This window comes from Topomyia yanbarensis, chromosome 2 (genome assembly GCF_030247195.1).
Source record: "Topomyia yanbarensis strain Yona2022 chromosome 2, ASM3024719v1, whole genome shotgun sequence".
NCBI lineage: Eukaryota > Metazoa > Arthropoda > Insecta > Diptera > Culicidae > Topomyia > Topomyia yanbarensis.
Window position 1 is genome coordinate 50,818,348 of NC_080671.1, and position 288,358 is coordinate 51,106,705.

General features: G+C 38.1%; 1 protein-coding gene across 1 annotated transcript; it reads left to right on the forward strand.

Moving 5' to 3' along the window:
* The first annotated feature begins 37,906 nt into the window (after window positions 1-37,906).
* LOC131684708 (neural-cadherin) lies at window positions 37,907-219,201 on the forward strand. The gene is made up of 12 exons (XM_058967813.1): window positions 37,907-38,742; window positions 77,992-78,135; window positions 98,071-98,186; window positions 108,881-109,045; window positions 138,538-138,675; window positions 146,182-146,419; window positions 146,493-149,883; window positions 149,962-150,132; window positions 188,709-188,950; window positions 201,225-201,434; window positions 201,578-201,748; window positions 216,322-219,201. The coding sequence occupies exons 1-12, from the start codon at window positions 38,691-38,693 to the stop codon at window positions 216,435-216,437; spliced, it is 5,154 nt and encodes a 1,717-aa protein (XP_058823796.1). The 5' UTR covers window positions 37,907-38,690; the 3' UTR covers window positions 216,438-219,201.
* The last annotated feature ends 69,157 nt before the right edge of the window (window positions 219,202-288,358 follow it).

Below are 288,358 nucleotides of genomic sequence, written 5' to 3' on the forward strand. Positions count from 1 at the left end.
TCATAGGATGACAAAGGGGCAGCCCTAGCGCTTGGTCGAATTGTACGGACCAATCATTGCGCAGAGAATTACTGCTTTCACAAAATACATTATTTCCGTTCTACGGAATTAGTTACAAAATGGTAGTGCCCATTTCCAATCAGATAGCGCAAAAATTATTTTTTTGAGCTACGGCGGATATTCACGTTGAAAAAATCGGACAATATTCGGGCCGAAAATTTAAAAGCTAGGCCCCCTATATTGAAACGTTAAAAGTATTCTACTACTAAAGCGGAGCATGCCAGAAACGAAATGGCCGTACTTGCCAAACGTAGACTCAGATTACTACGAAATGATTGTTTAAAAAACTAATAAAATGCCTCAAAAAATTCAGCACATATGGTCGGTGTTGAGTCAAACCGAACTATGTGACATTGTATTGATTTCGAGAAAAATGATTTTAAAGTTTGAATCGCAGCATCCTTTACGAATCTTTTATAATTCGAAATTAAATCTTGCCATAAATCTTGCTAACTATAACATATTTCAAATCTGGTAAGAGTCGAATGTAACTGAAGAAATTCTTTATCCAACGCTATCAATATCTCATTTTTTGAGATTTTGCGACTTAGTCCGGTCTGACTTAACACCGACCATATAGCTCGAAATTGGCTTACCACACCAGACCTCTTAATTCACTTGTACGTAAAAAGAGCACGATGGTATCGACCTTCACCACGACACAAACAACGATACCACCCCTAACCATTGGATGTAAGTTGACAAATCGTTCAACTAGAAGATTTGTGGTTACATCGTTGACTGGCTGGTAACTGCTGCTTGCAGGAAGGAACCGCTCCACAGGATCGTTGCGCGAAAATTGAACGCCTGACTTGTGTCGAATAACCCGTGAAACAAGCGAACACAGCGTGCCAGTCTACAGACGATTTAGGAAGGATCACCTTAAACGTTAGGGTTAGGGTGGGTGAAATCACTTTTTTTTCCTCTATCACTTTCGCTGCCCTTCACGGTTGCCAGTGTCATGTTGTTGATTCAAACGAATCAATCCAGCAAGAACCGATTATTGTTTCCAGTGAGTAGTTTAATCCGTTACAGCTCGGCAGTTTTGTACAAAATAGTCAAGCTAATGTGTTGTGATTTTCTATGCCACTCGCGGTTTCAACTCACTTGTGTATAATTTGACTTTTTCTTTTAATTTCCACTGATTAAACCACAACATCGGACCACAAACAATAATCAGATGCCAACCGTCATCCCGATGCGATCCAACGAAATTTGCGGCGTTTGGAATTCATTTTTGCGGTTGTCCACCACGGCACACCATTCGCTTTTACCACGTGTATGTATGTGTGCGCGTGTATCAACGAAAGTGGGTAGTTTGATTGCAATCAGTATCACATGACGAAATCTAGTACAATTATTCATCACCGCAGCGTCGTACCTGCCCCGCTCGTTCATTCCACCAATAAAGATGCTAATTGAATCCATAAATTTGATTTACGGCCCGCCGCAGGATAATTCTTCCCAAGCCCCACATTCTGACTGATCCAACCAAAACCGTCACACTCACTGCTGTTCCAGTCAAGTTCTCATTCCTACCACCCCCGCTGTTGGGGTGGGGTTCCACGTGCTTGACAAATCGTACTCATCCGGAGTTTGCCACTGTTTGCTGGATTTCATCAGTGGGTTGTGGGCCCGGTGCCAAGTAATTGAGGATTCATTTGATTAATGTCATGACTCTACCAACTGTCGTGACCGCGAAGTGCCGCACTGAACCCGTGCCACACGAACCAACAACGATCATAAACGGCCGGCCGGTCGACCAGCTTGCGCGTGTGGAGTTGTCGAGTGATCCAATGGGTTACTGAGGAGCGTAGTAATTAACGGAACATAGGGGAATAGTAATCGCGAATGTGGTTAGCGTTTATGCGAAAACAAAGGGGGACGTCGATTTTTTCGGTTACGCACTGTACCGAAAATGTCAATTTGGAGCAGCATTGGGGAATAGTTGGCTACAAACAAAAAATATACGAGAACTACGGTAGGCACCGGAAATTTTTTTTTGTGATTAATCCCCCTATAAGTGAGATTTCTCAACAATTTTTCTGGTCAGAGAAATTGGGTAATGTCTTTGGAAAAGTTGTGGAGATTACTTCCAAGAATATCCTTTCTGAACACACGAAGTCTTTTTTAAATATTTAAGAAGTTGTAGCTCGTTACATTTGGATGAACCCCAAAAATATTTGTTAAATATCTTTCCATTTACCATTCCTACGGATTTCATATATTCCACATAGTTATTTCAATCGTCAAAATGCACAAATTTTATTAACACACAATTTTTCTTATCTCAAGTATTTTCGAAGACATTGGACATTTTTTGAAAAACAATAATTTTTTAAAATCATCTATAACTCTACTGGAGACAACGAGATACAAATCAAAACTCTATTGAGTTTTATAGTGTCAAAGTAGAATTTTGTGAATGCAAGTAGAGCTGGCGGGCCGTTTTTGCCCGTCCAAAAGTTATTATTTTTAAAACTATTGCTAATTTTATCAGAATTTACCAAATAACTTCTAAATTGCATGAGATAGACCATCGATCTCTTCTGGAAAGATATGTATCTTGATAAGACGAACAACTTTCTCGAACATACTAAACTTTATCTATGATTTTTTTAAAGTGATATTGTAGAAAATGTTTTATAGGGTCCATCACAAACAACGGTCAATAACTTCGACTGTACTGTAAGTAGAGATCTTTAGTTTTTAGTAAAGATGTTCCCAAAAACAAGTTCTTCGACATTTCTAAAGATATCATCTTGTTTTTTATACTTTGAAAAAAGTTGTATCGAATGTATCACTTTAAGGGAGATTAATCACTATAACTATATCATCAAAATGAAGGCTCCATTGCTGTATACTCTACCGCTTTCGCGTGATACATTTTTCGCACGTTTTTAGCGAAATAAAACACTGTGTTTTGGTTCGAGGGAAGAGAATGTCAAAATCAGCCCTAAAATTTCTGATCTAGCAGGCGATTTGTGGATGTGGTGAAACAATTCAACTCTGGTTCAGCCTACTCTACCATTCTGAAACTTGACACTAAATCAAATTCATGTCATCTCAAATATAGAAATAAAATTATATTCTTGGTTTTGTGCACTTTCGTTCGATGTGTTCGGTGATGGTGTCTGATAAGTGACAAACTTAAGAACCCTTATCAACTATTACTACAATATACGCGAATGGAGATCTTAGTGGAAAGCACGTAGCACTTTACACAGGTTTTCTACCATTTGATTCTACTATGTAGAAAACCTGAGTTAAGTGCAACAATCACTAATTTATTTAATCTTTAAAGTTGTCGTTTCTACCTGCAATTAGTAAAAACGACAATAGAATTTAAGTGGTGCTCGTAAATTTATTAATTTCCATATCACTGAACTGAACATACCAATTAGAAATATCGCTATTTTTCTAGCGTGTGCCCCAACAATATTATTTTTCTACAAAGCAAACGTAACAACTATAATCTTTTAGCTCGAAACAATCTTGCAAAAACGTTGGGACTCAAAAGGATTAGATTAAGAAAATCAATTTGACATTATATTGCAAGGACTTTTGGATAATGCATCTCAAAAGTTTAATCTACTAATGAAAACTGTCATGAATTATTCAAATTACTCGAACATTTTGGATTTTTGATGAATTTATGTTCGTGAAACTAAACCGAAACGTGGAATTTTAAAATTGGGATTAGTTTAACGATGTGTTTTAGAGCATTAGGAATAACTTGACTAATGGAAAACTATAAAAACCAATTTGACACGAATCTATAAATTGAGCATAATAATTTCAGCCACACTCGCTTCCGACAAATAGAACAGCGCACTTTGTCTCATCGTGACACTTGCTTTTCTTTTGCGAAGGAGTTTTGATTTCATAATAAACAGAAGAAACAAAGTTTTGATTTCAGATTTCCCTGTTTTTAAATTGCTGAAGTTTTCCCGTTTTATATATATATATATATATATATATATATATATATATATATATATATATATATATATATATATATATATATATATATATATATATATATATATATATATATATATATATATATATATATATATATATATATATATATATATATATATATATATATATATATATATATATATATATATATATATATATATATAACAACCAGGAGTCCTATCAACCTAGCGCTTATTTTTTTGACATTACCCAACTCTAGTCGTTGCTGTTGTAAGTAACAACGAAATGATCTCATGAACAATGAAATAAAGCGTTTCTGGACAAGAGACTTCTGATTGTAAGGTTTATTTGATTGCTGGATTGGGATTGTTTTACTATATTTTGATAAATACTTTCAATTAGATTTTTTTTTTGATAATTCATCAAAGCCGTACGAATAGTGAACGTGTTTTCAAAAATGTGTTTTTATTTGCAGCGGAATAAGAGGATTGGAGTGGAATTTACAAAACACTTGTATTAAGTGTATGGAAAAGAAGTAGCACTAATCCCACACATTGATTATCTAACATAACGCTTGCACGAGATGTGGTTGCAAGGCGACTGCCAAATACTGAACAGATTAGGTCGTAACGTTAACCCCAACTTACTATCTATATGTCGCCGAAACGTCGGCAAAAAGTATATAGACCATGTTTGACATTTTCTCCAGACTGAGAGCCGAAATGTAACCTCAAACTCTTACTACTTCAAGATGCAATCAGTCGCAACATTTTAGTCGCTCTCCTCAATATATGTTTCATATTCTTAATCTGCTGTTTCATCGCAAGGTGTGTACACAACATTAATAGATACGTTAGATTGATTGGTGTAGCAGCAATCGGTATACTCTTGTAAAGAAAAACACCAAATCATGACAGATTGTTACTCAGTACACCATATTTTTATCAGTGTTGCCCTGTTTGCTTTTACTCGTATTTTTATCCAGTTTTCAGCTCTTTTGCGTATTTTTGTTGATTACACGCTTGTTAAAAATAACATGGTTTTACCAGGGGTTCTGGTACCGCATCCCTCGTGTATTTCTTATCAATAAAAATGGTATTGGTCGTGAAAACATAAACTTATCTCTTTACAATAAAGTATTTAATCGCTAGTTGGACACTTCAACTGAACCGCTTTTTATAGAGACCTCCGCTAATTAGACTATTATCCAACTAAAATATTCTGAATATCAAATTTGCATATCAAACTGTATATGCCAGAATTGAATCCAGAGTACTAGCATTACCTTGTTCCGTGATTTCGAAAGCTTCAGAGATATTGGCCAAGTTTTATTCCAAGTGGCATCACTTTCAGCTCCCTCACCACAGTCTCTTTTTGTAATGCTCTGAAGATAAGGGCATAGTTTAATACTGCTTCCAAGGCAATCGATGTGATGGATTCACTACCCCTGTGATTACTAGCTAAGTCACTTTTTGTACCTTTGATAATTTCCACACTGGGCCACCACACTGTTGAAGCATATGTAATCATTGGTCTGCTAACGGAAGTGTAAAGCGTTAATAGTATGGTTCGAAATCATAAATCCATAATTGCACACCACACTGATGTCATCCGTAATCGTAACCCACTACTTCGAATCCCAGGCCTTCCAGTTCACTAAGGAGTCTGCCTACTAACAGGGACCACAAAAGCGGTGACAGAACTCTTCCTTGAGGACAGCCGCGGGTCGTTATCAGGGTTTTAGTTTCGCCTCTCAGCGACGATGTCACAGAACATTTCAGCAATCCATTCGATAGAGGAACGCTCTGAACCCTTTGATTCAGCAGCACGCTGAATCGATCCGATGGCAGCAATGTCGAAATCTCGTCGATGTAGAGCGATATTGTGCATTCTTTAATTGTAGGATATCGTAGAAACTTAAAATACCCAAAACCCCAATGCTCTAAAAATGTGGAAAGAGATAAATCGAAAATGGAAATTGCCTGCAAAAAATTATCTCTTAGAGACAGACATTTGAATTGATGTGCCAATACCAGTTTCAAATTCGCAGTGGCAGTTTTACAACCATTGCTGTATTATAGAATAGGGTAATGAGTTGGCGCTGGAGTCGCTAAAGGTTCTATTCCAGCCAGCAAAGCTTATTTTTTCCACAGATTTTTATTCCCGCTATTCCACTCTATCATGATATTGATCTGTTTCTCCGTTAGCATTGCGTTGGTATTGCATACCCGAGCAATTTCTCATGGGTTCAGACACCATACACCCTTGAAAAGACCATGAATATGGTCCGTGCCAAGTTTCACAACAATCAAAACACCATAAATGGTCACAATACCCCATAAGACACCAAAATATGGTTTTATATGGAATTTACCGGACCATGGTGATGGTAGTTTCATGGGTTGCTCCCGTTTAACAGACAATTAAAACACCATGCCGTGGGAGTGAAATTGGACCATGACCATGGGGGTTTTACGGACTTTTCGTTTGCTCGGGTATCCGATTTGGACACTTTTTGATGCTTGGGACACAGGAACTCATTCACTAGTGACCATTTCTTCTGACCAGGATGGATTCTTGATGAGTGTGTTAAGAATCATATTCCATTAAGTTTTAAGGGTGTTTATGAAGTATTTGATTTCTTCTTAATTAATCATCTTTCGTGATCAAGACGATGCCATTTGTTGCTTGCTACAGCGACTAGAGATAGTACAGTTACTAATAAGAAGTGGTCAAATTCCACATGTATTTTGCCCGCATGTTTTCTCATGGCAGTGGTAAAAATCTCAAAAAAAAGAAAAATATTCTTTTAACAGTTTTACGAATACTCCAGCAACCCCATGTTAGTGATATCACCTTCAACCTCAACTACCCAAGCGGGCACATAGACATGATTCATCCGGGTAAAAAGCTCGCATCAAGCAGTCTTGTTTTCCTGCTCAATCTTATTTACACTGTACCCTCAGTTATTTTGGATATGCCCGAGTATTATTTTGCTAATTCTCTAAATATCTTCATGATATAAAATGGTGTGTTTTTGTTTCTGAAAAAAAACCGCGAAAGGGTCAGCGGATTTAGACGGATATGCCTTGTTGAAAATGGCACTGGATTTCTAGGAATTGCTGATCACTTGGGGAATTGTTCAAATCGTCGTTCGTCGGAGATGTCCCCCATAAACAACGCTAAACGGTAAAGATCAATCGAAATGAAATAACGGTGCTGTTTAATTTTTGTGTTTCATTTGCTTCATACAGAATTTAGTCCTATTTAATCGGAGGGAACGCTTTTAACGGCGTTTTTACGGGGAACAAAACAAATATATGTCACTCGTGGCTTCAAGTGTCACCAAGTGTCACCGCGATAGGGTATTGTTCATATGTCCTTAATATTTTATCGTGACTACTGCCTTATCGAGTTTCTTAAAGAAATTTTATTAAAACTTACACCTGTTGAAAATTTCAGAGCAACTGGGGAGAAACATTTTGAGCGTTAATAACATTCATTGAACTGATTTTTTTTGTGTGACTTCTATAAAGATCTTTCGGAATCTTTCGGAATTGTCGCATAAACCCGAAACTTCGCAGTCCATTTCGAGCAGAACTGTCAATATGGAGAACCAAACTGACCTAATCGAACATGGGAAAGTTATATAAGGACTGCAATTATTGTTGTGCTTCATTCATCGTTCGTTAGTCGAATGAGAAGCATGTTGATGCGCGGTCAAATGGTGCAAGTAAGACGAACGAACTCTGGATTTTTGTCTCCCAGTTAAAGTAAGGCATGTGTTTTGAGCCTCGTTCGACTTTTGCTAATCGAACGAGTGGGAAGCATGTTGATGCGCGCTCAAAAGGAGCGATAAGAATAAGGAATTCTGAATCAACCTCGGTCTGCGTTATGAACGATCGCTTTTTCGAACAAATGTGATTTGCACTTTTCAGGAATCAGGCAAATGGCACGTTCCCCATGTTTATCGGAGATTTGTGCCTTGCCAACAATCGTCTTTTCATCTTTCTCCTGATTGGAAGGATTGGGGAAGTGGTAAGGTTAGGGGTAAGGAAATCAACGACACAGAAAAATTAAAACAGAGCATTCTGCACCCCCGGAGTGATGCTTAACGATCTGCAGGTGCTACAATAGCAGGAATAAAACTTCCAATCCCCGGAGGGATTTAGAACCCTTACTCAAACAGTGAGCGGATATATCAACACCCCCGAGGGGATATTGTCATTCAAATACGGCTAAAAACTATAGCTCTTTACCACACTGGGCTAGGAACAAAAGCATATCCTTAAATTTCAGCTCTCTGTACATAGGTTCATCTATATATGGAAAACCAAAAATCCGGATACGCAATTGCATTAATACAGGGCAATTGCATATCAAATGATATGATGTTCCGTAATCGTGTTCACAAAGATCGCATGAATAATACTCAGCGCGCTGAATAGTAGCCATGTGATAATTGAGTTTGCAATGTCCAGTCAGTGCCCTGACCAGAATACTGCAGTTGTGTTTGAAAAAATGCAACAAATTTCTTGACATTTTCGGGCTCACATCCGGTAGAAAAGTCTTTGTTTGAAGCACCATTGATATTTTATTTGGATTAACTGATAGTCTAACATGAAGACACCACTGCTCAACAACACATAAGGCTTGTTGCATCAAATCAAAAAGTGTGTTAATGCAAATACCGGTGATCATTTTATGATAATCATCGGCGAAACTATACGTCGGAAACCCAAGCTCATTTAGTTTTCTCAACAAGCTATCGGCGACAAGGTTCCATAGAAGTGGTGACAACACACCACCTTGAGGACATCCGCAGACACTCAGTTTCCTTATATATACTTGTCTTAACGATGAGCACAGATGTCGGTTGCTAAGCATTGCGTGTATCCAGTTCGTGATATATGAAGGTACTCCATGACCTCGTGCTGCTTCAAAAATGCATTCAAAAGACACGTTGTCAAAAGCACCTTCAATATCGAGAAAACACTCCTAAACTTGATTGCTTTTGTGAAAAAGCTTTTCAATGTTGTAGACATCATTGTGTAACAGGGTGGTAGTAGACTTCCCCCGCTGATATACATGTTGCATTGCATGCAGCGGGTGCTCGCCCAAGCTACCATCCCGAATATGTCGATTAAACGTTCCACTGTCTTGAGAAGGAAGGAGGTCAGACTGATCGGTCTAAAACTCTTTGCCTCCTCATAAGTGACGCGGCCACCTTTGGGAATGAATTTGACAGTTATTTCCCTCCACGCTAATGGAATGTATCCTGTTGCAAGACTACAAGTAAGAACCTTTTTCAAAATATGCTTGAAGTGTGCATATCCTTTTTGTAGTAGAACTGGAATAATTCCGTCCTTTCCCGGAGACTTATACGGAGCAAAACTTTCAATCGTTGATCGATTCGGTAGTCACAATTCTACGAGCAAATGCCCGAGAATCAGAACCATCTGAAAAGAACTCAGGGGCAGTCATCAGTGATGGCTCCGTACAACCTGGAAAGTGTGTGTCAAAAAGACTGTTGAGTACTACATCTTCGTCAGACGAGTATTCGCCATTAGTAGTTCTAATGGAACTGACATGAAAGTCTTTCGATTTCGAAAGTAACTTATTCAATCTACTAGCCTCGTTGAGACTTGAGACATTTGTGCAGAGGCTTTTCCAACCACTTCGCTCAGAGGATCGAAGGGCATTTCTGTATGCTTTGCTAGCCAACTTAAATGCCTCCAACCCGTCCCTGCGTCTGCGATTCCAAGCTCTTCTACATAACTTTTTGAGTCAAACAAGTTCGGTATTCCACCAAGGTGTTCCTCTAGAAGCACGCCTTACTCGAACCGGACAAGCCTCTTGGTATGCTGCTACTATGAGTGAGCTTGTTTTATTTTTTAATAACAACTGCAAAATCACACGGATGCCAACCACATTCGTTCGTAAAATATATCCGTCGTAATGCAGATTAAGGCTGTATATTCGTAGGATTAAAAATTTGTGTTTAGCTTCGGTTGGATGTTTTATCAATCGACAATATTATACAAATCTTTCAGCAATTGGAAAAACTACAAGGAACAGCACTATACAATAGTACGAGCTGTTGACATAGTATTACAGTATTAAATACAAATTTTTTGGATCATAACATGAATTAACTTGCTAATATACTCAAAACAAATCCTCTGGAGCACAAAACATCTGTTTTTTCGTTCTTTAACGTGAATAAAAAGCTCCCAATTGATTTGTTAGTGTTCAACCCAACTGATACTCGCACAATCCAATACCGATCCTCATAGTTACACGTCATTGCCTACACAGTTCGGGGATAACTTGAATAACTTACCTCTACCGACCAAGCTATCCCACTCGGTATGCTTGTGATCGATGCTGTTATGATTCAAAGTTTATATATCTCATTCAAAGAGCTACTTGTTTTTGGATGTATATGTGAGTTAGAAAGAATTCTCTAGACAGGATACAACAGCGTATGAGACTCAAGCGTCCTCCGTGTTTGAGCGATTCCTTTGCGACCCAAAAGAGGTACTGAATGCGATAAACATAAATAGCACATACAATATTTTGCAACAGATTATGGGTTGGTTTACGATAAGAATCGAGCTACCTAGGGTTCAACATTTTCGATACGTACAAACTAAAGAGTGGTGATTTAATTGTGCTTCTTGTAAGTGAACCAAGTGAATAAGTAAATAAGTCCAGTCGCCAACGTACGTGTTTAAGTTTCAAGGTGCTCCCCAAAGCTGAAAACACTCGGCTAATATGTAATTTGAGATAAGGCAAACCTTGCGCATCCGACATTTGGTCACGGTATTTTGTTTCTCTTGAATTATGGAATTTTGGTTTGTAACGTGAAAAGTGTCACGATGTGTGAATTCAACCACGGAAAGTGTCATGGATTTTAAATTCTCCAAAAAATCAAACAAATCTAACTGTAATAGGGAATAAATATATCATAAATGTTAGTCTGCTGTATTAGATTCATTGTTAGTAGCAATACAGTTCACGGCGGAATAATTTCCGTGTTGAACATCGGACACAAAATCTCTTGTAAAGTCCATAATTAAAATTCCGAATAGAAATTCGTAATCCTTAGAAACTGGATAGGTCAAGACAGCTTGTCTGTCGTTTCAACCGCACGATAAATTTGCGGAATTCTCTATATTATATAGATTGAATCCAATATGCTTAATGTAGAATGAATAAATGGCAAAGAAAAAATTATTTCATGAGCTTTATAATTTTGTCAAAATTACCAGTAACAAGCGATTAAAATAAGATTTAGCCAAATGAAATCATTAAAATACTGAACAAACCAGCGTTCCTAAAATTTGGTAACCAATAATTTACTGAAAATGATCTTACAATTTTGGATTATATATTTTGTGAGGAGTTCGCTAATAAATTTAATTTATTGGTTATATTATCGAACGATTTTTTGTTCAAAGCTCCAATCACATTTTGCTTTACCTATTGATATAAACTTAGTGTGTACAACATGGTTTGGATACGTACTTCTCAACAAACTGACCGGCACCGAGTGCCGTTTTCAATAGATACATATGGTTGCGGTTGATCAAATATAGCGAGCACTGCAGACTTAGACAAATCTTGCCCCTTCGAAATTTGGTAATCTTTAACATATTGAACAAGTCCGCTGACTTGTTCAATATGTTAAAGATTACCAAATTTGGTAAGCAACAATTTACCGGAAACGATCTTATAATTTTGTTAATATAGTTATTGTGACGAATTCGATAATAAATTTTATTTATTAGTTTTATTATCGAACGGTTTTCTGTTCAAATCCCCAATCACATTTTGCTGTATCTATTGCTATGAATTTAGTGTGCATAAAATTGTTCGGTTGCATAGTATACAAACAGCTCACTCTATGTAATTTATTGTTCAAATTTTACCCCTAACCACCTAATGCATTATTTGCTCTACCGACTATCACATCTCGCAATTTGTCAATCAGGAAAACAAGTGTAAGCGTGGAAAAAAAAACCTCACGAGGAACTTAGTAACTTCAAGGTTTAAATTCAAATAAAACCTGCCAAGTTATCTACAGATCTTTCCGCTACTTCTTCCACACACACACAAACAAGCAGTTAAACAATGATTCAGAAACTTGTTAACACGATCCGCACCGGTAGTTCCTTGTTTGCAATTCGCTAGGTATGTGGCTGACAAGTGGAAGAAATATGTTCCAACTCTTCACAGGTATGCTTTCCGATCGCTGCACCACTGACTGCACCGACAGTCAGCCAGCATTCTCCACCAACGGCGATGTAGGTAGGTAGGTACCTACTGATGACAGTCTCGTGCGGACAGGTTCGAGTGTTTCGAAAAGTTCGCGAAAAGAAAAAAAAAATAGCGAAACTTCGCCGTCCGTTCTCGCTGCCGTAACTCTGGTTTCTACTGAGTAGTCCACGTGCCTCAATAAGCTTCACACTTGTAGTAACCGGCAGAAGTTTTCACTTTCTAACTTTGCTGTGCTGCAGAAAGATGCACCGGGACGGCCCAGATGCATCCTGTGCCGAAGCTTTGGAGATAAAAGGGTGCAGACAAGCTCCGGCTGATAGTTGGAATGCACAGTATGTGTACCTATATATAGGAACCGTTGCATGATGCAAATATGAGCGTTGGGGGAGACACTCGCTACCAGGAGTACCCAGTGTGCAGTAGGGAATTTTCAACAGTTTTCCATAACTACAGTAAAATGGGAAAGTTCTTCATCCCGTAGCGTGAGCGTACAGTTCCGCGAAGCTTTAATAATTTCCAGCGTGCATTTGCAATATGCGGAGATAGACTTTTGTGTTAAGCTTCCTTTAAAAGGTATGTAAGGGGATAACTTTCGCAACACACAAGAATAGAGTGCCAATGACGACACGTATTACATATACCTATAATGGGGCTCTTTCTCGTGTTGAGCATAAACGGGAAAATGATCTTATTTGGAGCATGTTCATCATAATCCATAATTAGAGTAGCTATCGGTCGTTTCTTTCTACGGATAACGAACTCTGATATGAGTCATGTGTCTGAAATATGCACAAATTTATCAAATTTAAACATGCATCAGCCAGGATCCTTTCTTCTGCCCAGCGCATAAAATCCAACCAGAGGATGGTGGTTGTGGACCACATTTTGCTTCCATAATATCATACTTGACAAGGCTCATCCCTACAACATGCCAGCAATTTTGATCGAGTTCAGTAATTCAAAAAGCAATAAAGATGACATTCACTAGCACGAAAATCTCTAGATTTGACGGTGGAAAGGGGATAAGCAGGGGAATAGCATCCCGAGATGAAATTTATCGTATATTCTTCGGCTGTGTCCTTTCGCGCGTACTCACACACGTACTTACTTACGATGCCAGTACGCACAGAATCTGAAACGATGATATACCTTCCGGCTTTTTGGAGCTTGTGGCCACAGCATGTGCGAAGAATTTAACTTGTGGCCTTGTGGGCTGCAAACCAGGCAAGTTTAAACGAGTATGTACAAGATTCGAAGCTGTTGTGTTGTCAAGAATGACAAGCTCTTGATTGAATTTCGATTAGGAACGGAGTTCGAGTTTTCGGATCACCACCAGTAACAACAATCTACGATGTTGAAGTATCACAGATGTGTGCAGGGCGGTTTTGTCGGATTCGAAAGAACGACTTTGGGTGTAAATACTGAGGTTTATGCTTCAAAAACATCACACAATGGAATGGAAAACATTACGTGTCACATTGTGGATATTTGAATGTGTTCACTTCCGCCACTGGCTGAGGCAGTTTAGGCTGTTATTTATGTTATACAGCATCTCTTTGTTAGCACTTCCGAATGACAGAGAAGGAAAAGGCATTGCGAATACTTGACCTACTAAATTTGAGCAGGAGCTCAAGGAATATGATATGCCGTGGTCCAGGAACCAGTTTTTGGTAAAGATTAGATCAACGTTTTGAAATTTATCCAAATTTCCACCTTTAATTCTTCCAATATATCGCTACGAATTGTATTTTAGGCTTTTCTATCACCATTTGGTTTGCGGACTCAATGGACACCAAAGCGTTGCGGAAACTTGTTTTGTCGATGGTATTGTTGCAAGTATTGCATATCCAAAATAAGATTGTTAAGAACACCTGTTAATAACACGATAATAGTTCGCAGCATTACATTTTTCGATATGCGGTAATGTAAGGGTTACTAGTTGGAGCGCTCGGTAACAGAGGGCGCCGCTTGCACCCGACAAGATAATGACAGGTATGTTTTTGGGTACGAAATTCACGTAGGTACAAGCTGTGTAAGAAAAAACTAATCAAAGACATACAACTTCTTACCTTTCTCGTTCCGGCATACGGAGATCAGCAAGGCGACCGACAAATGATGAATGTTTATGGTCGATGGCCCTTTCGGTCGGCAGAAAACAAAACACAGCAGCGACGATAATGTTTATTTCTGCTGGGTGATGTGTGATATGTTGTGAAACAGCTGGTAGGGCATATTGATTTGATTGGTGGTATATGGTCGTGTGTGCAGTTGTGGATTTGTTTTCAGGTTGATGATAATTAGTTTTGTATGCTGCACGTAGAAACGAGGAGGGTGGCAGAGGGGCGAGATAGCAGGGTTGCGAGTTGCGATGTTGCGGTAGTATGGCGGAGGCCGCAAATCAGCAAACTGCTTTAGCTTGTACAAAATATTCTTGGATGTTGCGGTCCAACCTTGCATGTGAATGAAATACTGCCAATCGGCAAGTTGACACTGTGGTTGAGTAACAAGTCTGAACAGCTCTACAGGATTCCGAAGCCAATATTAAATTATAAAAACAAAATTATGAAAGAACAGAAAAACAGAGTTAACAGACTTGCTTGAAGAGCCAGATTATCAAAATGTTGTAACTGGTCTATTGATATTCTCTAATTTTGATGAAAACTTAAGCATTTGTTTATGCCAATGTAGGATGAACTTTTGTCAAATATTAGATTCCTATTTGGACGAGAAGTGGGGTAAAACGGTTATGGAAAATTGGTACGAAGAAATAGATCGAAATTTTAAAATCTCTTTTAACTTTGGTTTAACTTTTTTCCTTTTTTATTTCGACTAATATGTAATCACATTTTCCTTTTTTTACTTTTTAGTTACTTTAAGTTACAGGTTAAACTTTTGTCTTCTGTTGGCAGGAGTTGAGCTTAGACAGCATAACTACGAATCACTCAAGTCTACCGACATGTCTCCTGGTAAAGACAGACTTGTCCCTCTTTAGCGTGAGATCTTCTGCCACTTATAGTTTTCCGATCTTTATACTTCACATCCTTGCTGTCGCTTGAGTAATATTACTGTGAATTTTCACAACTTTCCCTACCTTCGGTTTAACTTAATGAAATCTTATTGTTTAGTTTTTCTAAAAGGGTTTTGGGAGGTGTTGAAAATAGAATATATTTTTTCGATTTGTAATCCATACATGGAGAAATTTCATATTTTAACACGAAAAAATGAAAATTTTAGAAATGGTTTTAACTAAACTCATCGATAAAAAATTTAAAAGGTGTATCTTATTTTCAACTTCTCCCAAAGCTCTTTCGGAAAAAACTAAACGGAATTAGATTTCTATAAGATTTTATGGTCACCGGAACATATTTATTTCATGGACTTGTTGACTTTTCTCGGTGAAAATCAAAACTCCAATTTTTCCCATTACCACACGTGACGTTTCGGCTTACTCCACTTCAGCCATCGTCGGACACCTACAAACATTTATTTAGCATTAACGTTAACATCAATTTGTTCACAAAAAATTACAAAGCTAGCATTCACAAATTAAAGACAATTTACAATTAACTCACTTAAACTTATATCACGCATCTCCATTCTCCATTCTCGACGATGGCTGAAGAGCAGTAAGCCGAAACGTCACGTGTGGTAATGGGAAAAATTGGAGTTTTCATTTTCACCGAGAAGTCAACAAGTCCATGAAAAAAAACGAATTAGATTTCATAACGTAAAATCAAAGTTAGACAGATTTTAAAAGAAATTGGTCCATTCTTCGGACCAATTTTCGATGCTCGTTTTACGCCACTTCCCGTCAAAGAACTATGCTGATTTTTGGCCAAAGTTCATCCCACATATGCAAAAACAATCGCCGTAAGTTTTATTAAAATCGTAACATCAATATGGCCTCTCGACCAATGGAGTGCTCAGTTTCGAGCTAATGGCTGCTTTTACACACCACTCATATTAGGAACACTAATATGGGAGTCAATTTAAAAATAATGTTAAGTAAAGTTTCATTCAATATTATACACAAAAAGTATTATTTTGAATTTATTTTTTGTGATTCCACAATTCGTACGCTAAACAAAGCTTTATCCTATGCCTTGCATATCAAGTTGAAGGATTACTTCTTTTTGTCTTTTAAATAATTTTTTGGAATCAAAATGCATTGTCGTTAAACGGCTATATTTGTTTCTGATAATATTGAATATTTTTGTTGCGAACTCTCTAATATCCCAGTTGTACAGAATCTCGGATCTGTAAATACTAATGAGTACATAAGGAAACCTTTCGGTTTCCTTATGTGCTCATTAGTAGTTCGTTTTCGCAGTTAGAAAATGTGGCAATATGCTGTTTCTCCTTTGGGTTCAAATTGGATTAAAGCAAAATTTGTGCATAAAGGGTCATATACCGTGGTATGGTGGTATGATCAATCATATAATGAACGCAAATATAACCTTCATCAATACTGTCCACAAATATAGGACCGGTCACTATACCGAGTTAGCATTCGCAAGTATTTTGTATTGCTTTAACATAGACAATTAATTTTTATTCGATTAGAGTGCAAAACCCTAAAAATTGACTATTAAATTTGAATAATCGAGATAATGATATATGCAATCAAAATTAATGAAAGCGTAGAAGTAGTTACTTTATGGAAATACGATGAATTCAATTTGCGCTGATCTATTCTAATGATCATCCACAGAAGCAACTAAACATACATGTACTTCAATATCTAATTTAAGTTTTCTTTCTCTTTGCAGGTAAATAAACGTAACACAAGGTAATTGAAACTTTCATATGTTCGACAGTAGAAAGTGACTGGCTTCTTTTTAAGAGTACCTCCTTGGTTGCTCCCTTAGGTGAAACTTTTTTTTTATGCTTGCATCGACAGAACTCCACTTTCTAGATAAAACAATATACCGTGTCGGACAAAACAACGTTGTACAAAATGCAAAGTTAGACATTTTCTATTTTTACTTTCGTTGAATATCGTTGAATATTTTTACGTAAATCAATTAATTTATTATTGATACGTTTTGAAAAATAAAATCGATTTTGATACATCGATTTTTTTTAAATTAACCGTTATGTATTCAACAAAAAAACACCTTTAACAGGACAACGAGGGTACCCACAAATTGAAATGCTCATAACTATAGCTTCCTTCAACCGGCTTGGACACTTTTAGATGTTTTGGATTAAGGGACTCGTCCTCTTTTTGATTTTGTAAAATTGAACCGGATGAATGGATCTGGTTCTTGGTAATCCGGATTTTCCGGAGTAATGTACCAGTACTAGGGTATGATTTGTAAATTTTAATAATGTTCTAGCAATATGCTGCCCATGATCGCATATTTGTCCCGTTTTCTATGGGATTTCCTATCTTCATGGGACTGATATGCGATCATGGGCAGTTATGAGTATCAAAACTCTTCAAACTGTCTCGGAAGTCTGTTATTTGTTGTTACGGGACCCAAGGGCAGTTTGAAAAACGGATTTGAAATGGAATGGCCACTTACAGCCCCACGGAAACCTGCTCCGGAAGGTCCGTTCCTGGGTCAAATCACCAAATGGTTCCAAAACCACAAGTTATAGCCTACTGATACAATTCCAAGAATTTTGATACTCATATTGCTAATATTCTATTGAAATTCACCAATAGTACTCCAGCACTGGAACATGCTTCCGGAAATCCGGATTCCCGGGAATCGGAATGAAGTAACCCGATTTATTTTTATAGCTTCTAAAAGTGGATGAGTTCCCGAATCCAAAACTCCAAAAAGTATCAGTATCGGTTGGAAATTCCCTTCGATATTGGTATTTCAGTTTTGTGGGTACCCCACGTCGGCCTGTTGCGTAGTAGAAAAAAATCAGGAACCCCGCCTCACTTCGCCCAATTTTTTGGAGAGAAAAAATCGATTTGGAAAAATATTGCTTCGACATTGCCCATTCTTAGTGACATGAGAATGGAACACATACACCAACTTTTCTTTAGTATTTGATAGTATAGCGATTATTTATTATTATTACTCGGATTATGCTCGAAATTTACTGACGGACCATGCTTCTGGGATACCTCTTCACTATTCATCTGTATTTCGTGATTTTTCAGGGTCGATTGACTTTTATTTGGATTAAGGACCAGAAATTGAACTAGCCACCTAATTACGTGGATTACGGTGCGTACTCAGAATTAATATGAAAGTATAGAATCTCTTAAGATCTCTACCTAAAAATATTTGTCCATGCTACCTGTTATTCAGCAAATTGCTTTTTCTTTTGCTGTGCTCAAACGGCACATTCCCCATGTTGATCGCAGTATGTACCTTGCCATGGTTTGCTTTTCATTATTTCCCTGATAACGACTGTTCCGGCTGGTTGGGTTCGAGCCAGTTTGCCAACTCATGCGTAATACCATCAGAGCAGAGAGTTTAACACCTCTTCTCTGCCAGATCGTGCAAATGTTGGGTGATTTCCTACATTAACTGTATGAAAATTTATGCTGCTTAACTGCTGCTGGAAGTCGGATTGTCTTAGACAAAGTTATAGGCTCAAATTATTTTTTTTCTTTTCACTTGCAGTGATAAACTGATACATACAGTGCCACCTAGTGAAGACAATGCGAGCTAGTTGCATTTATCCATGTAACTTGTCGAAAAATCCCATACAAACTTCAAACACATTGGTCCGATAGTTACGCTCGACCGATTTGGTTCAAATGTGGAGCAGAAACTCCTAGTAACACTAAAAATCGACCTTGGGATGGGCCTTGGGAAAATTCGTTTTGTGTTTGGGCAGTTTAGTGTACACTGTACAATAAAAATGAAATAATGGAACCGTTTATATATAAATATCCTAAACATATTTTTATTAGAAATATTGACCAAATAAAACATTTTCATGCGGAAATAAACACGATACCTATTTTGAATATTTAAAATAATTTTTCTACACAGAGGAGGGGGCGTAGTGTAGTTGGTAAATGGATTGCCTTGTACATGGCTCACCTGGTTCGATTACCAGCCCCACACATAGGGTTAGAGATTTTTTTAAAAAGATTTTTATAACCCGAAAACAGAGGCGAGTAATCCTTACATTAAAACCACTATAAACGAAATGAAATAAAAATTCTACAAAAATCATCATTTTAGGTAACTGGCTGCCTGGATTCATAAGTAGTGCATGTTCCACATTCCTCTAGCGTAATTTTGTCAAACTACGCATTTATTTATGGCCTCTGTTATAGAACTTTTGTTCCCACTGAGAAACAAAAACTGGTCTACAATCATTGCTCAACAAGTGGCTATGATTTGGAAAATTGGGTATATCCATAATTTCGTCATTTCACATCACTTATTTGCGATATTATCATAACGGCACGGGTTTTGTGGGAACTATTTGTTGCTACAAACCGAAACTGATATCCCCAGATGGCACCCACTTATAGCATCCAAGTGCGCATGTCAGAGTTCTCAGTGTTCCATAAATTTTTATCCTAATACTGTGTTTGAACTAAAAACTGCTATAATTGCTAGAGTGAAAACTATGCAATAGCAAGAATCGTTCTCGAAATGCTTCTATATTGATTTTTATCTTACTTTTGGATAGGAATGCTTCGTTCCATAATTTTACTTTCCGATTTGTCGTTTAGAGCTCTTCGCAGATAGCTTTGAACTATCGGTAGGAATTATTGTTTGATTTATTATCTACTGGAAAAGAAACAAGCATCTTCAGTTTTATGAGTTCTATGAAATGAGAACACCCATTCCATATTGCATAACTTTAGCAAACTGGTAATCAACAAATTATAGCTTACTGTCTCTTTTATTTATGAAGGCGCCGTTATATAAATTCTCTGGTGTAAATCCAGAAATGATGCTTTTGAATCGCCTAGTAAGTGAAAAGTTAAGGATTAAATATGCTAGCAACCGAATTTATACTGAACAAAGAAGTTAGCTAAGATGTGCTGATTCGCTGCTTGACTTCTAGTTTTCTGGAAACTTATCCACAACGAAAGCTCTGCTTATAGTAGAGTAGATGAGATGTTGTGTTATAAATTGAAAATTATAGCATAAAAATGAACCGTACTAGACTGTTTGTTTTAGCTTTTTGATGGTTTTGGTCATGAGAAAAATTTCCCTCTTTTCGTTTGGTATAACAGAGTAAATTATGGTTGGATGTACAGTGGAACCAATCGAATCCCTGCTATTTCGCAATGCACTGTACAATTCTTTCACCATTTTTTTCGAGTAGTACATTATTGGTTTTAGTAAACTTAGTTAAAATAAGAGCTTGTCCAACATATTATTAAAGCGTTATGATCAAACTCTTTCCGTTATACGATAGGGTAACAGGGTGGTACGTACGATAAACGCGTAACGCAAAATCAACATGTTTTAATATTTTAGTAATTGAGAAACTAAATTCTCTTTCTTTATGTTAGACATATTTTCAATACATTTGGTTACAATGATTTTTCATACACACATATTTTTGAATATTTTTCTGCACTTTTAAAAATGTCCAAAAAACGACGATAAAATCTTAAGAACCAAAAGCTATAAGCAATTCGAAAAATTTACGCTTCATATGGTCGGTGTTAAGTCAGACCGGACCAAGTCGCAAAACATCAAAAAATGAGTTGATGATAGCACTGAATAAAGAATTTCTTCATCTACATTCCACTTTTACCAGATTTGAAATATGAAACAATAAACAAGAATTATGGTAAAAATTATTTTCCAACTATAATGTAAAGGATGCTGCGATTCAAACTTTAAACGCGTTTTTCTCGAAATCAATGCACTGTCACTTAGTCCGGTCTGACCTAACACCGACCATATTTAAATTATTCTTATTCTCTCTGCAACAATACATACAACTTCTAAATTCGCAAGCCGTAAACAATGAACTTTTATTTTATTTTGATTATAGAATTTTTAACCTTAGGGTCATTCGTCGCTTTTCGGGTTAAAAAAATCTCTTTTGGAAATACCTATGTGCGGGGTTGGGAATCGTGCCCAGGAGAGCTGCGTACAAGGCAATCGCTTTACCAACTGCGCTAGGCAAGTCCCCAAACAATACATTTCAAAATGAAATTGTTTGGAATTTGAATTTGCCTAGTACGAAAAGTTACAACCAGTTGTAAGTTTTGCAATAATTCATCCTGTACTTCCTTAAACCTTAGGAAAAGTCTCAACTAATTCTTGCAAATTTCATTAGCTCGGAAATTAATTTTCATAATAATGCTACTCCCCATTACTTTACAGCAGATTGTGTTATAAAGCCTGTTGCGGCAGTTTTTGGCTATTGTAGTCAACTTCCGAATCTGGGGCACTTCTGGAATTAATAGGGTTATCAAATTAACTGAGAGCGAATTAAGGGCAGATCGAATCAAATGTTACAGTCTGCTACACTTAACCTTTTTAATTCAATATAAATAGCGACATGTCTAGTAGTCGAATTTGGAAAGTTCTGAGAACTGAAAGTTGATCCTGCACTCACTCACGTCGATAAACTGTTTCTGCATGCTCCCGGACAAAAGTGTTATCTGGCTCCAGCATGAGGTACCCAGCAGGTTCAAGCTTGCTTTCGACAATAAATTAACTCAGAAACTGATAATCTGGCAAGGAATTCGAAGCTGCTAAATCAATAGCAAACTGTTTGTTCATAAAAAAACGATGGACTCGAAGCTGTATCAAGAGGGCCTGAAAGAAGAATCAATGAAGTCTTGAGTGAGTCGCGAAGGTTATGCATTAGACCGGCACAAAAATTGACTTTTTTCGGAACACGGCTAATTCGAAGCAGTGTTCCGAAAAAAAGCTCTGGTTCACCCACAAGAGGTTTCAAGTTTCTTTAGTAATATATATGGAAACTCGGAAATAAAAACTTAAATTCCAATAAAAAGTTTCATAGTAACTCTGCGGACCTCAAAACTTACGGTCGCGTAGTTTATTGTATAACCAATAGCTTTGTTGAACATCGCATATTGATTGGAGGTATTCCCAAAAAGAAAGTAATTTAACTTTGAAGACCAACTTTTTTTTTTGAAATTTCCTATTCTAAGCATGTGCGAGAAAGAGAGGCAACACATAATTTTATATGAGAATATCGTTTTACTGCAAAATCGGATCAATTCGCAGTCTTCGGCAATGTTGATCACTACACCTTAAGCTATATATCTGTAGATTTTGGGATGCACAAGATGATACTGGCATTTTGTACTGAATTTATTGTTTCAATTGCCTATTTTTTCATATATTTTTACATACAAACTTGAAAACCCTTGTGAGTGAATTAGAGTTTGCGAAAAAAGCTCATATTCGACAAGTGGTATGTGAAACCAATTACCGTTTGATTTAACAGTGTTCCGAATAAAAGTTAAAATTGTTGCCGGTCTATTATGCATAAGACCAGCACAAAAATTGACTTTTTTTCGGAACGCCACTCAATCAAATGGTAATTGGATACAAAAGTTCCATTTCAAATATAAACTTCTTCGGATGCTTCTGGTTAACTCACAAGAATTTTTAAGCTTGTATGTAAAAATTTATGAAATGTCGGCGATGGAAACAATAAATTCAATAAAAAAAACCTGTTTTAATCCACCTAGCGGTGCAATTGTGCCTTTCTCATTTCTCTAAACTATGGCACGGAGGCCTTTTATGTTCAACATAATTGTGGAAATGTCCATTACATTCTTAGTACACTTTGCACTTATACACAATGGCATGCCAGCCACGAACTTGATGAGCTACGTGTCGACGGTGAAACACTTGAAACAAAAAAATATCATACTCCATTAGCCTAATCAGCATTAGATCAATGTTATCTGCTTGCTAACTCATTTTGTCATGCGGGGGTGGGTATGCGAGGAGGGCGAAAGTCCCATGAACGAACGACTCCCCAGCTTAAATTGGTATGCTTTGTGATATAGTGGTGGTTTAAAGATGATGGGGTTTAAAGGGAGGGGTATGAGGGCTGGATGGGGTGGTGGTCTGAGGGGTGATTTAAGGAGATTTTTAAAGGAGGGGAGTGAACAGTAGAGGGGGGGGGGGTGCAACCCCTCTCCGTGAACCATCAACTACGCCCCTGTTAAAATCCAGAAACCTTATGCGAGTCGAAAAAAAATTTGGCCGGGATTAGGTTGACGTTTTTCAGAGTGATTGCATAACCTTTCTATATGAGAAAGGCAAAAATTCCATCATGTATGTATCCCAAAATCCTCAGATGTATAGATGAAAGAATCGACATTACAGAAGACTTTAAATTGATCCGGCTTTGTGGTAAAAAGATATTCTAATATAATGTTGTATGCTACTTCTCTTTCTCGCACATGCTTAGATTAGGACATTTTCAAAAATTCTTTCTTTCAACAAAGTTGTTCGTTATTAAAAAAGCTATACTACCTGAAGTTTTGATGAATGCAGAATAACTGTGGGAGTTTTTATTGAATTTTAATATTTTAATTCCGATTTTCCGTATGTTTCACCATAGAAACCTCTAAACTCTTATGAGAGAACTAGAGCTATGTGAAAAAGCTCATATTTGGCATATAGTCTGTTGAGCTAATTACCACTTGATTTAGCAGTGTTCCGAAAATAGTTCCAAAAAGTTGCCGGTCTATTGACGTTTTTCTCTCTCGGAATTGACTTGATTTGAAAAAATTGGAAATATGTCTATGTTTGAGACGAAAATGAGGTAAAATCAATGAGTCAATTTGTTGTTACGTAACAATTGTTGACAAACTAACTCAATAAGTCGTTAACAAAACATGGTTAACAAAAATGGTAAAACTAGAATTTACCGTGATGGGGATCCATCGTCGCAGCTTTGGGTGAAAGCTGCCGATACCCTGCGAATCAGCAACATATGTGACCATTTATCACAGACGCTGAGACAGTCACAATAGTCGATAAAATTTAAAACACTCAGACAAACTATTGGTGAGGGAACAAAAAACAAAAAACTAGCTCATTGAATGAGTTTCAACGTCGCAAATGCTTAGTGTGGAAGTTTACCGTAACTTAACTGACCGGTTCCGACAGCATCAAGTAACAAGTTACTTTACGCCTGTCCGGACATGCCGTAGACTCAGGTGATTCGCATTTCTAATGCCAAAAGATCTTGACTCCTACGGTAGCAGACAAAAGGTTAAGTCGCCAGTAAACTCCAAGCTTGCACATATGATCCTTCCACGCTTTTCTAAACTTTCTCCCTTCAACTCCTTGCTCTCCCTTGAGCACTATGGCTCTTAATATTGAAAAATATACAGTCCCTTGCTAATTAAATGCCGTAACAACTGTTGAGAAATTGACTCAATAGGTCGTTAACAAAAAAAGGTTAACAAAAATAATAAAAATAGAATTTGCGTTTTATTTGCCTGACTACCAACCCTGGTGTCTTTTTGCAGCGGGTACCCTATATTGATAGCTTGAATGTATTCTCATTCAAACTCAATTTAGAATCCTCCTTCTCAAGCATAGATCTACTAAATTTATTCATCATTGAAATTATTATATTTATAAAAAAATTTGAGGCATCTTTATGCTGTATATACTGTTTAAGTTTCAAACGTCCGGAATTCCAATCATCACGGTTGGTAGGTTCGGTGCTTACGAAATGAACATTCCTTTTCCATTAAAATGTTAGATTCAATTTTTATTATCAAGTTAGCTACCACCCATCAGCCAACCCAACCATGATCGATCCGTTTACTCGACAAAGTGCACCTAACAGAGGTCGGTAATATTTTATAATAAAACCGTCTCGTATTTCCCCTCCCAGTCTGGTTTGACGTTCTTCATACCAAAGAAACTGAGTCTACTGAAAGTAGCAATATATACAACATTCAACAAGTGTCAGCAAAGCGTAACAATACGTACCGAATCCGAAAGCGACTGATCTGTTCGGAAGCGAGAGCAAAACAAAATGAAAATTTCAGCTGGACGACCAATTTCTTTGGAGGAAAAGCGGGAGGATAAACTTTCCGGTCCCTGATCAGAAACCGTCGTGCATTAGGAGGAGGGAAAATTGAGGATAGAGTGCTGAAATGTGACACTTTAGGCTTTGCACCACCTGTTCCGTTACCCACACCCCCATCGCCGTTCAACCATAGCAAATGGACTCAGGAACTGTAGGCGGAATGGTGAAATAAAAAGTTTTTCGGTCAACCTCGGATGATAAATAAAATTTTGATTGTTTTGAGCGATTGCTAAAATGTTATCAATCATGTTGTAATATTTTAGCAATATGTTTCAGCTGGCACTTGCTATTTACATCAATCGTCTCGCCATACGCGACCTAGAAATGGATTTCCAATTTGTTCTAGGAAACACAGTGTTATGCCAAACTACATCCAGAAAACCAATAAAAAATGTAGAATAATGGGATATCTGAACCTTACTATATGCACTTTCGATCCACTTCGATTTAATATCGTATGCTGAATCCGAAACTTAAGTCCAAAAATTTATAGTAGACTGGTTTTCGTGTTGCATTAAAAATAAATTTCCCCTACAAAATACGTTTAGTAAAATCCTAATATTTTTGGTATATCGCATTTTGATCTCAATAACATTTTGTTTTCATGCGACTGATGGTTCTGTCGTTATGAACGAGTTTGCAACTGTTTAATGAAAAATAAGCGTTTTGTCAAGATTTTGAGCAAGATACAGCAATCTTAAAAATTATATTTTCAAGAGAATTTAAAGCATCAAAATAAAAATAGAACATGAGCACTTCTGAAAATTTGGAAACTTTTTGTAGAATGGAGATTTTTGAGTTTCTCTGGGTTAACTTATTGAACCGTGTCAATCTCAATTTTTTCTAGGGCTTGTGTCATGAAATATTAGGGATTATCTGTTAAAACTCTATTGAACAAATTAAATGGAGAGTTTTGGATCAGGGTAATATTTGACCTCGTTTATCCAATTATTAAATACAGTAAGATTCCGTTTTTTGACACGTTCCGTTTTTGGCAAAGGGAGCTTTTTGGCACACTCCGATTTTTGGCAACAAATGGGTTGCGTTTTTGAACCACACGCAATAGTTCAGTATGATTGTGACCGGCGAGTGTACTAGTGGCACTAAGGGTCGATTTCTTCACCCTCGCTTAACGTTTAAGCCAGGTTTGAATGTATTGGTGAACCTGGTTTAAAAGTTAAGCGAGGGTTAAGAAATCGCCCCTAGGAAAAGGAAATCAGCCGACAATGACAATGAGATTCAATTAAAACTGTAAATACCATGCGTCTCCATTAAAAACTAATTTAAAAATTTATAAATTTTTAACTTCGGCGTAAAACAGTGCAAGACAAAACTGTGGTTTTCGAAAACTAGAAAAAAATGTTCATTAGATATATCATATGCAATCCTTTTAGAGACGTTCACTCATAAAGAGATGCAACTATGATTGTGAATAAGTTAGTTTAAAAAGCATAGTTTTATTTAGCTTATCAAAAACTTTCATTTGAATTATCTTACCTCTTTCTTAATTTTTGCATTTGTTGTTTTATTTCTACAACTTACGTTAATTTATTGTCCTCTCTCTGTTATTCCATTGTTCGCATTTTTTCGAAGGAAGTCTGCACTCTATATTTTTTTATTTTAATTAAAAGTGCACTTATTAAAAGTGCAGATGGAGCTCAATCCGGCAGAAGCATCCTCGTATATATTGACAATGACTCTACAGAAATTCGCTTACGTGGCTTATCCCCGCGCACCCCTGACACCGTGATAAAAAACATGTAAAGATACGGAGAAGTATATTCCGTCATGGCTGATACTTGGAGGAATTTATTCCCGGGTGTTTCAAATGATATTCGTGTGGTTCTCCCCATCAAACAAATCCCTTCATACGTGGCCATTATATGCAGATCAACCGAAAATGTTATTTTTAATCAGGGAATACTGATCACGCACCCAGGACAGATTCCTTCGTGCCAATTCTGTAATGAAACACTACACCACGGAAAGCCTGTGCAGAAGCAGCTAAGGAAGGTTCGCCTACTTAGTTTAGCTTAGTTGACCGCCCGTGAGTTTCCCGTGATTGATCAAAGCCTGTTGCAATTGCATATTGAACCAACTATATGATACTTGGGAGTAGTTCATCATACTCAACGTGCAACCTAATGAGACTAAGATTATAGTATGATCAATAACGTAGATGGTCACGCCCATGTAGGTGAATTTTGGGATGGGAAGGAATTTTAGTTCAACACTTGTGACTATTATGACCGAGGAATTCTCCGCATCATCCACAATTGTCGCAGGATAGGATTGGTGTTAGTAGATAGGGAGATAAATCAGATCTTGGTAGATATTGTGATTTAGCTAAGTACTCATTTTAGATCAAAGTTTTCAGGTGTGCGACCTACAGTACAAATATGAATGCTAATCGAATAGGCATCTTGATAATTATTCTTCCACTGGGCGTTACATGAAAGGATAAAGTCACGTGGAATATAATAGAGGTCTAACTATTCAGCTATAGACAATATGATCTTGGCGGGTTCGCTCCCGTCATACCTCTGTTCACTGGGCAAGGGACCAGAAATCGACAGTCTTCATTAGCTCTGTCACCCACCGAAGTACGATGGGTAATGAACTAAAAATTAGACATCAGACGATTATAAAAACCCGGGCCTTGGTATCTAGCGGGGAAATTAAATAGATCAAATGTGTTGGGGTGATCAGCTGCCGTTGTGTGTGATTCCTCGCTTTGCAGGCAGGGTACGATCACCGTCGCCAGTGGGATAATCATATGTTCTTTCTGGTATGTCACCATACCCAGGGATAGCATAAGGGTTAGTGCATTGGGCCGGAGTCTCAAAGGTTGCGGGTTCGAGTCTCGCCTCTGGGTGGTGAATTTTTTTCACATGATTGCTTAGCTTCACTCACCATTTCCGATCGTTTTCCCCGTTGGATACCACCAGTCCTAAATATTTACGATGTCGTTCGCGATCAATTTCCGAGAATTCCAAACGAGCAATTTGATCTCCGGGCAGCCGGCCGTTGGGAGTATTGCTTCTTATTAACACTTCAATCCAAAGTTTGTAGTACAAAGAAAGCGTACAAAAATATAAAAGATATCCCAAATGAATGTGAAAAAATTCACTGCAAAATGTTATTGACAAGTTAGCATCTCCATTCTCCCTATCAGACACGTTCCTCTAGTTGGGTTAAATGCCAAGTTGCAAACGACATGTTTATTATGCTTTTAATAAATATAATGAACACGACGACAAGGGCTCTTGATCCAGCGGCGGAAAATATCAATACTGGCAAATACCGACTACCATATGAGCGGTTCAAACTCGAACGAGTAACGCAGAGTACTTTACTGAACGATTGCGAAGAAAGAATCAGGAGTGAGATTTTACGAAGTTTTAGCTTCCGATGGCACATTTTCTGACAAAATGTTGAGATTTTTACCACTGTTTAGGAAAGTACAAAGTAGTGCAAAGCTGGTGCCAAACCTTAATAAGACCTCAAGATGTCACTTTTGGGGGTATTCGTCTATGTAGATTTAGTAAAAAAATGGCTTATTTGGACATATCTACAGATCGCTTGTCACACAAAAAACTTTTTGTGCAATTCAACCAACAGCTTTCTCTTTGGCCAATTCTTTAAAATTCCTACATGAAACTTTGTTTTTTAAATACGTTTTTAAACCGAAGCTTTGAAAGTTATACCTTGGCGTGGAAGAGCCGGTATAGTAATATATGCTGTTACTGTAGAATCAGACTTCATCCTTTACGGCTATTGTACAACCACCAGAAGAAATCTAAAACATTGGTACAAAACCTTAAGGTCCTTCCAGGTTAAATCTTTGATACGGAGCAATACCTTGACCTAGGAACTCCTAGCATGTTGTTAGTCACCTTTTATGACATGGGAGTAGGTTCCCAGTGGTTCTATTCTCGGCTGAAATAGAGCAAAAAAATTTTAACCTGAAGGACACCACACGGCTTCCAGACAGCACACGGCTTATTACGGAAAGTTCGCCTATTATAATCAAAAACAGCACGCAATCATCTATTGCTAACAATATCTACGGATCTGACAAGAAAAATTATTCGTTCAACAAAAAACTATGCCCAATATCTTCAAGCCAACAACCAACACCATCAATGCACGAGTACGGATTCCCGGACAAACTGACGCGATTAGTGAAGGCGACGATGGATCGGGTGATGTGCGTAGTACGTGTCTCAGGGACGCTCTCGAGTCCCTTCGAATAACGCAGAGGGTTACGGCAAGGTGATGTGTCTGTTATTCAACATCAACATCGCGCTGGAAGGTGTAATAAGAAGAGCAGGGATCGACACGAGTGGTACGATTTTCACAAAGTCCGTTCAGCTACTTGGCTTCGCCGATGACATTGATATTATTGCACGAAACTTTGAGAAGATGGAGGAAGCCTACATCAGACTGAAAAGAGAAGCCAAGCGCGTCGGACTTGCCATCAACACGTCGAAGACAAAGTACATGATAGGAAGAGGTTCACGAGAAGAGAATGAGAACCGCCCGCTTCGAGTTTGCATCGGTGGCGACGAAATCGAGGTGGTTGAAGAGTTCGTGTACTTGGGCTCACTGGTGACCGCCGACAATGATACCAGCAGAGAGATTCGTAGACGCATCGTGGCAGGAAATCGTGCTTACTTTGGCCTCCGCAAGACACTTTGGTCGAACAGAGTTCGCCGTCGTACGAAGTTGACCATCTACAAGATGCTGATTAGACCGGTAGTTCTCTACGGGCACGAGACCTGGACCATGCTCGTGGAGGACCAACGCGCACTTGGTGTCTTCGAACGGAAAGTGCTGCGTACCATCTACGGTGGAGTGCAGATGGAAGACGGCACATGGAGACGGCGAATGAACCATGAGTTGCATCAGCTGTTGGGGGAGCCGCCCATCTGTCATACCGCGAAAATCGGACGACTACGGTGGGCCGGGCACGTAGCCAGAATGTCGGACAATAGCCCGGTGAAAAGTGTTCTCAATTGCAATCCGACCGGTACAAGAAGACGTGGCGCGCAGCGAGCACGATGGATCGACCAGGTGGAAAACGATTTGCGGACCCTTCGCAGACTGCGTGGCTGGCGACGCGCGGCCATGGACCGAGTGGAATGGAGGAATCTTTTGTATACGGCACAGGCCACTTCGGCCTTAATCTGTTAATAAATAAAAAAAACAGTACCATCAATAAAGAAGCGAACGCCGAAGAGGAGATATTCACCATATAAATAAAAAAGAACAAGAAACAAATAAGATCAATCCACCGTCAATATCAAAAAAGCAGTACCAATGATGAAATGGATACGAACGATAACGTGAGAGAAGGCAGACTAAGTGATCCGTAGCGCAGTGCACCGAACAACGCAGGTTCACCACCAAGAAAGAAGAACTCAACACGCAGCAGTAAACTGCGTCAGGAAAATGGTTAATAGAAAACATAATTTTCTTTCCTTCGTTTTTTTCCATTTTGTAAAAACATGAGATCCACGGCTCAGTTATGCTAACACATTTACTTTTTTTAAATTCATCCCAATTTGTTGTGTTGTCCTATTATTTATATTTATCGTGTTTTGCTCCATGTTTTCTAGATTTCTGGATTTCCGATTTTCAGTAGGTTTATTTTTTCCCATTGTTAACTTCATATCACTTTATTTCTTTTTAACACATTTTTCTCAAGTTTTCATTTTGATCATTATTGTTATTTCTTAATTTTTTTATTTAACCTATTTTGAAAGTATGTTTTCTATTGACCATTTTCCTGTATGTTTACTTTTTCTTTCATTTCAATTTCTTTTAATTTTCCAGAAAAACATTTAGTTTATCTTTTTTGGCCATTGTACGCTATTTTCCTGTGGTTTACATTTAGTTTCATTTCTTATGGTTTTCCCATTTTAAACTTTTTCAATGTGTTTCTTTTTTCTCCATTTTATGTGTTTCTATAGTATATCGTTTTTTGTTCAATACATACCTTCCAATTTTTTTTATTTTTCGTCTTTTCATCATTCCAATTTGCCCTTTTTAACTCTTTTTTTTTAATTTTACGATTTGTTCATTTTTTTAATTCTTTATGTTAATTTATTTTTTATCTTTTATATCTACTTCTCTAATTTTATGCATTCTTAACGATTTATTCATCTTTTCTATTGATTACAATATTTCTTGGTTTTAATGTTTATTATATTCGATTCATCGATTTTTTCAGTTTTATGCAATTTTCACAACAATGTTTGTGTTCTTTTTAGTAGTGCTCTCATTATTTTGATTGTCGAAATTTTCCTACTTTTACCGATTTACCATTATTGTTCAATTTGTTCAATAATTTTCGTCTTCTTTAATCTTCTCGATTATATAGTCTTTGACAGTTAACTTTGATTTAACTGTTGTTACGGCATTTAATTAGCAAGGGACTGGAAGGTGATGTATATTTTTCAATATTAAGAGCCATAGTACTCAAGGAGTTGAGTAGCAAGGAGTTGAAGGAAGAAAGTTTAGAAAAGCGTGGAAAGGGTCATATTAGCAAGCTTGGAGTTTTCCGGCGACTTAACCCTTTGTCTGCTAGCGCAGGAGTCAGGATCTTTTGGCAACCCAAAAAATTGCAAAATGGCTAGTGCAAGAATTTCAAAATATGCCAAAAAAGTTTTCCAGCCGGTCCATCTCCAATACACAAGAATTCACTCTCAAACTTCAAAACTCAGGTGAAATCAAAGACGATGAGATTATGATCTCCTTTGACGTAACCGCACTATTCCCAAGTGTCCCTGTAAAAGATTCAATTAACCTACTAGAGGATTGGTTATTACAACAAAATAACAACAGTCTATGGAAAAGCAAAGTAAGATCTTATATCCAGCTTACTCGTCTTTGCATGGAAGAAAATTATTTCACATTCCGGGGTGTCTTCTATAAACAAACCACGGGTGCTCCGATGGGTAACCCACTCTCTCCATTTCTTTGTGAACTTTTTATGGCAAACTTAGAAGAATGTTTAAAAGAAAAAGGTGAGCTACCAGAACGCTGGTGGCGATACGTTGACGATATCTTCTGTATTATCAAACGTAAAAATTTATCCCACATGTTGAAAACCATTAACAACATCCATAAAAATATCAATTTTACACATGAAGAAGAGAAAGATAACAATTTGCCCTTCTTGGATGTGCTTGTAAAAAGAGAGGGGGGGTCCTTGACTTTCGAAATATATAGGAATGCGGAAATAGCAAAAGCTTCTAGAGAATCTGCTAAAGATTTACCATTCCACTTCAAATCCAAGGTAGCGGAACACGCTTTTTCAGAAAAACATAACTTAACTATAGAAGATATTAAAATTCAGCGTCAAGTCTCTAATCCTTGGAAATTAGACGTAGCTGAAAGTCTGGAAATTTTCAAACCAAGGTAACGGATATTCATGGCTCTTCGAAATTTTACCTACATGCAAAAAACGGTCAGCTTCATGCACCTAGGTACCCACCGACCACAGCCTACCCGCTTCCCTAGATAAAACGACTTCACAAACCCGTAATTTCCTATAGACTGATACAAACACTGAAGAAGATTACAAGTAGTAATCGAAATACCGGTATCTGTTAAATAATGAAGTGCAAGTGCATCTAACTATAAAAACATAGTGGAATTAAATGGAAGAAAATCTTTGAAACATTACGTACATTCCACTAAGACCTCCGTTCGCGTATATATTAATGTTTTAACAGGTGAACATGGCTCTAATCGTAATAGGAAATTTGTTAACGGGATTTTTATATAGAAAATAATACCAAAACCAAGAAAAAATACTACAAATTTTCCTCAGTTTTGATATACTTCTCTATTTCAAAATCCCGTTAACAAATTTTCTGTTGCGATTAGAGACATGTTCACCTGTTAAAACATGTTGAAATATGTCTAAGGAACGACCTTTGATGATATGTGCGCATGTAGGTCCTATTAAATCAGAGTGTAAGTGATCTTCCTATGGCAACATAGCAAAAACATGATTGGAGACACCTCTAAATCATGTCCAAATTAAGCCATTTTTGGCGAAAGTTCTTAAATTCACACCTGGAACAAAAATTTGAGCTGACCCGTGTATATTTCAAAACTTTTTCAAAATGTGGAGAGGTCTAATATACAAGAATAGAAATTATTATTCGAGTTCTAAAACTTTGTGAAATAATAAACAGCCACATTGATATTAAATTGAAAAAAAAAAGGTGCGAAATCGGCAAGTCCCAAAAAGCCGTTTTTTATAAAAATTTTTTTTTCGTGATTACATAAAATCTCGACGTTTCATGCATTTTAAAGATTTTTGGCATCAAAAATACGAGTTCAATTTCTGAAATTTCATGGGGTCCCCCCATTGAAAAAAATTTTGAGCTTAAATGGGAATTTCATATGTGACCGGACGATTTAGTCTATATTTCCGGACCTATATAAGCGATCCGTACGAAATTTTACAGACATCTATGGGGATATTATAGCTATCATTTGGGACTAAGTTTGTGAAAATCGGCCCAACCATTTCCGGGAAACTGATGTGAGTTTGTAAACTTTGAAAGATGGCCGCTTTTCCCGGGCACTTCCGGAACCGTCTATGGTGGTCAATGTAGTCAACGAAAGTTTGGTTGGCCGTCGGTGTCCTAGAACAGCAAATTTAAGTTGTTAGAGAGACATTTTAGCGAAATTTTTACCTTTTTTGCTTTCATTGGAGTATCGGTTTACATCACAATTTGCTATGTGATCGCACGCCATAACCTGTAACTCCGGAACCGGAAGTCGGATCGGGATGAAATTAAATAGCCATTTACGGGAACGCAATACCTTTCATTTGAGGCCAAGTTTAGTCGAATCGGTCTAGCCATCTCCGAAAAACCGATGTGACTGTTATTCTGAATTTGGATACTTCCGCCGGGGCTTCCGGAACCGATGATGGTGGCCAATGTGGCCAAATAGACTTTGAATGGATGTTAGTGACCTAATACTACAAATCGAAGCAGTTGTGGTCATATTTTGGAAAAATTTTCACCTTTATACATTCATTGCAGAATTTATTAAAATCGACATTTTCTGCGTGTTCGTACTCATCACCCTGTAATTCCGGATCTATTAGAAATTCAATAACAGCCTATGGCAACGTTGCACCTTTCATTTGAGACTAAGTTTGTCAAAATCGGTTCAGCCATCTCTGAGAAAAACTAGGGACATTTTTGGTCACATACACACGCACATACACACACACACACACACACATACACACACAGACATTTGCCGAACTCGGCAAACTGAATCGAATGGTATATGTCACTCGGCCCTCCGTGCCTCCGTTAAAAAGTCGATTTTCAGAGCAATTGCAATACCTTTCTATTGAGAAAGGCAAAAATATACTTCACCTTCCAGTTCCTTTGCTAATTAAATGCCGTATCAACAGTTGACTCAATAGGTCGTTAACAAAAAGTGGAAAAATTACTTTGATTTATTTATTTGGTTGATTTTCTTTTTTTTTCACACTGTTTCTGTATTCAGTTTCCCTGTTTTTTTATTTTTGGTTTCTCCATTGATCTCGGTTTAGGTAATATTTTTAAACCTACTTTTTTAATCTTTACATTTCTTTACTTTTACTAATAATTTGCCGTTTTTTCGGTTCTTTATTTTTTGTTTCATTCATTTTTCATTTTTTACATTACCATTTTCATGTTTATATAGTCCTCCTTTTGTATGTATATTCTCTTTATTTTTTTAAGCCCATTTCATTTCTATTCTTTGCACTTTTACTATTTTTATATAAGCAAAAAAAGGCCAGCTAAAATAAACAACAAATGGAACAGAGAGTAGAATGGGGTCAAATAGGTATGGGGGTACAATATTCATAGGGCAAGTACTAATCTTTGCTATGTTATTTTAGAGGTTGCTCATGTTGTGTGAATTAGATGTACGGTAGAGAACACGTTAACGACTGTCATTTCGGCTGTTACCGTGGATCGTCTGCGGTGCGGTCTGTTACGGTGTCGATAAATTTTAGTACAGTACATTTAATTAATGTAAAAAATGTGAAATGAGTTTTTTCTTACGTAAAATTTAACGCTGAACACGACTATTGTGTTGGTTTTTCGATATTTTTTTCTTTTGAAAGAAATACAGGCATCAACATGAAACATACGCTTGGGGGCACGATAGGTCAGTCGTTTTGGGGACACTATAGGTCAAGTAATTAATTTCAATTGAAGACTCCACTGCGCAAACCATTGAATCGATACCGAAAGAGACGTAAAGCTGGACTTCTCACTGATTCAGTGATGCTGGAGTCTTTACGAACTGAGTAAGCAGCTACAGCGTAAAAAAATGCCGCTAAAAAGAGAAAAGGAGAGCCAGCAAAACGGTGGAAACTGATGAGGAAAGAACGAAAATAGATCGAAAAAGAGAAGTAAAAGAAACCAAAAAATGCTTTGAAGCGCAAACATGGTCGCCACGCAGTTAAGCAACCACGTGAACCGCAATGCACAACTTCTCTTCCACACTCTGGCGAGGACGAGGAAGCCGAAAAAGTCATTAGCAAGTACAAAACCAGACGCAACTGCTGAAAAATACACGTTTCTCAACATTTCTCTACGTGGATTCATGATTTTCTCACATAATTTTCCGATTCCTCAATTTCAACATTTTGTTTAACCTTGAATAATGTGACGATAGCCCCCAGATTTTAAAAGCGTCGAAAAAAGTACCTTTGCCTTAATAAATGTAACCTGAAAAATATTTAGCAAAACATAAAATCATTATTGCCAAACCGTTGCCAGATGTATAGCCTTTCCAACGAGTTCTTGTTTCTCTAAATCAGTGCAAAAATACCATCGCGAGAGCTCGGCAAAAACAACTGACCTACTAGGCCCCACTCTACTCTATTATTTTCACAGCATGACACTATATTAGAGTAATATAGCACTTTGACCGATTAGTCCAAAAGACGAAACTATTGACATTAGATCCCGAATAAACTCATGCAAGACCCCAACCTGGATATTCATGACAAATTGGCAAAAAATAACTCTTTTCCAAGTCATCGAAAATTTCGAAGAGGTATAAAAAATACTCCAATGTTTTAACATCCCTACGTTTATTCTGTCATTGATATTATAAACAACTAGAGCAAAAAACTGGTGCATTACAGTGTATTATACATAATATCAGAGTAATCCAATGGAATTCATACTTTAGCTATTTGCGGCCCGTACATTGGATCCCCCTCCCCCGCCACGGGCCCATATTTTCTCTCTACGGCCCTGCATATAAGTGGTGTTTCATTTGAAGATTTAGTATTTTGCTAACTGGCTGGTCGATTGGTTAGCTACTGACAAGGAGAATTTTTTAACACTAAAACTCGATTTTATCTAAGGAATATAAATTGAAAATTTATTTATTTAACTATGCATCGACTAGTAGCAACTAGCTGTTTCAGAGGCTACGAACGAATGATAATCTGCTAAAACGCCTCCGCCGCCAAAATGTTCTTTATATAATGAGGTGATCTCGTTGCATTCACCTACCAATTCAGAAGAAAAACGAATAAAAAAAATCAAACTGAAAATAATATTATATGAGCACTTTAGCTTTTAAAACGAAATGCAGCTTTTTTGAATATTTTCAACGGCAATTTCACCGGTTTCTTTATTCACAAATCGACCCCACTCGCGTAAATACACAACAATCTATTTAAAGTATCTTCTCCGAACTGTTTGCATGAAGCTTGTACCGATCTGCCACCTCGGAATCAACGCCAACTCCACCCAACTATTCGCAATTTAAACCAACAAACAACTGAACTTTATTCCGCTAGCCGCGCGTCGTGCGTACCCGCTCACGTGCACCGGTTCTCTATTCCCGTTTATCGCATTGTTAGCGGATCGAATTGAAAAACTTTTAATTAAAACAAGCCTATTGTCACCGGCAAGCCAGCGGAAGCCACCACCATCCAGTACAATCGCAAGTGCTTCCCAGGACCAACCAACCACCGCACCGAGCCAAGCCGGTACTTTGATTCAGCATAATTGGGGTGGTACGACTGTGGGAAGGGCATCGAACGACGAAAGGGCGGAAAACTTTACTCTCCATTCACTAAATCGAGCAAACTTTCTGTTTGCTTACTTTATCCCTTTTCGCTGGGCTTCCGGCTTGGAATTCGTTACTCGAAAGACATGGTAAGAAAATTGCGTACCGGCGACGAAAACATACCCCGAAATTACGTCCTGATTTAATTACTTTAATTAAACAGTACAAAATTATCCCAAAAGGACAACGCACTAAGTGAATTGATCTCTCTATCACGTGCTCTCTATCCTATTATATTCTGAATGAATCTGAGCTACCGGGAGGGGAAATCAATTTTGCTCTGCTGCGCATGAGCTTTCCTTTGAGTGCTGTTTGTTTTGGTTCCCACGGTAGGCACTCGTGAAGGACGTTCGCCTGCCAGGCCCAAATGTGTCACCATGTTAGTAGGATGCTCTGTAACTCTGCTCGACTTAACTCAGCTTCATACACAGGCAGGAGAGTGAGTTCTGATGGGAGTTTTGGCGCGATGCAATATTGAAGGATGCTAACTTCCAGCTTCAGTTAGTTGACAGCGGTTCGGGAACGTGGTAGGATCGGTAGTTTGTTCGTTTTCTTCGCCTCAGAAAGGCGTGTAATAGCACAAGGTTTGCGATTTGTTTACGTGCACATAGGACTTGTTTACTCGTTGGGCGTCGGGGCTTCTGTGGAAAGGACGAGTGCGGTTAACCCCACCGACGTGTTTACATCGAGCATTATGAATAAATCGTGTCTTCGTGGTGACCAACCACGTTTGCTCTGGTGTTGGCCGCTTTTGATGTAACTGGCCGAGAAAGGATTATTACCACTTCTGGATACCGCCTGGTGTGTTGTGTTTGTACATGGTTGGCTTAGTTATGCCATTGATGAAAGCCATTTAAATCAAGTGTGTGATTGTGCCTGAGTGATCCCGGAAAGAGGCCCCTGTGAGATTGGGTTCATTAGTGGATGAAATAGTCTCCCGGCCACCGTGCCACGGTCTACAGTGAAAGCACGGGCATCTGCTATCATTGGCATGCTCAAGAGTGCTCCCAAAAACCATCCCCGCTGCGATGAAGTTGATTGAGCTTACATGGGTGGAATTTGTAATGTGCTTGATGTTTCCCACGGTGTTTGCACCTTTGAAGTTGAAGTTTCCCGTGGTGCGTTTGTTGGTGCCATCGCTGTTGGTGTTGTTTCGGCCTCAAGTGTTACACCATCACGAACAAGTGTTTTTGCTCCTGAAAGGATACCGCTGCTGGTGACTAGTGGCGGTTCTGCTGCTCCTGTACATTCAGTGTCATCCCTACCTTCACCTGCCGAAAGTGATGGTAGATCCACTTAAAATCTTCTGGGTACTCACGAATAGCACGTATCTAGGTAAGAAGCAGTGACTTTTTTACGCTGAATCCATTCGCCTTCTATGTGCTCTTAAGTCCATTGGTTATGGAAATGCCAGACACTTCGGTGGTACTACGAATGTTTCTTGATTCTGGCTAATGCGGGAAATAATGTAGCGAGAACGGCGAATCGGTTTACTGTTATTGCTATTTACTGCACAAAATGTGCGAAACTTTCTGGCATTGGCGATAGAGGGTGGGGGGTGCTGTTTTCCTTTAAACCCATTCAGAATTTTTGCAGCTATAGATTCGGGGCAGAGAATCACTTCGGAATGCGATACGGTAGATAAACTCGAGAAGAAAATTTCCGGACAAGTGATTGTTTAACTTGGTGTTAAAGTTTTAGCAAATCGGATAACGTTGTGTACGTTTCATGCAGCTTTCATCGTGCCTAAAAGAATTATCAACATAATTGTAGTTAATTATACTTCTACTAGCAGCTAAGCATTCACTGATTTAAATAATATCGTCAACATGGAGCAATTTCAAATTTTCTCTATTTTCCCTATTGATTCTCATTTTAATTATATTTACAGATCATGCTTGCCAACTTGAAAACATATTGTTAAAAGGTTTCACTTGTAGTCTAAGATACAAAACAACCCGCCGATTAATCCTTTCATTGGTAAAGTATAGAACGAAAATCTGTCCCAACACATTTTTTCGGTTATACCAGCAATGCAACCGACGCATGCCATCGTTATAACGTCGATTTTCCACTATCGACGAAGATAAATCAACTCTAGCATAAGTAACGCGAATCAACCCCTTTCCAGATTCATCTATTACAATTAGTAAACTTCTCTGATTTCTACAATTTTCGCCAACAATCCCTATCTACATTTTATAGGAAGAGCGAACTCTTCGAATTGGCTAATAGATGGACTAAAATTCTTACAGGCGACCGAGATTTAAATGCAACTTGTCGCACATTACTCGAAACAGGACGATAATAGAAAAAAAACCTGATTTAATCTTCCTAGCGGTGCAATTGTGCCTTTCTCAATCATAAACGTTTCATGGATTCTATGGTAGAATATGTTCATTATAAACTTTCTAATGAATGAGTTACATTTGATGTACCAAATCGGGTTTTTATAATTTTTGAGAAAAAACCTCGGGTTAAAAAAACCGTTTTTTCACAGGAAGATTGTTTTTTGAAGTTTTTCTTAATTTTAATAACTGAACATTTTTGTATTGTTTTCCAAACATTTGTTTTATTTATGAGCATTATTGTCATTAAGCTTTGGTCAATTTAATCATTGTCTAATCGCCATCCTACATTTATTTAAATATTTTGTAGTTAAATCAGATATGTTAGCTGTTCAACATTTTCCAAGCTAAGTCGATTGCGTTTCTTACAGTGAAGGTATCTGTTTTAAGTGAATAGTTTCGTTAAAAGTGGAACAGCCTGTAAAATGAGCAACAAGTACGATAAAAGTGGCTTGGGCACTATTATTCTGATTTTCACTTGTCAGAGTAACTATGACTATTGTTCGCTGAATAAAATTTAGGGTAAAGTGGGGCTAATCCAACCGTTGGGTAAACCCGACCCCCCTCTGTTATTGCGATTCGGAAGCACTACACGAACTAATATTAATGTTGTCATGTAGAGCATCGAAAATTATCATAATGGTGGTATGACAGCATTTTGTTAGTCTACATTGAGATGCTCAAACGACAATAAGTGTGTTTTTACTTTTGATTTGATTTTTGTGCATCGTTGACTACAGGATATTTCTGATTGTTAAAGTGATTGCATAAAATATTTAAGTGGATTTAAGTTCCTTGATTAAAGTCCTACAAAGTGCATAGATGAATTTAGTCCAGTAATATTAATATAATATATCTGTATAATCTGTAAAAAATCAACCAACAACATAGGCAGTCGGGTTTACCCCACCATTTTTGAAAACAGTAAAAGTTAATGTTCTTGTAAAACGCTTGCATCTTAAATTTTTTCCAAGATGCGAATGAAATACTATACATAAAAAGTTGCCCAGAAGTCCAACCTTTAATTTGGTATACAATACGACTTGATCCGATGTGTAAAATGAACATTTTACAGCCAAAATCTACTAGGTCGGATTTGCTACACCTTGTCCTATTTTTTTTTTTTTTTCAATTCGTTTATTTGATAAGGCAGGTTTACGTTAGCTTAAAGGTGCCAATTTTGTTTTGTTTTACATTTTAAATTACTTAAAACTAGGGGCTTACATATTGATTTTGAAATTAAACTAAGGCTAATTTATAGCTATACATATACACAAGGGGGTAGTATAATTTTCGTAAGATTAGAGGGGTCATTTAGTTTTTATGGCAATATGGTTTGACATTTTTAGCAATGAGATTATTGGAGCAATAATGTTTAACTAAGGGAGAAAATTTTTACGACTATCTTAAAAGTAGAAATAATTAGAGGGCGTGATTAAATTTTGTAAAGATTCGGAGACATTAATTTGAGTTATTTTATGTGGTAGTAGATTTGGGCATTTTCAACGAGATCATATAATATAATAGTTAAAACTAGAAAAGGCAAGAAGAGCTAAATGCTTCGTGAAGATATTTGGGGGGGGGAAGGGGTGTTACTTCTGTGTATAAGAGTCAGGGGAAGTAGGGTAGACAAACATGGCAGGGGGAGAACATTATTTCAGTTTCAGACTTCGGGAGATCAACGAATGGATTACAGAATCAGGGTGGTCTTCATCAGGAAGAATCATGTACTGGGACGCCGGGTGGTCGTTCTCGAGATGGCAGGGGTTTCTCCAGACGATTTCGTAGTGCGGCTCAGATGTTGATCGGCTACATTTCGAGTTGTGCGTGTGATGTTCGTGCTTTAGGTCCCGTGTTTGTTGGCTCATTCGACAGGGATGTTTTGTGTCGCCTTGGAGAGCACCTTGTCCTATCTATATTATATAAAACAAGCTAGAGTATTTGGCTGCAGACTAAATAAGACACCGAAAATAAAAATCGCAAAAACAGATCATGCTACGAAAAAGCCGTTTTAAATATAATAGAATGTGAAAATAAGATATAAACTTCAATTGTAAAAATTTGACTGTAAGTGCTCTTCAATATAAGAGTCGATTAAAATATACCCGATTCTTACAAAGGACTTTTATTTATTTGGCTTTTATTCTTGAAGGTGACGTTATACGGATTTTCCAGCGAGAGAATTATACTGGAGGTTCATCCTTGCCTACTTTTTCGGATGGGAACTTTCTTAGCGATTGTTAAGCTGATGAACCACTGTCCGATTTTAACACTTAATTTTTTTATATTCGATTTTTACATTCTTAGATATTTTCAATTGGGTTTGAAAAGCATCCATGTGACTTTTATTTTCGGTCGCTGGAAAATAAATACTAGATTTTTAAAAACATTAAATGAGCTTCATAAAATCGATAAAACGGAAAAATCCATGTTTCGGTCGGGTTAGCATGATTTGGGAAAAAAAAACAATTAAAACCCAAAAATAAAAACCTGGGAAGATGGAATTTTTTTCCCGGCAGTACATCACAACCCATCCGTACGAAATTTTATAGACATCTATGGCGATTTTATACCTCTCATTTGGGACTAAGTTTGTGAAAATCGCTCCATCTATTCCCGATAAACTGATGTGAGTTTGTTAATTTTGATAGGTGGCGACTTTTTTGGGGCACTTCCGGAACTGTTTGTGACAGTCAGTGTGGTCGACGAGACTTCGGTTTGCCGTCAGTAACCTGGAACTGCAAATGCGAGTTGTTTGACACATTTTAGAGAAATTTTTACCTTTTTGAGTTCATCGCGGTATCAGTTTGAATCGAAATTTTCTATGAGACCGCATTCCACAACTCGTAAGATCGAAATTGAAGTCGGATCAGAATGAAATTTAATTGCAGTTTATGGGGTTGTAAAGGCTTCCATTTTAGTTTGGTCCAATCGGTCTAGCCATCTCCGAGAAACCGATGTAATTGTTATTGGATACTTCCGCCTTGGGTCCGGATCCGTCGATGTTGGACAATGTGGCCAAAAAGATTTCGAATGACTGTTAGTGACCTGGAACTACAAATCCAAGCAGTTGTGGTCACATTTTTGAAAAAAAAAAATCACCTTTGTACATTCATCGCAGTATTCGTTGAAACCGGGAGTTTCTGTCTGATCGCACTTATCATCCTGTAATTCAGAAACTAGAAGTCTAACTCACACAAAATCCAACAGCAGCCGATGGCATCGTTGTACCTTTCATTTAAGACTGAGTTTAGTCGGCTAAGAAAATTCCGAGAAACCGATGTGGACAAAATATAACAAGATTTTCTATGTAACCGTACTCTTCAACTCGTATCTCAGGAACGAGATGTCAGATCTAAATGAAATTCAATAGCAGCTGATGGGAACGTTGTACGTTTCATTTGCGATAAAGTTTGTGAAAATCAGTCCAGTCATCTCCGAGAAATCGATGTGGAAATTTTGTTCACATGTCAGCACGCACACACGAACACATACATGTGTTTTTTTATGCTATGTTATGTTATGTTATGTTGTGTAATGTTATTTCATTAAAAACCTTGAGGTACGAAAATATGCGAACAATAGCACCATTTAATGACGCTGACAAAATATTAGTACGGTTCACTATTTTCACGAAATTCAACAAGCAGCAAAAAGTCAAACTTTTGCGTAAGTTTAAAATGACTATTTTCGTAAATAAAACTTTCATATGTAAACTTTATTAACCAAGAACCCCTCTTTTAGAATCCTTGATAAAAGAAATACACCCTTCGAAACAATGGAATTAAACACAATACTGTTGTTTTCGCTTTCTAATCTACGAATGATAAGTCGAAAAACTCCCTGTAAAATAAAATTGTTAAATTAATGAAATTATTAAAATAATGCAATTGTCACAATAGATCTAAATACTGGTCACAGTGGTTCGTCACCATCAACAAAAAAAGATTAAAATAAAAATAAAATTTTTCATCTTAATAAAATAATACAATTATTAATATTAATAAAATATAAAAATATTAAACAATATTAAAATTAGAAAAAATCATAAAATTCATAAAAGTAATAAAATTAATCAAATTTATCAAATTATTCAAATTAATCAGATTATTAAAATTAATCAAATTAATAAAATTGATGAAATCCATAAAACAAAATAATTAATGAAATCAATCAAATTAATAAATTAATAAAATGAATGAAACGAATGAAATGCACAAAACTCACGAAATGAAAAAAGGAAACAAAAAATTTATAAAATCAAATGAATTAAGTTAGTGAAATTAATGCACTAATAACGTTAGTGAAATTCATAAAATTAACAATATTATACAACTAAAAATGAATCAAATTAAAGATTAATAAAATAAACGACAAAAAAGTATTAGAAAAGTATTTGGTTTATTCATTTATCTAGCTAACCTTAAATAAACCCTATGAACAAAAATAGACGAGAAAAAATCCATTCGAGTGTCATCGTTCCAAAAGACCTGAAATGTGCGTGTGCAAGCTTTTGTTGGAAAGGAAACTAGAAAGGCCACTTTGTTTTCTAATTAAAATTGTGCTTTCAGCAATTATTTAAGATGAACATGATGTTCAATACAGCAGAAGTTACGACTATGCAAATTCATCATCTACGTCATGCTGTAATTTCAAAACTATTAGCCAGGAAGAATCATATGTTTTGCAGAACAACTTGAAATTCGATGTCGAATCAGAGCTTAAAATAATTGACATCCCTGCGTGAAGGAAATTCAATTCATGTCCACCGCGATGTATGAAATGTTTCTTTCGTTTCCCTCGTAATTCGTTCTCCCGACACAGCGCATTCAAGTTCGGTTTCAGAAGCAAACGGAATTTTATTTCTATACTAGCTCTGAGAGGAATTATGGAACAAAAAACGCACCTGATATAGATTACGCGGTCCACTTATGCTCGAAAATGTAGAAGATGCCAACTTTTGCCTTTAAACTGTTCACATAATAACAAATGAATGCATTGGTTGGTGAAGGAATTTATATTTCCTCTGCACTTTGATTTGATTCTGTATGAAATTTCAACCAGGTAGAAAGTTAATGAACAAGGGAGGCGGTGAATCTGAATGTTGGTTTCGGTAAATACAAGCATAAATAGGCAACTGATTTTGAAATATCGCAGCACTGTGTCGAATATCATGACATTTTATACAGTATCCCAGCAAAACAAGTAAGAACATCCGACCGTGAGCATCATAAATGCGGTACCGGTGTCTGATGCCAAACTTCATATCAATTGACAAATTTTGACTCCCGCTCAAATCGATTAAAATTTTAGCTATTGGTATATCAATAACCTCAATTTTATGACTTAAAAGTAGCCTTAGTATTTTAGAAATATTTGCATTTCTTAAACAACACGGGAATTGGGTTTTTGTTAATATTTCAACTCTATGCCTCAAATCAAATATTTTCACAGTTCTCCAATGTGCAGGAGTCAACCGGAGTCTATGAAATCTCAGTCAGAATACGAAAAGACTCCTTTGTTGTCCATATAAATCTTTATCGTTTTCTCATAAATTAGTTATGAAATTTGCGTTCGGCTTCGTCTCATCAGAATCCGACACTAACTTAGTGATAGGACTAAGCTAGCGGAGACACAATTTGTACTCCTAAGCAAACCCCTAGTCAAGCATCGATGTCCCGCAAGAAAAGCTCCTGCCTGCTGATTTTGTAAACAATTCTTTGTGAGACCAGTCCGCCATTACGTCAAACTACCTCGAGCCTCTACTCAATGCACCAGTGTGTTAAAATGATTTAAACTATTTGTAAATTAATAGACCACTTAAACAGAATCGATTTAGCGATTGAAAATGGATTCTCCCGTTCCAACAGAACTCATATTATACGAATCTTGGTCACTCAAACCATCAGTACACCCCATAACACCCCATACAACACAAACCAACACCCATCCAGGCCTTCTCGCTCTAGCAATCTAACTTGGGCGTATTCCTAGGTACCTATTGAATGTGTGAATTTGACAATGTGTCCTTCCAGCCAAATCTGGAAGTGACGCGCAGACATGGGGTATCTGCATGTATCTCGGGTTGGATAAACGCAATGCTTAGTAACCGCATTCTTTGCTCGTCACTGAGACAGGCAGAGATACGGAAGTTGAGTATTGTGATTGCCCTCAGAGTGACGTTCTATCGCCTTTGTTTTCGAACCGGGTTGCCGACGGCTTGTTGAAGAAACTCAATGAGCTTGAATTTCCAACCTACTGGTTTACTGACGATTACCAAATACTAATTACTGGACTTTGCATCGGAACAATTTTTGACTTAATGCAACGAGCATTAAGAGCTGTCGAACAGTGCACTTAGTTTCAGGATATGGATAAAGAAGTAAAAGATACACATTTTCCATATAATTGCTGCATTAACCGGCTGGATATTTTCAAATATTTCAGACTGTGGTGAAGGCAGCAATTTTATGCATCATCTTTTTTGCTCTGAAGCTAACATTCATACGATAATCTGGACCGAGATGAAATTGTATGTCACCCATTGGAAAATCATTCAATATCAGTGTTAACCTTCCGGTAGACGCACTAGTACACAGAGTGCGCGTCACTCAGGAAATCAAGCGAAAGCGTCTTTGAAAACCAGCGCCTACTCGTTCAGTGAGTCATTCACGCGACTTCAGGAGGGTCAGACATAAAGTTTTCAAAAGTGTATAACTTTTGAACGGGTGCTTATGGACAAACAATTTTACCTTCGTTTTGTAGGTGAAACCTAGTCCTATTAGAATAATTGATAGTATAATTACAATTTTTGCCGATAGTGACGTCACACGTGTTCAAAAGCAGGCCAAAATTAAATCAAAATCAGCAATAAGTCTTTACACAGCATTCACAGCTATCTGGTCTCTTCAGAAAAGTTGTGTGTTTTATGATGATAAAAAATACCTTAGAACATTGTTAATGCGAAAAATTAGAAATAAAAAAGTTATGACTAAAAATGGGAAATGAAGGAGTTCACCATAGAGAACTTCTCATAACTCGATTACTATGAGTGACAGAGACAACATGTCTTCTGCAAAATTTATAAAAGTACTCTCCTCTACAACTTTGTCGAAGACAGACAAGCGCTATCTCTTTCGGTTCAAAACTTAAATTTTCTGTACCCTACTATGATCATTTTTTTTTAAATAATATCACCAAAAGATGGCGCTTTTTACACACACAAACTTTGTAGAATATTTGAAATCGCTAATATGGACAGTTTTGACTCCAGTGATTTAAGTACCTCAAAACGCTGTTTTGAGCCACTGTGCAGTGGTGTCGACTATTTTAATTATCAGTTGACCCAAACAAAACATCAATGGTTCTTTTCAGGAAAAACCGAATAACAATCAGGGTTTGTCCCTTACAGTTCTGACCTACTGTGTGCAGATCAATTCAAATACGTTGGAATTATATTGGATTCCAAACTGATTTGGTCTACTCACATTGAATACATAATTAAGAAAGCGTGCATGGCCTTCGGGCAGTGCAGACGAATTTGTGGAAAGACCTGGGGTCTCAAACCTAAATGCAATTGTGCGTCCAATACTGTCATAAGGATGTCTTGTGTGGTGACAGAGGAGCGAGGTGATGACGGTCCAGTCGAAGCTAAACAATCTGCAAAGAATGGCGCTCATGGCGTTGACTGGTGCTTTCACCACAACTCCGACTGCTGCTCTTGAGGCCATTCTAAATATCAAACCATTACACAACACAAACAAGAAACACTATCATGTGCATACAGACTGCAGGTTACTGCCAGTCATACACGACTTTGGTCACAAATGGTTACATGGGAAGAAGATATTCTTGCTTTCAGTCATATTACACTCACATGTATTTATTTCTTATTGGACATTCCATGTGAAGATGCTCTCGAGAGAGGAGAGGTTGTCTGACTGTATGGAGAGACAAAAACAAACGCTTGTGGCCTTTTACACTGACGAATTGTTGATGGAGGGAAGCGCGGATGCTGGTGTCTACTGTCGTGAAATGAGATTGTTACAATCTCACTCGCTTGGTAGATACTGTACTGTTTTCCAATCTTCGCGCTTATGTGTGGGGTACAATCAACAACAGAGCTTGTCCGGCAAAGTTATAAACTTGTGCTCCGATAGTAAGGCTGCAATCAAGGCCCTTAGCTCAGACAAATCACGGTCCAAACTAGTGGTTGCGTGTCGAACCCAAATCGAAGAACTAAGCATTGACAGCACTATCTACCTTCTCTGGGTGTCCGGATATTCCGGTATTACTAGAAATGAATGGTCTGACGAGTTGGCCAGGGCAGGTGCAGCGTCTGACTTCGTTGGTCCTGAGCCCGCCCTACCAATTTCGACAAGTTAGGTAGGAGAAAGTACGGTCCTGGGCTGGGCTTCATCCGAGCATCGCGAATATTGGAGAAATATATAAACAAATCGCCCAACGAGGCGTTTCTAAAACAACCGTACCCAGCGATTTCGGAAAATCTACTACATTTTTCGAAATTACATGCGGCATACAAATTCAATTATCACATGGCAACCATTCAGCGCGCTGAGTCATTTTCATGTGATCTTTGTGAATTCGACTGCAGAGCCTCATATCATCTGATATGCCCAGCAGTAGCGCTATATTGCGATTTCGAGTTTTTGGCCGTCCTTATATAGACGACATCGTGTTTGGACGACAGAAACTCAGAGATATACTAAAGTTTCTTATCAAATATGGTAAAGAGCTTTAGGCTCACCCGCGCTTACCTTACGGCGATTTGAGCTATTTGTGAGTTTAATTTGTCTGCTGTTTGTTTTTGTGATGTTATTTTTTCCACCCTTCCAATTATACTTCCTTCCAACTCCTTCTCCTTTCCGTCCACTCAAGAAATGATGGAAAAACACGGCAAGGCACAAATTCACGACTACATACAAGGAACGTGCCATTTGAGCCAATATTCTGATTCCTGAATTCTGAAAACATTCATTTTCATCATCAACTCGTCAAACCTGTTTCAAAAATACTCTTACATAATAATTATAAAATTTTGTGAACTTATTTGTCGAAACGAATATTAATAAGAATGTGAAGTGAAATGGAGGTTCCAATGTATTAAATTCCGCGAAAAAACACCCATAAACCGATTTTTTATAGATAGCAAAACAAGACGTGTATTTAACGGTACAACCAACGACAGGACCTGAAACTCAATAAAATAATTAGACAAAAAATGCCCTAGTGATTTTCCGCCAGTTACCGGTACATCGAGTTACCCCTCGGCAATAATGAAAATAGAATTTGTCGCGCAACACTGCTTTGATTTTCGTATCCAAGCAATTGATAAACTTTATCGGAAAATAAACGACTTTTCAGAGAGAAAACAACTACAAATTTATAATCGTTAAAAAGAGAATAAACCTGAATAAATACATGGAAAAGCACTTCAAGGAAGTGCACAAGGCTCTTCCTTTTCCAATAGGCGAAAATTTCAGGAAATGCTGGACTGTATCTAGGTTAATCACGGTGATACAATGCCTATAGTGTAATTTTCAATTCGTTTTCACGGCAAGTGATACTTCCATTCCATCAGTTCAATCGCCCACGTAAACCGAATTCTTTGGATATTAACTTCAAGTGATACGCTGATCCCTTTTTGCAAACCACTGATGCAGTTTTTCCCTTGCACTGATGTGCAATTTTAAACTAGCAGAATATCGTACGATTAATAAAACAATTTAAAAATGCGTTCCGCCGAGGAATCTTGGTTGATGTTTAATATTTCCGCCGGGATTCCGCCAAGCTATTTGAAACTTCATGAATTTTTGAAATTTATAAATATGCATCGATCTTATAAGACCTCGATCAAGGGTGTATCACTACTGTGTTTGAGGTTTTAATTTTATTATGTAAAACTGGATACAGTTCTACACTTTTTTTGTTAAAACTCTTCTCTTGACTATCACCATGAATACTTTATAATTTAAATGTTCGACAATAATTTAAAATTGATGTATGGTAAGTTAGCCATTTTGAATGCCTGGCTTTGCATAAGCCATATTTTGTTTTTATCCTTATTCCAAGATATAAAATCGTCCATTGAAAACAGTCCCAAAAACATTCCGAGACGCCGTGGTCCTGGTACGATGATTTTCTCATTTTTTGAAACAACACTGTTGTTTTCGAACTTTTCTGGAACCCCAAATTCTTCGATCCATCGGTTTGACAAATTAGTTAGTGTGGGTGACGCAATAATCCCACTATTTGTCAGTCACACTTCCATATATTTTCATCAGTATTTTCACCTTTTACAATGTTGACGATTACAGAAATCAAGGTATCCTTGCACGGCTAGGGTTTTCATTGCTATGTAAGTTGTACAATAAGTTTAATGTTTTGATCGCATCCTTCGGTACAAACTTCACACTGAGATTTTTTTTTTCCGTTCAACTGCTCCGCTCGCCGTCATCCAGTACAGTTTGAACCGCCTCTAACCGCCGCTCACAACCCATATCATTTTCGCTCAGACTCTTCGTCAGCTTATTTTTTCCCAACGAAACCACAAGCTGTCCTGTTGCTCGGTCTGTTATTTCTCCAATAGTATACCTTTACAATTTCTATCACTACCGTGTTTCCAGTACCGGCCAACCAATTCTCCGAAAACTTCTAAAAATCTTTCGACAACGCATTACCCACCCTGTTCGATGAACAATCCTTATGAGTAGCGTTCAAAAAGTAGCAGAATCCTCCAGATACATGTTTCTCAGTTTCCTTCTAAACGCTATCTGTTCTGCGAGGCCTTAGCTTCCGGTTGATCCTTGCCTCTACTTCTGTCCACTGGCTACCCAGTGCTTCGGAATGCGACGTTTCCGGACTGATATCTGTTATCGGTTTCATAAACAAAAATTAAACATGACGATTCTAGTTCGAATATGAACATAAACTTACCGAGCACACATTTTCATATGGAGTATCGCGGCAGTTGTGGTCTCCTTGCCAATAGCAACTCCTTAACTTTATACAGATGCGTAGTTTTCTAGCAACGGATCATCGGACGCTTTCTGTTCCACTACATCACCACAAACCCTTAACTTTTATATTCAACCCTCGTATAGCCGCCTTCAGCATCAATTCTTGTAAGGGCCGTTCATAAACCACGTAGACTCATAGGGGGACGGGGGAGGTCTAGCAAAAGTCTACGTTTGTCTACGAGGGGGGGAGAGGGGGTCTTTGAAAAAGTCTACGTAGACTTTTATTTTTGTTATTCTCGTATTACAAATTATAAATTAGATTTAACGAGAGTTGTTTTCAAAATATCGGTCTATTCAGCTAGGTGTATTCATGCAGACCCTTCAAAGCTAGTACACTATTGAGGTAACTACTCGTTAAGTGACAACTCAACCCAGAACCCACCATTTTTTGGACCTCACACATTGTTGTTTCTTGCTCACATTTTGATAATTTTGATATAGTTTTGATCTAGGAATAACACAAAATGACAGTTCGAAAGACGATCGCCCAAAATTCTTCTCGACGGAAGATTTTAACTATGAAATCATCTGAGACACCACTAGTTAGCAGACATGCAGACATGTAAATGCATAATCCATAAAAATATAAAAAATGGTCAAAGTTAAGCATTAAAACTACCATTGTAACAACCAGATTTATAACAATAAGTGGATTATTTTTTTATTTTTTATTTATTGGTTTCGGTGGTTAAAGCAGTAGTGCAGTTAAACTTCTTCAACAAAGTGTTTACTCGAGTTAATCAGCTTCTCTTGCAATAATTTACACTGATTTCAAAATCTTTAAACGCCCGTTAAATTTTACGTCTTGACCCTACGCAACTCCGTGCAAACCGGCTCTACTATATTTATCTTCGAAAATATTCGGAGTTAAGCTTTGATACTTTGCGATAATACTCTCAGGTGATATGACTATTAATTACATAAGAAAAATATTTTTTTTTGGAAGATTTGAATAGCTTCGTTCTCTTAACAAAATTTGAATCATCTTCACGAAAAGTTAAATTTGTGTGCATGTTTGGTTTATTATTTTAGTCTTGATTATAGTACACATCAACAGTATTATTTTGTAAATGTTTCTTATAATTTAACATTTTTGAATGCACCAGTAAGGCTCAAAAAGTGTTTAGCGATTCAGCATTGTTGGTGTAGGTCGCACTTCAGCCAAAATTTGAACTAGTTATAGCAATATATCTTTTTACATATACTTGAGTGACTAACCTTGAAAAGAAGTATTCCGCTACACAAATGTTAGAAAGCACCTTGAATTGGTATTAATTGATTTGATCAGTCATAGACAAAACACCAATGTGAAAAACCTTTCTTTAATATTTAAAAAGCTTGAAATAAATCTGAACGTTAATTTTTATTTGAACATTATAATGTGCTTTTTGCTAAATTCACATTTCTCGCGAATAAAAAAAATAAAAGTCTACGTAGACTTTGGGTGTGTGTGTGTGGGGGGGGGGGGTTGATGAAAGTCTACTAAAGTCTACTAGGGGGGAGGCGGGGATTGAAAATTCTCAAATTTCGATCTACGTGGTTTATGAACGGTCCCGTGTGTACTGTCTAACCCGGATCCTACAGTCACAGATCCCGACAGTGGTGTTAATCGTGCATCAGACAGCAGACCGCTTCCGCCATCTGAACAAGCAAATGTTTTGTCTCGATGTCCAGTCTTCGTGGGCCCAGGCGTTACCGATATTCCAGCCTAAGTCGCCGGGTGAGGGAACCATTCGGTGAAAAACGGTGGAATCTGTTCTAGGACTTACTTGATGACTTTCAGATCCTAAGCACATTAATTAATCAAATTTTGAAAATACTGCCGAACTTCGACCAACAATCCAAGAAAAAATCGCTTTTTCTTTGTTGTTCAAATAATAACAACAGATTCATCAGTGTTGCTAGGTTCGTGCATTTTCTAATCAAATATCAATTTTGACATTACCAGTTACCAGAGTCACTGAGGGGTAGTCCGATTTGTGATACACTTTCTGAATGCAAGTGTCTAGTCGTGTCGTTGGTACAACCGCGCTGCCAATCCCTGTTTTGCTACAAGCATTTGCAGATGAAGTAGGCGTCGGTTGTTGTTTTTGTTATATACTTTGCTTTTCTAAAGTCAAATTATTTTCTGGGCTGATGTAATCTTGAAATAGACTGAACAAGAAAATAATTAAATTGCACTATTACACCGTTATCCTATTCCACTTATGTTACGAATGACCAACAGGCAACCGGGTACCTTTTCAGATTTCAATTCATGAAATTCCAGCGTTCTTCATCAAGCAGGAAATTAATATTTAGCATAGCTTTTGGGGGGAAAAAATTTGCTGATACGGAAAACGGGGGCCAGAGGAAAGTCTTTTGATTTTTTTACCCCGTAGTAGCCCTACGAAGGGTACCACTGTGGCAACCGATTTGGACACTTTTGGACGTTTCGAATTCAGGATTCGTATTTTCGGATGAACGTTCCAGTATTGGGATTCTATTTATGAATTTCAATGGAATACTGACAATATAGGTATCAAAATTCTTGTAATTGCCTTAGTAACTCATTATTTTGGAACCATTTGACCGCCGAACGGATATTCATGAACAGGTTCCCGTGGCGCCTTTATTAGCCATTCCAAGGTCAAATTGCCATATGGTCCCATGTCGATAAATAACAGACTTCTGAGACAATTTTAAGAATTTTGATACCTCTATTGCAAAGATTTCATTAAAATGTATCCGGAAATCCGGATTACCAGTGACCGGATATATTCATCCGATTCGTTTTTACTGTTCCTAAACATAATTGAGACTCTAAGTTCAAAATATCCGATAGTGGCCAATTCGGTTGCAAAATGCCACAGTTATGAGCTTTTTAATTGAAGGGGAACCGGGTATACGTGTCAGCTTGTTAAATGTGTTTTTTATGGACAAATGGACCCACATCGGTTAAAAAGTCAGGTAGTCTTAAAAAAGTTGCAAAAAAAACCATGTGACGAAATGTGAGAAATGCTATCAAATGTTATGTCCGAATCGAACTGATACTTAATATGAACGGTTTCCTATAAATCAAATTTAACACCTACATCAAAATCAACATTATTTTACAGAACATTTCCAACTCACCAAATTGATTGACGCACTTTGATGAAAGTTCATAAATTTGCTGTAAAACATAGGAAAAACAAATCGAAAGTAAGCACTGAATGGAATGAAAATAAACATTCAATTTGTTATCAAGTGGATGAGCGAATGTTGGCTTGCGAGTTTTTTTTACACGATGCAAAGTGAACCAACTTTTCACCCGATCGTCCGGAAGTTTCAAACAACTACTGACTTCCGCTCAACTCATATTGGGCACACATCCGAAGCCCTGTTTGTCTAGTAGTGAAAATAAACAAATTGATTGTAAGCAAATAGGGGCGATTTTTACTGCGTCACGAACATGTCGTATCAATTTTTTTGTTCTATTTTTTGGGGTTTAAAAAAATTCAATTAATTCAGTTTGTAACGCATGATTGTCGCGACTATACCAATATATCTGCGAGCGGAATTGTATTTGGACTAGTTAAATTAGAAATAATATTTTAATGCCATCATAAGTCGAAAATTTCCACCATCAGTTCGAACAAAAAACAATCTAACCTATCTCACAGGAAGTTGAAAGCTAGCGAACGCTACTAAGCGGCTCCACTGATTTTCTCCATACAGTCTGATCTCACAAATTTCCATAATCTACAAAATATTGAATCTCTTATTTGCAGCCTTCAAGCGATGCGTGTGCTGTTTCAGCGTCATTTTTTTGTTCATTGGAAAATTTTGCCTGCGCCTCGGTTCGATGGGAAAATAAACTTCCGTAAATGATTACTCCCCAAATGCTGGCGAACTGCGATAAGAACTCCGGGGTCCTATGCACTATATGAAGCATCGCTGCGCCGTGTCTGTGATTGGTTGCGTCTAGCGGAAGGAAAATAAAGGAACCAGTTATAAAAGCCGTGCCTCCAATGGGCAGTATCTTTGTGCTTCCACGTGTGGAAACGGCCTCCGACAGACAGAGTTTATGTGTGAGAGATTTTTTATTGCTTACTACTGACCTACCTAAATCCAATAAATATTTGGTTTGCTAGTGGGCACTACACAACACAGTATGTATGGTAAATGCACTTTGCGAAATTGCTCATGCACGACGCTCTGCTCGAAAGGCGTGGACGTTTCTTTGAAATGCCGGCTCAAGGGGCCAAGGGCTCAAAATTTAATCTGCTATCAAAAGCATGGGTGGCACAACGGCAGCGACTAACAACTGGGCTTCCTTTTGCAAATGCAGCACCGGGTCCATTTAAGGCTAGATAAATCACGTTCCGAAAACGTGACTTATTGGCACCATAAAATTTTATCAAAATAATCGATATAAAACATGACCCTGCGCGTCGGAAGGGACGTCGAAATTAGTCCTTCGGTAGCTTGTTGACCGATGATAACCTGTATAGAGTGGCACCATACTCATGGTACGAAATGTCTTGATTCAAAATATTAACTTTTCAGATCGACGGTAGTTTGCTATTTTCCTCACTCAGAAGCAGAACAATTGAAGGAATAAGTGCTGAATCAGGAGCACAACGACGGGAAAGCCTAACATTCGTGCCACATATGTGAACTGATTGAAATGGAACTCGCATGAGTTTGGACCGACGTTGTCGGCGACGTCGTTTTCGGAAAATAACACAGCACTGACTCAGCGAATTAATGTTCTTGTTCGAATAGCGGATGTCAAGCGTGCAGGATGAATGCCCTTCTGCTTGGGAGAAAATGGAACACAAGTTTCCCATTTCGGTCAATTCATCCCGAAGGGATGGGAAATTTTTGGATCGTGGGAAATGAACCGAAGACATAAATTGCCCTCATGAGTCGAGGCGGTTGTGATCCCTCAGAGCACTAATGAGGTTCATACTTGTGGCGGAGAAGGAAACTTTTCGGATACCACAAGATGAGAAGTGCAATCATGTATCCTGTTGTAATTTACAGCTTCCATAACGAACTTAGGTTTTCTCTTTTAATGGTTGAGTGAAAAAGTTACCACCGCCCGGCTCCGCATCCTGACGGATGGACAAAGTTTCTCACTAACATGACACTATATATTGACCGAGAGCTAGCAAATGTTCAACGTCGGACGAACATGTGGAAAGTGGTTAGTTTTACGAAATTAGAGTGCGTCAGCCAGTAGCAGATTCATGTGGCTTCTCGCGTTTAGTTGCTGCAGCAATTAGTGCTCCCGATGGAAGTTTCGACACCGTTATGTCTTGATTTGGAGCGCACTAAACTAACTTTCAAATCTAAGATGCTATGTTTAGTGAAAACAATATTCTAATTAGACAGTATCTCCAGAATTTATGAAAAAGCCAAATATTTACTTGCTTGATGAGAAGACAATCTGTAACAATGTATTTACAGTTCGACTCCAATTTAAAATAAATTTCTTCATATTATTCACAAGACAAATAATACCTAGAGGTGTCAGAACCGATTATCTCCCGTTGTCCCCTGAGATACCAAACAATCATTCGAGAGGACATGCCACCGAGTCATCGACAATATTGAAAGGTGAGGATGATAAATGATTGTCTTGTCGTTGTTGACTGTCGGATGCGTATGACGCGGTAGACCCCCCGTGACATTATCAGGCAAACATCGAATCCCAGGAAAGAGAAATTTTACTGGAACGTGATCCTGTCGATGGTGGAAGGTAGAGGCTTTGCTAGCCGTAAGCCAACTTCTGATAAGCCGACAGGAGGACAGCAAACTGACATTAATCACTGTTTGATTAAGTTGCTCTGGCTTTGGCACAGCTATTTTCGGTTCAATACAAGCCCATGCTTTCTGGATTTTAGTTTTGCTTACGGAAGGATTTCCGAAATTGATAATGATAGGCTAAAGGAACTATTTTTAATCGTTTGAGAAAATCCGCGATGGATTGCGTCTCTCCAAAAGAGTTTTTGAAGAAACATTTCAACAACAGATTATACAGGAAAGCAAACCCACGCAGATTGGTAATAAATTATAAGTAAGCTCGAAGAATTTCGATGCAAATTGGGTGCCACCTTACTAAGATTATCAACGTTCCTCATTTCAAAAAATCTATCCTTAATTTCAGCGACTTTGGAAAGTGTCTGTTATTTTACCTCAAGTGTCCTTCATTTTAGTTTTAAACCTAGACATGTTTCAAAAATTTCAAATTAAGTACATTCGGACGTATATTCTTGCCCAATACTTTTGGGGTAAGCGACTCCAGCCACTCTTGCTTATGCAGCTTCGAGTCCATTGTATTTTTGGAGATGAAAAGCTTGGTTTTGAGTCGGCAGCTGCTAATTCTTTGCCAGATCAACAGTGTTTGGGCAAATTTATTGACGAAAACAAGTTTGAATATGCTGGGGACCTCGTGTTGTAGCCATATAAAACATTTGTCCGGGACCTTGCAAAAACAGGTTTTCGACATGGGTGTGTGCAGGATCAGTGTTCTACTCTCATCAACTATCTAGCACAACTTTTTGCTGATCTTATCAAGACGAAACTTTCACCGAAACACGTCGCTGTCAGAGCTTTCCTAATTTCTACCACTAGAGCTGCCGCTAAGAATTAATAGTGTTCGGATTGTAACTGCAACAGGCTTTATCTTTTGTTAAATACCATTGACACTACATCATTCCAAATTGTCTTGATTGAGATTCAAAGTGTCTTTAATTCGCCGTCAGCCAATTTGATAACTTTTTTACATTTTAACTACAATTAATTATCTAGATATTACTGGGTAGGGAAAGTTATGAAAATTAGACCCATAGTACTGAAGTGAGAACAACGACGTGAAGTATACAGATCGGAAAACTAGAAGTGGCAGGGTCAATAGAACAGGCTTAATATCTTACGGGCTTAACTTTTGTCTTCTGCTGATGCGGGTCGAGCTTAGGCAGCATAATTACGAATCACCCGAGTTCACCAGCATGTGTCTTAGCATAGACAGACTTGTCCATCTTTACCGTGACAACCGACAAAAGAAAAACCACGTAAGATCACCATTGAAAACCTGTCGACGATTAGCATCAATTAATGATGATTGCTGCTGTTAATCTCTGTTTGCCGTTCGAATGCCGGGATAGATTTTTATTAGACTATTGCCATTGCACCTACAGTCATAGCGGGTTTGCTACAGTGTGTAAGGTGGTGGCTGTGTCTACAGCGGCTACCCACCCAATTTGATAACCCTATACCGCAAGCTTTCGTTGAAGAAAAATATCGTGTGAAATTAAGATTGAAGAATTAAAACGACATTTATTTCGAGACCGGATACAGCATCAGTATTGGAGGCCACTTCAGACATGCAAGAAAAAAAAAACAAAGCGTTGAACATTTGCATGCCAATTCCAAAAACGAAATAAGAAAGGAACAAGAGTAACTGAGCTACCAACATAGGCACTAAAAAGAAGGTAAAATCGGCGAGCAGGAATCATTTCCCCATGTTATTCGGAGATTCGTGCCTTGCCATGTCACCTCATCATTTTTCTGATTGAAATGGAAAGGCTTCGTGCGGCGGCGAATTTTGTTCGACCGGAGCGTCCTCCGGAGTCCAAAGTAGGCACGATTTCCCGCCAAGATCCGTCTCTGAATTTTTCTTCTTGTATCATTGTCCACAGTTACCAGTGAGCCCAAATACACGAATTCGTCGACCATCTCGATTTCATCACCGTCAATCCGAACTCGGGATGGGAGGTTCACATTGTCGTCTCTAGAACCTCTTCCTCTCATATATTTTCCAAATATACATTATAGAGCTAAAAATCGTGTTAGTAATATAATTCACAACACAAGATACGGCGAATCAGTCACATTTCCATGATCCAGTTGATACTATCACGTTAGTCCGAGAAATTAATAAATATCATGATAAAACAGCTATCAGAAACATGAGTCCCATTACTTCACGTGTCGAATTCGAAAGTAAACTCAAGACAATGGATAAGCCAGTGGTCGAATCGGCAGTATACAACATCTGTTCTGATTTTAAAGAACGAAAAGCCAAAAAAAATCGTTATATAATGAAAATCGTCCGGTCGTATTTACATGGTTGAAGAATAAAATATCACGATAAGGTGTAATTGAATTACGAAATTCGTGATCAAGATCCTAGAATCATGAACATAAATCACACTACTTCTGACTAAAATATTTAAAATCGTAAAATCATGAACACAAATCCCTGCACTCGCGACTAAAATATAATGATAACGAGAATAAAAATTACGAAAATCGACGACTATGACCCTGAAATCATAAACATAAATCACGCTACAAAAATACCGTGTATAATTTAGGGACGAACTAGTGTTTTTGTAAACATAAATAGTTCCATGAATACGAGGTTTATTATTCATAATTTTAAGGAACCTGCTCACGATTTCGTAAACTGTTCAGTTCGGGAAATCGTGTTTTTTTCATAATTTTTTGAACGGATTTTAGTCTGTGCCTTTATTATAACAAGAGAATCCATTATTGATCAATTCACAAAATCCATGTATTTCATATTAATGAATTGTTTTCTGATTGCAGTCATTTTATTATCAACGGTCATTTCACGTGTGAGATGTTTATGTTTTTTGGCGAAGATGCAATGGTTTGTCTTATAAATCATTCAATTACGTACATGCTCGGTATCATCAGAGAGCTTTCGGCGTAACGAAACGCAAACAATTGTGATCCAACCAAGTCTATATTCGACGTGATTAAATTATTGATACCAATGTGGCGACGATTGAGTTCATATGGTAAGAAAGATCTACAGGATAGAACATTTGTTTGCATTTGTATAAGGTGTAAGAACTAGTATACTGATTCTTCACTGGCTTTGTGTATATAAAATGCAAATGAACACAAAACCTAAACTGTAAACGGTAGCTCTAAAAATCCAAAGGATTTCGTTACGACCTCGTCTTTTTAAAACCATGGCGCTTGACTACTGGCACCTGGCTAACGCTAGTTCAAAATTGGAAACGCTACGTGTGAACACTAGACTGTCCAGAAAAAAACCTATTTTCAAAAACTCAATCGCCCCTCCCCTGAGTCGATTCGTAGTCCCACCAGGAATTTTTGCTCTACATAAGAAGCACATCGGACGGGTCTAGCTACCGGACCAAAGTATTCAAAGCTTGCGTGGGATTTTTTGACAATTTACATTGAGAAAGCCCCCTTACTTGTATTTTCACTGCTAGGTGGCACTATATGCATCAGTTTATCGCTGTAAGTAAGAATTAGAGAGATAATTCTATTGACTATAACTCTGTCGAAGACTACATGGCCTGCGTTAAGCCAGACCGAGCTGAGCGCCATAATTTTTTTCTGGTATTTTTCTTGTTAAAATGCATTTTTAGGTAACTTATCATTAGCGTGGCAAATTAAAGACCACTTATTTGCTTTCGTTTGATATTTGTGTTCCCAAAAATAATTAGATGTGGCTGTTGCTGGTGCTATGTTGGATGCGATAGCGGTTTTAGAGCATGTATCTCTAAATGGCGCTTGGTCCTCTTTGGCTTAACACAGGCCACATATCAATCCAACTTCCTTACAAGAAGCTTATCAATTTTTATATAGTGGTGCCTGAGTCAGTCAGTCATAGGGCCTAACAGCACATGGCACCTCTCCATACAAAGTTGTGACAAATTTGTAAAAATTGGTTTATGTGGCTAAAACTAAAACTGGGTTGTTCACTAATTTTTGGTCGCTGAATCCATTTCTGCTATCAGTTTGGAAATTCTGTAATTTTTTTTTTCGACTACTCGATGTAAACCCATTAGAAAGCATCGGTCGTTAAACAGTTAATATACACGTTTATAATAGTACCCAATCATATCGGATAGCAGTAATAGTTGACAAAATTAGTAAAAATTACTAATTTTTCAGTAATATAATGTTATTTAGGCAACCAATTTGTTAGAATATTTATAAGCTATAGGGCGTTATTATATCGTCACTGTTGTGCTATCTTATAACAAGCGCCATTTCGAGAAAAAGATTTTGAGATTGAATATCTTGAAACTTTTAAGTGGTACAATTTATGCTTCTATGTATTCTGTATTTATCTGTCAAATATCACGAACATCGGTTGACTACGGGGTGCGCCATCTGGATGTATCCCATTTAAACATTGAACAACTCCGACATTTTCCTGCCGATTTTGACAGATAAACACAATTCTGAAACGTCATTTGGTGCCATTTTAGCTGTGAGTTAATACCAAGACAATGCGCTGAAATCGTAGCGCTTTATATTGAAAACGATCGTTCAATAGTGAAAACTGTGCATGCTATCGTAAAAAATGTGGCAGGCATTCAGCGCCTACAAACGGCGGAGTAAATAAACAAAATTGTCGAATTTGGACACAGAACCCACACGTTATACATCAAACACCACTGCACGATTATCTTTTGATGTGGTAGATTCTCGCAAATGCATTGTTCTAGCGATTTTTGGAACTTTCATTGGAGCACACTATCACCGTAGCACTGTTGTTTCAATCCCTTTTGTTTGGACAGCTGCAAGTGATTTTACAACAAAAATGGTTTTCTTCGAACCTAAATATCTTCAAGCATTGTAATTCGATTTTAAATTTCATTTGAAACATCAACGATTGGTTAGTTACGGAGAATTAATAAATTTATTTATTCTTAAAAAGAGCTGTGTTTTTTAAACAAAATTGTTCATAATTTTCAGAAAGAAGAGATAACAGCCCCAGGAGCGAAATCAACGCTACCATGCAGTAAATTATTTGAGTTTTGACGTCCGAAGAAAAGCGATTCGAATTAAATGATATTTTACACCTCCTAAAATAAGGTTCCATTTTTGGCAACTGAAAAAAATTAAATTGTTGCCAAAAACGGAATCCTACTGTATATGAGTTGAAATTGCTGCGATTAAGCCCAAAATACTGTCATACAAAATGGCCGCAAAAGAGCTGCTTTTTGTGTACCAAATGGGGGTGGCCATTTAATCGACGTTGTATTCTAAACCTGGTTTATAATAAATGTCATAAAATATCCTAAAAAAACTTGTTTATTTGTGAAAATCGGTTAAAAATGGCGGAGCTGTTCAATGTTGAAAAAGGATACATCCAGCTGGCGCACCCTGTATATTGAGAGTTTTTTTTTCTAAAAATGTAAGCAAAAGTCACACTCATACGTGTCATAAGTGTGTATTGATGACAAATTTTGTATGACATGTTATAACTGTGCATGGAAAATTTTCTATACAAATAAAGCATCAATTAAAAATAGTATTTTTGTGGACAGTGTTGCCAGACATGCAATATTTCAAATTTAAATGTATAGCTGCTTTTTTCTCGCAAGACATGTAATTTTCGTTTCAAAATAATTATGCTCGTGTGTTCCTCGGACATTTTTACACATAAAAACATCTAAAACTTTAATATAACTTGAGCAAATCCCAAGATACAGTGATTTGAAGCAAAAAACTCTTTTTTTTCATCAGGTTTCTCTCAGTGACCAAGTAGATTAAAAAATTCTGAAAACGCCACTTTGTAGAAAATTTTAAGACAAGCAATGTAGCATATCTAGCTCAGTTTACCCCAAAATGGCGTTTGTCATAATTGTCATAATATATCTAAAAACTTCAGCGCAAAAATGGGAAAGATGAGAAATGTATATCTTGAAACTATACCATATTTTGAGCCAGATTCGTGAATGGAATGGTGCAGGACCAACATTAATGATTTCTGCATAAAAAGCTAACATTTGTAGTTTAGCAAATTCATTCTTCTTTTCAAAACTAATCCAATCGGTCGTCTAGTTCTTGAGATATCGCCATATGAAGATCTAAGGTACGAACAATTGAATTGAATTCAACATAATTCTTCGACATTACTTGATTCAATGCCACATGAAAAATTCATTTTGCATCCGATTGTCGTTAAATTCTGCGATATTTTTTGCAAATTGAGAGAAAAATAAAATAAATATTTACAAAAGTATTACTTAAGATTGGATGTATGTTTGGAACTGTTTTAGTACATGATACGAGCCATCTTTTGTGCAGTGAATTCTAGTTCCATATTTAACTACATGGAGGGTGTCAGCACAAACTTTTAGAGGAAGAGAGATAGATTATGGACATGTTTGCAAGCAGGCATGGGAAAAATCATTTCACGAAACGATCAATTTGAAATCATCCACTAACATGCTCCTACTGTGAAACCCGATCTCGGTAACCCTTCTTGTGTAGAGTTACGCGTTCGTGCGAAAGCGAGAAACAAAACAAAAAACTGAAAAAAATGACAGCGCACGGCAGTGTTAGTGTTCACCCAACGCTTCATTCTCCATTACATATATAGTGTTTTGAATGAAAGCAGAAAGGATCGCAAATGAATGCATTCTTTCATTCACAAAGATTCCTTTCAAAACATTCACCAGATCGTTCTAATAAAAAAACTTGTCGTTCGTGTTTATAGACCTTTGAAACTTTCACTTGGTGATCTCTAATTGTCAAGTAAGTAATTTGCAATGTGCTAGTGAAAAAAAAACAATTTTTAGAATGAAACGACGCTGTAACCAGAAAAAGATTCTGTTATCCAGGAGGAGGGCAGAAAATTCCACTGCAAAGCAGATGAGAATTGTGAATATAAGCAAGCACCGCTAATGCTCGAAAATTTCAAAAGGAACATTTTTAAAATGCACCCTGCTGTATACGCAGTAATGAATTTAACAGCACCACCAATCGAGAAAGCCTAACATGGATTGTTTAAAAAATACTAAATTGTTAATTATTCAATTTTCATGTATGTCATATACAAGCATGCATTTGCCCAGAAATAACTTCATAAAACGATTCCGATTATCAATTTCAAGTGGATTCTAGTGCAATATACTTCCCAATATTGATTATAGTGTACATTTGCAGTATAAAGTTGACCTAACCCAACTGGAGAATACAATCTCACATTCATTTGTGAACTAAAAGTTGATTCACTTGTGAATGTTTACAATTCAATCTTCCGATTCAATCCGCGAATAAAGAACCACAATCTTCTTCATTCAACATAGTACGTGTCATTCTTTTACCTGGCTCACTTTTTCGGAAGCTCATCTCTACCTACGTTCAGTTGTGTTCATTTGGAGAGTTTTAGTCGGATCGTGAATGAACGACTGGCTGCTGTCAATGCAATGAACGGATTCGCCAAGAATCATGCGAATGAATGATAATTCCCATCTCTGTTTGCAAGAACAACCGGAAAAGGCCTATTCTACAACTTTGTAGAAGACACCAAATTTCTATCTCTTTCCGTTGAAAAGTTAGTGTAGGCGTCCTCTTTGTTGTGAAATCTAGAACTAAACTTTCTTTCTATTCAGCTAAACACAACTAATGTTTCGCACACAAATAACGATTGTGGGAATCGACCACCATGTTAATTCAGACATCACTTCAGTTTTCGACAAAGTTGTAGACAATAAAATTAGTTTTTTTCCCCTTGTAGTGATAAACTGATGCATACAGTGCTACTTTGTGATGAAAATGCAAGTTAGGAGGGTTTCTTTATGAAAATTGTCGAAAAATGCCATACAAACTCCGAACATGTTGGTCTGGTAGCTGGGCTTATCCGATTTGGCTCAAATTTGGAGCAAACACTCCTGGTAGGACTAGGAATCGATTCAAGGAAAAACTGATGGATGTCATTTTTTTTCTTGTCTTTCCAACGGGTGTTAAATGAAAAATGAAAATGATTTCAATACCTTTCTGTAATCATAGTAAAGAGCGTATTTTTTTTTCTCCAAGAGAATGGCTCTCTGGATTCCCTAGAAATGGGCCGCATGTTTCTTTTCGCTCGGGTGCTAGCAGTTCAATCGAAGATGGCGTCGAAAAAGCAAGCACTCCGCGAGCGTGTTTTACGGTTTTACAAAACGCATGGTCATCGTGGAAAAAAGTTTGCGGTAGACCACTATCAAGATGAAAACGTGCCCGTGAGTGCAGTTTGCCGGATCCTGGCATCCCTGAGCGTGGAGCGGAAGGCCGGTAGCGACTGTCCGGTGAAGATAAGAAGAAGGAAGCGTTGAAAAAGCTGTTCGATAACAAGGGCGGAGCGAGTATCCGGAAGGTGGACGTCAGTGCCGTCCAGCGCTCTTGTGAGAGCATCGCGACTAAGTTGACGTTTTTTAGATGAATAAATATTATGTTTTAATAAAAAAATTTTGAATTTGCTGAAAATTTTTGGTTTATTTTTTAACTACCTGACTGAAAAAATTCTCATTTTTATTGAAAACCCGTTAGTAAAAACACTAAGCGCCTTTCGACCAGTTTGCTGCAGTAAGTTGTGGAGTAAACTGCAGGATATCCATTAATTCGCATTAATACGGAATTCTTAGAACCAGGAAAAGTTAGTCGAGGTCGCGATAGGCTCTATTATATCTGGTTATATCTGGTTGTCTATAAAGTGGAATACTTATGTATGGAGAGAGTTCAGGAAGACTGAAAAATGGCGTGTCAAGATCGAGCAATCTGAAAATTTGGTCATTGTCCAGAAAACCCGGCTTATTCGCCCACAGTCTCGGTCATGATTATGATGATGATGATTCAATTTAAGGGGTAATTATTCAATATATATGAAATCCCCAACCAATAGTACCGATGTCACATTTAATATATATTTCGGCTCTCTTGACATGGAAATAGAAACCTAGTAAATCAATTCTTGCCTGAAATACTCGAACCCGCTGGATGCCCCACAGCCTTTAAGTTAATTTGTCCGGATAAGATAATATACCTACTGATATTAACCTTAACCTTATTTTGTTGGTTTTGAATAGCATAAAATGCGGTACGATTTGAAAGTCAACATGGAAATGGCTTCATCCTACCCCTTGTCAACACCCTAGACGATGGCCAAAAGAAAACCATTTTGATCCGTTTCCAACGAACTGAGTTTATCTAAGAATGACACTTAGGCACCTCTTCTTGTGCTGGGGTGGGTGGCTACCAGGTTGGGCATTGTTACAACGAAACAGACACTTTACACTTCCTAACAATTACAGTGACAGATTTTTTTTTTTGTTCAAATAAACCTGCGATGAAGGATAGCTGTTGAACGGAAAAATGTTCCACGAAATCCAATCATACTCCACAACTCGAACACAGGAAAGTTCTTAAGTGTTCGAACTTGTATTAACTCTGTGTGATAACACCATATCACCATACTGTTTAGCTCAGTGAAAAAACCACCGAACTCTCAGACGTGCGGTGCCGATGCTAATATAAATTAAATCCAAATGTCTCCTGCAACAAAAAAAAAAAGAATACTCTGGAACCATGAACAGGAGCATGCGAAAAAATGGTGGCAAACGCTTCCAATAATCCCTCTGCCTGTATTTAATAAGCTCTCAATCACTATAATATTTGCGGTTTCGCTCGCTTGCACACTTTCATTCCCGGGCGCTACCACAGGGTTCACAGGCAGCCTGACGATATGGGATAGTCGGATAATAATGCAAAGTCGATGCACGTAAAATAGCTTCCGACGTTACCGAGACCACTAAACTGTACAATGGTGGTGTTGCGGTGCCGGCCTTAATATAAGCTGAGAGTTTGTTCGCGGATAGCAGCGAGAGCACTGGCAAGATGCTTCCGGCTGCTAGTGGGTACCACTGTTTTCCGCCACTACCGTCTAATAGCGTCTGCTGTGGAGTGAGTGAAATAGAGCCCGGTTAAATTTTACGAACCGGATAAAAGAAGGCTCTATGTTCAGTGGGGCTTTGCGCGGTATTCCGCAGATCACAGGGTTAAGCGTCGCCGGTGTCGGAGCAAGCGGGTGCTTTTCTGTTTTTTTGGGTGTTAGATGTGCAGAATACAACCTTAGCTTAGATAGGCTTAGGTATACCGTCCGTAGTTGCACTTGATAGCTGATTGATCGAATGAGTGAAAATGTATAATGATAATGTAATTTGTCAATTCTCGATAACACTGTTGCAACAAATTTGATACCCCTTATGTAACACAAAAATTATTTTCATATTCAAAAATTGATTATTCATACATTATTGGTCTTGAATTCTTGATACAAAACAAAAACAATTCCGATTGGAATCGATGCATTTTGTTCAATATGCAGTTCCTCCAGCTACGCCACTGATGTTTGAAAATCGACCAGCAGTCAGGATTTTCTTTCCGATCGAGTGCGAAACAGCAGCTGAGCTTATTGCTCCCCTCCCCGATGGGTGGTTCGGTCCGTTGCAGCTGCTGAACAAAGTCAATATGATGCTCGGCCAGCTTCCCTGGGTAGTTGGGAAGCAATTTTGATCGTCGTTGTTGTTGTGAGTGCCTTACGGCAGCAACTTTTCAAGCACCAGTAATGAATTTTCTTGCTCTGGTTGATTTTCCCTTGTTCATTTATGGCTCGGAGAAACCCAAGCGAGCCCGGCCATGCAATTGACATGACTGACAATTGTTTTAGTCCAACTATTCAACTATGCTCGTAGCTTTATGGAAAACCAACTGGGTAGAGCGTAATCCCGAGACCCTTTCGACGGGAAAGTTTTACACTGAAACTGCTTCCCCTCAGGGATGAGAACGGAATATTGAATTGCTCTCTTGCTATGCAGAAAATGCTAATTTGGTTTGTATTATTCGTTACTACCAAGCAGAACGAGAACGCCCGAAGACTCCTACCTACTGGGCATCTACCAACTCATAAATCGTTACACACAAAGGTATTTGCAACAAAGTAGCCGCATCAGTGTCTCAATAATAGTCTACCATAAATTGTCGTCGATTAAATACTCCTCTATATGCAACACGATTTGGATTCCACCCAACTCGATGAAGCTAATTTTTGCTGGCATGCATCGGTTTGGCAACCGGAACAGCCTTACTGCTGGATTGGCACGGAGTCAACTTTCACCGTCGGTGAATCCGTTCAAACCTGACTCTTGTTCGTACCAATCGTCTGCAGGAAAGGTCAAGCTAATGGGCTTGTCATAAATTTACCATTCCTAGTTTGACACACATACACGTTATACATAAAGGTGTTCATTGAAACGAAACGTTCGAGAGTTCCAACAAACGATTTGCCTTTCACTTGGCTTTTAGCAAGAACCGGAGTTCCTTGATGCTATATTTATGTCCTGGCATTTAATGGTAATGTAGGTGGAAATTGTATTATTTCTCTGAAAAGGTTTTTCGCTTCTTCCCCAGAGCAACGCTTAGCTAGAATTTATTTATATACTGGCAGGTCCCACAATTAATTTAATTCTGGCCTCGATTCCTTACTACTCGTGTAGGTTTTCGAAGCAGCTGCTGATACTTTTCTACACAATTCAGTGCACTGCAAGCATTGCATGCTTCAAAGATTTCTTCTCTGATGGATTTTCATTATGTACGATTATTGTGGATAGTAGACCAGAAGTTCCAGGAATCAATTTCTTTGTGGTTTTCCCTCTCTTCAGTAGTTTAATTGGGGTGACCAGACGTCTTCGATTCTCAGGACATGTCCTGGTTTTCAACTGACTGTCCTGGGTCTTGTGGACTGGACTAAAACGCTTCATATTTCATGATTTTTCTCCCCTAAGCCGAACAAAAATCTTGTTCACAGTGCTTTTTCTTTAATAAACACTCGAATCTCTCAATTAGTCGATGTCTTTAATTACCATAAGGCAAAATTTTTCCCTAGCAATGGTTGAAGCCGACCTGCGAAACCGGGGGAGGAATTATGCCAGGTACGTTTGAGCGAAGGCGTCAAGTTGAGTTTGCATCGGGGAAGGGGGTACCTTGCGGCTGTCCTAGATTCTTCTCTCATCTGGTCTGGTTACCGTAGCTGAACAACCCTATGAGTGTTCGATAAGAACGAAGAGTGCCCTAAACTCACCTACTTAATTGACTATTATTAATTCAACGAATTAATTTCAGAATCAGGAATCAGTAGCGACTGGCTCAAATAGCGCGTTCTCCATGTTGTTCGAGGATATGTGCCTTCTGATGATTTGTCTTTTTATAATTTTGATGGAAAGGATCAGGGAAGTGATGGAGATAGGGACTAGCAAAATAACGACACAGAGAACATAGACGATACGGAAAATTCTTCACTTCCAAGGAATAAAATACACTTCGCGATGAGCCGATATATTAACACTCCCGAGGGCATATTGAGATAACAGAACGACAACACCCCGAAGAGATATTTTCATTCAAATTCGGCTTAAACTGATTAAGGTTTATAAACTTTCGCCGTGACTTTTCGGAAGCCAGTATTTCAATTTATTACCCTTTTTTTTCGCCAAAAATTTCAAAGATCGGTTGTCGATACTGCAAAAATACTGCACTGTTTTCTCTGTAAGCGACTTGGTTCTCAAAACATGCCAGAAAACTCTATAGCTCATTACTACACATGGTTAGGAACATAGATTCAACTATGAATGAAAAACCAAAAATCTGGATACGCATGCATTATTGCAGCGCAATTACATCTCAAACGATATGAAGTTCCGCAATCGGATTCACAAAGATCACTCGAATAATACTCAGCACGCTGAATAGTAGCCATGAGGTAGTTGAGTTTGTAATGACTAGAATACTACAATTATGGTTGGAAAAATGCAACAAATTCTTTGACATTTTAGGAAAATTCTGCGTTTGAAAGCAAGCTCGTAAGCTACGCCAATGCACAGGGCATGACGAGTGACAAAACCCCCAAAATCATTTGTCTTGTAATTCTTTTGTGAATATTTATTTTATTTTTCTCTCAGTTTGAATAAAAGTATCTAAAAAATTTACGATGATCGGATGAAAAATGAATTTTTAACATGACGTTGAAGCAAGTGATGTCGAGGATTTCTGTTCAATTCAATGAATTAGAATTGCTAGTACCTTAGAATTTCAAATAGCGATATCTCAAGAACTGCACCGCCGATTGGAGAAATTTGAAGTTCATTGGAAAGAAGAATGAATATGGTAAACTATAGAGTAAGGTGGGGCAAAAGTGCGCACCTAACAGTTTTCGTAAAGTAACTATTGGTAGAAAAGCACTAGAAAATTGGCATGATTACAAATTAACTCTCATCACACATCTTCAAAACGTAATACTAAATATCTCTTGGTTTTGCTTGTAATCCGAGAAATAGTTATTTTCTTATGAATACTCAAATGCGCACTTTTGTCCCATGGCCGGGGCAAGAGTGCGCATAGCACGGGGCAAAAGTGCGCACAGCTTAAATAGCCGATTTATTTCCGCACATAAATTAAACTAATCAATTTTAGGATATCCATCCCCTCTTACTCTTCCTTCATAACTAAAAAGTACCCCTCCCTCTGCCTCGGTTGATGTTGTTCAGTTTTCCTTTATGTTGAAAAAACCTGGATGTTTCATGTTTTAGACAATGTGGTTCATGATCAAATTGTCACCCCTGGTAACATCATTATTTGTCATAGTTGGGTAGATCACTACAAGAATTCTTGCGAATATACGTTTCATATTGGAAATACATCTTTATTTAAATATTCATAGTTTTTTGGTTCTTTTTTAATTACTCTGAGCTGTCGGCACTCTATATTTTTCCTTGAAACCAGTTATGCTGATGCTATTGTTCCTAAACCGCGCATATCAGTCGTGATTTGACCGGTGAGCTCTCAGTTATTGAAGATGCTGGTCCCTTCTTTAAATCATGGAAGAATTAGTTCAATTTTTATATAAAAAGCTTCACTCGCGTCTTTTGAATTGGGCCGATATGCTATGCGCACTTTTACCCCTCTGTCAGCTTTTAACTTATTCAATTGTTTTGAAAATTACTGAATTTTTTTCATCAAATCAAATATATCTCGCAACGAACCATATGTTGAAGATTTTTAGGGTACTGTAGTTTTATAGATCCTGATTTATTCAAACAGCCAATTTATGATTCCCAAAATTCAAAAAATATCAAATCAGCGAAAAATAGTCCTTCCCCCTAATTTCAAGCCACTATATTCAAACCTTTCATGCTTATATGTGCGATTAGTTGACTTAATGATACACTAAATCCATACAGAGTTGCCAGGTTCTAGCGCTTCTGTGCTTCTAAAAGTCCTATGCGCACTTTTGCCCCATGCGCACTTTTGCCCCATGCGCACTTTTACCCCATCTTACTCTAGATGTGAGATTTTTGTGCAAAGCTGATTTACGTTTGTTCTACATAAAAAACCCAATTGACAAATTTTATATCATATCAGTAATTTAACTTCTACCATGGGTCACTTATCATGAATCTGACTCAAAATTTAGTGTAGTTTCAAGATATACAGGCCTCATCTTGCGCATTTTTGCGCCGAAGTTGGTATATCTATGTTTTTGAAAATACCCATATGGAGACGCCCTGTAGCTCATAAATCTCCTTACAAATTAGTTGCCTAAACAACATCATATTACTGAAAAATTAGTGGTTTTTACTAGTTTTGTCAACCATTTCTGCTATCCGATGTGATTGGCTACTATGATTAACGTCAATATTAACCCTTTAACGACCAACGCCTTCAAATGGGCTTACATAAAAGTAGTCGAAAAAATGAAATATGGAATTTCAAAACAGGTAGCAGAAATGGATTCAGCGACCCAAAATTAGTTAAAATCCCAAGTTTTAGCCACAAAGACCAATTTTTATAATTTTGTCAAAACTTTTTATGAACAGATGCCACTGTTGTTGCAGTCAAAGAGCGAATCTTGTAGTGCTTTATCCAACTTGTCGACAGTGGTAGAACTGGTTCTGGACCAACTAAGTCAGCGGCAGCGCTTGCTCTAGCCAATTCTTCCGCCCATCCACTTCCAGTAATACCGGAATGACAGGGTATCCATAGAAGGCAGATAGCATTTGAAATGCTAAGTTCTGCGATTTGAGTTCGACATGCGATTACATATTTCGATCTCGAATCTGCCGAGCTAAGTGCTAGGACGAACCAAGTGCTGTCCAACATGACTGTCAGAGCAAAAATAGAATCTTTTACCGCAAATTCCCTATTGAAGTGCCCATTGTACGCCACACACAATTGCGAAGATTTCTGCCTGGAATACGGTACAATATCGACTAAGCGAATGAGATTGGTCCAATCTCATATCACGGCAATAGACACTAGCACCGAATACGTAGTTTGTTATATTGGCGATTCTTTGTTGGACGCCCAACAAAGAATCGCCAATATAACAAACTACGTATTCTTCAAGTTGTTGTTCGATCCAGCCAGACTGTCATTCCTCGTGAGGAGGATTTCTCACATTGAATACTTAGGGAAAACTACATGGGAGTGTAAGGTCATTGGGAGCAAGTATACGCTCATCCCAAGTAATCATTCGCGGCCACAGTCTTGTGTGGCTAGTTGCACGATCTATTGGGTTACTGTTCCAGAGCTTAGTATCCTTAAGGCGGTCTACACAAGAAAGTGTTTCTTGTTTCAGAAACACATATAGTAGTTTTATGCCCAAGAGTACCTCTATAGCAGCAGTAGGTGTTGTGGAGAACACACCAGTCATCGCCATTCAGACCATCCTCTGAAGTTGAGTTTTGATGAGTTCTGAAGATTTGCCGAAAGTCCGTCTACATTTCACGAAGGCCATGCAAGCTTTGTTGATTCTGAAAACGATGTGAGCTGTCAAATTAACTATTGACTTAAGAAAGACCTCAACATGCTTAACTTGATCTGCGACAATTATTTCAGAGTCAAAGAACTGGAGCGGACGAGCTGCTGTTGTGATCCTTCGCTGCATGAATAGCACGATTAATATTTTATTTGGATTAACCGATATTCCAATATGAATATATCATTGCTCAACAACACACTGGGCTTGCTGCGTCAAATCAAAAAGTGTGTTAATGCAGATACCTGTGATACCCGTCGGTGAAATTACATATCGGAAACCCAAGCTCAGGAAGTTTCCTCAACAAGCCATCGGTGACAAGGTACCATAGAAGTGGTGACAGGACACCACCTTGAGGATATCCGCAGACATTTGTTTTCATTATATCTACTTCTCCTCAAAATGAGCACATATGACGGTTGCTGAACATTCCCTTCCTGCTGAAAAGCAGCGCACATGTTTCCAGTTCACAAAAAAAAGGAAACAAATCCAAACATTGACAATTATCGGGGAATCTCGTGCTTAAGTGCAGTATCAAAACTATTCGAGCTGGTTGTTTTAGACCGATTCGATGGATTCGCTGACGGATTGCAAACCGATGCTATATACATGGATTTATCTGCGGCCTTCGACAAAATCAATCATGATATCGTAATAGAGAAGCTGGACAAACTCGGTATCCATGGACAACTACTGCGCTGGTTTCGTTCCTACCTAGATGGAAGGCAACTCTAAATCAGCATTGAGGACTGGCTATCTGCACCATTCTTCGCTACATCCGGCATCCCACAAGGAAGCCATCTCGGTCCAGTGATATTCCTCCTCCACTTTAATGACGCCAACATCAAATTAAAAGGGTCCCGCCTTTCTTTTGCCGACGATATGAAAAATTTTCTATAAATACTGGATAAAACCGATGCCGTGTTTCTTCAGAGTTAATTGGAGAACTTTAGTACGTGGTGTGATCTAAACAGAATGGTTTTAAACCCGAATAAATGCTCAATCGTTACGTTCACGCGGAAACGCCATCCGATTCAGTTTAACTACCATCTTTTCGACTCGCGTATTCCAAGACACTCTCACGTCAAGGATCTTGGAAAAACTTTAAGGACGTATACTGTATAAAATCTCTCTATTGAGCGCTGGTTCGCTTAACACTGGAATATGGTTCTGCTGTTTGGAACCCTTACTACCAGAACGGCGTCGACAGAATTGAGGCTGTCCAACGCCGGTTCATACGCTTTGCACTCCGACATCTTCCTTGGCAAAACAGATTTCAGCTGCCGAGCTACGAAAACCGTTGTCAGTTAATACAGCTCGATACTCTACGCAACCGGAGGGACTGCTCTCAAGCCCTGTTCGTCTCGGACTTACTGTCTGCCAGGGCGGATTGCTCTACAATCCTCGGACGTCTCGATCTTCAAGCTCGCGTTAGAGCTCTGCGCAATAACTCTCTTCTGCGAGTCACGTTCAGGAGAACCAACTATGGGAGCCAGAGCGCTGTTACCGGACTCCAGCGTGTGTTTAACAGTGTGGCGACGGCTTTTGACTTGAACCTGACAAGGAATTCGATAAAAACAAAAATAATGTGTATTTTGAAATGTAATATAGTTTAAGTAACCACTATTGGGACCAAGGGGTCTGTTGGTGACGGTACAACAAATAAACAAATAAATGATTGCTAAGCATTGCGTGTATTCATATGGTTATATATAAAGGTGCTGCTTTTAAAACACACGTTGTCAAAATTACATTCAATATGAAGAAAAGCTTCAATGCTTTTTCAATGTTGTAGACCCAATAGGGTGGTAGTAGACTTCCCCGCTGATATGCATGTTGCATTGCATGCAGCGGGTGCTCGCCGAATTAAACGCTTCACTGATTTAAGAAGGAACTAGAGTCGTTGAGAGTCAAAGAATTGAAGGGCATGTCTGTACGCTGTGCCTTCGATCCGTCCCTGTCTCTGTTATTCCATGCTCTTCTATATAGCTTTTTGAGTCAAACAAGTGCGGTATTCGACCAAAGGTATTTCTCCAGTAGCACGCATTACTCGAAGCGGACAAGCTGCTACTATGAGAAAGTTTGTTTTATCAACAAACTCATCCAAGTCACTTGGAGATTCAATCGTCGGGAAATACCCATGAAACCTAGCCGATAAACCCTCTTCGTAGAAGTCCTAGTTCTTAGATTTGGGTTTACGATATATGATGATATCTAACGAGACGTTTAAATGATCCAAGACGATGTACGTATAGTCAGAAAACGACTACTCGAACTCGTAAGGTACAAACCACAGCCAACTCATGTGTAATACCGTCAGAGCAGAGAGTTACATCTAACACCTCTTTTCTGCCAGCTCGTGCAAATTTTTGGCGATTTCCTCCATTATATGAAAGCATGTACGTTTTAAGTATGCAATCAATTCGGTGCCTCTCAAATTGATGTTTAGGCTGTCCTAAGTTATTTGGTGGGTTTGACACTTTTGAAATCTTTAGAAGTAATGGTTCATTATGCGGTAAATATGCCGAACAATAGACGTATTTCTTGTTTGTGTTATCAACAGTCATATTGACCGTGACAGCACACATATCGCACGTTGTGTGGTCGGATATAGAACGTGCATCAATAGATTTATTCACAAGTATACACTAGAGTGGCTCGAAAATGACATTTTTCAGCACAGCACTTTTTGAGTTCCTTTTGTGGTCTTAAATGCCTGTGAAAAGTTTGGGAGCGGTCGGTTGCTTCCCGGATTTGCGCATTGCGTTTAAAGTTTGTATGGGATTTTATATGGGGAAATCAATTATTTTGCATTTACGTTAATAAAGATCGCTATTTCACTCAATATGAAAAACCATGTTTATAAAACGATAATTCAAACCTTGGTTAACAGCTTTGTCAAAACCGGGAACTAGCTACGAGTTTTCAAAAAATAGTTATAACGATTTTAAAACTTATGGTTCAATCCAAATGCAGAAATTAATTATTTCTTCCAACACTGTCAGTACACAACGACACCGATACTTTAAACTTAAATAAATGAGAATATAGTCATCGCAGATACTTGGTACCTTTGAATGAAATGTTCAGAATGAATTGCTGAATAACACAGACGTAGTCAGAAAATGAAAAGAAGAGGGAGGGGGAGGCTTGTGTACTCCCCAGTTCCCTTTTTAGATAGTTTAATGTAACATAAGGAGCACATCTTCAACGCAGGTTTGTACCGTCGAATTAAAAATTAATCTTACGTGTTTGAGTGCTACTATTTAAGGGCTCTACTGTTATCTCATTTAAAATGGTACAACGGTTTATAAGTTTTACATATTTTAAAACCCTATTTCTTAGCCGTTCAGAGTCAGAATTTTAAAAAAAAATGTATATCCTTAGATTCCTTAAAGTCTCGAAATTGTTTTTATTGAAGTTTTCGTTTGAGAATCTAGAAACGAAACCAGGATAGTTACTTCAAACAAGCGTTTTTTGATGAAATTGAGTTAGGTTCACGCAAAACAGAGGTGATCTTGGTGGACCAGCAATATACTTCAGGTTAGAACCCAACGCGATTTCCAGACCTGAGTTAGTTTTTGCATCAAGCAAAAATAACATAAATTTGTAGGTGTAAATCCTAAATATTGTAAATGTTTTTTCCCACAACAAAGATTGTAGTATGATTCATATTTGGGTCTATCAAATTATTAAGAAAGTTCAGTCGTTGACTTTTACAAGGACGTAATGATTCTTTGTCTTATACAAAACAATCTAAAAAGGGACTGGGGAGTACACAAGCCCCCCCCCCCACCCTCGCTTCTTGTCATTTTCTGACTACGTCTATTTTATTCAGCAATTCATTTTGAACATTTCATTCAAAGATACCAAGTCTCTGCGATGAATATATTCTCATTTATCTAAGTTTTTAATGTCGATGTCGGTGGTGCACCGGCAGTGTTGGTAAAACTAATCAATTTCTGCATTTGGATTTTACCATAAGTTTTAAAATCGTTATAACTATTTTTTGAAAACTCGTAGCTAGTTACGGTCTTCGGCAAAGTTGTTAACCAAGGTTTGAACTATAGTTTTATGTAGCTGGTTTTTCATTATCAGTGAAATAGGGATCTTTATTAATTAAAATGCAAAATAATTAATTTCCCCATATAAAATCCCATGCAAACTTTGAACGCAATGCGCAAACCCGGGAAGCAACCAACCGCTACCAAATTTTGCACAGGCATTTGGGACCACAAAAGGAACTCAAAAAGTGCTGTGCCCGCTAGTTTAAATGATTTTGAAGTTTTCCCATACAACCGCGAGCCACTCTAGTATACACGCTCTAGGTACATCTCGTGGATTTTTCATATAATTTTTGTTGCAAGCTTTTTACATAGAAGTTTTCATTACGGAAATAAGGTTCTGGAACCAAAGCTATGGAAGCATTTTGTTCCTGCACAAAGCGGAATAGATTCATAGTTGCTGATTCATAGTTATGCTACTCCAACCATACTCAATCACAGCACTACACATTTCATCATCAGAAGATGCCAACACATTGATATATAATCGACTATAGCTAACCCCGAAATGGTTATTATGGACACGATTTGCGAAGAAACAAAGCTCCACTGTTCAAGGATTCTCTTAACATAGCAAGGGTAAGACCACCGACACTCCGTGCGCCACTGACATATTTTAGTCATGAACAAAAATGGCAGGCGCTACTCTAACCATCGGCTTAAAATGGGTTGAGTGGTAATAGAAACAGGATGAAAATAGGCTCAAAACTGATAGCTAAAATAGTTTCAGATTTTGCCACAAACTTTTTAACTTAGGAGAGGTTTCGATGTGCCGAACCCTATCTGCAATTCACGTCCCTAGCACATATCAACCGATAGTTACCAAGGATATAACTAAAATAAAAATATCAAAAAGGATGAATTGATTGTAAGCATAGCTCACAGGAAGACTACAAAAAACTAGATTCAATCATCAACCACCAGATGATAGACAACAACATCGATGAAGGTTATACTATAGCTAACTAACTGACCCGCCACTGGATGTTGGTGAAAAAGACATTTCCATGGAAGAGGAAGAACATCAAGCTCGGAAACTGCATCTGAAGTTTTCAACGAGTTTACGTTGAATAACTTTTTTCACTGTCAAATAAAATTTGTCCCTTGATCCGTGCCAATAAACGAACTTGGAACCAAGCTATGAGTGCTTTATTCGGCACATTCAGCGAAGCAGCATGGGTAACACAAAACCTGTGCCATGTGATTTGGCCACTGTGAACAGTGGTAGCATCATTGATGATATTGATCAATAAGTTCAGGTTCCGATAAGGAAAAGGATTGATGAAAAAGCTTTTAATAAATATTACTGTGTACTAGTGCACTGTGTCTTAATTAAATGTCAGTCCCATTTTCTAAAATAATTCCCACGTAGACGTAACTGTTATACGTATCACGGCAGTATATTGCAAGAAACTTCCAAAACTACACTAATTGCTACATTTGAAGCTTAAATTAAGAACTACTCTCAATCGGATACTAAAACATGTCTCATTTTTTTCTCTTCCCTCTAGTTACCAAATTCATCCGCATTGGAATCGCCGACAAGAATGACAATCCACCGTACTTCGACAAGGCACTGTACGAGGCAGAGGTCGATGAAAACGAGGACATTCAGCATACCGTACTCACCGTCACCGCCAAAGATCACGACGAGTGTAAGTACCAAGTGACATCCGGGAAAATTTATTTACTCTATACAGTAACTTAAAATGGGTGATCAAAAAAAAAAAAAGAAAATGTCAAGACAAAAGCTACCGTCATCAACTGGAGCGTGGATTTTATGCTGTCGCATTTCGTGTTTCACAAAATTCTCTGGTCTGTAAATAGTGGTGTCTGTCGGCTGTGGTGAACATTTAATATGTTTTGCTCCGCCTTTTGGGTGGGAACTGAATTATATGAAAAGTTTTTCCAACTGCACAACTGTCCAGATGCCTCCCTTACTGGGGTGGAGAACAAAACAGATCAACGCCCTATAGTCAGTTTTAGCTTGCAACTTAAGGTCATTTTCTCAGTGTTATTTACACGATCTCACTGGTGCAGCACATCAACGGAACGTCAAAAGTAGTTACATGCAGTTCTTTACACGAGAAATGCCTTTAACTTAACCTTCCGGAACGGTGACGTGACGTTTACGATCTGTTTTGTTGTCGGAAGCTTATGTATCGTGTGACTCGCACTTAATCTCGCTTGCACCGCACAATGGGCCCAAAAGCGAAAAAAGGTGGTAAAAATGTTTTCTGGTTTTCGGTTACATTTGCATGCTAAGGTGTCATCAGAAAAGTTGTATCTAATTGTGTTGTACTTTTTTTGAGATAAACACCTTAAGTTTTCTTAAAGATGGATTATTATTTTATGTTTACTCCATTTATTTAATAAAGAAGGTTGAGATAGCTTGAAGATGCTAAATGTTGAAGTTTAATAGGAATACAGCTCATCATACAAGGGGAAGAATTAAAGCCTTGCCAATTTATAATCGGTACGCTTTCATTAGGAAGTATCTCAAAATCTATTTGGTTTAGAATAAAACGCAAAGGAAATGATACGTAGGTATTTATTGTAAATTTAATGACACAATACGGGTTTTGCGATTTTTATTCCTCTGAAATGATCATTCAAAGTTTGGGCTTGATACGTGCCATTAACTTCTGCACAAACTACTGGTCAACCTCATCTGCTTATTTTCAATTTCTGGTCATTAAGGCTAGCTTTTTTTTTACTAATCTTCAGTTTAGCTTGATGATGCCCTAATATATGTTATTTGGGCGGATAATCCAAACAATTCGGAAGGTTCTTCTCTTTATCAATGACGTCTATTCTTACTGTAATGGCAACTATAAAATCTTTCCAACACTTGAAGGGTGCTTTGTTAGGACCTAATAAATTTTGTTGGTATATTGTACATATTGTTGATTGTTATGAAAATCGGAATCTTCCGGCCACCACTGCAGCTTCCCTGCCAGATCATCAGTTTACCGACAAACTTGTCCGCAAAAAACAAATTTATATTCCTTGGGAAAATTTCCGGAATTTCTTACAACATAAAACTTCTGTTGCTGTAACTGTTTCAAATCAAATTTAATATACGTTTCGTCGTTCTTAAGAATACATTCGATGAATTTGATGAATAAAACTTTTCCGAGGTTATTTGCCCCAAATTTGACTATTTCGGAATTATGTGATCTAAACAGTAAATATCAGTTTTTCAACACTCACCTCACTCTTTTGCATTTTTCTCCACTTTAAAGTTCCTAACATGGAAATAAGAGCTTATTTACAAAATGTGAATACGCCAATCAATTCAGCCTTCAAATATACGCCATAACTTGCCATTAACCCGACATATTTGTTTAATTTTAGTGATTTTCAAACCCGCTAGGAGGCTATTAGTATACAAAATAATTTTAAAAAAATCATTAAATGCTCATAAAAACTGATTCTGATGTAGTAAAATCAAGCGAAAAACGCCATTTTTCATCCTTTTTACTTCTATTTTCCGAAAAATATTATGCGGACTAAGCACACTTAAGTTGTTTTATTTTGTAGAACAGTGTTATTTTTGATGAATATCATAAAATGTCAAAAGATTATTTAACAAAAACTTAAATAACTCATACCCCATTGGCCGTAGCTATACACTTTCTTCTGAAAAATTAGGCCCCTGAATTTTGCTCAACTGTATGAAGTGTTTTCTATACTTTTGAAATTTTGTAGATACCCAGTTTTGAAGAAAAACTACTGAAAATCATCAAAAATTTCCCTTTTTGCTAAGTTTTAATGGCTCTGCCGCTCTAACAATACAAAATTTGTACAAACTAACTATCCAAACTTCTCCATTAGGACCTTCAGAAAATAAAAAAATGCTAAAAAAAATCTATGGTCGTTCAGGAGCACTTCAAGAGGCATTTGAAATTTTACCCAAAATCAGCCCATTTTTCAAAAAATCAAAATTCGCCACCAGTAGGGAGCATTTTAGCAAATTCACTCCGAAGAAGAAAGTGCTCCAAATTCCCTAACCTTTCATTTAAGATGTGAGTCCGATGACTTTTTTAACATGATGTCATTTTGGGACACCCTAATCCACACCTGAAATTTTTTCGATTTACTTTGCAAGCCTTCATGACGTGTAGTGCCCGGTCCACTGTACGATTTATATACCTTGATGATAGCTTCCTGGGAACAGAAAAACATTCTTTCAGGCATTCCAGAACTGCATATATCGTGGGCTTTGCCATTTTCCACTCCTTAGCAAGGATACTCGACTGGTTTATGTCTCTTGTGCAGAAGTAATTCTTTTTTTCCTCCATCTCGTGGCAATTTAAGAAGATATCAATTTAAAGAAAAAATTGCGCACGTTTCACAGAAAAAGACTTTGCAAACAAACTGTTGGCAAAAGACTCCAGAAGAGACTACTAGAAGCACTTTACCAGACAAAAATAAAAGTACCGATTGTAAATTAGCAGATCTTGATGAAGATTTTTAAATGTGAGATGATACATTTCCTATGTTCATTAGTTTGCAGACCTCATGCGAAACAGGTACCTAACTACAGGTGAAATGCACACAGTTTCGAGTCCTAAACTAGTATTCCCTCAGACTGAATCAATTATAGAAAATCAATAAAACAAATGAAATAAAAAAAAAATAGGTAAAATATATTACTCGTAATAAAGAAATAAATAAATCAAATTAGTTTAGTTCACTAAATACAAAATTTAACAATATCAAATAAAGTTATAAAATTAATAGAATAAAATGTGTTACAAACTAACAAATTGGGTGAAATAAATAAAAGAAATGACTGAACAGACTTAATACAATAAAGAAACTGAATAAAATGAATGAAGTGGGAAAAATTAAATAAACAATAAAATGCATAAACTAAACGAAAACAAAGAATTGTAAAAAATGAGTAAAATAAAAAAATATATGCAGCGCATCAAATAAATAAAATAAATAAAACAAAATAAATAAAATGTTTCAATAAAATGAATATAGTGAACTAAATACACAAAATATATTTTTTGAATAAAAAAATAATAATATAAACAGAATGAAATAATTAAAATGAGATATTAATGCTATTAAAATGTTATAAAAAATCAAAATAAATAAATTGGTTTCTCGATATTCAGTGCAAGACCAAACGGCATGTTTAATGTCTTGGTAACCCTCTTCGCAAGCACCTTGATCATGTTCTGCTAGCTCAATACGGCGGAGATGTGCATTCAACGCATTTTATTTTTATTTTTTAACATTTTATTTTATTTTATTATCCGACCTTGCTGGTCTTAATGAAATATTAAGTATTAAATATTAGGATGGGGAGTGAAGCCTCGTGTAAACTTTTCTCAAATTGGCTTAAAAACCCCATATTTTTTTTATTTCGTTTATTTGACATGGCTCATAGCGGTAGCTTAACGGAGCCGTGCATTTTTCATATGTTTACAAAATGCAAAATAAAAAAAACAAATATTATTGATTATTCGTTGGATCTCGTGCGCGCAACTTTTTATTACGAGCGGAGACCTTCTTTCGCGGCTCGCCTGCTGCGTTATGGAGATCATTTAATTCTCTTCTGTCCTTCACATCAAGGTCATCATCGTTAAAAGTGTCTTGGTGCTCGGGATCAGGTGTTCTTTTCTGCTTCTTACACTTACGGGTGACCAATGTAAATCCGTCGTCATTATTGATACCTTCTTCACCGATGTTGCTTACAGTGATTTTTGGGGTTCTGGATGCTGCTTTTGCTGTTGTCAATAGCTGCCACAAATTTGGCAACCGTTTGTGGTTCAGGTGTTGGTATTGAAATCTCTTTTTTTGGTTGGTTTGCCGTGGATGCGTCGGCAATCGGTAGAGGTGCATTCTCCTATGTATCTTCCGCGCAAGGTTGTCCGTGGTGCGCTGACTGACTACAATACTTGCATGTAGGAGTTTGCTCCTCATGGGTGCATAGCGTAGTTTGGTTAATAGTAGCTTCATGGGTTTTGAGTTTTATAGTCAAGTGGGAGGAGATAGGTCTTTCGATCCGCATGCTCACCACAAGAACGCCGTTAGGAGTACCTGGGAAGAAATTTCTCCACGTATCACGTGTAACAGATTCTACTTTTCCGTATTGCGACATGTATGTTGCAATTAGATCTGGAGGGTTACGTGGTGATAGGTCATGTAGCTTTACATTAGCATAGTCTTTTTCTATATACACAGGAATCTTAATTCCAACTTTATCACTTTCAGCCACGTGCTTCAAGTTGTTCTGCATAACGAAACGTTCGGCTTGGGCTAACGTGCTGAATGATACGAGTACTACATTGCGAAGATGATGATACTGAAGATACATAACCTCCTTAAGTCTAAGCTGGTATTCCACTTCACGAAAAATCAATCGTATTGAGCAAAATTTACAGTTAACGACCGCTGTGTTGGGTCGGAGCAGAGTTTTTTCGTCAACTTTACTCATAATGGGAAGGATAAATTAAATCTTTCCTTTGTTCTCGAGACAATGCACACTAGATCGAGAGATTGCTATTTGTTGTTCACTTGGTTCAATTGTACGTCTGACTTGGGCAGAAGTAGAAAGTAGACTAAAAAAAACCCATATCTTATCAGTCCAATAATCAGTACAATACAATGCCAGGCACTACAATAAAATACAATACAAATACTAAAATAAAATAAATGACTAAAAATTTAAAATTACAATACAATACAAAAAAATAATAAGAATTCTAGTAATAAATCTAAATTTCAGGCAAATCAAAAACTCTTTAAGAGCCAGTTCTTGAAGGTAGTAGATGACACGTTGAAGTCGAAATCCGCAAACACTTCGTTGAATGTGGCAGACATGAAGCAACTAGGGTCATGACCACCATACAAAGAGTTGCTATGACCCAAAAGCAAAAAGTTTCGTTGACGAAGCACAAATGTGTAGTTGGCTAAATTGCTCCGGAGAATCTGCCTCACCAAGAAGTATTTTTGCGACGAAAACAGCCTGGACTACTCTTCTTCTTTTTCCAGCAAATGTAGAGCTAATAATCTGCAGCGATCTTTGTATGGCGGAAGATTGATAGCGTCTTGCCACGGAAGGCGTCTCAGTGCATAACGAACGAATTTCCTTTGTATTGCTTCAATCCTGACTACCCATGTTGACTGATACGGACACCATACCATGGAGTTAGGTTCTAGGATCGACCGTACTAATGCACAGTATAGTGAACGGAGACAGAGAGGGTCGTTAAAATCATTGGAGATTTTGAACATGAATCCCATTTGGCGGTTTGCTCTGTTAATGATATGGTCGTAATGAGGTGAGAGCGGGAGTGCCTAGTCCAAAGTGACTCCAAGGTCGCGCACTTGTAGAACACGCTCAAGGTTCTGATCTCCAATACAGTAATCATACTAAATTGACTTATGCTTGCGGTGATAAGATATTACAGTGCATTTGTGAATACTGATTGTTAGCAATTGTTATGGAACACCAGTCATCGAATCTGTCCAAGAGCTGTTGTAAAACTAAACAGTATAATATAAAATATGCGACGCCCAGGTGGTAATATTGTAGCTAGATCATTAATAAATAGTGTAAACAAGAGTAGGTCCAACTTACTTCCCTGAGGAATGCTCGATTTGTTTGAAAGCGGGACGGAGGATGCGCATCTAATTTTCACTATAAGTTGACGATCACACAGATACGATTCGAGCCAACGAATCAGATCAATAGAAACGCCTATTAACTTCAATTTTTCCAAAAGTATTTCGTGGTCAACTCTGTCAAATGCTGATTTCAAGTCAGTATGTACCGTATCGATCTGAGCACCAGCGTCCATATTTCGTAAGCAGAGTGAGACGAATTGAACGAGATTCGTAGCGGTAACTCTTTTTGGGATGAATCCATGTTGGTCAGGGGAAATGCAACTTTGACTGGATGCAAAGAGTTCATCGTTCACTACGATCTCAAACACTTTGGAACAAGCGCACAACGATGTAATTCCTCGATAATTTTCAACATTTCGCCGATCTCCCTTTTTAAATTCAGGAAACATAATTGAATTTTACCAACTGGCGGGATAACAACACTATCTGACAGAACTGTTCAATTGTTCAATTGTCAACGGGGCAATTAATACGTTAGCGAAGGTATACCGCCAAGACCAGGAGTGACGGAATATTTTAATTTGCTGACTGTAATCGTGAATCTTCTTAGAGGACAGATATTTAATGGTGTGTCTCTGCAAGCACGTGCAATTTGACCAACAGACGAGGTAGTATCACTAAATGCGCTTTTAAAATGAGTGGCGAATAGGTCACACTTTTCCGAAGCCAGACTAGCAGTCTGATCTTTCAAAATCATATCGGTAGGTAATCCGTTCTCCTTCCGCTTGGAGTTCACGAATTTCCAAAACTGTCGGGAGTTGTTGCGCTGGTTTGCTTGTGTTCGAATGGAGTAGCGTTTGTACAAGAAAATGTTATAGGATCGATAATTATTACTCGCTAGCGCAAAACGGTATTTGGCGAAACGACAGCGTGTATGGCAATACAAGCGAAGTGCCTTAGATCTGAGTCGTTTAAGATGTCGTAGATGTGCATGTGATGAGTTGACATGAGCCTAGACATCACACGAATGAAGTTTCGACTTACATCCAACCCTTGGAACCATGCCTTCGTTGACACTTCAGTGATAATTGAGTGCAAACCAACGTCCCAGATCTCCATTGACCCATGATGTTTTCCCACTAGTAAGCGTTCTCTGAGGGGAAGTGCTATGAAATTCATAGAAGGCAATAGGTTTTTCATAAATGTCACCGTCTAGTGCCTCTATTTTAACTACATTATCCGCTTTCTCATTATCCGTTATGGAGCAATGAATCCACAGTAAGGTAAATTGATAAGATATGTTTGTTAAATTAGTTAAGTATTCTCGTATCTTCTGCAAAAATAATGTAAGATGAAGTCTTCGCAAATGTTGAAGAACTTGATTTTGCGATCATGTTTACTGAAAACCAAAAATAGTACACTCGTAGTTATAGATCGTTGATTTACAATGACCTCTCAAAAACTTATTTTATTATAACTTCTTAAATACCGCAGATAACGATTCAGTTTGTTTCAGAAAGTTGTTCGCCTTGCCAAGGAACATATCTTTCTAGAAGTGTTCAAAGGTCTATCTCTTGCGACTGAGAAGTTATTTGGTAATTTTTTATAAAATTTTCAGATATTTCAAATGTTATTACATTTAAACGGGCAAAAACGGACAGCGGTTAGAAGAGCTAAATCAAAACTATAAAATTCAATGGATTTCTCTAGTCTATCATTATCGCCAGTAGAGTTAAAATTAGATGATTTAAAAAAAAACTTTTCTGGCCAGATTTGGACTACTGTGTGCCGTAGTGTAGCGGGTTTTTCCGTGAACTACTAAATACATTGAGCGTTTGTTCTGTTGGTTTAACAGGTCCGGCTCGTTTCGATTGTAGGTGTATTGTTTGCTGACAAGGTTGTTTTGTACAAGGAGACTTTGTTCTTTGGGAAATAATTCCCTTGTGTTTGGAAAGAGATTTTTTTTTTCAATATAGATTGTAAGAATTTCTGTAATATCTACTTCATTTGCAAGTTTTATTCTTCGTAATTCGTCACATTTTTCCGCACCTTGGTTTAGATAGTACTTAGATACGTCATTGGTCCCGAAAGACTTGCTAAAAGCGTTTTCGTTTTTACCTCGTGCTACACCCGTGTAGTTCGAAGAAGAGACAGACTGATTACACCCAAGTTTGAATGACCACCGGTGTAGTGCACTATCAAAAACGAAAACGACATAACTTCCAGCAGGGGCGTCAGTATTGCACTTGATCGCAATAGATGGTCAGTGTCCATGACAAGAACATTTTTATAGCCTTAGCCGCCTTTGATGATGGCAGATTAAATGCTACTATTAGCTCTGCATTCGAAACACTATTTCCTTCAATCCCATATGAAACACTCATCCCCCCTTATTGATCCAAGTCTAATGACATTTCCCCCCAAAAAAGCAACAAAGCCATTGTTTTTAAAAGCTAAAACCTCCACATGAAAAAAAACACAAGCACCAGTCCATGCTCCGATCAAAGTGACAATGACGAAACTGGCCAGAAACGCCTCGGATGCATTTTCCGTCCAATGCCTTTTGTTCACAAGTCAAGTGTTTCCTGCACCGGCTTGTCCGCCTTGGCCGGGAAAAGGCTGGCTGGTATCCCACAATGATGACCACACAACCGTTAGATAGCAATCGAAATAAAAAGCAAGAGCCGGCATTTCGCCACACGGCAAAAAGGCGGATGCACTCGGGTGAAGATAAATTATTGTTGACATTTATGCTTTCCGAATTTGGAACTTCACCCGTGTTGGTCGGTGTCGGGGAGCCACACAGGCAAATACCGCACATCTAGAATCTAGCTGACCAAAATGTTTCCTGAACAAGGAATCATGGTCCGAGTTGTTATAGCCTACCAGGAAACACTTTCCACTTACACCCACACACATTTATCCCAACGAACGGATGGGGATAGCATACATCGTTGATTGAAGGAAATCAAAATTAAATCAAACAACCGTTTCCGCTCCGTTTCGAGCCCTTGTCAGTTGGGGTCACAGCAATTTAGGCTGTTGACAAGTCCGTTATCGTTCGACTGTTAGCTTCCTTCCGGTCTCCAGCCGCGAGGCGCCCCGTTCTATGTATTATGAATGCAACGGCCATATCTATCTAGCTAGCGGATCCGATCCGATATGTGCTCGCATAATAATAAGGCTTGAATTTATCATCGGCCGTGTTTGAATAGGATTTCGTTTCGCTCGGTGCGTGCCACTGTTCGTTTGTTGTGTAGATTGGAGATCAAAAATTCGACTATGTGTGGGGAAAGTCAGTACTGTTTGCTCTAAAATTTCACGAGCAAAAACAGCTTTGCAGCGATGATGTCACACGATATCAACGGATGGGACGCAACCTAGAATTGTCAGATGCTGATAAGTATGGCCGCAGATCGATGCTCCATGATTCGCAGTCAATTCAAATTTATGCTGAATGGGTGGATCTAAAAATATTGATGCCTTCCAGCTGGTCACTGTTCAGTAGGCTTTGAATATGTTCCCTGCCATGTTCAAGTAGGTAGAATAATTTTTAGGTTAATGTTCGGCGAACGGAGCATAATAATGCGAAACGCCACGGGGAAGGACAGACAGTTCTTTATTCACGACCCACTACGTATATGTACAGTACACCTTCATCTATGTAATTCTAGCTAGCTGTGACAACCGCTGAAGCAGGATATTTCATACCAGGGTGAGTGATACTGCAGCAGTTGGTTGGGTTGGATATTGTAGCTTGTTTGGGTCGGAAAAATAACCATGTAGTTGCGTTGACGATGAAAAACCCATGGTGAGTTTCACTCCGGGGCACGTGATGTTTGTTCCAATTTTGATTATACGGTTCAGGGTTGTATTACTGAAATAGCAGCGCCTTCTGTGATTTGCAGGGTCGTCAATGGGTATGGTTGCTTAGAGGGTAGCGGATGTGTGAGTTATGTGGTGTTTTAGCTCCCTTACTTAAACCAAAATGTTTCAATGTGAGGATTTTTTTAGAATCATTAAAACTTGAATTTCCTACAAATCAAATCTTTGATCGTGGTTTTAGTTTTGTTGTGAACCTTAACTGAGGCAATGTATGGCTTTCAATTGATGTGGTTTTAACCGTGAAATCATTCGCATATTTTTTCGGGTTAAAAAAAGTTCAACTATATGTGTGGGCTTGGGACTTAAACTCAGGTGTTTGTGTAGTTCATATGACCCATTTTATTGGGCAATCACAATTTTTTTCACTAAAGTGTTAAAGTGCATTTGATTTGTCGAAGAAGCTAACATTTTTCGACACAAATTTTTAATAGGGTTAAAACGCAAGTGTTTGTGGTAATTTTTATACAAATGCAATGCACGAATCCGGGGAGCATTGAGTCCCCAAAAATTTACACAAAAGGAACTCAAAAAGTTTTGTATTGTAAAATGGCACACGTTGAGCTACTTTATTAAGCATACGAAAGAGCGCCTTAACTCCGCGTGGTAAGAAAAGGTTACATCCCATTCGACGGGAAAAAATGGGGAAAGTTTAAGTTTTTTGAAAGGTATGTAGAAATGAATTTTTACATGTAATTAATAGTTTTTTATAGTTCAGATTTGAGTGAAAAAACAAGCATTAATTTAAAAAAAATATTATTGGCGGAGCCCCCACAACCCTTTCTTTCGAAGGGGCATTACTGTGATCACGATGTAAGTCTAGCGAATCCCCTAAAGTACCAAAACTCGAAGAAATCCATTAGCATAGGAGTATTCCTCGTACCTTAACCAGTAGTTAAATTAAAAAAAATCTTTGTACAATCGATGTTCTGAGCTCTAAAAATTGCTTTAAAAATTTCTTATGCTCAGAATAAAATGTATGCATAAAAAAGGAATCGTAAAGGTTCGTGAAAATATTACAAACAAGTAGGATTCTTAATTTTGAAAATTTGACTCATTTTTTTCATATGCATTGATAGCGGTGTCGTTACGAGTACACTTATATTACTTTCAAACCTCAATTATTCTTTTCTGATTTTTAATTAAAAATTAAATCCAACTAACAAATTGACAGCTGCTCTACTAAATGACACCCCGCACACATGCTCGTTCGCCTTACTGTTAACTGGGACAGAACCCACACAGCATGATCTGATACATTTGCAATTCGCTAGCAGCTTGCAACCCCAAGTTTTATTTGCAACCTATAGTAGATCTAATGAGACAACCTATAAAGTTGTTTGGTTTGGATACGTTATTGTCCTAAAAAATCCTGTTTCAATCGCTTCGCTCTAAGAAATAAAAAAGGATTGAGATATTAACTCACAGGAACAATCTGCACCAGAAAATGTTATATCGCTACAGATCCCTATTGGAAAAATGAAGAAATTCGGTTGAATAGTTTTCAGGCATTCATATTCACGGAAAAGCCATTTTTTGGAGAAAAAAAACAACATGTCGAGATAATCGCTCAGAAACACTATATTTTTCGATCTATTGCTCAGGTCTCTATGAAAGTTTAGGGAAAATGTTATCAAGGAGTTATACACTGAAAAATCTTTTCACAAATTGAAGAAAAAATTACGATTTCGTGAGCTGAAGTTCCTGAAAATTTGAATAATAAATTCAAAATATTTATGTTTCCAAAAAACTAGTTCGCGTCAAAAAATACATGGCGTTACAGACGAATGTTGGTTAGGTTACTGTAGTTGTTCCCTGGAGATGTTTGATTTTTGTTGTGATTCTTGTTCACAATTTGGGGACTTACTGGTTTATATAAATTAATAAAGGCTAAAAGAGCCAACATTTAAACGATGAACATGATTTCAGGAGCTTAGCCCCGAATTTTGTAATTTCTTATCACGTCACCGTGATATAGTATTCGTGAGTATAATATCGGATTTTTCTGACAAAATAGCGCAATATAATTATGGTCACGATTTCAGACCTTAGCCACGATTTTCGTTATTTTGATACGTGGAGTAAGGTGAATATTTGAAAAGTAGTAGTTTTACCATGACATTTGGAATTCATCTCCGTTTTATTGTGATATGTTATTTTCTGGTTACTATCCGATTTTTCACCTGGAGTAACGTGGCAATATGAACTGGATTATAAAAGTTGTAACTGATTCACGTAGTGTATATTTTGTGCTCAGCGCAGTTTTCATTTTTTATCCGAACATCACACTGAACCTCATGAAATAAATTACGATGATAGAGGCCTTAAATGTACTGCTCGTACATATTGCTGGTCCCTAGCAGCTGCATATAACTATATATTTTATGAGAAAGTTCATGGAAATTTTGTTTATAATGTTTCAAACCTTGTGAAAGAGTTGCATTAAATTGAAAACAAATAGGGATAACTTCTAAATATCACATGCACGCAAAACAGATCGAGAATCATGTACTAGGAATCATGAACCAGTTCACGACTACATAGATAATCTATGAACTATATCACGAACACAAATGGTTAGTCGTGACTATTACATCAGGAATCGTGAAGAAGTTCACGAATACATGAATATTTTGTGATTTTGTGAATTATTTCACGAGCACGAATGATCAGGCGAGACTAATATATTAGAAATGATGAATCAGCTCACTAATATATGAATATTTTATGATTTTGTGAACTAATCCACGGGTAAAAATGGTGAGTCGTGACTAATACGCTAGGAATCACGAATTAGTTCACGAGCATTGAAAGAATATTCCAAGTTTCCTTAACCAGACTTGATTCCATGAACTACTTCAGAATCACGAGAACAAGATCATGATCAAGATGTAATAAATCATGAATCCGTTCACGTCGTATAGTGGATTTTTCATGATTTAACATTTTTGTCTGTTTGTGAACAGGTTGAATAAGTCTTCCTTAAATATTGAGGATTGAGAATGAAAGTTAGATTTTTTACAGAACTTCAAAGATGAAATAGATGATTAATTCTGGGAAAAACTGTATTCAAACCTGTGTTATTCAAATGAATATGTCTTTTTAGTTAAGATTCCGATTAGAGTCGAACTGGTATCATTTGAAAGATTATTCGCTGGACTCATACTTGCTATTCGATCTAGTCGATACAAACCTTTCTTCTCGCTCAGACATGAAGAACAAATAATAAATCGTGCATTAATTTAAACTTATAATGTTCGAAGTGGCAGGACTTTTTTTGAAACAGTTCGGAAAGATCGCTTGTAGTTATTGACACTTCAAAATTTGTGTGCTTTCCGAAAATGAAAGCCTTGTTTTGCCCCTTTCTGTCCCGAGCTATGAAAAAAGGTTATTTTTCGTGTTATTTCTGAGGAGACGCATGGTAGTGTTTGATTACCGAGGGTTCGTAATATAATTTGTAAATATCTCTCAGTACAGTAAAGATCCGTTTTTATCAGCCCTTTGGCGAATTTTAAGCTGATAAAACAGGGACATTGATAAAATCGGGACATATTTTTTTAATAAACCAAAGTTTTCAAAATATTCTTCTTTGTTCCTTAGATATAGCCTTCCAACCTTTTCTGATTATTTACTTCAAGTTCCCCTTAAGGGGGTCTGACAGTGCAAAATTAAAAAAAAACATTTTTTAAAATTTTTTTAAATAATATTTTTGCATTTTTCGGATCTCAAAGAAATGAAATATATGCCAAAGAAAGCATTTACTCGAATTCAATTTGGTTCATCTGCTAGAGCCCATCAAACTACCAAATACTCTAGTTTACAAAATAAAAATAAAAATCTGAACTTCAATATTCGAACACCTTTTCTGATGTAAAATTGCGTGCTGAATCCGAAAATGAGGTTCAAAAAATTTACAGTAGAACAGTTTTGGAGTTACAGTGAAAAAATGAATTTCACCTTTAAAATTAAAAGTACTTTCAGTAAAATCCAAATATCTTCAGTTATAGTGCATCGATATGAAATATTATTATGTTGAATTAAAGGTAATTGTATGCAATTTCGATCGCTAGAACATTTTGTTTTACTGCAACTACTGGTTCTGGCGTCATTTACGAATCTTTTGGACTTTTTCTTAATTCGAAGAAAAATGAGCGTGTGATCAATATTTTCGGCAAGATAAAGCAATCCTAAAAATTATTTTGTTATGGGAAATTAAAGCCTACTAAAAACCAATGAAAATAAGCACTTGTTAGTTTGTCTCCGATCAAAATTGCGAAAGTTATTCAATTTTTTTGAAAATGGCAATTTTTGTGTTTCCGTCTGGAATCCAATTTTTCTGGGTTTTGTTTAATAATATATGAAGGAATTAATTAACTATATTAATAATTAATAATTAATTAATTATATTAATTAGAATTAACTATCAGAATTCTGTTAAACAAGTAAATGGAAGAATTTTGAAAGAATTTAATGTGGGGAACCCGTTTATCCAAATGATTAAAGACTTCTGATAACAATAATTTCAGGATCAATGAAATTATAAGTCATCGAATGATTGGTATACAATACTACGTGTAATATTTACAAGTGTATTCAATAAAATATCACTCTTATGATACAAAATTTGTTGTAAACTAAACCCGCACACGTTATAAAATTCGTATTTTGAAAGCTGCTGGCTGCTCAACTGGGTTTTGTACAATGTTAATACAAATTATACGAAACCGTAGAAATATGTGATACTACATACGTCAAGTATTATAAAATTAATAATTTGTAAAACTTTTAATTTGTAATCCTTCATAGAACATCTAGTGTTTTGAAATTATGTAGGACATCGAACAAGACTTATTTTAGGTCTAAAATCTCAGAATCTGAACTTAAGAATGATTTGAAGAATGTAGAATATTTTGTAATTGCACTTAAATGTTTTACGCAATACATTGTAGTAGTTTGAAGTTTTGTGAACCACTACAGTAACATCGGTACATCGTAGAAGCCAATGTTAATCCAATATGATTTCAAATTATAAACTTCTAAACGTTTTAATAACGTAAAATAAATTGTTAGTAGAACAAAACGTGACGAAATAGGTGGATAAGTCATCTTTCGTTAAACTAGGGCCCGAATTTAGCATTTTGCACGTTGATAAGCTTCTGATGTGTGTATCAAAGCATTGTGGAGCGTGCAGTTTACAACGTATTTCCTACATATACGATTCTGTATGACACATGTAAATATTATGCGTTTATTAATGCCAAATTTTTGATGACTTTACTCCAATGAGCCTGACATTATTGTTTTCAGAAGTCTTTAATCATTTAGATAAACGAGTTCGAGTATTACCTTACATAAAATTTTTTCAAAATTCTTCTATTTACTTGTTTAGCAGAATTCTAACGGAAAGTCCCGCATATATTAATAAACAAGCCCTAGAAAAAATTAGAATCGAGACGGTTCAATAAGTTGACCCAGAGAAACACAAAAATTGCCATTTTACAAAAAATTGAATAACTTTCGCAATTTTGATCGGATTCAAACTAACAAGTGCTTATTTTCATTGGTTTTTAGCAGGCTTTAACTTTCCATAAAAATATATTTTTTAGGATTGCTTTATCTTGCCAAAAATATTGACCACATGTTCATTTTTCTACAAAATATGACGAAAAATTAAGAAAAAGTTCAATGGATTCGTAAATAACATCAGAACCAGTAATCGCACTAAAACAACATGTTCCAACGATCTAAAGTGCATTCAATTACCTTTAATTCAACATAATAATATTTCATACCGATATACTACAACCGAAGATATTTGGATTTAACTAAACGTACTTTTAATTTTAAAGGTAAAATTCATTTTTTCACTGTAACTAGAAAACTGTTCTACTGTAAATTTTTTGAACCTCATTTTCAGATTCAGCACACGATTATACATTGAAAATGACCACTAGCTTATTTAGTTCAAAAATGGTGTAAACTAGTGCTGCTATCAATTTTCACATGACGCTGATAAAAACGGGGGTAGATAAAATCGGGGACTGATAAAATCGGGTCTCCACTGTATTATCAAAAATTGATAAAATGAGTATTCTGCTAAAAATTCACCACATCCAATTTGTTTGAAAATTAATTTGCAGATATAGCGCACTTTATATTCGTAAATGTTGAATTTGCGAAACACCTTAAGTGCTAAAATTTTGAGGTGAAAAAAATAAAAGATTTACATCAAATGTAAATTCAGCGCGCTGCAGCGCCACCCAATGTGAAGTTTTCACCAATTTTAGACCTCTTTTGAGGTTTTGTCCGACTTTTATATGGAAGGTATATGTGCACCGCACGAAGGCCTCTACAGAGTACCACGACGTCATCAAGAGCAAGAAACAGGTTATCTCCGTCGATCGCATCAAAACATCATACATCGACACCACCGAATTGCCAATTCAACCCACTGAAATTACAAAGAATGCAGCGTCTCCATCAAATAGTCTAGGCGACACCGAACCACCGCCTTACAAGACTAGATCCGAACACTCACGCAACACATATTATCGATTCTGATTTTAGATTTTAGTTCCATAGTTTAGTTTCATACCGACAACACTTCTATCGTGAAGCTATTTGGGCTATTTTTGTAAATCATGATGAAGAGTTGTGGTTTTGTTTAGTACATTAAAGCTTATTGACTCCAAATCGTTAATGAATTGAACAGATAGAAGGAGCCCTAAGTCGCTTCCTTGAGAAACATTTTAAATAATTTGTTGGAAACGACCAACTATTTAAAATGTTTCTCAAGGAAATGAACTTTCAAAAATTCATTAGATTGGTGATTTCTTGACCAAAAAAAATGAATAACGTTGTTGGGGACCAAATTTTCACGAAGGCATACTGTGTCTATGTGTCAATATACGATGTTGAGATAAATGGCGTAGTCGCCAATACAAGTTTGTCGTGGGTGGAATACGCGATTGGCTGTTTCAAAACTTTTCGAATTGCATTCAGATTGAATCGCACAGAAAGGAAGAAAATTTTGCAGAGTTAGAATTATTCGAGTCGGTTTTGCCAAATATTCAACAATGTTTTTCTGCATGTCCAGTTTTTTGTACTGCAGGACATGCAAATGCATTCGATTCAATTAATAGGGTCATACAGTTACCTATTGAGCTTGAGCTTGTGCGACCACCCCTGCCCTGGCTGCTACTCCGTTATCGATCTGAACTAGCTGAAGTTGCACAGAGAATAAGTAGATAATTATGCTTGGGAATAGCGTATTGATCAGTACCGGCGCCGGCCAGGTCCGAACGTAGATCGCGGAAGAAAAGGGTTAGTCCGATACTTGCTTTTGCTAGAGGCCGTATATACTACTGCGCACTCCACAAGTATCACAGGAGGAGGATATTTTTGTTAGTAAGAGTATAGAAGTTGGATCACTTCTTCTTTACCGACGCCAGGGAGGTGAATTCACTATCTGGACTAGATATCGTTTCACCAAACTCATAGACCGGGGACCAACGGCTTTACTTCCCTTCCGAAGGAAGACGTGGCCACAGATTTTTTCACCTCAGAAAAATCTCAACGACCTCGGCTGGAATTGAACCCAGGCAAATTGGAATGAGTGGCGGTCACGCTTACCACTCAACAACCGGCGCCGTTTATGCAGTTACCCATTGTAGCAATAAAGTCCAGTTTGGAGGGAATATTGGGGATAGGACCAGCAAAGAGATTCAATCAACGTGTGGCATAAAATAGTGTGGTGAAGGGTGAAGGAGCACGGGTTCGAGGGAAAATGGGAGATCAGAAAAAGTTGCTTCTTATAAATGAATTTACATTTTTTTTTAATTTTTCATAGTTCAAAGCGATGGGAGATTTAATTGAGTGCTCTAAGTTTTCAGGAGTGGAATTCTATAGATGAACATTTTTCCGCCATGGAGTTTGCTATACCATGAACAGGGTTTCCACCGTCTCAGCATGGGTATGATTCTTGCAATAGTAATGTTGATAAGTATCCCTATTACGGGGATAGTGTACCTGATCATCCAACAGGTTCCACGTTCAAACAGGAGGAAAAACGGAAGCGATCTCTTAAGGGACGTTCCACTTAGTCTTTTGCAGAAATTCAAAAGAGAGCTACAGTCTGTCCAGTGAGAGCGTAATCGCTTATTCACAATACATTTTTCAGGATGTCAGCCGTTTTTAGCCTGCTTCCGAGATGTCGGGTTAAGTTTAATTGAAAACCCGTGAATTGGGACAAAACGTATCCACACGATCGATTTGCCGGATTTGCAGGAACATGATGAATAAAGCGAAAAATAACGGCCTTTGCTGACTTCCTTGAGGGATTGCTGCTGGTACTATGCAGAGATGCCAGATTTGCAGACAAGTCTGCAAATTCGCAGACTTTTAATTTAAGCTGCAGATTTTTTCGATGACGCAGATATTTGCAGATTTTTTAGTTCGGTAGCAGATATTTGTAGATTTTTTAGTTTGGTTGCAGATATTTACAGATTTTTGAATATAAAGGCTTTTGGCTACACTAGCTTTCTGGAATTTTTTGTTCTTCCCAGACTTTTAAAATTATTATTATTTGAAAAAAGTACCTGGTATCTCTGGTACTATGCAAAGCTTATATATCATTTTATGGCAGTCAAGTAGCTCTGTTGTCACTCAAAGAATTTAACGTTAGCCAGTTTTTGCGTGTGCCCGCTAGGAACACTTGTCGCTTCCGTGAACTTTTTTTAAAAAAATAGTCTGCCAGAAATAGTCTGCCGGTTTCCCCTATTTATTTGGTTTACGCTTCCCATTCTAAACTAACTTTTTCAGGACTTTAACCCCTTCATATCCAACTTTTTTCTAGTGCATTTAGGGTTTCAAAACTATTTTTCGTTGAAAACGGTTGGGTCAAGAAACACGAAAAGCCTATTTTCATAAAGATAGGTGCTTCCATGGCAGTGCTAGAAGCTGGTCAATTTTTACCTTCTAATGCTCAATACAATTCTCCTAGAATAATTACAATAGTCCAATTACGTGGAAAACGTAGCCAACGACAGTCTAAATTGATAAGTTTTATCAGTTTTCAATAATATTGCGCCATAACGAAGATATATGAAAAAATCGTTTTCTATCGTCAACGTAAACTGTCCCTGGCAGCACTGCTCCATCGGAATTCAATCAGATTAATTGCAATAACTTCAGTTCTAGAGCTGATTCTTGTAACTGTTAATACTCAAATTAAAAGCAATAATCACATTAATGAGCCTTACTTGTTTTTGTGAGCCAATCTCGCCTCAATCAAAAGTTATAGCTGTTTAAAAACGTTGTTGTCCACAAACAACATGGGCATGAATGGGTTAACCAAACATTTCAAAAATACGGTGGTCCTGTGAAGTTCTCAGTATTATGAAGGTAGTTATTATTTCCATTTCTTTCCATGCACTCGGGAAGACATTTTCAGCGATTCAGCAATTGAAAATAATGCGTTCTGTGATAGATCCTTTAATGAACAATTGAGAAATGCAATCCGGGTTCAGTGAGTCCACAATACATTCTAAGAAAAAATGGATGTTCTGTCTGATAAGATTTTGCATGTACTGGCACATAAATTAAAATATTGTGTCTAGTTTAATGTAAAACTCAGATGACAGTGTGAGGTTAAAGCACTCAATACGCCGTCTTCACTCATTTGTGTTCGCGAAGCAAAAAGCTATCTGGTTGCCAAGTCGTCGACAGATACTAATGAAACAAAGTTGGAAGCACAATCTAATGATTTGTGTACTAAATTATAAATATCGTGACTTTTAAGCGAAAATGGTTTTTAACCTATTTTTGTCCTAGTGAATAAAATAGCCTAAGCCTCCGACTTCGCCCCTGCCAGAGAAATAATCATAACCCCTATCGATAGCTCTCGGAATATTTTTCGTGCCGTTGATCTACTTTTCCAATATGTACGTAACCAGCTCCAGTTGACATGGCGGCTTATTCGTCACATTACTCGGTGTGGATACGGGGGCGAGTGCCAATAGCTGTGTACATTTTTTGTTGTCGGTATTTGCCATTTGCCGTTTGCATCCTAACTGACGCTGGCTGTTGATTTTTTCCCTTTCTGTTCTTTTCATCCACAGCCTCGCGTATTCGATATGAGATCACGAGCGGTAACATAGGTGGTGCCTTTGCGGTGAAAAATATGACGGGTGCTATCTACGTCGCTGGTGCCCTGGATTACGAGACGAGAAAGCGAGTAAGTATATACCTACCGGCGGATGACAGCCGTGTTGAATCTTTCCGTTCCGGAGGCAGTTGAATCGAAACCGATTATTTTCCTTTTTTGAAGGGAAAAGCTCTCGGTAGTTTTTTTTTCACTCGTAATACCATTTCTATTGTGGCTGAATGTGTATGCATACGTGTGTTTGAGCGAGTGCACGTACGAGTGAGTGTGAATAAGTTTAGGAGGGAGAAAATTGTATCCGGAACTTCAAACGATAACGAGCGCACCGATAACCAGCTGGCGGCGGCAGTTGAAAGTTATGGTTCGCGAAAAAGTTAACCACCATTAGGGTTTTTCCCCCTTCTCCATCATGGCATTTCGCTGGAATTGCCTGAAGAAAGCATAATTTTATTTTAAAGTTAGTCTTGATTATCGCTTTTTGTCGGGTATCTGCTTAAATTTATTTTTATTTACATTTACGTCTATTATTTTAGGTTAAAAACTGTTCCACGGTGCTCCGGAAGACAATCTTTGTTACACAATAGAACGCCTTGGTTTTTGTGTACAACGTTATGTGTTAGTAGTCTTGTTTAAAAAATATTAAAAGCAAATATAGTTTCAGCGAAAATGACTCAAAACATTCATAAACCCTTCATAGTAATCTGTCGTTATACGCATAATTGCCCCATGTATATAGTGAATCCCATAGAACATGGGACAATCATGCGTATTACGGCAATAATGGTGACGCTTAGTGCTGTGGCGTTATTTAAATTTTCCCATTCTCTTCAAATAGTCACTAAAATTAAACGTTTCATTCAAAAATCCCACAGACGTTCTCTCGAGTTATGATATTTGTCCTTCAGGGCACTGTGAGTGTATATAGCTCTCCAGCAGTCGCGTCAGTATCTACATTTAAGCGATCGGCTCTGGACGATTTCAGATGAATTTCATAACGATGTGCACTTAGTATGAAGTAGTATGGAATGAAGCTTCGAACGACTTTAAGGCAATGTGAATCATAATTCGACTAAACTTCGTCAACCGTAAACTTAAATTATTTCAAGATGATTTGATGATAGAATAAAATGTGTGCGATCTGGATTCACAAATAGATACATAATACTATTGCGTTGCGTTGCGTTGCGTTGTGACGATGATTTTGGCGGATTGCACACTGACTTCATCATGTTTGACTGCTGATTATCTAATAAGAGTTGCTTAGGAAGTGGTAAGTAGGAATTCATACCAATCCGACCCATATTAAAACCTCAACAGCATGATAGCCATCATTGCCGGCCGCCCCCATCTCCATCGTTCACGGGGAAGGATAAAGGATAAGGTAGACGGGAAGTGTTGATGCTCCACCTACTTAACGGAAGGACGACGATTCATCAGACTCTTCCATAGGTGTCGCGGAGTTGGTGGTTTGGAAGGGTATCAGGTCTAGGATTCGCTCCAAGCAAACGATGCGACCTGTAAAGCATGTTTTATTAGGTAGTTGTTTAGTTAGTCTTCGAGTGCACGATCACTCGAAAAAGAGATGATCTTGTTTAGTTTTTGGTTATTTTTAAACTCTGGGCAGCCGGCTACCGAGAGTATACTATGTTCCCTAAACAAAAGCAATTTGAACTCCACACGGCCGACCGTGGGAGTATTGCCTAGAAAAGCTAATCTTATCCGCGTAATGGGCCGGATCACTATTTATTGCAACAGTATTTGGACAGAATTCGCTACTTCTTCTCTACGATATATTTATTGGCTTGAAAACTACCGAGTGATAACACATTATACAGGCGAAAATAGCGAGAGATGTTATAAATCAAGGAAAGTATTTCTTATTTTCCATATCGGATTGTTTGTGGAATACAAGTATACGAGCGATAATACCGAACACTGAAGGGAAATATAAAGGATTGTTAACCTGATGCACGGGCTTGTTAGTAATAACGGAGCTTTAAATTAGGTTCATAAAAACAGACGCGGCGAATTTTCAATACGTATTGACCCGTGTTCATAGATACTAGTCAGATTAGTCGTATTGGGGCTAATTTCCGATCAACTATTCATTTTTACGGCAATGTTTTCTCGACTAGATCTGTTCGCACCCTCTCATTCTGTTCGCACCCTCTCATTCTGCGGTCTAAGGACCAAATGTCATCAATAGACTTAGAATCGCGTGGAGGCATGAGATAGGAAACTTGTAAGAATTTTGCTATCCCACCGTTTGACTACCAGAATGGATGGGAGAACAGTAATACTAGCAAATACCGACTACCATAAGAGCGGTGCAAATTTGAACGAGTGACGTAGAGTACTGCACTGAAAAAAGGACCAGGAGTGCGATTTTACGAAGTTTTAGCTTCCGATGGCCCTACATTTTCTGACAAAGTGAAGTTCTTGAATGTTGAGATTTTTATTACTGTTTAGAAAAGCAAAAGTATCATAAAGCTAGTGTCAGGCCTTCATGAGACCTCAAGGAGTCACTTTTGGAGGTATTCGTAAATGTAGATTTGTCGGTAGACGGTTCCAAATATAATAGAAAAATACCTAATTTAACACAACTACAGATCACTTGCAACATAAAAAGCTCTTTGTGAAATTCGACAGCTCCATCTTAGGCCAATTCAATAAATTTCCTACATGAAAGTTTCCATTTTTTAAAAACGGTTTTTAAACCAAAGCTTTGGAAGTTAAACCTTGGCGTGGAAGTGCCGGTATATTAATATATTCTGTTACTTAGTGTAGAATTAGATTTCGTCATTTACGGCTAATATACAACCGCCAGAATAAACTTAAAACGCTGGTACACAATCAAGAAAGGCGAATCAGAAAAGGTGAGTATATGTCAGTGATTCACTAAATACAGACTGGAAAGAGGGTAATATGGAAAACCTTAAGGTCCGTCCAGATTAAGTCTTCGGTACGGAGCAAAACGTCGGCCTAGGAACTCCTAGCATGTTGTTAGTCGCCTCTTACGACATGGGAGCAGTTCCCAGAGGTTCTATTCTTGGTTGAAATAGTGCAAAAAGATTTCAGCCCGCCGGACACCACACGGCTTCACAAATAGATACATAATACTATTGCCTTGAAACTTTAAAAATGTACTTACTCAGCAAATTTTAATTCAGCTGTGCTTATGTCGGTAACGCTGTTCCCTTGCCACATTCAGTCTCCACACTTGACTATCAAACGTGTAATCAAATAAAGCAGTAAATCAAATTCCAGAATGGCTTTTTCCCACCGCTGAGATTCGGGTTGACCTGACGAAAAAGTTTATGTATAATTTGTAACCACAACAAACAAGATTTTTATTTTTACGGTCATGTTTTTCCCTTTTCAAGGCAATTTCGCCGGGTATACGGAAAGCGACCACCAACGCCTGCTTTGCTGTTATCTCGCGGGTTTTGCGCGAGCACTTCTGCCTCTATTTTGGTCGCAAAACTCAGTTGTACCGGGGGAAACTCATGTCCGGAAATGTGCGTATGTTCCGTTGTTATTGTCCTTGTGGCGAGATATTGAATTTCCCATAACATTGCGGTTCATGCTTTTCCGTCTATCTGTTCACCACAGCCACGCACCGGCTCGTAGAGGGTCTCGCGCGAGAGATCTCACGCCTTAATTTTATATTTTTATTTGAATTTTATTTTAAATTAATGGCATTTTTATTCGCGTCAGTGTTCGCAACCAGCTGTAATAAAACAAACCAAACTGTAAAACTATGAATGCTCCTGCTGAGGTCGCAACAATTCCGCCGGATAAGGACAGCATGCCGGAACGGTTGGATCCGCGTGATATTCCGGCAAATAATATCTGTTTGGGACAAAACAGGGAATGGTCCTACGATACGTGTATGGCTTTTGTCGTCATTATTGATGGTAGCAATTTTTATTTCATTGAAAAAAAAACACTCATTAAAGATTTATGCGTCCCACTGACTGAGTGCCGTGTATCGGAATGGGCCCTGGAGTGTGGCCAAAGCTGTCATATTTATTTATGTTTACTGGCATGCGGCAATTCGACTGAAATCACAGCGACAGAGGCAGCGACAGGCTTTTTATCAAATCCTGGAGCTGGATTGTCTGTCGCTGTGTACAATGTTGGTGGCGCATACTTGCCCCCGGCCGATGTGGGCGTAGTGGTCCACCGAGATTATACCGAACCGGTAGTCATAAGGTTTGATTTATTACAAATTGAGGCATTACGCAGGAAATGAAGATTTGTGGGCTCTGTTGGGTGGGATAACTGATGGAATAGGCTGTGTCTTATCTGCTCCTAGCGTAGGACCGGAAAAGTGTAGAACGGGGCAGAGCTTGGTTTTGGGATTTCTCAAAATAGATTGAAGAATGGCATTACCCTCCAATTTAGTTGAAAATTGTTATTCATGGTTCAGATTGAAGTGGATTTTATTTTTATCAATATTTATACTCGATTCCTTCAGATCATCACGCTCCATCGCAGAAATATCTTTGTTATGACCGTCGCACAGTGTTTTTTGTGAAAGCCATGCAATTCATTGGTCAAGTCACAACGGTTAAGCAGAGCTAGAAATATTCAAAGATCGTTGAATGAAAATCCTTCATTTTTGCTTTTGCAAATACGGGCAATAAATAATGAGGTTGTCGAAAACGTCAAACAAAGTAACGGCCCTTTCATTCAATGAAGGTTATCAATCATTTCCGATCATTACTCGTCTAACGGTTCCAACGAATCCAAGTAGACCCTGTAAGCGACAATAAATATTGTTTTAGAATTTTTTCCAAGATCGACGGCGTACGTACCCAAAATCTTTCTTTGATTGTTGTAATAGAGCTATCACTCTGACGGTGAACCGGCTTTACCAAGGGGTCTTCTATCTTGAGTATATCTTTGGTAAAAGCGTTCCCCGGTAGCGCTTCGAAGCGAAGCAGTCCGTCATTGTGGCGCACTCTATGTCGTCCGGATACAGCCGAGCGCCCATATACGAGATCCTGGAAATTCTGGAGAAAGGTAAGAGCATCAATGCCAATGCCGGTCCTCTTTTTGCTTTCAAACTTGCGATCAACTGGGATGAGTACAGCACGATCTGACTTCGATACATTATGCGAAGCGTTCAAGGATCCCAGTCATGCCCCAGTTGCGTGCAATTGGCGAACTTTAAATGGTGGAACTGTTCGAACCAAAATTGAACTGATCATTAAGGCTACCCGAGAGATGAAGAATATGCCAACATGTCCCTCTTCGGTAACTATCTCAAGCAAACGAACTCAAAATATCCTCATGTTCATAGCACTAGACATGGGCATTTAGACTAGGTTAAACCCATGAAAGCACCATGGGCATGGTTCTTCTGCTCTCACTTAAAAATAGTATTTATAGGTCATTACATTTTACTGTTTTTAAGGTTGTGAAATTTTGCATGAACCATAGTTATGCTTTTTTTTTCGAGAAAATGTGCGGTGTTTGAACTCATGAGAATTTGTTCAGGGTAGCCATAGTTCTGGCCGACTGCCGCAGGGCCACCCAACAGAGAGTGGAGTCATTTTTGTGAAGTCATTAATTAATACAGGAATTAATAAAAATTTGTTTTTTTATATCTTTCTCGTTTTTTCCCATCCATCCGAAAAGTGCCTCTTTTAAAAATTAAGCGCTACTACCAGCTCGAGACAGCCCTCAATGAAAGCCTTCCACGATAGCTTTTGATGTCTCGCTTATTTCCTTTTTTATGGATTGGAAACATGTTACAACAAGTTGGAAGAAGACCACTAATTAAAAGTATTCTAAAGGTTTGACATAAGCAGAGTCGCAGAAAGTTGATACTTCTTTTCGGAATCACCGAAGGGAAGGGAAGCTCATCGTTTCATCGACATTGATAGTGCCCAGAGTTTGGTCAACAACCGGAACCGGTTGGATTTGTTCTTACAATTTACTTGTTTTAAATGTTATAATTAAAACTAGTTACTAACTACAAATATAAATGTCGTAGCAGACAGCGCCGGGGGTTGATTGGAAAGCGTCACCACCACTCACCCCAGTGGGCGTGGGTTCATTTCCAGCTTAGGTCGTTGAGGCTTTCTGAGGTGAAAAATTTGTTGTCGCGTCTGCCTACAGAAAGGAAATAAAGCCGTTAGTCTCGATTCGTGTGTTAATGGGCCCTCTCTGTTAAACTAATTCCAAATGCGTCTTCTTGCAAGGACAGGCAGATTTTTCACCATGTTAAATTTAATTTTGTACAGCCTCGGAACATTCATGCTGCATGGGACCAGAGCTGCAAATTTTCACCAGGTTGTTTTGAACTTGAAGGAAGAACAAATCTCAAATCATACCCTACTATGTTCAATTCGCAGTTATTCGTTGACATCATTCATTCAAACAGCCGAGCTGTTCAATCATTTTCCATTCATTTTCGATTTCATTTACCTTGTGAATATCTCTGTACTGGGATATTGAGCGAGTGTTTTTTTCTAATATGTTTTACGAGTGTTTTTTTTTAATATGTTTTAATATTGAAAAGAAATGCAGTGCACAAACATAACTACTAAAATATATTAAATGCTACGACATAATAATTATTTCGAGCCACCCTAATGAATGAGAATTTTGTTTTTTCTGGCATGTTTTAATATCAAAAAACGAATCTAGTACACAACAGTTACATTTAAAATAATTTATAAACCGTTTCGACGAAAACAAATATTTTTGAGCCACCCTAACGCACGGTAAATGTTTATTTTTAAAGTATTTTGATATTAAAAACGAATTGTACGTCGACAATTTACAAGGAGAAAACCCACAAGCTCGTATTTTCGCCGCTAGGTGGCACTGTATACATCGTATGATCACTGTAAGTAAAAATGAGAAAGCCGGCGTGGGCGGTAAAACATGATGATGAGTTATGTTCTACCATATACCATGCGGTGGACTTGGGTGCAACGCCCAACTCCTACTTAGCAGAAGGCAAAGAATTCTTAATATTTCCTTTCGATCATGTCCATATGAGCCTGCCTAGTCCTAGTTTTCCGTTCTAAGTTTATAACTGATTCGCACTAGAATACCTATTCGTCTTTCATTCTCATTGCTTTCGTTTCTCTTAGTCTCAAATTTGCCGAAAATAGCCAACAAAATCTATACAGTAAATTAAAAAAGATAATTTAATTGTCTACAACTTTGTCGAAGGCTGCTAGTCAATTCGGCTTTGTTAAAAGAAGTTATTAAACGTTTAACGAAGTGTCTAAGTCAGTTTTGCATGGGGTTCAGCAGTGCATGATTGTGTATCAGTACTCGATTCCCACGAACTATACATTTTTGTGAAATAATTCAAAATTCAAAAGAATCGATATGAGTTATGTTTTGGTTAGAAAATTTTAGTTCCACTTGTGACCTTATAGTGGACACCAACACTAATTTTGCATAGAAAAGTGTTAGAATATCGTAATGTTCGGAAAAATTACTGAAAAATGCCTGTTCTACAACTTTATTGAAGACACCCAATTTCTATCTCTCTCCGTTGAAAAGTTATTGTTGGTGCCATCTATGCGGTAACATTTGGAACTAAAATGTTCTAACCAAAACATGCCTAATATTATTTACTGCAATTATTCTAAACATGCTGTTGCGGTAAACCTAACCGTTATTTCACAAAAATGTTTAGTTCGTGGGAATCGAGTACTGATACACAACCATGCACTACTAAACCCCATGTAAAACTGACTCAGTCATCACTTTGTTAAACGTTTAATCACTAACAAAGCCAGATTGACTAGCTGTCTTTGACAAAGTTGTAGACAATTAAATTATCTTTCTTATTTTCACTTACACCTACTTACACAATACGATGCATATAGTGCCACCTAGCGGCGAAAATACGAGCTTGTGGGTTTGCTCTATGTAAATTTCCGAAAAATCCCATACAAACTTCAGCCACGTTAGTCCGATTTGCTTCTAATTTGGAGCAAGTACTCCTGGTATGACTAGAAATCGACTCAGGGGCGGCCCGATAGGGATTACTTTTTTCTTGTCACTCTAATGTACAATGTGGCTCTATTTGACAGCGTCGCTTCTAGAGGTGCTCCTTTCAGTTTTAAATTAATCGCTTCCAAAATGTTAGAAAAGTCATTAAATTTTACGTTTCTAGAACATGGTGGAAATACCAATTTTGCACAATCTGACATACTAGTAGGGAATTGATTCTAATATTAAATCGTTTTTCAAGCAACATTAATAATCAATTCTGGTAGTCCTAACGGTCACCCTTAGTCGATTACTATTACCATCAGAAGTGTCTACTCTAAATTTGAGCTAAAGCGGACAAGTCTACCAACTGGACCAACGCATTCACTAGTTAGCTCGCATTTCCACCGCTAGATGGCACTGTATGCATCATTTTATCACTACAAGTGAAAATTAGAAAGTTTATTTTATTGCCTACAACTTTGTGAAAGACTACAAGTTAGTCCAGCTATAGTAAGAGAAGTTGTTAAAATTTCAACGAAGCGATGTAAGAGTCAGCTTTGCATGGGGCTAAACCGCAAAGGTGGTACACCAGTAGTCGATTCTCAAAAACATTGTTATTTTGCGGAAATAACGGTTGGATTTAGCTAAATAGTACAATCAGAAGAATTATATGATATGAGTCATTCTTTGGCCAGCAAATTTTAGTTCCACATTTCGTCGCATAGAGGGCACCAACATAAACTTTTTAATAGTGTGAGATAGAAACTACAAATTATTAAACATATATTACGGCTGATTCAGCACTCTACGCTGTTCAGTCCTATGCAAAACTAACATCTACGAAAATTGGATTTATTCGCAGTCTTTGACAATGCTGTAGGTAATAAATTTATTTTTCTTATTACCACTTTTTGTGATGCAGTGCCACTTAGGGGAAAAAGGCGAGCTAGTGGGTTTTCTTCATGTTTATTGTTAAAAAATCCCATACGAACTTCGATTACGACGGTCCGGTAGCTAGACTTGTCCGATATGGCTCAAATTCTAAAAAAATGTTTCTGTTGGGATTGGGAATCTGGCCAGGGTTGGGCCGACCTTGTCTTTAAAAATTCCTTTTTTTTCTGGTCAGTCTGTTGTACACTTTCTCTTTCTATCCCATATGATTCGGAAAAGAAAACTGCACTTTGAAATAAAGTTATACAATTTTGCACAATTGACTCTTTAGAACAAAACAATCGATTTGGCTCCTTTGCACAAATGAAAAGATTTGGGGGATTTATAGATTTAAACTTGATTTTCGATATTTTTGGATTCCATTTATGTGTTCCTAAAAATCCTATAGACGAAGCACGTCTCCCCCAACCAATAAAAATCCATTTTTACTCATCAACTTCATTGATTTCAATTTAGTTGTCGGATCTCAGTATGATTTAAAATTTAATTACATAAATATGTGGAAAAAACGATCGCAAGTATATTAAGGGTATCCGAAACCATTTTCGAAACACCAATAATAATTCGCGAGTTCGTTGTTCAAATAATCACATACTTTTATTTTAAATCTAAAAAATCGAAATCGGATCAAGTTTTAGTTTTCATCATTTATCCCATTCTTTTTAGGGCGTTCTAAGGGGCTGAATTATGGAAGCTAAATCGATTGTCCTTATCTAACTAACAATTGGACTAAATTTCATAATTGTATCAGTTAGGGCAAATCGCGTGGGTTAAAACTTATAAATTTTCCTCATATTTTCCCAACAACATTGTAGTCGATTTGGCGTGAGATTTATCGATTGTTTCTATATTTCTTGTATCATTTTAGTGAGAAATTTCGAGTTACTTACATACATAGTTACATACTCGGATAGAAAATGAAATAAATCATAGAATTACATAACACGTCGGTGTACAATCCATTTCTCATCCTTTTAAAGTCATACAAAATATGTGACTTCAGCAAAGTTGTTCAAAAGTTTTTGTCAAGTAATCTCAGAGCAAGAATTTAGTATATCATGAATTGCGTTTCGACTTCGTCTTATCAGTATCTGGCATCTGGATACACGCTTATTGCAAAAACGTTACACCTTTTCTGTCTACAAAGTTAACCAACAGGTCCCGTGTGAGGTCCAGAGTTCAGCACATAAGTTCTGATTTGGTTACGAAACAAAGCGAACTATAGTTCGACTGGCGAGTCAATGCAATGCATGATACAATTGTTTTTCAATATAGTTTGTACTATTTTCCAAAGCCACTAGCCTTATATAATTATAATTATAATATATTTGACGTTATTGATATCATGAATATTATTTAATCTCGTAAAATAGTCCTTTATCTCAATTGAAACCAGTCCAGTGTCAACAATTATCGATGGGTGTTCACGAGTTGATACTCATAAAAAATTAATTACCCGCTTTTGCAGTATGTCGTCAATCATGGAACGGCGGCCAATGGCGGCTTGCAAAAAAAAGGTTGGATGGTGGTGTCACCCAGAGTCAATTAAAAAGCGATTCGCTTCGGTGCAATGGCAGTTTTTGATGGATTACACCACCACTAATTAAATTAAAAAAAAACTGTGAGACTTTGTTTGCCTGTAATGTCAACTATAACCGTGTCGCTGAAATGATTAATTGAAGCTAAGGGAGAAATTTAGATCCAGCACTCTGGTCATATCGGTACTACATATAGTTTTGCAATAGTCTCATATTAAAAATACTATCTTTTTCTATATCTACATACCTATCAATAGTTACTAACAAACATATTTTTTTCTTTTCCACTAACAACATTTTCGATAGTATGAACTACGTCTAGCTGCGTCCGACAACTTGAAGGAGAACTATACCACGGTGGTAATCCATGTAAAAGACGTCAACGATAACCCACCGGTGTTCGAACGACCAACCTACCGCACCCAAATCACCGAAGAGGACGACCGAAATCTGCCCAAGCGTGTGCTGCAGGTCTTTAAAATCGCTTCACCCACTTTGAATGTGTTTGCATTTTAATTTTATTCAATAACCGTTTTCATCCATCACCCCTCCCAGCTTCTAGCGAGCATCTTTTCAGTATTTTCTTTGAATCTGTGTAGTAGAATTAGCATGCTTTTGCATATTATTTTTGTTCCGACACCTTTTCATCCGACTCGTCCCAGAACACGAGTAAGTATCTCCATATTGAGCTCGTTTTCATAATCCGACGCCGAACGAACGATAGTCAAATTCCTCAATCGAACTCCAAACAAACCCTTTGATGTTTTATTACTCCCACCGTTTGAATAGTAATAATATCCTGATTTTTCAGCAAACCATCTTCGTACACTGTTAACCCTGTGTAGCCCATCTCTCCCATTAAACGGGTTTAAGCAGAAATCGTGGATATAAAAATAGATTTATTTTATGAACCACTACTCTACATTTTAATTAATAACACGTTCTAGTATTTTTGACACCTGAGTAACGCATATTGAGTAATACATCGGCATACCTCAAGGTCATTAAGGGATAACTATGATACTTCCAGAGGTAATAATAGCTAGTCCCAAAAGAATACTGTTAAAATATTGAATCGTTGCCCATTGTGATGGGCTGGTAGGAAATCTTCGCTTTTTTCGTTGTGAGTTGGGAAATCAACAATTCGCCGGGCTAATCGCTAAAGGAATTGGAAGCGAATTTGTTTGGATCGCTTCTTAGCTCGAGTTTCGATCACTTCAATTATGCGAGTAAGAAAAATATGCGATATAAATGGAATAAGCAGATTTACTTGCACACAACCGTTCACAGTTTGGAGTGTATCTTTGATTAATAATATGCTCACTGAACCGTTCCATAGTATGTACCATTTTTACTTGATTTAATCAAACCAATGAATCGAAATATAATTTATTGGTTCGGAATCTCGAACATTTGTGCATATCGGGACGATCCGACTTCCGACCTGCCGAACGAGAGTCGCATATTTGGTCCGGAATCGAAATAGGCATGGTACATTCCTGACTATATGGAAGCAACACTCCATGCGGTAATAATCTTACCGTAATCACATGTGTCCGTCGACCGAGTGCACATTGACAGAAGGATGTCCGAATCCGAACGACAAACTTTCATGCAATTCCGGAAAAGTTCCATCTACTGACCGCACACAGGGGAATCGATAAATTTCCACTTGGAAGTGCTCCGTCACCCACCTATTTAGCGATGGATCCGTGGTAAGCCGGAAAGAGATCCTCCATTTCCGCCAACACCAACGAACCGATTAGTCAATGTTGATCCAATGATGTGACCGCGCGCATTTTCCAATCACCCGATGTGGTCAGAATAAACAATCGGTCAATAAACTGACGCCATAATCGTTGCCCAGGGGCATCGTCTCATGTGATGTCGGAAGGCAATCAAACAAGCACGTTCCAACAGATATAAACCCCACTCCCATGAAATTTGGTACTATGTGGTAACCTACCGAATTTTCGACAGTCAAAGTGGCAAGTGTTTAGTAACTCATAATACTAGAATCAGCCGGGTTTGTGGTTGCTGCAAATGCCACGCTCTTCAGTCAACTATTAGCGAACCGGGCGTAAAATCGGGTATGTAAAATTATACGCTTACATACCAATCTGAAAATTACAGCTGCAGCCTGGAACGGTTTCTCAACCGCTCATTTCAACGAGCGAGATAAATACATCTCTACACATATAGGTGTGTGTGTGGAGAACGCGTGGATTATGATACATTTGTCACCGGGAAAATGGGGTGATAAAATTTAATTGGCTGTAAATTTGGTTGCTAAATTAGTGGCTTCCGGCCCGTTTGGGTTCCACATTTTGCATGCGAGAAAATAATTAGAACTGAATAAGAGCGGAAAATTCCAACCAATTAGGAACGTTGGAATTATGGATGGATCAATATATGGAGATATAGAACGTTAGAAGGATTGGAGCGTTTTCGTCAAATTGTATCGTTTGGTATCATCCGTTTGCATGAGTAAATGAATTGTCGTTAGTGCCATCTTTGGGCATGGGTCCGCTTAGTTAGGATCAGGAATTCCGGGATTTCAGGAAACGTATACAGATACGTTTTGTGACCACTGGCGGCTCAATGGAGAGGCTCTGAGTCTTTTAGTAGGGATGCTTGTAAAGGGTGTTTTAAAACATTATTTTTATTGGAACATGACAACATTTTACCAATCTAATTTGGACGGTCAATTTTTTCACGTCATGTTTTCGAGAACGACTGGATACATTTCCATGAGCGTTCGATTGGAAAAGCGAGACAGTCAATCTACATGATCTTTTTTCGATATGATTCATCTAGCGAACCTCATCTTCAATAAATCGATGGTTTTAATGGCCGTATGACACATCTTTTTGAAACCACAGGTCTTCTAAATCATGTGTGAGAACAGTGCTCAGATAATTTCCCGATATTGCTCGTAAATGGCAATGTCTTAGTTTTAACAAACATTTTTAAAGAATAAATTAAAAATCAGTTCTCCTTAATCAATGTGCTGTATCCAAAAGATGTGGGTGAACGTCATATTTAAATGTATTAATAATCGGAAAAACGAAGAAAGTGCATGGAAATCGAAATATATTACGTAATACCTATGTAGAATCCACTACATATTTAGGTCCCTAATGACCGGTTCGAGTTGAACTTGGATATACCGGTTAACATAATTTTAACATCTCGTATCTGAATCCCCGAAATGTTTTCGAACTTTGAGGCGGAAATGTTCATAAAAAGATTGTAGCCTTTTTCGACCTTGAACTCGTGCTATTTGTTGTATGAATTTTACTTTTATGATTACCCTGGAAATGGCAACTTCGGCATACAATATGAGATCGCCATTTTGTACATGCTCAAATATTATTAAATTCCAATCAAACTTGATCTGTTTATATCTGTGCCACAGTAGACTGAATTCCGCTAGATTTTCGTTTCAATTTTCGAGTTCTTGCCGGTCGAGTTGGATGATCTCAGCTGCGATAGTAACTGTGAAGTAGGAAATAGGAATAGGCTGATGGAAAATAACTAGAACATGAAGAGGAATCGCACCCCTATACTTACTAACAAATATTCTCCTCTCGTGATACTTGTGTAGTGCGCAGTAGTATATATGGCCTTTAGCAAAAGCAAGAATCGGACTAGCATTCCTTCCCTTTTCTTCTGTGATCTGTGGTCGGGCCGGACCGTCGCCGGTATTGATCAATAAACACTTTAGGGTTACCAGGAGATGCACATTGAAAGATGTTTCGCTATTCCCACGCATAATTATCTACTGATTCCCTGTGCAACTTCAGCTAGTCCAGATCGATAACGGAGTAGCATCCAGGGGTGGTCGCACAAGATCAAGCTCAATCATACCAGCTTTGAAGCCATATACCTCCCACCCAGTGATGAAGTGACCTGCTGGTCGGATACTTGAACGTCCACCACCCCCTTGGCGATTCACCAACATCAGCGCACGTGGGCAGAACGTAGTGAATTTCATAGAGCAAAGCGAATTAACCCTGCTGAACACTGGCGAACCAGCCCACGTTAATCACGCTACAGAGACCCTGTCATGCATTGACATTGCCTGCTGCTCGATGAACTTTGGAGGATTGCTTTATTGGACTATATACGAAGACTCGCATGTTAATGATCCATACCTTGCCTGGAGAGGTCCTACGATAAAAGACAATAAAAAAATTGAAAAACGAAAAAGCTAACTGTCAAGTGTACCAACCCTCAGTGAACTTTGTATGGAAAAATGAAGTTGCAAAATGAATCTAGAAATCACTCAGCAGACACTGAAATCTGCAACGGCAGTTATTCCGAGAATGAAGAGCTATTCCGATAAAAAGTGTGGTGGTCTGATGACATATTTTCCAAGATTAAAACCAGAAAAAAGCTTTGTTGAACCTCAAATCAGTGAACGCAGAGCATATCGCACGGCTAGAACCTCCATCGCAGAGACGGTTCTAAATGCGAAGAAAGCGTGCTGAGGACAAATGGCGAATAGCTTTATCGTACAAATACCTATCAAAGGTATGTGTAGTAAATACCGCCAGATACAGGGCAAATGGAAAAGCGATCGCATCAATGCTGATTCAGCGATTGCAGAACTCCTTGAAAGCTCATTGGAAAAGATCTCTAGCAATACTGCTTATGATTCAGAATTCCTGGTCAGAAACTTGTATCCCGACGAAAGATTCCTATTTTGTTTTAGTCGAATTTTACTGTGATGATTATGGTATATTTCACACCGACTTCATCATGTTTCACTGCTGATTGTCTAATAAGAGTTGCTTAGGAAATTGTAAGTAAAAGTTAATGCCAATCCGACCCATATTAATACTTCAATAACATGGAAGCCACCATTGCCGACCGCCTCCATCTCTATTGTGCACGGGAAAGTGTAAACGATGCAGTATATGGGAAGTGTTGATGTTTCACGTTCTTCGCGGAAGGACGACGACTCAACTGACTCTTCCATAGTTGTCACGGAGAAGGATTATTTAAAGGGTCGCTTCAAGCAAGCGATGTGCCCTGTAATGTATAGTTTGTTTTCTAGTTGTTTAGTTAGTCTTCGGGTCACTCGAAAAAGAAAAGATCTTGTTAAGTTTTTGTGTTTTAGTTTGACTCTGGGCAGCCGGCTACCGAGAGTAACCTATGTTTTCTGAACAAAAACAATTTGAACTCCAAACAACTGACCGTGGTATTAGCTAGATAAGCCAAACTTTTCCGCGTAATTGACCGGATCACTATTTATTGCAGTAAGACTAATTTCATTATCTCAACTTGGTATGGACAAATAGTTATGAAAACATGAAATGTTATATATCCAGAAAAGTATTTCCTATTCTTTATATCGGGTGTTAGTAGAATACGTATTAAACGACCATGGAAGAGCATTATGAGGAATTGATAACCTAATGCGCGGGCTTGTCATCAATTACGGAACTTGAAATTTGATTAATAATTGCACACGATGTGAGCTTATTCCCGATCAAATATTCATTTTTACGATAGTTTTTTCACGCCTAGATCCAATTACTTCCTACAAACGACAGAAGCCTGATGGTTCCCAGTCGCCACCAGTTTATCGACCACATGCCATCATTAAACTTGAACTCGCGTGGAGGCATGAGTTAGGAAAATTATAAGAACTATCCGCACGTATATACGGAATTATACAGTAAAAAAATTTCTTAAGATACTAGTATTATATGATTATTGAAATTCTTTTAGTACTCAATTTAAAAACAAATCATCTAAAATCTTATATAATAGTTCATTTTGAGCTACTTCATTAAGATAGTTTTTTCTGTATATTTATTGGGCGAGATATATTTGTCTCCATTACTATAAAGGCTACTCAAAAGGCAAGAAAAGGTTTTCTCCTACACTTTTTATCATTCAAATTTGGATAGTATCGATTTAAATGAATGTCTTCATGAGTATTATTGGCAAGCTATATTCCATGCCATCTTACTCATGTAACTGCACATTGCCTCAAGAAATATTGAATGTTTGAAACTTCTCCAAGCATCCTTGCCAGATTATGTAAGCGAACTTCAGTTTTATCATCATCTATATATACGTCGATCTTGGTTTCAATTTCGTCATATTTGACACTGTGTTCTGAGCAATTTATGCCTACTGAAGCCCATCAGTACATCATTATGTACCTGATATAGCTGAATGTCGGTAAAATCTTTGAGATTAAGCTCCACTTTCATCTCCTGTTCCACCCCTACAGGTCCATTACTAGTTTGATTAACCGTTATGTATCCGACGGATACCTTTTTAGGTCTTAATTAATGAAATTCCTATGTTTTATCCATAGCTGGAAATTGATAAAAATGAATATGGTAAATGATAAAAATGAATCAGGTTACTTTATTCGGTTCCCGGGAATCCGGATTTCCGGAAGTAGCTCCAGGTACTGGGATACTATTTGTGAACTTCAATGGAATACTAGCAATATGGGTATCAATTTTTTTTGGAATTACATCAGTAGGCTGTATCTCGTGGTTTTGGAACCATTTGGTGATTTGACACCGGAACGGGCATTCCAGAGCAGGTTCCCGTGGGGCCGTGAGTGGCCATTCCATTCCAAATCCATTTTTTAAATTGCCATAGGGTCCAGCAACAATAAATAACAGACTTCCGAGACAATTTGAAGAGTTTTGATACTCATATTGCTAGGACATTATTAAAATTTACAAATCATACCCTAATACTGGAACATTACCCCGGAAAATCCGGATTACCAAGCACATCCGGTTTAAGTTTACAAATCAAAAAGTGAACGAGTTCCTGAATCCAAAAAATCTAAAAGTGTCCAAATCGAATAAAGGAAGCCATAGTTATGAGCATTTCAATTTGTGGGTATCCGGGTACCCACGTTGGCCTGTTAAAGGTGTTTTTTTTTGTTGGACACATAACAGTTAAAGGCCAGTTATTCAAATTGTGTCACTGGTCGTATTGATGTTCTCCAATTTCGATGAAAATTTCAACGTTTGTTTGTACATATATGGGACAGATTTTGTGTTAAGTATTCAAAAATTTAAAAAAAAACTTTGAGGGGAAGTGGGATAAAACTGGCATGGAAAATTGGTCCGAACAAATAAGTCGAATTTTAAAATCTCTCTAGCTCTGGTTTAACTTGATGGAATCTAATTATATTTAGTGTTTCTCAAAGGGGAAGGGGTTTGAATGGGGAAGGGTTGAGTATAGAGTATATTTTGTCGATGTATAATCGATACAGTCAAAAGCATTCGTATTATACCTTGAAAAAATGAGATTTTTAAAATTTTATTGATCTTTGCAACAACCTAATAGATAAGATGTTTGTATGGCTTATTTTAAAGTTGACTTAGGACTATAAGGTTGTGATAATTACTTTTTGGGATGTCTTGAAATTTACGAAATAATACATAGTATTTTGTTTATTTTTCAGAAAATTTATATTTTCAAAATGTATTTTACTCGGGTTTTCCTTCTAACCAATTTTTTATTCAAAGGTCTTTTTCAAATTTCTCAAACACTTCTACCTCAATTTCTCAGACACTTCTACCTCATTTAATGTATTATAGTCATTAATTTTGTTTTTGTTTTTTTATTACGATTATAGAAGTTTTAACCTTAAGGTCATTCGCTTCTTCGGGTTAGAAAAAAACCTTGTGAAAAATTTCTAACCCTATGTGCGGGGTCGGGACGCGAATCCAGGTGCGCTGCGTATAAGGCAATCGATTTACCAACTTCGCTACGCCCACCCCATATATTTTGTAGAATATTCTGGGGTTTGGCATAAGCGAAAGACGAATCAGGGTACGTGGTCTAGAGCGATGTTTAGTCAATAAAGTATTTTTCAATATCGTGTTTTTTTTTTGTTTTTAGTCTGCTAAACTATTTCTTCAGCCGAAAATAGTTTTAGAAACAATAGAGATAGAACAATCAAGTCATGTGAAAAACATTATTTCTTGAATTAAATTCGCTCTGGACCACGTGCTTGGATTAGTGGCGGATTCAGGGGGAGGGGTCCGGACCTCCTCCGAAAGTTTTCAACTTGTTGAGAAATTTGGAATTAGTTTCTATGTTGCATTAGTTTCAATCTCAAAATCATTTCAAACCAAATTTGGCCACCAAAACTGATTTTCATTAACTGAGGTTTTGACGTTCAACATATTGTACAATGCTAATTCCAAAATCAAAATTTCGGACGCCTCCCGAAATTTTTTTCTGGATCCGCTCCTGGCTTGAATGCGTTCATTCATACAAACCTACTCTGAATTAGGTTGCTATAAAAAGCTAAAACGTTTTTAAAATTGTCATTTTTTCAAGGTAAAATATAAATGCTTTACAAAGTATCAACTGTTACTATGTATTAATTACCGCAAGGTTCTACTGTATCGATTTTGTTGGCTATTTTCGGCAAATTTGAGACTAAGAGAAACGAAATCAATGAAATTGAAAGACGGATAGGCATTCTAGAGCGAATCAGTTATAAACTTAGAACGGAAAACTAGAACTAGGCAGGCTCATATGGGCATGATCGGAAGGAAATATGGAGATTTTTTTTGCCTTCTGCAGAGTAGGAGTTGGGCGTTGCACCCAAGTCTACCGCATGGTCTATGGTAGAACATAACTCATCATCATGTTTTACCGCCGACGCCGGCAAAAAATTCTTCACAAATCCTCGCCTAGAACGACCATGCGATCATTCTTCTCCCTTTCTGCTAGCATCAAGCCGTGACGGATGCATTCAATCGACACCAAGCTATCGGTGTCGCACCGATCCTATTGTGATTGAACTACTTATTGATTTTTTTCGTTCCGCACACACGGATGATCGCATGGTCGTTCTAGGCGAGGATTTGTGAAGAATTTTTTGCCGGCGTCGGCGGTAAAACATGATGATGAGTTATGTTCTACCATAGACCATGCGGTAGACTTGGGTGCAACGCCCATTTCCTACTGTGCATAAGGCAAAGAATTCTTCACATTTCCTTTCGATCATGCCCATATGAGCCTGCCTAGTTCTAGTTTTCCGTTCTAAGTTTATAACTGATTCGCTCTAGAATACCTATCCGTCTTTCAATTTTATTGCTTTCGTTTCTCTTAGTCTCAAATTTGCCGAAAATAGCCAACAAAATCGATACAAAAGTATCAATTGGTCGGTGTTAAGTCAGACCGGACTAAGTCGCGAAACATCAAAAAATGAGATAATGATAGCACTGGATAAAGAATATCGTCAGTTACATTCGACGTTTGCCAGATTTGAATTAAATAACCATAAACAAGAACAGGGGCGGGGTGGGTAGAAAGCATAGGGTGAGGGGTCCATTAGTAAGGATTGTTTCCCTTTTCGCAATGCACACGCTGACATTACATTCACAATAAATCACGTTCGTTTGAGCAAATGGAATTGTGGTACATCGATGTTTTCAAATGTGTGTAGTGCGAGATAAATGCGTTGCGCATCTAAATTTTTTGAAATGGTTCAAAATTTCGAGTGGGTAATTACCCACTCGGTTATTTTCGAGTGGGTAGTACTACCCATACTACCCACGCTTTCCGCCGGCCCTGAACAAGAATTATTGCAAAAATTAATTTCCAATTATAATGTAAAGGATACTGCGGTTCAAACTTTAAACTCGTTTTTCTCGAAACCAATATTTTGTCACTTAGTCCGATCTGACTTAACACCGACCAATTACAAATCGAAAATCCTATTGTAAACCCCTCCCAAAACCCTTTGAGAAAAATCTAAAAAGAATTAGATTTCATCAAGTTAAGCCAGAGTTAGAGAAATTATAATATTTCGACTTATTTCTTCGCACCAACTTTCAACGCTCGTGCCCCCCCCCCTCCCTGATATTTGACCGAAGTCCATCCCACATATGCGCAAACAATCACTTAAATTTGCATCAAAATCGGAGCACATAAGTACGATCTTTCAATCAAAGGGGTATCCACTTTTGAAAACCTGTCTCTTGATCTAAATTATGTTTTCCCGTAAATGGCGCACTTTTACCTCCTGTGGCTTAATCATTTTGGGGTGCAGCCGAGAGTACGATATTATACGGTTTGTCCAAACGATAACAATAAAGCAGTATGTAGAATTGTTTAGCTGCTTCACTGATAGCTATAGGGCACGTGCAGGATGAGAAGGTAGACGCATAAACGAAGAACGACAACGTTCTTTCCTTGAAAAAGGTCATAACGTGTGGCCAATACGTGTAAATAAGCCGTTCTATTTAAATACACTAAAAAACCAAACAAAGGTCGATCGGTGATTTTACGGCTAGTCGAAAGAAAATATCGACTTTTTTGATAAAATAAGGTACGCAAATGAGCGATCGAGCATAAAAGACACAGGAATGGAACATGCTTCGTTGAACCCGCTTTAATTATATTAGAATGAAAATTTAAGCTTCAAAAGCGGTCTGAGGACCTTTAGCATAAGAGTCGCTTATAAACTTCTTCTTCGAAAGGGGATGGGCGTAGCGTAGTTGGTAAATCGATTGTCTTGTACGCAGCGCACCTGGGTTCGAGTCCCGACCCCGCACATAGGGTTAGAAATTTTTCACTAGAGATTTTTCTAACCCGAAGAGGCGAATGACCTTAAGGTTAAAATATCTATAATCGAAATAAAAAAAAATTCTTCGAAAAGGCAGCAAGGATGTTAGAAAAAAATCTACTTTGCAAGAACCAGATATATTTTCTTCGTATATTTATACTGGAGGTTTTTTTCAATCGACTCTTAACTACAACAGAGCGACCCAGTTCGATTTTTACGCTTAAAGATTATATCAAATTTGTGCATTCTAATATTTTGAAAGCGGGTTTTACGAAGCATGTTCTGTTCTTCCCATTTTTATTTTCGGTCGCTCATGTACAGTTACTATGTTCCCTAAAAATGTAGAAGAAATAACCTTGCCTAATGAATATTATGCACTGGTTTGAAATTGTTCAGTGTACTTTAAATGCTTTTAAAGAATTTGATGCACCTCTAAAGGTTCAACTGACAAAGCCTCAAAAACTGCCACCTTTAAGAACAAAAAAAAAGGTTTTTTTTGCTACCCTTTATACAATCTATATGAAAATCAATATATTCGGAGATTATTATAATACTACTCATTGATTTTCAAAAAGATTTGCAAAGATGTTCAAGAAACTGTTCATTTTCGTTTTCAAAGATGGCCGTTTCTCATGGTTTTCTCAGTTGAACCTTAATCCAATCATTCATAAAGACCACAAATGGTCCAACTACAACCCTGACGATCATTTTGATTGCAATCTTTACATACTTACGAACGATAATGATGACAAAAGGTGGTTCGTCCAAACTTTACCCCATCCAGTGGCAAACAAAGCGAAAACTCCAATTTGATGATACAGCAACTTGTTCGAACGAACCGACAAGTATCATATCATAATACGGTAACAGCTGTTCGAACCACATTACATCAACCGGAACCGCTGAGCGTTCGGAAAGTCCTGCTGTCACATACCGAAAACCGAGCGCAGACTATTAATCACATTATCTATCACTTTATTTTTTCCCTCTCCAAAAAATTCCGGCTCCACCCATCCCCGCAGTACAACCTGACGCTGGTGGCGTCCGATAGCTTGAACGAGAACAAAACGCTCATCGTGATCAACGTCAAGGACGTGAACGATATGCCACCGGTGTTCCCCCAGCAGCTGTACGAACGCACCATGGACGAGGAGTTGGACGTTCCGTTCCGAATCATGCAGGTCTGGCCGCACAAGTTGGTTTCCAATCAATGCTACTGGTGGTGGTGGTGCTGCTGGTGCTGCTGCGGCGGAACTTGTCCCATTCCGCCGGGGTAGTTTGGTGTGGTCGATATGCCAAACCGCCGTAGCACATAGTTCGCTACTTTCGCTAACCAATCGCGCCGTATCGATGTGGTGTTATTCGCTTGGTGGTGGTGGTGGTTGCCTTGGATTCGCTGTTTGCGAACTCACGCTTCTATAGGTGTTACTAACACAATTACTAGCTATATGTCGCACAATGGTGGCGGTTGACACTAACTTTAGGAATTAGTTTGCATTCCGCGTCAGAGGTGACAACGATTCGAGGGTTGTTTGTTGTACTTTGGGCTATGTTTGTGTGCTCGAGTAGATGTGGTGCTAATTCGCAAATCTGTTTTCAACATAAATTTCTCCTAGTTTGGGATCTATATGTCTTGAAAGTTTTGATGAAACATGGGACGACCAGTGAGCCCCTATGGGGGAGTTGGTTGACTGACAAAGTTGCACGGCGCAGATTTACCGCACGGCAGCTGGAAATTTATGTGTGCCGGATGTGGGACGCATTAGCTCGAGCTAATTAGCAATTTATGTGTTTGCTTGTGGTTTCGTTGTTTTCGTTGTTGGGATAATTACTCCCCCGACAAAGAGTTTAATTGAATTTGCTGGTATCCGAACTACCGCGGAAACTCTCGAGTACCAGCGTGGATGGATGAAGCTATGAAGTCATTTCGTTCAAAGTAGCAACTAATTGAAAAATGTTCCAAAATTCACGAGTGAATTCACTGTCGTCTGATGTCAGTAAGTCGTCGGTGAAATACGTGGAAATATCCATCAGTGAGTGAAAGTGAAAAAGCGGAATACATCCTATTGTATTCACCATTCCGCTAAGACGCTCAAGATAGAAACCTAGTTATATCATTAAATTTCGTTTTCCAAACCATACGATTTCACTTTCGACCGGTTGACCTTCACATCAGTCAAGAAGAATGGTAAAACCGAAAACGTAAACATTTTCCCTCAATACTCCTTGCAAACACACAAAGTAAATATTTGGCAACCGAAGTGTGTACAGAGCGAAAATATTTCGGTCTGCCGTGGTCGTGTTCATGGAACCCAACCAGGAGATTCCACACATCGGTGCTTCACTCGGACGGTCAAATTTTACTCACCTCAGGCCCTTTCTGTTTCAAGAGGGTTCGAGTAGCCCGACCCGCCAGCAGATGGAAAGTTAGGAACCTGATGTTAACCAGATCAGCTTTTCTAAAGCACGTGATTCCTCTTATCTGTCGAATACAACTTAAATTGGCTCCCATAATCCGATTCTGTTAGCACAGAAAGTCTTTCTTTCTTTCGGTCGACTTGGAAGTGGAAGCTCAGTGGAAATCTTTATTCGTTTTATGATTGCTATCTGTTCTTCTTGTTATTGTCTACCGAGGGTTTATTCGTTCCAAGCTACCTGTTGTTACAATTCGATCCCACTCTTTACCAGTAAAGCGGTGCACAGCTACAAGCTAGCTTTAGTGTACCGTTTCCTACCTCTCTAATCCAATGGCAACAGTAATTGCGACAAGAGGATTTTCTGTTTCAATTCGTTGGAAGTCAAAAGACTATTAGGATACTGCTCTTCTAGAAAATAAGCATCATGAGATGCGAAAACTTTTCAGGTCTAATCGAGCCTATGAAACGGGCAATTCTCGCCGGTCCCCTTGACACCAGCGATTATCTTATTATGATTTCTAATTAGGGCATAAATTATATCAACCCGTTGGGTAGACAGTTAATGGCTGTTTAACTACGGCGAAAGTTGAAAACATGATCGAAAGGTTCTACCGAAAAAAACGACCAGAACACCTTTTCGCCATATTTTAAAGTTCCTGATTCGTTGGAGAAAGTTTCAAGATTGATTAGTAACAGGTTCAGAATGTTTATTAACTGTCACTTCTGACAAACAGCTTTGAATGAAAGGCAATTTAAAAAATCCAATACTCAGGCTACAAATTTTCCGTTTTTGACCTACAGCTACGAGGATTTTACCTAGTACAGCTGAAAACAATTTCTAAAACGAATCGGTTACCAGCCTCCTCTCCAGGTTTCTTCGCGTTCCGTGGTCGACCCTACAATGTTGCAAATTCAATTAAAATCTCGTTAAAATAATTTCTTCTGGACAGAATGTTTCGCGGCGGGGTCGTCCACTTGGTTGACTTTTGCCTGTGAAACAGTTGCCAGGATGTGAACAGGTTGGCACGCGTACTCCTCGCTGCAGGGAAGCTAAAGAAAATATGTAGCCTTGGGAAAGAAAAACTTTGCCGTCTTTTTCTCTTATGCTCCTTTTATACCTACTGGCTTCAAACGAAAGGACAATTACGGAAATTTATATATATATTTTTTTCTTCACTTTACTTCTTTTTTCACTCGGTCATTTTGGCTTCACTGAGAGCAAATTGAACCAACGGAAATAAAGTAGACTTTCGAGAATGTACATCTTCCCCAGTCCCGCTGAGGATGTACATGAAAAGTTTTTTCCTCTTTCTTTTTACTTGCGCTCAAGTCTTCAAGCTGCAACCCTACAGAGATAAAATTTCGAAAAATTACTCACTTCTATGGAAAAAGTTTTATTTCTGTTTCTTGTTCGGAACGAACCAGGTCTGGTTTGGCTGGCCGTTTCCCGACTGCGCCTGCCACCTGGTGCTTTGGCAAATCTATGCACAGTGCCGGACGAAACAATAGGACCACTGAGGTATTATCAATTCTGCTTGCGCCACCAACCACCACATTGTGGTTAAAATTATGCAATCAAACTGCGGGCGCTGATGCTGATGTGCCAATAAGCATTCTCAACTTTGTGGCATGAAAAATAAGGTAATGCTAACAGGTATGACTAAAGAGATTATAAAGACTAGGGTGGGCATCTATTCACTGACCATGTGGTCTCACTCCAACATATTGTTAATCGTTACTTTCACATAAAAAAGAGCGTGATCATGTCCCATCAGTGTTAACAGCGGCATGCGCCCTCAAGTAGTTATAATCTATTTTGAAAAGACATTTAACAAGAATGTCATCAAAACAACGCCATGAATTAACTAACCATAAGCGTAAAGGCTTCGTAACGGTTTTATTTAATTTTTTTTGTGAATTTTAATAGTGGTTTTATTGCTTTGTACAGCCGATCACTCCCGACTTTCAGAAGTTCGGCCTGGATTCTGTCCTTCCCAACGGTTTTACCGGTTTTCAACATCTCCAATCCTCATTCTGTTTGTGCCTGCTCTACTCTTTTGTCCACTTTATATTGCTCCTTCAAGCTGGCAGCCACTTCGGTACGATCCGTCAACAGATTCCCGTCCCGGTCGTTTATCATGACTAGCGTCCGAGTACCTTTCCTCTTCGTGTTGATGATCGTCATGTAGAATTTCCGCGTGTTTGAAACTTTTGCGGGGAATGTCCTCTGCCCAAGTAAGTGCATCTGACGTGTAACCGCTGCAAACATGAGGCTTCTTGCCCGGTTTTTTCTCGTTCGTCACTCTTTGGTCAGCATCGAGATTTTGATTGAAAATACCGAGGCCAGTGGAGCCGTCAAGGTTTGACCCATCGCGTCGGTGTAAAACATCTTGTTGCAGTCGGCTTCTCGAAATTTATTATAAAAATGTTTGGGATCTTTTGCGGTCCTATGTGAGCTGGGATTCCACGAATCTCATTTTTAATGGATGTGTCGGATAATACAGTTTAATCAGAAGCAGGAATAATAATGGGATAATACGAGGAAGAATTGATGTTTTGTGCCATATAATCGAAGGACACTGAAACCTTCATTTACGAACTGTGTTTTTACGTCATATTTGATTTACGTCACTTTTTTTGCGAACCAAATTCGAACAAACGAACTCTTTTTTGGCGAACCAAGTTCGTAAAAAAGTTTGAATACGCACAGTATGAAATTGTGTACAATCAAACATATTAATAGCTATATGTTACGTATTTTTCGGAACGACGATGAAATATTCATGTCAGAAATCGATGCCTGAAGCTATTTAGAAAACCTTGATGGTAACTTCCGGTTTTGATAACTTCTCGATAACTTCAACAATATGAGCATTTTCGGAATGGGGTTGACGAGTAGATGACAGAAATCGATGTCTAAAGCCATTTTGAAATTCAAGATGGCGATTTCCGGTTTAAATAAATTCTCTAGAATCTCAACAAATTCGAAAAAGAGTTAACGAGTCCATGACAGAAAACAATGTCTGAAGTGATTTTTAAATCCAAGATTTCGCCTTCCGGTTGATATGTTTGGAATGGCGTTGACGAGTAGATGACGGAAATCTATATCTGAAGCTATTTTGCAATCCAAGATAGCGACTTTCGGTTGTAAAAAATACAAAAAGAAGAAATGTTCAAGATGATGTTACTCATCGAACTCTGTTATCTACTCGTCAAGTCCGTTCCAAAAATACTCATATTGTTTGACTTATCGAGAATATTGCTCAACCGATAGTCTTAGATTTCGAACTGGCACCAAACATCTATTTTCATCTACTCGTGAAGCCCGTTCCAAAAACATTCATATTGTTTGAGTTATGGAGAATATTTCTCAAACGATCGTCGCCATTTTGCATTTCAAAATTGCACCATACATCCATTTTCATCATCTGAGTGTCAAGCCCGTTCCAAACTACCAATATTTTTAGAATTATCGAGAATATTGTTCAACCGGAAGTCGCCATTTTGGAATTCAAAAAGGCACCAAGCATCCATTTTCATCTTCTACTCGTGCAGCCCGTTCCAAAAATACCCAGATTGTTCTAGTTATCGGGAATATTGCGCAACCAGAAGACGAAGATAATCAATATTATTGTTCAACAGGAAGTCGCCGTCTTGAATTTTATAATGTTTTCAAATGTCCATTTTCATCATCTATTTGTCTCCAAATTGATAATTACTAACGGGTTCAAGATGTCGCATCGAATAAACGATCGATATGAGAGGTCTCAAAATCAGTGGGAGGACGCCCGTCAGCATTTCTGGTCTCATCGTATGGGACGAGTGCATGTAACCCAAAGTAACACGCAAACAGCAATACTGGATTCGATCCAGTTTGATAAGGTAGGGTGATGAGCCTATTATCGCCATGTTTCTATTATCACCCTACTCATTTGAAGCAGTTGATTAGAGCAACGTCTGCCGTCTTTGTTCGACGCATTGAGTCAAATGGTAGCGCAACAATAGGGCTACTCGATTAGAGTTTTCGTTGCACTCAAACACGAGAATTTCACTATTTTCAGCGCATTTGTGTTATTATCTTAGTTCTTAGTAATTAATGGATCAATGAGGCACCCTTAGTATGGTGAAAATAGGCACTTTACCGTATATGTTTTTGTCCTTCTTGTTTATTTGACACGGCGTAATGCATTAGCATAACTGAGCTGTGAGTCTTTTATGTTTTTTACGGTATGTAAAAACTGAAATTAACTTACAAGTGTCCATCGGATCTTGTTGACTCATGTCCTCTTCCTTGGTGTTGAAACACAAGGTGCGTTATCTGCCGCACCATGGGGGTCATTCGGTCCCTCTTCTCTCATGTTTTGTTTCACGTCCATGTCGTCATCGGTACTGCATTCATGATGCTCAAGATCGAACGTTCTTGTTTGTTTCTTGTACTTACGGATCCCTATTGTAAATCCTTCTGCATCGGTAGGGGAACATGGGGAGACTTGACCAAGCGCAAAATTCTATTTTCGGCTATGGCGTCTTCTATTGGATTCTTAAATTTTTTTCAAAAATATTTTTATACTTGTTTCGATACCTTAAGGTAATTTTAAAAGTTTGGAGTGAAAAATCCTTTCCTTGCAGAAAATATTACGTGATTAATAAATTTGCATTAAATGATGTAATTTTTTATCAAACTTTGTATGAACATATCTACTCGACTACTAATTACTATTCATGTACTAATATACGTCTTAATCCTTGTGAAGCAGTGAAATGATTTAGCATAAACTGGAACATTGGAATAGTTATTACTAGAATTTGCATGATATTGAACGCAATAACTAATGTTGGGGAGACTTGACCAAGATTTTATGGGGAGACTTGACCAAGCAGCGATCAGCTGAAGAAAGATACAAAATTCCTAATATTTATTATGCTTTGGTATCTACTGTTAATATTAATCACGCCATAAAAAATCCCACCCCAAACATAAGTCTTTATATTTTAATATTTGTAAACAAAGTTAGCAACAGTAGGACTGATTTCGTGACGTGTGAACATGCAATGCAAGCAGTACAGTTAATCCTTAAAAAGAAATGTATTAAAAAAATCAAAATTTATCAAATGCAACTCTTTTATATTTTTTATTGCTACCTAAGGATCTCGACAATAGAAAAAAAATAATTACAGTATGTTTTATGCCATTATTTTTTTTATGATTTTTCAAAATTCTCTTGGTCAAGTCTCCCTTCGCCTTGGTCAAGTCTCCCCGCAATGGGGAGACTTGCCATGAAAAAACGATCACAGAAAAACTTTGGTAACTTTTCAAAAATTAAATTAAAAATTCTGCAAAAAATCATGAAGACGCGCAATAGCTTTGCGCATTATATCTGAATGACTTTTGAGGGATCGAAGGCTTTTTTAGAGATTTATGCAGTTTTAGCTGAAAACCTGGTCAAGTCTCCCCATGTTCCCCTATTTGATTTTTATTGGCGGTACGAACGCCGTTGCATAAACATCTGCTACGTTGAGTTTTACGTTCACCTTTAATATTTGCTCCACTTCACGAATCGATGATCTTAGCGGACATTTCGGGAAGCCAACAGCAACACAGTTTGACTGCAACGGGGTAGAAACTTGCTTTGCATTGTCACGCATTATTTGTTCACATTTCGCACACAATACATAGAAGGAATCAATTTTTGCTTTTGCAAATAGACAAAGCGGTGCTCGGGTAAATTTGATTACTTGACCTGCTATAGCTTCTTACTAAGCAAGATGAGAAACCGAGCAGTAAATGAAGTATATCTTCGCAGCGGAGCGAAAATAAAAACACCCGTACTCAATCACCGACAATATTGGTTAGGTCTCCTGGGTGCCCACCATCTCCAGGTACCTTTAGAGTCGAACCACACCCAGAGAAATTTAGACGTTAAAACCTGCGCAATAGTTTTACCCATTAATTGAAGCTGTAGTTGCGCTGGTTCGCGCTTCCTTGAAAATACGACTAGCTCAGTTTTCTCCGTGAGAGCTGGAGGGCCCAAGCAGACAAATTGGCCAAGGTATCATGCAATGGGCCTTGCAAATCGACGACGGCTTTGGGACTTGGAATAGAGATCTCACCGTCATCTTCAAGCTGCCTTAGCGTGCAGGAACTGACAAGACTTTCGTCAATGTCATTCACGTAAAAGTTATAGAGAAGGGGGCTTAGACATAAGCCCTTGGTAAGACCCATGTAGCTAATTCCTGATGTCGATAAATCACCATGCGAAAACGCATGTGTTTTTCAGACAACAAGTTTAGCAAAAAGTTGTTTAGAGTCGATGAAAGTCCATGCTGGTACAGCTTCTTGAAAAGATTTTTTATAGAAACTGAAGCAAAAGCCCTCTTAATATTAAAGAAAACTAATGCCATCTGCTCTTGGCCTTTACGGTAGCCAAATTTTGTAAGCTATTTGATTCGATCGAATCGTCGAAACAAGATAATTTTCTCGAATAACTTTCGGATACAGGATATTATTGCGACCGGTCGATACGAATTGTGGCCGGAGACAGGTTTTCCAAGTTTTGGGATAGCGATGACTTTAACTTTCCTCCAGTCATGACAGACAATCTCTAGTAACGTTTGAGGTTTTATAACACTCTTGAAGCCCTTCTTAAAACTTAGAATGATCTTGTAGTGTGCTATAAAACTAGAGATGCTACTTGGGAATGTTACCCTCAAGAAACTTATTAACCAAATTCAACAAGCGTCTCTTGGCAGATTCATCAACAAGTTAAATTTGATTCTGTCTGGTCCTGGGGCTTTATTGTTACATGATAGGAGAGCAAGTGAGAACTCCACCATCGAAAACGGTGTTTCGTTCACGTTACCGTGAGGGGACGTGGCGCGGTAGATCTTCTGTGCCGGGGCGGAATCCGGACAAACCTGCTTGGCAAAATTGAATATACAACGGTTTGAATATTTTACGTTCTCGTTAGTACAGTTTCAGCTTCACATACGCCGGACGGTGGCACAAAGAATGCTCATCGATGTTTTTCTCGTTAATCCGTCAATGAACCGGTACCAGTAACTACGATTTTTGGGTTTCATCAAACTTCTCATTCGCGTTTTTACGTCGCGTACTGTCGATAGCTAGTGGGAAATCTGTCATCCTAGAACGTCTTAAACGCGGTGGCCTTTTCCACGTATACATCTGAACACTCTTTGTTCCACCATAGGCTGAGAGACAGTGCACGAGAGTTCGCATCTGGTACGTGTTTAGTCTAAGCTTGAGTCACGGTATCAAGAACCCGTTCTCTTTCTCCGGAAGAAGCTCTTTTGTGGACTCGGTGACCTTGTGCCATTAGCAATAGTAATTATGATTGGAAGATCCTTCCACATGAAATCAAACCGCGGCGCTGTCGAGTAGAGGAATAAGTTTAATACTGGAGTCCTCGCATTTCACTTGTGTTCATAATAGTCATTATGAAGGTGTCACAAAGCTGGTGGAGTGAGGTAGATCGATAATCATCATGAAGGCGGCCGTATAGTGGAAGTTACAATCACCTAAAACTAGCCTCGAAGCGGGAAGGAGTTCAGCAATATTGCAAAGCCATCGGTGGCTAAGTTCGGCTCTAGGAGGAATGTAAGCGGTGGCAATGTAAAAGCTTTTTCCTTTAATTCAAATTTGACCAGCGACAATTTCAATACACGGTATCAAGTGGAGATCGATTCGATTGAAAGAATAGCACGGATCCCCAAAAGTACTTCTTCTAGATCCAATCGAATAATTTTAAAATCGTGAGGTCTATTTTTGAAGTAAGCCAGGTTTCGAGAATTGTAAATACTACGTTTCCTAAATTATTTATTACTAATATTAGTAGAATCCATTTTCGGGATAATTCTACTGCAATTCCACTGTAGAACCGTGATCCAATCCGTGACCACTGACGAAGAATTAGCCATCCCCATGGTTTCCACCGCATAAACCTTATTGCTACAATGAGAGGCTGTGTGTACCAGTCAGTGGCGTAGTAAGAAAATTTTTCGGGGGGGGATATGAAATTTTTTTGTAAATATATGAAAAAATGTTCAAAAACATTCTGAGCAGGAAAAAAATGTTCAAAAACCAACAACTCAGGGAACAGGTTTGGGTAGTCAAGGTAGGAAAGCTAGCTGTTGGTATAGAATAAATGCTCTTCCCCTACGAGGACAATCTAAGCGGCAAACTTCAGACTATCTAATTTACTGAGCCCTTCAGTTCCCTTGTGCCATTCAGTACCACTTCCTCGTTGAGCTTCCGACTGATTCGCGAACTACTTGGTCTAGTCCCCGACAATAGATCTAGCCTACTCCGACGAAAAGTTCCCCGGCGAGAGAAGTTCGAGCCAACCAGCCAGGTGCTAGGTCAGTTCGGCGATTCCGGTAGAGTGGGCATCCGGTTTGCTGGAGCCCCGGCGCGACTGGTGGTTTATCGTCGCGGTCTAAGCGGTCTCGTTCCCGGCGGTGAATCTGACTGTAAGCTAAAGGAGAGGTCCCAGACGAAAGAAGTTCTCCCGATACCGATTCTTATTTGATTTCAATACCACAACTTCTTGAGCCCTTTGACTCCGTAACCGGTGCCATTTAGCACCGCAACTCCTTTAAGCCTTTTAGTTCTCTTCTTGGGCCATTTAGCACTACTTCCTTGATGGTCCATTCAGTCCTCGACTTGTTCGCGAACAACTCGGTCTAGTCCCCGACGATGGACCTGACCTACTCCGACAGAGTATTCCCCGGCGAGAGAAGTTCTCCCGAGATCGAGCTAATCAGTTAAGTGCCTAGTTCGGCGATTCTGGTGAAGCAGGGTATCCGATGCACTGGTGCACCGATGACCCGCGACTAGCGGTGTCTCGTCGCTGTCTATTCAGTCTAGTCCCCAGCGGTGAATCTAGCTTACGATAGCGGAGAGTTCCCTGGCGAAAAAAGTTTTCCCAATATCGATTCTTCTTTGGTTTTCGCTATTTTTCTATCGGAACAAACGGTGGGGTGCCGTAGTCGGTCTGGCAAATCTGCATGGAGCGTGACATCCGGTTCGCTGGCGTTTCGACGACTCATACTCGCTGCTTTGTTGCAGTCTAAACGACTAGTCCTCGGCGGTGGATCTAGCTTATACCTGCGGAGAGTTCCCTGGTGGTGATTGCTCTCCCGAAACCGTTGTTCGATGTCCATTTCGCTGTAAGGCAGTCATGATCTACATCAGCGGTGTTCAACCTTTTAAGTAGCTCCCTGCACGTCACTTCAAACCTCGGACATTCAAAGACTCTCCTCGGACATTCAAAGACTTCAAATCTCGGACATTCAAAGACGCTCCAGGCACAGTGTTGACGTTGCGTGCCCACACCGATGAAGATACTCCTTAAGCAGCCGTGGCTCGGTAGAAGCTGTTTCAGGTTGAAGGTCATCTCTCCGTGCATTCTATTGACCCACGTCGACAGGTTTGGATGAGCCAGTAGGTCCACTTTCCTTTCTCCGTATTATCCTATGCCTGCAGCTACGTCATCATCGAATCGATTCTCATCATCTTCATCACGTTTCTGACATTTCATTGATTGTAGCACTTGATATCCTCCGTCAGGGTAATGCAGATGGGGATCATCTCGGCATCAAGGCATACTGCCTCCGGTACGCAATCGCAACTCGTACGACCAGTAGTCGAAGCGTCCTGTTCAGCTTTTCGCGGTTTCACTTGGTTTTCAGCGCCGCACCCCAAGCAGTATCGATGACGAAACACTAGATAAAGACCCGACATTTCGCATGTGTAATCAACGTGGTTGTTTAAGCTCAATCAGTCGTCGATTATCACTCCCAATTGCTTCAGTGCACGCTTCGATGCATTCACGTGCCCTTCGATGGTGATCTGTATCCGCTGAAACGCTTTTCAGTTGCTGTCCAACAACAACACCGTCTTGTAGTGAGCTATTTGCAGCTTGACCCGTTCATCCAGCTCTCGATCGCATCGATTGTCTCCGTCACCGATTTTCTTCAAGTGTCTCACCGTTAGTGACACATCATCCACGAAACCAACGATTTTCACTTTCCTTGGCAGCAGCATTGTTAAGACCCCACACTGATAGAATATATTCGTAAATCGCTAGGAATTTATTTTGTACAAACAACTTTAATAAAATATACGAATTTTTCGTATATATGATGTAGTTCTATCGAAACCCTTTTATTTTTTATTACGAGTTTTTCGTGAAAACCACGAAATGACTTTCGTTGGCTTATTACGAAACAGCTTCATTCAGCAAACGAGTCGTTCGCTGTTATATACGAATATCTTTATAATATTTACGAGCACCATTCGTCAAACCGTCCACGTCAAAAGAGCAATATGGAGCCATTGTTGCTATTCGTCAGATAATTGTTGTTGTCTGACTATTTAGTAGTCGTATCCGTGTCCGCCGGTTGCAGGAAGATTTCCTGAACCTCTTTCGCTTCCAGTTGATTCAGAATCTGGAGCAGTACAGAATCAGTTGAGCCGTCGTGAACTGCTCGTTGATTTTGTATGAATAATTTTGAGTTTTTCTCTGCCAGATCGGTGCTGTCAAACATCGATCCTAAAAGATCGAATGCGACCAACGAAATCGTTTGTAATATACATAAGCGTTTATTAAAATAAAAGAAACTTTCGTTCATCAAGCGGCCATTTCTTCGTATTATAATAAAAGCGATTTGGCCACATCGATTTTTTTAAATAAAAAAAAACATCGATCCTAAAAGATCGACTGAAAACAATAAGAGGCCAATAAATACGAAAACTTTTCTAAGATAAACGAAAAGATTTCATGCGACCAACGAAATCGTTCGTAATATACACAAACGTTTATTAAAATAAACAAAACATTTCATTTCATTCACGAAAAATAATGTCGTTATCAACGATAAAATTCGTGCAGTGTACATTAAATGTGTAAAATTTACGAAAACTTTCGTTCACCATACGGCCATTCTTGTTCATGAAATGAACGAAACTTACTATTTACAATGCACGAAAATACTTCGTTGCAGAAAACGACGAATGAATTCGTGCATTGCATGATTTATTATATTCACGAATTTATATTATCAGTGCATCTTACATCCCATTCCAAAGTGTTTGACAGAGAATGGAGCCCTGAGTAACGCCCGCTGCGACTCGCATTGCCGTCTGGTACAGCAGTGCTCTACTCTGGAAGTAGCTCTTCAGGATCTGGCTCATTCTTTTATGGCACGCTGCGGCACTGGTCTATTCGAGGCTGGATGGCTCGGTGACTTCACTGACTTTGGCAGCAACATCAGTTTCTGCACCTTCCTTATTTTGGGGATTACTTTCGTCTAAAGACGTCAGCAGTAGCATCCTGAACATGTCCGGATATGCCAGGATCGCAGCTTTCAGCACCACAATTGGTATTCCATCCGGACCGAGGGTTTTCTTTGATTTTAGTCACATCGACGCGTCTTTGAGCTCGTCGTTAGTCACTTGCCACTCGACTGTGTTGCCCCCTTCTTCTTCGCCGTACGGTGTCGGTGACCAGGTAGTTGAATCGTGATTCGGGAAGAGACCCTCAACGATTATGTTTTGCTTACCCGGGCATATTTCAGCTCGTGTCGACGGACCCTCGTCTTCGTCATGACGAATCAGTACGCGTCCCCCAAGGATTGGCGTTTATTTCTCAGCACAGCTACTTATGGCAATTGGCTTGCTAAGCTTGATCTCCCGTTTTAAAAAGTCCCTACCTTCTAGATACGTCGCTTGCGCTCCTCCTTACTCTCCGATCTTGCGCTCTGAACCTGCCTTCTGGATCTAAGACAAGCAGCGCATAGCGTACTGAGTTACTCATTTAACCAGTAAGCTGCACGCCGTCTACTACATGGCCCTAGTTTTCGTGATGTTGTAACGTCACAAGCCGTCACAATCCTTCTAGCCGTCAGCCGTATCAACGTACTTAATTCCGTTGTTCGCCGAAGTAACTCAACAAAGAGGTTTTCGTTAAAGGCTTTCGTCTTCCACTTTAGCTTGCCGCCCGTCCTTCTTCGTGCTGCAGCAGGGTTCCATTGGCCGATATGGTAGGGAATCGCCTGGTGGCCTCCATGGGGATACTTCTCTCACACTCTCCAGTCCATGTTCGCCGTCAGTCAAGGACTACAGAATGTGGCGAAATTTCTCTCGGTACCTATATCCGTTTCGTGAACTATTAAGCTCCTAGCTCCTCGCTTCGCCGCGATCTACTCGTTATAGTCCTCGGCGGTTGAGCTAGCGTCCACAACGTGCCGACAGGTAGGTGTCCAGTCTGCAGCCAATTTTCACTACAAGGAAATATTTTCACAAGATAACTTTTGCAATTGAAACGTTGAGAATTTCATTTAAAATATTAGGCATATTTTTGTTTAACATATTCATTTTTTTTCAAATTTCTCCAAAATATTTCGGGGGGGGTTTCGTCCCCAAAACCCCCCCCGCTACTACGCCACTGGTACCAGTTGTTTGCAATTAGTGCAGCTCATGACCCGCGGCACAAACAAGCGAACAGTCAGACGAAACTTGTCAAAGAGGAGGTAGTTAGATAGAGCAGACCTGCCGCTTAGAGTCTGAATGCACTCGTTTGTAGACCAGTATCTTCACTTGCTGAGGTATGGGGTCTTTAAAAAAGCGAACCCTGCGCTTCAACTGACCCGCGCAATTCAAATTCAAACGACTCCATTTATTTAGACCTGGTTAGCTGGTACATATACTCTGTACTCCTTCGTAAAAGACCCGTAGCCAGCAATATCGTTTGCCTGCTTTAAACTATTTACCACCAACCGGCCCTTAACAGCAATAAATTTAAGCATTTTAATAAATCTGAATTTTTTGTCTTTGGTCCGTGAAAAGATCATGAAGGGCCCGGTTGAGGAGCATGCGTGTAGTTTCAGTCGGAGAGTCGAATTTATTTTTTCATCCATTTCACGAATCGTTGTCAGAGGAATTCATTTATACACGGGCCTTTTAGCCAGTGTAATATAGTACGACACTTTACTTGTATAACGGTATCCAGGCAAGAAAAGAAATACTGCTACTGCTCTACTTCAAATAACGGTTAACGCGCACACACCAAAAAAACTCCAGCGCCGAACAGTCACAAAACGCACAAGATAGCCTTGAAAACGGATTAGCAAGTTTTGCAGCACACTTAGAAGTATTACACTGCACGGTCTGAAAAGAACGACTTATCGGTCCGAGAGTCATCGTATGGATTGTCGTTTATTGCCGTTCTATTAGCTTTAGGTGGTTTGGCTCCCTTCAAAACTTCCTTGGAGTTCGAAAAACTTCTCTAAAGGTTGCTTGAAGTTAGTAGGACTGCTCTGAGATTTATAGGGCTTGCCGTTCCTGATGATTGCTGAACTTTTCTGATATTCGTAAGACTAGTTTTGAAGGTTTTTCATGAAATATTTTACTGAAGTTCTTAGAACAACTGTGAGTTTAACAATTTTTAAGTCCGTGGTGATTCCCTTGCAGTTTGAAGGAATTTTGGGCATCTTGTAGACACTCCCTGAAGTTTGTATAACTTTCTAGGAATCTATTGAATATTCGTGAAGTTTCCAGAAACTTCTGAGTTACATAGAATTTATGTAATATTTGAAAAAATTCTCTTGAAACCTAGGTTGAAATTTGTCCCATTTCCTTGAAGTGAAAACAAATAAATTTCAACATCCAACAAAATCAAACAAAATGAAACAAAACAAAAAGTTTCTAATATGTGTATATAGTATTGAAATGCATGCGATAGTCCGAGTTATATCTGCATTTCAATTAACATGAGACAATGCCGTTCTGCTCGTACGGGCTCCGAACAACAGGACAATATTATAGTGTTGAGCGAACCAATGCGCAATAGAGCGATTTGAGGCAGTATTCATCCATAAAGTTTTCCGCTATTCAGAAGATGAACCCAAGACTCCGAGATCGTTGACGTGAGAGTGCCTTGGAATGTTCGAGTTGAACAAATGGTAGTTAAACTGAATCGGAAGGAGTTTCCGCGTGAACGTGATGATTGAGAATTTACTCAGTTTTAAAACCATTCTGTTTAGATCACACAACGTACTGAAGCAGTCCAGTTCACTTTGAAGAAAATCGGTATCGATTTTATACCGTATTTGTTGAAAAAAAATTATTTCATCGGCGAAAGAAAAGCAAGGTCCTTTTAATTTAATATTGACGTCATTCAAATAGAGGAGGAATATTACTGGCCCGAGATGAGTTCCTTGCGGAATACCGTATGTAGCACGGAATGGTGCAGATAGTCAGTCCCTAATGCTGGAGTTGCCTTCCATCGAGGTAGGAACGAAAGCAACGCAGAAGTTGTCCATGAACACCGAGTTTGTCCACCTTCGCTATAGCGTTATTGTGGTTGATTTTGTCGAAGACCGCAGATAGATCCATGTAAATAGCATCGGTTTGCAAGCCGTCAGCGAATCCATCGAGTACATCAGTTGTGAACGAGAGCAGATTGGTCGTTGTCGATCGTTTAAGCATAAAACCGTGCTGGTCATTTGCAATGTAGTGTTTGCAGGGAAAGAAAGTAGGATCCAGAACAATTAGCTCGATTAGTTCGGATACCGCACTTAAATACGAAATTCCTCGATAGTTATCGATGTTCGATTTGTTGATAACCGCAAATTTTTCGATATACAATCGTACAAATCCATTCCTGCCTGGCATCACGTCAAGCCAGGTAAGTTGAACTCGCCCAGTATTGCAATATCATCAGTCGAGGCAGCGATCAAGGTGATGAAAGAAACGGAAGATGTACATCGATCAGGCTGGGATCACGAATTCTATTAGATGGAAAATACACAACATACAGGAACAGATTGCGACCGGTTAGCTCATAGGCAGATCATCGTTAATTACACGGGTTTTTATACCGTAACGTACGGTGATAAGCACACCACCACCTAATTTCTTATAGCTGTTGTGGGCCTTAGAAAAGCCTTCCGTTGATGAATTTAAGCCACCAGCATTCTGGTAGTAAACCTCGATATTGTTGAAGGATGTATCTGGTATTTTTATGGGGTTAGTCTTATTATTTTGTTCGACACTGTATACTGCGAGCCATTTTCGTTTATTGTATGTCGCTAGTGATAATTGATAGGGTTAATAGGAAATGATTTCGTTAAAAGGGTCTACGTTATTTGATGATTTGGTGAGCAAAGCTTTAGCGAAGTTAGGCAATACTTGAAATTCTTTTTAGGAATAGCCGTGATGTTCGATGATTTACAGGGTCAAAGTTTTAATATCGAAGTTACGTAAACTTTTCTGTGAAATTCATTGCATTTGAACCGTACTGCAAACGTTTTCCAAAAGTTAAGAATTGCCTTGAATATTATATTATAAAGTAACGATATAGTTCACTTTTTTATTTCATACCAGACACCACACTAGCGACAGAGTGGAAAGAAAAGATACTACAACTCTAGAAATTATATTGATCACACTAACAGTTCTATTGTGCAATGTAGTACTACAGGTGGCAACATTTTTCAAATGTGCATTGCGTTGACATGAATACATGGTACTTTTAAATTTCTAATAGATTTTTGTCGGCGATCTTCAAATCCCTAAACGGAACAGAGATATAATAGTAAATTCAAAATACGGTTTTTTTGTATAAAAAATTCTGTCAGCCTTAGATAATGTACGAACAAAAGCTTTCTATAAATTTTTGAGAATCACATAATCGTTTGCTGTAACGTCACTCCGCGTTCATATTGTCTGACATTGTACGTTCAGTTCTAAACGCTATATCGCCTATTGTTTTTAGAGCTCTATGCTCAATTTTTGCGTACATGTTTTGAGAGCTAGATTTAAAAAATTAATGTGTAGCTCTCTGTCTTAAGCAACGTTGAGAATTTTCAGCCGAAATAAAAAAAAACAAAAAGAGAAAATGAAATAGGAACCAGGTTCCATACAGCTATTGCCATGAAACGTTGACACGCCAATTAAATTAATTGAAAGAAAATAAACAACATCCAATAATGTATGCCTTTTATATTGGCTACCTTTCTATATACACATGATTCCTACTATATGAAGCTTGTTAAAAAAACATGCTGCGCTTTTTGGTAAAACGTGTGTTTCATTATTAAATCTAGATTGCGCAATTTTCTTAGAATAATATTAGCTCAGCTCATAACATAATATATAGAACACAAAGTTTCAAAGCTAGCAAATTTTTACCAAAGCATATTTATTACTTTATCTGGTTTTCAATCGGTTTCGGGCACTTAATTTTGAAGCGTCCCATCTTCAACAGGTTCAAAAACTAATAATCTCAACACGTGCTGCTCGTCCCACATCCAATCCAAATTCCAAGCTCACACAGCACGTGTTCCCAGAGCATGTTCCAGTGATTATAACTTACATTTATGATTAATTTCTTCGCATGACCATACGCTGCACCTTACTCATACAATCTAATCCCTCACCCGTAGAACCTAGAGCTTGTTTCCGGTGTTTTACCCCACGTTTGACAAATGCATGCTATTTTCCACGGGTATCTCGAGATATGTCCTCCTATTTATAACGACGCAATGTGAAAGTATGCTTGCCTTCTTCTTGCCATCTGCTCAAGTCACGTATTCAGCTTTCTAACAATTCAAGAGCACCCGGCAGCCAACCGGCCGCAACCATCATGGCTGCTTCGTGTGTGATAACAGGAAAATTTAATTTCCAGATTAATTTGCCTTTCCCCTCCGTAACCACTTCAGTTTCATTGGAACGCTATAGAAATGCTTTCCACCAAATTCGTAGCTAGACCGGCAAGCAAGCAGACTGCAAGCTAGTACCTTTACATCACGAATACTTTTTAGAAGTAGTTAAACCAATTTTAACCCAGTCAACCGTATATGACACTAATTGAGTTTTACTTTTCTTCTCACTGCCCCAATGCATACGCGGAACGACCCCCCGGGATATTGGATTTGCACAACACACACAGGTTACGGCCAGCGACGGCGATAAGGACCGACTGCAGAACATCGTGTACTTCCTCACGGGCCAAGGCATCGATCCGGATAATCCGGCCAACAGCAAGTTCGACATCAATCGAACCACCGGAGAAATCTTCGTGCTAAAGGTGAGTACACTGTAGCAGTTGCAAAAGTCAATTCCGCTGCAATTTTTTGATGCCCCAATAAACCGATGGGTGTACAGCAGTCGGTGGAAACTGCATCACACAATCCACCAAGTGATGCAGAAAAAAATTCGATGAATTGATATTTGGGCGCATTATCTCCGCCGGAGGCAGGCGAAAAGGAGAATGATGAATTGAAGCGTTTCTCCAACAATGATTATTATCTGGCGAAAGAGCGGAACGGCGTCATAAATCATGAAACTTATGCAATTTTTCTACAAAACGGCGCTTTCGTTGTCTTGCCATTTTCCACCGCATCGTCTTTATCTGGACGCCCGGACGGATGCCGGGAAACTGCGCCCGTGTGGTTCTGCTACACTGCTACCTATAGTAAACTGGGGCGGCGTTGGTGGCCATCACGTGAACAGGATAAATCGGAGAAAGTTATCCATTTAATCATTCAGCTAATCTAGGCTTTTCCAGTTAAGTGAATGATGAATTTGAAATGACTAGGCTGTTTACTCGTACCACGTATGATAACATCTGTTAAACATTATGACTACTGACCACACTGCCAATTAGAACAAGAGTAATCTTTGCCGGAAGCCTTTTGATGACAACCATATTAAGTCAATCGACAATTGAGTCAACAAGAGCTGATAATTGGTCTTCTTTCAGAAGAGAAAATTCATGAAACCGAACAAGGATTGCATAAATTAACTGAACCGAGCGAAATTTCGATGGATTATGCATAGATATGTAAATGTTGTTGTTTCCGGCAGTTACTATATGAAGAAAAAGCTAATCTTAATAGGTTTCGATAACGCTCTTGTTTACCACGATAAAGTCGACTCTTTCAGAACAAATAAACCGAAATATTATATGTGATTTATCAAGAATTTAATAGTTAATCTTGGTGGAAACATATAAGATAAACATAGAATGAAAGCGGGACCACAACAAAGGAGATAGTAATTAGGTATTATTATTAGGAAAACCCGGAACTAGTTGGTGTTTGGGGTAAGTTAGTGAAATCCTTTTCGCTTAGGAATGGCGCTATCTCTCGATGTGTATCTTTTTGTCGTTTTATCGGCGAGAGAATCGAAGGCGCTCGATCAATTTCGAATTACAAGTTGATTGGAACTAGAGAACTGTAACTAGCCGGGCCTCTGATACCCCTTGCCTTTTAGGGATTGAAGAAAATGTAGTTTTTTTTATCAAGTAACCCACCAAAATATATATTTTGAGACACCCTAATGAATAGTAAATGTTTATTTTTAATATGTTTTAATATCAAAAACGAATTCAGCGTACCAAAATTACATAAAACCGTCCTATTTGAGCCGATACGGTAAAGTTTCGACTTTAGTCCACCTTTTGTTCTAAGTCGTGCCACTGTGGTAGGAGTCATGATCTTTTGGCATTAGAAATGCGAATCACCTGAGTCTATGGCATGTCCGGACAAGCGTAAAGTAACTTGTTACTAAATGCCGTAACAACTGTTGACAAATTGACTCAATACGTCGTTAACAAAAATGGTTAACAAAAAATGGTAAAAATAGGGTTTCAATACTGTTTTTCTTTACTCCGCTGTATTCAGAAAACACAAAAAACATGCTTAGCAAAAGATGCTAAAAAGATAGTTTTAAAAGCAGCTCAATCATTACCTTTCGCCAATACATATAACAATGCTATAGTATTTACAATAGCTCCATAAAATATCACAGAACAGAAATGTTTTAAGATTTCCATGCTCATGGTGTTTGACATGGGTATATCAAACGGGCTCAAACCATGAAAACAATATCACCGTGGTCCGGTAGATCCACTAGAAAACAATATTTTTGTGTCTTTATAGGTTAATGATTCCATTTTATGGTGTTGTGAAATTTGGCAATTTACAGTTTTTTCAAGGGGCTGTGTTGTGTTTGATTCCAAGAAAATTTGCAAGAGAATTTGCTCGGAATTACTGCCCCTAGCAATCCGTAATCCAATCAGAATAATAGCAATAACCTGGGAGGTTTTATTGGTCCTTTTTATGTTGCAAGCCTTTTCCTACTATCTCCTGTCCAAACAAAAGTTCAGCCATTAGTTAGTATTTATACTATTTCTAGTAATGTACTTTTTCTATATGCTATTTTTTGCATTTTTTAGACTCCATTTCCATTAATTTTTGCCTTTCTGCTGATGATTGTCACAATATCTAATGTCTTTTTCTACTATATTGTATCCATCTAACCTTTACGAAATAAATGTGTAATTATTATTTTGTTGCTTCCTTTACTGTTTCTTTCTCGATAACACTCAATAGTGCACGGGAATATGCAAACGACCACATGGTTATACAAACGCATTAGTACACGCGAAATTATTAACGTGCTAGCATACGTGACATACAAACGGCTACGTGATAAAAAAAACGTTCACAATAACATACAAACACTCGAGTCTTTTGCGACAATACATATCCGGTCGTAAACGCGATCAATCATACATATCTACGCTCATGATCTCTCAATCATATAATCCTCCCGGTGAAGTCAACGTGATAGCACTTACGAACTTACAAACGCGGTCTCAGGCACCAACCTACAAATGTCCGGCCTCACGAAATCATGAATCATACTCGTGTGGGAGCTTTCACTCCAAAATACGGAACATATTTCACACCTTATGTGTTTTTTTATGAGGGGTATACGGACCGCATAAAAAACCGCATAAAAAAACCGCATAAAAACCGCATAACTTTGAAAATCCGCATAAAAAACCGAATAATTTTGAAAATCCATATAAAAAACACATAAGCTGTGAAATATTGTTCAATATTAAGAGCCATAGTACTCAAGGAACAGCAAGGATTTGAAGTAAGAAAGTTTAGAGAAGCGTGGAGTAGGGTCATATGAGCAAGCTTAGAGTTTCCCGGCTACTTAACTCTTTGTCTTCTGCAACGCAGGAGTCAGGATCTTTTGGCATTAAATGCGAATCACCTGAGTCTGCGGCATGTCCGGACAAGCGTAAAGTCAAAGTGACTCCCCAGAATCGCAGGACTAACCGGGAAATTTCTCCGTCGGAGTAGACTAGGCCCATCGCCGGGAAATAGTTCGAGTAGTTCGGGAAATAGCACCGGCAAATGGTTGTCGGGGCGCCTGTCAACTGGAAGTCACCCTCCACCCAGAATCGCAGGACCGACCTCGTCATCTGCCCGGCTAGTATCGCTTTCGGAAGATCTTCCACTGCCGGGGAACTCGTCGTCGGAGTAGAAAGTTCCACCGTCGGGGACTATTCCGAGTAGTCCGTAGCGAATCACCGGCTTGAATCGTCGGGGCACCAGTGAACCGGACGCATTCCTCCACCCGGAATCGCTGGACTGACCTTGGCATTCTGCCGGACTGCATCGAAGGAAGAATAACGCGTCCGTCACCAGTTGCGGGAGACATTTTTTCTTCGGGGAACTCTCCGCCGAGGTAGGCTAGCTCCACCGTCAGGGACTACGTCGAGTAGCACCGAACGCGAAAAACCACCAGTATAGGGTCGTCGGGGCACCAGTGAATCGGAAGCCACCCTCCAATCGGTATCGCTGGATCGACCACGGCATCCAACTGGTCAACGTGGAGAGGAGGGCATGTAGAATATCATGCCGTGCAGGACTGATATGGCGGTTATGAGACCAGTGAAATCTAGCACAACCAGCTAGACCTGGAATCAAGTGAAGTGCATTAGCACGCCTCCCCCCCAAATAATCATTTCAAATGGAATCCGGGGGATCAGGCAAATGTTGGATTTCTTAATGGAGTTTAGAGGAGTAGGGTTCAGAGTTATCTTCTCTGTTCAGAGTCCCTCACTCTGGCACACGATGGACGAAATCGGTAGTATGGTCTAACTACTGAACGTGTGCTGGGTCGGCGCTTTACCACCAAGTAAAATAATACACACACAAGACTTTTTTCCGATCTCGCCGAACTGAGTCGAATGGTATAAAATATTCGGCCTTGCGGGCCTCGGCTAATAAGTCAAAATTCCTACCGATTACATAACCTTTATTATGAGAAAGGTAAAAAGGTTTTCAATCACTTTCTGTTTTTATTTTCACTGACATCATGAATGCTCCCCATATCCTTAACCCAAAGACTAGTAATTAATAATCTAAAATAAAAATATGGCCATTTCTTGTCTTTTGTTTGCGCATATGCATTCACGAGGATCTATCTTTCGATAAAATTTGCTTCAGGTATTGCCCTAAAAACTAAAAGGAAGCTGCATAAAAAGAATCAAATAACTTTGAAAATCCGCATAAAAAAGACCGCATAACGTTGAGAACCCGCATAAAAAAGTCGCATAAAAACCACATAAATAAAAACCGCATAAAAACGACTTCAGTGTATTTAGTGTATCATTTAATATTACATTAAAGCTGCCGATTTCTCTGCAAAGCAAGAATAAAAACTTTAGCTCTATTGACTTTCGGAAATCTTGCAAAACCATTGGGACTTAAGATTACCTAGATTATTAGAATTCGTGAATGTAAAATATACATATGGTCGGTGTTAAGTCAGACCGGACTAAGTCGCAAAACATCAAAAAATGAGATAATTATAGCACTGGATACCAAATTTCGTCAGCTACATTCGACTCTTGCCAAATTTGAAATATGTAACAATAAACAAGAATTACGGCAAAAATTAATTTCCAATCATAGTGTAAAGGATGCTGCGATTCAAACTTTAAACTCGTTTTTCTCGAAATCAATATTTTGTCACTTAGTCCGGTCTGACTTAACACCGACCATATTTATGATTAAATCTAGTAGTGGAAACTACCCAGAATTTAATCTAATAAAGGATATATACTGATATCTTCTAATTTAGGTAAAATTTATCAAACTTAATATTGATGAAACCCCCAAAAATATAGAAACTATACGTATGAGTGAACTGAATAATTTTAGCATCACTTACTTCCAACACATGGAAGAGAACACATTTCACTTACTTCTCCTTTGCCGAAGAGGCTTTCTTTTAGATTGCACTGTTTATTAGATTATTGCAATTTATCCGATTCCCGTGAAACTTTTTTAAATAACAAACGGAGCCGTGGGTATTTTTATATTTTATGTTAACAAGAAATATAATAAAATGAGTCTAATGTTTGTCCGGCATCCGGCATATCATGTCCGGCATAACTGCGTCTTGGGGACCGTTCATTTGTATCTCGTTATGATACACTTCCGTGTCATAATTGTTGCTGCCTTTATATTAATGAACATTTAATTTCTTTCTTGCCCTTATTAGCATTATCTTAAAATGGTACTGGCTGTAGATATAGAGGTACTTTACGCAGCTTTTGCCGTTTTCAATATTACATATTAAATAAAAGTTTGTGCTCAGCGGTTTCGGAGAAGGGTAGACGGTAATACGGCGTTTTTCACAGAACTGGCACGTATCAGTTTGATTTACTTGATCTCTGAGTAACGGTACTATCGCATTATGTTAGTACAGCAGAGCCGGGTAGCAGGTAATGGATCGGTTACATGTGCCCTTCGGAATAGATTCCATTCATCTCAAATGCGACAGGATTCTGCAAGTATGCGGTGTCCGATCTTGTAGTCGAACATTGATTTTCTCATCGTCCACATATCTTAATTATAGAACTGTCAAGCACAAACAGGGATAATGAGTTATTCAAAATGAATGGTTTCACCTGTGCTAATTTGTTGAACGCTATGAGTGCTGCATGCCCGACACAGTAGAACTCGATAAAGGTAACTTCTGTCGGTTTAATCATACTCACCTTCAGAAAATGTTCCTCATCATGAATGTGCGGTCTTATGCAAGTCATCAATAATAGGGCATCATGTTAAAAAAAGTCATCGGGCTCACTTCTTAAATGAGAGGTTAGGGTATCAGGATCACTTTCTTCTTCGGAGTGAATTTGCTAAACCGCTCCCTACTGGTGGCGAATTTTGATTTTTAGCGAAATGGGCCGATTTTGGATAAAATTTCCAATTCATGTCTGTAAAAGTGCCCCTGAACTTTTCTAGGAATCCAAGTGGAGAAATTTGGTGAGTTAGTTTGTACAAATTTTGGATTATATGAGTGGCAGAGCCATTAAAATTTAATAAAAACTGTAATTTTAGGTGCTTATCATTAGATTTTTTTCAAAACTGGGTATCCACAAAATTTTAAAAGTATGGGAAACACTTCAAATAGTTGAACCAACTATAGGGACGTAATTTTGCTGAAGATAGTGCATATGTACGGCTAATGGAGTATGAGTTATTCAAGTTTTTGTTAGATAACCTTTTGACATTTTATGCCATTCATAAAAAACAACACTGTTCTACAAAATAAAACAATTCGAATATGCTTAGTCCGCATTTTGTTTTTCTAAAAATAGAAGGAAACTGATGAAAGATGGCGTTTTCCGTAATACCCTAACCTTTCATTTAAGAAGTGAGTCCGCTGACTTTTCAACGTGATGTTATTTTGGGACACCCTAATCAATAATCACCATATTTGGCAGGAGCACCCCTTCTCGCTGCTGCGACTCACTCATCTCGACAGCTTACTACGGCAAGAATCATAGCAACAGTTTTTTCGTTCTTCAGACAAGGGACACAGTATAAAAGTTACTATTTTTGTTGTTCGCTTCGGGCTAGCTCGAGCAGTAGTATAAGGCACGTAACCATTGTCTTTGGTGGATGAAAACAGCAATCTTCTTCAACTTACTCGGAATATTTTTTTTCAAACCAATCTGTATTTTGTCCTACTAAGCTACATGAAATTCCTGATCCAAAGAAACCTGTTATATTGAAATCGAAATTATATTACGACAAAAACTAGGTTAGTACCGCACATTCTAAACTAGAACTCGGCTCAAAAAATCTAATTTTATTAACCTTGTATTTCAGAAAAAAGGTTAAACTAAGATGTCGATTTTGCCTGTGATTCCCCTACATCGTCAATCAAATATAACATTTGAATAAAAGGAATTTCGTAGAAGATATTTTATTAGCAAGCGGATGTCTCAAAAGCGAATTGGTCGAGTATCATGAAATTGAAATATGTGGAGTAACTATTAGAAACCAATAAAATTAAATTAATAATATTAACTCAATATATTTTATTCTTTGATGCCACATTGCAATATTGTTATGCTGTTCGTTTATAATCTTTTGTGGATAAAAAAAAGTTAACAGCAAACAAAAAAACACGTCGCATCTCGATGCCTTTCTAGCATCCTATTAGTGCATATTGAAAGCCTGCCAAAGAAGAAAACGATAATTCTTTTTATCTCGACTTGACTTCTTTATTATTATAGTGATGTACTCGGGGAAGCTTGACGAGCAATTATGCGCTTAGTATGAAGCAGCACTCACTCGCAAGTTGTAAAAGCGTTTCGCAGCGATAATTTTTTTTTTATAATCCATTCACCGAAAGCAATTTTCATGCCGAGCACTTCGTAGTAAATCATCGTTGAAATTGTTTTCTTTTATTTCTCTCTGCTGCTTAGCCTCTGGATCGAGATCAACCGAATGGGCGGCCCCAGTGGCGTTTTACCGTGTTTGCCCAGGATGAGGGCGGTGAAGGTTTGGTCGGCTACGCTGACGTGCAAGTCAACCTGAAGGACATCAACGATAATGCACCGATCTTCCCGCAGGGTGTGTACTTTGGCAATGTGACCGAAAACGGTACCGCCGGCATGGTGGTGATGACGATGACGGCGGTGGATTACGACGATCCGAATGAGGGTAAGTTTTTGATTTTTTTGCGTGCTGGTCCTAGCAGAGTAGTTTATTTCAACCGGGTTGTTGAATTTGACAGGTACGAACGCGAAGCTGATATATTCGATCGAGAAGAACGTTATTGAGGAGGAAACGGGATCTCCGATTTTCGAAATCGAAGCCGATACCGGTGTAATCAAGACGGCCGTGTGTTGTTTGGATCGGGAGCGTACACCGGACTACTCTATACAGGTTGTAGCGATGGATGGAGGGGGGCTTAAGGGGACTGGGACGGCCTCTATACGCGTCAAGGATATAAACGACATGCCGCCCCAGTTCACCAAGGATGAGTGGTTCACGGAGGTTGACGAAACGGATGGAACCAATCTGCCGGAGATGCCAATTTTGACTGTGACTGTTCACGATGAGGATGAAACCAATAAGTTCCAGTACAAGGTGATTGATAACAGCGGTTACGGTGCGGATAAGTTTACCATGGTTCGGAACAATGACGGAACGGGTAGTTTGAAGATTGTACAACCATTGGATTATGAAGATCAGCTACAGAGCAATGGGTTCCGGTTCCGAATTCAGGTTAACGATAAGGGTGAGGACAACGACAACGATAAGTACCATGTGGCGTACTCGTGGGTGGTGGTAAAATTACGAGACATCAACGACAACAAACCCCAGTTTGAGCGACCGAACATTGAAGTTTCAGTGTACGAAAATGCCGACGTGGGAAAAACATTGGAAACATTTAAAGCGACTGATCCAGATCAGGGTGGCAAGAGCAAAGTATCGTACGCAATTGATAGATCATCCGATAGACAGCGACAATTCTCGATCAACCAGGAAGGAACCGTAACCATACAGCGGCAACTGGATCGAGAAGTAACTCCACGGCATCAGGTGAAGATTCTGGCGATTGATGATGGAATCCCACCGAAAACTGCCACAGCAACTTTGACAGTAATTGTACAGGACATCAACGACAATCCTCCCAAATTCTTGAAAGACTATCGACCAGTCCTGCCGGAACATGTCCCACCGCGGAAGGTAGTAGAAATTCTTGCCACCGACGATGATGATCGCTCCAAGAGTAATGGTCCTCCGTTCCAGTTCCGGCTGGACCCCGGAGCGGACGACATCATCCGAGCTTCGTTCAAGGTCGAACAGGATCAGAAGGGTGCAAACGGTGATGGTATGGCTATTGTGTCATCGCTGAGATCCTTCGATCGCGAACAGCAGAAAGAGTACCTGATTCCAATTGTGATCAAGGATCATGGAAACCCGGCGATGACCGGTACCAGCACCCTGACGGTTGTGATCGGTGACGTCAATGACAATAAAATGCAACCTGGATCGAAGGAAATCTTCGTATATAACTATCTAGGTCAGGCACCGGATACGCAGATAGGACGAGTGTACGTTTACGATTTGGACGATTGGGATCTACCGGACAAAAAGTTCCACTGGGAGACGAATCATGAACATCCACGATTTAAGCTGGATGAGGATACTGGTATGATAACGATGCGCACCGGCACCAAGGATGGTCGATACCATTTGCGGTTCAAAGTTTACGATCGAAAGCACACGCAAGCGGATGTCCCAGCTAATGTGACCGTCACGGTACGAGAGATTCCCCATGACGCAGTGACTAACAGTGGTTCGATTCGGATAGCTGGCATTACGGATGAGGACTTTATACGGGTGTGGAACTACAGGACACAAAGTTTGTCGAGAAGTAAATTGGATCGATTCAAGGATAAATTGGCGGATTTGTTGAATACCGACCGGGAGAATGTGGATGTATTTAGTGTACAGCTGAGAAGGAAGCATCCTCCACTAACGGATGTTCGGTTTTCGGCTCACGGTTCGCCGTACTATAAACCGGTAAGGTTGAACGGAATAGTGCTGATGCATCGGGAGGAGATTGAAAAGGACGTCGGCATGAACATTACGATGGTTGGCATCGATGAGTGTCTATACGAGAATCAGATGTGCGAAGGTTCGTGTACAAATACGCTGGATATTAGCTCGCTGCCGTACATGGTGAATGCCAACAAGACATCTCTGGTGGGAGTAAGAGTTGATGTGATTGCGGAGTGTACGTGCGGTGCGAGAAACTTTAGCAAGGCAGAATCGTGTCGGTCGTCGCCATGCTACAATGGAGGTCGTTGTACGGAGACTCGATACGGGTTGTCATGTTCCTGTCCAACGGGTTACACTGGACCACGGTGTCAGCAGACGACTAGAAGTTTCCGAGGCAATGGGTGGGCCTGGTATCCTCCGCTGGATATGTGTGATGATTCCCATTTGAGCTTTGAGTTTATAACACGCAAATCCGACGGCTTGTTGCTGTACAATGGACCAATTGTTCCTCCGGAACGGGATGAACTGCTCGTATCCGATTTTATTTCCGTCGAATTGGAGAGAGGTTACCCAAGACTGCTGATTGACTTTGGTTCTGGCACACTGGAGCTGAGGGTCAAAACGAAGAAGAGCCTAGACGATGGAGAATGGCATCGGTTGGATATCTTTTGGGACACTGAGAACGTCCGGATGGTTGTGGATTACTGCAAATCGGCTGAGGTGTCCGAGATGGAGGACGGTTCGTCGCCGGAGTTTGATGATTCATCCTGTCAGGCTAGGGGTACAATTCCCCCGTTCAATGAGTATCTAAATGTGAATGCACCGTTGCAAGTCGGAGGATTCTATCGGGAACAGTTTGATCCAACGCATTACCGGTGGAACTATATGCCGATGGGTAAAGGCTTCGATGGTTGCATTAAGAATTTGGTGCACAACAGTAAACTTTACGATTTGGCGCATCCGGGGCTGTCTAGAAACAGCGTGGCAGGTTGTCCACAGACGGAGGAAGTTTGCAGTCAAAGTGAGCAAACATCGCGATGTTGGGAGCATGGGAACTGTGTGGGAAGTTTTACCGAAGCCAGATGTCAGTGTAGACCCGGTTGGACTGGACCGGCTTGTAATATTCCAACGATCCCGACCACATTTAAACAGCAGAGCTATGTAAAGTATGCACTTAGTTTCGAGCCGGATCGATTCAGCACTCAGATTCAGCTGCGGTTTAGAACCCGGGAACAGCATGGCGAATTGTTCCGAGTGAGCGATCAGCACAATCGCGAATATGGAATCCTGGAGATAAAGGATGCTAGGCTTCGGTTCCGTTACAACTTGAACTCGCTGCGAACGGAGGAGAAGGATATCTGGCTGAATGCGATCGGTGTTGATGATGGGCAGTGGCACGTTGTACGTGTTAATCGTCACGGTTCAGCAGCTACACTGGAGTTGGATGGAGGCGAAGGTCGAAGATACAATGAAACGTTTACCTTCGATGGCCATCAGTGGCTGTTGGTGGACAAACAGGAAGGAGTTTATGCTGGTGGTAAGGCAGAATACACGGGTGTTAGAACGTTCGAAGTTTATGCCGATTACCAGAAAAGTTGTCTAGATGATATTAGGTAAGATACTGTAATTAATTGCAATTTGGTGAAGCTGTTTACTAATATTGTTTGCTTTAACTACTTTAACCGTAACAGACTGGAAGGTAAGCATTTGCCACTTCCACCAGCCATGAATGGAACGCAGTGGGGTCAGGCAACTATGGCTCGCAATCTCGAAAGAAACTGTCCGTCCAACAAACCGTGCGCGAATGTCATCTGTCCGGATCCGTTCGAGTGTGTGGATCTGTGGAACGAGTACGAGTGCACGTAAGTACTATCCTGCGAGAAAAACAAAACTTTTACACCTCATAAATCAAGCATCATCGCATAGCTCATCATCCAACTTTCATGTACTCCCTCATCTCATATCCTGTTAGATTTATTATTCATCCATGTGCCCTAACCCTAAGGCAAACCAAATAAATAACCACAATTTTTTTCGTAATAAAAAAGCACTCAGTATCAACCTACCCGAACCGCGACCATAAACTATAACCGACAACAAGACTTTGCACATAAAAACGGATTTTCATGACAATGACGACAACAGCATAAACGATGCATAAGTTACCGGAATCAAAGTCACAAATCTCATCATATTTTCATACTCAATTTGGCATACGGACTAGACCAGCCAGTCAACGACGGCGGAAAGTGCGAAACTTTCGCCTTGTTTCATCGAGCCTGCCCGCGTAGCTTGGTTTGTTCTGGGTGATTTTTCGAGATTCATAATTTACCATCAAACTCTTAATAAAAATATAGCCACTCATAAATTACATGATTTATGAAACACATGCTCATGTAGTACGCACCCCTTTCGCGCATTTGCTGTTCGTTTCTGGCTTGAAGACTGATCTGCGAAAAAAAATGTGCAACGCTCCACGTACCCACCCACACACGGGAATGGGTCGTAGTTGTTCCCAGGAAAGGGGCAATAAATTATAGTTCGTGAAGGGCGTATTCCCCTCTCGTGAGTGGAACGGAAATTCCGCGATGAATTATTTGCACTTTTGAAACTGATTGATTGCAATGTTCGCGGATCATTTGACACTGAGTATTCCACGGAAAATTGTTCATTGCAAAAAATAACAAAATTTATTTTTTGTTAACTGCGGCAATCATTCGCTAATTGGGCGCTCTTTAACTGGGTATCTTATTACCTGGACCGTCGCAAACTGGGTTGTAGCCTAGTACACAAGTAGTTAACGTTATGGGACGTTTTGATGTCAAATCTAACAAGAGGCCAGCAAATAGAAAACAAAGTTGACAAATGAATAAAAGAATCGAATGATTTGAGTTTGTAATATATTATGGTTTTACATTTCTTATAAAAGAAATGTATAGAATTCGCTCAAACTTTCAAGATTTTTTCCGAGGCCCGGAGGGCCGAGTCTTATATACCAATCGACTTAGCTCGACGATTTGGGACAATGTCTGTGTGTGTGTGTGTGTGTGTCTGTGTGTGTGTGTGTGTATGTAACGGACAAATTCTCATTCGTGTTTCTCGGTGTTGGCGCCCAATTCCAGTATTTATTTCACATTTTTAATTTATGAGCCCAAATCTCTAGAATTTAAGTATTTACCCACTGTACTTGAAATAATAATCGAACACACACATATTGATGGGGAGAGCTAGATGGATTGTTTGGTAGGAAAAAAGGGACAGTGAATAAAGCGAAAGACCGCGACCGCGAAACCCGCCAGTATTTTTAAGAATTACAAAAATTGTGTTTATTTATACGTTCCGAAACATCGCGACTCCAAAACCAGTTAGTTCCATCCGTGTATCGTCAAATTAGTGTCCGTCGAATTGTTCGTGTTCATAGTGAGATCTCATTCTGTTTCGCCGCAAGCTATATGCATTAAGAAAACCCTGTGGGAAACCGGCAGCATAACGATCCGTCGCGATCATTTGGTCCTTCGAACCGGATACCAAGGATATCCAGAAACAGAGTTTGCTGTGAAGTTTATTTGATGAACTAACGGATTCCCAAATTAATCATTGCGTTACTGTTGGGACTGCATACGAACATTATTTCTGTGATAACACGCATCTCCCAATATTGCTGTGCTACCAGTGCGTGTGTACAAGTGGAGGAAGCTACCTAGTGCCGAGTGCGAAGGGGAATGCGAGTGAAGAAAACTTGATCTCCGTGTGTGCGAATGTGTTCCATTCGATTCAGCAGCGAATCATTTTAGTGTTGTTTGGAATTGTAGCAGTGCTCGGATCACAGTGGGCAAACATTTTGCAGCAAGTGGCCAGCAGGTAAGTGGTGGCGTTGAGCTTCGCGTGTCTTATATCTGAGTCGAAAAAAAAACTGTTGCGTTCGCGCCGCGTGTGGTCCACCAGTGAAAGATTAGAATGTCTAAGAGCGAGAAAATCATAATGGAAAAGGTTATCCAGCGAAAGGGTTGTTATGTTACGTGCGAGTTGGTGGAGAAATTTATTAAGGAGTATAGAGAGGAGCGGGATCGAGTACAGATATCAGTGCGTATTGATGTTTTAGACCGAGCCTACCAAGAATTTCTGGAGGCTCAGGTAGAAATCGAGAAAAATGAAAGACCGGAGACGTTAGATGCCCGATTCATGGAGCGAACGGACTTCGAAGAGCGCTACTGTTTAGCTAAGGGTTTCTTGCTTTCAAAGTGTCCCCTTGAAGCACACGAATCGATACTCAATAGTTCAGTAAATCCTTCCTCTATTCCAACTGCTGCAGGTTTTCACTTGCGACTCCCGAAGATAGACTTGCCCAAGTTTGACGGTGATTTCTCCCGTTGGATGGCTTTTCGCGACTCGTTCCAATCAATGATCCACGTCAATGCAGAAATTCCTGCAGTCGCCAAGCTTCAATACTTGTTACAATCGCTAGAAGGTGAAGCAAAAAAGCCGTTTGAGAGCACTGATATTGTAGCCGATAACTATGCCGTATCTTGGGAGACTCTTTTGAGACGATACGACAATCGCAGATTATTAAGACGTCAACTTTTTCGAGCACTGTACGATCTGCCATCTGTACTCTCGGAGTCACCACAAGAACTACATACACTAGCTGATGATTTTCAACGACACGTTAAGGCACTTGCGAAGCTGGGTGAACCGGTTAATCACTGGGACACTCCACTTACCAGTATGTTGTCGTACAAACTTGATTCCACAACCCTTCAGAGCTTTGAAGAAAAAACCTGCGGGAAAGATTCTGTTACGTATGAGGATTTGGTGGAATTTCTATACCAACGAGTTCGAATTTTGAAATCTGTTGCTTCCGATATACAGTACCGCTCTGTGCCTGTGGCTGGCAAACCGCATGCTTCACGAGTGGCCTCGAATGCAGCTGCATCCATCCAGCCCACTGTTTTAAGTTTTTCTGATCCACAGAACATTGATACTGGGTGCCTCGTATGTTCGGAACGACATTCCATCTACCAATGCCCAACGTTCTATCAAATGGCCACTGGTCAGCGCTGCGAAGTGGCGTCCACACGAAGGCTTTGCTGGAACTGTTTGTCTCCGGGTCACTTAAGTAGAAAATGCAACTCAAAGTTTTCTTGTCGCCATTGTAACGAAAGACACCATTCACTGCTTCATGCTTCCGAGAACGATATTGTCGTTTCACCTGAGAAGAAATCTGAGTTACAGCAACAACCTTCGACATCTTCTGGACTCCCATTGCCCTCTACAAATACAAGCATGGCCGCTCAACATATAGACAACTGTATTTTCCTTGAAACTGTCAGTCTATACATAGTCGACCGGTGTGGACAAGCACATATCGCACGAGCTTTACTTGATTCGGGGTCAACATCAAATTTTATGTCCAATCGACTTGCAGACAAACTAGGACAAACGTCACAGGTAGACATCACTGTTGCAGGAGTTGGACAAGTTATTAACATTAACCGGCAGCTTACCGCTACTATAAAGGCCATTTCTTTACCATTTACTGCGACACTCAATTTTCTGCTTGTATCACAACCCAGCTTAAGATTACCTAATGTTTCCGTCGATGTATCAGGATGGAAGATTCCAGAAATAACTATGGCAGATCCTCAATTTCATAGTGCTGGTGGGATCGACCTCATCATTGGTGGTGAATTGTACCAGAGTTTGCACACCGGCAGGAGACTTTCCCTAGGAGATGGTTTTCCAATGCTCGTCGAGACTGTGTTCGGTTGGACTGTATCAGGTGGAATGGATCACGCTGTCAATGAAAGAAACCCAGTTTGTCTAATATCCGCAATGAACAATTTGCAACGAGACACTTCTCAAAAACTCATGAACACTAAAGCCAATCCTGCTCGTACCGTCGTGTTACCGTTCGTTTTGTCTTGCTCCGCCACCACCGCGTACGTTTCGCCGGTATCTTGCCGCTCGCGCGCCACCGTTTCAAGCCTTGGATCAGTTAATAAACAACCCGCAATTCGTCATAGTAATACATCCGATCAGTACTTCTGATTCAATTGTATCCTGTTTAAGCAGTCGCTGACATTCTAGAAATTGTTGGTTCCTTAATTCTATCGAACACTAAGGAGTAAGCAGCTGCCGTCGAGATAATGATGATTCGTTGAAACAGTTGTTTCAAGGTGGCCGGAATGTTGGCGCCCAATTCCAGTATTTATTTCACATTTTTAATTTATGAGCCCAAATCTCTAGAATTTAAGTATTTACCCACTGTACTTGAAATAATAATCGAACACACACATATTGATGGGGAGAGCTAGATGGATTGTTTGGTAGGAAAAAAGGGACAGTGAATAAAGCGAAAGACCGCGACCGCGAAACCCGCCAGTATTTTTAAGAATTACAAAAATTGTGTTTATTTATACGTTCCGAAACATCGCGACTCCAAAACCAGTTAGTTCCATCCGTGTATCGTCAAATTAGTGTCCGTCGAATTGTTCGTGTTCATAGTGAGATCTCATTCTGTTTCGCCGCAAGCTATATGCATTAAGAAAACCCTGTGGGAAACCGGCAGCATAACGATCCGTCGCGATCACTCGGCAATGGCTGAACCGATCTTATCCAAACCAATTTTAAATGAAAGAACTAAAAAACAGTATGAACGCTATTAATTTGTTTTTGATTCTGATGTTTAGTTTCCAAGATATGAATGTTTGAATGCGTAAAAATGGCGTTTTTTGCAGTTTTTTGAAATTATCTGCCGAAATTGACAATATAGATTAACAATTTATATGTTTTTGGACAGCTTTAACGAATACCTTTCGAACAAGCTATAGATTGTAGAAATCGGACTATTATCAAAAGAGATATTTAACATTAAATGCGGACGAAAGATTTTTATCATTTCCCATAGCCAGAAATATGACCAAAAACATATAATCTATTATTAACGCCAAAACGGCTTATTTTAGGTCAATAGTATCTTCGGAGAATTTAATGGAGGTAATATGGCCTTTCTTCTGGAATTGTGCTTTTGGTGATTAATCCCCCTATGAGTGAGATATTTTCACAAATTTTCTTGGAAGTGATTATATCGAAATGATGCCTTCAGCAAATTTGTAGCTCTTACTTTTGCGAATAACTTTACTAAAGACTTTAAATATCTATTTTGAATACTTTAAAAGTTATGGCTTGTTGTTTGTTGATTACTCTTTGTCGCCCATTTATTGTTCAATATAGTAATAATCCATTGAAATAAGCTAAACATTATTTCGATAAAACGACTTTTGTATTTCATTTTACTATCTACAACCGCTACAAATAATCACCGAACACTTCCAAGTTGTCTGGAAGGAACTTGATACCTTATCAGTACAAAAATGTTCATTTGTGCGAACCTTCTCACTGCAATTTTTCTAACTTATAACCATCGGATCGATCTGAAACATATCGGAAAATGAAAAGCGAAAAAAATAACTCCAAGCAACGGCGTAGCCAAGAGAAGGTTTTGGGGTTTAACACCGTACAACACCCCCCCCCCCCCACAACACCCAAAAAAAATATTGGATTGAAGTTGAAAATTTATTGATGCAGACTGATTTAATTCAATATTACAATAACAATTATCTGATCCGTGGATTGATAACCTGTTGTTGTTAACATCATTAGGACTTTTGATAAATTGTCGGAATGGGGTCCTGATATGTAACTGATCTATTGGTTTTGATTTCACAGTTGTCTAATTGCATCAATATCAAATTCCTGCCTGAAAACATTCCAATAGAAAATTCCAGAGTTCTGTAATCAATCATAATCCTCAGATTTATATTCAAATTGATCTCGTTTTTGTAGAAATGTATTGTAATAAGGTTCTTTATTTAATAGGAAGCGAAGTTAAAATTGATTTAATGTCTATGAAACATAGAACTGCTCACCAAAAAAATGCATAACTTTCAACATTTGCCAAAAATGTTTTTGTCTTTCTCATTCACTCTAAAATTCGTCAATCTAATCCCGACCCGGAGGACCGAGTGTCATATGCCAATCGACTGAGTTTGTCGAGATCGGAAAATGTCTGTGTGTGTATGTATGTGTGTATGTGGAAAAAAATGTGACCTCAGTTTCTCAGAGATGGCAGGACCGATTTACACAAAGTTAGTCTCAAATGAAAGGTACAACCTTCCCATCGGCTGCAATTGAATTTTTTATTGATTGGACTTCCGGTTCCGGAGTTACGAGTTGAAGAGTGCAATCACACAGCAAATTCTCATATAAACTGAAATGAAAAATTTTCAACATCAAATTTGTATTTTTGATGCCAAATGACTTTAAAATGCATGAAACATTGAGATGTTTGACAAAAATTGACTTCTTTGGACTTTGGTACATTTTTGCCTTTCTCATATAGAAAGGTTATGCAATCACTCTAAAAATCGTCAATCATACCGGCCCGGAGGGAGTATGCAGTGAGGGGTTGCTACTTTAAAATTAAAACTAATTTAAAATTTCTTAACAAGTTGAAAATTTTCGGCTGCACCTGGACCTCTCGGATCTTTCTCCATGATCCGCCGCTGGTTTCAAGCGATGTTTCAGTATCACATAGTATCTCAAGATCGTGGCTGTCGATCCATTGTATGTATGTGCAAATCGTACTGAACATGTAATATTCATTCCCACCATTGTATTGAACATAACCAGCCATGGAATCGTAGTCTGGACAAATGAGACAAGCGCAATTGCACCACTAGATGGATTAAAACAGGTTTTTATTTTGGGAATGCGTCGAGTTGAGACGAAAACGTAATATGATTAATAACGAGGATAACACTTTCCGAATGTAGAGAGAAATTTATGAAAAATGACGATTTCCATTCGACTCTAGCAGGTTCTGATCGATTTTGATGAGCATTTGATTTTTGTTGTATGACCAATTGTATGTATAGGTCAAATGTTTAAAAACAGAAATTTAAGGTCAAGATAACATCATTTTGAAACCGCCAATTTCGGAGGTTTAGTATCTTCGATGAGTTTTACAAACGTTAAACAGCGCATCATTTGATAAAACAATTTTGACGGTATATTGTCCAAGAAGTATTTATGGTGAATTTTCTCAGGTTAATATTCAGGACTACAATAAAGTCGCAACAAATTCGCTAAAGACACGAACCTTGTTACTGTTTTCTGGAAAATAATTCTGCATAATTTTAAAACTTCAAAAATTATGGTTTCGGAATTATGCCGTTTAGACAGTAAGATCGATTTTCACCAAACCCCCGCCAAACCGAATTTCTGGCTACGCCGCTGACTTCAAGTAAGTAGAAACAAAGTCGTTCTACACTCGTTCACAAGAAACTTCTTCGAATGCTGAATATCTATTATAATACATTGACACCCCAATTGTATCAGCCAAATATGTATTGCCAAATATGATTTTTTTATAGCATCGAACTACAACAATTTTTAGGTAGCTTTCAAGAGGTTATTTTATAGACTTCTTCCAAAATTTGGCGAACCTATTCTAATTCGTATACCAATTAATTGGTATACTTAAGGGTTTATATGTTGCAGATACAGAAAATACTGAAATTTTCAGCTTTTGTCCTACACAATATTACGAAAGCTTATTAAACAATTTTTCCTAATAAGTTTGTGAAAATTATAAACTATTTGAAATTTTTTAATAGTTTAATTTTTTATTTAACCATGATTTTTTAATAAAGAGTTACCATCGCTTCACAACGTAGTCTATTTTTCATGGCTTGCGGTGAGTACGATCTCTCGAATTGCTGAACTGAAAATTATGGAATGGAAAATAATTTTTAGTGTTCTTTACAGATTTAACTCGCCGCGCAGATAGCTCTGAATTAGACCCGCTGGTGCCCTAAGACGATTTCGCTAGATTTTCGGAGCACTGTGCACCCAGTGCATTAACGCATGTGACGGAAGGCTATCGAAAAGTTTCGTGAAAATGAAAATTCCAGTAATGATGATGATTTCCCCAAACGGTTCGTTTTCGAGAGGTTTTTATTTGTTCTTTGACATTAGGATTAGCGGTAATAATTCAAATCAAGGATACTACTGGGAAGTCACCTTTAGAAATAGTCGATGTCGAAGTAAAATTTGGAACTATGCACGCAGGCACTTCAGAGATAACGTGATATCAGGAGCTGCGATTTCATTTCAACGCTTTTTTGTGAAAAGGGCGATATTCACAAATGTAAACATAAGGCTTTTTTCATACATCCGAATGATAAATAAATAACCCCTTTAGGAAAATTCAGTTTTCCCACCACAATTTGGATATTTTATTAACAGAGCATTAACAATAATTCGTTGGAATGTCTATTTTATGGGACATTTTTTCGCTTTCCCATTGATTTGGTTTGAGATTTCTAGCACTGATGTTGTCCTATGCTGATTTGAGCGATTCTCTGAGTCCTGCCACTATCCCATGTAGTATGTGTTATCAAAAACATCGCGAAACATCAAGTTCTAAATGTTCTCAAACGATATAATATCCGAAGAGAGTGATAAGAGTTATAAGAAATGTCTCATCACACTGTTAGGTGGATTAAAAGCGTTTTTAAAAAGGAACGTGCTGCAGAACCAAACACAGCTTATTCCATTAGAGCATCTTACAACATGCATCTGTAGGTATTTCTAAAACACGGGCAGACTTTAGTGGTTGAAGATTTTAGTGGGTCGGGAAATTGAGTGATGTTAGAGCAGTTTCAGTGTTGATTAGTTTTCAAAAAGTTGCGAAACTAAACTAAAGCGATCCTTGGTAGCCAACCAAAAAGTAATGCCATCTGACCAAAAGAAAGCACTTATTGATTTTTATTTTTATCACGGGTTTACAAGCACTAGTAATAATTATTTAATTTTATATCGATCAAATTTTTTAGGGCATGCTTAGCTGCCTAATCTATATATATATATATATATATATATATATATATATATATATATATATATATATATATATATATATATATATATATATATATATATATATATATATATATATATATATATATATATATATATATATATATATATATATATATATATATATATATATATATATATATATATATATATATATATATATATATATATATATATATAAATGTTTGTATGTATATGATTTATAGACTCCCAAACGGCTTCACCGATTGCCGTAAAAATTTGTACGTAGTAGGCATTTGTTATGGAGCGTGTTTGTGCGCTATTGGTTGGGGATTATCTGCCCGCCAGATGGCGCTTCGGAACAAATTGTGTTTTCCTCCTATTTCGTTGAAAGTCGCAGCAACGCGCGATGGGTATTAGCTAGTCTATCTATATAAAAGTCAATGTTTGAATGTATATGATTTATGGACTCCCAAACGGCTTAACCGATTGCCGTCAAAATTTATACATAGTAGGCATTTGTTCTGGAGCGTGTTTGTGTGCTAGTGGTTGGGGATTATTTGCCCGCAAGATAGCGCTTCGGAGCAAATTGTGTTTTCCTCCTATTTCATTGAAAGTCGCAGTAACGCGCGATGGGTATTAGCTAGTCTATATATATATATATATATATATATATATATATATATATATATATATATATATATATATATATATATATATATATATATATATATATATATATATATATATATATATATATATATATATATATATATATATATATATATATATATATATATATATATATATATATATATATATATATATATATATATATATATATATATATATATATATATATATATATATATAAAAGTCAATGTTTGTATGTATATGATTTATGGACTCCTAAACGGCTAAACCGATTGCCGTCAAAATTTATAGTACAGTAGGCATTTGTTTTGGAGCGTGTTTGGGTGCTATTGGTTGGCGATTATATGCCAGCCAGATGGCGCTTCGGAACAAATTGTGTTTTCCTCCTATTTCGTTGAAAGTCGCAGCAACGCGCGATTGGTATTAGCTAGTCTCTTATAGACACAAGAGCTCCAAAGTAGAACTGCAACGAAAATAATCACATCCTCACGTTTAGAACTGTCGTTTGAATATTAGCCTGTACACTAGATTGCCCAGAAAAAAAACAAATGTTTGAAAACTCAATCGGCCTATTCCTGAGTCGAATCTTAGTCCTGCCAGAGCCTCTGCTTCACATTTGTATCAAAGCAAACGAGTCTAGCTACCGAGCCGCAACGCGTTCGAAGGTTGTATAGGATTTTTTGACAATTTACATGGAGAAAGCGCAATAACTTGCATTTGCAGCACTAAAAGGCACCGCATGCATCAGTTTATCAGAGCAAGCGAAAATAAGAAAGATCATTTTACTGTCTGAAAGCTCGCGAAGCAATACCCAACGGTGGTCCCTGAATGAAGAGGATATGGAAATACAGAAGATTGAGGTTTAGTCTGTAGGCTTGCTGGAGAAAGAAAAGCAGTAAGACAGTAACACGACCAAGTCAGTAGTGGTCTCTTTTGAAGATTTCCCCTCGAAAAAAAAACATGCATTGGGATCCAATAATATGGAGAATAACCAAGAAACTCACACATACGGAGCAGGCGCTGCGAATCCGTTCCCTATATGTGGTTTGGTGAGGTCACCACCACCAGCAGCAGCTGAATTTATTCAGCAAAAGCAGGAGCCAAAACTCCACAAGTTTGTGAACGTGAGAAACGAAACAATGTCCATAAAGACTACGCTACTGTCTGCCGTGAAGGAATATGACACGGCAACACAGAGGGCTGATGTAGCCGAGCGAGCATTGCCGTCTGCTAAGGTTACTATCTTTCTAGCCCCGAAGCAGAGTAAGGAGCAGCTGGTTGCAGTGAAAAAGACGTCAGTGTCCGTGACTCCAAAGAAGGAAAGAACTTGGCCAGGAGACAGAAGACGGAGGCTCTTACTGTCGAAGAGAAGGACGCCGCTCAACTGATAGGAAGCTGGAGTACCGTTGCAGGTCGCAAGGAGAAATACGGAAAACAATAAAAGCGGAAGGAAGAGAGAAAGGTGGAGCAAAGGGCGAAGCAGTGCTCGTCAAAGCCAATGACGCGACTGTAGGATATAAGTTCGATACTAATCGTTCCTCACTCTAAAGAACAAACAAAAGTAATGAAAAAAATCTCGACAAACATATGATTACGGCCTAAAAGCCAACTGTCAAAATCCACTTTGAATGGAATTTCCGGAGAAACCGTTACACGCCAATCGCAAATGTAAGTAGTAAATGAAAGAGAAAAGTTGTCTCTTTCATAAACTGTTGTGAACTGTGTTGGACTAGTAACGGTTTGTCTGGAATTTCCATTTAAAGTGGTATTTGACAGTTGGCTTTTAGGCCGTAATCATATGTTTGTCGAGAAATGAAACTCCTTTATTTTGAATGCAAATAACAGTGTAGAAACGTGAAGCTTGCGCAATGTCCGAGAACTGTAAGATATAAGTTTTGTCCTGAAAGATTTCTACACATTAGATTAAAAAAAAGATAAGAAAAAAAACCTTATTTTATGCATTCAATTAACAGTGTAATTAAAATGCGATGTTTTGTACAACGACCGGAAGCTGAGCAAAGAGTATGTACAAAAAGAGAGATAGAAAAGCGCGAACGAACAAGAGATTTGTTAGCCTGTTCCGGTAGGCCGCGAGAGCAACGAAGAGTGAATGAGAGCAATTCTGGTAAAGAGAAAGTGAGAGCGTACCTCTTCAAAAGAGACACCAGTTGGGTAGACGGAATCGCGAGCGCGTTTGCAGCAGCATTCAGTATTCGATTTTTGAAGCGCTAACACGCCTATGCGGAAGGTGCAACAAGAAAACGAAAAATCCAAAATGAAGTCGAAAGGTTACGACAGCGACGACGTGTGCAACTCTTCTCAAGAATGTCAGAAAGGATCCCGATCTGAGGGATTTGGAGAAAAGGTGGTACAAACAAGCCGTGCCCAAAAAATGGTGAGATGCTCTTTGAGTTGAAGGATTAACAGTACGAATGTTCAAGAGATCATTACCAAATCACTGTGTGAAGAGGCAGAAATTAAATCGTTAAGTCCGGAGACGGTGATTGTGTGCAAGGACCTGGATGAGATCACGACGGAAGACGAGCTGAGAAGTGCAATGAAACAGCAATGTAACCTGGGCGAGGTGCCCATGATCTAGTTAAAGAAGGGGTACGGAGGAACTCAGACAGCGATGACTCGTTTACCGGTAACCGCTGCCGACAAAGCGCAGGAGGTAGGCAAAGTTACAGTTGGATGATCGAGATATCCATTGAGAGCCGCCCCTAGAGTGGATAAACAAGCGGAGAAATGCTTCAAGTGGACATTTGGCAGGGGCTTTCAAGGGTCCAGATAGATCCAGGATGTGCTGGAAAAGCGGGGAGAAGGGACATCTTGCGAGAGATTGCCCGCAAACGCCGAAGTGCATGGTTTCTACTTCAGATGACGGAAACGACCATCAAGCAACTGCACTGCCAACGGTAATGGAGATAACCCAGATACATCTGAATCACTTCGACACCGTACAGAAATTATTGTGGCAGTCTGCGACCAAAATAATGTGTGACGTTACTTTGATTGCAGAACCGTACCAAGTCCTCCTTGGTGGCGGATAGATCGGGAACGGCGGTGATACCTGTTATGATGGGCCGATTCCCTATTCAAGAGGTGGTAGAATGCTCATACAAAGGCTTCGTGATCGCCAAAATCAACGGCGTCTTCGTGTGCAGCTGTTACGCTCCTCCAGGGTAGACAGTGGAGCAGTTCAGCCTAATGCTGGAACCGTTAACCGAGCAGTTGATTGGTCGAAAGCCGGTAGTCATTGGTGATGTCTACAACGCATGGGCTGTGGAGTGGGGCAGTAGAGAAGCCAACGCTAGCGGGATGCTCTAGTGGAGTTAGACGTACGATTGTGCAATGAGGGTTCTTTTAATGCATTTCGGATAGACGGGAGGGAGACTATCATCAATATCACATTCTGGAGCCCTTCACTGACATCGAACATAGAACAAGGCAATTCGCTACCGTATCGGCCAAAGAAACCCTGTTGCAGCACGGAGAAGGATGACCGGCGAGCGAAAGCGGAAGACGAAAGTTTTCAATGGAAAGCTGTTTGTCGAGGAATTTCGACCGTACGGCGGGACCGAGAACGTAGTTGCGGCTGATCTAACAAGAAGGATTGTGACGGCTTGTGAGGCCACAATGCCGCGAAAACTTGAACCACGCAATAGACAGCGTCCAGCCTACTGATGGAACGAGTCGCTCAGTATGCTACGCACTGCTTATCTCAGATACAAAAAGTTGACGCAGAGAACAGTATCGAAGCCAGATAAAGAGGAGTGCAAGGCAGCATTTCGGGAAGCTAGGGTCGCTTTAAAACGAAAGATCAGACTTAGCAGGTCAAAATGCCATAATGAGCTGTGCCGAAAAGAAGATGCCAATCCCTGCATAGACGTTTGCCGAGTCGTGATGGCGAAAATGAAGGGCCCGACGACGCCATTCAAAATATGTCCGGGTAAACTGAAGATAGTCGTTGAGGATCTCTTCCCGAAGCACGATCCAATTTGGGCACCGCTACAGTACGGCAAAGAAGCAGGAGCAAACACAGACGATCCGTAAGTGACTAACGACGAGCTTGTAGACGCATCCAAGCGACTGAAATCAAAGGAATCCCCCGGTCCTGATGGAACACCAAACGTGATGAAGGCAACTTCCCCGAAATGTGGAAAGTATAGAAGCTGGTGTAGCTACCAAAGCGAGGGAATGCATTGGACGATCCGGCCTCGTATGTCTGCTGGAATTAATTATTCTTAACAAGCTGACGAAATGCACGGACGGTGAGCGCCGAAGATGCAGTTCAGATGCCGCAAAGCAGCATCGACAGTGGAGGCAATTTGAACAGTTCTCGAGGTTGCTGAGAAGGCATCTAAACAGAAGCGAAGATGAGATCGATACTGCGCTGTGGTAACGATAGATGTGGAGAATGCATTTAACAGCGCTAGCTGGGGAGCCATTGCCGCTGCACAGAAGGAGTGCCCTCGACTATCTATGCCGGATCCTGAAGAGCTGCTTCAAGGGCAGAGTGCTACTGTACGAGATGAACGAAGGGCAGAAGTCAATACGAGTAACGGCGGGTGATCCTCAGGGCCCCATTCTCAGCCTAACTCTTTGGAACGGGAATGATGGGGTCTTGATACTGCGGCTGCCCAGGAAAGTGAAAATCGTGGGTTTTGTGGGTCACTAACGGTGATTGGTGAGACACTTGAAGAAGTGGAGGTGTCTGTGACGGAGTCAATAGACGCGATCGAAAACTGTATGAACGAGGTCAAACTGCTCACCATAAGACAGAGTTGTTTTTGATTAGCAACTTCAAAGCGGTTCAGTGGATGTGGATCATTGTCAGAGGGCACGTGATTGAATCGAAGCGAGCACTGAAGCCATTGAGGGTGATAATCGACGACAGGTTGAGCTTCAACAACCACGTCGACTATGCCTGCGAAAAGTCCGCGAAGGCATCAAACGCAATACCTAGAAACATGTTAAACATCGACGGCCCGAGAAGCAGCACGATACATCTGCTATCTAGTGTTACGTCATCTGCGACATGGGGTTCACGCCTGGCGTGCGGCGCTGAAAACCAAACGGAACCGCGAAAATCAGAATAGGACGTTCCGGTTGATGGCCGTACGAGTCGTGAGCGCGTATAGAACAACATCGTCAGAGAAAGTATATGTTATCGCCGGGATGATTCCCATCTGCATCACCCGGCGGATGATATCGATTGCTATAATTGGAGAAACACCAGAAATGTGAGGAAGATGGTGAGAATCGATTCGATTGCAAGGTGGCCGCAGGAATGGAACAATACGGAGAAGAGAAGATGGACCTACCGGCTCATCCCAAACCTGTCGAGATGGGTCAACAGAAAGCACGAAGAGACACTGCTCGTGTCGGGCCACGGTTACTCCAGGAAGTATCTTCATCGGTTCGTGGACGCAACATCGCCATTGTGCCCTGAATTTGAGAACGTGTAGGAGACACCGAAGCATGTCGTCTTCGAATGTTCGAGGTTCGAAACGACGCGCAGGAAAATGCTCGATACGGCAGGACAGGACATCAACCCGGATAATGTCGTCTACAGAATGACAAGCGACGTAAACACGTGGAACACGCTCGACACAGTGGTAATGTAGATCATGACCGACTTACAATAGAAATCACGTAATGAACAGCGAGCAACGATTTAGGGAAAGCAATGTCCGCCAGGAAACTCTCCACCGGAGAAGGCTAGATCTGCCGTTGGGGACTACTCGAGTAGACTGCGATAGAGCGCCGAGTATGGGTCGCCGGGGTGCCGGAATCTCCGGACCGACAACGGCACCCTACCAGTTGGTCCGAAAGAAATATAACGAAAACTAAAGAAGAGTAGGTATCAGGAAATCTTCTTTCACCTGGAACACTCCATTTAGATTCACCGCTGGGGTCTAGACTGAGTCGACCATGACGAGACACCACCAGTCGCGAGTCGTCGGGGCACCAGCGAACCGGACGCTCTACTCCACCGGAATCGCCAAACTAATCTCGGCGCCTAGCTGGTTGGCTCGGTTTCGGGAGAATTTCTCTCGTCGACGAATTTTCCGTCGAAGTATGCTAGGTCCATCGATGGGGACTAGACCGAGCAACTCGTGAACAAGTCGGTAGACCAACAAGTAAATGGCGCATTTTCGTCACTAGGTAGCACTGTATACGCCAGAATTGAAACATAAATATCTAGTAAATCGACTAATACTTTTCTTTTAGAATTTAATAATAGTTTTATGCAGACAATAATGATTTTATGGGAACGCTGAGAACATTTTTTTAGGCATAATATCAAGCTTTCTTTTCCGCAACGGCATTATGAACACCAAATTTGAAATCGGATAATTTCAACAATTGAAATATGTTTTGGTGGCATTTTTTGTAAATCATCTTTCCGTGTTTTATTTGAAATAGTACCGTCGAAAGCAATAAATCGTTTATGGAGATTGCATAATTTGGGGGATTATTGGCTCAAAAACCATTCAGATTTTTTACATTATCTGTAGTCTTTTAGTGGAAAGTTTGTTGAATTAGTTGAATTTGTTGAAGTCTATTATATTCCTTTCATTTCTATTAAATGCTATTATCTCATAATTACATTAAGTCATGAAACATAATAATGAGAAAGCTCCGTGAATTATCAATTTTAGCTCTTTTTCCGACCGGACATAACTTAATTTGACATTAATGAATAGGTAGCAATTCATAGTGCTTTTAATATGAATTTAATTGTTGTACAATTACGAAACTTTCCACATGTGATTCGGTATATTTATATATTTTTTTAAGCAACCCTTATTCCCAGGTCATCGCCGATCCACCATCAACATGTTTTCATATCAGTCGTATCACTTTCAGTTCAATCACGTAATGTGTTACTTTCTTTCGCTTACTTTTCGTCATATTTCAATTCATCCCCAAAACCGTAATGACTTCCCGAGTCCCTACCTTAATCTTCCCAAAACATCCGATGTTTCATTTCTTTTAGATAGACAAAAAATACGAAAGGTTTTTTCTGTGTGCAGTGTGACGATTTATATTACAATTCTACTTATTCATACCCCCAGCATCGCAGCAGTCCCAAAAATCCCCTTCCCATTGTGTGCGGGAGCCCGCAGCCTCGGGTTTTGTTATCCGAATCAAGCCACAATCCCCACTATTGCCGTCACGCTCCAAATAGTTCTGTTCCGCCTTGGCCCCCGCTCTATTGACGGAGCTCAATTCATATGTATGCGGCTTTACAGTCACCTAACTACATGTGGGCTTTATATTCCGAAACTCGTTCTACACTTTCAATGCACACGAATATCGAATATCAGCGTGGAAGCAATTCAGGAAATTTTCATTTCATCACCCGGATCAGTAGGTACCGATCCGCTGCCGTTAGCTAAAGCTCCACGCTTTGCAGAACGTGGCGGTAGAAAATGGTAGAGAAAAGAAAAAAAAACATCTTTCTTTAGTGGAAAATTTATAATACATCGTCTTTCGGTCCCCGTTAGCGCCGCACCACCACCCCCAGCTGGTTTGTAATCATTCTAAGCTAATCCTGCCATATTATTCCATGGATACGATGGAGCGAACTGGGCGTTTTTTTCTACCGGCCGATAGCTTGTGGGCGGTGGTGTAGGGATACAGTATAGAATTACACTGCTGGGCAGGATCTTTGGACAATACATAGAGGCCTATATTGCTTTTTGCTTCTTTCATGTAAGCGACAACGTTTCTGTAATTTTAATTTGGCGCGGATGAGATATTACGTTTTTTCTTTATTTTCTTTGTCTCCTACGGTTGCACATCGCTACTAGATAATTCATTTTATCGTGAGAAGACTGAATTTGTGGAAGAAAAAAAAATCGTTTTCGCTGTCGATGGGAGTTATCAATTTAGAAAGTGATGGTCTGGTATATCTGATGTGTATGACAATGACGGCATAATGAGAAATTACCAAATTAGTAATCATGATCTATCTGATCATCTATTTTTTCATTTTTAACGATGTTCACAGTAAGCAAAAAGCTGCTAGGTATTGCATTTCAAAACGAAAAAATCCACACAGTTGAAAATAAATTTTGAAACTCTATCTAGTTTGCTGAACTTGGTTAATCGAACTAGCTGTTAGCATCTAAATATAAAAAATGAAGAGATTCAAACATGTCGTTTTTGTTGCCCTGATGACCACGATCAGATGTTTTACCTTGTTTCTTGCACTTACGAATTGCAAGAATGAACTTCCCATCTCTAATAGTAGCTTCCTTGCAGATACTGCTGCCTGTTAATTTGGAGGTATTTGATGCAGCATCTACAATTGTCATTATTGACCGAACAGCAGACTTTTGGCGTTCAGATAAAGATATTGTAGAATGTGTGATAAATTTATTGTAGGAACTTTTTTACAATTATGAAGGTTATTACGTTAGGCCCATTCATCTCTTTTTTCAGGTTAGAAAAATACCTTTAAAAAAACTTCTTTAACCCTATGTGCGGGTCTGAGAATCGAACCACGGTGATCTACGTACAGGTAATCGATTTACCGACTACGCTATGCGCGTTCTTTGATCACAGAATTGGTATGCATTTGATTCACATTTATATGCGCAAACAAGGATCTGTGTAATAGTGACGTATTGTGTTTTGTATTACTGGGTCAGATAAGAAGAATGCGTCGGTTGTAGGTCCAACCGCATTCTCACACAAAACACAATTGGAAATACCAAAGAAGTAGTTTCTACGTATATTGTCCGAATTTTTTCAACTTTTTCAAATTGACAATATTTTTTTTATTATTTTATTACAAATACGTAAATACGCTAGATCGTGTAGTCGTACTTCGATTTTTGTATCGTGTATACTGCCTATAATCGTGAATCAGTCCCATAAAGATAGGAAATTCCATAGATATTTGGACAAATATGTGATCTTGGGCAGTGTATACAAGAGGATCTCTATTTTTACACTGTCACACATAACCACAAACTTTAGGTTGCCATACAAAATGATTGTTTTCGCTTGAACCAATCTGTTGAATGCTTGATATGATGGAACTGGGTAATGGTGACTTCCGTAAACTTAAACCATTCTCACCTTCCGTAAATGATTCACATCAGGCATACTCGGTCTAGTACGAAAAGAAGAAAATCATATTTTTTGCTTGTGCGATCCACTTCTTTCTATAGCTCGCCAAGGCAAGCACAACAGCAACACATTATTTTATTAGATTTAAATGAGAGGCTTAGAATCATTCTACTACAACGGGCATATTTTCTGCACATTTTTCTTCAAATTAATGAAAATTATATCCTTCTCGGTTTGTCAACAAGTCAGTTTCAGTATACTGGAATAGCAGCGTGTCTTGGAACCCTGATGACACAGACAGATATCAAAACTGCTAGTAGCGGACAGGGTTGCCATTATAGATTGTAACTGGAATGATAGACCATTGAAGAATTCCTTTTAGGGGCCGCTCATATACCACGTGGACAAAAAACCTTCAATTTTGACTGCCTCCTTCCCTTTTGTGGGCAAGCATAGAAATTTCCTGTACCCCTACCCCCCACCCATGATGTCCACGTGGACTAATTCTCTGATTTTTTATCGGGTAATTTCATAGGGGACCATCCATAAATGACGTAGCATTATACGGGGGAGGGGAGAGTTTTGTATTTTGTGATGATGTGTGGCGACAGGGGGGTCATGCCATTCCACGTAGCTTTTAAGGGGAATAACTAACATCGTTTTTTATTTTTTTTTTAAATTTACGAGGACAAAGGGAGGAAGAGTTATCGTCAAGCTACGTAATTACCAGGGGGTATTTAGAGATTTGTGACAAAATGCTACGATGGGGGAAGGGGGTGTTAAAAATCACTCAAAAAATGCTACGTCATTTATGGATGGTCCCTAGAAAGTTTTTCAAATTCCAGGAAAATACATTTTTTTCTAATGTATAACTGTTTTGATGGTAGATGTTATCTGAAGGACTGAATGAAAATCGTTCAATAGGTTTGTTAGACTTTTGTGAAATTATCACACTTCTAAACAAAAAAAAAACGATTTTTTAAAATTTGTATGTATGTTAAAAGACACTTTTTACATTCATCATAACACAAAGTTACAGTAACCTATAAATTATTGAATAGACTCATGTAATGTCAACAACTTGATCTCAAATTTAAAAATGGAGCGAGATTTGATGAAGTGGTACTAAGAGAAATATTTAGCACTATGTTTATTCCGCACGATTTTGTGATGGCAGCTGATTTTTGTTTAACAAAAACGCATGTGTGCTTCATGCGTTACCCGTTTTACGGATGTTAGATAACAGAATCAGACTCTTTGTTTGACCATACTTTCATCTATTTGTACTGTGAGAATTACCTATTTAACCCCACGGAATCGGCATGTATCATTTTATTCGGAACATTCGGGAATCGATACCCAACCGATACTCTGAGTGGAATTTATTCACACGTGCTAACTTCAAAATTTGATAGCAAGGGGAGGTCATTGAACTTTCAAATCCCTAACAGCACTCTTCCATAGTATTCTTCTCGGTATGGGTGAATAATGCTAAAAACATGAAAATTAAGATCTACGTCGGAAGTGAACCAAGTGTCACACGGCACAGTTTCTCTTTACACAATTTGTATGCGAGATATGTCTAGAGACATTGTGGATTACCCTGCACGATATTTGTTGGACGCGATTACTTGCAGTCCAGGATTGTCACTGACCGATGAAAAAGAAGCCAACCCACAAGAAAGAGCAAATTTGCACAAATAAGCCCCATTTTGGTGGCTACACCATCAACCTCTACTTCCCGAGTGGGTATGTAGACACGATACTTCTTCATAAGAAGCTCGCAGCGAACAATCTTGTTTGTTTGTGCAAGGTCGCTCACAAATGCAAATTAGATTATTTGGATGGATTTTGGCAATATAGAGGAAGAGTGTAGTGGTCAGTTGAATTAGATGGATATATTTTGCACCGGAAATAATTTTTGTTGGCATCAGTCTTTCTATCAAGTTGCTAAACCCGGGAAAAGGTACAAATCGACCTACATTCATCGAGAAATGAGAGTCGTGGGAGATGCCTTCCCACCAACCGACATAATACTATGGGCCTTATAACCTGTAAAAGGAAGGTTTAATCAGAGGGAATAGGAAATAACTGCAAGAAAGTGGAAAAGGAACTAATTTCGCTGTGGAACTCTTGTAGCAACACCAATCAGTGACTAATGTACTAAATCAGTTCACGTATACATGAATATTTGCAGATCCTGTGAACTTTTTCACGACCACGAATGGTCAGTCGTGCCTATTATACTAGGAATAATTAGTTAATGAATACATGAAAAATATTTCATGATTTTGCGAACTACTTCACGAACACGAATGGTGATTTGTGGCAAATATAGTATACATGAATCAGTTCATGTATACATGGGTAATATTTTGATTTTATGAACTATTTCCCCAACCCGGATATTGAATGGTGATTATTATATTAGGAATCATGAACTAGTTCACGATTATTTAAATGATTCATGAATAATATTTCAAGTGAAATAGTTCACGAGAAAATTTGTTTTGATTTTGTTAAAAAAAATTCCAGCCAAGAAAAACCACATCATGTTCACGATCTAAAAATCACAAATCAGTTCACATGGCATAGCCGAACTGAATAATATTTACAAATTTATGAATAAAATCACAGTTTACGTTTGGTTTTATGAATAATGTTCATAACGTGGTCAACTAGTTCACGTACAGAAAATCGACTAGGATTCGGAAACCGTGACAGTTCACAATACAAAAACAAATATCTCCACTAATAAAAGCGTTATACAGGCGTTACTGAAGGAAAATTGAACATAATTAAAAATCACATGACTTTTGTTCATGGTTCCACGTAAACGAGATTGTTCCAGAATTCATGGCACTTAATTAACGATTCTAGGAACATTTTTTTCCGTGCACGTCACACATGAATTATATTTCTTTCCAGCTATTTTGACATTTGATTTTAGCCCATCCTGTGCCATACGAATAAGCTTAATTTGTTCCATCATAAAGTCATGTCCAACCATTATCTGCCGCAGTTCGCTTCGTTTCACTAAGTCGTACAGACTGTGTACTATACAGCCTTCAAATCTACAAATGCATGAAGAGTCCGCAAGTTGTATTCCTGTAATTTTTCCAAAATTTATCATATCGTAAACATATCGTTCACCGTTCTTTTCTCGAGACTCGTAAAATCACCGTTTGTAGTTTCTGGCAGAAATATTGCGTTAAAACTTTTTTTTTCGGTTTAAGATCTTAACTTGACTGCACAATAAAATTGTAAATTTTATATCTCATACTTTAGATAATTCAACGAAATTTTGCGCACCATGTTTACACCGTTTTTAAAAATACGTTAACAGTATGATACTGTAAATAATAGTATTTCATTAATGTAAAAACTACAAATATATTTTTTGTGCTCTTCACCGTAAAATGTATCAAAGTCTGTCAAATTACGCGGAAAACTTTTTTTTAAAATAGTGATCTATTGATTGAAACAAAAGGACAAGAGTTCTGGTTTGACACAAAAATGAAATTTTGTGAATACAGATTAATGAAGGGGAAAGTTTTCCGCGTAATTTGGCATACCTTATTACATTTTTAGTGTGATGAGCACAAGAAAAAAAAAGCAAAGTTAAAATAGATGCTAAATACTGTTATTTACACAATTATATCGTAAATATATTTTCAAAAGCTTTTAGCTCTTGAATAGTTTTTTTTCTCTTTATTTATTATGGTTTTATCCCCAAGGGTCACTCGTCTTTTTTAGCAATAATTCACAATTGAAAGAAATAATAAATTACAAATAATGACAATTAGTAGAAAGAAATTCAAATGTAACTGCTGCCATCTATTCTGGGCGTACTGTTTTCCGCTTCTTGTATTAATTTTTTTCTTGGTGGTGTGCAATGGTCAGGTTTACCCTCTGCCGCTTGCTGATCATTCCGCATGCCTAGTGCCTGCTACCTCGATCGTGTTTTGGTCCATATCGTCATTGCTAGAGCTTTGATTTTCGCTGTTAGATGTTTGGCGCTTTTTCTGTTTTCGAGTGACTTTGGTATAGCCGTGTTTTTTCTTGTTCATTTCTTCTCTAGGTATGTTAACTATTTGTTTGAGGAAATCGTGGAATATTTTTTGTCCGGCATTTATTTTTTGGCTGGCTGTCCATTAGAGTGGGACATGGTTATATGAAAAAAATAAAATTTGGCTCCGAGTAACTTTTTGGGTCCAAATTAGCTCCCAGAACAATTCTGCAAATTTTTAACTCGATCGGTGAAACTATATTTTTGCGCCCACGGTTTAAAGTTTACATGGGTTTTCGTATGGGAAAATTGTCTTTTGCAAATTAATTCTTCCAAGAGTCGCCCGTTATCTCTTAAAAATAAGTAGATGGCTGATTTTTATAGGAAATTTGTCAAGGAAACAAAGTCTAGAAGATTGCAAAACGCTCTGGTGATTTTGGAAAAAATTATTAAGCAAAAACCGATTGATGCCCTGAAGATTGATGAAAATTTCACTTTTCTTAACATCACTGCTTCTGACGGTCTAATTATATACACAATTTTTAACATACTCTTAATATGTACAAAAGAAGCCTCAATTTATCCCTCAAAACCTTGAGAAGTGGCCAAATAGTATAGATAAACGATTTAGACACATTAAGAGAGGATTAAATCAAAATTGCGTATAATTGGATAACCAACAGCAGTGGTGCTAGACAAAATGAATATTTTATGAATCATCAGAGCATCAATCGGTTTCTGCTTAATAACTTTTTTCTCAAGCGTCAGATCGTTTCGTGGTTTTCGAGACTTTGTTTCTTTGTTAAATTTTCTATAAAAGCCAAATAATGATTTATTTTTAGGAAGTAATGGGCGACTCCTGGAGGAATTATTTTGTAAAAGTTAATTTTCCCATACAAAATCCCATGTAAACTTTAAACAGTGGGCGCAAAAATATAGTTTCACCGATCGAGCTAAGAATTTGCACAGTTGTTCTAGGACCCAAATGGTACCTAAAAAGTTGCTCGGAGCTGGAATCTAATTTTTGTCCCACCCTACTGTCCATGGTGTAGCAGCAGATGTCGAGGGATATTTGGTGGTATTGATTGTAGCAGATGAATTTTCTTTACTTGTTTTGGCGCATAGCTTACCGTACCCAAGCAACACGGCATGTTGATAAGCTGTTTTACAACACCAATGTCAAACATTAATTTGTAAAAATATTACTGCAGCAAGCGTTATTCAACTGTTATGCAATTAGAAAAGCGCAAGAAGTGTAGCTTATATGCAACATGTTCATTTGTTCCGAATGATGTACCAAGAATCATAATAACAACAAAGATTGTTGAAATAATGCTAGCGATTGCTTTAAAAACAACTTTGTCGAAATGAAATGAAACTTAATGTGTTTCATGAAATTGTTATGCAAACAAAGCATAAATATTATGTTCACATTCAAATATGACAACATCATTAATGTGGGTGAAAATGTATAACCAATAAAATTGAATCGAGTAATTTTTGAAAATACTTTGATATTTTTAAAGGGCCTTAAAACAATGTTGATATAATCTCAACGAATTTTATACTTATTTTGTGAATTATTTATCGTATGCAAAGAACTGTGTTCAAATATGCTTTTTTCGAGAGTAATCAAAAATTTGAAGCATATTAATGATGAAAATTTTGGTTTCCGATCAAAAAATCTATACATATTAACTGTTTGTCAGCAACTTTTATCGAGAAAGAATTCATTCTATCAATAAATATGGCGGTTGTTTTTATTTCTACTATGTTACAAACTGAAGTTGAGTAAAAGTTTTATAAGTGTATCTGGAATAAAATTTTCTGCCAAGTTGAATAATAATGTCATCTCCAGTTTTTGCAATGATGCTTGCAACAAAATTGCTTTAGCTGTGCAGTAGAGTCACAAACACGTTGCAAAAAACATCAATAATATGTGTCAAAGTTGATTGTTTCAGAAAACATTAGCACTACAAATGAATAACTAAGATGTAACGTGCAGCAGCTGTGTTTCACACATGCAACAGTCATGTTTTTTGCAATTCTGTTGTCATTGTAATGCAACATATAACTTTTGTTGTTTTTCTATAACATATTGCAAGTGCTGCTTGGGTAGTGTGTTGTCTGGTTAAGCGTCTGCCCAAGGTATATGCATTAGAGTGTGACATGGTTATATGAAAAAAAAATAAATTTCGCTCCGAGTAACTTTTTGGGTTCCATTTCGGTCCTAGAATAACTATGCAAATTCTTAGCTCGATCGGTGAAACTATATTTTTGCGCCCACGGTTTAAAGTTTACATGGGATGTTGTAAGGAGAAATCGACTTTTTTCAATTTCAATTTTAATAGTACCACTGCCACCAACGGTCGAATTATATAACGAATATTTAGCTTTCTCTAATTGTGTACAAAAGAAGCCTCAATTTATCTCTCGAAACTCTTGGGACACGACCAAACAGTTCAGGTCATTGATTTAGGCACAAGAAGAGAAAGCCAAAACAAAATTGCAATTAATTGGGCAGCCAAATGCAGTGGTGCTAGAAAAAAAGAATATTTTATCAGTCGTTTTTCCACAAGTGTCAGATCGTTTCGTGGTCTTCGAGACTTTATTCTTTGTTAAATTTCTTATAAAAACCACCAAACGGTTTATTTTTAGGAAGACGTGGGCGACCCCTGGAGAAATTATTTCGTGAAAGTCACTTTTCCCATACGAACCCCATGTAAACATTAAAGAGTGGGTGCAAAATAATAGTTTTACTTATCAAACTAAGAATTTACACAGCTGTTCTAGGACCTAAATGATACCCAAAAAGTTGCTCTGAGCTGAAATGTGCATAGTGTTTTTTGTATGTAGCTAACATCTTACGATGATCTACTCTCGAAACGGTCATGCAAAATGGTAGAGGTTGGTTCGGTACCCAAGCACCATTGAGAATGCCAGAAAAACAGCTTCTTCGAGGATCGTTTGTAACGGGTTACATCTCTCCATACTTCGACATGAATCTTTTAATGTAATCCGTGCTAGTGTCCAATGGTGGATTGCCGTTAGATCAAAGTCCATATATAGGGTAAGAAGTTGAACGTTATTAGTATTACTTGTCCCGTGTGATGTAGTTATATGTGTGACACTTCTGTAAGCACAAGTTCCATTTTCATCTTGATCAACTGTTTCATCTCTCGCAGTGTAAGTCCAAGACGGGTCCGCGAAAAATCAATCGCGATTGCTCTTGAATGGTCACTTCGTCTAGCAGTAGGTGAATACACTGTTGGTCATCTCCAATCCATGAGACTGTGATAGCGTAGTTGGTAGGGCATAGCATTTTTTTTCAAATCTCAATGTCCCCCCCCTTCGTACTGAGACAATTGTCAAAGTAATCTCAATGCCAAATTTTACATCATTTGGACCCCAATCTCCCGTATTCTGACAAATGCCGCAAATGTTTCTTCGATTTCTAAAATTTTTTCACATTAGAAAAACTGTAAAATATATATAGTTTGCAGCATAGAGCAGAATGGTTACTAAGAATAGGGACAAAATGTCCTGAAACTCCCATTTCTTCTATTAACGAATATTGAAATGCTAAGAAAGTTAAAATGTGTCATTTCAAAAGTAACAACATTTAATATATTTTTGCCTCATATTTTCCCGTAGTGCCAATGTCAATAGCTTCAAGCTTTACTTTGACATTCGTCACAATATGAAGGAGAGCCTTTGAGATTCCAAAAATGAGTGTTTTTTGCAATGCTCTAATGAACGTAATCCTCTATATCTGCTAAATGTACGACCGTATCAAATCCTAGTCAGTTTTCTAATGATTGATCGGTTACTATAATTTTTGGGTTTCCTTGTTTTCTGGGTCAAGTGACTAAAGATATTTGAATTGTCTACGCTCTGTTGCGTGTCGCCAATAATAAGCACTTTCTTTCCTATCAAAACATACTTTTGGATTTTCAATCCCGCGCAGCAGTAACTGTGAACGTGCCGAACAAGCGCTCCTACTAGTGGCACAAACAGTGAAAAATTGGAAATGCTGCATCAGAAGATTGGAAGTAGTGATTTCCAAAACAAAGAGCATAGCTCGGGTAAAAATGCTGTGCTGGCCATAGAAAATCTGAAACTATAAATCATTGCACTGGCTTTTTAACTGCATCCATTCTCGACCAAGACAAAAAAAATCGAAAGAAAACAGTTACACCTTCGGCATTTAAAACCCAAAAGGGACAGTGCGCAATGTTCTTTAAAGACTATTTGGTAGATTTATTCATTTCAGTATAAAAGCTGTCTTCCGATACATTATTAAGGAAATAGCTAAACATCTGATTCGAACGTAAACTGGCCAAACAATTTCCACTTCATTTTCCGAACATCTTTCAGCTCGTAAATTGAGAGAATTTTCACTTTAGTTGTTGATTCACTAACGTCGAACCGTGCCGTTAGTGGAGGAGCTTCAAAACATGAAAACTAAGCCGAAACTCGTACCGCATATCCGCATGGGAACGACCGATGGGATGACAGTTTCGTGGTGAAAATAAATGTAATAAATGGAGCCATTCGTTTTCGGTTAGCCCCACCGAGGAATGCTGCCTTGGCTGGCAGCAGAAACAGCTTTCATAATAGTTGTAAAGGATCATAAATAAAATCAATACAAGAGATATAAAAATCGTTTTTTTTTCTCGATTTCAAACCACTGTTGGCTAGCTGAAATAGCCCGCGATGTTGTTTCGTGGCTTGGTGAAGCGTTGTTTGCCAAATACAGGGGATTAGTTTGCCTCAACAACGTTGTCAATAGAGCCAAAGTCGATTTATACGACGCTGGTGGTCACGGAGGTTTTAGCCAATTCAGCTGTTCACAATAGTGGTGTTTTCGATTCGTTTGTTAGATGATTTACAGTATGTACACAGCCAACACGTTGCAGATCAGCTCAGAACAATCGTTGCTGGTTATTGCACCGTTGTCACTAGATTCGCTTTCGAGTGGTCATTCTCGTGTTACTCTGGAGTAGTTTAGAGGTAACCGTCGGAAGCAAACAAGTACCAACAGCTCAATGACAATCGCAATCATACGGCACCGCATTTATTCTCATACCCTAATTGACAAAGGTGGAATTGAAGTACTATACAATAGGATGCATCGTTGTATTCACCGATTGGCTTAGACCAGCATTACTTATCAAAAGGAAAGGTAAACGTGGAATGTAGGGGTTGGAGTACACATTTGATCCACAACCAGAGCAGAATTAAAAAAAATAACTTGCTTGCACAGTCCATATATATGAACCAACATGTGTGCTTTGTTCAACCTATGCAATAGAGGAAAAATGAAATCTATAACTTATAATGCGGAAGTTTGTTTAGGCTATTCTCAATTGTTGAACCCCTCCCCGAATTGATTGCGATAGCTCCTCCATCATCTCGTATCGACCATATTTATAGGTAAAACCATCAGAATCATCTACTCCGCTTACTTCCGGTGATATAAATACCAACAATAAAGTACAAACAAATCCCTGATCCATTGATGATATATGTTGGCAGAGGAGAAAGGGAATAAATCTCTGCCAATCCATCCTCGCTTCACCGATGAGGGTATAGCCTCGAGTAGGAACAAGGTTTCCATTGTCCGATCAGAGTAATGTAAAATGGAGAGTCTGTGTAGGAATCAGAATCTCGACAAACTCTTCGAAGACATAAATATATATATGAATAATTTATAGAGCTCTGAGGCTAGCTCCTTACTCGAATCCTTTACTGCCGGCGAAGCTTGGACAACAAAAGAACGAAAGGAAAATGCCAACTAATGTTCCGCCATCATCGGCTTAAACCCGCATGTTTCTTCACGGATCGATGCTAGTAGATTAGAGAGCTGTCGTATCAAATTAGAAAAGGCACTCTCGGCAGAAAATTCCGCCTCCAGCATTCGAGGCGAGGTAGGTCACGTTCTCGCACGATGATTATTATTCATAATGCGTCTGTCTTATTATCTCAGCCTTTTTTTCACACCGCGAGAGTGTTTTGTTGCGTCCGTTTTACGTAGGGTGGGACAACAGGCCCTGTTTTTCCGGGTGGATCGTCCTTGACGAGAATTCAATTCGGAAACGAGTTTCGCAGGGAATTTCATTACGGAACCCTGTCTTACTTGGAGAACGTAAAGTTCTAATTATATTTTGTATGCGGAGTATGTACTTGGTTTGGATGGGAATTTTTTTGTTCAACACGGGCCACGAAAAGTAACCAAAAATGTAGCGAAAATCTGTTGGTGCGGTAGCCGTTCGTGCTTCACCGTGTCGAAGCTCTTGACTGGCAGCGATTCCGGCACAGCTAATTAAAAATGATTAAATAATGGCCGAGACGGCACGGTTTCTGAGGTAGCAAGCAGGCATTCTAATTTGATGTTGATAGGGTTGGAATAAAGTAAACAAGTTGGTTTCGTCAGCGATGCGATTCTTGGCTTGCGGTTTCAAATTATTAAATATTTAATTTTCGTTTTATTAAATATTATTTATTATCGGAAATCAAATTTCGAAATGGAAGTGAGGCTTCATTTGCATTTTGTTTCAAACAGGTCAAAGTCCGGTGACACGTATTGATAATCTGTTAGACTCGTTCGGGAATAGCTTTTAATTCGGGGAATTGCTCATGGGTTTATATCAAAGTGTGGCCAAAAGTCATTATATCGCAATGCGCTGAAATGGAGTCCATTACGGAGGACACATCATGAAACTACTTTCCAGGTATTTTCAATGGTGTTTTAGTGGTGGGAATGCAGGTGGACCGAACCCTTCCCTCTTATTTGACCATGCAGTACAAAAAACAATGCAATAGAATGATTACACAGAAAACTCTTTGAACAGGTCATGGACAAATTGGAATGTAGCAGTTCGGTGAGCATACGGTTTAGTCTTCTGAACCACAAACCAAAAGCTGTGGTACAGATAATAATGACAGTAATCTGACGTTTACAAAAGCTTTTCGGTTCCCAAGCTGGTGGCGAAAAAAAACATGTTTTCCCGCCTTGTAACAATAATTAACATCAATTTTAATTTTTACGTAGCCTAAATATTTGAAGGATTCACGAATACATTAAGCCAACGTAGGAGCCATTCATGTTTGATATTGACAGAAAACCTTCATTTTGGACCCCTGTCTAGGCCTGGCGAGAGAAAGGGGATCGGGTAGGAAAAGACCCGGGCCCGGATCTTTTCTAATTTATTTTATTTTCGTTTAAAGAGGTTTTAACCATAAGGTCATTTGCCTCTTTTATCGAGTCAGCAAAATCTCTTTGGGAAAATTTCTAACCCTGTATACGGCGTTGGGAACTACCACTACAACTACTGGCCCGGATCTTTTTGGGGCCCACATTCTTACATGAAAATAAAACTTAATGGATGGAAGTTGGAAGAAAAGTTTCTGTATTCGTACAAGAGAAGCCATAACACTGTTCTGCAAACAAAAATTGTGTATGCTGAGATCGCATATTATTTCTTAAAAAGAAGGAGAATTTTGAAAAGTTGCATTTTCCGTTTGTCTCTAGTTCGTCGAAATCGGTTTTGATAGGCAGTAGGAGATATTTTGTATTACCATGAAGCCGGCTTTCGACAGTATTGAATGTGGTCTGTTGCTTGCAAAATTTTCAAAGCTTGATGCCTCGGACGGATTGGTTGCTATCATATTTGTTTCCCGAGTTCGTCTATTTTTTTATTTATTTCCTTTATTTAAATCATTTTGTTTTCATTCCATATTCTCATTTTTTAATTTGTTTTTGAATATAGGAAAATTTCATTATAATCATTTGTTTCATTCAGCATTCTTTTGAGTTCATTTTATTGATTTCGTTTCATTCATTGGAATCATTCTAATAAGGTCATTCATTCCATTTAAGTGATTTAATTCGCTGTTTTTATTTTATGCAATTTATTTATTTTGCACCAGTCATATATTGTATGGTTCTTATTTTTTTCTAATCATCTTGTTTATTTTATTCATTATTCAACATAATCATTTTTTTTAAATTTATTTATTTCGTTTATTTTTTATTTAATCTATTTTCTTCATTTTTTTCATTATACTAAATTTGGTCATTTTAATAATTTTTTTCATTTTATTCGTTTTATTCATTTTATTCATTTAATTCATTTTAATCATTTTATTCACTCTATTCACTCTATTCATTCTATTCATTCTATTCATTCTACTCTATCTATTCTTTCTATTCATTCTATTCATTCCATTCATTCTATTCATTCTATTCATTCTATTCATTCTATTCATTCTATTCATTCTATTCATTCAATTCATTCAATTCATTCTAGTCATTCTATTCACTCTATACATTCTATTCATTCTATTCATTCTATTCATTCTATTCATTATATTCATTATATTCATTATATTCATTATATTCATTATATTCATTCTATTCATTCTATTCATTCTATTCATTCTATCCATTCTATCCATTCTAACCATTCTATTCATTTTATTCATTTTATACATTTTATACATTTTATTCATTTTATTCATTTTATTCATTCTATTCATTCTATTCGTTTTATTCGTTTTATTCATTTTATTCATTTTATTCATTTTATTCATTTTATTCATTTTATTCATTTTATTCATTTTATTCGTTTTATTCATTTTATTCATTTTATCCATTTTATCCATTTTATCCATTTTATTCCTTTTATTCATTTTATTCATTTTATTTATTTTATTTATTTTATTCATTCTATTCATTTTATTCATTTTATTCGTTTAATTTATTTAATTTATTTTGTTTATTTTATTTTTTATTCCTTTTTTATTTCGACTATTTGTAGTCACATTTTCTTTTTTACATTTACCGACATTCAATTAGTTAGAAATTACTGGGTAGGGAAAGTTAGGACAATTTAGAGCCATAGCACTGAACTGAGAGCAAGGATGTGAAGTATGTATACAGATCGGAAAACTGGAAGTGACAGAGTCATTAAAACAGGCTTACTATCGAGCGGGCTGAACTTTTGTCTTCTGTTGGTGGAGGTCGAGCTTAGGCAACATAACACTCAAGTCCACCAACATACCTTCTGGTGAAGACAGACTTGTTCCTCTTTACTGTGAGAACCGACAAAAAAAAGTAACGTACGATTACCATTGGAAATCTGTCGATGATTACCTATCGAATGCCGGGATAGATTTGTATTGGACTGACATTGCGCTTACAATTATCCCTTTATTTATTTTATTTATTTGATATATTTCATTCATTTTATTTATTTTATTTACTATATTTATTTTATTTATTTATTTTTTTATTTATTTTATGTATTTTATTTACTTTATTTATTCATTTAGTCTGTTTTTTATCTCATTCATTTATTAATCTTTTTATGATATTAATGTTATTGATATTATTAAATTTATTCATTTCATTCATTTTATTCATTTCATTCAGTTTACTCATTTTGTTCATTTTATTCACTGCATTCATTTCGTTTCTCTTATTATTTGTTTCATTTTACTAATTTTTTTCTTTTTTTTTATTTTATTCATTTTATTGTCTTTTTATTCATTTTATCAATTCTATTCATTTTGTTTAATTTATTCATTCTATTTTTTCATTGATGTTATTAATTTAATCCTTATTATTCAACATATTTATTTTTTTGATTTTATTCGTTTCGTATATTTTTAAGCTCATTCATTTTATGCTGAATGATCCAATATTGATATGTGTAAGGAATGTCTCATCTCACTAATATATGGATTAAGTCGGCTTTCTTTTATAATAAGTTTTTAACCTTAGGGTAATTCGTCAGGTTAGATAAATCTCCTTAGGAAATCTCTAACCCTAGTGTGGAGTTGGGAATCGATTCCAGGTGTGCTGCGTACAAGGCAATCAATTTACCAACTACGCTCTGCCCGCCCCTTTTGATGATTGTTCTCGAGTTTTCCGGAACAAAATTGTATCATCTAAATTTTTTAAGCTAATTTTTGTATTCCAGTTAGTTGATTCTTATTGTATTGTTGACCATGTAAATTTGTATTTGTATTTTTGCAAACTTGTCTTAAAATGTAATTTGTTGATCGGCAAGTCTAGTAGACATTTCCCCATCCCAATGATGTCATTGACTACGAATCGAATGACAATAAGAAGACATAAATAAATGGATAAATAAATCAATAAATAAATTAATAAATAACTAAATAAATAAATAAATAAATATACAAATAAACAAATAAACAAATAAACAAATGAATAAATAAATAAATAAATAAATAAATAAATAAATAAATAAATAAATAAATAAATAAATAAATAAATAAATAAATAAATAAATAAATAAATAAATAAATAAATAAATAAATAAATAAATAAATAAATAAATAATTAAATAAATAAATAAATAAATAATGAAATAAATAAATAAATAACTAATTAATTAATTAATGCCTGCAACATTTTGCTTCTATTAGATATATGAAACGCTGCATATTCTTGATGAAAAATTGCACTCTGATCAAAGTCGTTAGTTAGTTTTAATCAATGGAAGCATGTGATTTTTCAAAACATTGATATAGAATTCAGTGTCGACCTTGGAATCAGCTTCAATCAAAGCTAATGGAATTTTTCATACATACAAAAGTTTAAAATCAGACGTATGGTGGAAATTCAGAACCTGATCCAATAACTTTCCCGTGTGCATTTTGGACCCAGAATCAATAGTAGAAAGTTTCATTAAAGAACAATTTAATAATTATAGACTTCTCCTTTAACGAAAACAGCAAACGTTTCGAACGCTCAAAAAGTTTAGTATTCATCGAGTTTAATGTCAGGTGGCATTTTACTTTTACTCTGGATGAAACTTTCAGTCCATAATGAACCAACTTGCACACGTTATTTGCTGAGATATTGACCTCAAAGCTATGCAAATACGTTTGAACTAAGCCAAGATGGTATCCGGCACCATGCTGGGAATAATTTCATCTATTTAAATACTGTCTTATTCATAAATGACAGAAATACTGATTAAAGTAGGGGATGGTGGGGAGTTGTGAACACCGTCCATACCCGTTATCCTTTAAATGATAAAAATTTAAATACTATCAAGATTATTTTTAAATTGGTTTAGCTTTTACATGTATTAAGGTGTCCTGTATAAATACCAGTCGAATTATTGACAATCGACCGATGTTTATGGTAGTTATACCCCGAACTCAAAGCTATGTTCACAATTTCCCACCGTCCCCTACTTATAATCAAGTATTTTTTAACGGCGCAAACTGTAATGATAATTTCATTGTTCTGTGTCTTGCACATTTTACTTTGCCGTCGGGTGCAACTATATTACCATTTGTGCAGTGGATAAGGAACAAAGCGGTAGTTAAAATTTTTGTTTTCTGTACTGAAAGCAATACTGGAGCGATTTTTCATTTCTCCTCTGGGCGAGACAAGAAGGTAGACTGGTACTTGAAATTGGTTACACTTTTCTGAATATTGTTGGAGAATCCTGAGTTTCATTTGCAAGTTAAAAAACCGAAGTTTCAAGAACACATTTTCTAAAATTGTTTGGAACTGGTGTTTAAAATCCCTTGAAGTTTACAGAACTTCGTCCAGAGTCGAATGGAGAATGGTACGAATATCGTAAAGGAAAACAGTGGAATTCGCCTGATACTCGTTGGACATCTTAAGGCTTACATGAAGTACGTAAAATTTATAGTGTCAAAGAATTTCTATGAAATTTGCTATAGGTTATGCCCATTTGGGAAATTTTCCAGTAGTTTACATCAACAAAGCAAAAAATATTTCTTTTGCAGATGCACGGTGTGTATATAAAATGACCTTATTACAAAAAATAAGCATCACTGAATCTTTAGCTATTCGATAGCAGATCCTTTTACCTTTAATTTAAGACTTGTTTGAAAATAATACACCGAGGGTCGACGAACATTTTTATTTTTCCATTCAATTTGGCGAACTATCGCCAAAAGAAGAAGGGGCCAAAATAATCAAATCAAATGCCATATGTATTCGATAACATATAAAATGGTTTCAATTTGAGTATATATTCCTTGTTTTGACGTGAGTCTTTGTTTTTTCCTTTTTCAGTGGTTTTTAGGAACGTGTCCACTGGAACACAGAAAGAGAAAGAATGACTGGAGCGCACAGTGGTCCCAAAGAGCAAAAATGGTTTCTTTAAAATTGCGTCAAAACATCTGACTTTGGCATAATGGTGTCCTCAAGAAACTTTCTTGGAGTAGAACTCCCCTTCTTTCTGCTTTATCGGATTGATGATTAATCCCCCTAATAGTGAGTTACGAATTTTTTTCGTCAATGATTCAGATAGACAAATACTTCTTTCAGCAAAGTTGTGGAAAACTCGTTACAAACATTTTACTTGAAGACTCTCTATATTTTAAGTTTTTAGAGATATGGGGCTTTATTGGTTAAATGCCACTTAAAACAGTTTTTTTCTCATAAGTTTTCTTCTTGATTTTTTCCAGTATATAAATGTCCTAGAACATTATTTGGACTATTAAACTGGATTACTTTGCCGAAGACGAAAACTTGCTATCGCTAGTATGTTTTGAGATATTCAAGTTTTTTGATTGAAAATAGCTCTTTTTCCAATGGCGATAACTTTTAAACGGGCAAAACAGGCAAACCACTTTATAAACAAATTAAAGTGCAAGAAAAGAACAACAAATGCTGGAAAAATCAGATCTCCCAAGGCGACCCTCTATGGAAATACTAGAGCTGAAGTTTCTTCAGTCTTACCGTTCCGGTCATTCTTTCTCTGTCTGTTTTCCAGTGGACGCGTTCCTAAAATTATATTTAAGTGTTTTATTACAAGATTTACCATACATTTACATTAATAAATAAATCTACTCAATCGTGAATGTTATACTGGTTATAGCATCATTAAAGTTATCACTTCTTATTCGAAAAAGTTGTTGATCATGCACAATTCATTAAATATCTCAATAACTACCTTAGAATAAGATGGTAAATTCCACATATGGAAAAAAATTGTAAGATAGAGAGAAATACTTTTTATTTGACGCCCAAAATGCCTACACTGGTCAAGTTAAGGTTGAGATATTGATCAATTTAAAAAAAAATGTGACAAAGTTTCATAGTTTCAAAGCATTTACTAAAATGCTATATTGCCTCCGGACCGAATTTTCACAATATTTTTTCACGAAAACTTTTGTAATGAATAGAACTTTCTAATACATGCCTTTAGTTTAATGAAAAAAAATATTGATTTGTGAGGATTTTCTTCATAATTGACTAAAAATATGGTTTTCGCTTTGTTTAATCATTGATCATTGATCGTTTTGTTCTATCATTGATATAAGCACTTTTTGTAAAAAACTATTAAATGGAATTTATTCTCTAAGGTCTACAGAAAAATAAAAAAAAATATTTAAAAAATAATCGGACTTCGAAAAAAATACGAAAACCTAAAAAAATGGCCATTTTTCATAAATCGCATTTGTGGAACCTCTAGATGATTTTTTAGAAATTTTATTTGTTCTACAAAAGTGTCTTAAATATGCTTATCTTTCATTATAGGGTTGAGCACCATGACTTTTCGCACATCGATTTTTTTGGGACAACCTAATAGAGTATGTTTCATAAATCATGATATTTAGATTTAAACTAAAAAAAATTTGTTCTGGATCCCTCGGTGGATTATTTCCGAATTAGTTTTAAATTAAAGGTAAAACTTTCTTTCATCCAATAATGAACAATTCAGCGATGGTTATTTTTTGTCATAATATTGTTCTATTATACACACCGTGAGATGTATGTATAATGTACTATCGTAGCTGCATATGTACTATCGACAATACTTAGTATCGAGGTTTAAATTATATGCAAATTCATCCGTTTGTGGAACTCCAAGTGATTTTAAAATATTGCAATTGGTATTAATTTAAGTAATTGATTTTTTGGGCTTTCACCTAGGTGCCAATAACTTATTAACGACTGTTTTGGGCGTATCCAGTTCGGAAAACAGAACGAAATGGAGATTTAAACGAATGAAATTATGTGAAAAAATCTCTCCAGAGGCAGGATTCGAACCGAACTCCGGCCCAATGCCCAAACCTTTGTCCTATTCCTAGGCTATGATGACACCCCAGAAAGAAGACATGGTTATCGCATTGGCGACAGCGATCGTGCCTCTGCCTCAGGCAGTGGTACAATCACTGTCACCAATGCAATGTATTCTTCCTAGAACGTCATCATAGTCCATGGATAGCATAGGGGTTTGTGCATTGGACCGGAGTCCCAAGGGTTGCAGGCTGAAACCCTGCCTCAGGGGTAATTTTTTCACATAATTGCTGTCATTTAATTTACCATTTCAATCTAAACTCAATTTCAACCATTCAAAAACCATCAATTAGAGGTTAATCGAGGTCCCCAAACTCCGATCCAACGTAATGGATTCCACTTCTCCGAATTGCGACATAATGATTTGAATGACCACTTTGCAACTAAGTGGTGCCATATCATGCAGCATTACCTCGATTTCCCCATCGTCCATATACATGGAGATCTTGATTTTGGTATTGTCACTCGCAACCAAGTGTATTTGGTAATTATGCAAAATTGAGCTTTTCGGGTGGGCCAATTTGTTGAAGGTTATAATGTCTGACATGGTCGCTTTTAATGTCTGACATGGTCGAATTGAATTAAGGCGATTTCCGTAAGTTTAAGCTGGATTTTCATCTACAGAAAATGATATGAATACTTTAACGGTACAATAAGTATTCTTGGTTTTAATGTAGCTAATAATAGTTTTAAATTACGAATAATAAATATGTCAGACGAAAATTGCAAACGAAATACATTGAGTCTCAGTATGTCGTCATCACCTTAATATAAAGCTTACCAAATTGATGAATCTAGAGTGCTTTCTGATTGAAAATTCAATTTGGATTATTAATGTCTTTAATATCTTCAGAATTTGTTCGTTGGTCATATTTATCTGATAGTGAGAGGAGGTTATCAACAACAAGCTAGGTGAAAGTATGACTCAATTGAGCTGATAAACTACTTGCCAGCTCAAGCGTAAAACGTCAAACATTTATCACTTGTATTTATATTGTAATATGTAAACAAGTAAGTCAAATAGAAAGTAATTCATGTAATGAAATGGTCATTTAAATTTTAGCGGTGTTGTTGAAAAAAGACGGTGAAAATGCATAGCACTGGTCCACTCCTTCAATATTGTGTCAATAACACAATTATATCAACCAGGAGATAAAGTGTTAGTATAATTTGATTTGCTTTGCTAATCAAAATACCATTTAAATAATACAGTGAATCATAAATATAAACGTGAGATATAATTTTGGTAGCTTTCTATTACGTCATTCTAATCGGGAATGTTGACTGATCTTTTTTTTTGGGAATACATTTCAACGCAATGCTTCGCACGAAATTCCGGTAGCAATAAAAACAAGCTTTACGATGATTGAAAAAGCCTTTTTTAGATTCTAAATATGCTGATCTATTCGTGTATCCACTCAAAATTTAACAAATCATCTCCACCCCGACCATTAGGAGCGAAAGCACGGCAATATCCATAAATCTCAATCCTCCCCCAATTCCTGAACCCCCTTTTCGCTTCATTCTATCACCTGACTGCAGCTGCATTTGTTTGCCTACAAACATAGCTTTTTTGGTTTTCACCTGGGTCCACCATCATCATAAATCGATCGAATGTCCATTTCCCCCCCGAACCTCCCCACACAAGTAAACATAATACTAACCTATTCGGCTAACAGTTGCGGCGAGGGTCGCGTCATGTCACCGGACGGCAAAGGTTGCATGGATCGGAACGAGTGTCTCGATTTGCCCTGCCTGAACGGGGGCATCTGTGTGAATCAGGAACCCCGGTTGCGCTACCGCTGCGACTGCCCGGACGGATTCTGGGGCGAAAACTGCGAACTCATCCAGGAGGGACAGACGCTGAAGCTGAGCATGGGCGCACTGGCCGCCATTCTTGTGTGTCTACTAATCATATTGAGTGAGCATTATTCCCTACAGAATTGCAGAATACGGAAGTCTATTCCGTCTTTGGTTTTTTTGTTCGACGTTCTTTACCTTGTTATCGATAGTTGTTTTCCGTTCTGCTTTCGCTGGCTTGAATGTCACTGCATATTCATGATAAAATAACGTGCGCTGTTTTTTTTGCGCTTTGCAACGAACGAATGGTAGACAGTAGAATACAATTTGCATGATTTTACCGTTTCCGCTTTTCATTATCATTTAGAATTACTATCCAACCTAGAAGTGTAAAACTCAGTGTACATGAAACGATAAACCTACATCCTATACGCTAGCTTTTCACCCATGCCACCCATCCATTAGCCCAACCCACCCACAAAACGATGAGCTATAATTTTAGCTTTAAGATCGGTAAGTAGTAGCGAGTAGCCAGTTTCACGTTGTTTCGTTCTTTTTTTCTCTTTTTATGGCACCAAATCTTTTTGTTTACCCTGCAACCATAAAACGTCCGCATACTATGACCTCCCACTTACAATCACACCCACACACACATACGAACCAAACCATGTGCACATCCACCCGAAACTGTGTCCATGTGATGTATATGGCTGTGTGTGTACGCGTGTATGTAGCTGCCCGGCGGGATACCGGGCGTCGGGCGCCCAGTGCGTCAACAACAATGAGTGCCTGTGGCATCCGTGCCAGAACGGGGGCCGCTGCCGGGATTACAATCCGCCGAAGAAGTACGAGTGTGTATGCCCGATGGGTTACACCGGAATGCACTGCGAACTGGAACTGCTGGCTTCCGGGGTGTTGACGCCATCGAAGGACTTTATTATTGCGCTGATCGCTTGCGTCAGTACGCTTATTCGTAAGTATTTAGCGCTAGTGAAGGGGGCTGCTTTTGTCATATACATATTGTAAGAGGTTGTTCACTCATTCACCACCGTGGGCATGCGGATCGCGATTTTAGGTAAATCGAAGAACTTCAGTTTTATGTCAATGGAAGATTGTGAAATAGATGGTTGGTGAATTGCATGAAAATAAAACATGAAATACAGCTGAATTGAATTGAGTTGATCAGTTTTGGAAGTGAAGCTAAAGGAATTTGATCAATTTATTTTATAATGATAAATTGGAAACTGCTGATAAGTCAGAACAGTAAAAGACAGACATTTTAGCTCTTTTTCGCATGCAGCTAATGAACTAACAAGCTAATGGCCATTATATTGAATCGTAACTTAGGCATGTTTCCAATGATAAATTCGAAAGGAAGCCACATTTCAAAAGCAAAACCCCAAATCCCGATCGGTTCGTTTTATTCGAGTAACTCATTCGTAACTCATGCTTCACCATTACTGTAATCTTTTTCTGTTTCTCATTTTCTATTCTAACAGGTATCATGCTAAGATAAATATCTTCCGTTCAATTCCATTATAATGTTATAGTATTATAGTGGAATTGAACGGAAGACATCTGCCTTAGAGGGTCAATTGTGTCGTTCGAATAACTCGTTCAAAAAGTTGTGTTTTAAAAGGTGTATTCTGTTTTCAGGCGTCTACTCCGTTTCAAATCGAAACATCTTGTGAAAAGATGGAATTTCTGGTATCTCGTCAAGCGATTGTGTCACAACATGCTGGCAACACTGTGTAGTGAAAAATACTGGATTGCATTTAAAATACAATATATCAAGAAACTAAACAGATCTTTCTACTTTAATATACCAAGGCTATTTCCTCAAGAATTCGATATTAATTCTTGCTACTAGACTTGACGAAATTCTACGAGAGAGCCATAGAACTCGATCATCCCTGATTCAAAGAAACTTTGCAGATGTGTTCGGATCATGTTTTCCACTTGCGATCAGATCATTTTGACTCAAGATCAATTTTTTAAAGGAAGTTATTGCGCTACGAAAAATTATGAAATTGTGTCCAGAAAAAATTCTCCGAGCATGAGGGGAAAGAAGCTATGTAACACCACTGTAGAACTTTGCTAACATCGAAATATTGTAAATCGAAATATTTTTATTGGCCTAAATTATGTTGTAGAGTTTTTGAACTTTTATCTGTCAAAAAAGTTAAGGCGACAGCAATACGTTTACTTCTTCCAATTCTGTCGCAACAATTCCTAAGAATACTCTGCGCGTACTAGAAATGTGAACGCGTTTTTCACGAAACCACGTTTTTGCAGTTTATTGTTCTTTAATTGGTTAGCAAAATCTGTAAGTACAAGACTGTGTATCAGGTCAAGGAGCTGATTTTTTCAGCTGGCTGGAAATGTAAATCGAACAAAATTATTGTTTAGAAATTTTCACTGTATATTCAGAATTCTACTTAGCTGCATAGTTTTTTAATTAAACAATTGTGTGACATATTCACTACTCTTCATTCAAATATGCACCATTTCGTAAAAATTAACATATCAAGACATTCCTGCATACATTGCTTTCTATTATTCCATAGATTTGGGAAAACTCTAGTTTTTGGTTTCAGGTTGCAGCAAATACGTTTCAGATTTCCATTCGAAAAAAGCACCACCATCTAATGTTATAGTTACACTGCCCATGATCGCATATCAGTCCCATAAAGATAGGAAATCTCATAGAAAACGGGACAATTATGCAATCATGGGTAGTACACTACCCTCCAAAAGTATGAAACAACTTCCGAGAGTATTGAAGCACCCCTTAAATAATATCATCTGATTAAGGGTTTATTCATCTTGCTGTACCCGTTTCTTGAATCCCAGATTGTCTAAAAATGTGCTTTCTTCGATAAAGTTATCCTAAAGATAGAGAGGGTTCAGCGTTTATACTAACACCCGGTTATTTTGATTTATAATAATGTCATTAATTGTCGGTAGTGTACACATGAACTGAACCTACTTTAAACTTGTCCTAGTTATTTCGCCTTCCTAACAATAAACAAAGTACATGTTTTTAAAAAAGTTGCTTAAAAAATCATGACCATGATTTTAGAGAGGATAGAGGATCGTAATGGGGAAAAATCGGGAACTATCAAATCTCAACCGTTACAGAGCTATTGATCTTCCATAATTTGTTCTTCAAATTGATATTCCTATCTCTTCTACTTTCGTTGAAATTTTATCATTAAACTTTTTCTGTAGTCGACTTGTAAATGTTTAAAAGACTATAGGCTAAAAAATATGCTTTATATCCTTATTACCAAGATATTTTTGGAAATCTGAGAAAATTTCCTACAAAATTTTGTCCAAATACCTTTTAGTTAAGTGTACTAGGGAACGTTTTACCAGCAAATTAGTTCAAAATGTTTGTTTTTCGAGGAGTTTTGTAATTTGTCTAATTACTAATTAACAAACTTGATCATTGCCATTGTTCATTTGATGCCCCATAGAATTCTTTACAACATAAAGTCACCATAACGCAGTGGGTTCAAAATCGTAGTTTTTGCATAAGCAGTGATGTGATTAAAAAGATTTGCGTCTAAACGAAAAGAGATAATGTTACAGACTCAAAGGAAGTGTTGAACTTACTTGGATGCATCAGTTCGATAATAATAACGGTGATTATTATTATTTACTATTTTGAAGAAAATTAGCAAAAATGCTAATATTAACTATAGCTTTGGAATAATTTACTTCTAAAAGTGTACCAGATTCACTTAACTGCAATATATTGGTACATTTTTCTAAAATTTTCTTTGCTTTCCACTGGAAATAAAAAATAATATGAAAAGTGTCATACTTTTCTATTCACAGCTAGTATAAGAGGAAATAACATAAAAATATGCATGTTCAATAATTCAAACACGAGGAAACGAGAAGAGATAAGTGTATAACGCCAAAGAACAAATTGTGCAGCTTTTTCAGACGAACAATCATTAAAATAATGATGTTAACTATTTGAGTTTTAAAGAAAAGGACTAAAACTCTATATTTTTGATACTTTACTTCTAAAATGTAACTTAAACTGATATGAGAGAACCCCTCACCCTTCTAATGAAACTAACAGAGTTGAAATACAAAGTGTAGTTTTTGAGAGACATTCAAAGACAAACAAATCAAATTCAGAAAAAGTTCAATAACTCAGTAACGACTGAGAAATTATGGTATGTGTAGAACGATTTTTTCCTGTAAATATGATCCTCCATAATTTTTATCAGCTCCATAAGGTATGTTAAGTTTACAAAACTGTGACATATTTTTTTCTTTCTTTTTAATAAATCTTCTTTAGTCCCTTGGCGTAGTCTCAAAACACTTTCTGATTTATTTAATATAAATTTTCCTTCAGGGGGTCTTCTAGCGCAAAATTTAAATAAAATTGATTTTTATATTTTTGCATATTTTGCATCATTAAGATAATGTAAAATGCTTAAGGAAGATTTTAATCGTATTTAGCGTGGTTCGTCTGCTAGATCCCATCAAACATTTTTTCATATAAGGCTGACAAAATCAGGTCGAGAAGCTAACAAAATCGAGGTCAGACATAACCGGGGACTGATAAAATTGCGTCATGACGGCATTTTCTATTTTACCTTATTTTTTAGACATTTAGACGTTCTTAGAAATTTGGACGCTTATTGACGTTTTATGCATTATTAGATCTTTTTATAGTGTTGATTATTTTAGATTTGTGTGAACGTTTTGAGATATCGGTAACTTTTAGAGGTTTCGGACGTTTTTTGATGTTTCAATTGGCTTAAAATTTTCTTAGTTAATTATAGACGTTTTCAGACGTTTCAGATATGTTTCGAAGTTTCTGGACATTCTTGACACTTTTAGATGGTGTTGACTTTTATAGATGTTTTGCGTTTTTTGACGTTTTGGGCCCTTTATACCTCTTCTGACGTTCTTGAACTTTTTTAGAAGTTTTAAGGTGTTTTGAATCTACTTGGGCGTTTTAAACCGCCCACAGATGTTTTAGCGTTTTCAGTTTTAAAATTTTTAAATGCGTTAAGCGTTTTTTCGTTTTTGACGTTTCTAGACGATCCTATGTGTTATTTAAAGTTTTTAGACGTTAATGACGATTTGTTTGACATTCCTGGCGTTTTTTAGAGCTTTCGGACATTTTAGTCGTTTTTGGCGTTTTCTAAGGTTCTTAGACGTTTTTAGATGTCTTCAAACGTTTTGAGTTGATTTTAGACGATTTTTTATGTTTCTAGAAATTTTGTGACACTTTTAAACTTTGTTAACCTTTACCAACGTTTTTTGACGCTTTTGGACGTTTTTTTGACGTTTAGGCGTTTTTGACGTCTTCTGACGTTTTTGAACGATTTTAGAAGCTTTACAGTGACTTAGGTGTGTTCAGACGCTTTTAACCGCCTTCAGAAGCTTTTAATGTTCAGACGAGTTCAAAAACCTACAAACTTTTAAAAACATTCAAAAACGTCAGAAGACGTCAAGAACGTGTTCTGACATTTTTTTAACGCTTCTAGAAGTTTTTAGGCAGCTTTGGGCGTGCTCAGACGCTTTTAACTGCCTTCAGAAGTTTTTAATGCTCAGGCGATTTTGAAACTTTTAAAGTTTTTGTCATTTTTAAACATTTTTGACGTTTTTCAGTCCTCCTTAGAGGAATTCAAAAAAATTTAAACGTTTTTGACGACTTTTATAAATGACCCACCTCACACCCATACATATCTTTTGCAGTGCGGAAGGTTTACGAGAGTTATTGACAAGTTCAGATATTTTTAGCGTTTTTTGGAGGCTTTCTGACATTCTAGGCGTTTCTTGACTTTTTTCGCACATTTTGTGATGCTTTTAGAGTTGGTTATACGCTTTCGGTTTTCCAGACAATTTTTTGACGTTTTCGGACAGTGTTTTTAGATGGTTTCAAACCTGATTAGACGCCATCAGAAGATTTAAATGCTCTTAGACGCCCAAAGATTTTTTTTTACTTTTTTAAGTTTTCTGACGTTTTGAACTCTTTTAGAAGATTCTAAATGCTGTGGGACGTGTTTAGCCGTTTTTCAGCCATCTTCAGACAATTTTGACGTTTTTTACATTTCTTATTCGTTCTTAGGTGTTATTCATTGCTTTTAAACGTTACTTTAGATGTTTTTGGCGGTAATTTTATAAGTTTCCAGGTTTTTACACTTTTAAACATTTCATTTTGATCATTTTAGACGTTTTTAGACGTATTTGCTTAAGACGTTTTACGACTGTTGTAGATGTTTTCAAATTTATTTAGACGTTATTGGACGGTTCAGATACTTTTTAAGAAGTTATGAAGTTTTTAGAGGTTCTTGGATGTTATTCACGCTTAGACGTTGATTAATGTTTTCAGATTCGTTTAGAGCTTTCATAGACTATTTTCAAAGTTTTAAGCGTATTTGAGCGTATTTTTTATTCCTAGACGTTTTCACCATTTCTAGAATTTTTAGGCATTTTGAGAATGTTTAGGCCTTCTACACGCTTTATGCATTTTTATATGCTTTTAAGCTTTTAGAAGTTTTTGACGTTTTTAGACCTTTTTACTTTTTTACTGTTTTAGGGATTTTTGGACGCTTATATACATATTATTTCACATTCTTAGACATGTTTTTACGATTTTGGACCGCTTTTGGTTGTTCAATACGTTTTTCACGCCTTAAATGTTTTAAAGCGGCTTTAGACGCTTCAGGCGTTTATGAACACGTTTTATGAAATTTGTATACGCTTTTGACGTTTTTGGACGTTTTGGACGTGTGTATGACAGTTTTAAACGCGCTGAACGTTTTTAGACGGTTTTAGCGTTTTTTGGCGATGTCGACTATTTTAGAAGTTTTTGGGCGTACTAGTTTCTTATTGGACACGCCTTTCATTTTTTTCACAGTTTAGACGTTTTTCACTTACAAGCTTTTTGCAGCATTTTTAGGCGTTTCTAGGCATTTTGGGACGTTTTTAGGGCTTTTAGACGCTTTTGGGCGTATTTTCACGTATTGAGACGATTTTAGACGTTTCAGGTGTTTTTGATATATTTTTATGTTTCTGAAGTCTTCAGGCGATTTTTTTTAAGTTATCTGACTTTCTTTCCGTTTCAAACGTTTTTCACAGGTTTTGAAATGTTATTAAGAGGTTTTTAGACGGTTTTGGAGTTTTTTGGCGGCTTTAGACGTTTTTGATTTTTTCAAGCGCTTTTAAATACTATAAGACGTTTTGAGGTTCTAGACAGTTTTTGACACCTTTAGATATTGTTGAGGTTTATAGGTGCTTTTTGAAGCTTTAGAGTATTTTAGACGCTTTTAGGCGTTTTAAGACTTTTTTGACGTTTTCATACGTGTTTGACATCGTCTGACGATTTTAATATATTCGCACGTTTTTAACTTTTTAAGAAGTTTTTAATCGGTTTTAGATTTTATTGTGAGCGTTTACACTTTTTCAATAGCTATTGGTGTTTTTGACGATTTATTCAATGTTAAACGTCTTGAAGTGTTTTTTCCACTTTCGTACCTTTTTGCCTTTCTCAATAGAAAGGTATTGCAATTGCTCTGAAAACCGACTTTTTAACGGAGGCCCGGAGGGCCGAGTGACATATACCATTCGATTCAGTTCGTCGAGTTCGGCAAATGTCTGTGTGTGTATGTATGTGTGTGTATGTATGTGTGTGTGTGTGCGTCTGTGTGTGTACGCGAACACAATCTCACTCACTTTTCTCAGAGATGGATGAACCGATTTTTACAAACTTAGTCCCAAATCAAAGGTGCAACGTTTCCATAGACTGCTATTGAATTTCTAATGGATCCGACTTCCGGTTCCGGAATTACAGGGTCATGAGTACGATCACGCAGAAAATGTCGATTTTAAGAAATTCTGCAATGAATGTATAATGGTGAAAATTTTTCCAAAATATGACCACAACTGCTTCGATTTGTAGTACTAGGTCATTAACAGCCATTCAAAGTCTCTTTGGTCACATTGGCCACCATCATCGGTTCCGGAAGCCCCGGCGGAAGTATCCAAATTCAGACTAACAGTCACATCGGTTTCTCGGAGATGGCTAGACCGAATCAACCAAACTTAGTCTCAAATGAAAGATGTTGCGTCCCCGTAAATGGCTATTAAATTTTATCCCCAACCGACTTCCGGTTCCGGAGTTACGGGTTGTGGCGTGCGATCACATAGCAAATTGTGATTCAAACCGATACCCCGATGAAAGCAAAAAAGGTAAAAATTTCGCTAAAATGTCTCTCAAATAACTTAACTTTGCAGTTCTAGGTCACCGATGGCCAAACAAACTTTCGTTGACTACATTGACCACCATAGACGGTTCCGGAAGTGCCCGGGAAAAGCGGCCATCTTTCATAACTAGCAAACTCATATCAGTTTCTCGGAAATGGTTGGGCCGATTTTCACAAACTTAGTCCCAAATAATAGCTATATTATCCCCACAGATGTCTCTAAAATTTCGCACGGATCGCTTGTATGGTTCCGGAAATATAGACTGAACGGTCCGGTCACACATAAAATTCCCATATAAGCCGGAACTCACATTTTTTTTAAAGGGGGGACCCCATGAAATTTCAGAAATCGAATTCGTATTTTTGATGCCAAACATCTTTAAAATGCATGAAATGTCGAGATTTTATGTTATCTCGAAAAATTTTTTTTTATAAAAATCGACTTTTTGGGACTTTGCCGATTTCGCACCTTTTTTTTAAGTTCAATACTACCATGGCTGTTTTTTCTTTTTCAAAATTTTAGAACTCGAATAATGATTTATTTTCCTGCATATAGTTGTCATGTGATGTATATTAATAAAATGTAATATATGCATTTAAAAGTTTTTAATGAATATAAACAACGCACACATTCTCGTGATTCATGATTGAGAAAGGCACAATTGCACCGCTAGGTGGATTAAAATAGGTTTTTATATATTTATACTTGTTCAGTGTTTTTTTCCACGGTTTTGGACGTTTTCGACGTTTAAGACGTATTTCTATGGTTTAGACGTTTGACGCTTTCAGACGAATTTGACAATTCTGACCATTACAAACGTTACGTTTTAGACTTATTTGGACGGTTTTAGTCATTTTTGACGTTTCTAGACGTTTTTTTTTTTCTAGATATTCGTAAGTGTTTAAAGAGGTTTTTAACGCTTTTAGACATGTATATTTTTAGATTTAATCGAAGGTGTCGTTTTTAAACGTTTCTGGCATTTCTAGACATTCACAGGCATCTTGAGACGGTCTTTACGTTTTATATATTCTCATGTTTCCTTACGTTTTTGACGTTTTCAAACGCTTTTGCCTTTTCGACCGAATTTGAGATTTAAGAAATTTTTAGACGTTTATAACATTTTAGGACGCTTTTAGACATTTTCAGGCGTTTCTAGTCATTTTGGGCGTCTTTTTTTCTGGTGCTTTGGACGGTTTTTGACGTTTTCGGACGATTTATTCTTTTTTAGACTTCTTCTAGACGTTTTTCACGTTTTTTCGTTCTTGGGCATTTGTGAACGTTTTTAGTCGCTTTCAACGTTTTGGACGTTTTTTCTAGAGTTTTCACATTTTTAGATGATTTCAACGTTTTAATACGATTTTATAAGCTGCTATATTCGGTTTTTGACATTTTTAAACAGACAATTTTAGCCATCGTTTTTGCCGCGTTTGGTATTTTTAGACAATTTTCACGTTTTAGACGTTTTTAACGCTCCAACGTATTTAACTTTCCTGACGTTTTTTAGAAATTTTTAGTCGTTTTTAGATGTTCTTGACGTGTTTAGACGCTTTCGACGTTTTCGGAGCCTCTGTACGTTGCTAGACATTTTAGGCGTTTTTCCGCGTTTTCAGACTATTTTAGATTATCTTTTTAGTTTTTAAACGCATTTGGACATTTTTGCCGTCTTAAGACGACTATGTTGTTTTTATATTTTTAGACGTTTTGGACGATCATATACATTTTTATACGTTTTTACGCTTTTAGACGTTTTAAGGTTTTTAGACGATTTCGACGATTTAAAGTTTATAGTCGTTTTGGGTATTTTCCACGCATTTTCACGTTTTTGGAATGAAATGATTTTAAACGTTCTAGCGTTTTAATAGGTCTTGGAAGTTTTAAGACAGCTGGTTTTACAGTCTTAAACGTTTTGGATGTTTTTTGAAGTTTTTAAATGTTTTTAAACATTTTCGTTTCAACTTTTCGAAGTGTTGCAATATTATGTAAGAGTGCTGTAATTTTTATTCAAGCAATCTCATACTTTTATGTTCAGCGTACCTAAAAAATCATTTTTTGAACCTCACGGTTAGTACTAAAGCTCTTATTTCACAGAATCTCGATTCGCTATGTCCATTTTTCGTGCTCTACAGTGGTGTATCTCCCTAACCTTTCCATATGAAAAAATATGCATTAAAAAAAATACCAATTGACAAAAAATCAAAAATTTAAATTTCAAAAAGGAAATTACAGAACAATTATTTTTTAACTGTCATTTCTTTCAGTTAGCAAATGTTTAAAGAGCCAAAAAATGCATAAATGTTATAATAGCATGAAGAAGCACTTAAGGGGTTACACCACTGTAGAGCACGAAAAAATAAGCATATTTCGAAAAGAATTTCTTGACACAATAAAGAAATGAATCGAGATTTTGTAAAATGGGATTTATAACACAAAATAATTTTTTGGAGCAATTTCATCACAAGATGGTGGCTGTGCAATGTTTTCCCCTATGCAAGATTTTTTGGAAGGGGTTCACGGCCGGAAATCTAAAAAAACGCGGTTAAAAATTTCAATACACACGGGATAACATAAGAGGCGTTGCGGCAGAATTGAAAATTTGAACATTTACGTATTGTTTTCGTATTCCATGTTTTGGGATATCATTTTTAGCATCCTAAAGCACATTTTAAACTAATAAATAGAAAATCGATTTTTTTTTAAATTCTACAGTGGTGTAACCCCTTAAAAAGTTTTTCTAGCAAAAACTTCAATCTTTGTTTTAATTTCGTAATATTTGCCAGATTAAATAAAATTTTCTTATAAAACAAGATTGTAAACGTAATTCCATATCGAAATACTCATAACAAAAAAGTTCCAAAATACAGTCGTTTTCAAGATATTTTATGTTTAGTTTAAACGAAAAGAGATAATTCGAGATACAACAACCTTTTCAGAAGTTATTTGCGTTTTTCCTTCAACTATCAATAATTCCATACGCAATCAACTTCATCAGCTTCAGTTTCATATGAACCACTATGAGTGAAGAATTCAAAACATCTCCGTGCTCCACCAGGCAGATCTAACTCTCGCAATGACTTAACACATTTCAATTTTCTCAATTGAAACCGAAAACTTTGCAAACGAAATCACCGCAATCATCATTTCACCATCTTCCTGATTGTATAAACATCGACTTAAGGATTGGCACATCACGGTTCATTGTCTAGCTGTTTCTTTCAATATCCTGCCCCCGTATCGAAATCCGGTATGCGTCCGACATTGTGCTCATGTAGAACCGCGTCAATAGATAAGTACCCTGCCCGGCAGTGCTGGGACGGGATAGAGGGGTGAGGGTGCGGAAATCCAAAATCTTCTCTAAATCCACTGCGAAATGGAAAACATGATTGTCGACACAGTGCTGTACGGCCACCCATGGGCGAAATAAAAAAAAAAGACGAGAAAAGCCAATGCGGGGGCGTCGAAAGCTTTCGCGATGCTACACAGATTGCTGCGTGGCTTTAGAGAGGATTTTTTCTTTCGCTATTGTGAAGCTGCAACGAAAATATTCATAGAATTCCGTTATTGTCGTGCAATATCTTGCTGTTTTTTTCATACAATGTTTTCATCTCACTTGAAGTTCCCCTTTCAGTTTAATCGATAGTACTAGACTTAGATGAGAACCGGCTGCTCGGTGCAAAACTAGCTGCTTTCTTTATTCCAGCTGCACACCCTAACTGCTCTTTGTTATGCATAGAATGCTACTGCAAGTTTGGTTCATTTTTTGTATATTTCACTTTACCCTCCATTAAGTGCTGGGAGCTTAAGTTTTTTTTTATTCCATGTAGCGGAAATGTTAAAAAAATAGGTGAATGTTTCTTCGTTTCCAATTTCTTCGGTAAATACTTCGAATGCCATTTCCGGTTGCCGCAAAGCTCTTTTACGGTTTCGTTTCCTGTACCGTGCGGTTTGTTCCCATAGCAAACGCGAGCAAGACATCGGAAAGGGCTTTCGAATGTTAAATTTTTAATAAAGAAAAGTTGAACATGAACTAATCCTCGGTCCAACCGAATGTCCCCTTTCTTGGATTTTGCTGCCTATGCTGCTGCTGCTGCTGATGCTACTGCTGTTGGAAATGAATTGGCGCAATCGACTTTTTTCAAACAAAATAAAAACCACAGTCCTCGTGCTAGTGTTTGTGGTGTACAACCGGAGACGAGAATCGCACATCAAGTACCCAGGACCGGATGACGATGTGCGAGAGAATATCATCAACTATGACGACGAGGGAGGCGGTGAGGATGACATGACCGCGTATGATATCACCCCGCTGCAGATCCCGATCGGTCCGATGCCGGAGCTGACGCAGTGCAAAATGGCACCGTTGATGTGTGAGTGCTTTTTACCATAATTCCTTTGATCCTCTTGATAGCTAAGTTGTACTGGGTCTGCGTCCCAAATTAGTCGACCTTAGCCTCCGCGCGATTTTTTTTTTCAACACCAGCTGATTTAAACTGTTTCATTCGATCCGTAGACCCCGTGATGACGATGGGACCCGGGCACGAGCCGAACGTTGGTATGTTCATTGACGAGCACAAGAAGCGTGCGGACAGCGACCCGAACGCACCTCCCTTTGATGATCTGCGGAATTACGCTTACGAGGGCGGTGGTAGCACGGCCGGATCACTCAGCTCGTTACAGTCAGGTGAGTCTCTTGATTGGGTATTTGCACAAATTACTATGATTGGGGGGAACGATCCGTGTTATGTGCGCTGTTCATAGGTCCATATTCCCTCGCGTACTCTGGTTCGGATCAGAACCGGAAATAGAATACAGTAGTTTGAAATTCAAAATAATATGCCGTTCGACAGAGGAAAATGTTGCCTCGTCTCGATTTATTTAGACTGATGTGGTGAAATCTTGTTCGAGAAAACTGCTATATAAATCTTCATTCAACTGTGCATAGGTTTTCTACAAATAAAATGTATATCTATTAGAATAGTGCTTCCAGGTAACAATTTAAATACTTTGATGTTTTATTATTTTCTTTTATCTTGGTATTATGTCATTATGATTTTGTGCAACAGACATTTAATTTGCTTTGTAACTAATGTGTAAATCTTTGTTAGAACTTCCAACACATAATTCTAGATTACAAGTTTGAATTGGATTTTTACGATCAAATTCACGTAGCAGAACCCGGACTATAAAGGCTACTGAAATAGTTGAATTTCCATTTGTTTGCTTATTTTCTGGCGCACTGCCAACTTACCCAGTACACATCGCCAACTTACACCGGGGCCAGGGTAATTTGGCGGAATTTCCACGCCACATATTTATGTCTTTTAAAATAAAGACAATGCATTAAACACTTTGATAAAATTCGGGAATATTGCCAACAGTCCGCCCTTTTATGCTACGTCTTCTCTTCTGCACGATCTACCTAAATCACAGTCGTAAAAAACGAAAATTGAAAATACCGCCACACATTGCCACATTAGGAAAAAAGTATAAAAATCACGACATTTTACATTTTAGCGTGATTGAACGCACTGGAACAAACCTACATATTTTGAGATGTTATTATTCCATAGTCATGCTGTTTTCAAAATTAGCCGGTATCCCGATCAGAATGAAATAACAAGATTACAACAGAACACAATTTTGGTAACATATTGTGTTATAAATTAGGTCTCGTTAGTAGTTAAAATAACAGAAATTTATAACAAGTAACAATGCGAGATATAGTTTTGAAATATTTTTGTTATGTGTTTCTGATCGGGTAACTTAGCAATAATTGCTTTCAACAAGAATATATATTTTGTGAACGAAACAACGAATTTATCATATAAGGCCAATTTGAACGCACCGCCAGGGAAAGGTCGTCCGCGGAAATATTTTGATGCCGACAGTAAAAGTGAGGAAGATGTCTGCAAACTTCAAGACCACCAAAACAAAGAAATTAACAAGGAAAAAATAAACATCGTCTCTGCGGAAGTGCACGATACATATTTAGCTGTTTCTACAAGCGACAAATCATCGTTTCTTTACGAGAGCGCGGATTTTAGTGGAGCTGGAAGCCGTTTGTTATCCCGGCGGTTTGTGGCAAGAACCACCAGTTGTATGAAATTTGCAGGTTGTGGCGAGTTTATTGTCGTTTGCGATAAAGGTGGCCATTGCTATGCATATGAGTGCAAAGATGGTGATGGTTATTTGGCCGTATGAGCCAAGTGCTAGGATAAGGGAGCGCGGGGGCAGTTGGTGGTAGGGGTAAGTTGGTGGAATCCCTTTTTCTACGTTTCTATTAGACATACAGCGCTGCCTCTCGTTATATACCTCAAGTTATGAGAAACCCATTATCCAATGTGTTTTGGTTGCAAAACATTTTGTATTGTAGAAGTTATGGGCGATATTGTGTTTTCGAGCATACCAAGTAAATTTCCTAAATTTGAAACACTTTGTGTTATTTGGGGTGATTTTCAATCTATTTCCCGAATGATTATATTTTTCGATAGTGCGTGAAATGAGCTTTCAGTGTCCGTATAGATATTACATCTATCCACAAACAAAACTTATTTTTAAATAGTTTTTTATAAAGTACACTGAGGTTTTTCTCACGGTTTTTTCCACGGTTTTTTTACCCGGCTTTTTACACGGTTTTCGCAATTAGCATTGTTTTTTTTGCACGATTTTCGCAATTACCACGGTTTTTCGCAAAAATATTCTAAGTCCTTTTAAACGCAAAAGACTTAGACGATTTCTCAACAATTTTTTTGCGCGGGTTTCGCAAAAATGTTCTAAGTCCTTTTGGAAGCAAAAGACTTAGATGATTGTTGACCAAGTTTTGCACGGATTTTGAAATTTACACGGTGACTGCTTTTCCCTTCTGAATGCAAAGAATTTCGAAGATTTTTGGTAAAGTGGAAGTGGTTGCTTTTGGAACAGTATTAACGAGTAGACGCCAAATGACCATGTCTGAGGCCATTTTGAAAACCAAGATGGCGACTTCCGGTTCAATGGAATTCTCAAAAACTCCATCAATATGGATATTTTTGGAACGGCATTGATGAGTGGACGTCAGATATCGATGTTTAAGACCATTTTAAAAACCAAGAAGGCGACTTTCGGTTCAGTGGAAATCGCTAAAACCCAATCAATATGGGTAATATTGATGTCTAAGACCATTTAATACCAAGATGGCCACTTCCGGTCTAACGGAATTCTCTATAACCTAATCACTATGCATATTTTCAGAGCTGGCCTAATGAGCGCATGATAGAGATCTGTGTCAGAGGCCATTTGGAAAACCAAGATGGCGACTTCAGGTCCAGTGGAATTCCCTAAAATCGAACCCATATGGGTATTTTTGGAACGGGATTGACGAGTAGACGTTAGATATCGATGTCTGAGGCCATATTGAAATTACAGATGGCGACTTCCGGTTCTGTGGAATTCTCTAAAACTCAATCAAAATGGGTATTTTTGAAACGGGATTGACGTGTAGGTGCCAAATATCGATGTCTGAGGCAATTTCAAAAGCCAAGAGCCATACTTCGGTTTAGTAAAATTTTCAATTATCAAAACAATGTGAGAATTTTTGAAATAGCTTTAATGAATAGATACCGAATGTCAATTCCGGAAGTCATGTTTTAATCTCAGATGGTGACTTCTACTTTAGTGGACAACTCATTCATCTTAAGGGGGGCGTCTGGTGTAGTGGGCAAAAAAATCGACTTCTTTTTAATCCGCTTAATTGTTAGTATTGAACCTCTAGATTAGTCTCCCGTGGCCACGCTGAACTTCTTTTGTTTTAAACAGCCATGCATTCCTCGCGCGTATTTGCTGTAACACACGCAGATTTCAATCTACCGGCAACAATTTTCGATAAACTGACAGTGGTAAAAATACAGTGTAAACAATACACTCTAAACTACTTCCACATACATTTTCAAGAGAAAATACCCAATGGCTTATTTTCTACAGCGTTTTTTCCGTGATGCAATTTGATGTAGAATATCCTTTAAAGCGTTTTTTGGAAACCGTGTTTTTCAAATTGATGATAACTCAAAAACTAATCAACGAATTGACTTGATTTTTTTATGAAAATACACAATATTTGTAGTCAGTAGGTGAACTACAGGAAACAGAATAAAAAAGATTTTCTCTCTACTATTTTGAAGAAAAGTGCGCAAATTTTACAGTAACATATGAGATTTTTCGGTTTGCATGAAGCCATTTACCCAAACTCGAACTTTTTTCTCTTTTTTTGGTTCATCGAGTAACTACAAGTCTAAACTTTACAAATCTTATTTAATTTCCTGTGTCAAACAATTTTATTAAGAGTTATCGTGTTAGCCGCGGCGCTCCTCGACGTGGAAATGGTTGTACGTCTATTCTTGGAACGCTCGTATGTGTGGCTCTACGTGACTGTGAATATTTTTTTCGTACACAATAAGCGTATAAACAAATCTTAATATTACATAAAAGATGCATTGTTTCCTTGCCTTCAAAATCGTAAAACAACATAACTTTCAGTTTGAGCACTTTGCACCAAACGCCTCCTTAGTAATACAGCGAAAACCCGATTTTATTATTTCCCCCTGATTTTGTCAGCTTTTTGATTCGATTTCTAGCCTCGCCTGAAGATCCACTCGATGAGTTCTAGTAGACGAACCAACTCAAATTCGAGTAAATACATTCATGAGCACATTTTTTTCCTTGTAAATGCAAAATAAACAAAAATAAATGTATTTTTTGTTTTGCGCTGGATATTTATGTATACTAAATAATCAAAATCATCTTAGGTGTTAAAATGACATACGACCTCTGGCAACTGCACATTTGTCAATCAAGTTCCAAAACACTGCACGTTGTGAGTTATACAGAATATCGCTAAGCCAATAGTCTGCATGTTGTATTTCAAAATGCCCTCTACCATGCGCTCATTAGGGCCGCTCTGAAAATATGCATACTGATTGAGTTATTGAAAATTCTGTTAGACCGGAAGTAGCCATCTTGGTATTCCAAATGGCCTCAGACATCGATATTTGGTGTCAACTCGTCAAACCCGTTGCAAAAATGCCCATATTGATAGGTTTTAGAGAGTTCCACTGAACCGGAAGTCGCCATCTTGGTTTTGAAAATGGCCTCAGACATCGATATTTGGCGTCTACTCGTTAATACTGTTCCAAAAATAACCATAACCAAAAATCTTCTAAGGAATTAGAACAAAAAGCAGAAACCGTGCTACTTTCATAATCCGTGCAAAAAACTGTTCAAAAATCGTCTTTTCCCTTAAAAAGGACTTAGAACATTTTTGATAAAACTCCGAAATCACCCTTTTTTTAGGAAAAAGTCTTTTGCATTGAATGTAACACGGTTTTTTGCACGGTTCTCGGAATTAACACTTTTTTTACACGGATTTCGTAATTAGCGTGGTTTTTTTTGCACGGTTTTTTTACACGGTACGTATTCCCCGTGAAAAAAACCTTAGTGTATGCGGTTGGGGTAAGTTGGCGGTGCTGCTAGCGGGGCAAGTTAGTGGTACTATTTTCGGTGTAAAAATAGTCATCAAAAATTTTGTTTCTGGAATTAACTCCAGAAAGAATTTTTTTTTCTTGTGTGTCTGCAAGGGACATTTGCAATCGTCTGAAGAATTTCAAAAAAAATCTTTTGAATATGGAGTTCACGTCAAAGTTAAAAAAAATCCGGGGTATTGAGACTGAAATATAATAGAAAATGTCGGTTAAATATACAGTTTTGTTGAAAAGACATCCAGCACGTTCCAAAAGGACCCTTGAAGTAATCGAACCTCTATTTGATTGCTTAATTTTTGGCGTATCCATACATACCGCTAACTTACACCGGGGCCGGGGTATGTTGGCGGGTTTTCCGCGTCACATATTTTTGTTTCTAAAAATGGAGACAATGCATCAAACACTTTAATGAAATTCAGAGATGTTGCCAACAGTCTGCTCCTTCATGTCACGTGTACTATTTTGCAAGATCTACCTACATCAAAGCGGTAAAAAATGAAAACTGAAAAAACACCATCATCTAGCCCCGGTCTCCCCTATACCTCAGATGAAACTCGATGGATGACCTTAATCGACGATGAACCAATTTTAAATAAATCCTGAAGCTCGGATTTTACAAGGCTACTGCTTGCGGATTCTACAAGATTACAGTTCGTTGTCGCGAGTAAATTATTTAACAAAATTATTTGGCAAGGGAACTGTTCCTGTGGCAAGAAAATCTTGATGGTCCGGTTACGGTATGGCCAGATTTAGCTGGCTGCCAGCAATGACTTACTTCAATGGTCGACAATGGGGTCCAGTTCATCCCAAAAGAACTGAAATGCACAAAGTTTTTCCCCAGTTACAGTTACATTTTGGACGATAATGAAGCGTAAACTGAAGATGAAGAGAGCAGTGGTCGAATAAAGAATTGGTTGAATTAGCTTGTCAAAACAGTAATGAATTAATTGCTTTAGTTATTTTCACAAAGTTTTACGATAGTTGGATAAAAGATAAATGCATTTGAAAGTGCCCTAGTAATCCTGCCATTAATACTTAGTGTCTTGGTTCTGTCGATTTATTTGGCGTGTGCTAATTTGGAATGGTTTTGAAATATCACTTCGGGATTGCGATATCACAAATATTCCTAACAGAAAGTTTATTTTATACTATTTCGAACTGAAAATGTAAATATTCTTGAAATTTCCTCAAAATAAAATGCTTTTCCTATGTTTTATCTGGTTCAGACAATTTTCTCTTTACGGAAAAACAGTAAAATGTCTTAATACATAAAATTGTCTAATTCACTGATAATTGTCTAAATATTAGCCACGGAATGAGTACTATAACGGGTAGTTTTGCACTTAATCGATTGCAACTATTATAACGATACTGAAAGCGCGCGAAGCAACAGATTCAGGATTTTTGATTACTTGAATATTGTGCGAAAACAGAACAATGTGTCATATTCCTGCCATGTGAAACTACACCGTAGCAGTTGATGTTAAGTATTGTCGTACCCATTCACCTGTTCGTGGGTACAAGAACAGCCACAAAGATGTCGCACTAAAGTGAGGTGATTGGCATTTGAAAGTACTCATTTCCAGGTGTTCTTAACGGTGTTGGAGTGATGAGAAAGCAACAATAACTACCACACGTGATCCAAAATTATAAGTCCTTGTTTTACTTAAATCAAATTACGTACTCCTGATTACGAGTCAGTACTGTAGGCAGACGGCGTATTAAGAGACGCCGAGACTGCACGGAAGTCCCCGAGTGCTCCGACGCAGTCGTGCTACCGGTTCTGCGTTCGAAGGTCGTGAGGAGGTCTCCCTGACTCCCTTCTCAGGCGAGGATTTTGCTTTAAATGATGATCCGCTTCCTGAAAACCTTCTGGTTTCTAGCATGCCATTGGGTACATCACGTCCCTGCAATATGTCAGGATGCTTGGCACGTGGCGCTGACGGTTTGCGGTTGTACTACCAAAACGTTAGAAGGCTAAGGACGAAAATTGAGGGCTTGTACTTGGCTGCTCTTGACGGCGCTACGCTATTTATGTTGTGACAGAAATTTGGCTTGATGATCTTATTACATCGATGCAGCTCTTCGGGGATTCTTATCGTGCGGATCGAGACGCTCGTAACAGCATTCATGGTCGCGGCGGGCAAGTTTTGAGCCTATTTTTGCCGCACTTACCTCCTGTGAATTTGGTGTGAATAGTTCATCAAACAGTGAAGCAGTTTGGACGAAGATTACTACGCAGACGAAGAACTAATTTATTGGATCTGTTTATATTCGCCCAGAAAAACGACTTGATTACTCTATTACGCAGCACCATTTAAACTCTATAGAGCGCGCTTCTTCTCAGGCAGATGCAAACGAGGTGATGATAGTCCTTGGTGATTTCAATCGACCAGGACTCTCATGTGGGTTTCTTCTGGACGGAGATGCGCTTATCCTAACCTGTTATAGTCAACAACAAATCCTGCCAGCCGCTTACTTCTGGACAGGATGGCTTTTCACGAACTAAATCAAGTACGCACAATTTTCAACCATCAATCTCGTTTTCTTGAACTTATCTTCGTCAATGAGAATTCTTTGCCTGAGTGTTCTGTGAGTGAAGCCTCCAGTGTCATCGTTACTTTGGATAGCTATCATCCCGCTTTAGCATTATCAATTTCCATCATTAATTCACTACAATATGAAGAAGCTTTAGCTGTGAATCGTTGTAATTTTCGCAAGACTGATTTAGTAGCACTACACCGCACCCTATCGCTGAATGACTGGAGTGTCTACTTGATCAAGTTGATGTAAATGCTGCGGTCGATCTCTATAACTGATTACTCCTTGACTGTGTTGCAGAATCCGTGCCAGAATAGCAACTTCCCAGAAAGCCTTCCTGGTCTAACACCATGCTTCGGAATCTGAAACGCATTCGTGCCAAAGCTCGACGTGCGTACACAAATCGTTGATGCCCTATTCTCAAGCACCGTTTCGCAATAGCCAGTAATGAGTACCGCAATTACAACAAATTGCTGTTCAAAGGATATGTGAACCGCATCCAATAAAACCTACGACAAAATCCGAACGGCTTCCGGACTTTTGTTAATGCGAAGAGAAAGAAAACGGATCTTCCGACAAGGAAAGTCTACAATGGCGAAGTAGTAACTACTATGGCAACAAAATACTCCCTGTTTGCCAGCTACTTCTCGAGTGTCTTCACGACTGAAGCTCGACAACGTGGCCCGTGATGTTCCTGTTGATGTAATGGATATGGATGTATTCACCATTTCAGAACAATCAGTTCTCTCTACAATACAAAAAAACGAAATAGTCTTATTATCCAGGACTAAGTGCCTTCAGCTGTTCTGAAAAAATTGTTTCGATATTTTACCGATCCCACTGACGCACCTTTTCAATGTGCCACTTCAGCAGTTAAAATTTCTCGATGATTGGATGTGTTCAGTCATGCTTCCGGTACACAAGAAAGGTGACAAAAGCAACATCGAGAACTAATGGGGAATTACTTCTCTAAGAGTCGAGCCAAAAATGTTCGAATCACTTATCAACGAGGTGCTGTTTTCCGCTAGTAAACATTACTTACGCACTTGTCAACACGGATTTTTCCCTAGTCGGTCGGTTGAGACGAATCCAGTTAGCTTCACATCGTTTTGCATAGAAAAAATATCCAAGAAACTTCAGGTGGACACGGTCTACACAGATCTTAAGGCCGCTTGCGACACAGTTAACCATGGGATACTGCTATCAAAACTTGATAAACTAGGATACACCACGAGATTCTGCCACTGGCTTCGATCCTACCTTGTACACCGCGAGATCGTCGTGAAAATTGATGACAACGTATCTGAATCCTTTTCTAATAACTCCGCAGTTCCTCGAGGTAGTTCACTAGGCCCGTTACAATTTTCATTGTTCGTGAATGATGCGTGGAGGGAAATTGTTTTTCGCTGATGACTTGAACATATATTTCTTGTCATAAGAAATGAAGCCGAATGCCGTGAGTTACATTGATACATTTTACAATTGGTGCCAAAGAAACATGTTGATTCTTTGTGTTGCGAAATGTATTTTCATCAGCTTTCATCGTACAAGGGACATTAATTTTAACTACAACATTGCTGGAACTCAGCTGCAACGCGTCGACCACGTAAAAAATCTACGCGTTATTCTTGATGAAAGGCTAACTTATACCAATTACTTATCGGCGACTATTAACAAGACTCCTGGGCTTTATGTTCAAAATTTCCAGCGAATTCCGGGATCCCTTGTGTTTAAAGGCTTTATATTGCTCAGTAGTACGCTCGTAGTTGGAATTGCAAACATTGTCCAGCGCAAATTTATACGATATGCTTTATGTCAATTACCTTGGAATGATTCGTTGAAGCTACCACCATATGAGAATCGTTGCAGGCTATTCTGACTACATACTTTGCAAGAACGTAGACATTTTCATATCTAAGCTTATGTTGGCGGAGTTCTTCGCCCGCGAACATTGCTACACATTGAAGTGCGTAACACTAACTACGCTGTCAATAGTCCGATTTTAGCGATGGTTCGTCACTTCAACGAGTTTGCCGAGCACTTCTACTTCGATACCAATTCATCACAATTTCTTCACCATTAATTATTTTTAGTTTAGTTCATTAAGACTTATTGTCAGTTGAACACAATTTTTTAAATGCAAATTCATAATCTTCTAGTACTATCAAAATCAGTATACTGCAACCTCCATTTATGGACCAAACCGGGGGTTCGTAAATTGAATTAGTTCGTAATAAAAAGTGTTCGTTATTTGGGATTTGATTCGTAAAAAAAAAGTTTGCTCCACATTTTTACTAAAATTCGTTGGTTGAGCAATATTTTAACCCTAACAATATGGAAATTTAAACCGGAATTCGCCATCTTATGTATTAAATTAGCTTCAAATATCGATTTTCGTCATATACTAGTCAACCCCGTGCCGAAAATATCCATATTGTCGAGGTTTTAGCAAATTTATCTAAACCGGAAGTCGCTATCTTGGATTACAAAATGGCTCAAGACATCGATTTCCGTCATGAACTCGTCAACCCCATTCCGAAAATACCCATATTGTTGAGGTTATAGAGAGTTGATCTAAACCGAAAGTCGCCATTTCAATATGACTTCAGACCTCGATTTCCGTCATTAACTCTTTAACCCCATTCCGAAAATATTCGACTTTTATTATTAACAGTTAGCTAAAAATATGTAAAATTGTATACAACTTCTTACTCAAACTTTTTGCTGGGTTCGTAAAAGAAGAGTTCGTTATTTCGAATTTAGATCGTAAAAAAGTTACGTAAATCGAATATTACGTAAAAAAGAGTTCGTAAATGGAGGTTTCAGTGTACATAGTTTTAAATATCGTTGTTTAAAACACTACACTTTTCCGAAAAGTGCAAAGACTGCGCCTAGTACCTATGAGAAAGATTCTTGAGCGTGAAATTAAAATAGATTTATTACCTTTAGTTGCGTGGTCGGTTGAGTGATCTCGCTTGAGGCCGGATATCACTATCATCTATATGATAAATATGTGCTCTTTTTGTAAAACAGGGGGCGGGCCCCTTAAATAATGCATGTTCAAAACCAGCCTAGGTGTGCTTTTTTCACATAATTAACTCATTAACAAATTACTGGCACTGAGAAAATCAGAAAAAAATGGTGAGCGCATACCAATTTTGCTGCATTTACATATTGCTCTGTTGCTTCGAATGATGCTTTTACTAGATAAAAGACCCACAAGTTACCTAAGCTGACACCGTGCCATATTTTGAAAAAAAACTTGGAAAATTGTTTTACTATTATATTAAGAAAAAAAACTTTAAAACTCTAAAAAACGTTTTTCTTCAAATGTGCTAAATGGCGCTTGTCATAAGATAGCACAAAAGTGACGAAATGTGATTCGTGACCCGAACCAGAGCGGAGTTGACTGTGCGTGTGATGGGACGTTTAGTGGGCTGCACACGTTTTCAGTCCAAGAAACCACAGACCCTAGGAGTAGCCCTCCCGACCAGGAGAAAATACCTGGCCAATAACCCGAGCATACTATTTGCTGGTATCTAGTCTAGTCTACACATACACAGCCAATACATGTAGGGATCCTGGAAAATTGCTGACGTTCGTCTACAATTTTTCTTGTCATTATTAATGTTTGTGGCACATATTGAATATGAAACAAGCATTAAAGCGGACAGGCCAACTGTGTAGCGTACAAAATAAAGATGATTCAAAATTATACGGCAATCAAATTATTCATTCAATGAATAATTTAATCAACAGATTAATTTGAACCTTGAATAAGTAAGAAACGTGGACAACCGTACACAACCGTTTCAATTTGATGGGGGTTTGATAAATCGTTGGGAGTGACTTAGCTAAGAGGGTAAATGTCACTTCTTTTGTCCTAGGTTCCTGGGATGGGACAGAAGTATTTAGCCCTGCCCTGGCTAATAAGCCAGGGTTATAGCGCCCCTACTCGCTCTCTGAAACAATAGAGAAAATTGGCGAAATCGGTTAATTAGTAGTAATATAAACGAAAAACGCATAAAAATACAAACCAACAGATAACTCACCTTCGACAAAAATCCATACAGGACTTCTATGTCCTAATAGGCAGTACAGGATCATGAAAACAGAAACCTTCCGCTTTCGTTGAGCGTTGACGAAAAACAAAAAATAACTGTACCGTATATTTCCAATATGAAAAAGCTGAATGTTTGAAAACACAAGACGCCTTCTAAAACCCACAGCCCACGTACATCCAACCCTATGCTGATAAAAGAACCCTGATCTATGCCATGACTCCGACCGTGACGCACACCAAAAGACCACCGTCGACAGACATTCCCACCATACTTCAGTGGACAAAGACAATCCATAAGCAGTGCGATATTCAGTGACAACACCAAGAACTGATCAAATGGGTTAACCGGTTATGACATGGGAGCATAAACCGATTCGATGAACTTCCGGCGCTGCCATCGAACACTACACGGCCTCCAGACTGACTCCGTCCGAACAAACATTGTTGGACCATCAATCCACACCAAGTCCCTCGAAACCCGTCACAGTCGGAACAATAGCATAAATCCAAACTCCCCCGACCAATGCAAAACTAAACACACATAAGCTACAATTTCTGGAAAAGCACAAGCCTAGACACCAAATATAAAAACTCACACCTCATATAGCATAAATAGATCAGAACGCATCACGGTATACTAAGGACTTATTATTATTAATCGACTGCTGATTGAGGTCAGTTTAGTGCATAATCGATGTTCAATTTAAAAACCTTACCTATTTTACGGTGAGAGCAGATGCAAAGAAAACATTTCAAAAACCATAATCAGAAAGATCTCACCCAGTCCCGCGGGACATGACACCTTCAGAGGATCATCTTCATCAATCCTCAATTGCCGCGTAAACACTGCTCCCCTTTTTCGGAAGGCTTCAAGAATCCTACGGTTCTACAGGGCCACTGGTCTGCAAGCTTGAAGCTTGAGACATTCAGCAGTTTTCTCCATCCGTTAACAATCTCCACAGAGACCGTTGTCCTTTGTAGCCCCTTCGATGCGTTCCTTCTTCGATTCACTCAACACAATTTATTTTTACAAAAAATTGACGCATGAAAAAATATATACGTCTACACTCAACCATCGCCTACTAAGTCCCCGAGCATACTATTTGCTGGAATCATACCAAAACCTGGTATTAATTGATTATTAATTCCTCATTGAGGTATTAAGCTGGTATTGAAGAAACATTCTTCAATACCTGCTTAATACCTCAATGAGGTATAATACTTTTTTTTAGTATTATTTATGTATTCCAGTTATTTTTACAAATACCAAATCAATACCTTAACAAATACCTCCATACAGTGAATTTTGTTATTGGAAGGTTGAAAAGGTTTTGTTATTATTCAGGTATTATAATAACTCGTTTCAGTATCAAGTAGTTATTCGTAGTACATGTTTCAGTTATTTTTTTTCCTTTTTTATTTCGACTATGACACGGTAAAGATGTCGGTTGTCACGGTAAAGATGGTCACGTCTTTCGATACCAGAACACATGTTAGTGAACTCGAGTGATTCGTAGTTATACTGCCTAAGCTCGACCCTCATTAACAGAAGACAAAGATTAAGCCCGTACGATATTAAACCTGTTCTAATGACCCTGCCAATTCTAGTTTTCCGATTTGTTTACTTCATATCCTTGCTCTCACTTGAGTACTATGGCTCTAATTTTCATAACTTTCCCTACCCAGTAATCTCTAGCTAATTGAATGTCGTTAAAATGTAAAAAATGTTTCTGTTATTATTTCAAGTATTTTACCCCTTATGCAAGGCTCCTCAATACCTTATTGTGGTGTACAGGTATACTGACCTGTATTTGGTGTTCTTAAGTCATTTTCTTCTGCTCGGGTTGACAAGGCAGGTTAGCGTCATATTTATCCAGAGAACTTCTGTCAATAATTGCTTTTCAAGCGAAACTGAGCTTTTACTTTCTGAATGGTAAATATTCCCTTTACTCGTACGAGTGGTAAATGTAATGTCGCTACTTTACTTTCGACCGCAGAAGGTCAAGAAGCTGCATAACCGAAAGTAGTTCCGTTTTCCATATATCTGTGCGGTGATTTTTTCCTATGATTTTTCATAAGAAATTTCACTCTTGGTATCTTATCATCAACCAAGTAAAGTAAACTTAGGTTGATTTCGTTTTTGGATTCGAGTCGCTCTAATGTAATCAAAATCCATATAAAAATAATCGCTTCGATTGATCCTAAAGCGACTTTGATTCAAAAATGAAATCAGCATTAAATTGAAGCAAATAGCATGTTGCGAGTGCAGTATTTCCAACGTCTTTTATTGGCTCATATGCATTCAGGTTGGGTAATATGAAAATATGCTTTCCTATGAGTTGCTCGTAAACTTTTCAAATAAGCAACATGCACATCTATACGGACTTCGTTTTACTGCATCGTGGGTCGTAAAAACTGGATGTATTTATTCGCTCTCAATAACTGCACAGTATTGTCAAACAGCAGGGCACTATTTACAATTTACTATTTGATCCATACATATCATAAATAGCACACTCTCGACAGTACTAAAGCATATTGGTCATGTGAGTATCTTTCAGATTAAGAACGACGGGATACTCATTTCAAATTTTAATTTAAATTAGTTATGGAATTGGCGTTTCGTCCTTGTCTCATCAGAATCCGACACTAACTTAGTGACAAGACTAAGCTAGCGCCGGATTGACGCTAGCTACAAAAACACTTTGTGTTTCTGAGTAAAACCCTAGTCCTGCGTGAAATCCTGCAAGAAATTTTCTCCAACGGATGACTGTGGTCCACAACTCCTGACTTGTGGACCACAGTTATCCGTTACTGCATCTTTGGGACAGTCGAATGATGTAAATTCATCAGTTTCCCCGAGGCGCAATGCGACAACCCAGAATTTGTGGCTGAACAAAATCGAACGACTTGCTGATTTTCTTCCATCTGACACTGACAACTGCACAACTGAGCGGATGTAAACAATACACTCACAAGCACAATTTGAGAGTGTATTCTGGCTCCATTAAGAAGAGTGCCAAATTCAATTATTACTCGGCCGACAATCGACGGAATGCGTATACACTGGCTTCAACATCTTTGCTATATTACTTAGAACCAATATATTAATTTTAATTTTTACCCTTCCTTCCACAGGCACCGACGAGGAGGTACAGGAGTTCGACTATCTGGACGCGTGGGGTCCCCGTTTCGACAAGCTAGCCAACATGTACGGTGAGCATCATCCTACAGAACTGGACGAGCTACACTAAGCAGCACCACGACCTGCCGCTCGAGAGGAGGCCACATAGGAACCGATAAAACGAACACAAAATACTCATCAGTATCGCCACCATCTCCGTCATCATCATTTCGCGAAGGTTTGTTACTGGGCGACTATCTTGTATGTCCCGCCCACAAGCTTGCTTGTGGATTCCCCAGCAAGGATGCCGCCAGCAGAACACCAAAGTGGCCAGCCAGTTGATGAGAAAGGGAAAAGAAAACAAACAGGTTAGGTACAAATTATTTTAGCACGTTTTTTAGTTACATCATCAAATCAGAGATAAAAGAGGAGGCAACCGATGGAAGGGGGATGAAAGATGCTAAACCAAAGTTTAATTTTTAATCTCAAGCAAAAATGAAACGAAGTTGTGTTGAGTCAAGATGAGGGAATTTTTCGAGAAGAAGCATCATCAAGGGATATCTTGCATATCCTTGAGGCTGTTGATGATAAAGCTAGTTCCGAAGAGAGGCACGGACATGAAATTCTTCCTTCGCATCCCCTTTTATGAAAGAAGACAGAACAGAAGGCTCGTTCGTTTAGAGCTTTATTGACTATTCCGATGATTCAACTATATACTTATATATCAACGAGTTTTCGATGAGTGAAATTCTCGGTCGGATTTTTTCGTCGAGAAACTAAGGGCTCATATACACTTACGGTTATACACTCGTAAACAGAACAAACACACAGTTTTACACAGTTATACACAGTTACAATCGGGACTCACACACCACATACGAATAAGGAGTAACTAAATTTAATCCTTTTAATTGCCGCAATCGAGAGAGCAATTGAAGTACCTTGCAACCAGTCAAATTTTTGTTTGAAGATTTTTAACACACACACAGATAGCAATTTTGTTATTTTAGTTTGTAAAAACAACCTGCATTAATTTTACCTTTGATTTTATCGAACACAGCATTACACTGTTCCTGTTTTGACTTAAGTAAGTAAATGTTTTTTAGTAGAAAAAACGGAAGCAATTGTTTTTATAAAACATAGTGAGCCTACAAACTACACAGAATACAGACACACAAAGTAATTCGCGCCCCACGCTCTCGCGTTCAGGAAGCACGAGACGAACTTTTTCATGGCCATCTACGATCTAGGAGAAAATGCAACTAATACACACGAAACCGAGAACATCGTAAAACTAGTTTGTAAAATAAAACTAACAATTAGTGTATTAACTGCTAAAAGTCAAGAAAATCTTAAGCTAAGTAAATCAAATATACAGACAACAAATCCGAGGGCCGAAAATTATTGCGAAATTTTATGCAATAAAACATCTTTGAAATGTGGGTAAAATTGTGAAAAAAAGTTAGTCATATAAATCGTAAAAGCACTTGAGTGTTTTTAAGGGTAATTTATTTATGTCGTAAGAAAACTAATATTGATGAGAAAAAAAATGATATTGTACATCCAAAGACTGTAACGTTTGTTCTAATAATTTATCGTATTTAATTGCTAAGTTTCAGATTTTAAGGAAACAAACAGATCAACCGTATCTACCGGTTTAGATTTGCAACGGAAATGCAAAGAAGCACCATCTTTTTTGAAATTCATCTCAATACACAATAGAGATACGTTGTTTTTAACTCCTCAGAAAACCGTAGTTCGTGGGTTCGTTCTTTGTTGAATATGATAGTGAACCACACGCAGAAACTCATACACATATACCAAAAAAAGGACCGCGCACCTATCCTATTTCAACAGGACAAACAAAGACACACGCGAGAGCGTCGTTCAAAACGAAAAACTGAATCTGTATTATTAAACAATATTATTACTAACTTAGGTGAAACAATGAAACGATAATACTTAGTATGCTCATTATTCCAGGAACTTATATAATCGAAGCCATGGCAAAGAAACCAATTAGTTATTCCATGACGTTTTTCCAGAGATTGATTTTCTAAATCAAAGAATGCATTCTCCACATGACTCGGTCGTTTTAAATCAGTCACACATTCGTCATCGAAAATCTACACTCTCACCAACACACGTACATACCCATACACATAAAACCGACAAGCCCACTCACCTACGAATGTAGGAAGAACTTTTCATGAAACTCATAACAAATAGTTAAAAACACTCCGCGCGACATAAATCTCGTTAGTTATTTGAAAATCTATCTTTTGTAATAAGAAAACTGAAGAAAAACAGCGCATAAATAAAAGATAACTGGAAATATTGAGAGGAAACATTATCTGTAAGAACTAGCACTAAAAATTACTACTACAATACAACAGCAAATTCGAGACAAAAAAAATGACACCTACTTAGACAGCAAAAAATCACACATTTTAGATGCAATTCGGCTGAATGAAAGTCTGCAAAATCTGGTGTTAAAATATAGAGAGAAAACCGTCAACTACCAAAATCCTAGTGTAAATATAGTGTTGTAATAAAGTATGCATATAACGCGTCGAAGCATGGACAGAGGAAACTGGTTATGGTGAAGAAAGACACATTTTTTTCTAACCCGATACTGGAACAATTTGAACACAAAGCGCAGAAAGAAAAGGAAAAGAAAAAAATGTTACTTAGAGTAAATTTTAGATGAACAACAAAAAAACGGGAAGAATTAAGCAAAACAGTCACGGAATATATACACACACACACTAAACAAACAACAACAAAAAATCGACGACGTTCAATTATGGTTAGAGCAAACAACAACCAGACGACTATGGTAAATAAAGGGAAATCCCAGAGAGGTAACTCTTGTGAAAGAATGAAACCGAAAATTGTTGTTGTTGCTGTATTATTTACGATGACGAATCATGTCTGTGAAAGGTGTTTTCGTTGTTGACGTTTGAAATTCTATTCACAGCGATGACAGTCATCGCTTGGTGAGTATTGTAAATCGGATGCGGATACAGTACAGGTAGGTAATCGGATTACGTTTTAGAGTGTAAACACTACTTTCAATATGCCAAATCCTGCCAAGCAATTGGTCACTGCACAGTGACGTCATGCATTAAATGTGACAGATGGTGGTCCTGTTGATTACATTTTGAACTTAGAGATTATTCGTAGTTCAAAATGATATATTGGGAAGCATATATAATATATTGGGAATAATGTTTTTAGAAGTATAAATGTTCTCTAGAACGCCTTACAGTTAAATTGTGCCTTTCTCTACTGTGAGAAAATGTATACGAAAGATCTAATAAGTGAGCTAATTATTTGTTTATCAATTACTTCTACTGTTCTTCGAATCGGTAAGTAGTTTTGCGGTAAAATTTGTTGGGAATTAATTATTAGCACTAAGCTTATTTTAATGAAATCCAAATTTGTTAAGCCCAAACTGTAAACAACAGGAGCAGCACTTGTCAAATTTGTGAGGTTAAGGCATTTCATACAATGGTCAATAGAGATGGGCGGGTACGGGTATTTTAACCGATACCCGACCCAAACCCGTACCCGTAGGAATCGGGGCGGGTTCGGGTATTGTTATCACCGGGCACGGGTCGGGTCGGGTACATCAAAAAATATTTATTCCGGGTACGGGTCGGGTTTTTTCGAAATATTTCGCATTTACCCGTATAAATGTTTTTGAATGTGGATGACCTTTTTCCGCCAATATCAAAAAGTGAAAACTTATCCTCTTAGAAAAATATTAAAACAAGCATAATATTCTATTTTGACAGACATTCTTCCTATAAGTCAGCGTGTATTGCATTAACGGAACTATCCATAGGTTTTGAACTGGAAGTTCATAATCTAAATTTTGCCGTACTATTTAACAGGGAAACATTTATCGCTTTTTGTGAAGTTTCTCGAGCATTTTTGAAGTGAATGTTGTAAATTTCCTTCATCTCTCCAACATTCAGAAAGAAAAACAAGTGTATGGGAAAGCTATGTATTTAATGACTTTTATCGATCTGCTTAAAGAAAATCAGAAGCGGATCCAGGGGGAGGGTCATGGGGGTCCGGACCCCTCCCAAAAAATTTCGGCTGGTTGAGAAATTATAAATTAGGTTGAATTTTATATTAGTTTCAAACTCAAAATCTTTTCGCACCAAATTGGGTCATTAAGCTATAGGGTAAAGTGCCTATTTTCACCATACTAAGCAAGGTGCCTCACTAAATCGTTAATTTCTCGCTCTACAGTCAATTGAATGCGTGAAAATTGACATCAACAGCTTTGCTTCGTTGTTAAGAACCAACATAATAACATAAATGCGCTGAAAACAGTAAAATTCTCGTGTTTGAGAGCAACGAAAACTCGAATCGAGTGCCCCTATTGTTGCGCTACCATTTGAATCAATGCGTTGAACAAAGATGGCAGACACAGCTCTAACCAACGGCTTCAAATGGGTAGGGTGATAATAGAAACATGGCGCAAATAGGCTCATCACCCTATATAGTTTCAATATAGTTCCATTCAATAAATTCTAGGTCCAATATACATAATATAACATCATTAAAAAAAAAATTAAATAAATCTTATGTAAACATAGACAACCATACATAGGAAAACTGCGGTTGTTTACATCTGGCCTATCAAGACAACACCCAAAATGAAAAAAAAACTATATGCATTGCACGGTGTTTATATCAAATAAATATAACCCTGCGGGAAAACCGGGAAAACATGTATTAATTTTTTCTGACAGGGCATCATTTGTCGTGAAATTTGATATGTCAAATGCTTCTGATAGTGTCAAATCAAGACAACATATTTCTTTATTTTAAATTTAAATTTTATTTTCACGTTTCCTGAGTTGGAAAAAAACATTGTTGTAATCACGAAAATGAATGTAGTAAAAATAGATTTTTTTCTCATTTAATGACCCAATCTGACCACCAATACTGATTTTCATTAAATGAGGTTTTTACTTATTTCGTATTATACCATGTGCATTTCAAAATTGCAATTTCGAACCCATGGCAATTCTTTTTCTGGATCCGCCCTCCAGGAAAATAGTTTAAATTAACTACCAATCATAAAAAATGTAGATTTTTTATGGCTTTATTGACAAAAATGTTTGGCGTTAGCACAAAATTTATTGATAAGTTTGTACAGAGATTATTCCAATTAATCAAAAATATGCAGATAAATTGTACCTTCTTCAATTGCAAGATCACTTAATAAATTACAAAATAATCATAACGGACAGAACTTGAGCGTGTTTAGAATAAAATTGATGTTTATTTAGATGATTTTTGGACGATTTTATCTTATCGAAAATTTACACAAAGAATAAGCTCAAATATACCCCGATTTTAAGGTAAAATAGTTTCGGAAAAATATCCTTGCATCACACTAACTACATCGTGATTAGTGGCGGTTTCCATGTCAGGTGTTGTCGCCGAGAGGAATCTGGAACTGTAGTATTTCTGGTTTCGTTCACATGTAAAGATTTATACCGAAAGTTAAACTAGACCCGGGCCTAGTTCGCGTAAGGCGTAAGTTAGCGGAGTTACTTTTTCTTCATTTGTATTAGGCATATGACGCAGTCTCTCATATTATGTGAAATATGTTTCATATGTTGCATTCCATTTTGTTTTGTAGAATTAATGGGTGACAGTTTTCGAACGTAATAAGCGAATTTCCTTAATTTTGTGAAGTTTGTGTTATTTACGGTGAGTTTCAATCCATTACACGTATGATTTTATTTTTCAATAGCCCACAATCTATTGAAATCAAAGAGATAAAAAATGAAAATTCCACCAACTAGCCTTGGGCTATCCTACTCCTTCGAATCAAATAGGTTAACTTTATTTATTGAAAATTGGGTTCGGGTTGGGCACAGGGATGTTATGCACCTCAGAGCAAATAAAGAGAAGAATAACAAACGCTCTTTGCACTTTTCATGCGAACCACCGCTCTTCTCTTTCACAATAAGCTTCTTCACTCCGATGCGTGTTGCTCCCACACGTGTATTCTACTCCATGGCTGCACGCCACAAAGAGTAGAAATAAAAAGGCTCTTTAGTGTGTATCTTGGTCCCACGCGCACGTAAGTAGAGAAGGCAACCAAAAACATTTTTAAAACGTTCTTCCGATCAAACTTTATCTGAATTGTAGTTTGATTCGCCTTCCTACCTGCTTTCCAGTGAGGCGAGGCACAAAAAGTGGCTCTTCAAGGTGACTCTGTGAACGAAATTATGCAGCTCTTGGTGTACAGATCTTACTCTTTTTCGTTTTCAAGTTTCTCTTTGTGCGGTCGTTCTGCCTGGTTAGGCACGGTTTTTATTTTTTTTTATTACGGGTGCGAGTCGGGAACGGTTCGGGTTCGGATTTTTTTTCATGTCCGGGTACGGGTCGGGTTCGGGTTTAGCATTTTTATGAAATCCAGGTACGGGTTGGGTTCGGGAATGCTTACAAAAATAATATTCGGGTTCGGGTCGGGTCCGGATACGAAAAATCCCATACCCGTCCATCTCTAATGTGCGAGCGAAACATTTCCCCACTTGCTTCGATGCCACTGTCACAACTGAAAAGCAAATGTGAAAATCAAACAGTAGGTTTGATGCAACACGCATACATCTTCAAAATGAGGGGCGCGCAGATTTTTTAATAGGGTGCTTGCAGAGTGTTTAGGAATTGGTGAGCCGTTGGGCAGGCAAAAATGTCAGCTGCCTATAATGTATACGGATCGGCGAGACTATTTTTTTAAAATGATGAATTCACATTATTTAGAGCGAATATGAAAATATGCAATGCGTTATACGAATTTCCAATATACACACAAAAAATAATGAAATTTAAATGACATGTAAATCAATAGAAATGTAAACATAAAAAAATTAAATCAAAAATTTGATTAAAAATTACGTTAAAATCAATGCACTCAATTGGAGCATCAATAAGCATACAATTTTACAGTTTCATTCGTGTAATATTACATGTCATTTATTTTACAGCAATAAACGTGTAAAAAATACATTGAAGTGCATTCGTTTTCCGTTTGAAGAAACTGTAATTTTCGATCCACGTATAGAATTATAATAAAATTCGTTGAAGAAAGCACGAAACGTCGTGTGGATTTGTTGGAGCTTAATTTTACATTTATATTCAGGCTCCAAATATGTGCATGAAAATAAACTTCAAGTTACAAAATATTTTTTTCTACGTTTTTGTACGTTCATTGAATTACATAATCTTTTCTATAGCTTTTGAATCAGATACGCGGACAAAATAAGTAAAATATTGCCAAAGTTACGCTTTATATCCATGGAAACTACCGTTATTCCAAAAGATTCTTGCCAAAAAAACTGATTCTTGATTCTAAGTGGTGAAATATCTTTTACGTCGAGAGTTTTTGCATATAAGAAAGCTCCAAGATCTTGAAAGATTATATTGTCTATAAACATAATCCTAGGTTTAAAAATGTTAAATTTAGATTTCTTAGCATAGTCAGGTAAAATTTTGTTCTATTTCAATATTTGTAAAATGCAATCAATAAAACATTTATGTTTTATTTTTACTTATGAACAGATGATATCTAAGGGCTGGATGTCGATAGACTCATCTCCACCACAGTCGTTCTTGTTGCACACGTTCGAAACATGGAATTTTATATAATATATTTCACATATTGGTATATACTAATCACAGATTGTTATTTTGAAGCTGGATGGGTTTATTATTGTAAAGAATATTATTTTACTTCAACTTCTGTCTTGCTGCATCAAATGTCAACATGCAATGTATGCCCAACAGATGCTTTAACTGTTTGTGTAGCAAGAGCCCTATACTCGAAGAAAAAAATACGTAAAGTTAAAGTTGACTAATTTTTTTATCGTTACACTCTTTAAACACAACCAACTCTATATCCAAACAGTGCCCAAAAATCGTGATTATTTGGTGAACCGCACCGGTTTTTCTCATCTTTGTATGTAGGTATATAATTTAGCTTACATAAATTTAGTTCTGTGAATAGAATTGCGTCTAAGAAAAAAAAACGTACACGTTTCATCTCGAATAGTAAGAAAACCCAAGAGAAGATCGATTGGCTACGGCAACCGTGCAGGTACGTACGACTTGTTGGGAAACTACATTACGTGATAGGATTGCATGTAAACGTAATTGGATTGCTTGACCTGTCCGTGCCAGTTTGCGTTTCACTGGAGATGGCACAAATGTTTCAACCAGAAGAATTGTATTTATATAAGATTTCACCTGTATGACAGATTAGCGTTATGTTGTTAATTATCTTTTCAGTACCGTCAATCATGATTTTGATCGTTTGTTTATGAGCATACAATCTAGCAACACTACGAAGAAAATAACACATAAAACAAATATCAGTGTGCGAATTTCTCGCACTTTTTCACGGCAGGTAGGTAGTTTATTTAGTAAATTTTAACCATTATTTGATTTAGGTCCTTTTTTCTTCTAGCGTTTTCGTTTCCATTCCAAACCACATGTTTTGTTGCAAAAAAAACTGTTAATAAAACTAAATTACGTGTAGTAATTAAGCTACGATCTACATTTTCACAACTGCTTCATCACAAAAAAATCCCAAAGGCGGAGTCTATTTCTAACTTGTTATGAGAACATAGGACGACGTGCGTTGCACTTTGAAATCAATTTGACCACGTTATTTCAATTTAATTTCAATAAAGTTTGGAAAGGCTTCGGTGCTTGAATTAGGTTTGACACCAACCTAACATAACCTATCATAAGGAGTCGGAGACAATTCGCTTGACAATTCTCAATGGTTTTGTAACATAATCACATAGTGTTTCATATTATTTTCGTCATATTTTTGCATTATTGTACTTCTTCGGCAAAGCTTAAGCAAATATCATCACAAGAAATTTGAATGAAATATCAATCGTTAACCTAACGGTGTTTACCAAATAATTATTTTTCTTTAACATTCACGTGTTTGAAATTTTCTCCAAAATTGTACCATGCAAAAATCTTTTAACAGTTTCGTTCACTAGATCGGGAATCTGATTATTATTTGTTATACTAGTCTAGTCTAGTCTAGTCTAGTCAACACGTACACAGCCAATACATGTAGGGATCCTGGAAAATTGCAGACGTTCGTCCACAATTTTTCTTGTCATTATTAATGTTTGTGGCACATATTGAATATGACACAAGCATTAAAGCGGCCAGGCCAATTGTACAGCGTACAAAATAAAGATGATTCAAAATTATACGGCAATCAAATTATTCATTCAATGAATAATTTAATCAACAGATTATTTTGAACGTTCAATAAGGAAGAAACGTGGACAACCGTGCACAACCGTTTGAATTTGATGGGGGTTTGATAAATCGTTGGGTTGGGAGTGACTTTGCTAAGAGGTTGAATGTCACTCCTTTGGTTCCTAGGATGGGACAGAGGTATTTAGCCCTGTCCTGGCTAATGAGCCAGGTTATAGCGCCTTTACTCGCTCTCTGAAAAAATAATAGAGTAAATTGACGAAATGATAATGAAAATTGACTAAACATAAAGACAAAAACGCCTAAACAAATAAAAGCACGCAAAATATTTCCACTCATTTAATCATCTAATGAAAATAATTCTAATTTCAATCCTGCGAATTTTGATTTAATCACTATTTTGTTTACTTACTATTGGTAGGTATGACTTTTGAGAGAAATACTACAGAAGCACGTAATCAAGTTCACGTCAAATTTTCGGAAGGATTAGATATCAATAAATATATAGTAATATTTGCATAATAAAATAATCAGAACGAGCTCACCGATAATAAATCTGGAGCCTAAGAAAATCCTACTTCAAACAGACATCCTCCTTGTTTCGATTCCTAAGGCAGTTTTTGGTGTATGTCACCCCTTTCATTTTGTCGGCAACTGGTGAGATGCTTTGGAAGGGACCATGTCCGGCGATGAAACACCAGAGCCGGCATATCTTTTGGAGCCGACAATAGCCAGCATAGTATTTAATAGTGCCATCACCATTGCTCCTGCTGTCGTGTCGGTGTCGATTGTGACTGGATACTCCGTGCCAATGAAGACTTTGAAGACGATATGGTAGCTTCAAACTGCCACTATCGCTGCCCTGTGTGAGCTCTCCTGCGAAACGCCACTATCAGTGTTGTACACTGCAATCACATCGGGTTTGAGGGCGGCCCTGGGCCAGTCACCCCCTCCTCCTCTGTTTCCAACAAGGTGGCAGCAGAACCTGCCACTATCACTGATAAATCATCGAAGGATCTCGAGGATTTACACACAGGCGACTTGACCACCGTGCTTCGGTGGTTATTCACTGGCTAGTATAACTCCATGCACCACTTTTAAAACCATCCTGTATTTATTCGACGGAAATTTTTGCTCGTGAAAAAACGCGACAGTTGAAAACTCACGTCCATCTCTCACCAGAGCCTACTCGGATCCTGATAAGTTATTATTTGTTGTACTTGAAAAAATATATTTAGCCACAAAATTACAAATATCTAATGTTCCTCACCACGAAAATTACTATTGTTCAAGTGTGTTTTATTAGAAAAAATTAACATTTCATGCATAAATATGCGAGTTATATGTGAAAAACAACAAAAAATCGGATGGTTTTCAATGGCCATATGATAGTGAGTTTATTTCTTTATTATACAATATTTGAACAACTAATACTTTAAAGTAGAGTAAACAATAAAGTGATTAAAATCACAGAAAATACTTTCAAAACCTTTTTGTCTGATCCAGTGATGTCTGCTACAATGTCTGCTGGAAACATCTTCAAAGAATTGGCCGTCTTTGGTAGTTCCACTCCCTGGTTTGGAAACATCGACAATCGATCCCAATTACTTTTTACTTTTTTTCTGGATCATTTCTTGCCGTTCTTTATTTAATTTTTGATTTATATTCCATTTCATCAGTTCAAGCTAATAAGAAACATCCAGTACTAACTCCAGAAGGCGTATTCGAACATGAGGAACTGATATACCATACTTAAATAACGAAACATCAATTGCATCAGCCATTACGTGTGAAATTGTTCCACATGCACATCAGGTAGTCATCGACCTTGTTGACGAGCGTGCAGGATTTGTCCAACTAGTGCTTGGAGGACCTGATTTATTAATGGTTCGTAACTGCAATAGCACTCTAGCTGTCAACCGTACAAAGTACATCTGTAGACTCGGAGGTAATCGACTGTTTTTTATCACAATCCCACTTATGCGGCAGCTCAAATTCCATCCCAAGCGTTCTATCCAATATTCCTTTCCTTTCCAAGTATTCCGTGATCCTCTTTGCGTCGAAATCTACTAAATCCGGTACCTTAACTTCTGCACTGCTTCCAGATACGGCGATAGCTTACGATGGTGGGTACGCTTTTTTGATGGCCCCTAGTATCAACTTATAAATAGGGAAAATGTCCGCTTGGTGCGTTTTCTTATAGATCTCATCAAATTATATTGATTTTTACTAAAATCAACTTCAATAACTGACGAAACCCCCCTCCTCGGGAGTAAGTTTGATTGGAAATGAATGCATTTATCTTTTCTTGTATTTCTCAAAACAATCACAGGTTTTTTGAGGATTTTCAACGACAAATCTGAACTGAATAAACGCTGCATGTAGTAGCTCTATACCACTATGCTGATCTCTGAGCATCTCTGTTTTCCACAGTTTATTGCGTGCTGACGAACCCTCGAAAGTCACAGATGGTCGACCCATCTTCACTACTATTTTCTCCGTTTTCACTAAAGCGCCCTCGACATTGAAGAAAATTTCGATTTAAAGGTAGATAATTTCCAGTGGCATTTGTCCCAACACTTATACTGTGTATCTGTTTGCGTAATTTTAATAGATGTTAGGCTAATAATGTCGAAATTATATTCAAAATGAACCACAAAATGAGGAAATTCGAATTCGAATATATTGAATGATGAAATCCGTCGAATTGGTTACATTTGATGCACAAATGTTCCGAGTTCTTTCAGCACATCTCGACTGAAAGGTGATTAAGGACATTATACATGCGAGCCACAACATAGCTTCTGCGCCGCACACACCCCTCTTCCCTGCCTAACCATGTATCTGACATGAGCAAATATAAAAATACGTTTTTCAATACACTAATCTTGCCGGTGTACCAGGAAACTGCTACTTGAGGAAGCTAGAACATTTTTCTATACAATCAACCCGGGTTTTTGACGGAATTCCATCTATAGCTTTTATTTTGAGCGAAAATATCACCCCTCTTCACTTGGGGTTTCTTTTCGAAACGCTTTTATTTTTCTTCTTCTCATTTTCAGTACACTTTTTCAAATGCACTTTAATCACACACCACTGAAAAAAAACACCCGCGAAACTTTAATCGTTTACTAACTAAACTTCAAATTTTCTGCCAATGTGCAGATTACCGAAGGAAAATGTCCAAAAACTATTATTTGTGCGTTTGAATTTTCACTTCGAATTCCATTTTTTCTCAATGTAAACAAGCGCGTCGGTGCCTAGCAACAAGCGTGCGTTGCTGGCTTCCATATATCTTCACCCTAAACACGATCGCACAAAATCTTGAATTACCAAATAGCGTACAAAAAAGCAACGCCTACTATATAGCAATATATTCAGTGCTCTTCGTCATTATAATATTATAAGCATTATCATAATGCTTTTTAGGAAGAATTGTTTTTCAGGGATTGCCAAAAAAATACATTGAAATCTCGTCGTTTTTCACGTATAACTCGCGTGTCTGCATGTTTCTGCAAGAAATTTTAAATATTTTTAATAAAAACGCACTTGAACAATGTTATAGTAATTGATTTTGTCGTAGAGTATGGTGGGGAGCAGAAGTTTTCGAGATTTTGTGGCTAAAATATATATTTTTTGAGTACTACAAATAATAACTTGTCAGATTCACGATCTAGTATACTAAAATGTTGTGGAACAATTTTGTAGAACATTTTAAGTATTAAGAAAAATAACTATTAGGGAAAAACCGTTATGTAAGGTTTTTTTTCTGGAAAAAGGTAGATATTGCAATCAGTTCAAGAAAGGGACACTTTGTGTCTTCAGCAGAATTTCTTGTTATGATATTTTCTGAAACTTTACCGAAGATACCGATCTTCAATATGAAATATTTGAAAAAATATAATTCGGCTCTCACTTCTAGGGCGATTGATCATTGATCTGTCAATGGCAAAAACAGGGGCTGCTTATGCAACAATCGCGAAATATTGACTATTGGCCAATTTTTCTCAAATCTGGACGACAGCGCATCGCCGGCCTACTAGAGCGCAGACCGGCCGCTGTTTTTCCTGCGCCGCCGCCATTGCGTTTAATTGGAAAAACTCACCACGCGGCGAATATCATCCGACTACCGTTTAACACATCTGTAGTACTGACATCAGCATCATCGTAGAAGTGTTTCCGTGAATAAGTAGAAACTTTGACATGCCCATGATCAAACTTAAGCCATTTTTATAGCACACCAAGCTTTTTACAAATAGATAGTTCTTGGGAGATAAATGTCGCTAGAACTAAAACCGCACACGTTAAGTATAAAGTTTTGAGGGGGAAAGAAAAGTGAAGTAGAGAATGTGGAAATATAGATCGGTCAAACAGTAAGGATACAATGCCGTCCGTGGTTTTGTAATTAATGTATAAATGGATAATGAGTGTATTTTTGTAGTTAGGTTTCCCCAGCAATGGTTGACTCGGTTTAAAAGGAGCTTCACTTCGTTCATTCAGTCATTTCTAGCTTCTTTTTTCTGTTTTTTTTACTCCAAGTTCCGGGTTGCTTTGGAACATCTACCTCCTCTACTTCTGAAGCATTACGGGCTCGTTTGAATTTAGAAATTGTGTCTGTGATGAAACATGGGGCCTTTTTTGGCTGGCTGAACGGCGGGATTCTCCTGATTTTCTTTTCAGCGTTATGCGATGGTTATTGGGGTGGGACAAAAATTAGATTCCTACTCCGAGTAACTTTTTGGGTACCATTTGAGTCCTAGAACAACCGTGCAGATTCTAAACGCGCTCAGTGAAACAATATTTTTGCGCCCGCTATTAAAAGTTTACATGGAATTTCGTATGGGAAAAGTAACTTTTACAAAATAATTCCTCCAGGAGTCGCTCATATTCTCCTAAAAAATGAAACGTTATATGATTTTTATAGAAAATTTAACAAAGAAACAAAGTCTCGAAGACCACGAAACGATCTGACACTTGTGGAAAAAGTTATTAAGCAAAAAACGATTAATGCTCTAACGATTAATAAAATATTCATTTTTTCTAGAACCACTGCATTTGGCTGTCAAATTATATGCAATTTTGCTTTAACTTTCTCTTATTGTGTCTAATCTGAACTGTTTGGTCACTTCGCAAGACGTTTTCTGGATAAATTGGGGCTTCTTTTGCATATAATAAGAGAAAGTTAAATAGTCTGTATATAATTCGACCGTCAGCAACAGTGATGCTATGAAAATAGAAATTTTCATCAATCTTCTGAGCATCATTATTTCCTTGATAATTTTCCTGTAAAAATTATATATCGATTTCTTTTTAGTAGGCACTGGGCGACTCTTAGAAAAATTATTTGGTGTAAGTTGATTTCGCCGTGCGAAATTCCATGTAAACTTTAAACCCTGGGCGCAAAAATATAGTTTCATTGATCGAGCTTAGAACTTGCGAAGTTTAGGACCCACAAAGTTGCTTGGAGCAAAATCAGGTAACACGCGATTCCCTGGGGAACAATTTCGCAGACCAGAACCGCTAGTGCGTCTTGCACGCGCTACAGATTGTTTACATAGAAGTTACGCGATTTCGAAGTCGCGTAACGGACAAAGTAAATAAACCATCGAGAATTGTCAAACATGAACTTTATTGTTCCCGGGTTCATTCGTGTCGTCTACTAGTAAAACTCAATAATACGATGTTATTTTGGCAAGATTACATTGAATTAGTCCCGTGCGCAGGAAATTATAAAAGAGAAGAGTTGATTTTTTAACATTTCTAATTAAAGAAAGGTATAGAAACTCAAATTTTTAATATTTTTTTCCAAAATCTGGAAGGCCGAGTCTTGTGTACCACGAGATTCTGCCACTGGCTTCCATCCAGCCTTATACACCACAAAGTCATCTTGAAAATTGGTTAAAACGTGTCTGAATCCTTTTCTAATAATTCCGGAGTTCCTCAAGGTAGTACACAAGGTCCGTTACTATTTTCATTGTTCGTGAATGATTCGGTTTTCATTCTAATGCGTGGAGGGATACTGTTTTTCGCCAAAAATATTTCTTTTCATATGGAATAAAGCCGATTGCCGTGAGTTACAGTGTCTCATTGACAGATTTTACAACTGGTGTCAAAAAACATGTTGATCCTTAGTGTTGCGAAATGTTTTGTCATCAGTTTTCATCGTACAAAAGATATACTTAATTGCAACTACAACACTGTTGGAACTCAGCTGCAACCCATTAACTACGTAAAATATCTAGCCGTTATTATTGATGAAATGCTAACTTATACCAATCACTTATCAGTGACTATTAACACAAAGCAAATCGACTGCTGGGTTTTATGTTATGTTTAAAACTTCCCGCGTTTTGTGTTTCAAAGGTTTATATTGCTCACTGGTACGGTCGCAGTTGGAATTTGCAAACATTGTCTGGTGCCCTTATCATGCAACGTGGAGTGCTCTTTCTCTTTTTATTTTGTGTTCATATTTTTTCCGTTGCTGCCTATTCTTGCTCGCTGTCATACTTTCGCGATATTATTGACCTGCTCAGGTCAGCTGCAAATATCGTCACCTGTTGAGACGTGAACCGTAATGATCTACAGCTTTTACAATCATCTTCGCTGGGTTTCTTACCCTTCTTGGTGCAGAGAGTTTCTCGGGGGCGGTATTTCTCCCCATACTGTCTTTCGTCATTTTACATGTCATGAGCAAGCAAGGGCCCCGTTACAGAACTAATGATATTAGACTGACCGTTCTGAATACTCGTAGAGGGAAATTATTTCGATCCAGGACTAATCAATTCGGAATTCTGAGGATTATGTTGAGAGACAATTCGAAAAATCTTTGTTTAAATAAACAAGGAGATCCTTGTGCGTTTTCAAGTGAACAGGAAAGTAAAGTTGTTAACTGGGTTATTTCAATGGCCAACGCTAGCTTTGCCGTCGATGATAAAACCGTTGCAGTAGCCGTAGCGGACCTCTCCAAGCAATTTCTGGATAAATAAAAAATGGCGATCCTAGTAGAGGGTGGATAGTTAGATTTATAAAGCTGCACTCCGAATTAGCTCGTGAGTATGCAAACAGTTCATTAAAAAGGACCATAGTTATGATAAAACAAGTCCGGCTATGGTTCCAAACAATCGGTGAGTTTTTGAAAAACAACTCACTGGATGTTTTCAACGATCCCTGTCGCGTTTTTAGCATGATCGAATCTTCATTTGCGCTTGTTTTTTTAAAGGCAACGATTTATTGCACCAAAACCATCAAAAATGTTCAGTCGATTTCAGCGAATTCCGGCAAGGAGAACTGTACAGCATCAGCATCAGCATTACGAGCGTTTGCTCCTCCGTATGTATTAGTCCCCTATAAGACAAGGATACCCAAAGTATTCTACAAAGCATTCCAAGAGGCTGGGCAGCTGGAAAGACGGAGTCAGGATGGATTAACACGGAATCCTTTTAAGACTACATTACAAATTTATTTCAACCATGGACGATTCGTCAAAAGTCAACTCTCAAAAATTACGAAATGTTATGATATCTTTACACATCCTGATAAATAAAACTTCAAGAAAACTTTTTTCTCAGATTACTGCATTAATTTAATTATTCGTATTAGTATGCACTAACTGATGTGTTGTTTCGTTGAAAAAAGCTAAGCAGTAGTAGTCATAACACACCATTGCTTTTTTTCTCATCTGGCCACGAAAGGAAAATGTTTAACTTTGGATGTTATCAATTGAATTCAAAACTGAACTCCATGAAATTGGACCCTATTAAGTGAGTCATTAAAACGTAATAATATCTAAATTCATATAAAATAAAATCACTAATACGATTTAAACATAGCCGAGAAAAGAACAAGCTACCGCTCTCGTGTAAAACACTTCACGCTGTAGATTCGTTTTAAACTAAAAAGTTTCAAGCTTCTTCCTACTAAAATGTTAATTGTTTTATAAGCCCTATCCTGGCATTTGCTCTTTCAATGAAATTTTTCCCGCACCGATATACTTTTGTTGAACAAAAAAAAACAAATGTCCTGAATAAATAACTCATTTCAAACAAAAACGTGTGCAATTGAGAAATCAGAAAAGCAACGATTATTTTCCTTTTGTTTTCCAGCAATCTAACATAAAAACCGTAACGGCTACTGTAGGGGTTTGGGTGGGAAAATGTTTTCCTTTCCATGCCAAACCACAGACACCCCTGCTGAACAACGCTATCGGAAGAAGTGAACCACCGAACAAACATAGAAATATAAAATCGCTGAGAACAAAACCCAACTGTTGGCTGAATGTACCGGTACCAACCATGCCTCAATAAAGAGAATGCAAATGGTTCGTCGAGTCATTCCAGCTAATATGCGGAATGTGTGGATGCCAACCAGAGTAGTCGTACATTGAAGAACTTTTCATTTTCGCTTCTTCAATAGCTTTTACTCCGGTGCGGCTTCCAAAAGGAATCCACGCCAGGAAATGTCTGCTGAATCGTGTTCGTTGAATTTGATTGAATCTCAGTGTCCCTCCAGCGGAAGAAGGAAGCGCAAAAATCGATTGATTAAATGGGTATATTAGGTATGCATGAAATGCAACTTGCAGCGGGAGATACTGGCTGGCAAAAGTCCTTCCATTAGGAATTTTTCACCAGAACTCCCAGCGCTTTGAAATGAACTTGGAGCAATATTATTGCACATTATACGTTCCTCAATCAAGGATGAAATGAGTTTATTTGTTTGAAGGAATATTTTCTATGCAGTTTGGCCATAGAAGTATGGTCCATAAAAAGGAATATTGAGCCTTTTAATTCCACTTCTCTTTTCTTATATCGACGGAGCATCGCGTATCATCCGATACAAATTAAGTAAAGTGACCGTGGGATTTAATTAGTTTAAAACTACTTTGTATATTCTACTTATTCTTCAATCGACGATATTAGACTTGAGATCGGCAGGGACGAGAAATGAGAACGAGAATTAAAATGGAAAATAATCTTAGAATAGTCCACTCGTACAGTGACTATCAGACCGATAGGATGTTTGGAAAGTTCGTACAGTGTAATGTTATATATATATATATATATATATATATATATATATATATATATATATATATATATATATATATATATATATATATATATATATATATATATATATATATATATATATATATATATATATATATATATATATATATATATATATATATATATATATATATATATATATATATATATATATATATATATATATATATATATATATATATATATATATATATATATATATATATATATATATATAAAAGTCAAAGTTTGTATGCATATGATTTATGGACTCTTAAACGGCTTAACCGATTGCCGCAAAAATTTATGCATAGTAGGCATTTGTTATGGAGCGTGTTTGTGTGGTATTGATTGGGGATTATCTGCCCGCCAGATGGCGCTTTTGAACAAATTGTATTTTACTGCTATTTTGTTGAAAGTCGCAGCAACGCGCGGCGGGTATTAGCTAGTAAAATATAGAGCAAAGCTCGTTAATCAGCTTTCATTGTTATTTCCTCTGTCTTGGCGAGGTTTTGGTATTTATTCATCTTGTGTGTGTGTGTTTGTGTGTGTGTGTGTGTGTGCGTTAACTGTTATTCGGCCAACAGAGCAGTAGCAATGTTTATTTTCTTGTAAGCCGCCTGGTTATCGTTAAATAAATTAAGTAGCGCTATAACAATACATTCCTGTCATTCGTTATCGAGCACTCAGTCGAGATAGAAGTCTTTTGTTGTCGGTCCGTACACTTTATAGCGACAAATAGTGCTAATACGCGTTCAAGGTTATTTCGCACACTCTACGCCTAGTCGAGGTTTCAGTATTTTTCCCTTCTTTTGTGTTTCTGTTTCTGAGTACCGTTAGCCGGTCAGTTACCAGTGAAGCAGTGTTCTTCTAGTAAGCCGTCTGGATACCGTTACCTACACAAGTTAAGTATTAGTTAACGTTTCCCCTTCTTGGTTGTCTTACTAACGTGCACTGGGCAATAGGCCCGTGCAAAAATGACTTCCTCTGACGGCGGTTCATCTCAAGGTGAGATGGACGTCGAAACAAAATCGGCTCCCCGGCTCAAAGTATATCCAAGCTCGTCCACCGGGCCATTCGTGATCTTCTTTCGGATCAAAGATAAAAAATGTTTGAATCTGTTGCAGATTTCTCGAGTTATGACGGAACGGTATTCGGCCGTGACAGAAATATCGAAAATTCTCCCTGATAAGCTTCGGGTGGTTGTTAACAGTTTGACTAAGGCAAATGATATTGTTGGCTACGGGCCCTTTACAAAAGGAGTACAGGGTGTATATTCCAGCTAGCAGGGTTGAAGTCAGTGGGGTCGTTTCCGATTCGAGTCTGAATTGCGAGGACCTGAAAAAATATGGGACTGGCTGTTTCAAAGACCCCATGCTCAAGTCAGTGAAGATCCTGGAGTGCAAACGTTTGCATTCAGCATCAGTCGCAGCTGACGGGAAGAAAATATACGTCAACTCAGACTCTTATCGGGTGACCTTCTCCGGTTCTGCTCTACCCAACTACCTCCTCTTTGACAAGGTTCGTCTACCTGTTCGCCTCTTTGTGCCGCGGGTCATGAACTGTACTAATTGCAAACAATTGGGACACACAGCCTCTTATTGTAGCAATAAAGCCCGCTGTGGTAAATGCGGTGGGAATCATGCGGATGATTCCTGTGGTAAAGATGTCGAAAATGTCTCTACTGTGGGGGAAACCCACATGATCTCCCTTCATGTCCCGCGTACAAACATCGCGAGGAGAATCATAAGTGTTCCCTTCAGAGACGCTCTAAGCGATCTTTTGCAGAAATGCTTAAGATAGCTACGCCACCTGTCTCTACGAACATCTTTACTAACTTGTCTACTGACGAAGGCGACTGTGAAGAACTCCAGGAGGGAACATCTTCTGCTGTGCCTAGAAGTAATAGAAAAAGGAAGAACATTTCCTCCCCCAAGCTTCGTCGTAAAGGCCAGAAGGTGTCTCTTCATGGGCCCCCTAAAATAACTACTGAAGGAAGTACTGGTGCAAAACCGAAGAAAGTCGCTCCCGGTCTCAGTAACCTGAGCTCAGAAGAGGAGTTCCCAGCACTTCCAGGAACATCAAAAACCCAGGGTGTTCCCATATCTCAGCCAAAGAAAGAAAACAGCGCTGACTTAATAAATTTCTCTGACATTGTGGACCGTATTCTTACAGCTTTAAATATTTCTGACCCCCTTAAAAGCATCTTGATAAGCTTTCTCCCCGCAGTAAAAACATTCTTGATGCAGTTCACTGCGAAATGGCCCCTCCTTTCAGCGATTGTATCCTTCGATGGCTAATTTATCGAACGAGGTCAAGAATTTAATCACTGATCTACAGTGGAATTGCAGAAGCATTATCCCAAAAATCGATTCGTTTAAAATTTTACTAAATAATTTGAAATGCGATGCATTTGCCCTATGCGAGACATGGCTCACTTCAGAAATAAGCCCACACATCCACGATTTTAATATTATTCGCTTGGATCGAGAAGACAATTACGGAGGAGTACTTTTGGGGATCAAAAAGTACTATTCTTTCAATCGAATCGACCTCCCCTCGACACCAGGCATTGAAGTTGTCGCTTGCCAAACCAGAATAAAAGGCAAAGACCTTTGCATTGCTTCCACCTACATCCCCATATAACCTCAGTTAGCCACCGACGGCTTTGCGATATTGCAGAACTCCTCCCTGCACCGAGGCTAGTTTTAGGTGACTTCAACTCCCACGGTACGGCATGGGGTTGCCTTCATGACGATAATCGATCTACCCTACTCCATGAGCTTTACGATAACTTCAATATGACTATTTTGAATACGGCTGAAATGACACGGATTCCTGCCCCTCCAGCGCGACCGAGCGCCTTAGACCTGTCCCTCTACTCTACATCGCTGCGGTTAGATTGCATGTGGAAGGTAGTCTCTGATCCCGACGGCAGCGACCGCGATATCCGACAAAATCGAATGCACTCAAGAGCTTCCTCCGGAGGAAGAGTACGGGTTTCTGGCTGGCTTGATTCTCGATTCCGCGATTCAAGCTCAGACTAAACGCGTACCAGACGCCAACTCACGCGGGCGTCCTCCCAATCTATGGTGGGACAAAGAATGCTCAGACGGCTACGTGGAAAAGGCCGCTGCGTATAAGACCTTCAGGGACGACGAGCTGCCAGCTAGCTACCGACAGTACGCGATGGCGGAAACGCGCATGAAGAGTTTGATGAAAGCCAAAAACGTAGCTACTGGCGCCGGTTCGTCGACGGACTAACGAGAGAAAAATCGATGAGCACTCTTTGGAGCACGGCCCGGTGCTTACGAAACCGAAACAGTACTAACGAGAGCGTGGAATATTCAAACCTTTGGATATTCGATTTTGCCAAGAAGGTTTGTCCGGATTCCGCTCCGACACAGAAGGTCTACCGCGCCGCGTCCCCTCACGATAACGCGAACGAATCACCGTTTTCGATGGTGGAGTTCTCACTTGCTCTCTTGACATGTAACAATAAAGCACCAGGGCCAGACAGAATCAAATTTAACTTACTAAAGAATCTACCAGACTCTGCCAAGAGACGCTTGTTGAATTTATTTAATAAGTTTCTTGAGGGTAATATTGTCCCTCATGATTGGAGGCAAGTAAGATCATCGCCATTCAAAAACCAGGAAAACAAGCATCCGGCCACAACTCGTATCGACCGATTGCGATGCTGTCCTGTATCCGAAAGTTGTTCGAGAAAATTATCTTGTTTCGCCTCGACAATTGGGTTGAAGCAAATGGCTTACTGTCAGATACACAATTTGGTTTCCGCAAAGGCAAAGGGACGAACGATTGTCTTGCGTTGCTCTCAACCGAAATTCAAATGGCTTAGGCTAGCAAAGAGCAGATGGCATTAGTTTTTGCTAGATATAAAGGGGGCTTTTGATTCAGTTTCTACAAAAATTCTTTCTGAGAAGCTGCACCAGCATGGTCTTTCACCGACTCTAAACAATTTTTTGCTAAACTTGCTGCCTGAAAAACATATGCATTTTTCGCATGGTGATTTATGGACATCACGAATTAGCTACATGGGTCTTCCCCAGGGCTCATGTCTAAGCCCCCTTCTCTATAACTTGTCTTGACATATCCTGCACGCTAAGGCAGCTCGCAGCTGACGGTGTGGTCTCTATTACAGGTCCCAAAGCCGTCGATCTGCAAGGACCATTGCAAGATACCTTGGACAATTTGTCTGCTTTGGCCCTCCAGCTGGGTATCGAGTTCTCCACGGAGAAAATTGAGCTAGTCGTATTTTCAAGGAAACGTGAACCAGCGCAACTACAGTTCCAATTAATGGGTCAAACTATTGCTCCGGTTTCAACTTTCAAATATCTCGGGGTCTGATTCTACTCTAAAGGAAGATAAAAAAGTTTTTTTTTTTTTTTGCTCGCTCAGCTGCCCAACATCGCATCTAGGCGACTATTTTAAGGCTAAAATGAAAAATCCATTACTCACAAGAATTATCAACATTATTTTCTTCTTTCTCATCGCAAAGACCATCTACAAAAAATATGGGCGCTAGAGGCATAAAAAAGCATAACACATGAACCATTAGAGATAGTTCAGTAAAGTTGTTTAATTTATTTTTCAAGAACTTTGTAGAACATTATATAACGAAATTTAACATATCTTAAAAGTTTATACTTTGAACACCCTAACCACAAGGACCACCCTAATTTAACTAAAATAAAAAATCGGCTAAAAGGCAACAAGAAAGTTTTCCGAAGACACCATATATCTAAAACTACCGATTAGGGCGCAAACAGTTCTGGCTTCCTAAATACGGCTTTAGGACCACAGTGCTTTGGCCGTTAACATACGCGTCGATAATAGTAGCCAACGATAGCAGAAATGGTAGCCAAAACCGGTGGCCGTAATTCCAGAACCAGAACAACGATCAAAACAAAATTCAGTAGCAACCTACGGCGATGCTACTCCTTCCATCTGAATGTAATGTAGGGTGATCATACGTCCGGGTTTCCCAGGACATGTCCTGTTTTTTCACTGACTGTCCTGGTGTCCTGGTAAGTCGAGGAAAACGCTTGATTTGTCCTGGTTTTTGTGCTGTAATCCTACAATATTTTTGTTTATTGAGTCTTTGCTTTATTTCCTCTGGTTCACTTCACACTTACGACCGATCGCAATTTTAACTACGACGTAAACTCACCCTCAAGCAGAATGTGACCAACAAAGTTTTATACACTCAGATCCCTCAATTGTACCATTCGATGTCTTTTTTAGTTTCTCAACTTTCTTCTCTTACGCGGAAGTTGAAAAGAGAATGAACGAGGCGTTCGTATGTACATAGCCAGGACTGTCGAGAGCCGCATCGGGTCCCAAGGATTCTATTACTGCCGGGTCCTTAAATCTATGCCCTCTAGTTCAGCATGAGTTAGTACCTCTTCAGCCTTGAGAAACTCGTGAGTCCGTGGTTTCTATGATTCTCCGGTTGGCTCGTATTGACACATCTACAGATAGCGTGCCAGTCAAACGAATTTCGACAGCTTCTTATGTCGTGGTATCCAAAGCGGGTAAAATTTCCATAGTTACGAGTTTTTTAATTTGCGAGTACTCGGGTGTACATAACGATTAACAACGTAATTAAAGGTGCACGGTGCGAATTCGTGTATTCGTACCTCGTTTATGTCATCGCCTATACATACGCCACAACCAACGATATATTTCGTTTCGCGAAACAAACGCTTGTGCTGGATCGATGGTTTGCTCAGTTTGTACTTTTAACAATGGATCCTAAGGGGGGGGGGGGGGGGCGTCTGATGTAGTGGGCAAAAAAATCGACTTTTTTTATTGGCTTAATTGTTACTGTTCACACCGTTGGGTAGTTCAAGCAGGTGTTGCTGCGGACCCCCCGATAATTGACAGTTGACCGAGAGAAGAAAGAGAAAACAAAAACAAAGTATTTATAGCTAATGCGGTAAAATTTTCTATTAAAATTAATTATTAAAAGTTTGGTGTAAGCGAACGTTCGGTTTAATTTATAGATCCACTTAGATATTCGCGCAATTTAACCTATAAGTAAAAAATTGAATTAGAATTGATGAGAGTTAGGACAACATAACTTAAGGAACTTCTAGTCTAGTTTCACACGAGGACTGAGCACCCGAGGCGACAATACGTCGTAGTGCCTTGTATGGATATAATTTGTAAGGATCGGATGGATGAATCGAAGAAAAATTATTGATTGAAGATTGAAAATACAAGGAATTAGAAGAAGAAGAGGAAAGGATCAGGAAGCACCGAAGAGAGTTCAGGAAGGATTGAAGTCGTAAGGAAGGAGGAAACTATTAGAGTGAGTAGATTTAGTGCAAATTATAAATCTGTAGAAATTAAGAAAATGAATGGCAATATATTTCAGTTTTTGAGCTGCTTCGAATAGCTGCTGCAAAACCAATAGTCTACTCGAACAGTTACTATTACTAAAACCTCTAGAATAGTTTTCTAGTCCTCCTAGTATTTGCTGTAATACACGCAGATTTCATTCTATCGGCAACAATTTTCGAAAAACTGACAGCGATAAATATACAGTTTAAACAATACACTCTAAACTACTTCTACCCAAATTTTCAAATACCCAATTCAATACCTAATGAGTTATTTTCTACAGCGTGACGCAAATTGATGTAGGACATCCTTTAATAGTGTTTTTCGTGAAACGCCTTTTTCAAAATGGCGAACACGATAACACAAAAACCAATCTACGAAACTACTTGATTTTTTATGAGAATGTGTAGCTAGTCAGAAAACTGAATAAAAAAATTTCTTCCTATTATTTTAAAGAAGTTTTCGAATTATGAGATTTTTCGGTTTTCATTAAGCCAACTCGAGCTTTTTTTCTATTTTTTGGTTGATCGAGTAACTACAAGTCTAAGCTTTATAAATCTTATTGAATATCCTGTGTCAGACAATTTTATCATGAATTATCGTGTTCGCACTTGACGTGTAAATGGTTGAGCGTCCACTCTTGGAACGCGCGTATGTGTGGCTTTGCGTGACTGAAAATATATCATATAGTTTATCTCATATTGAATCCAAGAAAACCGTTTCTAATCATAGATTTTATGCACGTTTAGCTAATAAACAATGTGATATGTATAACGCAGGAGCCGGTTTTAGTATGCTGGGGGTATATGTAGGACCCAACAACACTAAAGACACTGAACGCAGTAATCAGACGCGAATTAAACACCGGTTAATTAAGATCAGTCTATCTTCTCATCATGCCCAGCTAAAAATCGTTTCGCTATAGATACACGGCAAAAACGACTGCAGTCGAATTGTGTTTTTATTGATTTTTAGAAGTGTCCTGTAATACCAGCTACTTGGAAAGTGAAACAATTACTAAACGTGCAGATTGGGCTCAATCCTGGAGAAGCTAACGCCCTGCAAATGTATCATATCAAATATTAAGAAGCACAGTCTTTTCTTTCACGGAACAGCGTGCAGCACACCAACGAAAGCTGTGACGTTAACAACATCATCCTTGTATATATAGGCAATGGCTCTAAAGAGATGCGCTTACATGAATTATTTCCACACACCCCTGGCATCGTGATTAACAAATTTATGTAAAGAGACGGAGAAGTGGCTTCCACAACAGCTGAATCTTCGTATTTTCCCGAGTGTTTCTAACGTTGTTCTTGTGGTGGAAATTCTTCCGTATAAACCAACTCCTTCATACGTAACCATTTTATGCGGATCAACCCAAAATACGACGTTTCATCCGACAACACCGGTTATGCACCCATAGTAGTTTCCTACGCGCGAATTCTACAAAAAGACACTGCACCAAGGAAAACATTGTGCAAAAGCAGGTGAAAAAGCCCGCCTACTATGACCGTAAACAGCACACCGTTATATTATGCTAAACAAAAAACGGCTACAAAACCAATATCTACGGATCTGACAGGAACAAATATTCACTCAACAACAATTGCGCCTAGTGTCTCCAAGCCAACAACCGGCACCACCAGCAAAGAAACGAACGTAGAAGAGGACGGATGCGTTTGTTCGTGCGCTCGCATCCCTGTTACACGCTCAATTGTTTTCTTCGAAAATACCTTTAATTGGTTTCTCAACGTTTTGTAGTGTATTCCGTCGATTCAAGCAATAAAACTCGTTTTTTAACTTGTACACAAAGTAGACATCTCCTTTAAGAACGTTTGTTTTAACAAATCGTCGCTATTGTGCTATCTCATGACAAACGCCATTTTGCACATTTCGAGAAAAACGATTTTTAAAGTTTGAGATTGAATATCTTGAAACTTATAAATGGTATAAATAATTCAAAGAAGGCAATTGATGCTTCTATCTATTCTGTATTAATCTCTCAAATATTACGGAGAGCAGTTGACTATGTTGCGAGTTTTTACTATAAATGTAAACCAAAGTCGCACTCGCACATATCATAGGTGCGTATTGATGACAAAATTTGTATGACGTGTCAAAATCGTACATGGAAAATTTTCCATAGAAAAAATCATCAATTATTAACTTTTATTCATATCTTTGGCATAAACAATCGGTGAGATGAATTTTGAAGGAAATGAGTAAGGGAGTCTAGAAAAATAGTTATTTTTGGTTTCAGTGTTTCCAAATATGGTATATTGCCAATTAAAATCTTAAATTGCTTTTTGCTCACAATTCGTGCATTTTTTTTGAAAATGATTATGCCACTATGTTTTTTAGATAGTTTTACATATAAAAACATCTTATACATCAAGATATTTTGAGTCAATTCCCAGACAGAGTCATTGGAAGCAAAAAAATTAAAAAAATCTCAGCACGTTTCTCGCTATATCTCAGTAACCAAACAGAATGTCAAAATTCTGTGGACGCCACTTTGTAGAGATTTTTTAGACAAGTAATGTGGCATATCTAACTCTGTTTACCTCAAAACGGCGTTTGTAATAAGATAGCACAACAGCGATGAAATGTCAACTATATATTAAAGTTTTCATTTCTACACATTCATTATATAACAATTTAATAATGTGAACGATTATAAAGAAATTACTATTACTATTTTTTTGCTCTGCTATGAATACCGGAAGTGTTCGCTCATCTTCTGAGGTAAAGTGCGGGCCCCCTAATACGACCCGGGCTCCAGGGCAATTACCCTGGCTGACCCTCCCTCTCATCCGGCCTGATGAATGACCTGTAGTCCGTTTGGCAGCCGAACAAATAGAAATGATTCCAGTTGTGGGCCAAATTGTGGCCGCTATCAATGTAAACGAGACAGGGTCAATACAAGCAGTACCTAATCCTCGATTAACATGGCTTCACGTCTGGACACTGAACAGCGACTAACCTACCGAGTTTAGCATCCATCATAACAGGGAGTATTGAATGGCGTGCTCAAACTGATATTATTTGCACCAACCTATCCACTGTTTTTCATATAACAATCGTAAAAATGAGCAATCTGTAATAAAAGGTAGTTTTTGCAGCTGGGAAACTACTTGGAACCGTTGATGTTTCTACTTTACTTCAATGACGTCTACTCCACTAAATTCATGATTACAGATTTTTCCATCAACATCATGTAACCTTCGCTGATGGTTATTTAGCAAGAACTGCGTGTGTGTAAATCATGTGTCAAAATTTTGCTTGCCAGAACCGAGAACTTTTTAGCTGCCGAAAACCTGAGGAAAAGACACAATCGATTAAGAGGTGATGGAGGAAAATAATCCCCTTTGAAATGTCCTGGTTTTTTACTCGCTTGTAAATTGTCTATGTAATGTTGAAATTAGCCTACCCATCTGTGAGAACACTAACTGAGATTATTTGATACACACGCACATACATACTTTGGCCTTTATAAGTAAACATTCCAACTTTTATTATTATTATTGTATTTTAATTTACGCGTTTAACTATAACGTTAGATAGACATACCTATTTCCATATTTTTCCGTGCAGCATATAAATAACACCCTTTGTACATATTATTTATGTTACTAAATGGCAAGGTTTTTGTTTAAAAATACGACACGTATAAACACTCCAAATAGTCAATGGAGAAACATAGATTCACGCTTGAAGTCTGGTAGATAACCTATCGATGATCGCATACAAACTCAAATCGCTATATCTTTCGATTACGTCAATGAAATATTTTCAAATTTGCAGGAGATATACTTGAATACAATATCTTTCGAATATCAAACCGGTGGGAGTAGGCTGGCAGCCTTATGAAACGTGTCATAAAACTTCTCGATGGGCCGTTTTCAAATTCCCTGAGAAGATGCCGTATGCCGAATTGATGGTCATTTTTATTTGTTAATAACGGTTTTAGGCCAGTGTTGCTGAACTCGTAAAAATAACTCTTATATTTCTCATTCGCGTGTTCTCATTGCGCCCAACACTCGTATCCGAGTGTTCTCCATACATGCTTTTCTTTCGTTCGCTCCCCAGCCGGGTAGAATTTCTGCGAGTTCCAGTCGGCCAAAAGCCACTCAAATTGCACATATTGAAACCCACTCTTTCGTTCGCACCCACCCGCTGGCGCTCACTCCTACTGCTGCTACCACTCGTCCATGCTCTCACTCGCCTAAGCTCCCACTCGCCCATGCTCCCACTCGTCCGTACTCCCACTCGTAGCCACTCGCGCTCTTTAACCCACTCGTATCCACACGCACTCTTAAAGGCGTTCGCCTGCACTCGCACTCTTGCAGTCGCCAGCGCTCTCGTCCCGTCTCGCATTTCGTTCTTCGTTGGTAGACCAAGAATGCTGCAAATGAATTTATTCGGATATTTTATGTACAAAGTCCAAGCCGCGGCTGTTTGAAGATCGAATTGCACAATACGTCTGGCTTTCGTCACCGGTACAGCACGTCAGGGAACGTCAAAATTAGTTATATGCAGTTAAATGGAGGTATTCACATACAATATCAACAGCACGGAATGCTTTGACGTACGGAAAGAGTGAACGAGAGACGCATTCAACTTAACTTGATGGAACGATGACGTGGCGTTGACGGACATTAACAAGCTGATATATCGTATGGATTGAGGTTGATATGACACTGGTATAGCGGAAAAGGAAATGGCGCGGGAAATTCCCGATTCATCGATTCACTTGTTGTACAATGAAATCATAAACGCATCTGAATGAAATGCGGTCGCATTAAAACGCAAAAATACCTATATTGAAGTTTGAGATTTTTTGTGGAATAATGAAATTTTATTGTCAAATACCATGAAGGCACATAATTCCGCGCAGTTTAGAATTTCGCGCACTCTGAGCTATTTGCCAAATTGCAGAAGCAGGCTTGTTAAAATAATTGAACATGGCATACACATATGCTGCTTATGTTTATCCATACCGACTGAGATTATTTTTTTTCTGGTGGCTCATATACCTGCAAAATAATAAAATAGATCGCTCGTCCTTGTGGCCGCCATGTTTGCATATTTCCTAAGCGATTTCGTTAAGACCATAATGTAGACAGTATAACTAATTTGAAGCAAAACGGTTGATTTTCATTTTCAAACTTGTAAACAACAAAATAAAAAGAGTGTGTTGAATTACAATTCATAAGACCAAAATGGCCAGCACATTTATAAATAGGTATTATCTAGGGTATTATCAGTGAAATTACAGTGCGCCGAAAAAGGTGCACTAAATTTAGGCGAACCCAATTCCGCTCATAAAAATTGTGGTTTCAGCCAACAAGAAAAGCATATAATACACTCTAGAAAACGTCAAAAACTATTGCTTATGATCCGGAAAGGAAATTTGGTCGGTGTTAAGTCAGACCGGACTAGGTCGCAAAACTTCAAAAAATGAGATAATGAAAATACTGGATAAAGAATTTCTTCAGCTACATTCAACTTTTGCCAGATTTGAAATATGTAACCATAAACAAGAATCATGGCAAAAAATAAAGTATAACGTATTCAAAATTTAAACTCGTTTTTCTCGAAATCAATATTTTATCACATAGTCCAGTCTGGCTTAACATCGACCATTTCATCTAAAGAGCTGCGAAAACTCCGGGAAGGTGATGGATAAAAGGTTTCTTTCAGCGACATTCAAACATATCTGGAAGAGTACCAAACCTGTCTTCAAACATTGAGCCGGAGTTATGAAAGATTCGAACTAAACCAGGGAGATAAAATAGTACATGTACCTGACACATACTCTTTTATGTTTTTGGTTTAGTACGAATCTTCCAAAACTTCTGCTTCCAACGGTTACTGGAAGAAATTTGATTACAGAACCTGCTGAACCGGTAACATCGCAAAATCCTTTGATAAAACTTGTCACAAACCAGCAAACGTAAATTCCAATACAATATGAAAGGATAATTATCGTTTGTTGCGACTAGTCTATCAGCAATATTTCGATGAGGTTGCAAGGAAGAAAAAAATGTTGAAATAAATTTACAAAGAAAAAAGAGAAGTGAGATTGAATAAAAAGTTACAGAACAGATAAAAACGAGCAAGTAAAAAAACTTTTGACGAAGAACAGAAAGAAAGGGAACTGCAGTGTAAAAACCAATCCAATCTAAAACTAATTATGTAAATGTAATGAATTAATCCACAATTCGAACACATAGCAAAAAGAAACAATTCAAAGGATAGATTCTTTACAGTGGTTCAATGGAAATTATATTCACCGCAGTTACCTAAGTAAACCTTATTCAAATGATACCCTAAAATTGAGCAAAAATTCTATTCAGGTAGTTTTTCGTATTCTACAATACGTTAATAAAAATCCTATAGATTTAGATGAGGTTCCACTTTTGTTGGAATCCTACTAAATAATGTTCTGCGCGGAATTTGAAGCACCTGTGCGCGGAATTTCAATCAGTGCAATATATGATGCGCGGAATTTGGTGCAATAACACATCTTTCATTTTTGTAATTTTGTAATTGCAATAATTTTAAATTCTCCTGTTGTTATAATTTTCCATAGTAACATAATAAAATTGCTAGCCAGTGGGACTTATTGCATAACTCAAACAATTTGAATTGATTTTTCATAACGAATTTAGCTTTACTCATGCCTTAGGTGCGCGGAATTATGTGCCTTCACGTTATGTCACTGAATGAATATATGCATAAATCGCTAAGAATTTGTTTTGTGCAGATAATTTTCGTAAAATATCGAATTAAATAGCTGCTCCAAGAGTGAAACAAATTTTCATAAAAAAAATTTGAAAGTTTTAGTGGTGAGCTGTTTGAAATAAAATTCATTTTGCCAGATTGATCCCTTTAATTAAAAAAAAAAATGGTATACAAATATCGAGCTTAAAAGATCGAATAAAAAGAAATTATTTATAATTGAACACGATAACTTTTCTAAGATGAACGAAAATAAATTCGTGCAAACAACGAAATTGTTAGTAATACACTCAAACCTTTTTTTAAATAACGCCATTTCGTTTCATTCACGAAAAATAATTTCGATATCGTACAATGTACACTTAATATGCAAAATGCAAAAAAATTAAAATTTGTGAATGAAATGACCGAAATCTACTATTTACAATGCACGAAAATACTTCGATGCAGAAAATGACGAATGAAATCGTGCATTGCACGATCATTTTTTCCATTTACGAATTTATATTTTCAGTGTATAATTTCTGAATTGGTTGATTTTTTTATCATTCCAAAATTCAAAATGGCGGCTCGCGTCAACCCCTGCACGACATCATCTTTGAACTTCAAATCCGCGGCCTGTTTCATTTCACAAGATTTATAAAATTCTTTATGACTTATATTGCCTATGATCGCAAGTCAGTCCCATAAAGATAGGAAATCCCATAGCAAACGGAACAAATATGCAATAATGGGTAGTATACATCTATGACCATTCCTTGTACATTTTGCATTAAATGAATCGGATCAAGACCTGTGCTTGATATTCGGATTAAATACATGGTTCCGAGATAAACGCATTTAATGCGGTTCACTACAAAAATTCAAATCCATTAACAAACATTGGCTTCTAGAGAATATGTATGTAGGAGATCGACTACCGTCATAAAGTGAATTTCTGTGAATAAGCACTTAATTTGTTGAAAATTTCGTGACCAATTCCAACATACGCTATCAGTCCTCCAAATTACGACGGACTCAGAGCAAATCTATCAGCTGTAAGAAAAGTACAGCGAGCGTTATATACTCTAAAGCATTCGTTCACAGTCCTAAATTGATACAGCCAGCAGACTATGTTAGAAGAAATCTCCAGTGAATGATTTTGCGCACTTTCCACTAAGCTGAACGCTGCACTTTAAAAGTGTGAGTAATAAAGCTGCTACTGAAAACTGCGAGCTGCCAAAACACATGTATTTGAAGTTATAGAGATGATACTCTCATAGACAGGCCAGCCGAACTAACCAGTCTATGAGATAAATTTATCAGTAGAATGTTAAATGCCTAATACGGTTCGAATCGAGTTATTGTGCCACAAGCAATACTAGTATTGAAATAGTAATTTTTACTTGCTCGTCAACTTCTCACGCTGGTTTTTCCCAGATAACGAATTAACTAGGGTCCGGGTTTGTTTTGCCGACTGGTATTGTCCCGAATGGGTTGATTTGCCGAATTAAGTATAAAAAAAGTTATTTTCAATGGTAATTGAATAGTATAAAGGATGATTCAATATTTAAATTTGACGAAAAGCATGGATGTGGGATGATAAATTATCGAATCAATAGTCAAATTGTAAAGAATAGTTAAGGTAATTAATAAAATCAAACTTTAAATGAAAATCGTTTCTCTTTGAGCGTCTTGGTGGAATTCTGAAAATGAATTCCTGAAAATTCTGAAGATGCTGAATTTAAATGAAAATCAAAATGACTAAAGAAACGAAATATCTCTGAACTAATTCCTACTATCGTGATTCACTTGCTTCGCTTATTCATACACATAATCTTGGATTTAGGTCATTTCAACAAATATATAGAAAAAGTTTTATAAATTTGTACTAATGGAGATTTGAACATGACTGAACAACATTGTTTTCGGTAATACTGATTCTTCTTGACGCAAACAACATTTTTATGCGAATGCATAATATGTGTAATCAGTCGATGAACTAAGGGAAAATGGAATACAAAAATCTTCTTCGTTATTTTGAAGAAAAGTGAACGAATTTTATTTTTCGGTTTATCTTATGCCATTTCCCGAAATTCCAACTGTTCTATATTTTTTTTGGTTCATCGAGTAACTACAAGTCTATGTTTTAAAATTTTTTTATTGAATTTCCTATTTCAGACAATTGTATCAAGAGTTATCATGTCCGCCGCGGCACTCCTCGACATGGAAAGGGTTCAACATCTACTCTTCGAAAGCTCGTATGTGTGGCTTTGCCTGACTAAAAAAATTTCATACATAATGAATGTATACATAAACCTTAACGAGAGGTCCATTGTCACCTTGCCATCAAAATCGTATAACAAAATTACTTTCAGTTTGAGCACTTTATAGTAGACGCCCCTTAAAAGACAAGTTTTATTTAAGACACCGCACTTATAATTTGATTACATATTTTTAAAAAAATATGAAAAACAGTATATTTAATTTGTTCTTTAAATGCAACCGGCATAAATTGTATAGACAGATAACGTATGTATGCAATGACAATTTAATGCGAACGCGCGCACTGTTAGTTTAGTTAGTTTTTGCTTGCGCTGTTTTAGGATTTCATCAGAATGCCGTACCTGATCCCTTCGCTCCTTTACGAGCGCTCCCAATTGCTAAAAGAGTGTATACGTGCTGTTCTAATAAACATCTTCAGAGCTGTAAAGAGTGCTTAGCACACGGGAGTGGGTGGCATGCAGCAAAAACTCGCAGCTGAGGAGTCCCATCATGGGAACCCACTCTTCGTTGGAGCTGATATCTAGCGAGCCGACAAGAGTGCGAGTGACACACGAGCTTATAGCGAAGGCAGATAACTCACATGAATGAAACATATTTGCCGCTCGTGCTGACTGTCACATATTTGAGAGTTCTTCGAAAACGTGTGTACAGAAGTAGGGAGCATACAGTGTGAGTCTCGCGCTCGCAGGCGAACGAGGAGGATGTGTTGGCTTCTCGCTCTTTTAGCAACACTGTTTTAGGCACACCATGTTTAGGTTCAGTGGGTGTTACCCAAAATTTGGGAGATGTACTTTTGTTAGTTTTGGGTTGATAATTACCTAAAATTAGGTAACGATTGGAAAGCGTGTAGACTACGTTTAACCCAAGAATATAACGACGGCTGGTTGGATAACCATCCATCATTTGAACTGTGGAAATTCTGCGGTTACGGTGAGCTGAGCGTATCATCAGAATATCGGAGAACAATCTAGTAAAAATTGTTTTGCAACCAATCTGACAGGTGAAAGGAAGATTGGTACGTAACAGGCAAGGCCAATCGATCAAGTTAAGGAGTCTTCGTGCCTTTACAGGTTGACGATAAACAGCGATGGGCCGAGTCATAGTTGTAGACTGAATGGTAAACAAAATCTAGAGTACCGAGCTCATACCATTTATGATAAATAAAAATTAAGTAGGATTTTTCTAAATGACTTTGCCAGTTGTTTTTATTAACAGGTATACTGCAAATAGCAGTTCAAACTTTTACAATCTACCAACCTTCACATAGTAGCATAAATTCGGTTCACAACCACCCTTTCTCCGTTTATTATCATAAACTCACTGAGAGTGCAAATGTATAGCTGTATGTATAGCTTGTCATTAATGACGAAAATATGTATTAAAACCCCAAATTGCCACAAAGATATTTCGAAATACGCTTGCCTCTATGCCTGCATGTATGAATAATTTATTGCCACACAACACAAATTGTGTATCAAATCATTCTTCTATCGTACAGTTACCATGCGCCTCCATACCATATGAGTGTGTATTTCGTTGGATTTCAATCAACTTCCACGACTTATTTCGGTATCTATTAAGATCAAAAAGACTTGCAAATGAACGCTATACATATTATTCATCATGCTGCGTACGAATGTGACCCAGTTAATGTATGAGCACTTTCACAACGAGAGTGGTATACAACTTGAGAAGTTAGGCCCGCAAATTGGTGCATATATTAAAGTGGAGAAATAATCCATCGAGCCCTTTTGTCTCCAGCGCGTTATGAAATAATTGCACAGAAGAGAGCTGCGGAAATGGAAAATTATTGCTGCATTCTTTGCAAACAATGCTGCACTGGAAGAGCCAAAAACTTTTTCCTTCGTCGAATGAATGATATGAATAAATTTTAGCTTTAGCTTGTTGTACCAGCATGTTTAACACATACCTACTTAGGTGCGCACCACTTGCAATTAAACTACTCTGGGTGGTTTCAAACTGAACGACCAAGTTAAAGAAGACGTGTGGCCTGTTGAAAACTTAATTAAGCTTAATTAAACAATAAAGAGTTGGCGCGGCTATCCGATTCCGCTGCTTGGATGTTAAACCTTGTGTGAGGCTTGAGATAATCTGAACTGAACGCGGTCGTCTCAAATCACTTGACCCGACACATTTCACGGCTAATTTATTACTCGAAGTTAGTAACATACCTGTTTGTTGGCCAAAAATATGGCGATCTTGAAAAAACTTAATACGATAGGTTTTCAGGATATTGACAGGGGCCGTTGCTAGAGGTGTGCGTGTTTGTCGATGGTTTTAATTTGTCACCCCTCAATTTTGCCCTATTCAACATTCGAATCATCATCCTTCGATTACACAAACGATTGATAACTGACACAACGTTATGCAAATAATTATCGATAAAAAATATCCAGCGGATCTTCCTCGTATTATCATCATTATCTGTCGTTAAATGCGGTTTGATTAACACTGCAATTAAAAATAAATCCAGCCGCCCATCAAGTCCAGTCAGCAGAAGCCACCTTTTGATGTTATGTGACTGCACCGATAATTGCCAACCATTGTGGGCTGCAATCAACATGAGAACGTGCTGCTGATGCTGCAATTGAATGCAAATCAAACACGACCAATAAAATTCGGAAGGTGCCCGATAAATCAGCACAGATGTTGAGATGTAATCGAATTAAGATTTCCTCCGACAAAGACCGACCATGCCAAAGACAAAAGCCACACTCGGTGAGGTTGATGATAAAATTCCGACCGGCACCATTTTCTGACAATCTGCACTCGCTTGTAATCTGCTGCCCTGGAGATTTCCACTCTTGTCCCATCTTATGCCAAGTGCAGTGCCACATCGTACGTATTGAACCTTTGTGTGCAGAAACGTTTCGGGTTCTCGAGGGTGGAAGATTTCTTGACATTGTTCCGATATGCAAATCTGCCGTGTATAGATTGGATGAGGATGGTGGGCGTAGGTTAGACGATCTCTTGGAAAGTCCACCAAGGAGACATACGTTCGCTGGTAATAAGGAAAGTTTCAAATGACATCATCGAACCTTGGGGTTATAATGAATTTAATTTGATCGAGATGAATTTATAGGAAATGCATGTTATTAGGTTTACATCACCAACTGTGGTATTATTGTCCGACCGGTAAACTGACTTGCATCTGCTTGTCTGGAACATTTTGAATCCTGGATTGCTACTTAATATGCAAGTATCTTGATACTTGAAACAGACATACAATTTCAATCAACAGTAGTTAATTTTGAGCCACCATGATCTGTTTCTCTAACAACTATTGAACGTATAATTGGGCATTGAAAACGACGATGATATTTTTTCTTCATCCACTCCGGACGTCTGTAATAGTATGAATTGTATGAAACTGACAACACAAGAAACAAAAAAAGTCATTAGCAGGGCCAGCTATCAACCAACTGACCGTGGAATCCTTCCCATCAATATCTCTAAACGGAAGGGACACTAACTCTAATGGTTCGGTCTATTGATTTGCCGTGCAATTAACTCGACAAATCGTCCTCATAATGTCTGCGCACTGGTCCGTGGATCGTCGAAGCCGCCTCCAACCTGTCCAGTGGCGACAATATACGAACAACAGCGACGTGAAAATCCTGGTAATTCAATCAAACGTGGACCGTACGAGCCACAGCGCACACAAACACACTCGGCTCGGATCGTTCGTTGGAGAATGGCGGAAATTGAGTTCTATCAATGCAACAATGTTGTTTGAATCTCTTTCTAGGCTTTTCACTGTCAGTGTCTATAGCATTGTTACCGGCGCCGGCGAGGGCAAACGACACGAAAATACCATCCCGGGACCGATTACCGCACAGACTGGCGAAAAGGACATAACAATTTTCGTCGTATCCAAATAATTACGTGCAATTATGAGAACAGAAGATATCCCAGCGCTAACGTTAGTGGAATTAATGTTCACAACAATGATTTAATTTCATTAAACAAAGCCGGTTAGTTTAGAATTTAGAATGCGTTCCCCAATATCATTCCTGTCAAAACAACAAAGTGATAAAAGGAATTTTAATTAATAACCATCCAACAACATTTCGAAAATTGAATAGTCAGAATGAACTTCATTAATAGGTTGTGAACGGAATACGAACACTCGATCGTAATTGTCTTCTATTGGCGGGAAATTATCGGACAGCACTATCGTACTGTCCGCCGCCGGAAGAAAAAAAACACGAATCTCCATTTCCGCTTGGCATCACTCGAACGCAATTAATCGAACAGCACTTTCTGATTGTTTGTTTGATAAAGGCGTCCTTATCGGTACTGTTTGGTGAGTCCCAGAAGATATTTTGTCAAGCCTTGGGCATACACACGCACACACAATCATGTTGACTATCATGTTCTCTTTTTTGAGTCTGTGCGGTCTTGGAATTCAATTTGTATCACTCACGGTAAAGAGACACCGAGCAATGAATGGAAACTATCCGAGTATTATAGATAGAGAGAAATTGCTTTATTTGACAATAATGATGACTACCTATTTAGCTTTTGTTCTACTTTGATTCCAAATTGAAAAAGCATCTTATTCCGCTTGCCTAAAGATACCGCGTAATCGATTGGCAAAGACTTATAGAAAATTTGGATTTTACTCGTATTCTACTCGTCAGTAACTGACACAAGCTTGGGGTCAGTTGGACGATAAACCCAAACTATCACCAAATCAGCGCCAGTTAGACACTAACACTTTCTTCCACTAGCACAAGTGTAATTCGATAAAGCATTTTTATTTAAAAGTAAACAAATGAGAACCTATTACAAACTATGCATGTTCGTTCGCTCTTTCTAGAAAAACATAGAATAATTCCATACTTTGGTGTCTTCGAAACAATTCTCTATGACCATTTAATGAGTAACACAAAAGTATTTAGTATTGATATCAGTTATCACGTCGTATTTTTATTTTGTTGGCTCAAACAGGTGACATTGGCTTTGTTCGAAAACCGATCATTCCGATGATTTTAGTATCAGTAGAAGCAATCATTAGCCTGTTTTTTTTGTATTCATTATTTTTTAAATTTTTTTGAGAAGTAGGGAAAAGCCCCTTTGAGTGAAATTTCGTTTCAATCTCTTCTCAAAAAAGCATAAAAAACCTACTAATCATTTCCAAAATATGTATATACAATAAATTCTTAAACTATTTCAGCTCCCTCGGTTAAAAATTAATCCATAACGGAGCTGTGCTTCATCTTGATTCAGTCATCGTCGGTTATCCATTGCGTACCTGTAAAGACATTAGAATGTATGAAGAATCAAATTATGATATTTGATTTTAAAAGAAATTCAAATATAATTTTGAGGATAGCTAAGTCTCTATTGCTTAATACATCTCTTATAGAGTGAAAAATAGAAAGAAAAGAAAGAAAATGGTGTCTAGTTTCAGAATATCGAGGACAACGTAAAATTATGTGATCAATATCTTCATAAGATTCTGACCATTCGCATAGATTTGTTTCAATAATATTAATGCGATAAAGGTGATTTCTGCATAAATAATGGTTTGACATTATACGAGAAGCCGTGTGGTGTCCGGCGGGCTGAAATCTTTTTGCACTATTTCAACCAAGAATAGAACCTCTGGGAACTGCTCCCATGTCGTAAGAGGCGACTAACAACATGCTAGGAGTTCCTAGGCCGACGTTTTGCTCCGTACCGAAGACTTAATCTGGACGGACCTTAAGGTTTTCCATATTACCCTCTTTCCAGTCTGTATTTAGTGAATCACTGACATATACTCACCTTTTCTGATTCGCCTTTCTTGATTGTGTACCAACGTTTTAAGTTTCTTCTGGCGGTTGTATATTAGCCGTAAATGACGAAATCTAATTCTACAATAAGTAACAGAATATATTAATATACCGGCACTTCCACGCCAAGGTTTAACTTCCAAAGCTTTGGTTTAAAAACCGTTTTTAAAAAATGGAAACTTTCATGTAGGAAATTTATTGAATTGGCCTAAGATGGAGCTGTCGAATTTCACAAAAAGCTTTTTATGTTGCAAGTGATCTGTAGTTGTGTTAAATTAGGTATTTTTCTATTATATTTGGAACCGTCTACCGACAAATCTACATTTACGAATACCTCCAAAAGTGACTCCTTGAGGTCTCATGAAGGCCTGACACTAGCTTTATGATACTTTTGCTTTTCTAAACAGTAATAAAAATCTCAACATTCAAGAACTTCACTTTGTCAGAAAATGTAGGGCCATCGGAAGCTAAAACTTCGTAAAATCGCACTCCTGGTCCTTTTTTCAGTGCAGTACTCTACGTCACTCGTTCAAATTTGCATCGCTCTTATGGTAGTCGGTATTTGCTAGTATTACTGTTCTCCCATCCATTCTGGTAGTCAAACGGTGGGATAGCAAAATTCTTACAAGTTTCCTATCTCATGCCTCCACGCGAGTCTAAGTCTATTGATGACATTTGGTCCTTAGACCGCAGAATGAGAGGGTGCGAACAGAATGAGAGGGTGCGAACAGATCTAGTCGAGAAAACATTGCCGTAAAATGAATAGTTGATCGGAAATTAGCCCCAATACGACTAATCTGACTAGTATCTATGAACACGGGTCAATACGTATTGAAAATTCGCCGCGTCTGTTTTTATGAACCTAATTTAAAGCTCCGTTATTGCTAACAAGCCCGTGCATCAGGTTAACAATCCTTTATATTTCCCTTCAGTGTTCGGTATTATCGCTCGTATACTTGTATTCCACAAACAATCCGATATGGAAAATAAGAAATACTTTCCTTGATTTATAACATCTCTCGCTATTTTTGCCTGTATAATGTGTTATCACTCGGTAGTTTTCAAGCCAATAAATATATCGTAGAGAAGAAGTAGCGAATTCTGTCCAAATACTGTTGCAATAAATAGTGATCCGGCCCATTACGCGGATAAGATTAGCTTTTCTAGGCAATACTCCCACGGTCGGCCGTGTGGAGTTCAAATTGCTTTTGTTTAGGGAACATAGTATACTCTCGGTAGCCGGCTGCCCAGAGTTTAAAAAGAACCAAAAACTAAACAAGATCATCTCTTTTTCGAGTGATCGTGCACTCGAAGACTAACTAAACAACTACCTAATAAAACATGCTTTACAGGTCGCATCGTTTGCTTGGAGCGAATCCTAGACCTGATACCCTTCCAAACCACCAACTCCGCGACACCTATGGAAGAGTCTGATGAATCGTCGTCCTTCCGTTAAGTAGGTGGAGCATCAACACTTCCCGTCTACCTTATCCTTTATCCTTCCCCGTGAACGATGGAGATGGGGGCGGCCGGCAATGATGGCTATCATGCTGTTGAGGTTTTAATATGGGCGGATTGGTATGAATTCTTACTTACCACTTCCTAAGCAACTCTTATTAGATAATCAGCAGTCAAACATGATGAAGTCAGTGTGCAATCCGCCAAAATCATCGTCACAACGCAACGCAACGCAACGCAACGCAATAATGGTTTGACATTATACGAGAAAAAGTTTGTATAAATAATCTTCCTACGTTTAGTTTATAAAACCAAGGTTTACGACTAAACACCCCATTTCACTCGAATCCCAGGATTGTTGCCAATATAAATTGATTTTTCGACGTATCAAAGGAAAATACTCATTACTTTGAATACCACGTTCATATAAAACACCTCTTAATGCTCCCAATTTTGCCAACCTATCTGCTTGTTCATTCCCATATATATCACAATGAGCGGGTACCCAGATAAAAATAATTGAGAAACCTTCTGTGTTCAGTTTAGTTATTACATCTCGAATTAACCATATCAAATGATAAGTTTTGTTGTTCGAATTTTGTGATTCCAATGCTAATAGAGAACTTAGACTATCAGAACAAATATAATAAGATTGAGGTTCTAATGTTCTTATTATTGTGCATACAAAGAATAAAACCGTCAATTCTGCTACAAAAATAGAACATGGTAAATGTAAACGAAAAAAATAAGTGATTTCCTTGTTATAATTACCAAAACCGGACTTATCATCAATCATCGACCCATCAGTAAAAAAGAAATCTTTTTCATCAATATTAACAAATTTTTGATGAAAAATTAGCTTGGCAAATTGTAAGATATGATGTGATGGAATATTGTTTAGCTGAGTAATTAAAGAAGTATCTATCATGGGTTTTGTACAATGAACATTAATATTGAAAGAACAGTAAACATGGGTAGGAGATTTAGCTATTTCTTCTGTGATACATGATATGTAAGGCATTAAAATTCTACTTTAAGGATTGATTTCAAAAATGAATCAAGAATAGGAACTATTGGATGAGCAGTAGAAAAACATTGTGTTAAGAACCTGCAATTAAGTTCATGATATCATATTCTTATACAGCGATTTTGAATTTTCTCCAATTTTAAAAGATGAGAATTTGAAGCTGATCCAAAAGTATAACAACCATATTCTAAAACTGAAGAAATAGTCGTTTTATAAAGTGTTATTAAATCAGAAGGAGAAGCACCCCACCACGTGCCAGTGATACTTCTTAGAAAATTAATTCTCCTATTACGAATTTTAATAAGGTAATCAATATGTTTTTTCCAAGTAAGTTTGCTATCAAACCAAATACCCAAATATTTATATTCATTAACTTTCATGATTTCCTGATTATTAAGATAAAGATGAAAATTCCAAATTGATCTTTTACGTGTAAAAATTATATACTGAGTTTTAGAAATCGAAAAAGTGAATCCATTCTCTAGAGACCAATTTTCTAATCTATCTAAGACAGATTGTATGGAATTTTGAATAGCGTGTCTATCTTTTCCAACAACTGAAAGGACCTTATCATCAGCAAATTGAAAAAAGATGCAGCCATTAGGAATAATTTGCATAATATCACTAGTGTAAATATTGTATAAAAAGAGACTTAAACAAGATCCTTTAGGTATACCAAAATGACTATGTCAGGATAATTTGATTGAATCATTTTAATAAAAATGCATAATTTTGAAAGAAAAAAGATTGTTTAGAAAATTAACAAGTATAGCAGGAATTCCTAATTCAAACATTTTTTGGGAAAGTATATTAATGAATACTGAATCATAAGCTCCTGAAATGTCTAAAAATGTTGTAATCATGTCTTGTTTTTGATTGAAACATAATTGAATTTGGAATGCCAGAAGAGCTGTGCAATCTCTAGTACTTCTTCCTTTTCTGAAACCATATTGGGAATTAGATAATATGTTCTCTCGTTCTGCTCAAATTTCTAATCGATTAAGAATAGCTCTTTCTAATAATTTGCGTATACATGATATTAAACTAATGGGTCGTCTACTATCAACTAATGATGGATTCTTGCCTGGTATTAGAATGCTCACAACCTTAATTTCACGCCACTCATATGGAAGAATATTTTGTGATATGAAATGATAAAATAAATTTAATAAATGAATTTTACCTATATCAGGTAAGTTAGATAGAACGATAAATTTTATTTTATCTAAACCAGGGGAAGTATTTTTACAAGAATTCAAAGCAAAATTTATTTCCTCTAGTGAAAGAGGAAAATCCAGGTGAGGAAAAGCACTGGAAGATATTTGCGAAAATGTTTGACAATTGTTAGGAACGAAATAGGGACAAATCTTTGAAGCAAATTAATCCACCCAATTCTCCTAGCAGTGGATCATAATGTAGACATTGAACTGTTCCTATCCAAATTTTTAATAAAATTTCTCCAATAAAAACGTTTCTTTAATTTAGTTTTCCGTGTAAACATAGCTTCCATTTTGCGATAGTGTAGATAATCTTTTTGTAAACCAGTTGAACGAAATTGTTTGTAAGCCAAAGTTTTAGATTCTAGAAGGGTGGAACATTCTGTATTCCACCAAAATATAGGATTTTTTATATTTTTTGTGCATAACTTTTTTGTTTTGAGCTTGTAGTAAACATTGCAGTATAGTGTCGCAAAACCATTTATAATTATCAAGAGTACTTAACGATCTATCAAATTGATTGATATCTATAGATATTAAATTTGACAATTTTGACCAATCGATATTTTTAGTTAAATCTATTGATATGTATTCTACAGAATTGTGTAAAATAGAATAAAATTGAAAATTGATTAGAATTGGTAAATGGTCACTAGCATTCAAATCTTCAACTACAGTCCAAGAACAATTTAAACTCAAGTTTCTTGAACATAAAGTTAAATGAATAGCCGAATTTGTTGCTGGAGGGACTGCAATTCTAGTTGGTGAGCCATCATTTAATATAGCTAAATTGAACTCATCAATAATATCTAAAAGAAGAACACCTCTACCATTGTCTTTCACATCCCCAGGAAGAGCTATGAGTATTGAAATCACCGAGGATAAAATATGGTTCAGGAACATAAGCTATTATTCTATTAAATTCAGAAGATGAAAGATTACCATTTGGTGGGATATAAATAGATAAAATGGAATATTTTGTTTTATTTAATTTAATTGATAAGCCAACACATTCAATGGAATTTGATGTAGGAAGATTTAAAGTACAATACTCAATATTTTGACGAATTCCAATCATAACACCACCATATGAATCATTCCGGTCTTTCCTAAAAATATTGAAACTAGGAACACGAAAAAAATTCGATTCCTGTAACCAAGTTTCACAGATACAAAATATATCTATATTATTATTTATAATTAATGCTTTCAGTCTATCAATCTTTGGTAAGATGCTTCTACTATTCCATTGAAGAAATTTTAAATCATTTTTTGATAAGTTGCCAGCCATTAAACGTTTGAAAATAGTTGAACAAGGAGGGGCATAAATGAATTAATTTTACTAAGAAGAGATGTTATAAAGGGAACAACTTTTATAATTAAATTTTTCCAAAAGTCACTTAAACCTAAAAAATTGGAAATGCTTTCAATAATTTCACTAATAATAGATTTTGAAGAGTTGCGAGATGAATCAATAGATTTTTCTTCTGTATTAATTTTTTGAAAACCTGGAATTTCAGAGGTTGGTTTGAGTGAAGGAAATTCATTCCGATTATTAAAGTTTGGTCTCAAAGTTTCAGAATTTTCTTTTGTTTTATATTGTAAATTACTTCTTCTTCTTTTAATTGGAGGACGATAACTACAACCAGGTTGAGAGTCAGAAGGAACAGTTAAATCATCAGTATCATCAAGAATATCGAATGAATTTTCTGTTGTAATTATTGATGTAGAAGATTTCAATAACTCAGCATATTAATATTTACTTCTATTTAATGTTTTTTGGTAAAGTTTAGTTTTGCAATCTTTATATGAAGGACATTCATTTAGTTTAGAATGTTTACCGTGACAATATATACAATTTTCTGTGATTTTCTTACATGAAACTGTACTATGGTCACCACTACAATTACCACATTTAATTTTGTTAGAGCAAAATTTGTCAGTGTGTCCAAAAAGTTGACAACGTTCGCAATGCATCACTTTAGGAGTGAAAATTCGAACATTAAAAATTACATTATTCACATACAGGAAATCAGAGAGGGCAGAACCTTCAAAAATGACACGCACTGCATTAGGAGGAATAAATTTTTGATTAATATCATCGCTTGCTTTTTTATATAGGGTGATGAGCCTATTTGCACCATGTTTCTATTATCACCCTACCCATTTGAAGCCGTTGGTTAGAGCAGTGTCTGCCATCTTTGTTCAACGCATTGAGTCAAATGGTAGCGCAACAATAGGAGCACTCGATTCGAGTTTTCATTGTGCTCAAACACGAGAATTTTACTGTTTTCAACGCATTTGTGTTATTATATTGGTTCTTAACAACGAAGCAAAGCGGTTCATGTCAATTTTTACGCATTCCATTGATTGAAAGGCAAGAAATTACCGAATTAGTGAGGCACCTTGCTTAGTATGGTGAAAATAGGCTCATCACCCTAGACGTTCGCTATGTAATATTTGAACAGAAGAAATTTTTTTGTTTTTAAACTCTCCTGAACCAAAATTAATGATATCATTACAATCAATAGTTTCATCAAAAATTACTCCATCAATCTCAACGAGATCGCATGGAATATAAACACGGTATATATTAGCAAAAAGTTTTGATGTGACTAATAAATTTGCCTCATCACAATCAGAAAAAATAATTCTTAATTTGTTTAAAGAGATTTTTTTAATTTCTTTTGCTGATTTAAATTTTTATAAATTTCAGCAGAAATAAGGAGAACATTTATACACTTTTTCCTGAAATATACCGAAAATGGACCTTTAGCTGATAGAGGATATTTTTATACGTGGTTCTAAATTTTGACCATTAGGTAAATCATCTTGAGAATCAATAAGCTCAAGAGGATCACTCGGGTCACCGTCCATGTGAAAAATATTTAATGAATCGGAATAATTTTAAACTCAACACAATATTTAAACAAACGCGATCAATAAAAATAAAAAATAGCAAAATAATACTTATCCTTTTCTTTTCCTAGAATGCTTATTCTACAAACTTCGAATAATGCTTGTCTGGTCCTGAAACTGTCTGACTTCCTTCCTTCAAGGATAAAAATACGGATATTCGCTCCACTCGTTCTTCACTTCTTCTTATTCTTATTCTTCTTCGTCTTCTTCTTTTTCCGGTCCTGGTCGGGAACCGCAATTCCTTCTTCCGAAGTACTATTAATTTTCTACACTCTAAAATGAAGAAAAAATTAATAGGCAGCAAAGAAGTAAAAACACGTCACTTCTCTTCAAAGCTTGCTTCGATCAATCGAAAAAAAATGATCGAAGCAAGCTTTGAAGAGAAGTGACGTGTTTTTACTTCTTTGCTGCCTATTAATTTAATACTATTAGGTCCATTTTTGAAAATTAATTGGAAAGCTATTTTAATGGAGTAACATTTTCAAGTGCCGTGGTAAACTCCTTGACAAAATAAATTTAAACAAGTTTCAATACTGAAACAAAGTCAAATAAAAGCACACTCCCTTTAAGCACCCTGAGTAACGTTCATTGAGCTTTATTATCACAACTTCTAATATTTGCATTTCGAATGCCGTAGCAGTTTGTCAACATTTCGAAGTAAAATATCGCCGAATGTTGGCGCGTCCCGCACATGCCATCATAAATCATATGTTGCCTTACCCAGTTCTACATCACCCCCCTCAGGAGCATCCAGTCGACTCACAAACAAAATGTTCAGTTAGACGTGAACGTGTACCCTTACAGTCGTTGTCTGCGCTAGGATGCTGGGTCACTGGTACCTCGCTGGCAGCGGAAAGCACATTCATGCCAAGCGCAGCACAAGCGGCACCCTTCGGTAGAAGCAGTGCTGGAGCCAGCTAAAAACCAGGAATGCCTATTGCCATTGCTTGCTATTCTCCATATCTTGTGCTGCTCGTTCTAGATTATGACAGCGATTCATAAACTGTTTTACGAAATGGGCACATTTAGCAGGATGGTGTTCTCACACTTACTTTTGAATGGAAACGGGATTGCACAAAGAGTAGAGGAAGAGAGAACCTCCGACAGATAGTGAAACAAAGTATGTTTGTTGCATACATAATTTACCAATGCAAACGTGGCTTTGACGGCGAAGCTGTTTTCAGATGTTTTTATAGGAACGTGACCCTCCGTGATACATGTTGCCACAAGGTCATATCATGGATTTGGAGAAAAAAATAAATAATTCACCAACAGATTTTTAGTCATGTTCCTATCAACAGAAGCGAGAAGAACAAAAAATTGCTTTTGTGGTGCCTAAATGGGTTAAAATCAGTTGAGTAAATATAGGGCGTAAAATTGCGCAACGTGATTCGATCGAAACCGTACGCAGCGCCAAACATGAGTTTGTTTGGCACAATCTCGGGCTGGAAAGTAAAAATTGAAACAATTGAAAATAGTTCTCTTTTGGAAACAATTTCGCCAATATTGGTTTCATGAGGATCATTAATTGTCCCATAAATAATGTTCGCGCATCTGTTCAGCGCTAATCACTGCCAAATAAAATTGTCCACACCATTTCATTATTATCGAGCAACATCTCCAACTAGCAAGAACATTCTCGAATGAACGCCAAATATTCCTTTCGCGCACGATCATCGCAAGCAGCAGTAGCAGCAATAGCAACAATAGCAGCAACAGCGATACGCGCGGTATTGCATCATCGTCAGCGAGCGTGAGTGATCCAACGATACAATCGCCCGATGCGGAAAGGAGACGAAAAACAATTGATGTGTGACATGGCATCGACAAGCATCGCGGATGAGCCACGCGTTTCTAGAACGTGTGGCGTGTAATATAAGTACGCGCGTTCTGCGCATCGGAGCAGTCAGTTTTATTTCAACAAGTGTGAAGTACAAGTGAAGTGTAAAGTACAAGTGACAGAGTGAGTTTCCAAATAAAGTGTAAAGTGCAAAAAGTGTTTTTCCTTCCAATAAATCACATCCAGTTGCAAGTGGTTTTCCTAAATACAGTCCACATAAGTTGTTTGCGGTTTGTTTTGAGTGGTCCATCCAAGAGTTTTATTTGTCTGCGGACAAGTGTAAACATAGCCAGCCACCAACAGCAAGCTGCAAATTTTCTACACCAAGGGCCACCCCTAGGCCCAAACATTGGTCCTTCGAGCCGGATATTAGGTCCATCGTTCCTATTGCCACCGTGACTTCTGGTGTGATTACTGAGTGATTAGTGATAATCAGTGATAAACAGCCAAAATGCCGCCCAAAAGAACCCCAGTGAAAAATGCTGATGTTGATAGTGATGAAGATGTCAGTGCGCTTATTCACTTCCGCGAAATGGCGCAAGCAAAAGTGGTCAGGATTGAATCCATATTGCAGAATGCCAGAGTGGAGCAAACCGAGCTCACTCTTCCACAAATAAAAACATTTGTGAAGAAGTTAGAAGCAGCCTACGCCGAGTTCACTAGCAATCATCAGCGAATCATTGAAAGTATTCCTGCAGCCAAAAGGAAGGAACACAGTCAGTGCTATCTGCAATTTGAGGATCTTCACGACAGTGTATCCATTTTGCTCGAAACATGGCTCGAGGAAATTTCCAAGACACCACTAATTCCGCCACCCTCACAGTCCATCGTCAATCAGCAGCCGGTGATTGTCCAACAGCCACTCCCACGTGCTATACCTACGTTCGATGGAAAATATGAGCACTGGGAGAGATTCAAAATGATGTTCCGGGATGTGGTGGATCAATCCAACGAATCCAACCGCATCAAACTGTATCATCTTGAAAAAGCACTCATCGGAGATGCTGCAGGTATAATAGACGCAAAAACTATCAGCGATGGAAACTATGAGCGGGCATGGCAGCTGCTCGAGGAACGCTTTGAAGATAAAAGACGCATAGTTCATCTACACATTGGAGGTCTCATTAACACGAAGAAGTTGTCCAAGGGGAGCTACGATGAATTACGAACGCTCGTTGAGTCTTTTGTCAGCCATGTGGAGAACCTCAAATTTCTTGGCCAGGATTTCTCTGGAGTTTCAGAGCAGATTCTGATATACATACTGGCTAGAGCGCTAGATGACGAAAATAAAATACATTGGGAGTCCACAATCAAGCGAGGAGATATGCCCAGCTACGACGAAAGCATTGCTTTCCTTAAACAGCGTGTCTACGTACTAGAGCGATGCCAAAACCAACCACAACGCAACGAATTTTCCATCAAGCCACAGCATGTCAATCCCGTACCACAAACCACCAAGACATCATTCCATAGAGCCTACACAGCTACAACACAGCCAAAACAAGGACCTCGGTGTGACTTCTGTGAGTGCAATCATTTTAACTTCAAGTGTCCGTCATTCAGAAAGTTATCGATCAGCCAGCGTTTCGCAATGGTGAGGAGGAAACATATTTGTTTTAACTGCCTCCGAGTTGGACACCGATCGATACAATGCCACTCCACTAAGTCATGTTTCAAATGCCAAAAGAAACACCATACCATGTTGCACTATGAAACTCCGTTGCAGAATGTTGCGCCACAGGGAAGTTTTGTAAGTCAACCAACAAGCTCGTCGACAGCACTCGAATCAACCCGCAGTGAACGATTTGGTAATGATTCATCTTCGCACAACCTCTCCCAGTTACAGAAAACTCCTATGCTTCTTACAGCAGTCGTCAATGTACGAGATCGCAAAGGAGGAGTTATTTCTTGCCGCGCCTTGCTGGACAACGGTTCCACGGTAAACCTAATTTCTGAATCAATGGCGAACCGTTTAGGTCTGGAAAGAAAACCAGTATGCATCCCTATTACTGGCATAGGAGAATCAAAAACATATGCTAAAGACATCATCCTCGCAGAAGTTCGATCCAGAATCAGCAATTTTAGCATGGAAATAGAATGCTTGGTCGTTTCCAAAGTAACGGAAGTGATTCCCACAACAAAGATCGATATATCCAATTGGCCGATACCAGCAGGTTTTCAAATGGCGGATCCGCAGTTCCATACGCCCAACCATGTTGACATACTCATCGGTGTATCCAAGTTCTTCCGTTTGCTAAAATCGGGATTCTTCCAAATGGCTGATGACCTTCCGGATCTTCGAGAGACTCATTTCGGATGGGTAGTCGCTGGAGATATAGGAAATTCATATTTGAGACACCCCAGCTCGAAGCCATCAATCCTTCCGATTGAGGACAACCGGTTTTCTAAGTATGAACATCCTAATAATTCTGGGAATCCATCCCAGCCCGGGGGAGTATGTTCGCGCATCTGTTCAGCGCTAATCACTGCCAAATAAAATTGTCCACACCATTTCATTATTATCGAGCAACATCTCCAACTAGCAAGAACATTCTCGAATGAACGCCAAATATTCCTTTCGCGCACGATCATCGCAAGCAGCAGTAGCAGCAATAGCAACAATAGCAGCAACAGCGATACGCGCGGTATTGCATCATCGTGAGCGAGCGTGAGTGATCCAACGATACAATCGCCCGATGCGGAAAGGAGACGAAAAACAATTGATGTGTGACATGGCATCGACAAGCATCGCGGATGAGCCACGCGTTTCTAGAACGTGTGGCGTGTAATATAAGTACGCGCGTTCTGCGCATCGGAGCAGTCAGTTTTATTTCAACAAGTGTGAAGTACAAGTGAAGTGTAAAGTACAAGTGACAGAGTGAGTTTCCAAATAAAGTGTAAAGTGCAAAAAGTGTTTTTCCTTCCAATAAATCACATCCAGTTGCAAGTGGTTTTCCTAAATACAGTCCACATAAGTTGTTTGCGGTTTGTTTTGAGTGGTCCATCCAAGAGTTTTATTTGTCTGCGGACAAGTGTAAACATAGCCAGCCACCAACAGCAAGCTGCAAATTTTCTACACCAAGGGCCACCCCTAGGCCCAAACAAATAAAATATTGCAAAAATAGACGAATTTCCTATCTATGTTATTACCAGTCAGATCCGATTGACTGCATTAGCAAAAATATCACGGGTTGTGAGCTCGTGTGTGAGGCATGTACCGATGCACAGTGGATCCACTCCATACAAAAGCTGGACAAAACCTCAAAAGTTGTTTAAAATGTCTGAAAATATCATCTAAGGTTAATTTTTGTGCGCTGAACTCGATTTTGATTAAATTAGGACGCTAAAATGAAAATTAGACAGTCTAGGGTGGTTCTAAAAGTTTTTTTTTTTAAATTTCGCAAAAGTGAATTTTATTAACTTCTCAAAACAGATACTTCGTAAGTGAATAGAAACATTTTGATTTTCTAGGGTAGTCCTTAGTAACGAGATATCTAGGATGGTTCCAATTTATCGAAATCCGGTGAAAAAAAAATTATGTAATTTTATACATTTGTTTGTAGATCTTCAGTCCAATCTGAATATCATGGTAGAAAAAATCATCCCTTCATAGCTCTTTAAGAGATAATCCTCATGCACTAATTTATAAACGTATGCGTTTAGAATAGTTGTAAAAGATAGCATATCTTAAGGCGTTTGATAGAATGCCTTAAATTTTTGTTTTATTGGTTTATTTATTTATAGTTATCGCCAAAGCTATTAAAAGATGACAGGTTTATTTGATTATGATGAAGATCTCAAATCATGCCGTACTATGCTCTATTCACAGTTGCTCATACGATGCCTACTGCAGCTTAGCCTCTCAATACTTTTCCATTGATTTTCAATTCCAATGAATATATGAATAACTCTCCTTGTGGGTAATGACTTGGTTTTTCGTCCGAAAATATCCTGAGCATACTTTGCACTGTATGTGTATGCTGTGAAATAGAGGCGTAGCGTTTTTGCCTGAAACTCTCGTCAATTTGGAAGTGAATTATTAAAAGAAATTTTGAATTTGATTGTTGATTGTGATAGATGCAATAGGGAGTTTGCACTTGAAAATAAATATGGCATTAGTGGCCAATAAGTAAAAATCGGGTAAAAAGAAAACTTCCCACACTCACGTGTTTACCTTTCATCAGCCACCAGTAAAGCTAACAACCAATACCTACCAAAGAGATAGGAATCATGGAAAGATAAAATAATAGTTGCAGTTAGTTTGCCTCGTTGGCGTCTATATATTTGAATTTTTCTATACTGCAGATAACTGTGAAAATATAGAAACATGAGTCATAGTTGCAAGACGGTTAAGGCATACTTATATTTGTATCAAGGAAATCGCCCCAAACCCTGAATTCCACCAGTGAATAATAATGCAAAACTTCATGAAATCAAGAAATACCATGCGTCTCCATGAAAAAAACTAATTTTACAAATGTCTAAATATCAACCTTCGGCGCAAAACCGCGCAAGATGGCACTATGATTTTTGAAAACTAGATAAAATTCTGCGTCAGTTCTACTAGATGAGATCTTTTAACACGCTTTTACCGATAAAGAGATGACACTCTGAATGTAAATAAGTCCGCGTAGAACAACATGGTTATATTGATTGTATTGGTAACTTTTTAAATACTCATTATTTCTTAAATCGAAATACACCATTGAATTCCTGAGATGATTTTCTATTAGAAATGCCAATATGTGTTGTTAAATTATCATTGTAGTACCTATTAAAGCGAGATGAATTAGAATGACCAAAAACTTTTTGTCACTCAAATTCTTGCAGATTTTCAAGACCCTGTACGGTTCAAAAAAATTTAGCACTTATATTTTTCAATCGATTGACTTAAAAATTTGGCGAATACAGCTTTAGGTAATGTACATTTAGGAAAAAATATAAAAGGTATGAAAATCGACAATAAATTTTGGAGGTTTTGACCGGCCCGGCCCCACTGTGCGATGTTCACAAATATGCATACACGAGACATTTCACGTGGAGTTTTAGATGCCAGTTTTGATGAAAGCATCGAAGACTGGTTTAATTATATTTTAACCTTCCCTAGGTGTTAACTTTTTGTTACGAATAAGGTGTTAGCGGGTCATATTGACCCCGATTTCGAACTTAGTTTTAAGGCACATTTTCAGCCAAATCTACATGAACTTGTACCCAAATTGTTTGTTGAAGTTTCAATTTTCAGTGTCTGGTGAATATTATTGTTTTTGACCAGGTTGGCCAGTGGGAATCGGTGCCGAATGGGGTCATGTTTGGCATAAAAAGATGTATGCAGAACCTTCATCATAAATCACCGGTTTATTGACAGAATACTGGTAATAAATGCAAATAAAACAAAAATGAGAATGTATATATTAAATTTGTACATGGTACGACCGATCTGGGATGTTCCGGATTACAATTCCGATGCCGATTCCGGCAGTATAATAGTATTTCATATACTATTGAACAAGCGACAAAGTGATCAATCATTGAAACTGATCCCAAAGTTTTGTAATATTCTTGAAAACTTATATAAAATCCCATCTAAAATGATAGTGATACTCTGATTCAAATACTTACTCTGGATTATACGTGAAAATCATTCGGAAGATCCGGAACATCCGTAAAACTGGCTAATTTATGAATCTAGAATTCTGATGTTTTTTCGAAAACATTTGTTCACATTGCATTGGCATAAATTCGTAGTTCCGAGTGAAAAATTGACTATTGTTCACATAGTGACCTTCCAGAAGATCCGGAACATTTGCTGAACTGGTCCATTCATAAAATTGGTCTTAGAACCTTAGGTCTTAGGTGTTTTGTTTTTAGTGTTTCTCGAATTCTCATTTGAATGAGTTCGTATTTATGACCTACATATGTTCTTCACGAACCTTGTCCTAGAGCTCTGAGGTATTTTCGAAAACATATAAGGGTACACTGAAACCTCCATTTACGAACACTTTTTTTTACGTAACTTTTTACGAACTAAATTCAAAATAACGAAATCTTTTTTTACGAACCATGTTCGTAAAAAAAAGTTTGTGTACGTACAGTGCAGTATGAAGTCGTAAACAGTTTGATTTTTATTTTTAGCTAACAATTACTAATAAAAGTTAGGTACTTTCGGAATGGGGTTAACGAGTATATAACGGAAATCGATGTCGTATGTCATTTTGAAATCCAAGATGGCGGCTTCCGGTATAGATGAATTCTCTATAACCTCAGCAATATGGGTATTTTCGGAACGGGCTTGACGAGTACATGATGAATATGGATGTTTGGAACATATTGTAAGGATTAACAAGAATATTGCTCAACCGGAAGTCGCCATATTGGATTTCAAAATGGCTTCCAAACATCCATTTCCATCATCTACTCGTCATGCCCGTTCCGAAAATACCCATATTGCTGAGGTTATAGAGAATTCATCTATACCGAAAGCCGCCATCTTGGATTTCAAAATGACATACGACATCGATTTCCGTTATATACTCGTTAACCCCATTCCGAAAGTACCCAACTTTTATTAGTAATTGTTAGCTAAAAATAAAAATCAAACTGTTTACGACTTCATACTGCGCTGTACGTACACAAACTTTTTTTTACGAACATGGTTCGTAAAAAAAGATTTCGTTATTTTGAATTTAGTTCGTAAAAACAGTTACGTAAAAAAAGTGTTCGTAAATGGAGGTTTCAGTGTACCCTTATATGTTTTCGAAAATACCTCAGAGCTCTAGGACAAGGTTCGTGAAGAACATATGTAGGTCATAAATACGAACTCATTCAAATGAGAATTCGAGAAACACTAAAAACAAAACACCTAAGACCTAAGGTTCTAAGACCAATTTTATGAATGGACCAGTTCAGCAAATGTTCCGGATCTTCTGGAAGGTCACTATGTGAACAATAGTCAATTTTTCACTCGGAACTACGAATTTATGCCAATGCAATGTGAACAAATGTTTTCGAAAAAACATCAGAATTCTAGATTCATAAATTAGCCAGTTTTACGGATGTTCCGGATCTTCCGAATAATTTTCACGTATAATCCAGAGTAAGTATTTGAATCAGAGTATCACTATCATTTTAGATGGGATTTTATATAAGTTTTCAAGAATATTACAAAACTTTGGGATCAGTTTCAATGATTGATCACTTTGTCGCTTGTTCAATAGTATATGAAATACTATTATACTGCCGGAATCGGCATCGGAATTGTAATCCGGAACATCCCAGATCGGTCGTACCATGTACAAATTTAATATATACATTCTCATTTTTGTTTTATTTGCATTTATTACCAGTATTCTGTCAATAAACCGGTGATTTATGATGACGGTTCTGCATACATCTTTTTATGCCAAACATGACCCCATTCGGCACCGATTCCCACTGGCCAACCTGGTCAAAAACAATAATATTCACCAGACACTGAAAATTGAAACTTCAACAAACAATTTGGGTACAAGTTCATGTAGATTTGGCTGAAAATGTGCCTTAAAACTAAGTTCGAAATCGGGGTCAATATGACCCGCTACCACCTTATTCGTAACTTTTTTTGTACAGCCCTTCAGGAATGCCCGACAATTTTGAACTCAATTGAAAATCGTTGCGCTCCATGAAAGAGGAAAAGTCAAGAAGTTCCAAACTGCTAGGTGCAAAACTAAAAAAGTTAGCGCACTTTGAAAGTTCATTTTGGGTCATATTGACCCCAACACCTAGGGAAGGTTAATTATAGAATATAGCCATTGAAGCATTTCTATCCTGCAAAAGGCGGAATACATTCATAGCTGAAGTACGTTTATACTGGAGACAAGAACAAACAAAAACAAGAAAATATTTGCATATATTTTAGTTTACTCAAAAATTCTCTAGCGAAGTAGGAACTATTTCACTTGAATTATATTTTTTGCCTCATTTCATTTATCTGCAAAAGGCCCACCTTTCACCACTTTTTTCTCTTCGTGGTTATAAAGTTAAAGGTTTTTACTAGTTACAAACAAAATTCCAGCTACCGCCATCTGCCGCTTCGTGGGTTATTACAAATTCTGTGGAACATATTTTTTTAATATTTTTGATGAAAACAATCTTAAAATGTCATGATAACATTTATCACTCTTTGAAGCATTTTTATTATTGTATATTTTCGAAGATTTAGGAATAAAACATTTATTTCTAGATATATTTTTCATAAAAAAATGTTAAAATTCATTTTCTCGCGTATTTTTTTTAAATTTCATGTAGCGCCATCTTTTTTTTACAATGGAGAAGACCTTTACGTCCTAGCCCAGTACACGTGCTATTGGTAGGGTCCAAGCTACCGCACGGGGTGCACTGGGGGCGTGTCGGGCTCGAATGGTGGCGCTGCCATTAATACCGACTAAACACCACTGGGCTCCGCCATCGTTCCTCCCAGGAACTACCTCTCGGTATTACTTCTGGGGGGATGGCTGTACTTAATGTACTCATTCACTCTCACTCACGCGTTCATACGTCCTGTATGAGGCTTACTTGGGTGCTCTCTCTATCGCACCTTGATTCACTCTCAAGCACTCCCACATGAGGCTGACTTTTGTGCTCACTTTTTTCGTTCCTTGCGAGGCTGACTTGTGTGCTCACCTTACTCATTCCTTGCTAGGCTTACTTTTGTGCTCGCCCCATCCATACCATGTGAGGCTGACTTGGGTGCTCACCCTATCACCTGATTCACTCTCGATCGTGCCACTCTATTGTACCTCTGTCACTCCCCCTGGCATCCCATGTGGGACATTTTTCTTAGGCCCCACTTCTGACATACCATGCGAGGCTGACTTGTGTGCTCACCTTTTTCATTCCTTGCTAGGCTTACTTTTGTGCTAGACTCTACCATACCATGCGAGGCTGACTTTTGTGCTCACCCTTAACATGCCGTGTGAGACTGACTTGGATGCTCACCCTTTCACTCCTCTGCCACGCCATGAGGCATCGATAGCTAAGTCCCAACATACTACGCTACGTCCCTCCCGTCTTGGCATGAGTCAGTCCACTTTTACGCCTATACACTCACTCTTCTGTCTTGCTTCGGGGTGGCTGGGTTTACCCCTTACGCGGTTGCCAGTTGCTGCGCCAAACCTGCCTCGGCATGAACAGACCATTCACTCCCTTTTTTTGCGCTTGGCCTTTTTCGCTCCAACTAACCAATCACTAGTTAGCCGTGCCCGTCGTCTGTTGCTCGGTTCGCCAGATTACCTGTAGCCTACAGGCAATCTGGATGGTAGCAGCCGAGACTGCGTTCCACTTCTTCACCGATGGACACATCCGCTGAATAAGGGTGTCAGGGGTTGTGTCCCAGCCACAGACGTCAAGCATTGCTCTTCTTTCGACGTCGAACCGATGACATACGAACAGTATGTGTTCGGCAGTTTCGTCTACACCTGGGCAGTCCGGGCAGGCTGGGACCTCCGCGTGCCCGAACCTGTGGAGGTACTGTCGGAAACAGCCATGGCCTGACAGGAATTGTGTCAGGTGGAAGTGAACTTCCCCATGGGGTCTTCCCACTCAGTTTGATATGCTAGGTATCAGCCGGTGGGTCCACCTACCTTTCGAGGAGTTGTCCCACTCACGCTGCCATCTGGCGACCGAGGTCACCCTGGTGCGCTCGCAGGCTTCTCTATTTCCACGTAGCTCGAAACACTCCTCATCTTCCCGAATGACCAGCCCGACTGGCATCATGCTCGCTATCACGCAGGATGCATCGTGTGATACCGTGCGGTAGGCAGATATCACTCTGAGGCACATCACGCGGTAGGTGCTCTCCAGTTTCTGTAGGTACACCCTCGGCGGAGGAGTGTATTACCTCTTGAACCGGGAACCGTCCCGTTGTACAGATTGCCACCATTCCAGACCCGTCCGACACCCAATTGCCGTTGCCGGCAGGGATGCTGTACGGGTCTGATAAGAGGGCGACATCTGTCCTCGACTCCGAGACCGACTGCCACAGCAGCTGTTGGGCTGCTGCACAATGGTTAAGATTTAGCTGTGTGACGTTCACGGCTTCTTTTTATTTACCTCACCGAAGGGACACGAAGGTCCGTCCATAGCATGTCTATGGGCTTGCTTCTTAGCGGTGCAGATAAGGCACTTGTGCGCCTTAGTGCAACCCCGCTCCTTATGCCCCTCCTCGCCGCAGCGACGACATAGTTTGCTCCTGTCTATGCCCTTGCACTCGTAGGACTTGTGACCGGACTCAAGGCACCGATAGCACCTATCCACTGAAGGCGGCTGGGGTATGCTAATTGAGCATACCGACCAGCCGATCTTCAGCTTACCTTTCTCAGTTACCTTTTTGGCATCCGCCTTCAGTAGCCTGAGGTAGACTACTTGGGTGCCAGAGGGTCCCTCTCTAAAGCGCACAGAGGCCTGCTCGATTGTGATGTCGCATTGCTCCTTAACGGCTGCGACGACATCTTCTGCGGTCGTGAACTCGTCCAGATGCTTGCACTGGAGAGTCATTTCCGCCCCTAGCGACCCGACCTGGTCGCCTTCACCAAGGACCTCTTTGGCCAAGGTCTTGTACACCGCACTAGATTGTGCGCCTCGCTTCAGCACCAGAAGCATTTCTCCCGTGTTGGTGCGTCTCACGCTACGCACATCTTGCCCAAGGGCCGAAAGGCCTTCGGCCGCCTTCATCGACTTTAGGACCTAGACGTATTTGTCCTTGTCGGTTTTTAACCACAAGGCCTCGCCTCTGTCCTTGGCCTTCTTCGCGGGCCGCGGTACCTCCGGTGTCGGAGCCGGCTTCTTCCTGGTGACCAGCGTCCATGAGTTACCGCCCCCCTGCCCCGGTCGCGCCGGGTTGCTGGTACCAACGCTCTGCTCAGCGAGGTCACTCTCGCCCTCGCTTACCTCGACCAAACGGCGTCTGGCCTTAACGGTTGCACGCCGTGTGGTGTCGGTTTTTGCACCCTCGCCTGGCGACTTCCTAGGGCGCTTCGCGTTCGGCGCCGTCTTACGATTGCCCTTGCCCTTGCCTTTTCCCTTCGAGGAGAACTCGACCGCCGCTCCGAGCGCTGTGGCTGCTCCATAGAAGGTGAAGGCCACTGTCTGAGTGCCTGTATCGACCTTCTCTCTTCCCTCCCTCTTGGAGGCCACTGTCTGGGTTTCTCTGTCGGACTTCTCCCGACATTCCACGCTCTTGGCAGAATCCTGCTGTTCCTGTCTTGCGACACGAACAGTTTTCCGAAGCACCAGGAGGCTCTGCTTTAACTCCTTGCTTATGTTTTGCTTTGCGCTAGTGAACTCGATTATTGAATTGAGCTGCTCCACCACTTTGCGCATCGCGGATAGTGTCCCGTCCAGTGCGTTGGTAGGGCTATTTCCTACCACTACTGGGGGTCACTGGTGCTATCAGATGCAGCACTCGTCGCTCCACTACTCTCCCCACGGGGGGGAGACCTTGCCAAACCACCTCTAGCAAAGGGGTTTGGCACCTCTGTTTGTTTATTTTTGTTTTTGTTTATCTCCATGTTTGTACCCACGAGTAGCGCGAGAATAAATGTCCGCCACGCCAGAGCTCCGCATTAACGTGGTAAGGGACGCTTACTGTGGGGGTTGCCCAGGTACCCCACAGGCTCCGTTAACGATCGAGCATCTTTTTCACCCCCTCGATCACTCATCCCTCGGCACGGGTCGCTTCACGCCTTGGAATTGGGGTTATGACCTATCTTGCTTTACGTGGTGACCGCGGCCCAGATCATCACAACCATCCTCCTTTACCAGGGCTTTGGACCTGTAGCTCTGGTTCTCAATAGTTCCATGTACGTATATTATTACAGACATGCTACTATTGAGATCCGTCATTAGCTAGCGGAGTTGCAAGTTGTAGCGCCATCTACATAAGTTATAAAGTATAAATGTCTTCAGTACATGTGTTAGAAATATCAAAATAAACAACTTTTCCGAAGAAAGTTTTTTGATAGAACTGATGTTTCTACTGTGATCAGTTTCTAAGTATCAAAACCAAAGTTTGCATCCAGTCTATTACTGAATACGATTTATATTGAATTTTTTGAGGATCGTTAGATGCCCTGTCATATCTTTGTAGATCGAATAAATTACAAGGCACTTTTTTCTGCCTGCGATTCAACGAACTGATGAAGCGGTAGGAGATTTAGAAGAGAATTTAGAGCAACGGAAGGTGTGCTCCGTATCACCCCAGTTGTTGCAATACAAGCTAGCCTTTGCAGTTTGCATTGGCACACAATAGTCGCACTACTGCAGAATCTCCAGAAATTATGGTTTTTACATAAACACAAGCTCCATACGCAAACTGGGATGCGTCTGCATATCCGTGAAGCCCATAAGCAGAAGCATTTGTTACCACAACCATACGCGGAATTTGGATCTTACAAACAAAGCTTTTATATTCCGTTCTGTAAAGAGCTTTGGGCTCTAACGCAGGCGCTTTGAACTATTTGTAAGTTTAACTTAAATGCTAGGGAACATGCCATTTGAGCTAATATATTCTGATTCCTGACAATGCTTAAATTTAATATGACCAGATATTGGCGATGCGTCATCGTTTTATCGTTGCCTGGTACATCTGGCAGATCTGGTATGAACTCTATGCCCGGTACAGATGCTACTAAGTAGAATTGCCAATTTCACAACTAATTAGAGGTTGTGTTCTTGATGCAGAAAATGGTGTAAACCAATTTTCTGCTTAAGAAGAAAAATAGCACAATGACAATAGTGGCAGAAGAAATCAAATAAATAAAATTAAAAAAATTGCCGAAAACAATTAAATTAATAAAACGAACAAAATTAATAAAATAATACAATAGATAATATGAACAAAATGGAGCGGGGGGAGCGAGCACAGCATAATTGGTAAATCGATTGTCTTGTGCTCAGGGTTCGATTTGCAACCCCACACATAAGATTAGGAATTTTTCTGAACCGATAAAATGATCGATTGAACCATAAGGCTAAAACTTCTAAAATCGAAACAATAATATGAACAGAATTAAGGTTTCAAATGAATAACGAAGAACGACTGGAATAATCAATTGAATTCACGTTGTTTTCAACCAAACCGGATCAATACATCCAACATCATGGTTTGAGAGGTACTACTGATCTGAGTAAAGTTCAACCAGTTACCTATAATATGATCCTTCATAGTGTCGAAATGCCACCAGCATGTACGAAAGTTGCAACCCAAAGTGTGTACAGCGAAAATATGCAAAACCAGAGTGGAGTTTTGTTTTATGGATCGCTTGCTCTTTCACACCTCTCACACAGCCAGCACGATGGCAACGAGATACCCCCGACCCCGTAGTTTGATTCCGGTTGGCTTTTGCCACTAAACTTTTGTTTCAGCTGTCCGCCTCGTAGCCGGTAAAATATGTGCTTTCAATGGAACAAGAATTTGTAACTTTGTGTACCGGATCGTCGCTGGGTTACGTTTCCCGTTGCGAGGAGTATTTCGGGAATGAAGTGAAAATTAGTCACCATTAGACGGATTGGGTTGGCATAAATTTCCATTAGTTTACATATGACCATTAGCAAGTTGGGTGGAATTTCTGCATCGGAGATGGTCAGAAGTAGTTTGATTTTCTCCGTTGGTATGGTTTGTGAGCAGGGATGGAAACGGATATTGTAGAAGGTTTCAAAAATAATTAAAATTGAGGTTTACTGGGTTGGTGATAATTTTGGTTTACGTCATCCTATGCGAAATAATCAAATCAAATACGAATTACGCTTGAGATGATGGACCAAACAAAGCTGCATAAGTTGCTGTGTTTTGTGGTTATAAAATATGGCGAGAGAAAATATGGCGTATGAAGCACGAGGCGACAGGGCACACGCCATAAAAAAAATTCTCTATGGATTTTGTTCTAGCTATTCCGATGTGGCATTCTAGCGTGGCATGCAAAAGCAACAGGTTTGAGATAAGTAGAACGAAATCCATAGTGAATATTGTATGTGGCGTGTGTCCTGTCACCTCGTGTGTGAACAGCTTAAAATGTGCGTATATACTTTAATACATTAGAATGAAAACCAGTTGCAAACAGTCCTTTTGATACGTAGAAAAGGTTATCAAACTATTTCAGAGGGGCAAAGTTCAGTCTGTAATTAATGAACGCCCTTGCAATACGACTTCACAAGCGCTCATGTACACAAATACAACTTACACTCGACAAACTTTGCTCACTCCAGTTGCTTTCGTGAACCCGAACATATTAAGATGGATTTTCTATGAAACCCTAGTGCTAAAACATTGACCAGCGAAAGTTGTCACTACATCCGGCAGGAGTTGCAGTGGAACAGGAACTTTTCGAACAAGTCCAACCAATATATTCTGTCCAAGACTGGTAATATTTACATGAAGCATTATTACTGATAGACGAAAGAGCCTCTGATAATGCCATAGTCGAACTATGGGACTCGAAAATTTTCGTTGCACAGAAGCTCCTCTAGAACCAGTTTCTGTCAAAAAATGAAATTTGAATGCTAATAAATTTGCGTTCGAAGCTCTCGGTTATTTTATCACGACGTGTTTTAAATGGGTGCTACTTATGTGCGGAGTTTTTTTTTCGGCTAATATACTTGCAATCTTGGATCTGAAACATAAGTTTCAGTTTTCCGAATCATGTCAATCCACCCACACGTGTCATCATTACGATTCTAACCAACGCGAGCTAAAGTGGTCCTGTGAGAACGTAGGTATCTAAATATATCTATATGTTGTCTGAGCCCACAGCTGGATGCATGAACGTACTAAGGAGATGGTGGAAGTCACGTACTATTTACCAAGCATCTCCTTTACTTTTTAGTTTTCAGAATCGGATGCTTCTTGTGAAAAATGAACCAACACAGAATGGGTTTGTCATTAGTTAACAAAAATCATAGCATTTTCATTTCAGAAGCTACATTAAAGTTATTTTGCAATGCTCTTTGTGTTTCGGAGAAAAGCGTTCATTTATCATTTTCCTCAGTGAACCGGAGCAATATGCAAAACTGTAAATCATAGCTACAGTACAAAACCAGCAGCTGCAGTCGTGCTGCAATCACTTTTTGCAACGCTTGCCGTCGTGAAATAGGGGAAAGCAAAAAAAAAAAAAAAGATTCGACATCATCTCGCAAAGTAGCCCGGCACTTATTTTGTTTGAAAAGCGCTTCATCGTGGAATAATTCATTGGCAATTGAATATTGGGGAACATATTTTGCGAAAGATGTATGAAGTGCACTTGGCGGCACGTAGGAGAAATGCCACGCCAGCGTACTTTTGTATAACTTGTCTGCGAACCTGATGGGAACTGGGGAATAAATCGAACTGTCAGTTTCATACTGGGGAGGGAAATCAATTTTCATCATCTGTTCGTTTGTGCCGGGGAGCGGAGGAAGCTCGCCCATTCAGCGGGTGTTTACGCGCGAATGCTTACATGGACCATCCGCTCATGTAAGCAAAGTGCTCTTGTGTTATGATAGTTTGAATAGCAAAAATTGTATACGAATAGTTTCGGAGGTGCCCAAACCAGATGACTCTGAATTCGATTTGTTTGGTAACGAAATCTATTAGAGTATTTCAGCGCAGTGTTATTTGGCGTGAACAGGAACACAGCACTAGTTCCCGCAGAAGAATGGCTACCACTGCACTGACTGGATATTGCAAACTAAATTTTGACATGGTTAGTAGTCAGCGTGCTGAGTATTATTCGTACGATCTTTGTGAATCCGATTACGGAACTTCATATCATGTGATATGTAGCTACCAGGCAATAAAGGAAATACGTATCCGAATTTTTGGTTCTCCATGTATCAACACAAAGTCATCTCGGTCGATACATTACTCAGAGCCTGAATGAAAATAACGGTGTTTTGTATTTGAATTCTATAGCATGTATTTAATGAGGCTGGTTCACTGCACATCTTCCGTTCGCTTTGCGAGCTTTTCCTGACCGTAGACATCGATGGTTGGAAGCCGACTGAGGCAATAGTTTATTCAAAGCTTCACAACACAGTGTTCAACCGAAGGGCCCGTTCCGAAATAATTCCTAAATATTTAGGAATGTTTAGGACCGAAAAATAGTTCACATTACTTAGCAAATACCTTAGTGAACATTTCTAAACTAATTTCGTAGTTTTACTCAAATTAACTTGTGATTACGTCAACGCCAAAACAACCCTGCCTTTTAAATACCACGTTACACCCCATAAGCGAAAATATCACAAAACTTGCCTCAGTCGAACACTCTCATCATTTGCGTTCCATCTTTATCCCTGATAGAAAGAGCGAGTTTGAAGTATTGAATACTGAACTAAAGAGTGTACGAAATCAAATTGCTTCATAAGAAAAGGATCATCAAAATTCACCCATTCAACCGATCATTTTCAAGCTACCAGGTAATAAAATGAAGCATATTAAACTTTTTCCAATATTTTATTATGCAACTCAATAGCTATTTCTAATTTCACGTTCCGTAGCTACACTCCTATTGCTAAAACGTTCGAGCCATCCTGTTTTGTGTGGAAATCCACTTTCCTTCATTTCTGCTTAAGAATTTTCTTAAGATACTTCCGGAACACTTGCTTCATGATGTCCCATTAATTCTCGATTGGCCGCAATTCCTGTGCGTTCACGGTATTGGGAACCTTTTGCAACGAAATTGACCTCATTAGCCTTGTACCATTCCAGAATATGTTTCGAATAATTGCAGGAGATTAAATCCGACCAGAATATTGTAAGGCCATCGTGAGACCTCAGATATGGAAGTTGACGCTTTTAGAGGCTTTCTTTAAAGTACATGTGCTCATTATCCATTCCCGTTATTACTACGCTGTTACGGGTGTTACGCTTTCCACATGAGCAAATTTCCTGCCAAATCATGAATTTTTGATAAATGTAGACATCTTCTGTTTTCTAATTTCCTCAAGGGCGTTGAGCTGATAACGAGCAGTGAAGAAGAAAGCTACCGGAAATCTGCTTTAACATAAGTTTTGTCATCCATGACGAGACAAACAATTCTTTAAGAGCGGAGTGTAATGATTCCGCGCTCGTAATTTCCCACGGTATTCTGCCGTTCATCGCGATTCGGTGCCTTTGGACTTTATGCTAGTGTAGTGCTTTGCGTTTTTTTTAATCTTGCACAAAAGTTTTGTTTAAATTCAGTTCTTTCATCACATCGCTCACTAAACTATTGGCGTTCCTCCTGAAACCTTCGACTATCTGATTGTGATCCTTCATAGTATACAGATCTTTGATTTGATCTATCGATCAAATGTTCAACGTACCAGTTCAAAACATGACTTAGCGTAAATTGGACCATTCCCAGTTTCTTGATAATAACACGGTGAGGAATTTACCAGAAACGTGCGCAAAATTTGTTTACGGTGCTGAAGTTCTTCCGATTATATTTTGGCAACGGTTAAACAATTGCTAGTGAAACATACACAATGTGAACAGTACACATTGAATTAATTCCACCCAAGATTTCAATAGAAATTATTCAGTGAAAAAAGAATGATAGAAAATTCAAAAATGATGGAATTTGACTCCGGACACCCTTTATGAATGCATGAGATGTGACCTAATCCATAGTTGATCTTATTAAATTTTCTCTCCCTACCATCTACGCTCATTTTTTCACATTCTTGTAATCGTGGTAAATGTGATTCAATTGTTCCCATATAAGTAACGACGACATGGATCACTACGTCATCCCTTCATAATTTTTGTCTGAATATTTTAGCGCAAACCCGAAAAGTCCAGAAAACTCAGAACTCTCCACTTACTCTTCCCCCGATACCCCAAATTCTTAACCAAGACAAGATTCCTATTCCACGCATAAACAATGCTTCCAATCCCAGCCCCCCCCCCCCCCCACGTGTCCCAGGCAATGAACTTTCTTTCTATTCGAAATTAAATTGACGCAGTAGTGCATGACGAATAATTCAATATGGAACCTAGAGTAAATATTCCAGCGAATGTTGTCGAAATAGATGGCGTGGTAACTGAAGAATTTTTGACGCATACTTACCTGAAAATGAGGTGGGCATCTACAAAACCTCAAACCTCCCGCAGGTCAGGATACTCGATTTAAAACAATTGAACTCATTACTGCACTAATTACAATCATTTGGGGCACACGAGCACCTACTGTTGCAATCAAGTAACATGCTCAAAGTGCGGCGACGCACGCACGAAAAAAAATGTTCCCAAAATCGTGAATAAAGTGCCATGAATTCGAAAACAAGACAATGTACAAAAGTAAGAAGTTTTATAATTATGATCAATTTCCCTTCAGGAACGCCTGCATAACGCTTTTATTGTTTTGTTCGGTGACCTTAAGCTACGGTTTGCGCCATGTTATTACGAAATCAATTTTCTGTACTTTGAGCATTATTCTAAAAACCAAAGGTTGACTCACGTTTCAATAAAACATTTAGGAAGTTTTTTTCCCTTTTTATTAACGACTATTATTTTCTTTTCTTTTTTATAACAATATGCCGATTAAATAAATACCTCGGCAGGCAATTAGTGAGGGCAAAAACTAGTTCATTCAAATAGTTTCAACGTCGTAAAAAGCTTAGGTGTGGAAGTTTACCGTGACTTAACTTATTGTTGGTTCCCACAGCATGAAGTAACAAGTTACTTTACGCTCGTCTGGACATACCGTAGACTCAGGTGATTCGCATTTCCAATGCCATCCTGACTCCTTCGGTAGCAGACAAAGTGTTAAGTCGCCGGTAAACTCTAAGGTTGCTCATATGAACCTTTCCCACGCTTTTCTAAAACTTTCTTCCTTCCTCTCTTTTGAGTACTATGGCTCTTTATAAAATATATACTTCATTTTCCAGTCCCTTGCTAATTGAATGTCGTTAAAAAAAATAAAACATTTAGGAACATTAGTTCACAAAATTAAAAACAGTCTGGATATTTTCTAGTGAAATATTTCACGAAACTCGGATGTTTATCCATGAATCCATTCAATCCTCGTGAACTAATCCATGATTCTTAATATATTAATCACGATTAAATATCCATGCTCGTGTGAAATTGCTCACAAAATCAAAAAAATTATTTATGTACTCGTGAACTGGCTCACGATTCCTAGTGTAACAGGCACTGGTCCGTCGTGCCGTGAAATAGTTCGCAAAATCATAAAAGATTATACATGTATTCGTGAACTAGCTAATGATTTCTAGTACAGCTTACCATTCGTGCTCGTGAAATAGTTTACGAAATCATATAATGCAATTGTAAACTGGTACATGATGCCTAGCATAACAGTCACGACAGACCATTCACCATGCTCGTGAAAAGTTGACAAAATCATGAAATATGAAGAGATGGCTTTTTGGTCAAGGGTTTCATACGAAAATATCTATATTTCGTCTAATACTAACGTTTCGAAGGTCTACACCTTCATCTTCAGGGCAAACTCAGTCTGCTTGGGATGTGCGCGGGGTTCTTCTGTTGTAGATTTGCGTTCTGTGTTTCCCGTTAAAATGTCCAAAATAACTTGACTAAAATAATACTGTTACCGTTTTTTGCCCTGAAGACGAAGGCGTAGACCTTCGAAACGTTAGTATCAGACGAAAAATAGATATTGTCGTAAGAAACCCGTGACCAAAAAGCCATCTCTTCATATTAAAAACAAAGTGGTCGTCCTTCCTGCCATCGAAAAATCATGAAATATCATTTGCGTTTCATGCATTATTTCGAGAAATGTCATATGTCTAGAAGCTAGCGAAAAGTAATAGGTACGAGCACTAGATATAAGAAAAGTATTAGGATCTCATACATCAATATTTACTCGGAAATGTGAAGTCTGGACAGAAATGCATTATAAAGTATTAAATCGTATTCGTATTATAGTTCACAGAACAAGATAACGCGAATCGGTCAGTTTTATGATCCAGTTAATATTGTCTCGTTACTCCGAGTTAAAATCCGCAAGTAACCAAAAAATAACATATCACGATAAGGTGAAGTTAAATTACGAATATCATGATAAAACTGTTTCTATCATGAACATGAGTGACCTCATTTCACGTATCGAATTATAATGTATGCTCAAAAAATAAAATATCACGATAACGTGCTTAAAAAATTACGAAAATGGTAACAAAGATCCTGAAATCATGAACATAAATCATATTACTTATGATAAAAATATCAAAAATAATCACTATGATCGTGAAATCATGAACAGAATCACTTTGCTCAGGATTAAAATATCACGATGACATGAATAAAAATTATGAAAATCATGAGTATGATCCTGAAATCATAAACATAAATCACGCTTCTCTTACAAAAAAATCCGACAGTAAACTCATGGCGGTAACGCGAGGAGAAATCACGAAAATCGCGAATGAACTTCTCAAATCATGAACGTTATTTAACTCGCGACTGTGTATTCTTAAATTATGAACCAGAATTACAACAAAAACTAAACAGATCCAGGTAACAATCCAGGTCAGTGTCGTCACAATTAAATCTGTGCCGGAAGTTCAAAAATCTTTTCTACCTGTACTCATCTATAGAAAAATCTGTACCGGATTCTGTACCCAAACAATTATAAGGTTATTTTAAAAATCATGTTTCTTATACTTAATTTTCAATCAGGGAAACCAAATCAAAAATTCCGACACGGAATTGGTTGTTTTATTTGAGCTGGAATTATTTTTCGACCCATTTCTCTACGAAAGACACATAAAATATGTAGTTTTTTCACTTTTCAATAATGAGATGATAATCTTCGAATTAGGTCAATTTGAATAGATATACTTTTTGACAGTTACGATTTTTGATATAAAAATCTTTCTACTTACCTTTGAATAAAGAAAAATATAAAAAAACAATTTGGACTATAATTTTTGGAGTGAGCTCTCGCAGCACTAAGATGTTACACGTATTATGTACACGACGCATCGAAAGAATACAACCTGTCATAACATGTTTGTTTGCGCCAAACCCCCTCCCACACTCTGACCAGTAGCGTAAAGCAACATGATAGGTCAAGATGTACGTGCTTGACAAAGTCTACGGAGAAACCAACTCAATTATGAAAAATTTAAAAAAAAAAGCAAGTGAACTTTTGACTGGTAGTGTAACACTATAAGGGAATTTCCTAAAAGAAAACATCGATCCGGCACTATTCCCAGAACACTAGCTCCACCTTTTAGGCTTTTACTCACGGTCCCAATCACTCATTTGCTTATGGGTTATCCCTCAGGTTTGGGAACAATTTTTCACTAGTGGCCTATCCCTCATATGCTTGTACATTTGTCAGTGGCGCCATAATTTCAAATGTGGCCACAGTCCTAACTACAAATATATTGAAAATGACCGTTAAAGCGGGCGATTTATTATTTTCGAATGGAATGTCTATTCTGTGGTCAGAAATCCGAATGAGTTTGACTAGGTAATGTCAAGCCTAAGCTCAAGCTTAGGTTCTCTCTACCGCTTTGTTTGCAACCTAAGGTCGGTGACAGAGTGGTGGCGGGAAGGTGAGCTGGGACTATTAATGACAACAGGATACGAGAGGCCTGCTTGCAGCAAATCAAATGGAGCATGTCAGAATAAACGTAGGCACTCCAAGAAGATCCGCTCGGCTTTCACTTCCACATCATCCCTTTGATTTTCTGGAAGCGTTAATCCAACGTTTCCTTAGTCCTGCCACTATGTCAGTGTCGGATTCTGATGAGACGAAGTCGAATCGCAAATTTCATAACTAATTTAGTTATTGGTTTTGTGCTCTTCATGCGCAAAGATGGCTTCAAACAATTTTCTCCTCGGTGAAGAAAACTGGCTTTTAACAAAAAATTTCTCCATTAAGGAGAAATCTAGCATGGTAAATATTGTTCTTTGGCCCCCTTAACAGAAGAGGCTGTGGTATCTGAGTTTACCGAATTAGTAAATCTAAGGTACGAATGGTTCACGAACAATCAGTCGTATCTTTCGCAAAAGCATACCAGTCCAATTTAACCATTTTCCAAATTGAATGGAACATCCCGATACGAATCATTTCCATCAGTAAAAAAAAATACAATACCGCAACGCAACAGATGTGCTCTTAAGATTCGCTATCAGCCATACTGTTACGTTGGAGTTTCGCTTTATATTACAGTTCTTTCCTCAACCAAATGTGAATTCAGTCGAAAGCTGAAATCTTCTAGTGGGTTGATAGTTTCACAAATTGACATAAGCGTTTTCCACTACGTGCTGCAGCCATTCAAGGTTTCTCAGCTAGTATGAATCAATGTGTAACGTAACGTGCCAAGGACTGTAGCTTCCATTTTCATCACAATGTATCTGCTTCCTACCTAACATGCGGATTCTGCAACCGAACGGGAGAGGAAACGTTTTCAATATTCCTATATGTTATACAACAATCGAAAAAGCGTCGGGGCTTATTGAACGAAACGAAACGTCGTCACGGTGGAGAACTTCCATCATTGCCATTCGCTCGGATGAAGACCAGAAGAACTAGTAGTGGTTTACTTTGAGGGACCAATTTTGCAACCGAGTGTGTTAAATTGTGAATTTATGGATACAATAAAGTTTAGGCATGTTATAATATACAAAATATTTCTATCTAATGCTTCTAGATTATTTTGGAATCGAAAAAATATTCCTGTAGTCAATATAGAACTAGAAAATCTTTCTTTTTTTTTTCTAAAACAGATATTAAGTCCGCAAAAGAAAATTTCAAATATTTTGTAAAAGTTATGATGAAACAAAATACTTGAAGCAGAGTTTAGTCCAACATAGTCTGCATCACAATAGTTTATTTCAGCTAATCATTTATGAATATACTTTATACTATTTCAAAGTAAGTACACTCTAAACACATATAGCTTCTTGGAAATATTTGAAAATTTCGCATAATAATCGTATGTTAAAATTTTGAATTGTTAAATCCGTAATCGTTTCCAATATAATCATTGATTCGCAAATCGATGAAAGCTCTGGTCAACTAATCTGCAAGAAGCAATCTCCGTTTTATGTGATACTGACAGCAGGCAATGGAGTCTCAAAACTGATGCGTTACGCCCTGTTCCACAATAGTTTGTGCTGTACCAAACAAAGCAACTATACCGAACAATTCCAGCTGAGTGGAAATAGGTGAGCGGAAAAACTATTTTTCGAAATCGAAATAATACTGGTTGGCACAGAAAACCCCCTCTGGTTCGCCTAGTTGGAACTAGAATTGAACAGTAAACTTTGTACGCTCACCAGCTCAGTGGGTTTTGTAAGTTAGCTCCGAACCTCTGGAGGGGTGAGTTGAATACTGTTTCACCAACAGTTTCATAAATAATTTCCGGAAAACGGTCCAACAACAGATTTCGCCATATCCCTGATCAACTTTGTTATTTTTCCAGTACATTTTCATAGTAGTACAATTTCCTTATGATTGTGGTTTGCAGGTGCGGCAAATATCAATCGACATTGAGAATTCGGTATCAATGGATATGCATTCGCTGTTATTGTTTCGGTAAATGATGCAGAATATGAGAAATAAACATAATCTAACTAAACGATAATGAATTCATAAATTCTATAGTACATTCGTTGTTTCTAGCAGAAGGTATAGCATTCACAGAATTGTATATTGTTTACTACATATATTACTTAACATTGTCTGCAGGTCTGTGTCGTGCGGTTGGCACCGCCAAGGGCACAAGCTTTAGTGGGACGCTGACATCTTGATCTGCTTTGTAAAATAAGTGGAACAAGTGGAATAGTTTAAAATAAATCAAAATAATTGTGCCATTTTCAGACAAACACTAAATTATTGTCCGAAAGCTAAACTGAAAAAGAAAGCCAAACCAAAGGAGCGATAAACTAAGACTCCACCAAAGGCGGCAGAAGACCACGCCACGGCGTTGTCAGCTTCATCCAGATTTATACAGATATCCCCAAAGGGATCGTCAGAGTTTAACTATTCCTCAGCCAAGAGACCATAATGATTTGTCGTGGAGAATGGTGTAACTCGCTTAAGTATTTCTGAAAAAAAATCTGATTTTCCGGGCGCATTTTGTACGCGGGGCAGGA

Coding starts and splice junctions, on each gene's coding strand:
- LOC131684708 (XM_058967813.1), top strand. CDS start 38,691: ATGGTAGATCCACTTAAAATCTTCTGGGTACTCACGAATAGCACGTAT. Junction 38,743..77,991: donor CACGAATAGCACGTATCTAG/GTAAGAAGCAGT, acceptor TCTTCCCTCTAG/TTACCAAATTCATCCGCATT. Junction 109,046..138,537: donor TGCCCAAGCGTGTGCTGCAG/GTCTTTAAAATC, acceptor CAACACACACAG/GTTACGGCCAGCGACGGCGA.